Here is a 209,882-nt window from a genome sequence, read left to right on the forward strand (position 1 = left end):
CGTTTAAAAAAAAATCTAGAGACAGTTCTGTTGCCTAAGGCATTTAAAATATTTTATGAGGCACATTATTCCCTTTGTGAAGACTTCAGGTAAAAGAAGTGCATTTCGTCTCTGTGTGTGTGTGTGTGTGTGTGTGTGTGTGTGTGTGTTTCCTGACACTGTAGTGGGAAGAGCCTTTGAAAGTGGCTGGGAGTGTATCAGCTTTTGCATTTGCTTGGTTTCAAATGCCTTCCCAGCTTTGTAGCCCTGAGGCAGAACCCTCTCTAAGCTGTTACTGCCAAGTATCCCCTCTAACACCAACAGGGTGTGCCCTGGAGGCAGCTGGGGGACAGTGCTGGGGTTCTGGGCCTGCCCAGGTCAGGTGCTAACTGGACTCACCAAGCCAGCCCAGGCTCTACTCCGTGTGACTAAGGGGACAGGCCTCGCCTGGGAGCCCAGTGGGCTGGTTTAGTGCCCACCAGAGCTATACAGCGCTTCCATCATTTCCCTTCGGCAGGGCTGCCTCATATTTTCCTTTACAGCAGGAGAAAGGAGTGGGGAGCTCCTCAGGAAAACCAAATAGGGTATTAAAATACACTGGGGAGGAATACTGCGTGAGAAGGAAACAGTAAAGAAGGGAAGATAAAAATAACTGTCCTAGGAAGACGATAAGAGAGCACCTCTTCTAACAGGCCCAACCCTCTAAGCTACAGTAACCTATTTTTGTATTTATGTGCTGCATGGAAGATTTCTTATTTTATTTAAATTAAAAGTATGTTTTTTTATTACTTTCTGAGATTGTTTTAGGAGAATTTTGTCATGGCTCTGAAGATGATTGGAAGTGCCCAGAAGTGACCAGGGACTTGAAGTTAGTCATTGTCAGAAGGTCTTGAAAGATGGAGAGACTCTGCTTTCTAAGAAACTAGCCAGGTTTCCATACGTGTGAGTGGGAGGTGAGTGCTGTGTGACATTTGCTCTGATCTGGTGCTTTTTCAACTCTTCTCCAATGGCTTAAGAGGAGGAGGAGGAGGAGATGGGACTCACGTTTTTTTCCTTAAACCTCAGATAACAAGACAGGCAATTGGGAAGGAGGAGATGATTTCTCAAAACTGCAATATTTTGTTAAGGAGAGGGATGAACACCTGTCCGTGGTCTTGGTTTATTTTTTGCTACAAACTCACTCCAAGAACTAGGTAGCTGCCCAGCTCTGCTGTGGTCTTGCCACGTGCCATGTTCCCCATGGCATGAGATGACCGTGCTGAGAAGCCCAGCGGTGAGCCCAGCAGATGGTCTGCCGTCTAGAGGTACAAAGAGTCCTGTTCCCATCTTGTGATGTCACCCCAGTGACTACTTTCACAGGGCTCCCGGCCGTGCTGCCCCGGGAAGAGGGCTGGGAGCCTCAGCTTCCAGGGTGCCCTTCCCTCCAACCATTATCCTAATCGAAGACGATTCCTTCATGGACAATTGGAAGCTGGATTTTTGGAAATCTAGCATTTACTTGAAAGAGAATCGTTCTTATTTATTGCCACCAGTTAAATATTATGGAAACATGTCTGCTAACAATTTGCTTTGTGTAATTTGTTCTAATGCTAATAAGCAACAGCTGGGACACTTCCTGTGGTAAATTCCTCTGTGGTTACAGTGGTATCATCACACATGGACTTCACCAAATCACTGTACTTGAGAAGAACGCTCACTCTGGCTCTCCTAGGCTGCAGGAAATTCCCCTAACTTAGAAGCAGTTCTGGGCAAAAGCGTATTTTTAGAGGAGGATTTGCTTTTCTTTGCTCCCTACTTTTCTAAACAGGGCCCCAGACCTGTGCTCTTAAAATCCTACATAGAGAGCCTGGGGTTCTCCTCACGCTCAGCATTGAGCTTGATTTCCTCCAGAGGAAAAACAGCAAGCAGAGCTAAAGAATGACCCTTTCCTCCAGGTCAACGTGCTGTACGCATAGTTGATATGGGGCACAAGAAGGGTGGAGACGAGTCCGAGGGCCAAGAGCTGCTCAGCAGTTGGTTAAGTAATGATAGCTGACAGTGTGGGCATCTTTCCGTCCAAAGGGTCTAAATATACCATTCGGACTTGCTCTGGGCTGCCAGCCCACCATTCTCTGCTCTGTAGCTCGACCACATGACCTGAGCCTTCGAGTTGGTTCCCTCTATTAGATGCTTGTTGTAAGGGCCAACACAAACGTTTTCTATTGATTGGATCCTACTTGGAACACAACCAAAGCCTTGCTTCTCCAAAAAGCTCACTATGAAACAGCAGACCCACACTGGGTGTCATTTTACAGTAAGCATATGCGACCGAAGGCTACCTCCATCATAAATGTAGCATCTTCCAACCTTAGGCAGCCTCCACCTTCCCATCCAGTGCTGGGACGCCTTCCCCACAGCCTGACCGCTTCTCATTAGGGGGAGTTGACTCCCATAGGAAGTGGCTTATTTCTCTGTTGGACAGCTCTGGTTGTGAAAACGTTATTTCTCAGGGAGACACAGATGTCTGTGAATCAGACACAGACGTTTGAGATGAAGCCAACGTTGCAATCTTTCTCTTTTTTAACAGAGCTTGTCCATGCAGTAACCACACCTATAATACAAATTGACATTGGCGAAGAGATCCCGGCTCCACTACATTAGCGTAGAGGAGCAGACACTGAATATCAATGTGGGACTCAGATAGGTCATAGCCATCAGATTCATCAGCCCTGTCATGAAAAACTATCGAAATTCCTGTGGTCTCACACACACACAAAAAGAGTGTCCTGGGAGAATCTTTAGTGTAGTTGTAAATCTGGCTGTGGTCACATAAGCATGTGAGTTACAAAAGTTTGCATGAATGAATCTATAAGTCCATGCACCTCATTAACTGGAAAAGACACTACGAGACGTGGAAGCCCTATCTCTTAATTGTACTCACTGGTGATATAATAAACTAAGGAAGCTGAAGCTTTTAGTTTAGACAAAAACAAGTTATAATTGATGACAGAAAAGTAAACATGGTCGGTTGTGAATTTATGCAAGAGGTATGCAGTTTATGACACCAAGCCCATGTGGATTTCATGCTTGTGTGTGCACGCCCCCGTGAGTATGTATTTGTGAGTTAGTGCAATAAGAGGTGGGAACTGGGGAAGGTTAGAGAAGGGATTGCAAAGGGAGCTTTTGCTTTCTAGAGCACTCTTATTCAGAAGAGCTATCTAGCAATGATTTAGAAATCAGATCCCAAAGTACACATAACATGTAGTTTACATAGTTTGCTTAGATAAAATTCTGGATTATGGAGCAGATTCTCGATGAAAATAAGTGGCTAAAATTATATCTAGCACCTTGCACAGCGGCACCTGCCATATATTGTAAAAGGCACCTCATGAATATTAATTCACTGAATGAACAAATGCTTGACTAGTTTCGTATTTTATTAAAAAAGCCACTAGTTTCTTTTTGAACCCCATATCTTTACTGAAAGGAGAAGTGCCGAAGGGACAGGCCAAAAGAAGAGATAAGGCGTTTCGTTTCCTCTGATTCCCCAAACGCTCAAGGAGGTCAACCCCGTAGTCACTGACTTGCATTTCACTCCTCTTTTTGTCTTAGCCTCTCGTGTTCTGCAAGCATCAGAGAATAACAATAGATTCCTTACAGCTTTACTTCTAAGATATCTTTTCCTTTTCCTACTCAATGCTAGGTGCCTCTCAGCATGAGTAGGGGGGTCTCGGTGGGCTGGGTGCCTCTCAGCATGAGTAGGGGGGTCTCGGTGGGCTGGGTGCCTCTCAGCATGAGTAGGGTCTCGGTGGGCTGGTTAACTGCTCAAGGACAGCAAGCACCTCCAGGAGGAAGAGAGCACCTTCCCTGAGCCCTGCACTCGCAGTACCTTGCTCACCTTGGAGAGGGCAGGCCAGTGGAGCTGGGTCTTCCCCGCAAGCCACTCTGTCGTCATGGTAGCCCGCCTGGGAGTAGACGTGGGTAGAAGAAAAGCTTCCCCTGTCCTTTTCACTCTTTACCCATCTCCACCCTTGAGAGCAGATTTGGAGAGATCAGGGGCTTCTCTTTTTTCCACAGAAGGTTACATAGGAGCATTGAGAATAGAATATTGTGACTGATTTTTTTTTTCACAACCACACCAAAACTTAGAGTGTTTCACCTTCAAAGAAATCACCTCAAAAGTCTGAGCACATGTTCCAAAGATGTTGTCATTGCTCAGAATATTTCCACTGCATCTCTTTTGGGGTCATTGTTAGATGCTAGAACCCATTCTTTTCAAAGTGGAAAACCCATCGTCGTCACTCGAGGGTGGATTTTTTTTTCTTTTTGGAGTCAAAGGCACTGGGGTCACGTCTGGTGAGCAGCACAGGTAATCCACTTGAGATGTAAAGCAGTGTCTCTCCATACTCATTAGTTTGTCTTTTCCTTGTGTGTTTCCTTACTGGGTACAGATGGTTTGAGCAGTAACAACCACAGCTCATTTGTTAACTTGACTGTATTAGGCAGGTGTCAGTATAAGGAGCTGCAATGCAGAGACTGATTTGAAGGGCAGCGTCACTTGGATGAACATTCAACGTGTTCATTTTAAAGCTCACTTACAGTTCGTTGCTGTATCTTTAGGCATTGTAAGCTGAGGATATTGTGAGTGTACCTAGAACTCTAGAATAGCAGAGGAATTGGGAGGAAGAAGCCTTAGGGGACACCTGGACAGCTCACCTCCAGGGTAAAGTCTTCTCCACACCGTCCCCCACTGGTTGCACACTACTGGGGCAGCAGATTGTGGTGCAATACAAAGAAACAAGCTCTCCGAGTTACTGCCTCCCCCGCACCCCCATCTCCTCATCTGGAAAAGGAGAGGCACCCAGATGACCTTCAGAGGCATGTACAGCTCAGTTACTTTCAGCAAAGGCCGGTGGGACTGTTGGCTCCTCGGCCTTCTGTTTTATCATTTCCAGCTTCTGCCTCTCCTCCTGTCTGGCCTCGTCTAGATGTTTTCTCATCCTCTTCTCTCATTGGCCCATAGCTCCTCCTCAAAGCCACAGAAGCATCACTTTGCTATCCTTTCTCATTATTTTTTACTTTCCATTTAATTCTTTCTTCCTGTCTCCATGTTTCTTTTGTCTCCTCTTTTCTGTTTTTCTCCATTCCACTACCTCCAATGCCTTGTGGGAAGGAGAGGAGGTGGAGAGATAAATAAAGAATTAACAAGTAGCCTCTTCCCTCCCTGGCCGGGCTGTCCCGACCCTTGCCTGCTCCCACTGTCCCATCATCAACCGCCTACAGCATTCCTCAGCTCTGTTGTGCTTCCGGCCCGAACTCCACTTGTTCATTCCATTCCTCCAGGTCCTGCCCTCTCAGCCTGTCCTTGATTTCAGGAACAAGAGTCCTGTCCCTTTTGATTGCTTCATTCTGCGACTCGCCCTGATGTCTCACTCATAGGCCTCATCAGCCTTCCTCAAGCATAGGCCCCAATGCCCATCCCACCAGGTGTCCCTCCTCATTCGGCCCTGAAGGTCAAGGGCCCAGTGACCTGGAGCTGATGTGACATACCTCTTCAGAAGCATGAGTTGTTTCTGCCAGCCATGCTGGCTCTTGCAATCTGCATGGAGTCACTCTGCCCTCCAGTAGCAATTCTGATCATTGCACAGTTGTTGTTTTTTTTCTTTGTAAAGTGATTTTATTAATTTAAATTCTTTTTTAAATTGGTGTATAGTTGATTTACAATGTTGTGTTAGTTTCAGGTGTACAGCAAAGTGAGTCAGTTATACATATACACATATCCACTGTTTTTTAGGTTCTTTTCCCATATAGGTCATTACAAAGTGTTGAGTAGAGTTCCCTGTGCTATACAGTTGGTTCTTATTAGGTATCTATTTCATATGTAATAGTGTATCCATAGTTCTTTATAGAACATGTAGCTTTGTCCAGACCCGCTGAGCACTGACTGTGCCTCTCAGTGACCAAAGCCAGACCAGTGTCTCAGTTTAAATGAGGAGGGCCAGCTGGGATCAAAGATGAGACACAATGACCTACATGAGAAGCACTTCTGGGGTAAGGGTTTGTTTCTAGACATTTATAAGTCTGCTGAGATGTGTGCAATGCTAAGTGGCTTGTGTCTGGGTAGGGGAAGATGATGACATATTTCCCAAACAAAAATGTGATTTGGAGGAGGGAGAAAGGCAGCAAAATTCTGGAACGGGAATGCTCTGTTCCTGGCCTTTGTCCAGCACCATCACATCCTCTCGAGGTCTTTCTAGAAGTCAAACTTGTTTCCTCCACAGGAACTGAAAGTGTTTCTGCCCAAGTGTGAGAGAGTTTGGAGAACTTTGATTTCTTTCATTCTCCACTGTGTTCTAAGCCACAATACTTAATTTGCTGTCATCTTCCAGCTATATCCTTGATCACATCAGGATTAAAAGAACGAGCTTGGGCTTCCCCGGTGGCGCAGTAGTTGAGAGTCTGCCTGCCGATGCAGAGGACACGGGTTCATGCCCCGGTCCAGGAAGATCCCACATGCCGCGGAGCGGCTGGGCCCGTGAGCCATGGCCGCTGAGCCTGCGCGTCCGGAGCCTGTGCTCCGCAATGGGAGAGGCCATAACAGTGAGAGACCTGCATACCACAAAAAAAAAAAAAAAAAAAGAACGAGGTTGTCTCATCTCATCCCCCAGAAATTTTGAAATAGCAGTTGTTTTATATAGCATATATTTTCATTTATAGTTATTGATTAATTAGACTGTTTCTCTCCTGTAGATAAGTAGAAGTAATTTTATTAATATAAAGATTTTATACTATAAGTACATTTGTAGGTGAATTTACTTTTTATTCTATATACACACGAAAACTAAATAGATGAAATAAAATCATTTCATCATAATTGTATTCTGTTGAGATTTTTTTCTTCACATTAACAGTGAAAACTTTTTGCTAAGTGCCACTGTAACATCATGAAGTGTCATGAGGCCAAAAGGTTTGTGTTTTACTAGCGATGCTAGGCTGTGATTATGACAAAACTCTCGCTAAATAATGAGGAATTCTGAGTAAGTGGAAATCCATGTGTGCTAAGCTCTCGAGGTTGAATGATGATGATTGAAATGTTGTGCCTTTTGTTTTATAAGTTGAGGGGTTTATTTTCAGATTCTTTCTTTCAACTCAGCCTTAGTTAATCTCATGTTTCCACCTCTTTATTCTACATCTTGCTCCCAGTATGCCCACGCGGGAGACTCTGCTGTCTTTCCACCTGGGAGACGAGCAGCTGCATGCTTTCCCTGGTTAAGTTCTGTCTTTAAAGAAGGTACAAATACGTCATCCCCTCATCTCGGTAAGACAGAAATAGGGTTGACTACGTCCCTTTTCTCTACCTAGATGGTCTCCCCTCCCTTCTAATTAAAGACTGTAAAAGGGTGCATGTGCACACATATTCATTCGTGTGCTTATGATTAGATTGGGGATTTGAAACAAGGGTCATCCAGTGAAAGTTTTTGCATCATTTGCTTGTGCCGAGGCATGTGTGCAAGAAGGGCCTGGTGTGTGTGCTGCAGATACGGTAATTACTTGAAAATCCATTGTGCTTTCACTCTTTATGGACAGAAGGTAATTCTGGAACATTACTTCAACTCCCTGCTTTATTTAGAAGTGCTCAAGGAATGTGGAGCTTCGATTAGGAAATGTGTAGTTTTGGGGTCTGACTTTTTTATTTTTTAAATACTAATGGATCTAATCTTGCAGACCAGAAATCAATGAATAGAACTCATTGTATGGGGAACAGCATTTACACTGGAGAGAAAGAGCAGTAAATTCTGTCACCTGGGGAAAGAGGCCGCTCCTTAATTTTTGCTCTTTGCCGGCATGATGCAATCAGTGTTTCCCGATGTTAGGAGAATCCTCTCACCTCAAAATGTTCCTATGTAATTGTGTCACATAATGGGAAATTGTAACAGGCAATTTGGTTCTGTAATTCAGTTTGCAAAGCATGCAAACATAAGATAACTAGGTTAAATGCAAATAGGCATTACACTAAGGTACAAAAACAGGTGGGGAGAAAAGATGCTGTGTCCATAACTTAGAAACGACATGAATTTCATTCCTCATGTGCCTCAAAGTGTAGCACTTATTAAAGTTATTTATCCTCTACTTTAATTTCATCACATACCATTCATACAGATGCATTATCTGTATGTTTTTTTACTGCACATATTTATAATTTGTCTCTTATTTGTAACAAACAGGCTCCAGCGAAGCACGTTCAGGAGTGAGGTGATATGCTCGTTTTTTACAATGTACAGTGCAAACAGACTATTAACAAACAGACCATTATATATGACACCATATCAAAGTGTGCTTTAAATTTTTCAAAGCCTTTTGGTTATTGTCTGTAACTTTTTCCTTGGTGCCAATTCTTTCATTATTTAGAGGTCTGGGTTTTTTTTTTTTCAGTATGCGGGCCTCTCACTGTTGTGGCCTCTCCCGTTGCGGAGCACAGGCTCTGGACGCACAGGCTCAGCGGCCATGGCTCATGGGTCCAGCCTCTCCACGGCATGTGGGATCTTCCCGGACCGGGGCATGAACCCGTGTCCCCTGCATCGGCAGGCGGACACTCAACCACTGCGCCACCAGGGGAGCCCCTAGAGGTCTGTTTTTAATGTATTCCCTTAAACAGTGACTGTTTAGTCAGACATATTACGTATCTGTTACATAGTCAGATATGTACAGTTTCATTAAATAAACACTACTGGCCTTAATGATTTTAATATTTTCAGGTGCTTTTTTCCATCTTTGATGCAGTTTTCTTTTTTTTTTTTTTCTAGTACAGTGTATCGTGGACCTGGGACTGATTCAATAAAATTTCTCAATCCTAAGATTCCAAGACAATGCAGTGTTTTCTGTTCAGGCTGTAAAAAGCATTTCTGTATTTTTGTTAAAGAATGGAACTTACGAGCCTCTGTATACTTTGTCTGATCAACGTTTTAATGTTCATTATTATTTCATTAGGACTAATTCCTATAAGAAGATAACAAGGAAAAGTCTTTCAGATGAAGTCTTTTGACAGCCAAGACCCCAAAGGCCTGATTCACAGCTGCCTGGGAGGCCCCTCCCACTGGCTGCCTGCAGTCCAGCCCCTGCGGTGGTCAGCCCAGCCCCACAATGTCTCAGGAGGGACTTGTTACAGGAGCCCAGAGGTCTCTACTGACTACACTTCGTGTCTCCTTGACCTTTCTATTCCATCCCATGACTACAGAGGGGCAGCCCCGGGGCAGGGAAGGAGCACCTGATTCGATCAGAGCCCCCAGGTAAGGGTCCACCCAGGCTTATCTTGGACTGGGACCTCCTTCCAGGTCAGTGATCAGGGACACGAGGGCTGCCTTCTGTGACAGAAGGATTAACATAAATTGCAGTGCTTGGAAATCTCCTCAAACAGTGGCCTTTGAATCTGGAATCCTTGTTCCAGGCTGTTTACTCCCATCACTTGGTTGTAACTCTAGCTGTTTGGGGGTCATGACTGCTCCTGAGTTTTGTTTGTTTGTCAGTTTTAAATAGATCTTTATTAGAGTATAATCGCTTCACAGTACTGTGTTAGTTTCTGTTGCACAACAAAGCGAATCAGCCATATGCATACACATGTCCCCTTATCCCCTCCCTCTTGAGCCTCCCTCCCACCCTCTCTATCCCACCCCTCTAGGTGGTCACAAAGCACCGAGCTGATCTCCTTGTGCTATGCAGCTGCTTCCCACTAGCTATCTATTTAACATTCGGTAGTGTATATATGTCCATGCTACTCTCACTTTGCCCCAAATTCGCCCTCCCACCCCATGTCATCAAGTCCATTTTCTATGTCTACCTCTTTATTCCTGCCCTGCAACTAGGTTCATCAGTACCTTTTTTTTTTTTAAGATTCCATATATATGCGTTAGTGTACGGTATTTGTTTTTCTCTTTCTGACTTACTTCACTCTGTATGACAGACTCTAGGTCTATCCACCTCACTACAAATAACTCAATTTCGTTTCTTTTTATGGCTGAGTAATATTCTATTGTATATATGCACCACATCTTCTTCATCCATTCATCTGTCGATGGGCACTTAGGTTGCTTCCATGTCCTGGCTATTGTAAATAGTGCTGCAGTGAACATTGTGGTACATGACCCTTTTTGAATTATGGTTGTCTCAGGGTATATGCCCAGTAGTGGGATTGCTGTGTCATATGGTAGTTCTATTTTTAGTTTCTTAAGGAACCTCCATACTGATTTCCATAGTGGTTGTATCAATTTACATTCCCACCAACAGTGCAGGAGTGTTCCCTTTTCACCACACCCTTTCCAGCATTTACCATTTCTAGATTTTTTGATAATGGTCATTCTGACCTGCGTGAGGTGATACCTCATTGTAGTTTTGATTTGCATTTCTCTAATAATTAGTGACGTTGAGCGTCTTTTCATGTGCCTCTTGGCCATCTGTATGTCTTCCTTGGTGAAATGTCTATTTCGGTCTTCTGCCCATTTTTTAACTGGATTGTTTGGGTTTTTTTGATATTGAGCTCCATGAGCTGTTTGTATATTTTGGAGATTAATCCTTTGTCTGTTGTTTCATTTGCAAATATTTTCTCCCATTCTGAGGGTTGTGTTTTTGTCTTGTTTATGGTTTCCTTTGCTGTGCAAAAGCTTTTAATTAAGTCCCATTTGTTTATATTTCTGTTACTTTAGAAGGTGGATCAAAAAATACCTTGCTGTGGTTTATTGCAAAGAGTGTTTTTCCTATGTTTTCCTCTAAGAGGTTTTTATAATGTCTGGTCTTTAAGTCTTTAAGCCATTTGGAGTTTATTTTTGTGTATGGTGTTAGGTAGTGCTCTAATTTCATTCTTTTACATGTAGCTGTCCAGTTTTCCCAGCACCACTTATTGAAGAGACTGTCTTTTCTCCATTGTATGTTCTTGCCTCCTTTGTTGTAAATTAGGTGCCCATATGTGTGTGGGTTTATCTCTGGGCATTCTATACTGTACCATTGATCTATATTTCTGTTTTTGTGCCAGTACCATACTGTCTTGATTACTATAGCTTTGTGGTATTGTTTGAAGTCAGGAAGCCTATTCCTCCAACTCCATTTTTCTTTCTCAAGATTGCTTTGGCTATTCGGGGTCTTTTGTGTTTTCATACAAGTTGTAAAATTTTTTGTTCTAATTCTGTGAAGAATGCCATTGGTAGTTTGATAGGGATTGCATCAAATCTGTAGATTGCTTTGGGTAGTGTAGTCATTTTCACAATATTGATTCTTCCAAACCAAGAACATGGTATATTTCTCCATCTGTTTATTTCATCTTTGATTTCTTTCATCAGTGTTTTATAGTTTTCTGAGTACAAGCCTTTCACCTCCTCAGGCAGGTTTATTCCTAGATATTTTGTTCTTTTTGTTGCGATGGTAAATGGGAGTAGTGAAAGAGATACTACTCCATTGTAGGAATGTAAAGCACCATCACACGCGTTGAGCACCGACACATCTTGCCTTCTGATCTCTAAGAACTTCCATTCATTTTAGTGCTCAGTGAACTTGCACATTTTCCCATTATCCCTTTCATAAAAAAATCATTTTTTAAGCAGAATTGCTTTTCTCCTTGAACTCTTCACCAAGGTTGATCCAATATCCATCTAGGAGTAGCTCCTAACTTATTGTTAACCTATTAGTGAAAGCAATAAAAAACTATTGAGAGGCAAGGGCTATTTAAATGAGAAATATTTCTGTAGAATCCCCCGGGATTGGGAGGTGAAGGAGCAGTGGATCTGACAGTAGCTCTGTTGCCGGTTTCAGACTAACAGGTTTGGCAATGATGTTTTGTTAGCAGCAGTTAATCAGCGAATCCCATTACTTAATAAGGTTATCATTCTTGGCAAAAGCTGCAAATTACAGTTTCTTTCTCTCCAGGCTGAAGATAACACCCTTAAAAATTTGCACCTACAAGTAGTATGTCGTTAGTGGAAACCCGGTGCACAGAAGCCCACTGAAAATGCCATTTGTGTGCAAATCAAGCTGATGTTTTATCCAAATATTTTACAGTCATGCTAGCCTTTCACTTCCCTTCTCCCCCACTGTTTGACGCTGGCGTGGACTGTAAATCAGGAAGAGGTAGGAAGCTGCTCCTTTGTTCATCACCAGCTGAAGGAACACACTCTCATGTCCACCGACAGTAAATTCACAGGCTTGTAAAAGCCTCGCTAAGTCAAAGCCAGTTCCAGGTCCGTCTGCTCATCAGCCTTGGAGGAGAATTTCCAGTGATTTAGTGATCCAGGAGATCCACTTTCCTTCAACAAAACCACCTCCATTAACATCCCTCAGCTCTCACTTCAAGTCTCTTGTCCAGGGCACTGAGAGTAGCTCTGAGCTCTGCCACCCTACCCTTGACTCTTGCCGGTGTTTAAATCCCATGGCCCCATCTGCCAAATTTCCTGTGCATGAGTTCATACATGCTCACCCATCCCTTTCCCCGTGGGGCCTGGGAACCTCAGAGAAGGACCACGTGGTGCTGAACATGTTGGCGTCTGCTTTGACCTCCTACCAAGACGGCGTCATGTCCCCTGTGGAAGGGGAGGTGGTGTAATGGTGAGTGTGTCATGCAGCTGGTGGGAGTGCTATGACAGCCCCTCAGAGATGGAGGCAAATGCAGCCATTCCCTCCATGCAAAATACAGGACTGGAGGTGCTGGGCCGAAGCCGTTGGGAGCCAGGAGAGTAGGCAGTGGAGACCTTCTTTCAGCATCACCTCCAGAGGGGCAGGGCTGTGTCTGAGCACCACGCCGACACTCCCAGGTGTAACCCAGCAGACCTGCCATTCCCTCTCCACACTGCTCCACTTTGCAGTTCAGCTGTTTTGTTTTGTTTGGTTGGTTTTTTCCTTTTGGCTCAAAAAGCTCCAGAGGGGACGAATTTGAGAATTTTTCTGGTGTGTGGTGTGTGGTATGTGGTACGTGGGGTGTGTGTGTGTGTGCGTGTGTGTGTGTGTGTGTGGTGTGTGTTTTGTGTACGCACGGAGTCTCTCTGCCTCGTTCCAGTAGTGGATGACATTTTCCCTCCCACCCTTTCTGCTCTCGCCCACCCCTTCCCACGCATCCTCTGGTCCCTAGCATTTCTTGGAGCTGCGTGAGATTTCCCCCGGGAAGGACTTTGTGTTTTCTGGCTGAATTATTCTTTATACGTCTCCAGTCCAACAGTTTCCCCTTTTGCTTGCACCTCTTCATCCTTCCTCCACTTGGCTCTTGAAGCCTTTTTTCTTGGCGTTTTATTTCCTCCTCAGCCTTCTCCACCCCGACCCCAGTGAGACCGTCTATGGGCTTGTCTCACAGCCTTACATTTTCCACCCGCAAACACTCTTCCAAGGGCCTCAGTGACTTGTGAACATTCCTTCCAAACTTGTCGCCTGGAAACAGGATGGCAGATGAAAGATTTCTTCATTAAAATTAGACACTTTAAAGAGGCATCCAGTAAAAGCTCTGGGAGTCCCAATGGGCCTCCAACTGCGCGGAGTTGGTGCGGAGGCCGGGAGGGGGCCTGGGCTTCAGGGAAGGCCAGGACCAAGCGCGCTGGGTCTACCCGCCCCCCCCCCCCCCCCCCCCCCCGCTTCTGACACAGACTCCCTCCCACTCCCCGGGCAGGGAGGTTTTGAGGTTTGGGGCTGTTGCCTCGCTTCCTACCCATTGCTCGTACTGTGACTGCTGCTGAAACAGCTCGTGTGTGAGATGCCTGGAGGTCCCGATGACCCGTGGTTCTCAGAGAACTGACTATGATTTATGACTTGAGAAGCTGGTCGAACCTCTGGATGTAATTCCACGCTGTGATTTCTCATTTGGGCTCCTAATGTTTGATTACGCAGCTGGGCGGCGGCCCCTCTAAGAGGCCAGTTCCCAGCCCAGCAGAGTGCGAGCCAGGCCTGCAGCAAACTCCCGGGCTGGGCCTTAGGAAACTCAGGGCCTGGGAGAGCGGCTGTGGAGCTCCGGCTGCAGCAGGCGAGGTGGCGGCACCAAGCCGGTTCCTGCTCCGCGCCAGGAGCCGGGCTCGGCCCTGGGTGCTTCACGCACGACAAACATCTCGCTCATTCCTCCACCACCCTTGCTCCGTCGGCACCTGAAGGGCAAGGTGAGCACATGGAGGACCCCTGTCCTCCGTGATGCCTTTGGTTCTCCGTGAGGACCGAGGCCGGGTCATCGAGTCTGGTGATCAGGGCCTCTGTCCCAGGCAAGGACCAGCTCTCAGGCCCAGGCCTCAGCCTAATTGGAACCTTTTCCTTCTTTCAGGGACTTTGTGAATAAGCCTCTCAAAAGTTACCTAGGGGCTTCCCTGGTGGCGCAGTGGTTGAGGGTCCACCTGCCGATGCAGGGGACGCGGGTTCGTGCCCCGGTCCGGGAAGATCCCACATGCCGCGGAGCGGCGGGGCCCGTGAGCCATGGCCGCTGAGCCTGCGCGTCCGGAGCCTGTGCTCCGCAACGGGAGAGGCCACAGCAGTGAGAGGCCCGCGTACCGCAAAAAAATATATATATATACAGTTACCGAGACACCAAGCACAAAAATAGATGGCGATTTTGGTTCTTGTCACCTGGCCCTCCGAAGGAAGCCAAGGATAAAGGCCCTTCTCAGTAGAAGCACACTCACACACTCGTATACACTCGCAACTCTCTTTCACACTTACACACTCACACACACAGCACTCGCAGCAGATGTGCCCCATGCTTTACTGTAGACCCTGGTTGTATGTAACTTCCAAGCAAACTCTCAGGATTGACATTCCAGCCAGTGCACCGAATCCCGCGGCACCAGTGAGCGAGCCACATCAGTCGAGTCCTTCTTGTCCGGCCTACAGTCCGCCCTCATCAGCCTCTGCAGAGTCACGGCCACGCGTGCACACATTGCTCCTGCCAGCAGACGTTCGCCGGGTCCCGGACGCCGTGGTGTGTGAGCACGGTCCTCCTGAAGCGGGGACTGTGTGTCCTCATTTAGCTCCGCTGAGACCTGCCCCTGGCAGTCAACCTGGAGGCAGCAAGGACTTGGGGTGCACGTCAGGGGGCAGATCTCGAAGAGTACGTGGACCAGCCTTCAAGGCCTCACACATCGTCTCCAGGCAAAGGGAAGCTGTTTTCCTCTGTCCAATGAGAGGGGCCTGCTTCTGCTGGCCTGGAGAGCTAAGGAGAACTGGGGGTGAGGATTCCCAGGCTCTTCCAATCAATCAATGTCCCTATCCCAAGTCTCGGGGTCCCACTCTGTCACTTTTAGGGCCATGAATTTGCCGCAGGAGACCTAAGGCTGCACCTTCAGTGTCTTGCACAGCTCTGCCTCTATTATTATCAGATGCCGGGGCTGATTTTCAGCAGGTTGTGCCGTGGATGCAGGAGATGAGCGTTAAGCGCTGTCACAGAGGCCCCCTGGCTTTCCCAGCATGCTCTAAGTGGGCAGTAAACTGTCCCAAACATTTTTTTTTAATCAAGTATTACAATGCCATCAAAAGCAGCCAGAACCTACCGCAATCCTTACCATTGTAATTACCCCATTTCACCAATCAAGAGCCACAGCCCATGCATATCCCAGCAGTTCCCAAACTTTGGTGCATATAAGAATCACCTGGTAAACTTTAAAAACTGCTGACACCTGGCTTCCACCTAGAGACAGTTTGATTTAATTGGTACGGGGTGGGGCCCAAGCCTGGGGTTATTTGAAAGATCCCCACATGATTTTAATGTGCAGCAGTTTGGAAACTACGGGCGTATCCCAGTCCTTTGACTTGCACCTCCACTGCAGCGCAGGTGAAAGCGTTAGTGCCACCACTGCACGGTGGGTTGTTCCCAGTCCACTCACTACCAGAACCAGGGTCTAGTGCCTTCAGACCAGTGGGCTATTCAACTCCCAAATCACATTCTGAGGATCTGATCTCTAGGACCTCACTTGGAACTGTCTCTGCCCAGAATCTCTAGAAAACAGAGGCTGAGCAAAAGGTTATATTTAAGACTTTATTGAGAAACAAGATTCTAGGGAAGCAGAACTGAAGATAAGAAAGAGTCAGGGGAAGAGAGAGTGCAAACCTCAGGAGGTGCGTTACCAAGCTGGTCATGGCTCCACGAGAAACCGATTGCTCCGTCCTGCAGAGAGACCACATGACACGGCCCATCCTCAGACAGTCCCTCCCAGGGGAAGAAGGGAGACGATTGCCCCTCCAGCTCCCATCTTCCGTTGGTCCTTGCGTGCCAGTTACCATTTCCAGATGTGTCTGTATGGGCACCAGTGGGTCTCATGGTATCCTGCATCTCAGAAGGTGAGAGTCAAGAGATATGCGGCATGGCGTGTGGGAGAGGCACTGTGACTATTGCTGTGAGACACACCACCCTAAAACTCAATGACTTAGAGCAACAATCATTTGCTCACAATACCATAGGTAAGCATCTTGGGCTGGGTACACTGGAGTGGTTCTTCCCTTGGTCTTGCCAGGGGTTACTCCATAACCACAGGCATCTGGTGGCTCGCCTGGGGCTCACCTAGGGCTGAATGGTCCTAGACGGCTACACTCACACGTCCAGCTGCTTGCCGATGGCAGGGCCTCTCTCTGTACATGGTCGTTCACCCTCAAGGGGGCCGGCCTGGGCTTCCCGACGTGGCAGGATTGTGTTCTAAGAAGGGGAGACAAGAGGCTGCAAGGTCTCTTGGGGCTGAGGCTCAGAAGTCACACAGGTCCTTCCTTCCTATTAGTCAAAGGAGCCGCGAGGGCAGCCCAGATTCAAGGAAGGGAAGATAGGCCTCTTGATGGGAAGGACAGGACAGGCACACAGCAATGGGCATGCGCACGGCAGTGGAAGGGATCATTGCAGCCCTCTTTACGAAGGGTGCACCGCGAGCATGGTGGCTTCAAGCCTGCCACCGGCCCTGGGCCCAGGGCAATGTGGAGGCACACTGACAGAGCAGCACAAGTTGTAGTTAAAGCCACTCCAGCTCCTGCCCAAATCCAAGGAGAAGGTGTGGATCTGGTTGGCTAGTGCCTGAATCTCTATCTTAGAGAGCACTGTGGCAATGTCTAATAAAGTTGAAGACTTGCCTACACTACAACATCAAAATTCCCTTTCTAGAAATTCTCACAGGTGTTCACAAGGAGGCCAAATATAATTACAGCAGCATTTGCTTGAAATAGCAAAATATTAGAACAACCTCAAAGCCTATCAACAAGGGAATGGATAAGTGAACTCTGATCTATTCATTCAGTGGGATACTATACAATAACTAAAACGATACAGGCGTGTCAACACAAATAAACGCCAGAAATACAATGGTGAATGCAAACCAAGTTGAAGGAGTATTTATATAGTTTGAGCAAATCTTTAAAAATACAAAAATGATACCTTATATTGTTCAAGTATGCAAATGTATATAGAAGAACACGTATGGGAGAGATACCCTCAACCTCAGGAAAGTGGTTGTCTGCAGGGCAGAGGAAAAGGATGCGGGGGTGGGGAGGATGTCAAAACACTGCCACGTTTTGTTTATTAAAACAAAAGGCATCTGAAGTAAACATACAAATGAGAACTTTTGTTATATGTGGGCCTTGGGCTCATGGATTTTTGTACAATTTTCGATACATATTGTGTATTTGAAATATATCACAATAAATAAAAGCAAATATTCTTAAAAGACAACAAGAGACCTCAATTCTGGCCTGGGTTCAAGTTCTAAACTTGCCCTTTGATAGAACTAAGTCTGGAGATACACACCAAAATGTAAATGGTGCTTTTCTCTGGGTGATGGGATTTTAGATTACTGTTATTTCCTTAATTTTCATTGCATTTTTTTAGTATTATTTATATTTTTTATTCTCAGAAACATGTAAGACATTAAAGGAAAAAAGAACTTGTTCTTTGGCCTTAGACAAATCACTAAACTTTAAAGCCACATTATGCCTCACAAGAAAAAAAAATGGAGGGACACACTACAAAACACCTAACCAGTACTCAACACTGTCAAGGTCATAAAAGCGAAAGAAAAGTGGGAAACTGTCATAGACCAGAGGAGACTAGGGAGACATAAGAACCAAACACAACATGATTTCCTGCCTCGGATTCTGGGACAGAAAAAGGACACTAGTTGAAGAACTCTTGCAATCTGAATAAAGTCTGGAATTTAGCTAACATCGATGTGCCAGTGTTGGTTTCTTAGTTTTGACATGGGTACCATGGTTATGTGAGGTGTTAACAGCGGGAGAAACTGGGTGAAGGCTATACGAGAACTTTGTGTACTATCTTTGCAACTTTCTTGTAAATCTAAATTTGTTCTGAAATAAAACATTTATGCAGAAAAACTATCTCCCTTCAGGTCAGGAAGAGTGGTAGGATGAGCTCAGAATGCTAATCAGCACTGGGAAAAAACAAAAAGAAATAAAACATATTAGGATCAAAAAGGAGAAACTAAAACTGGTATTATTTGATATGATTGTTTACACAAAAAATTCAAAAAAACAGGCAAACTATTAGAACTAATAAGGCTTCAGTCAGCTGTTATCAACACACACACAGATAATTAGAAAATGTAGATATTCTTAAAGATACCATTACAATAGCAATAAAAGCTATAATTTATCTCGGAATAAATCTAACATATAATGTGCAATATCTTTATAAAGAAACACAATTTTATATCGAAAGATATAAAGGAGAAATGGAATAAATGGAAGGTGCACCATGTTCATGGAAGAAAAAATGTGATATCATAAAGATGTCACTTCCTGACCAATTGATGTATAACTTGGTCAAATTATCATCAAAATCCCATCAGAGTTTTTCATGGGATATTTCCAGAGTAGTTCATTTCCACCAAGGGATGGGCCACAGGAAAAGCTTCACAGAGCAATGACCCGTGACGACAATCTAATCTCTTCTTTGCCACCATCCCAGGGTGATGGGGTCTGGGTCTCAGTCCCCGTTCACCCCAATAAGGTGAGAGCAGGGGAGTCTCGAGTCAAACCTATGACTGTGTATTTCAGCATCGGCCGAGTTCTGCGTTTTTGAAAGAGGAGCAATGGAGAAAATTGGTTCCTGCTATTTCTATTGCTCAGGAACCAAAGCCTCTTCAACCGTTGGATCTGGCCAGCTAGGACATAATAAATAACCCCACCCGTGGAAAAAATGCCTTCATGTCATTCCACGAGTTTATAAATCAGTATGTTATTCAGTTATCCCCTGACTTCATCTTTTTCTCCATCACTCCACCATTGGGGATAGTGTCCTTCAGGAAAAACTTACATTCTGCAATGTGCATTTCATCTTCTTCCAATATGGAAAAGCAGGCTCAGTGGAGGAAGAGGGAGCAGCCACTGCCAGCTTTCTGCTTGGAAACATGCCATGGAAAGGCATCCAGGAAGACTCTCGTTGGAAGACGATTCTATCAGGCCAGATCAGGAGTTTACGGCCTGCAGCTCATGCAGGAGACTCCAGTGACCCTCTAGGAGAGGAGCTGGCCCCTTCCCCTGCCAGTGTCTGTTCCTCCAGTCTGTGAAGCTCTGTGACACGGCTCAGGTCAAAAGATGAACCCCTACAACTGCACACCTGTGTACATGGGGACCTCATAGTTTGCAAACCATTTTGTCTCCTTTGATCCACACAACAACCCTGTGACTACTGCCGTTTGAGAAATGAGGAATGTGGCGTTTTACAGAAGGGGAAGCAAAGCCAGACTTCGACTTCACAGCTAGGACGCAAACAAGCCAGAACTCATGCCCAGATTAAAAATAAATTAAAAATTGTCCTTACTCCTCTGTCTCCACACCCTGAGCATCGGTGCTTTCTGGGCTTTCTCCCCACAGTCCCCACCTGCCTCAACCTCTTCAAGCTATGGTTTGGTCAAGACGCCCCACAGTGGCCGTTTTACTCATCTGAAGGCAGAGAGAGGCCTGTGGTTAGTCCACAGGCAAGACCGAGGGAGGGGCTTTGGTAACTTAATCACCGTGCCCCTACTAATAAGAATGGCAGTTTCTCCAAACAAGGAATTTTATTTTATTTTATTTTTATTGGAGTATATTTGCTTTACAATATTGTGTTAGTTTCTGCAGTACAGCAAAGTGAATCAGCTATACGTATACATATAATCCCCTCTTTTTTGGATTTCCTTCCCATTTAGGTCACCTCAGAGCCCTGAGTTCCCTGTGATATATAGCAGGTTCTCATTAGTTATCTGTTTTATACACAGTATCAATAGTGTACACATGTCAGTCCCAATCTCCCAATTCATCCCACCCCCCCTTCCCCCTTGGTATCCATACATGTGTTCTCTATGTCTGTATCTCTATTTCTGCATATTACTCAGCCATAAAAAGGAACAAAACTGGGTCATTTGTAGAGACATGGTTGGACCTAGAGACTGTCATACAGAGTGAAGTAAGTCAGAAAGAGAAAAACATCGTATATTAACGCATATATGTGGAATCTGAAAAATCTATATAGACGATCTTATTTACAAACAAGGAATTTTATTTTATTATTTTTTTAACATCTTTATTGGGTATAATTGCTTTACAATGGTGTGTTAGTTTCTGCTTTATAACAAAGTGAATCAGTTATACATATACATATGTTCCCATATCTCTTCCCTCTTGCATCTCCCTCCCTCCCACCCTCCCTATCCCACCCCTCTAGGTGGTCACAAAGCACCCAGCTGATCTCCCTGTGCTATGCGGCTGCTTCCCACTAGCTATTTTACGTTTGGTAGTGTATATATGTCCATGTCATTCTCTCACTTTGTCACAGCTTACCCTTCCCCCTCCCCATATCCTCAAGTCCATTCTCTAGTAGGTCTGTGTCTTTATTCCCGTCTTACCCCTAGGTTCTTCATGACCTTTTTTTTTTCTTTCTTAGATTCCATATATATGTGTTAGCACACGGATATACAGATTGCCAACAAACACATGAAAGAATGCTCAACATCATTAATCATTAGAGAAATGCAAATCAAAACTACAATGAGGACTTCCCTGGTGGCGCAGTGGTTGAGAGTCCGCCTGCCAATGCAGGGGACACGGGTTCGTGCCCCGGTCCGGGAAGATCCCACATGCCGCGGAGCGGCTGGGCCCGTGAGCTATGGCCGCTGGGCCTGCGCGTCCGGAGCCTGTGCTCCGCAATGGGAGAGGCCACAACAGAGAGAGGCCCGCGTACCGCAAAAAAAAAAAAACAAAAAAAACTAAAAATAGAACTACCATACGACCCAGCAATCCCACTCCTGGGCATATACCCTGAGAAAAACCATAATTCAAAAAGAGTCATGTACCACAATGTTCATTGAAGCTCTATTTACAATAGCCAGGACATGGAAGCAACCTAAGTGTCCATCATCGGGTGAATGGATAAAGAGGATGTGGCACATATATACAATGGAATATTACTCAGCCATAAAAAGAAACGAAATTGAGATATTTGTAGTGAGGTGGATAGACCTAGAGTCTGTCATACAGAGTGAAGTAAGTCAGAAAGAGACAAAAAAGGAATTTTAAAGGGCAGCCAGCCACACCTTCTCTGCGTGCTGGGCGGTCCTCCTAGAGCCGTGCGCAGAACCGGCACCTGGCCAGCCCACTGCTGCCACCTTGTGGCCGAGAAAAAGAGCGCCCGCCCATTTCCCCTCGGAATCACATCAAGGAAGGAAGCTGAAAGCTAGGACCAGCCCGACCTTCTTCTGTCCTTCTCCTGCTCCCCTGGCAATCCCCATCCTCTGAAGCCTTAGTGCCAGGGCTGCTTAGGAGCTGGTATAACCCTCGGTGGGTAGCTGCAGGGCTTCCTCGGGCCAGGGGCTGCCCAGCTCCTGCCAAACCACGGTGGTGGTCACAGGGCCCTCTAGGTGGCACCTGCTGCCCAAGGCAGTAACCAGCACGCGTGGCACTCGCCAAACAACTGACAGATGAAACAAGGATTTGCTCATAAAAATAGGCCTGAACCGGACACCTGAACACCGGGTCTGCTTGGGGCCCTGTGTCTGCTGCCGCAAACTGTGAACATCAGAAGGTGGGCAGAGGACACTCTGCTGGAAATAGAGCTTGTGGCGGACGGCTTCTGGTGATAGCTACTGAGGCAAGTTTAGAGGCAGAAATCATCGGGGCACTTGTTCCCATGTCAGCAAGAAAACACCTCGGATTCTCGGGAGACACTGATAAGCAATACGAAAGGGGTGCCCTTATGACACCTGTTTGCACACCCTTCTAGTGGCGGCATCTAAATCTGGGGAGTCTATTGCTGTTTTAAGATGTGGTTGCAGTGATTTCAGTTCAAGGGTTTCTTTCTTTGTTTGTTTGTTTAATATCCCTAACAGTCACCATCCGTGTGGCTGTGATTTGCTTACTAAGGATTTAAGGCAGTTCTATGTCAAAGCACCGTGACGCCCCATTACACTTTGGTAGCTGAGGGTCCTAAAGCAGATCATTTGATCTCTTGCCCTCTGTTTCCCCACCTATAAAATGAAAAGATTGAACAAATCTGTATTTCTCAAAACATGGTTTGTGAACATATGTGCCTGAGAATCACTTGGTTTTATTAAAGACCCAGTCACTACTCTGGGGTCTGGGGATCTGCATTTTAATCCATTCTTCAGTTAATTCTTATGCACGAGTGTTTGAGAATCACTAAACAAGGTGACGTGGGGTCTAAGATTTACTGAGACCTACATGCACCAGGTACTGGCAAGAGAAGTTCCTTTACCTCAAAGAGCCCACAGTCCTGTTGGGAACAGAGATGAGTGAAAAAAAGATACAGCAAATGACAACAGATGCCATGAGGAAAGAGGAGAGTGGGTGACTGCCTGGGTCATCATCACTGAGGGCTTCATGGGGGAGGTGACGCTGGAGTTGTCTGGAAAGATGGGGTCACCAGTGCAGAGAGGGTGCTGCTGACAGAGGTCAGGAGGGGTGCCTCAAACCTCGACAGCAGCATGGGACTTTCCACCCCGTCCTAGGACGGGAACTGTTAGAGATCCGACGCCCACTCCTAGGGTGAGGCCAGCATCTGTAAGAGGAGAGGAACACGCTAAGGATTAGCCTGATATTTTCCTTTGATCCAAAAATGGATCCAAAGCTCTGGTAATCTCATCCTCTCCTTCCAAAGCAGTAGGAGGTCAGGTCCTCACCGAGGGAATGCCCGTGTCCATCACGGCACACACGTGGGAGGCCCGTGGGACCGTCCACAAAAGCAGGCCTAGGGTTCTGTGTCAGCACATTACTGTCTTAATAAAGGATATTTTAAAAACAATAATCCTTTTCCTCCTTGTTTCTCTTTTTCCCGTGCCCCTTTTCCTGTCAATTTCCTTGACTATCTAATATTTAAAACTTTATTTTCTGTAGCTTTTGGAAGGATGTATAAAAAAATCAACCCCCACCTTTTTTTTTTTTTTTTTTTTTTTTCAGTACGCGGGGCTCTCACTGCTGTGGCCTCTCCCGTAGCAGAGCACAGGCTCCGGACGCGCAGGCTCAGCAGCCATGGCTCACGGGCCCAGCCGCTCCGCGGCATGTGGGATCCTCCCGGACTGGGGCACAAACCCATGTCCCCTGCTTCGGCAGGCGGACTCTCAACCACTGCGCCACCAGAGAAGCCCCAACCCCACCTTTATTCACCTGCTACATGGGATCCGATCCATGTTCTTAAATCTGCCCTCCGCACCTCAGCATGGGTTCTGTCCAGGCCCTTGCACCCAGGTGGCCAGCATCCTGGTCTCCTCAACCTGGTGGCCTTGGGCATACCCTGGGGAGGAGCGAAGCACCTTCCCATCCACGCTCTGCTGGTGCTGTGGTAGAGGCTGCCCCTATGGGCTCACGAGAGCCGATTCTCAATTTTCAGGAATTTTATGAGCCAGTTGTTAAATACAGACATTATTAAAAATTAAATTATACACATTACAATTAAGTAAGTTATGTTAAAAACGAGTAATTGATGCTCAAAACTTATCACTCCCCAATTATTTTACCACCTTATACTATTACCTGTGCTCTTGGGGTTATTTATACCTGTTGCATCTGAATAGTGGAAATACTGTAAAACGAGGAGCCACTGCACATGTCTTGCCAACTCTGAGTTCAATGACATCACTCTGTTAGCTTGAAACTGATCATGGTGAAAATATTTATGCCACGGACATCAGCATATGCTAGACACCAGGGCTTGATTTATGGTTTTGCTGATTGTCTAAACTTAAGAAGGTAATGGAAAATATTAATAGTGAGGACTAAACTCAAAAGCATGTCCTATATACGGCTGTCACATTGCAAATAGCACAAAAATTTGAGGGAATATTCTCTCCATATTTGAAGGCTACTATATGATTTAGGAAAAAAGTCATTGCTGTCACTGAGACACAAGCAAAGTTCCAACCTGTCTTTGTGGCTTTGGTTTTGTCTTATTTGTTAACACACAAGAAAATATCACTGAATGCTCCTTCAGCAACTGCAACCAGGTACAGGTACAAGAATTCAGCCAAAATCAACAAAAACGTCCTGTGAGGATCAACTGGCTGCAGGGAATTTATAACAGAGCATTGTATATTTTATTATTATGTGTAAACTGTGTGCTACACATCCTTTATGTTAGCAATATTTATAACACACTTGTGTACGTATGTATATGCACACGTTATGTTTTCCATAGAGTCCACGGTTGAACATTTACCAGGGCACCATTAATCTTCTCTGGGCGTCACATCTGTGGAATACAGCTCCTATGCATCAAGGCAACAAAAGCTTTGGTTGGTTTTAATCGCCGTGGTGGTCACCAGAAAGAGCACTCGAATGAGGTCCCTGAAGGCCCAGGTTCTCACCTTGACACTGCCCCTCACTAGCCACCTGCCGTTGGCCAAGTCACTCAGCCTACGTCCCCATCTCCGTTCCCTCAGGTGCAAAGATAGGTGCATCGAATGGTATGAACGGTGAAGTCCAGTCCCGCTCTCAACTGTTACGATTTATGACCGTGTGAGAAAGGGATGAGTCTGAAATTGCAGGGCTGCAACCCGGGAGATGTTGGTAGTATAGACCTAAGGATTCCCAGCTCTGCGCTCGAGTGTACAATGTCATCTGTGACGTTACAGGTGTGTTTAAAATGTCCTCGTGTTGTTTGGTTACTATACTTTCAATAGGAATGACATGAAATCCAGCCAAAGGGGAGGAGAGAAGCCTTACCCATAAAGAATGTCTTTCTACGCCTGTCACTTTGAGATGAAATAGCATAAATCTGCCTGAGGAGATGGGAGTGAGAAAAATGTATTAAATATGCTCTTCAGGCAAAGGCACTGCTGTCCTAATTGTCCCTCTCCCCCCAGAGCGCAGGTAGCTCAGGACCCAAAGGGTGATGGCCCCCAAAATATAATAATCAAACAGAGAGCACTTCAGAGCTCCTACTGTGCCTTTGTAGCCTTCAGGATGCTGGGCAGGAAATGGTTAAGCAGGGACCATCCTGAGCTGGGCAGCCACCAGCAGGGGAGGGCCACCGATTAATAACACTACACAGGAAGTCGGGCCTCCTTCTCTCTGCCCAATGGGGAAATCCATTTTCAATTCTGACCTCAATGAGGAAGTTACTCTTCCTGCCAAAAGGGGTGGAATACAACCTTCTGCATCCCTGTGGCACAGCAGAACCAGAAGACAGAGGGCAGGCGGAGACAAACAGCACTGAAGGCAGAGCAAACCCGGGAGAGACAGAGCACGGGGTCGATGGACACACACACCCCTTAGTAGTACAGGGATGAGATGACCCTTAACGCTCACTCACTGAAGCAGGAGACGAGGCTGGGAAATGAGCAAATGCTCCCAGGTGTGAAACAGGAATAGCAAGAGACTCAGGAGAAGGTCAGCGGAACATAGAAGAGTCTAGACACACCAGACCACACCGCCTGTAGGTTCCTGAGTAGAGAGTAAACGGAAGGCAGACCAGAAGTCCACTGGGTATTTTTATTATAGTGTATATATTTAAACTAATGTATGATTTAAAAAATATATAGGTCTTATCCAATTATTTTGTCTTTATAAAATCCCCAGTTGAAGAACCCCTCTGGAAATTGTTTCCGGTTGACAGTTGGCCCAGGAGGATCCTGACCTCATGGTTAAAGTCCAGGATCTGATGCTTAGGGTGAGAAGAACCAGGTCAGCCGCTCTCTCCCCTCGCACTTAGTGCAATGAGAGCTTCTGTTTCCATCTAGGTGTACAGCGCGTTTACATGTTCACATGCTCTGTTGCCTAAGGTCCAACCAGGAAAACAGAAAGCATCTCAGCACTTGCATTCACATGCAAGGGAATTCAACGAAGGGGACTGGCTGCACCGGTGATGGTGATGGTGAGCTGAGCAGCTGGGCAGGGGATGGCAGGGCCACCCTGAGGCTGAGGGACAAAGGGAGGAGGTCATTACGGGAACTGCAATACTAAGGACTTTCCAGAGGGGACTGGAGGCTTGACAGAGAGGAAGCTGCTGCCGGAGAAGCTGCCTGAGTCAGAGAGACGGGGAAGGGAATACCTTCCTCCATGTTCCCATTGGCTGAACTCAGCCAGGGTCCGGTCCCCTCCCATCCAAGGCAGAGCAGGGACAGTGAAGGAACAGGCCCAGAGCTGGCACACATAGGATCACTTCATCCTGGAAGTAACTCCACGAGTCGGTATTACAACCTCCATATCATGGATGGAGAAACCAAGCCTCAGAGACAATGAAAACCAACACAGCCAATAGCAGTGCAGATGGTGGAGCTGAGACAGAAGCTCAGACCTTCCATCTGTCCACCCACACTCTGTCCACTCTCCTTATTTGCTCCTGCACTGGTGTGGGGTTTAGGGCTGCCTATTGAGCCACACGGCATTTCCCAGCTACCCACGGTAGTGGTCCTTCACCTCCAGCTCTTTCCTGGGCCAGGATGCGCAGTCAGGGCACCACGTGGTGCCCTGGCATAAGGTGAGACCACTGTGTGCCAAGACCGCCATCCTGGGAGGGGGACTCATGGAGGGTCTTGCCCAACCTCCCTGAGCCCCCATGAAAGGACTCTGTGTGCTCTTCAGAAGGCAGAGCAATGGGCCAGCACATCCGCTGTGCCAGCTAGTTATCTAGCCCTCCTTCTGCTGCCTGGAAGCCCAGGCCCGGCTGGACGGGTGGGCGTTCTGTGTTTCTGATGTCAGATGGCCTGGTTCCATCTCTCACTGGGGCTGGTATTTGGTTGGTTCCTTTGGGCTCCCATTTGGATCATAAAACACAAACATCTGCTGGGGTTCTGGTTGGCCCGTGGCAGACTTCAGAGTGGAGAGGGACGGAGAAAAGGTGAGGAAGGGAGAAGGGACTCGGGGAGGGAGGATGAGAGCAGCCTTTCCAGAGGAGTTCATTAGCTACCGTGTGATGGAGAGAGGCTTTATCGAGCCAGGGCCCTGATCAGCCCCGGAGGTAGGGAAAGGCAAACGAGAAGATGAATTTTCATGGAGTTTCACTGGAAAGCCTGGGGTAGAGTCTGTGCCTGCTTTTCCTCCACTGCTTTGCTTCCTCCAACTGTTCCTTTTCTCACCAGTTGGCTATCATTTTCTAACGCATTTTGATAATTACTTTATCAATCAAGAAAGATAAACAAAAGCCTAAAAATGTATCCGAGGGAATGAGCTCCTAGAGCTAACCAATCTTCAGTACTATGTTCTTTATATCTTTTTTTTTTTTTTTTAACAGACGTTCTTGGGAAACAGTTTAAGGGCTGGGTGCCTCATTCATTGGTGGTTCCGTAGAAGATATCAGCCACCCTCTGCCCCCCGGCACTGATTCAGAGAAATTCAGTGAGTTAAGGAAATGCTACCCAAGCAAAATAAATACCCTGAAAAGACTCACCTACAGTCTCATCCTTATTAGAATGACTCTTTGCCTTTGACTGGGTTATTAAATCAACAGAATATTGGGTCAAGAGAGGGAGCCCGTCACGAGCCACTTCTAAAAGGTAAAATGCAGGGAGTTTGTATCATTGCAACTGTTTAGGAAGAAAAAGTGTCAGTTACTCAGTGAATAAAATTCATCTTGCAGAAGCCAAAATGCTGCCTAGATGTGCCCTGTGAGGGACTGGATATAAATCCAGTCCATCAGCCTCAAGCGTGCATCACGGAGGGGCCTAGCTGGGCCTGGCTTATTGAGAGCCCCGGGAGAAGCCCAGGAGCCCCGCACTGGGGCAGGGACGGGGACTCAACTTCCGCCTCCGTCCTAAATCCATGACTTTGGAATGAAAAGGTCACTGGGGGGCAAAGCACCCTTGTGACCACTTGGAAAGGCTTGTGCAGCCTTCCCCATCCCACCCCCCAACCCCTCCCGGGTGTCCTTAACTTTGTGCCCTGCCAGGAGGAGGCCTGAGTTTTCTCTCCTATCAAGAACAGCACAGGACTAACACCTTCAGTGATCATTCCCGACAATCCTTAGCAGGTACCATAGGGATATCAGACCTGAAGGAAACCGTTCAATTTATAGCTGCTCACGTAAAAGCCATCAGGAGAATCACAAAATGATTCTCCATATGGTGCCCTGAAGCTTCCAAAAACTTCCAAAACCTATACGAGAAAGGGGCTTGGAAGGAATTCTTCCCTTTTCGGAGACAAGAAGGGTGGAAGCCAAGCATCTGTGGAACCAGGGAAAGACACTCCTCCTTGACACTGAGCCCCACTGCGTCCCCAGGGGTGGCCTGGAAGATCGTCTGTGACTCGGCCCTGCACCCGGGGTCACCGACATGGGCTTGTTAGGCTTTTCCATTAACCAAGCTTATGTTTTCTAGTGTAAATGGACTCTACAGTTACATTGTGTGGAAGCTTCGGGACACGGTTTGCCAAATGGAAAAACATTTGGAGGTTGGGAAAATATCTTGCACATAAATTACTGACGGCACAGAGAATCTAAAAGAGGGATGCAATCAGAAGCCAAGGAAAAGCCGGGAAGGCGCCAAAGTAAAAAACGGAGAGACAGAGACAGGGAAAGCGATGTAATGATTTCTCTTAATGACCTGCCTTCAGACCGAAGAGGCGAGTTTCTAAGCCATGTTTGAGCCTCATAAAAGCCATGTGCCTGCGTGTTGGGAAATATCCTTTAAATGGCAAGATCGGGCCCCCACTTTACATCCTTTCTGAGTGGAGCTCTCCGTTGATTATGTTAAGTGCTGGCCACCGGTAAGAAACACAAAAAGGTCATTGTCCTGGACTGTGGCAAAGGCCAGTTACACACTTGTTAATTTCCTGATTTATGACACTGAGGAGATGGAACTGAGGGCAAGGCTTCCTCTGTCTCTCCCTCCCTCTGTCTCTGTCTCTCCCCATCTTTGTTTCTCTCTCTCTCCCTCTCTCTCTTGCTGTCTCTCTTTTGGTGGTGCTGGTGGAAACTATTAAAACAGAGGCAGATCAGGAAGTTTGTGATAAAGAGAAGCCAGGCTCTCGTCTGACATACAATCTCTCTTGGCTTCAGTAAACTTGCTCCTGCAAGGCCTGCCATCAACAGAGTCGGGCTCACGTTTCACCACTAAATCTGAGTCAACAATCTCTAATCTGGACACTGGGTTCGGAATCCAGGCTCAGGTTGCACTTGGAAGCTGACAGCAGGGACGAGAGCAGAGAAAAATACGGCCTTTGTTTCTGGTTTGCTCGTCCCCACTGAGCTGAGCTGAGGTCATGTGTCGTTTTCTGTCATCAACAAGATAAAAGTTTGCACCTCTCTGGCCCTGAAATGGCTCTCCTGCCATTTATATTAAGGCCAAGAAGCTCTCTGCCCCAGGATTGGAGGGCCAAGTTTGTGGAGAGCTGAGATTTGGAGTCCTTTTCATCTTTCTGACATGTGATACCGTGACATAGGCAGCTCTTGCTGGGTTGCTATGCAGATATACAATTTCTGAAAAGTTACACCCGGAAAATGAAAACCTCGGGCTGGATTAGCATTTCACAAAGAACAGGGATAAAATGTGTAGCAGTTAGGCTAAAAAGCTAAAAAAAAAAAAAAAAAAAAAAGTGAATTAAAGTTTCATGAAAACAAACTCTTTTTTAAAGGATCAATATGTATAAAAGTATCTTATTGCATTCCTGGCCTTTGGTCCCGAGCCCTAATCCAGCTACCGCATGTGAAGGGGATACCTGAGGCAAATGGACGAGACCGGAAGGCAGGTCTCGGTGAGGGCTGGGGGCTGGGTGCTGAGAGCACACAATCCAAAATGCCCCTCCTGGGTGCTGTTGTTTTATGAACCTCTTCTTTCTCTGTCTATAATTGTTTTCATTGTTTTTATGTTGTTATCTTTCCCTTTAGTTTAAGTAAACCTAGAAAGAAGGGGAAGAGAATACCGCATAGTCTAAAGCTTGTGGCTGAATATGCTTCTGCATTGACCTTCCCTTTCTTGATCAAGGTCAGAAGGCACGCCTTCCAGAGCTCACTCCCTCCACCACCAGCCTTTCCTAAACAATTTTTTTTTCAAATATTTCCAATACCAGGGCTTCCCCGGTGGCGCAGTGGTTGAGAGTCCGCCTGCCGATGCAGGGGACGCGGGTTCGTGCCCCGGTCCGGGAAGATCCCACATGCCGTGGAGCGGCTGGGCCCGTGAGCCATGGCTGCTGAGCCTGCGCGTCCGGAGCCTGTGCTCCGCAACGGGAGAGGCCACAACAGCGAGAGGCCCGCGTACCGCAAAAAAAAAAAAAAAATATATATATATATATATATGTGTGTGTGTATATATATATATATATATATATATTTCCAATACCAGAAATTATCTTAGATGGAGCATTTAAATGGAATGTGAGGTGTTTGCATGAGAAGCAGGAGAGGGGAAATGACGAGGGGTTTTCCTTATTCTCCCCGACCAGCTGAGGCTCCCCGAGCCGGCCTTATCCACACAGCTGGGCAGGTGGTGGCCCCTCACTGCTGCTCAGAGGCTCTGGAGGGGAACCCAGAGCAGGAAATGGGGAAGGGGGGTTCGAAGACACAGAGGGTGTGGAGCAGATTCGAGGGACTCAAGTGATCCTGCCTAGCAACTCAGTCCTTCGACACTGAGCGCACTGCCCGCCAGGTGCCCGAAGGGAATGCAAAGATGAATTAGCCCTGGTGCTTCCTCCCAGGCTGTTAGAGGAAGGCTCGGCAGTGGAAGTAAGCACCCTAAAGAGCTTTGGAGCGAATCCCCTGGAGCATTCTTCTTTGTTACATTATGAGGCCGGCAGTGTTTGCAAAGAAGAGTTCTCATTCAGGACAGGAATTGATGGGAGGTTAGGTGAGGAAGATAAGGGCAGCTGCCTTTTTCTATAACTCAGGAGATGGGAACCATTCCTGTGCTCATCCACACATCACTTCCAGGGCTCATGCTCCAGTCACGCTCGAAGATGAGGTGACACATGTGCAAGTGTCAGATCTGGCGTCCCTCGAGGTACTCGATTAAATGCTCTTCCATTCATGCGTGCAGGCATCCATGCACCCGCAAGAGGGAAGCGGAAACGTGAGCGTGCTGGTGAGGGAAGGGCTAGGTATCCGAATGCCCAGATGCGGGAGCACGCTCTGCCCTTACTTAGCCCCTGTGTGCTCGGCTTCCTCATCTATAAAATGGGAATAATCATAGTAATCACCCCACAGGGTTGTTGTGAGGCATAAATAAAATAATGCAACCAGAATGGCATTTAGTACGCATTGGATAAATGTCGTTAAGATTAGCATTCCCTCTTGGAGGGGTTCACGTCTGCTGGTTTGGCCCAGCCCTGCAGGTGAGGAATGGGTGAGGAAAGAGAACGTGATTTGTTCCCAGAGATCTGGAAGCAGGCTGGAATGACATCATCAGGCACGTGTCCCATTGGCTGATTCAAATTCATACTGAGCTGTGACCTGATTTGACACTGGTATTTCTGCTGCTGCGGTACCATCAAAGAGCATTGCATACGGGGACTGAGGGTCCAAACCTTGGCTGTCTGACTTATTAGCTGAGTGACCTGAGCAGATCGCTTAATCTTCCCGGACTGTACCTTCCTCATCCAGAAATGAGGATCGCACGGCCTGTATAGCATGTGGTTTAATAAGAATTGCCTGAGACTGTCTGTGTGACTGCCCGGTGTGGTGTCTGGCATGTGGGGACTTTCAACATTTCTGTCCATTCATTCGGTCAGCTAGTTGACCCTGGATCCAGTGGCCCAGCCCCAGAGTGACTGTGAGGCTTGGCTGTAGCCCCCTGCCCTCTGGGCAGAGGGACGGAGTCCTGTGTGGCCCTGGCAGCCCCCCTGCTGCTCTTCTTTGACACCCCTTCACCCATCCAAACAAGTGCCACAGGAGAAAGCCCAGCTTACAGCTCCCCAAATCAAAATAAGGGGAAATGGAAAACAGCCCCTGGGCCACATGCCCCCTTTCTTCCTGCCCCAGGAATCTAACACAGGACCAGCCTGCCTCTCTCTCCGCTCCTCTGAGCTGTTGACACAGGCTCCCTTCCCATCTCCCTCAAACTTTCCCTACGGAATCATTGACTGTTCCTTTTCCGGTGATGTGCAAAAACAGGCGTCAAGAGAAGTAGATTATTTTTTCCTCTCCAAACACAATATAAAGGTCAAAGGTGTCTCCAACTCATGGTTTAGGCACCAAGTAAATGACCCGAACTCTCCCTGAACCGCCAGGCGTCCTGGGCCCTGGTGAGGTCATGCTTAGCATGACCAACGGGGAGGGTGGCCACTGGAGCCCACTGCTGGGTTCTGATTCTATTTGTGGACAGAAGCCCCCTTCATCATCATGCCTCAGTTTTTTCTGACCGTGAAGTGGGGATGTGGTAATATCAGCACCTCCTTCACAGGGCTGCTGTGAGAATTAAGTAAGCAGATGTGTGTAAAGCTGGGGCCGTGCACAGAGGAAGCAGCTAATTCATTGTGAACCAGCTGAGGCCCCTCCTCTCATGAGAAGAGTTCCATACACTGGTGGCAACTGTTCGTTCCATCCACGGTTGAGAAGATAGAATAAGAGGTCCTTTCTGGGTGCTGAAGACTAACTTTCCATCTCTATGTGTGTCTGGGGGTCAAGGAACGATCTAATCTCCAAGGCTCCTCAGGGTAAAAGGTGTAACCCTCTGTGGCCTGGAGTCATCGCACAGCACAGAAGCCCCAGGGCAGTGCTGCGTCTTCTCCCCTTGTGTCACTCCTTGTTTTCAAAAGCAGTCTGAAGATGTGCTGAACCGGGGGCTGCTGCTGGTACCTCCTCCCTTGAGCACCAGAAACAAAATGAAACTCCGAACACAGCCTTCCTGTGTCTGCCACACGACAGCTCAGGCTTCTGGGGTTCCCTGTCCTCTGCTCCCATCAGGCTGGTAGGAGAAAAGTACCTCAACTCAGCCAGCATTTTCTGTTCCAAGAGTGGAGAACAGCTCTTCAAAGTTGCAAAATTAGGAAGACCACGGTGCCCGCCTTCGAGGGGCCCGGATGATGTGGGAAGGACCCTGTGAGAAGTGGTCTCGGTCCATTTAACCAAGAGCTGTGGGAGACAAGGAGGGGAGGGCGTAGGTGTGAGTCTCGAGTGCCTTCGCCCCCGGGCCCCAGCCCTGACATTTGGCTGTGCCTTGTGGGCAGAACCGGCCGGCACCTATAGGCCTGCTTGCAGCTTAAGTTGCCCTTCCAGTGTCAAGGGAACGCCTGCAAAAAGAGGGTGGCTTTGCAAAGCTGTGAATCCAGGCTCCACATGTGCATTCACATAAACTCTGGAAACCTACAGAGAGATCCTGCTGAGACCAAGAAGTGGTCCTTCTTTTCCACAGCCCCATCTTCCCGTTACATGTAAGCCACCGGGGCGGGGGCTGTGAGCTGTGTTCGTTTCTGGTCTCCCCTCAGCATCACACATGGGGCCTTGTGTTCAGTGGGGCTTTGATAACCAACAGGGAATTCATTGCCTAATTTCTCAGAAAGCAGAGTGGCCTCAGCACATCCACACACCCAGTAAGACGTGGAGGGCAGTAACCATGAACACTCAACTCTCTGGCTTAGTTTAAAATGAGGGCCACTTTAGAACAAAGCTGAATCACTGCCAGAAACTCACAGAACTGAATTACTGCCACAAAATGACAATTCATGAAAATGTCAACAGTTTTTCTGCAGATTGGACGTGCAGCCTGGGCTCTGGCACCAACCCCCCTGGGTTTGAATCCTATTCTGCAACTCACTGGCTGCGTGATCTCGGGCTATTACTAAACTCACTGGGCTTTCCGTTCTTCACATGTCATAAAGGGGAAATATCAGGACCTTCCGTGAGTAAGTGAGGCTACTGTACACGTACTCAGCAGGTGCTCGTAATTATTGACATTATTATTTCTATTTCTCTATATACAGTTTTGATAGCCCAAGAGGATTCTGTATTTCAGGGAACACTGAGATTAAGAGAAGGAAGAGAAAGAGGAAAAGGTGTGCTGTCTGATGAGATGCCACGGAATCTTTTCTTGTTGGAACAAAGGGACCTTTTGTTTCCTGAAGGGTCAACATGTTTGCTGGACAATCTTGGACTACAGACAAAAGCAAAATCAATACCCTGGGCGATTGCGTCTATGGCCAAGTCCAGCTGAATAACGCTATCAGAGACTTTGCACCAGACAACCCCAGCTGGGTGCCCGCCCCTGCGTGGCCTCGGCTGGGGCTGAGGAGTTCCCATGGAGTCATAACCATAACCCCACACCAGGAGCCTCCGAGATCACTCAGGCTCCACGAGAGAAAGAAACCGAGTCACCAGAATCCACTCCTAGAATGGTTATATAGAGAAGATTGCTGATGGTGTCTAAGTTTTTTTTGTATATATAAATATATTTATTTAGTTTTTTTCTGGCTGCGTTGGGTCTTCGTTGTGGTGCGCAGGCTTCTTGTTGCGGTGGCTTCTCTTGTTTCAGAGCACGGGCTCTAGGCACACGGGCTTCAGTAGTTGTGGCACGCGGGCTCAGTAGTTGTGGCACACGGGCTTAGTTGCTCTGCTGCATGTGGGATGGTCCCAGACCAGGGCTCGAACCTGTGTCCTCTAAACTGGCAGGCAGATTCTTAACCACTGTGCCACCAGGGAAGTCCCAGTGCCTAACATTTTAATGAACATTTGTTTTCTGACAAGCTAAACCAACTCAGTGTGGACTCTGGACAGGTCAATTCACCTTTCTAGGCTTCAGTTTTTTTCACATGTAGAACAAGAAGATTAGGCTAGATCTTCATTGATTAGAACTAGGTATCAATGTACTTTCCATCTTAGAAACTTTCTGATGTTAATTCAGGTACCAAAGCAAAACCAGATCGACCCCTCTCGTTCACAGGAGCACTCCCGACCTGCAGTGAAATGATGTACTAACGGGACCAGAGTCCACTGGGGAGGTTTGCTTCTGCTGCATGGTGCTTCCTGAGCCTTCGACCAGAACCCTTGGAGCTGAAAAACATCAGGACTTGGAGAGCACTTGGGAAGGGACACCCCAGTCTACAGGCCCAAAAGCCCACTCCACACGCACTGTGTGTTGTCAACAATGGACACGGTGGGGAAGCAGACCCTTGAACAGGCCAGGTGGGCTCTTGTTTGCAGAGATGCAGGTTGGGAAGGGCCAGCATCACCCTGATATTTCAACATCTTTTAAAACTTACTAGCTTTATTTAAAAAAAAATTTCTCTGGGGGAAAGAAATGAACACCTTCTGTAACAAGGAAAATAACAACAATAGCCATAATAATGAGAAAAGCAAAATAAGCACATGTAAGTGCATTTTTCTTTCTTAGAGATTTATTTTTGTTTGATGAATTGGACACTGGTCAGGGAGAGAGGAAAATGCTGGGGGCCCCGCAGGGAAAGGGGCACCCAGAGGTGGGGCTTCTGCATCCTGCGTGGACAAGTTTGGTGTTAGGGTCGGTTGGTTGGTTTAATCGGCTGCTGGAAGTTTTCCTTTTGTTCACTTTTATAAATCTCTCCCCAGACTTGCGAGCTTCCCCTCCCTCCCGCCCCCTTCCCTTGCTCCCCAATTTCATTTTTAAAAAGCGAGCTCGCTCGCCAGGTGTGTCCCCAAGCTCTCACAGCTCTAATAAATAAGGAGCACCTGTAAAACAGTAGCTTGACTTGTTAAGTGACTCTGTACAAAGGAGGATATAGAAATACAGTATGTACACCGCATCCACGGCCCCGTGGTGCTTCAAGGCCAGCGTGACTCTGTCTTGGCCTCGCCTGCCCACCACACCCCACCGCCCCGCTGCTGCTGGCTCAGCGGCCTGTGGGCGGGGGCACCTGGACCCCTCCAGAGGGAACAATTGCTTTATTGGAGTTAGTAAACAGATACACTGAATCACAAGGTGATTTGATTTTTTTTTTTTTTTTTTAGTTTTCTTCTTTTTTTTGTTTTTTTTTTTCTTCTTTTTTCTTTTTTTCTTTTTTTTTTTTTTCTGTACTCATCAGAATGGGATACTCCACGACTGTCTCACCAACTCAGTGCCAGTACACATGCTCTAGAGGACTTCTGGACTCGCAGCTACAACTGTACAAGTGCACACAAGAAAATCTACCCTGTTATCCTCCACCCACTGATTGAGGATCGAATTGCACATTTCTCTTAACCATGACAGGAGAAAGCAAACAGTGAAACAGAATCATGGGCGAGCGTTCTCACTTTCCCTCCTGTTTTCATTGGTTCGTCCATACCATTCTAATTATCATGAAAGGGCTCTGCGTATAGAGAGATTGCTTCACTGACTTCCTGGATCACCGAAAGCCATCAGGGTTGAAATTTCATCCAAGTCTTTCCTGACGCCCAGCAAATATTCCCCCTCGGATTATTTTACACCTTGAGGGCATTTTGGTCTTCAGTTCAACACTCTTGCTCTGTTCCCAAATGGGGCGCTATTTAAGGGAATTTAAGGAGAAAGCTGAGAAGAATAAACATTTACCGAGTTCTCTTGGCATTCAGTCTCTGAAAAACCACAGTATAAACTATTCATGCTGCTTCTTACATCTGTCAGATCGAAAATTAAAAGCCATAAAAGTGTAACACTGAAAATATGGCATTAAAAAGGATAAAGGTGGCCTTTGTAAAAATAACAAGAAAAGTATATTAGCCAATAAAATATTTTAACTCTTCATTTAAAAGTGCATCCTAGGCAGGACAGAGATGAATCTGAAGCATTGGGACTCCAGTATGATCCCTCTCCGCCATCAAAACGTGAACAGTATAGGTCCAAAACCGTACAATGCAAATCACAATTCTTCGTGTAGCAGCAAAACCACAGCAGTTTTTAAAAAGGTTAAAAAACGATTTTTGTTTTCAAATCTGTATCATCTTCCAGCCTCACCCTCTGAGCCTTGAAGATGAGGCAGGGAGAATACCTACATTGGTCCTTGTGGCTTGTTGGTGTTTTGTCGTTTTTTTTTGTTTTTGTTTTTTCTTTTAAACCAGGGGCAAAATCCCTAAGTTCCTCTGGGGAGAAGCAGAGATGGTGGCAGCAGGAAGGCTGGGCCCGCTTGGTGGGTCCAAGACGTGCTGGCTTCTCTGGGCTAGAGGCCACCGAGGGAGGGCTGCTTCCTCTGAGATGCTTAATGACAGGAAGCGGCTTTATTTGCTTGAGTTTTAGCCAGAGGGGGTGGTGAGCTGACCAGCTGGTGTCACTGGACGGCGAGACATGGTTTGCTCTGCGCCCTCTCTCCATGCAAGGTACCCTGTGAGTGAGCGTTCCTAGAAAAAGAGGAAAAGGGGTTTCTTAGAATCCACTAGGCCAAACTACCCCCCACCCCCCAGGCTGGGGAGAACCCGGGCATGAGTCAGAGCAGCACACTCTCCAGCTGTCAGGTCAGACTTACAACAAGGCCCCAGAACTGGGGCGGCGCAGCCTGATTTCCACACAACTTTCATTCACGGTTCTGCGCAGGATCAGCCCTGCCAGCTTTGTGTGAGGAAATGAAACTCGAGTCGCTTTTTGGAAGACCATAATGAGCATGGAGCACCACGCCCTCACCCAAAGACTGCAGCAGCATCCTTTGCAACCCAGCAACATTCACTCTCCACGTTACTGCACGCTTAACTGGCAGGAGGTCTTTGGAGTTGCCCAAGGGCATCCCAAAGCCAGGCAAGGTCATCGGGGGACCCTGGTGTTGCAGACCTCAAGCCTGTACCCCGTGGAACAGCCCTAGTGTCTGCTGCAAAGGAGGAAGGCCATGAGATGGACTTTTTAGCACGTGAAAAATTCCTGGGGCACAGAGACCACTCTTCAGAGGTTTCCTACAGGGGCGACTGAGCTGGAAGAAGAGCCCCTCTCTGTAGGTCTTGCCTGACAAAGGTGAGCTGCTCACATCGCTTCACATCCAGACCAAGCAGAGGACTGGGATCCCAGGGCAGAAGGTCTGAATAGGACTGTTGGGCTCTGCCTCTCTTATCCTTACTGGCTTATTTCATTTGCTACCAGTCCCTTGGCTTGAAACCTCCTAAGGACACTCCATCATCCCCAGGAAGCAGCCATTCAGAAGTCGTCCAACTAAACTGTGAAGTCCCTGAGGTCTGGGGCTGTGTCTGTTTTGCTCAAACCCCTACACCCGGGGACAAATGTATTCAGCTCAACACACATTTGTCAAATGAATGAGAATCAAACAGCTCTTGTCCCCCATGTCCCAAATCGGTACTTTTATTTTTCCTGCCAATAAATGGGGATGTCAGATATGTGAATGGGAAAATTTGGCTAACGTGAGGTGGTGGGAGAGGACTTGTAAACATCTTTACAACTGTTGAGATTATTCCTAGACCAGTGAACAAATAATTTCAGGTGATAGAATGCAGAACTTGAAGGGACCCCAGAGATAATATACACAGTCTCCCGCATTTTATAGACGAAGAAATGGAGGCCACAAAGAGCACTGGAGTGTTCAGAGTGTCTGTGGCGGGAATTTAGCACAAGCGCGAGGAGGTCAAAATGCCCATTGGGAGGACGAGGTCCAAGCTTGTGCTTTGAACCCTGCTATCCAAATACTGGTGTTAATGGCAACCATAATAATGATCAGCCAAAAACAAGGTTTGAAAATCTGAATGTGCATGACAGGAAATGCCTGAGTTCCCCAAATCACATTAAATCACCAGATCTGTGTGCATTTAATATGTATATTAAATAACCAAAGTGAAAATGCAAAACACCACAAATATGCAATGGGAGTGGAATTACAAGGTCATGGAAACCTTTTCATTTGGCATGGTCAGATTTGGAAATGTGGCTATTTCTCTCAGAATAAAGAGCTCACTTTAATTTCTTTCTTTTCTTCCTCTTCTTTCTTTCTCTCTTTCTCTCCTTCCTTCCTCTTTCTCTCTCTTTTCTCCTTCCTTCCTTCCTCCCTCCCTCCCTCCCTCTCTTCCTTTCTTTCCTTCTTTCTTTCTAAGACATAATGGTGAGAAGAGGTACAGAAACAAAAACACCAAGAGCCACCAACAAATGAGAAGTCACAAAGGATTGGGAAGAGGCCTTGGAAACGGACCCAAATGGATCCTAAGACATACTGTAGCTGCTTCTGGGCAGGATTTACTTTTGTTTAGGAAGCACAGCCTGGAACTTGCTTTGGAGGGAGAGAAACCATCCCTACCTCTGGGCTTGGGACTAAGAGTGACCAAATCTTGTAGTCAGAGAGGAGCTCTGAATCCTTCTTTAAAAAAGGAAAAGGAAAAGAAACGGTGTTTAATGGTTTCTTCCAGTGACTGAGAAACGCCACCATTTTGAATTACTCACTCAAGAACGCTGCGACTGCTTTTTCAAGGGTGTAAATTGTTTCTTTAATGTAATCATGAACCCCCCAAAGAGGACTATTTCTCAAATAAGTTTCCTTACATTGAAATCGCCTTTGGACAAAGGCCAAACGTGGACAGCATCAGCCTACTTAGAGAAAATCTCAAGGCTTTCATAAGGGACTAGGAGAACGGGATTATAATGAGAGCCATTCTGGAACCTTAACTACAGCGTTTGCCATCCCAAACACTCTAATAATCATTATTATTCTCTGGTATCTATTATTGTCTGGTAAATAATATGTGTTTTCCCCCAAAGTTCTACCGGGTGCAGCTGCACCGCACTCTATTGTTTGCAGCCCCACTCCTGCTGCCTGGAAAGCCTCCTCACGCCAAGCTTATTTCAAGAGAATGGCAAAGGGAGGATCTGGGCTGCTTCCTTCCCTCTCACCGCGCACTTGCCGTGTCTGGGACACCCACCCAGGCCAGATGGTGGCAGTGCAAGTCCCTCTCGGCGGGTAACGTTTGAGGAGGGGGTAAACTGAGGGCCCCCTCCTCTGTCCTCCTGACTCTGGCTGGTTCAGGGCAGCCCCCATGTTGGCGACACAGGAATCAATGAAAATGAAGAACCAAGCTTGGGCATCACTTTCCTGACAGTTATTTGTTTGCAAGGTGTGAAACTCGAAAGCGGGGAGGAAGTGACCTTGGAGTTTTAGAAAGTGATCATGGCAGGAAGTTCCAGAGCCCAAGTCCGTTCCGACTCAGCCCCTGCTAAGCAGAGGTGTCTTCTAGAACAGTCGGTCCTCTCTGTCTAGATTTCTTGGTCTGAGTAATGGGGAAATTTCTACAATATGTGAGACAGAGACGCAGGTTACAGCATGAACCCTATGTAGCCGTGAGACCTTGGACCTATTCCTTAACCTCCCCAAGCCTGGATTCTTCCTCTGTGAAATGAAGGCATGGGTGAGATTTTCTATTACATCTTCCATCTCTCATATTCTGGGATTATAGGATCTTTGGACCAAAGCCATCATCAGGTATGGTGGTACACAGTTATCCACGTATAAGAAAGACGATTCATTTCTCTATCCTGAAGTCCCAAGTTTCAGAAAGAGTCTCCTTCTTTCTATTAATCACATACACACACTCTCACCTCCAGCAGAGATTTCTGGAGTGTCCCTTAATGCAGGGGGTTCTGGGGAAGTGGTTCTACCTGTGCCTCACATTCGGGTTTTCCTCTGAATTGGGGTTTGTCTGAAGGCAGGACAACCCAGGGCCCTGCCATGCGGAACATCTCACACACACACACACACACACACACACACATCCCATCCCGTGGACCACGCTGCACCGTGTATGAAGACCAGCTCCACAGTGCGTGGTCTCCAGCAGGCATGTACGGTCAGCGTCTGCAGAACTCTAGGCCCAGCTGCCCCTTCTGGCCAGAAGAATAAAGTCTCTCCCTCATGGACTCAGCTGCACACCAAGTGCCCTGAACAAGCCTCTGACCACCGGCAATTTCCCTTTCCATCAGGAAAGCATTGCTAAGAATGTGACTGAGTTCCTTCTCCTTTATCACATAAGCGTTGTCAGAGTGTCATAGAGAACAAAAATAGGCCTGAGTACTAATAACTTCTTTCAGTGTTGATACTGTCAACATACCATCATCCTCACCTTTTCTTCTTTGACCTTTACAGCCTAAGATGTATGCAGGTTGCATTTAAAAGGAAATTTTATAATTTCCAGGCAACCACTCCCAAAAGTAAATGTGTATCCAAAGAAACTGTCTGTCTTATTCTACATCCCATCATAGTCCCTCCATGGCACAAGATTTCACCTCCACCAGGCAGCGTGCCTCCATTAATCTAATCTGTTTTCTGAACTTTTATTCTTCTTTGCTTCCTCAAATACCTCTGTCATTAGCATAATCAAAATCCAGTAGGTCTGTTCTGTCTTACCTGTCTAGAAGGCAAGCTCTCCAGGTCCATCATATTTATTCCCCAGAGTCCAAAATCCCGTGGCATCAACCCTATAATGTACAAGAGATGCCCGCTGCCAGGCCGGCTTGCCTTTGTCCAGTTACCCCAGCCCTGCCCGTGATGCCACTGGGGCACATCGGCCCATCACTTATCACGGTTAAATACAGCTATTACGTGCTGGCTTCGGCCACGCTGTTTATCTGGGACAATAATGAGTCCCTGAGGACTGGATTGCTCTCAGGTAGCCACAGCTATTCTGGGACGCTCACAAGGGTAGAACCCCGTGGTCAATGAACAGAGCCGCCTGCACCAGCTGATAAGGCTGGGTGTGATGCCAGACAGTGGTCTCTGCACCAAGCCCATCCCGGAAAGGGCTACGGCTTGCTGAGGTTTTGCCAAAAAATGGCTGCCTCTCTCCTCCATCGACCATCGCTTCACGAAGAGTTCTGAAATGGCTTTTACCAAGTTGGAAACCGTTTTCATTTACGAAGTGGATGGTATCTCTTTTCTTATAGCTTGCTAATTGATGAAAGTAATTTGAAAACATCGCTTCTCTAGCATGATTGCTATGGGAAATAACCCATGGTGAGGAGAGGGGAGTAGGGCCAAGGGTGAGCTCCAGCACCACTGAGCTGCCCACGGCCTGGCTCTGATAAGCTAAGGCTCAAATTATTTAAAAGAAAAAAATGAAACCAAACATGAGGCCTTGCTTTTCTTTTTTATAATTTTCCCCTTTAGCAATATCTCTTATCTTACTCTTTAATCAATAAAAATCCCAACCACACAAGACCCCCTACTGAGATAACTCCATCTTTAATTTTTTGTTTTACAAATTTAAATTTCGGTTTTCTTTGCTTAGCTGGTTCTAGGAGTTAAATGGGCAGAGAGACCTGTTTATTCATATGAGTGGCCAGGGCTATCTTGCTGACCTCTACAAGATCTTGGGGGGGACAAAGAACCCTGAGCCACAGAACCCCCTCTTGTGCACTTGCAAAAGCCTTTATCTTCACCCTGGACAACGGATCTCTTCAGCCACCTCAAATCTTTTTTTAAAACCTGGGAGTTTAAGCTAAACAAATTACCCTGTCTCTGGTCCTTTTCTAAAAGCAGGCAGGGATTCATGACTAACTGCACACATTTTTACAAATGCACTGGAGCAAGTGGCTGCATGCATTCGTGAAAGAGAAAAATAAAATGAAAAATTACATGATATAGCTAATGTTTTACAAGAAATTTTGAATAAGAGCCTCAAGCCCTGTGCCGCCTGGATTTCAAGACCAAGCACTTCCTATTATGGTTTGGGAAAGCTGCAGTGTTTTCAAAGAAAGTTACATTTACTGAGCACTTAATGTCAAATACTGCGCTAGGCACTTTTATATATTTATTTCACTTAAAAACAAATATATTTTATATACTTATTTCATTGACACAACAATGCTACGAAGTATTTATTACTGTCTCCATTTTACAGATGAGGAAACTTTCCCAAGAAGGTTAAGAAACTTACTTGCTCAAGGTCACCAGCTAGAAAGGGGCCAAGCTGGATTGAAGTCCAGCTCCTACAACCTCAAAGTCCATGCTCGCCTCAGAGTGCTATCCCCTAGCCCAGGTTTCACCTCTCCCCTTCCTCACCCTGACAAGCAGGGGTCACAATGTCAAAGTTGGCAGGGGCCGTAGAGACAAAACTCCGAGAAACTATTTGCTAAGAAATAATAATTGCATTTTCATTCAAGTCCTATCCAATACACAAACTAGCTGATGCTGGTTCTTGTGCCTTCCAAAAATTCTGCCTTGGACACAAAAGTAGATGTTTATTGTACTAAGATTGAGTCTGTTATTTATTTATATAATCTGAACACAAGCAGTCTAAGTTAAAAAAAAAAAAAAGGAAAGAAAGAAAAGAAAAGAAAAAAAAGAACCTAGAGAAAAGAGCAGCTTTACATGGCAAGTAGCTATTGTCTATGGATCAACAGACTTTAAGATTTTAGGCTAGGTCTGGAAAAGAGGTCTGACACTTTACAACCAGCCTTTTAGCAGAAAGAGAGAGGGAGAAAGAGAGAGAGAGAAGGGCTTCATTTCACGGAAACTTCGTGTAAAAAATAAGAGCAAGCATACTGAGTCCCTGCTACCCCCCTCTAACAGCCAAGGAGATGGAGCGTGTGCTTAATAATTGCTTTTCTGCAACCCTTCCACCCTTCCACCCCAGATGTTCAGGTACAACCTATTTCCTCTCTGAAATCAGCTGCCCGGTGTGAGGCAGTGATGCCGTGGGTAGCAAACGTATGACTCTGGTCCTTGGCACAGGGCGTGTAACTCAAGCAGCTCTGGTCGTATCCCGTGTCCCACTGAGGGGGAAGGCAGATGAGGACTCAGGTTCTAATCCTGGCTGCGCCACTCTGTGACCTTGAGCGTTTACTCTGTTTGTCCCAGTCCCTACTTATAAAACTGGAACCAGACATCTTAGGAGAATTTCTGGAATCATTTCCCTAACCTCCGAGGTTGACAGCATCGAAATGTTTCGTTACCTCCCATTACACGTTGAGGGAAGACGTTCTGGGCTGCAGGGGCTACCATTACAATTCTTATAATGAGCACCTAGTATATATATGCCAGGTGGGCATTTTCCTTCTGTTATTTACACTGGAGCCTGATAACGCTGTGAAGTATGGGTTATTATCTTCATTTTTTTTTTTTGTATATAAGACATGCTCGGTGGTTTTGCAGGAAGATTCTGGAGCCAGGCTGCCAGTCAGATCCCAGCACTACCATTTACTGGCCAGTGACTCTGGGTAGGATATTCAACCACTCTGTGCCTCAGTTTCTTCATCTATAAAATGGGTTTAATAATGGTAGCCCAGAGGGTTGTTGTGGGCATGTAACATCTGGAACACTGCTTACATATAGAGAGTGCTCAATAAACATTAGCCGTTACAATTATTAAATGAGAAAAGGTAGGCATAAAGAGGTTATAAAACTGGTCCAAACTCACAGCTGGTTTTCAGATCCAAGCAGACCTCAACTCCAGCCCTGGACTCCTCTCCCAGGCATTGTAGCCTAATAGGACAGTAACTCCATTTCCTGGGCACCTCTACCTATGTTTTCTCATCTGCTCCTCCCAGCAGTGTTATGACCTCGAGACTGAGGCTTGGGGAGGTAAAGTCGCTTCCTCCTTCGCTTACTAATTGGCTCTGCTGGGATTTGAACCCAGGCTGGCCCAACCCCAAAGCAGAAGTCTGTATCCACTAAACCACACCGCTGCCTTCCTTCACTACCAGGAGCCCACTGTCACCACATGTGGAAGCTTCAGAAGATGTACGACCTGGGAAGTTAAAAAAGATAAAAGGACATTTCCAAAAGTTGCCACACCCCTTTAAACGTGCCTGCCAGCCCTGGGAGGATCTGATTCAGCTTCTGTGAAGATCTCTGAAGGTGTCTGAGGTTGCGCAAAGCCACGCAAGCCTTGTGGCTGCTCTTCATTCCAGGGACCGAGCTTTGGGCATCACTAGGGCCACCGTCCAGGCTCCACGTCCATCCTCAGGGAAGTCCTCTGCTAGGAGAGCCGCTGCCTGCCTTGTGCACCCATTGGGCGACCGACGGCCTGCACCACGCCCTGCCCCACTGGCCTAAGGCTCAGAGCAGCTGGGCAGTCAGAAGGGTGGAGCCCCTATTTCCACGGCAACCTGGGGCCCGGCCAGCATCCCCCTTGACTGAACTTTGGAATGTTGTGAGGTTTCCTTCCACTGTGTGCTGTGAAACCTCTTAGGTCTGCTCTGGGCACAAAGAAAAGAGCTCATCCTCCCCTTGCATTGCCACAATGGCTTTACATGTGTAAAACATAGATGTGGCAGCTCTTGCGGCTCACACTGCAGCGATAACATCCCGCAGTGTTTAGAATCCACTGCTGGTAACAAGCCTGTCATCAGAATTCAGTGATCAGCTCAGTGATGCTAGTCTTTCTCTTGCTTCCTTTTCAGTGCACAAACAGCTGCTGAAGTAATTTTCCTCAAACACAGATTTCCTCCTGTCACTCCTCTGCTCGAGGTCGTGGTGACATTGCCTAACGTACAGAGTACAAGTGCTACAACCTCCCGCTCCACTGCCCACCTGCTCTCCTCCAGCCTCCACCCCCTCTCCGTCTGCAGCCAAGCCCTTCACTCCAGCCGAGCGAAGGGCAAGGTCACCCCTCACGCGACTTCCTCTTCTCCGCACCTGTGGCTCTTGCCATCCTACTGCCTCTTTTATTCCTCCACTCCCGACTGCAAGTTCAAGGCCCTCCCCAGTTTTAGAACCTAACTCCAAACTCACCTGCTGTATGGAACCCTAACCTGGTAACTCCATTAACTAGACCTCTCCTGACACTCTTCTCGTTCATTCACTCAATAAATACTCATGTGCCCATCCTGCCAGCCACAAGCTAGGTAATCAGTTACAACAATGTGTGAACTGCCCCCATTCACACCAAAGCCCTCACCAAAGCCCCCTGTCTACAGTGTCATATCTGTTTGCAGGTCCTGCATAATGCTTGTAATAGTGGCCTTGGTTAGTTCTTGCCTCACTCAGGTTATTAGCTCCTCAAAACAAGTCTAATAAGACTCCTGCCACTGCCTCTCCCACTTTTTTTTTCTTTTCCCTCCCTCCCTCCCTCCCTCCTTCCTTCCTTCCTTTCTTTCTTCCTTCCATCTCTTAATAACAGTGTCCCTGCATGGAGTCAGTATTCAATACAGTTAGTTGAAAATGGATGTGTTTTCCCCTCTAGGGAAATAAATGAAGACTATCTTTGAACCATAAATGAGTGAAAGGGGACTGCCTCTCTCTGTTCGGATATGATTAAGAGTTTATTAACTTTCATGGGTCGTAATATATTAATTAAGTATAAATTAACCATTCTAAATATAAGGTTTTTTTTAAAAGTTACTATCCCTGTGCATCTCACACACACACACACACACACACACACACACACACACACACACAGCTGAGACACAGAACAAGTTGATCGGAGGATCAGACAGTGGGAGGTGCTATCAAAATCAGAACCCTGAACGCGTGACCACTCAGCTTCATTTGCAAGGTCATAAGGTTTTTCCACAAAAAATTTTTCATAGTTTTTCAACTAGTATTTGGGATTCAAGTTGCTCAGACCTTGGTGGATATGAAAATAGACCTTCAGTCCCATGTTTACGATGTCACCGTATTAAATGAGAGGAATGGAGGGACCTGGATATATTTTTGGTTTGGCAAATTGTAAAACTATTTTTTTCAAACATTTGGGGTTTGGCTAAAACCAAAACTTATTTTGCCAAGCACTTTGGCCTTAATTTTTAAACCCATGTGTATTTTAAAAGAAATTCAATCTATATGTTTCTGACTCATTTACACTTAACTCATGAAAATGCTGTTTGGTAAGAGCTATTAGATGTCCAAGCAAGTTTATGAGCCCTTTTAAGCCTTCTTTTCCTCGTTCTTGCCAGAAAGTTGTATTCTGCCAGCCATAAAGAGTGTGAGTCCCAGAGGCCTGTGGTCAGTTTGAAATTTATAACCTCTGAAGCTTAAATGGATTCTGACTTGGAAAAAGGTTTTTTTCACTCTCCTCTTTCTCATATTAAGTGCTCAAACAGGCTACTTATGATAAAGATGGGATCCTCTGTCTCAGTTTCCAAGATGGCTGAGGGTGAATAGTGAAGAATTCAATCTAACCACCAATGAACTGCCTCTAAGACATTTTGGAGGAACAATACGACACTTTACGTTCCTCTGGACACAGATCCAACACTCTAGTGGAAAGTTTTACTAATTACTCTTAGGATAAGAAAAAGAGGTAGGAATCAACATGATTCAGGTTGAACATTTTACCTTTGGGGGACTTGGTAATTCTTTAAAAAATCACAGACAACCAATCCTGTTTATGACTTCTTATACATTTAAAAAATAAGCTGAATTTACTAAAAACGACATTTGAATTAAAACCAGAAAAGCAGGAAGAACGTGCATGCGTGCTGCAGTGACTTCACCCTGTATCTACTGGACGCTCAGATGATGTTCAGATACCACTCAATTATAGTATTCTAGTGGGAGAAAGCTTTTGGATAAAGTACTTAAAAATGGCTTATAAATATTTAAAGTATAAGCATCTAACAAATCACAATGACAAAGTTTTACATTTAACCACATGTGCTCCAAATATCTTGAAATTACTCTAAATATGGGTTTAAAATATCAAAAGGGCTTGTTGATGGGATGCAGAACTTTGCAGAGAAACTTAAACCTGATCATTCTTGCTCTCACAACACCCAATAGGCACAATTTTTAAAGTGTGCGTGTATAGATTTCCTTAGAAAAAGATCATGCTACGGTCTGAATTTCCAAAACAAGAGTTGAAGGATGAAATATAGGGTTTCCCCTTCTCTCACCAAATGCAACTTAGCCACTTTGCTTCTAGATAATTTGTTATTGTAGGTTGGCTCAAATTTAAGACAGTAACATCTTAGAAACAGTTGGAGAACGAAGCCAGCTGCAAGGAGGATATCATTACAAATTGAGACACATGTTATATGGGAATACCATTCATTTTCAATACCAAAAACATGTCTGGGGAAATAAGCCATGCAAATGAGGGAGAGATATGCTTTTTAATTGCATTTTTTGGACATTAGGTCAATGTTTCATATCCAACGGGTCCATAATGTATGTTTCTCCCTTCTGTTCTTCTGTCGCATTCTTACTTCCCTTTTTACCCAAAACAAAACACAGCTTGCTATCGAAGAAAGACAACAAAGCAGAGGTTCAAAGGGGGAACTGATGAGACAGCCAGCGTTGCAGCCAACTGTCTGGATGGAATGAGGCCGGGGAGTGCCGGACAGCTTTGATTGACCCAGTCCTGACCCCACGCCCACGTGGAAAGGCAGTTCTGCTCTCGTGTTCCCTTCTCTCTATTCAGACTTGTGTGTTTGGTAAAATTGCACAAGCATGTTGTTGCTTATGGCCACAGCTCAGTCCTAGGAGCTCAGAGTTAAGGGATATCAGGAGCTACTTGAATGGTGTCAATTTAAGAATGTTTAGTACACTCAGGAGCTTTTTTTTTTTTTTTTTTTTTTGCGGTACGCGGGCCTCTCACTGTTGTGGCCTCTCCCGTTGTGGAGCACAGGCTCCGGACGCGCAGGCTCAGTGGCCATAGCTCACAGGCCCAGCTGCTCCGCGGCATGTGGGATCCTCCCGGACCGGGGCACGAACCCGTGTCCCCTGCATCGGCAGGCGGACTCCCAACCACTGCGCCACCAGGGAAGCCCCACTCAGGAGCTTTCTAAAGCACAAAAGATGCTTTAAAAGTTTTGTTCTCATTGTCCTTTGCTTTTGCTCCGGTCATTTTCACTAGAATCTTTTAAATGACCCCCTTGAAATAATTTGTGTGTGTGCATTTCCCCTCCTTGCTGATGGCTGCACATTCTCGATCCTGACCCCACCCCACTTTTTTCTCAAGCAGAATGCTGTGGAAATCCGTAAATCTAGAGAAGAGCTCTCCGTGGTTAGTATTGCAAGCTGGCATCTGAGATGGCATTTACTCCTTTTCCTTGAGAATGGGACCCTGTTAGAAGATGCCAGTGCTAAATTGTTTATCTTTTAAACTAATTTATTTGTTTCTCTGAAATGAATTCCTTTTATGTTTTTGAGGCATTTGTAAAAAAAAAAAAGTTTACACATGCAGAATGCATTGCCTTAACATGCAGCCATGTATATTTAAACGAGCAACTGAAGGATACAAAATAATTCTGGGTGGGATAGGGTGAAGGAAAACAGAATGGCCACCCTCTGTCCCTTTGACACAATCTCTTCAACAAGAGAGTCTGGAAAAGGCAGAGTGTTGGTGGTGGATGGTGTTCTACTACATGAGGTAAGTGTTCCAGGCTGCAGTGGATTTTGGTCCTCAAACACCTCTGCCCCTCTGTGATGCTTGTCTGCATGAAGGTAGGTGTAAATGATTGAACCAGGATGCCCAGGAAGTCGCTCGAGCCAGCAAGGGAGTGATTCATTGGAAACCAGACAGGGAACTTATTTCTAGTGCCCTTCTGGGCAATGGCTTGTTAGTAGCTGGTTGAATGCTTTCACCTTTCCAAGCACACCCTCTCCAGGTGAGGAAGCATGCTAGGGAGCTAGGGGGCTTGGTAGTGCTCCAAGACACGGCCATGCCAATGCCCTGGTGTTTACTGATCTGTCCACTTCTCCGACTCAAGCCATTCTCCTCCCTTGGCCTCAACAGCAGGGTAGAAGGTTTTCCACTGAAGGACAGCATCTGCCTATACAGCACAAACTTTGAAAGTCCAAGTGCTGGCGAAGTGTCTAGCTTGTTTCTTTCCTTGCTTCCCCTTTCTTCTTTCCCACAGGCACTCACAAGTTATAGTAACTTGAAGAAAATTCTATCACCCTTTGCATTTTGTCACTAAGGCAATCTTATTGAGGCAAGGGTCCACAGCAAAAATTGTTAAAAATAAATTCCAAGTTTTAAGGGAAACTTACAATTAATTCAGCTTCCTCAGAGTAACAAGAAAAATTTCTGCTCAGGTATTGCTTGGTGATAATATAAAATAATCTTTCAGAGATGTAAGGCATACTTTTCCTGTAGCCAAAATCTATGGACTGCTCCTCCCAAGAAAACACCTCCGTGCACAAGCACATAAAGCTTTCCAAAAATTCCAGAGGGAATAGCTGAAGGCTATGCGTGGACAAGTCTATGGAGACCAGCTCCGGGGAGCTGACACACAGATCGGGAGGTCTGTAGATCAGGGCCAGGACTCGCGCTGCACTGCCTGACCCTGAGGATCGTCGCTAAAGCTCGCGCACTAAGCACTTCTCTTCCCTCACCCTAGCCCCAGCCCTGCTGAAGATGGAAGGCTATGGCTACATCTGAAAGAACTAAATACCCGGTCACATATGTCATTTCCTATCCCATCATAATCTGATTGAAATAATATCTAAAGCCAGGTGCCTACACATTAAAACCCTCCTTCAACCCCCTTCTCCTAAAGGTTAAAAGAGACCTGGCAACACTGAACGAGATGTGTCTAAGGCCAACCTTGACACTGTTCATCCAGAAAATTCTCCTCTATGAGTCTCAAATGATCACAGCAAGCACTCTCTCAGGTCCTCACCACTCACATGTGCGCATGACGCAGACCTGGCCGTTCCTCACTGCTGGCTCTCTGAATAACCTATACCTAGAGCTGGGCAGCCATCTGCATCCTGACAGACGGGCAGAACTTGAACATCAGGGATTACGTCACCAATGAACGTTTCCAATAACCAAGTATTAGAACATTAAAAATCTCAAGTCTGGCAGAGATCTGAGCACACCCTACTTGTACTGATTTCCTCCTCTCAGTCACCGTTTTTCCTCTTTTCCTTGCTTTCGTAGTCGGCACCCACAATCACATTTCAACTGCATGGACTTGACTTTGCAGGCAGCCAATCCTCTCAAACTTCTCAGCTGGAGAAACCAAACTGGCAAAAAGTTACCTGCCACCTCCACTCTTGCGGCTTTCCTGATGAGGCGAGTCCCCTGCCCCCTTCTTGAAATAGTCCTTTCTGGGATTGTGGTTCCGTGGCCAGACTAATAATTAAACTCTAAACTCCAAAAAGTCAAAACTACAGCCCCCCTTCTTCAGCTCTCCCAGAGAAAACAAAAAGTGGAAGGAACTCTTGCTGTTGAGGCTAGGGGAGAATCTCGGAATGGGGGCCGGGGACAAGACTGTTGAATTTTCTTTCTGGTTTTAAAAACACATAAGAAATTTGGGAGTCACAAAGGTGGGAAGTTCTTGGTCTTGCCGCTCCTCGGGAATGGAAAAAGTGAGGGTGAAAGGGTTACTCATGGTACACAGTTTTTCCATTGATTATTTTACTTAAAGAGAAGATGTCATTTCCCTGGAAAATCAAGGAGGGGGGGATATTTTCTTTTGAATATCTTCAAACATTTGCAAATGGTTACTCTGAACTCCCCAATGTACCATAAACAAGTGTAAACTGTAGAAATTCAGAAAATGTACAAATACAAACAGCTATCCCCCAAGCTCAAAGGCAAAGACAAAGAAAGGAGTATTCCATTTATAAATGGAATTCTTTGTGGAGAGAACAGTTTGGGAAATGTTTATACATTGTTTCCCTTATTATTTGGGGGGATTTTTTTTTTTCAGCTTACAGAAGCATCTTAAAAGTTGAAGATAAAAGGAAGTTTCCAACCTTTTAAAATCGTCGACTAAACTTAATTGGTTCTGCATCTAGGAAAATATCTGCTCATTTAAATCATTTGTAATCATATCAACAAACCAGAATGCATAAAGTCAGGTAACTGGGAACAGAATAACTTCAAAATGGAAAAAAGAAAACCCTGTGATTTGCCAAGAACTAGCAAAAATGATGACTTCTTTGAAGGTAACTGTAGCTGCCTGGATTACTGATTTCAAGACACAGTCTGCTTTGAATCTATTTTAAATGATTTTTAAAAATAGTAATACAGTATGAAGATGGTGGGCATAGTGAAAATGAAGAACCCAGACGAAAGTTACTGACAATGAGTCACCAACAAGCACAAGGAGAAAGCACTCACCTGCGCCTCACCCACCACAACTCAGCCCAGGTTTGGTTTTGTTTCTTTAGTGCTTTCCCCTTTGGCTTTAACTTGTCACCAAACAGTGTTCACTGTCAGGGCACAAAAGCCATGCAGTTCTTTACTTAACAGATGCATTTCCAGTTTCCGTAACCATATGCATAGGCTGGGTTTCTGAAGGCATAGAAGAAAAACAGCACCACGTGTGCACAGAAAATCAGGAAGGGTCAGAGAATGGGAGTGAATTACGGCAGGTTGAGACTGTGCTGTGAGCTGACACGGAACTACAGAGGGCAAGAGGCAATGCGATTTAGTGGAGCAGAGGCGTTCTTCCCCCACCTTAAATCACTCTCCTTGTCACCCCACTGGAGCTGGCAAAGCCTGAGAGTCTCTGGCTTTAGAGAAAAGCTGTAATTTCTTGCGGGACCCATCATAAAAAGAATTTTCCAATCTCAGGGGGATATGGGCAATTTCATCATTGCATCTTCTGAAAATGACTGAAGCCAGGTTAATATTTTTAGTAACGACTCTGGTCCACATACAAGACCCTAGCCTGACTCTTTATTCAGAGACATGTATCATCCAAATAGCCATCATATATTTAATGCTTTTATATTCTTTTGACCCTATGCTACTTATGGACTAGTGACACTCTTCCTGACCTGGTCACTTCTCCCTTTAGCAATGGTAGCAAAATCTTTCACCCTCTCGTTCTTCCTTTAATGTCATTTGAATGAGTGACACTAGAATGTGTTTAAAATTACAATTCCTGATGCTTTTCTGGCTTTCTAAAGGCCATCACTTTTTTTTGTCCCACATCTTCCCATTACTCACTGCTTTGTCAACCAGATTAAATTACTCTGGTAGAGAAATCAGGGGCATTTTCAACTGAGGTGACTATGAGAAGGCTGAGACTGTCTCTGGAGAGCAGAACTTGCAGATATAAAATCAAGGATTGGTGAACTGATTTTTAGTATTCTGCTCCTACTGGCAAAGCCATCAGTGGAAAAGGAAGCCTCAGACTATGGTGGCTGAGAAACCCTCTCACACCACCCAGTAAGGCCCCTTTGCTTGGTTCTGAGCTTCCCAAGCAAACTCCTGGCTATAAGCGAGGTAGGTGCCCATGTAAATAGGCTGACTTAGAGACAATGGTTTGGACACACCACATCAAGTGTGCTGGTCCACATCTATATTTCCTACCGTGGAGTAATGGGTTGGTATTCCAGGTTTTTCATTGTTGTCGCTGAAAAAAAAACTGAGCACGCTAAAAACAAACAAACACCATCTAAACACTTAGAGAAGTTGGTAGGTAGGCTTGGTTTTTGTCTAGGAACTTTCCCCCAAGACAACTGTGGTGGATAAAAGAATTTTATCAAGTAGGGTAATAAAGGGACCAATTAACATATTCTCCTACAGTGGTTCAAAGAAAATGTAGCCCTGGAGTCAGACAGCCTACATTTGAATCTCAATGCTGCTTATTAACTTGGTAATCTTGGGCAAGTTACTTAATTTCTACGTCTTAGTTTCCTCATCGGTAAAATGAAGACAATAACAATTGCCAAATGGATCCTGACCCAAATAAATACTGAAAACCACTTAGAGAAGGACCTGCACATACCAACGTAAGCAACTGTTCTTCCTAGAAGGTCCACTTCTCCTACCCAGGCCTCCTTCCTCCCCGGTGTACGTTTCCACCAGACTATAAGTGCCTTGAGGGCAGGCACTGCACCATATTCACCTTTGTAACCCCCAACTCCCGGAAAGAGCTGTGCATAAGTTATGTGCTCAGTAAATATTCATTTCCCTTCCTTTCCTCTCCATAAATAGTTGATAAACTTCAGCAGAACATTAGCCTGTTTGCTGTCCTTGTGGACAGAGGAGAGCGCTCAGGCTCTGGATCCAGCAGGCCTGAGTTGAATAGTGTTTCCCTCACTTACCAGCTCTGATTTGGGCAACATCTCCAAGCCTTATTTTCCTCCTTGGTAAGACGCAGACGATGCTTATTCCACCAGGATTGTTGGGAGGATCAAACAAATGAGGCCACATCTGGCTACAGTGGGCAGCCACGCAGGCTAGTTTCCCTCCCCCTTACTGAAATTCTGGACTCGTTATTTATGGTTCACTTGGTATTAAGCAGGATTCCAGACCCTCCCCTGGCAGAGGTCAGAGATGTGCGCTCTCACCCACTTTGGTGATGTTGCCCTTTTCCCTGTCAAAGCCTCCCACTGCCTGGAGAGGTGAGCACCTCACCCACTGAGCTGATGAGCCCCAAAAGGGGAGAAAGCTAAGCTGGTCAGTGATGCTTGAGGCCCACCCCGGGAAACGCTGGTTGGTGACAAATGAAGGAAGAGACCCCGTGAACATGAGCTGCTCCAACACCCTACCAGGCAAATGGGGCTTCGTGGCCTGGGTTCAGTTGGCATAGCATGTAAGAAGGTTAGATTTTATTCTCATCGTGCAAATGGAATCCCCTGGTTATTGAGAACATTTGGTGAATTAGGACATTCTGCCAGTGACTCTACCAGCTCCAAGAAGTGGCTCAGCTTGCCTTTTAGCACAGTCCTGTAACCTCATGACTGAACATTTACTGGTCCCAAGTAATCTCTCCTTCCTCCCCACATCCTCTTCTACTTACAGGGATGAACCTAATAATAGAAGTGTAATTAGTAGATAGTGTTTCAATGCAGGTTCAAGAATTGGCTTTATCCTTAAGTAAGTGACCCTGGGCATGGCACTTACATGCTGTGAGTCAGTTTCCTCATCTGTAAAATGGGAATGATGTTGGATCAAGATGATGATAGTGTGTAACCACACAAGGTGTACTGTAAAACACGTAAGGTAAAACCATGATTATCAATACAACTCTCGCGCGCGCCTCCGCCCTGTAAGAAGTAAGGAGGGGTGCGCTGACTCGTGTGGAGAAAAGCCCCAGTGTACATACAAACCTTTTACTTATTCTGATTTCTAATTCGGAGGCACCTCCTTTTGAGCGGAGGCTCCAGGTCCTCGGGCCCGGCGCTGAGCATGGGCGAGGAGATGATGCACGGCGCCATGGCAGTCTTCTCCGCGGGTTTTGGCACAGGCTGGATCACGCAGCCCGTCTTGGGCAGCATACGCAGAGCATACGCGTGGTCCTCGTCCGCGGGGTTATTAAGGTTCGGGTCTGACTTGTCGCCTCCCGCCAGGGCCTCCTCCCCCATCAGCTTTTTGGCCGCCTCCCCGTCCAGGTGGCAGTTGGAAGCACAGTTGTTCTCTTTGACGGACTCCAGCTCGCTCACCGCGGGCTCCTCCGGCGACAGCAGCTTCTTGGGGGGCGCGGGAGGCGGCGGCGGCTGGGGCTGCTCAGGCGGCGGCTCCGCGCCCTTGGCGCCCTCGGCGGCGCCGCCGCGCGTGCCGTTCACAATGACATTGCAGGCCGCGGCGGCCTCGGGGCCCGCGGGCGCGCCAGGGCCCGGGTCGCCGGCGGCGGGCGGGCTGCAGTGGCCATCCCTGCAGCCGCCGCAGGTCCTGCGCTCCGCGGCGCCCGGCTCGCGCTCCGCCTTGATGTGCGCGTGCAGCGCGCGGTGGATCACGTTGTGCAGCCGGGCCCGGTGGCCCACGGTCAGGTCGATGACGCCGTCCTGCGGGCCCTGCAGCACGCCGGGGAAGCCGAGCTGGCCGCCCGCGCCCGGGGGGCTGCCGGCGCGCCGCGTCAGGTCCACCACCTCGCTCCGGCCGTGCTCCGCGGGCGCCAAGCTCAGGGCCTGGCCGGAGCAGCCGGGCGGTGAGTCCGCGGACTTGGACGAGCCCTGCTTGGAGTCCCGGGGGGACAGGGAGTGTCCGCCAGGCTTGCCTCCTGCCGCCGAGGAGTCGCCGGGGGCGCTCGGAATGAAGTTCTCCCCGTTGCTGGAAAATCCGTTGGGGGGTTTGGAATCATTGATGTGAGGGATGGGAATAGGGATGGGGATGGGCACGGGCAGGGGCACGATCACGGGGTATGGCACGAGCAAGGTGGGGGGCGGCACCAGCGGGGCGAGCGACGGCAGCCCGAAATTCATCATCTGGGGCACGGGCATCGGGCCATTTGGCATCATGCTCACTGGCGGGAAGGGGAGACTCGGCAAGGGCGCGCCCGGAGGTGGCGGGGGTAGCAGACCCGGAGGGTTCCCGGGCATGGTCGGGGTGCTCGGGGGGTGGATATGGGGCGACAGCATGGGCCGGTGCATGGGACTGGAGGTGGGGCCCAGGTTCCTGGGGCCGCCGGGCGGGGGCCCGATGCCGGGGAGCATGGGGTTGGAGAGAGGGCTGTTAGGGTTGGAGGCGTGGTGCGGCGGTCCGCGAATGAAGGGCGGGCGGATCTGCTGCATGATCTGCTGTTCCATGAAGATGGGCAGCGGTACCGGGCCGCGGTTGGTCATCACCATGGGAGGGCTGCGAGGCGGGACGCCGAGGGGAGGCCCGATGCTAGCAGGTGGCTGGACGGAGACAGGAGGGATGTTTGGAGTCTCGCTAATGGGCATGGACTTGGGCACTGGCGTAGGGATTTTAGTAACAGAGCAGTTGGCAGTGTCAGATGGAGAGACGGTGGTGGACACCGATGGGCCAGGGCCCTGGCTTTGGCCAGCTGCAGCCGCCGGGGAGGGGGCCTTCCTGCGAGCATCTGTTAGAGGGATATTCCAAGAGTCTGGAGTGAGCAGCTGCACCCCAGTGCCTTCTGCTTTATTTTCCATGGGAGGGTGTAATGTGCTGCACAGCCCAGCTGGAAGATTGGCCTGTGTCTCTTTGTAGAAAATGTCCATTTTGTACTGATTGAGACATTTTGCACTGCAGAACTGAAGCCTTCTTTCCCCGTCCCCAAAATCCAGGTATTCTTTTGTGTGTCTTATGTGCTTACACCAGTCACATACCTACAACACAGTAATAAAGAAGAAAAAAGTAAGGTAAACGATTTCCTTTGGTAGCTAGCGTTTCATGTTTTACATGAAGGTTCTTTCAAACTTTATCATAATTTTTCAAACAGGCGGAAGTGTTTCCTTCTAAAAGGTACAATTCTTAAATGTTTGTAAAACAATTTCTCTTTGGAAGCCAGAATTGCTTTATAAATATGAACTCTTCAGAATAGCAATTACCACCATCTCCTATTTTTAAAAAAGAAAAAGAAACTGTGTTATCCCATTTAAGCATGACTTTAAGGTAGATCTAACAGAAAAAAGAGTACATATACCTGCCCACATAGTTTCACTGGTCAAAGAGGCTCATAGTACATGCAAATCTAAATAGTTTTGGTGAGAAGAATTCTCCAGAAAGTTCAGTGGACTTTGAAATATAGACCCTTAAAATTCTCCTCATGCAAAGTCACTTTACACTATTGACTGTTGGATAATGCAGTTGGAAGGGGTGTGCTGTGTTAACCAATAACACATAGCACTGAACATCATTATGTCTGGCTTCCAAGGGGAAACTTGGAATTAGTCATGAAGTCTGTGTGAGGTTTAGCTATTCCCAACCTGTGATGTTGCAGCAAGCTAGAATTATTTTTTGAGCTGTTTGCCCACTCTCTCTCAGTAGTCAGAATTTTTGGTGACATTTCTTGGCAGGCAGTCTTATTTAACAACTTTTCAAACACCAAGAGAACGTTTTCCAAAAGTTTTTATGGCTTTTCCCCCCTTCAAATCTACTCCTGGCAAAAGAGAGACATCACCAAATTTATTTTAAAGTTGGGCTGCAGAACTAATTAAAGGCTGAGAGCTTTTCCCAACTGGAAATCACTAGACATCAAAGTTCAAAAAATAGTCATTCTCGGCTTCAGAACCCATTACTTTGGAGAAATTATTGTGATTTCATTAACACATTAATTTTGTAACACCATCAGCTCTCACAGATGGTGAAGACATGATCTACAATTCAAATACGACTCTTGTTTGCACAAATGTCTTTCCTTCATATGGCATTTTAAACAAGAATTAATACGAGTAATCTTGCCATAGCTATAAACAGATAAACAGATGTCAAAATTTTCAATGGTTCTTTCAGTGCCTTACTTTTTTGACTGAACATTACATACACAATCTTTTTTTCTTTTTCTTTCTTTCTTTCTTTTTTTTTTTTTTTGGTCATTTCCTCAGCACTCAAGCCATACAGCAACAGAGGAAGAATTCTGAAACACAATGCGATGGTGAGTTCATTGAATTTGCTTCTCTCTTCAGTAAAGCCCTGGTTCCAATATTGCTCTAAATGGAACCTGTTTTTCTTGAGGAGAGAGTCTGTTGTTCTGTTGCTGGTGCATGTTGCTTTTTTAACTATGGTAAACTGATAGCATTAAAAGATGATAAATTTTAATAATGATTGGTCACATAAACAATGCAAAAACAACATATGCTGGGCATTTGCTTACTCATCTCATTGAACTCTCAGCTTTCCTAGACTGTAAACAGTGGTGGCATGCTACTCAGTGATTGTGAGTATACACACTTGTGGCAGATGTAAGTCTGTTTGTGTAAATCCACTCTTTTCCTTCGCACTTTTTTTCCCACTGATATCTGCAGGTGATATACTCGATGGTGTGAGATTGAATGACAAATACTTATTGGCACACATTAGCTTTTTGTTTAGTCTCATATGAAAATACCCTTTCAAAATGCTTGTTGCAAAAAAAATAAAATCAATGCTAAGATACTCCTGTGTTTCACTACAGTGTTTCAAGTTTCTCCAGAATTAAGAGGTTTGTTTTTTTTCCATAGTTGAGATGTCTAGTTTACAAATAAGCACAGAATTGCCTCTGAGGAGAAGAGACACACAGAATCTATCAGACTCTCAAAATTCTCATCTAGATAAAGGTTAAAGAAACTAGTAGTGAAAACTTGATGCATGTAAGTTATTATTTTTAAAACCTGATCGTTTTTAAAAAGTTCATGTATAATGACATGACATTTAAATTCCAATATGAAATAAAGCCACCTGATTCTGTTTCAATGTTAGGCATCGATAGCCTAAAATGTAAACTTTTAAGCTTGAAGTGAAGGATCAAATATAGCCTCTTTAATTATGAACTAAAAAAAATTATCGATGAATTAAGCTAATTTAAAAAAATACCAAATTTTCTGGCATATTTCTTTTGGATCGTATTTTTTAACCATAAGGGGAAAGAGTTTTCTGAAATCCTTAATTGGTCTTCAAATTGCCAGACTGAATTATTTGCCTCCAGAGGATCCCTCTGTTTCCTCAAGCTAAATAAATATTTTCAAGTAGAGTCACAAAAAGTAATCTAAATATAACTTAAATGTTCTCCCTTCACTTCCTTCACTTTCAGTAATTCATTGACGAATAAGGAATGCTCACAGATCTATCCCAATTATCCAATGAGAATTCTCCACCACATTTTATCTATTTCACATAAAAAGAATTACAGACATCAAAGTTCGAAGCAAATTCTATTTCATCAAATTTTCCAGTTAAAGCAAAAGCCTAATGGTTACCCTACTTGATTTTCTGCAGCATCCGACGGTGTTTAGGTAATAGTGTGACAGTTTCTGACAATCTCATTTTGGGTAAGGAGTGTGAATGTGCGTGTCTCCTTGTCTTGTTACATTTCAATTCCGAACACTAGTCTAAAAATACAATAAGGCAATCTTTCTGATGAAGCAAAAAATTATTTGGGGAAAAAACTGTCACTTAAGAAATAACGAATCATGTCTGTCTTACAGGACACATCGTCTGAGATTAGGTCAATGAATTTATGGCACAAATGGCTGTATCATGTGAAGCAATAAAATGCAGCACATCATTCATTCTACATCTAACTAATACACTTCTAGTAATTAAAGATTTCATCATAAGAGCCTGAGCTGATTACTTAAGATGTGGTAGTTAGGTGAAAATATATACTGTAGATCTTTCTCTTTAATAAAAGAACATTTGCATATCCATGAAATACACAGCATGTGTCTCATAAACTATGGTTTTTCTGAACTGTGGTGTTATGGGGTATTCTTCCCACCTTTTTTCCACAGACGGCTTCAATTTTTTTCAAACTTTTTGAGGCATTATTTTTTCCCTCATTATGCCAAGAAGTACCAAAATTCCTTCAGATATTTTAGAAGATAAAGACTAAGAAGTGCAGAGCTCAACTCACTGGGCTCTGGAATGATTTCCCCCTAATTCCACCCGGCTTTGTTTCTGTTGGAATCTGGCCTCTTTGGTTCCACTTCTCTCCCTAACAGGTCCCAGATTGGACGGAGCTGAGGCTGAAGCTGTTTAACGATGGCAATCTGGGGACCGAACAATCAGCTAATGCGAGGCTATTGAGCGAGACAGCTGAAATGCTTCGTATCACAAATACATAATGCATCACCGGGAAGACAAAAAGATCACAAAGGAGATAAACAAATGCGTATTCCATTCAGCCCTATAACAGCAGTCCTCAAAAAGATTAAGTTTACCTTCCTGGGATGTGTCCAATTCTAAACAACAGAATGAACATTTCCTTTAGTCCATTTAGAGTATTTATATTTTGGTGGCTGACTGCCAGGGTAGTACTTATAAGCTCAGTGGCCTGATGGATTCACTCCTTTCCTGTGAAATAAATGTGGCAACCTACACCGCTAAACTGCTCAAAAGACACTGCCTCAGCAGAAATATCACTTGCTCTTGATATAAGAAAACTGAAAGGCAGGACTTCTGGTTCCTATAACTCTTTCCATCTTGTATTTCCCCTGGAAAGAAAGAAAGCTATTCATGTTGGCAACTGAGCCTTTATATAAACGTCCAAAGTCAAAGCCAAAGTATGCCATGAGGTTACCCACATGGGCACGATATATACACTCTGCTGGGCTCAGAAGAAGATTCAGGTGATCAGGGAGGGAGACAGGGTTCCTAATTAACACACATTAATCAGCTGTCAGCTGTGGGAGTGAACTGCATCCTTCAATGGAACCCATCCACCGCTGCCTTCTGAGTGGTAACCTGGCATCAGGCGATATTTCATTAAGAAACTCTTTTGCTGAAATCTTTCTTATCTGGGCAAAGGCATTTGCAGCAATGGAACAGTAAAAAGATATTAGCAATCTCTTGAATGCCATCGACAATCTGAAAAACAAAATCTTCGCGTGCTCCTGACTTTTCACGAACACAGCACCCATGTAACAGCTCAGAAGTTGTAGCCCCTTAACCAAAATTGGAGCTTGCCATAAGAGGCTGGTTCTTTAGATCTTGGCCTGTTAAATATGGCATTGATCTTGCGGTCCAGGTCACCTCAAAAAATCATGAGCTCACCTAAGAGTGAAGCAAAGGAGGCTGGAGAGACATGGACAGGGGTGATCAGTGTTTTGAAGGGTTTGGGTCTGCCTCACCTATAGACGGTCACCTCATAGCATGAATTGAGGGCCTCAGACTGATCCCACCTGAATACTTGCTTCCAGCTCGACCCTGCAGTCCCATGGCCCCAGCATCAACTGTTCCTTTGGGTTTAGACTCTGCCTCCATCAGGGCCCTAATTCGGTGCACTTGGGCAGCAAAGGATGCTATAGAAATCACATCTGACTTGGAATCAGAAGATGTGGGTGTGAGTCAGGGCTCCATCATTCTCTCTTATGAAAATCTCAGCTTCAGTTTCTTCCTCTGTGAAAGGGAGCTAATATAGTAGTAGCAAGCAACACTGGTGTGCTGGGCCTAACAGTAACCTTGTTGCATAGAGAATTTTTTCAGTTCCTAGCCTGTCTCCCTCGTGGTTGCTGATTTCCCAGGAACATTCCATAGGCTTAAGTTCAGTTTAACTTAATAGGAGGATGTTTTTCTGGCAGTGTGAGGAGGAAAAGGGAGGTTTTCATCTAGGCTTTCCTAGGAGTCTGCGTGTCTTTGAGACATGGACAAACACATGCTGAACCTCACAGACTCCAGCCCCCATCCTGCATCCTGCCATCCCAGGGATGACAGAGGGACTGTCTGCAGTGACAAGGAGCCGGATGACAGGCCTATGGACATCCCAGCTGCCCACCATCCTGGGAAGGCTCTTTTCAGCTCCTGGGGAGCCCACTTTTTCCAAGGCCAGTCACTCTCTAATTCAGGTGAAAGCTTGATAAAGCAGCATGGCTGCTTGGAAATGAGTGTTAGAACCATTAAGATGAATAATTCCTCTTAGGCTCAACTGCTGTTTGAACAGTGGAAGCCATAAACTGTACTATTCATGTTTTATTAAAAAACAGAGCTGATGAACGATCTGCTTGACTCATTACATGGCAGAACTATCTTCCAAAGGAAGGGCCAGAAGCCACAGTATCACATGCCTTGAAGACAGGCTGACCCATGCCCGGCGTGGCAGAATGCGTGTGAGGGCGAGTCCCCACAGAGCGGTGCACCAAACTCTGATGGGGGGACCGAGTTCACCATTCCAAGTTTCCTTGCAAAGTTGGGTTACAGTGAAGGAAGGAAAAAGATGACCTAGCCTTAGACGTGCACAGCTACACAGAAATCAGGAGTGGGATTTAGAATGAGCAAGGGCTGTTTTTTTTTTTTTAGAGCCAATTCATGGAGAAGTTCATTTGCAAAATAAACTTTCTGCAGGTTTAGATTCCAATGTGATGATGTTTGCTACATGGTTCCTTTTGTTTAAGGGTCTTATTTGGTTTTTTGTTTTGTTTTGCAGTTTGGCTTTCTCTCTCTCTCTCTCTCTCTCTCCCCTCTCACATAGGATTTGGAACTCAAGGAGAGACTAACGAGCATCTTTGTTAGAATTGAACATCTCATTAGAAAGCTGCCCTGTAGGAACTTTATACCATGACTCAAGTACTACTTATAGGTTAAGCTGGATTTCAGAAACCGTGGGCCAGGTCACCAGGGTAGATCCTTCTCTTTCACATGTGCCATGAGCTCTGAAATGCAGAGCAGAGATGGGCTTGGTTTCCAGAATTTCAATGAGTGTTGACAAATGGCTCCTTACTGACCCAGGTCTCTGTTTCTACAGCCAAAGCAAGAGATGGAGTCCTGGACTGTATTCCATGACCGAGGCTCCATCCTCAGAGCCAAACACATGATTCAGAAGAAGGTGACGTTTCCCTTTGTTCTGACATATTCGGTCGCCTAAGTGTATTAGTATATCATCACAAAACTCTCCACTTCATTTAAACTGGATACACGCAGCTCACCTCTTCCTAACACAGGTCACCCAGACGGAAACTGAAAAATGCAAACATTGGAAAATCTGATCCACCTGAGGCCAAACGTTTGCCTCTCTGTTTTCCAGTTCTGTGGCCGTGAAAGGCCACAGAAGTAGCCCAGGAGATCTCAGAGCAATGAAAGTGAGCCCTGAAGGATACCTCAGAGATCATCTAGTCCACTCCTCCAGCCTCCAGCTCCTGGTGGGGCAGGGGCTTAACCACGCCGAGCCACAGGGGCTCAGCTGTAAACTGAGATCGTCCATAGTGACGCATTGCCCAGGAAACACATGAGGAAGAAAGAACCAGCAAGTGATTGCAGACGTGGAAAACGTGCCCCATAAAAGCAGAGAGCCATGGCTTACCCCATCCCCCATTGAAATGCTGCTGTCGGGCCCCGTGACTCGATTTTCTCTCCTTTTTATCAACTCTAGGTATTCTGTGACCTGCCTGAAAATTTTGCCATCACATAATCCAATGTATTCATTCATTGAGGGCCCACCTTGTGTCAGGCACTGAGCTAGGAACCAGGGGTAGGTGTTAAGTAAGATGCATCCCCTGGCCTCACACAGCTTAGCATCTACAGCAGGAAACAGGAGGCCTGCACGGTTTTGTTTTGTTTTTACTGAATCATCTTTGCTTCAAACTGAAGCTTGAGAAAAACTGAGCTTCTATTTGTAATGCTTTTATTTTTTTAAAAATAAGTACTGAGCTGTGCTCAAGAAGGCACTGAACTGTGAAACAATGGGAAAGATTCAGCACCTGCCCTCAAGAAACTCAAGATCTGTCTATTAACAGTCATGGGAGAATCTGCACGCACTTCCTCTCCCCAGATTTCTTCTAAATGCAACGAACAGTTTTTAACTAAAAAATAGTCTTAATATTTTACTCTCTCAATATCTAACTCCCCTTTGCTCTGCTAACCCTGTGACTCCTCTTTTTTCAAATGTATATCTGAATTTTTTTTCACATGTATATTTACGTTGGTTATTGTAACTCTCCCTGTTTTCAAAATAGATATCTGAATCTCTTTTCAAATGTGTCTTTGACCTCCTTTATCATTACTTGCTGTTTTCTAAATGCGTACTTGAATATTTGAAGTTTCATTATGTGTGACTATAAGAGCCCACTCTCTGTCTGAAAAAACTGTAGGGAGGGACCTTGGGTTGCACCTGTGTATAAAGGGAGCGCCACCAGTGATGTGTTAAAAAGTGAAGTGTACTAATTATCTGGCTTCTTTTTATCTGTGGTCACTCACCTCATTTCTTCCTTCACACAGGCTTTTTAGAAAATGGCAAAAATGATATTTCAAAACACATGGCTTTAATTCCACAACACAGCTAATCGTACATCAATAATAGGACTTTTTGGAAGGACTGCTATTATGATCTGTGATATTTGAAACAGTCTCTTTTTTTCTAGGGGTTTTATTTGAATCTGCCTCCCAGCCCCCTCATCCACCCAGGCTGTGTCTTGGCATCAGCGATGAGAAGCAGCACTGAAATGCCACAGGACCAAGGCTGTGTGTGTGCAGGTGGTCCAGGTCAAGGGCAATGCTAGGCGGAATTCACGGCTCCTCTGGCAGTTCTGCTCCTCAGCTGCCTCTCTGGCTGCTTCTCAAAGGCTCGCAGCTGCTCCTAGTGACTCTCATTTATTTACCAACTATATACTGATTGCTTGAAATCTGCCAGACACCTGGCAAAGGGCTTTACCTGCAATGCTTCATTCAACCCCCTTTTAGCAGTCTTGAACGTTTCTGTGCTCCTGGGTTCCAGACTGAACCAGATCCTACCTGTGGATGCCAGGATTGCCCCACTTCAGCCCCTGGTGTCCATTGCTGCCCAGTCCTCAAATCTCTCCAGGACACTCCATTGAAAATTATGGCTTTTATTACAGTGCCTACTGGAAGCCCCAATTTGATGTAATAATAATAGATTATACGAGTTAACAATAGCTTGCATTATTTAAGCACTAGTAACCATGCTAAGCATGTTACGTGGATTACCTCTTTTAATCTCCACAAGTACCTTACCACATAGATAACTGGGGTTTAAATAACTTGTCCAAGATTCCCTATGCAGATAAGAGATGGCAGATCCAGATTCTAACTTAGATGTGTGTGGCTTCAAAGCCCAGACTGCCCCACTATCTCAAGGACTTTGGCATTTTCCTTTAAAACTACAGAAGTTTTACTGATGACTGACTAATACAGGCACACCTCCCTTGTTTGCACTTCTCAGATACTGTGTTTTTTACAAGTTGAAGGTTGGTGGCAACCCTACATTGAACAAGTCTATCAGTGAGCAATGGTATTTGCTCACTTTGTGTCTCTGTGTCACATTGTGGTAATTCTCACAATATTTCTAACTTTTTCATCATTTTGTGTTTGTTATGGTGATCTGTCATCAGTGATTTTTGATGTTCCTCTTGCAAAAAGATTAAAGCTAGCATTTTTCAGCAATAAAGTATTTTTTAATTAAGGTATGTACATTACTTTAGACATAGTGCTACTGAACACTTAGACTACAGCATGGTTTAAACATAACTTTTACATGTAGTGGGAAACCAAAAAATTCATGCGACTCCCTTTACTAGGATATTTGCTTTTATTTCCAGTGGCTTGAAACCAAATCCGTAATATCTCCGAGGTACGTCTGTATTTGATAATAGCTTTGTTTTGAAATTTCAAAATTACAGACATTTAGATCTCTAAGGAACTTCATGGGGCAAGCCCAACCTATCTCCCCCAGCAAACGTGGGTTTGCCTCTACACAGATGGTCTTCTAGGTGCCCCTCATCTTCCTACGACAGGGAGACCATCCTGATCCATCCACACAGCCAAAGAGTGAATCCCACAAAGACGATCTCTCTAAAGAGGGTTGCAATATAGTGCAGAGTCCTGCGCAGCCTGCTTTGCTGTCGGACAGCTTTGAGTGTCAGAAAGTTTAACCATTCAATGTTCCCCGTCACTTCCACCCATTGACAGTAGTTCTGTTCCCCAGGGTCTCTCAGCACAGGTCAATTCCTCTTCCAAAGCTCAGCCTTTCAAATACTTAAAAAGAGCCATCATATTTTCCCCAGATTTTTATTTTTAAACCTCCCCAGTTCCTGCACCCATTCCTCAGGGACAAGTTCCCAGAGCCCTCCTATCCTGTCTGTCCTCCTGTGTCTTTTACCCAGGCATATACTTCACCTTGGTAATGTCCCTCTTAGAGGGTGGAGTCCAGAACAGAACACATCAGCCTGACCAGCATCGAGTCCAGAGAACTCTCCCCTCCCTCACATGGAACACAGTAGCTCCACTAATGCCACCCTAGAACACATGTGCTTTTTTAGCAGTCGTATCCCGCGGTTAGGTATTGCTTTTTCAAAACAAACATTTATTGAATGTCTGTTATGTACTAAGCCTGAAGCTTTCACTGATCTCCTTTAATTCTGACAACAAACTTGTAAAGGAGCTACTGTTTTTCCCATTTTGCTTGAAGATAAGAAAACAAATGTTCAAAGAAATGATGTGGTTCCCCTAAGGTCTCAGCCTACAAATAATGGAGCCAGGATCCAGATCAGAACTTCCGACCCATCATTTTTTCACTCTGACATGCTGCATGCTGCACTCTGAGTTTCTGGTCAACCAAAACCTTTTTCTCTAAAGTGCTTATCAACCACTTGTTTAATGATATATTCAAGGCCTTTTGAGGGTAAGCCATCAAGCCTACTGGTCTAGAGTTTCAGAAATCAGAAACCCTTTCCCAATTTTGAAATTTTAGTCCATTTCTGTCTTTTTGAAACCTCTTCCATTCATCATGATAGAATAAAGATTATCCCAAAGTAAATATGAAATTATCCTCAAATTCCCTCCAAGCGGCAGGGAGAGCTAAATGTGGTGAGTGTAGCAGGTGCTCTCTGCCTATCTCTTTGCCCCCAACGTGGGATTCATAGTTTTCTTTAGGGTTTCTGTTACCCTTTCCAGTATAAAGCGCATTCTCTTTATGGAGACAATGGGGAAAAAAAAACAAATAAAAGTTGCCCATCCTTGTCTTCTCACCCTCTTTTGTTAAACATTACACCATCTGCTCTCAACACTGAGCTCTCCAATTCTGCTTCTTGCTCCTCCCATGAGCATAGCCCTAATAGCTCCTTTTATTCCCTTGGGCAGTTCCCCCAAGGGTTTACCCCTTCATGCACCCTTGCCTTCCTGACACAATATTCATTTTCAGAATTTCCCACCCTCCATTTTGCCCTCCCCACCCCCACAAACTACACTGAGCCTCTGATTTGGGGAACAAATCAACCTTCCTTGGATTAAAAATGTCTGCTTATCCCAATTCTAGGGAACATGGTTGATCACATCCATGCACATTCCAAGATGGTTGGGTCAATTCTTTCCATCCACACACCAAGCTGCTCTCCCCTGTATTAATCAATATGGTGGTCAAAGTAGGATTCCTCTCACAGCTTCTCCACCTTCTCAGAACTATGCACAAGGCATGGGAAGGAGGATCAATCGCTCTGTTTCTAACAGAATGGTATCCTTAGCAGATGTCTAGGTAAATGGCCCCATACCTTGCTTAATTGCTAATTAATCTATTTTCAATATCTACTTCATATTTTGTACTCAATTACCGCCCCCCAAGTAATTCTTTTGATGTTTCCTTTTATTTTCTTAAAATTCCCACCTTGCATTTTCCCTCAGGTGCATGGATTGCCATACAAGGATATATTTTCCAGAATTTTACCCACCTACTAGGTATGTTGGTGGGATGTGGTGTTTTACATTTTAGTTCTATATGTCATCTCTCATCTAGGCATTAACCCCCCTCCAAGTCTCAGTGGTATCTCCAAGATCATTTTTATCTTTTTGGGCCCACAATCCAGGGTAACTTGGTCCTTCCCACTCTTTGCATTGGTAGAGAGATGTCAGAAGCCATTGTTTGTTCCTACTTGTGACTTTATTTACTCTTAAAAGGGACTGGCCCCCCTTTTTCATTATCCCATCTCCTCCTGTGTCATATCTGCTGCCTTCACTGGGTCCAGTTTTACAGGTTTAAAACAGAGCCAACTGGTTTACCTAAACTCTTATTTACTCATTCTTTTATTAAATCTCAGTTATTAAAAACAAAGAGGAAATTCACTACTATGAAATTTCCTATGATGCGTACTTCAAAGTCAAAAGCACACCACAAAAATAAAACCAGAAACCCAAATCAGCAAAACACTTGACCCCCATATTCTCTCCACTGTGTTTCCAAGGGCTTGTAGAGTGTTTGACAGTAACATAATTGCAATAATGAGGAGACTTGCCAGCCAGGTTGTGGTCTGAAGCTCACGGATGTTTTAGCCCTAGGCTCAGCTTCAGGCCAGCACCAGTCGCCCGGGCCAGAGTCACCAATGGAATCCCTTATGCTCAGTTACACACAAATGTGACATTTATGGCATCTGGTGCACAATGCTACCAATTCAAAAGGCCCAGAGTTCTGGGCTCACGAACTTGGGGAAAAGAAATAATTTAGGCTATCTGCTGTCTTTTTAGTTAATTAAAACCAGTGTGAGAGCACCTACTTAGTGTCAGTTTCTTAGGTATCTGTGAGGGATATGCTGGACTGCTTCCAACTTCAGATCCCCATGTTGGTTCCTTTGTCTCTGAAAAACTTCCTGGATGTTTGTGGACCCTAGGTTCGCCTAGTTCTCTTCCATCTTTGTTCCATGAATGCAGCCACCCTGCTGAGCTAACTACTTAACTGAAAGCCAACACTCCACAAATGCTAGATTCTCCACTGAGCATCCCTCTCACGATTCCATCCTCATAAGCAAATCCTGGGTTAGCTCAAGCCAATCTCCCCATCCAGGCTGAATGTCTGAAGTGCTAAGTGGTATGAAGCAAGATGATTTGCGACAAAGATATGTTAATTCATATATGTTTATAAACACATCTGTTATTTCTACAACTCCTTTCTTCCAGTAAATTCAAGTGGTGCAAAAGACACTATCACAATACCACTCACCAGAAGTCTGTGAAGAGATCAGCAGGCAGGTAACAGACCTTATTTTAGAGATAAGGAAATTAAGACTAGCAACAATTATATATCCGTTATCAGTATTTGGGTAAAAGCCCCCATCTCAGAACCCGTATATGACTGACTACATCATTCTTTGGTCTCCTCTGAAGAAAGGAAATGAAATGGAAAAGGATCCTACCATTTGACCCACTGTGCAACTGGACTGTTGGCTCCTAGGTGAAAAGAGAAATGAGTATGATGAACTGCCTAATCCAAATAGCCTGTACAATGGACCTCAGATCTGGTACGATACAGAAGAAGGGTATATGAGGGGATAATCAAAATATGTGAGGCTGAGCCTCTCTTCTAGTGCTTAGTATCTAAGAGTGAAAGAACAGGCGTCGCTGGATATATTGTGTTATATCAAGGCATGCCTTTGGTATGGACTGGCACGTACAGAAGTGGGGAGGAACAGGAAAGGGGAGAATGAGGAGAAGAAAAACAAAACTGTGTAGGAGCTACCTGCGTATCAGAACAGAAGCCATTAGGCACTGAGTGCCTGCTATGGCCACTGTCCGCTGCTGTCCTGCCCTTAGCAGACCGGACTCGAGGGTACCTCAAGACCTGGGGCGGGGACTCTGCCTAACAGGGACAGAGCAATTCAGCAAGCCAATCAGGTGTTCTTCTCTGGTGAGCTGGGAATCAAGATGACCTCAAGAGACTAAGTAGTGGTGGGAAGAGTGGCCGTGGGCAGAAAGCCAGAGGACCACAGAGGACAGGCAGTAAGCAGAAGCGCGGGGGCAGCACAGGTGGTGAGGCCGAGTGGAGAGGAGAGGGCTGGAAGTGGCAGGACTGGAAGTCACGCGGCAGGAGTTGCAAGTCCTCCGAGGCCGCGTGCTAGAGCAGGAAGCAATGGTGCCTATTCCTCGGGGGCAAAAAGACTGTCCCATCGCCCAGTTCTTGGCACTGGGGGGCCACGTTTGCTGCCAGAACAATTGCCCAGGCTCCAGGAAGATGGGCAGCAATGGCTAGTCCTGCCTTGCTTGTTTCCTCGAGCTTCTATATAGCGAGCCTCCAACTTCAGGGAGACCAAGAATCTACCCCAGCTCTACAAACTTTCTCCGATTTAATCCTGACCGTGGCCCTTTCCGGTACTACTCTATATTAAAAGATGAGGACAATCTGGGAAGGGTCAGGGACTTCAAAGTCCTTTCTGATCCCACACTACTTCCTCCTGTGGTTAAGGAGCTCCTTGTGGCATCATCCTGCCATGTACCCTGCTATAGGTGTGGGGTGCCCAGGGCAGCCTCGGCCCAGGAAAGCAGGAAGGTGACATCAGGATATGCCTCTTACACAGACCTCTTTACACCGGCACTATTTCTGAGGGTCACCACAGAAAGGAAATGTGACTGCCACATCAAGTCCTTGCCTGTTCCTAATTCCACTGCAAACCCCGCCCCCCTTCTCACTGACTACTCCTATCCCAACTCTATTGCCTACAGGGTATCCTGAGAAACACCAGTCCCATCAATGTTCTGCCCCTAAAAAAGGATTCCATGGTCAAATGAGTTTGGGAAAAGTTGCACACCCTATGCTCCTCTGGAAGATTCTCATTGCACATTGCCATATTTAAGCCACTGAGAAGTTCTGCAGAAAAGAAACATTTAACTTCAGTAATCCAGAGTTTCCTCAACTTTCCAAAAATAGAAATCTTCTTTTTTTTTCCTAGTAGGATCCTGTAGAAAATCACTTTGGAAAATGATGCCTGTCAGACAGAGCCAGGAAACCTAGGCCTTAACATTTTTCGTTTGCTTAAAGCTTTCCTCTGTGGTGTCGAGCCTGGGCCTTTACACCCCAGAGCACTGTCTTGCACATGGTAAGGCTTCCCACGTGCAACTGTTGGTTGTTTTCTGAATTGTAAGAGAAGGCGAAGGTGATTCCCATGCCTTTGCCCTTCCACATGTTCACAGCCTCTGCCCTGCTGGGAATCAAGGTTACTCGTCCCCTTGCAGCCCTTTTCTCAGCCCTACAGCTCCCTCCTCCCCTCTCATCAGCTTCCTGTGTTCATCGAGGCCTGGACCCTATTACATTTCACCCTGTGGTTTCAGCTTCTGCAGTCACTACAAACTCAATTTCTGTCCTCTCAGTTCTAGTTACCCGACACAGCCCGCCAGCCCACAGGATGTCATGAATACTGTTACCTCTTGTGTGACCTTCCAAACCCTGAAGCTCCACCCAAGAGCATTTTAGGTCACACCACTGCATTTTCTGCATTATAGATGAATGCATGAGCATCTCATGGGAACCGAGGCTCCACATCAAGGGGGCAAACTCTTAGAGCACAGCAACAAGAAAAGCAAATGGCTTATCAGTATTTTCATATTCATATACAAAGGAACATCCTTATCTGTCCCGCTAAATAAAAATATAAAATCAGGGCTTCCCTGGTGGCGCAGTGGCTGGGAGTCCGCCTGCCGATGCAGGGGGCGCGGGTTCATGCCCCGGTCCGGGAAGATCCCACATGCCGCGGAGCGGCTGGGCCCGTGAGCCATGGCTGCTGAGCCTGCGCGTCCGGAGCCTGTGCTCCGCAACAGGAGAGGCCACAGCGTACCGCCAAAAAAAAAAAAAAAAATATATATATATATATATATAAAATCAAGAATTACTGCCCCAATCAGCTTTGCTGGCCCACTGACTCTGAACTGGATTCGACTGGTCCATGAGGGTTTATTCCACGCCAAGCCACACTGGTCCTGTTATCTCTTCCTCTGGCTATTCTCCACCATAGGAGAAATTCACCCTCACAGGAGTGTGTCCTACATTGGGTTACACTGTGCAAAACTGATAGCAGGAACACCACTTAGCAGAATATTTCACCCCACTGTATTGAGGCATGCTGCCAACTAGGCACAGTGGATGAAGAAATTTAATTTTGTCCTTTGTGTAAATAATATGTAACCCAAGCATTTGGAAGAGTGTTTGGCACATAGTATTCAGTAAATATTTGTTGAATGAATAATAAAGTGAACTAACAAATGAAAAAGAAAAAAAGAGTGTGTCCTAAAGGGCCAGGAGAACTATGGTCTCAAAAGGAAAATGGGTGGTTAACTATCCCTGGGCTAAGTCCATTTTTCTAATCAGACACCTGCATCCTGTAACACACACTTCATAGCCTGATAAACCCAGCAGGAGCACGGAGGCCCTAATACTGTGATTTCTAACAGATCACCTACTCTCCCAAGTCCTATCAGTTGGAAGTAACTCAAATTCTTTCCTAAGTCCTGTTAACAACGTACAGTCATTTTATCCAACAATCTGACTGAAAAGGGTTGCGTCAATTGTCTAATGAGAAAGCCTAGTACTACCTAAGCTGCCCATACCTATGTTTCTAGACACTTTAAGAGAACACGGGCTTGGCCCTGGGAGAGTCAAAATGAGCCGTGGAGTGAGCAGACTCGCTGGCTAATTGAGTTTTTTGCTTAGCGCCAGTGAGACGTAAGACGTGAGCTCGGATTGGAATTCCATTATGGGTTTTTAATAATTAAACATTACATGTTCGGTACCTTACTCTTCTGTATTACTTTTTAAATATTAATCTATTTACATCAGCTGGACTTCCTGCAGCTTGACACGCAGTAAATGGGAGTCACACTGAGAGAGACAACTGTGTTCCTAGCTTAAGACATCTTTGATGTTCAGTAACAGTAAACACGACACTAACCCTCAGTTCAACCCAGTCCTGTAGCATGACTACCCCCCCCCTTTTAGAAGGTAGTTTCTTCCATTTTCCAACACACTCATTATTACACTGACTTTTTAAATTAGCAAGAATCCAAATTCGTCTTATTTGGAGAGTTTTATAATGCCCCTTGAGACCTCAGGGGCACGGGGGGCACCCTGCCCTCTTCAGAACCAGGGTTGGAAATGGACGTGGAAGGCACCTGAGGGTTTCCTTGGCTACTACCCCACACTGTGATGAGATGCCAGCAGGAAAATTCAAAACCCGGAGTGCACATAAAAACCTCATCAAGGGCTAACCCTGCTTTACCTAGTGCCCTCATGCCGAGAGGACGTCTCCTCGGGTGGGCAGCAGCCACGGCCCTCCTGGGGAACGCTGCTGCTTCCGCCGCGGCCTTTCCGCCTCCCATTTCATCCCTGTCAGCAGCTCCCCGGTGCCCTTCTCTCTGCTGCTGAGGGGTTTCTGACTCTGATTTTTGCTGCCTGTCCGTCCTCTCCCGGCTCCAACCCAGAACATCCTGGAGACAGAGAGAGGGCTTCCCGAACGAACGCCTGAATGCAACAGTGGACGGCCTGAGGCTCGTCATCAGTGGAATTCGGGATTCTAGGCCGGGCAGGATGATCAAAGGCCGTCTAAATCCAAGGACGGGGAGAACACACGCAGCGAGTGTCCAGAGATTATGGACCCCGCTGTCTCCGCAATTAAGGTAATCAGCAGACCCACGTCTCTGCACGCCCCTCGCAGAGCGCGCCATAGAACAGTCTCCGATTTGGTTTCAACTTAAGAATTTTATTCCCTTTTAAGACAAAGCTAGCCGTGCAGACCGGCGATGGTCTGTTTTAAAGAGTAAAACTCCATCTTATTTAATAAAAAAAGATGTAGGATTCAAACTGGAAAATTACATGGGAGCTGCCCCTGTTATAGGAAAATAGCCCCCCTACCCGGACTGCCCACCTCTGTGACCACAGAGGAAGCCGGGAGTACTGACACCCCCCCAAGAGGTTAAACATAAAAATCTCTACCAAATTCAGTATATCTTTCCATTGTTTTACCTGTCAGTACTATTTAATGGCTTATGCAAAATACCTCATTTCAAATGTCTCTAATTAGTCTCAGAAGGAAAGCCCAGTCCCACACCCTCCAGGCTATGCATGTGCCCACAATGGCTGGTCACATGGCCGCACGTGACCAGCTGGTCCCAGACCACACGGCTGGTCCGGGAAGGCCGCAAGTCCTAGACGGTGACTGGTGGCCCCCAGAATCTGGGCCCATCCTGGAAGAGTTGTCTGTACTAGACTTTGGGAGGAACAAGTAGATTCCTAGCATGTAGGGGAAATGGTCCAGAGAAGACAAGCTCCAGGTTTATGGAGGGTTATGCAGTGGCTGAGGTCGCCATCTTCCTCAACCAGTTGTTTTCAATTCTCCCTGCAGCAGGTGTCTCCTTTTGACCCAGAGTTTCAAGATCCTTTCCCACCAATCACAGAATGTTTGACGTTCGCCTCCTCTTCCTGCCCCTTAGAGGCACCACTAACAAGCAGGCAGAGAAGTCAGGTGCCTGCTCCAGCCCAGATTCTCTCCAGAATTCTCCTCTGATTCTCACATTTGGATTTGACCCTTGGGAACATAACAACCTTTCAAAAAGTCCTGGTTGTAAGAAAAGCAAGCACTTGCTATAGGCGGACAGAAGTCATTCAGTAGGAGATTGCCCACTGAGCTTTTCATGTTTATGAGACAGACTAGAAAGCAGAAAGCTAAGCACTCTCCATTTGCCTGATCTACAGAGACTGTGGTTTCCTCAAGATTATCTCGGCCTTTGTCCCTCTGATTTTCAAGTGACTTGGAAAACACAGGACAGCATTCCCTAGAAGATATCTAAAAGCGTCATCAATCTATTGCTTGGAAATAGCCCACTAATATTCAGTCTAAATCTTTCTTTGCTTAATTTCATTCCATCACTCTTACCCTAATTAGATATACCCCTTGTCTCGAGCTAAATAAATTTCTTCCTTCCTCAGTATTTACATCCTTCAGATGTCTGAAGACCATGATCATGCCAACCACCCAAATCCTCAGACCTCACTAATGTGAGCCGAATGCAGTAGGAAGAACGATAACACAGAAAGTCCCTGTTGTTTGCCTCAGACTCCAGCTGGGTCTTCCCTGCTTTGTTATCTCCCAAGATGCTTACCCACGGAGCAGCTCCATTTTGAGCTTTCCAATGATTAGCCTAAAAAGGGAAATGCCAATGGGTCACAGCGGTACACAGTGATCAGAGGGTATTCAAATTGATGCTCCCACTGAACTTATAAAAAGGAGACAAAATTCCCAAAGAATAATTACTCTAAATATTTCAGAAATGTCCATCAGGGATGCTGAGTGATTTTTTTTTAAAAGGAGAGACATAATTTAAACAGTGAAAATGATAGATCACTATCAAATTCCCTTTCAATACTGGTTTTGCATTCAGCATATAACAACTCAGCAGCTAAGTTCAAGGTCATAATGCCTTGGAGTCGAACAGGCACCAGGGAGTCATTTTTGTCTCACCTTCCATTCAGTGCAGGGAGCCCTGCCACAATCTGCTTGGCTGGTCATCAGACTCAACTGTGATGCTTCTGCCAACGGGGAACTCACTACTCCACAAGGGTGTCCATCCTACTCTTCTGAGCAAACTCTTTCTGATACTGAGAAGAAATCTGCCTTCCTGCAACCCCTACCCATAGGCCTGGCCCTCTCCCCCAGAGCCACTCAGCATGGCTGCGTCCTCTTCCGCAGAGCTGCCCTTAATCTACCTGGCAACAGGGTCATATGTGTTCCCCTGGCCTCATCTCAGTCACTTCCATTGTCCTTAGGGCATCATGACTTCCAGACTGTCACAGTTCTGGCTGCCTCCATCTCACCTTCATTTCATTCTCAACACGTGACACCCAGGGTAAAACACAACACTCTCCTGAGCCTGCCCTCCAGGGATCGCTAGCGCTTAGCTTGCAGGGTACTCCACAGTGTGGTTCCGCGGTGTTGGAAAGGTCTTCCTTTCCTCTTCTTCAGGTATGACATTCTACCTTTAAAGATTTATTTCTTTAGGTTAAAATAATACATATCCAGGAGTCCTCTGTTAAAAATCCAAATATCCCCAAAGGGGTAACATTTTAAACCACCCACAGCCAGTATAAATTGATTTATTCAGCAACTTTGGACTGAGAGCTGGATTCTAATTGCTGGCTTTGTCATTTTCTAGCCCTGCAACCACAAGCAAGTTATTTAACCTTTCTGAATAGGAAGAATAATTAGCTGAGAATAACATATTGGGGCCTATAAGTTAAGACAATAGTCCCTGAACATTACCCAAGTATCTGTGAACTTATAGCAAATACATTTTTCCTTTTCTCTTTCTTTTCTTCCCACGTACTACCTCTACAATTCTCAGGGGGGAAAAAAGGGCTGTTTTCTACAGACAGGAGTAGAGTGGGTCATTGTTATAGTTAATACCAAGGTCATCATGGGGTAACACAAAACATGTGAGTGAAATTCCAATCAACAACTGAATGGTTATGTATTTTTAATAAATGTTTTTCTGTCAGCCCTTTAAAATATTTTGAGGCATCACCCTTGAAATAAAGTCAAAGAGAATCCCTGATCTGAACAGGTATTTTTCTTCTGGGATTAGTCTTAGAAGGACCCTTGAGAAACTCTAAATATCGATCTCTGTAGCATAAATGAAATGTAAGCGGCCACAGCCTTGACCCCTGGCTAGGATGGATGAAGCTGCAGTAGGGCAGACTGCACTGAGTGTTCCAAGTTTCTATAGAAAGACAGCTCTGGGGCTCTGGGCCAGACCTTCTCCAACTTAATTAAGTACACATCAGAATCACCTGGTGGTCTTGTTAAACCACAGATTCCAGATATTTCCAGACCAATGTTCATTGAAGCATTATTCACAGTAGCCAAAGGATGGAGACAATCCAAGTGTTCATCAACAGTTGAATGGATAAACAAAACTTGGCACATGCATACAATGAAATATTATTCAACCATAAAGATGAACAAAGTGCTGATACATGCTACACCACCACGGATGAACCTTGAAAACATTATGCTAAGTGAAAGGAGCCAGACCCAAAAGGCCAGATATTGCATGATTCCACCTGCATGAAATATCTCTAGAATAGGCAACGCATAGGGACAGAAAGTAGATAAGAGGTTCTCAGTGGCTGGGGGAGTGAGGGGAGTTATTGCTTAACGATTATAGATTATAGATTTTCTGTTTGGGGTGATGAAAGTTCTGGAAATAGTGGTGATGGTTGTACAACATTGAGAATGCCACTGAATTCTATGCTTAATATGGTTAAAATTGCAAATGTTATGTTACATTATATTTTAGCACAGTATTAAAAAATGTTAACCCCACACATTCCAGGGCAACACCCCCAGAGTTTGTGATTCTGGTCTGGGATGGGGGTCTAAGAATCTGCATTTCTAACAAGTTCCTAGGTGAGGCCGACGCAGCTGGCCTGGGGACCACATTTTGAAACTACTGCCACAAGCCTACAACGAAGCTAAGCAAACCCTTCAACTTCTCCTGCTTTGCTTTGCTGATCACCTAGAAAAGCTCACACTTCTCTGCATGTATAGCAATGTCAACCCAAGCTGGGAATAATAAAAGCAGCTGCACCTAGGTCGACTTGAGGCTCTCAGTGCTTCCCTGTTCTTTTCTCCCTCTTTTTCTACTCAGTTTTGAGCCACCGTTGACCGGCAGGAATGCCAATAACTAACACCAACTTCAGCAGGGTAGGGACAGGTACAAGTCAGAATGTGCACTGGGGGCCTGGAGAAGTCATCTTCAGGGTCTCATCCTCGGAGAACTGTCCCCCTCCCCAATCCAAACTCACCACATGAACAGTGGATTATTTTCTAATAGGGCTTAGAAAAGCGCTTGCTGCCTAAAGTTTCAAAAGAACTTGTGTGCCAGGCTCCCTGATATTGATCTGGGCAAGATATTCGTATGGGGCATACAGGACGTAATGCATATGTCTCATTCGGGGTCTGGTAAAAGGCCGAAAGGCTCACATTTCTGAGATTCTCTTTTTTGACATTTTTGGGTTCACCTCAAGTTCACTGGTTTTCCCGACGGTATTACTTAACTTCTTCAAATTTAATATATTTTTATTCCTGCTCATTTGAGTGTTGTATTTCCACACATGCATGCTTAATTGAGCAAAGTGCACTGGACGTTTTTCCCTACAGAGGTAACACGGCACGGCTTTCTCACCCGGAAGGAACGGCATCCTTGTCACCACTGCTGAGTAGCCTGCCGTCAATGGCTGACACATGAATATCCATGGCAACACAGGTGAACCCAATGCCTGGCCCGATGCCAATAGATGGAGCGGGTCCTCCCACCGGGCTGAGGGAAGACGATAGCTTTTACTCAGCAAGCAGATAAAGTGTTGGTTCTTTTCCATTTGCAGGGCTGTCGTGTTTAAATATGAAAATGTTGCTTATAGACAAATGTTAGTGACAGCGGCCTGTGGAGACTATCACAGTTTGCACTCTCACTCCTGCTAAAAATAGGCTTCTTTTCCCTGGATTCCTTCAAATTCCACATCTGCAGGAAGTTTTTGTTGCCGTGGTTGTGGCCCTTTTCTTTCTTTTCCGAAGATTACTGTTCTTTGGCTCCGCCAGGGCCCCCTCCCCTTCCCCCTCCCCAGGAGAAGCCATTCAGAAGGAGGATAAACACCTCAGGCTCAGAGAGTCCCACAAAGGCCTCACGTGGGTTCTTATCACGAGCCCTGCCTCTGAAGTCTTTAGGGAAGGGGGAACAGGGGCAGCGACCAGGGGAGAATCATTTGACCTTCAGCAGTAAAAGATGGGGCCTGATGGGACTGACGTGGCAGGTTGGGAAGCAAAACCAGAGGGTGAGACTCCTGTGTTTGGGACCCACTTGGCACTACTTGGCAGCCACACCTGCAATGGCCAAGCAGACGGCCTGCTGTCTCTCACATGCTGGAATACTTTTGTTTTCCAGGTATTATATTCACACCCAGCAAATGGTAACTATGGTAATGATGCATTTTGAGCAAATGTTCGATTCTTCTCAAGGCAAGTGTTCAATAGCCTTTATTATTCTCTCTCCTTCTTTCCTGCCCAAGGGGTGTGTGTGTGTGTGTGTGTGTGTGTGTGTGAGAGAGAGAGAGAGAGAGAGAGAGAGAGAGAGAGAGAGAGAGAAAGGAAGGAAAGGGGGAGGGAAGGAAGGAAGGAAGGAGGGAGGGAGGGAGGGAGGGAAGGAGGAAGGTAGGTAAGCGTTGCCGTGGGTATTTTCAGAACCAGCCAGAAGGTATTGCATGGCACAGGACCTAAGCGCCCGTAGATTCTCCAAGTGCTTCACAACACGTTAGAATCACTGCAAAAGATTTTCTCGGCCCCCATTCTCAAGGGTTCTGACTCAGCTGGTCTGCAGCAGGTGGGGTCCCCTCAGGGCTTGCGTGGTAGCCACGTGGCACCTGCCCCGGCCTCCTGAGCAAAGGCCATAGGTCGGCTCTTGGATCTTTTGGCTGCTGAGACCTGCCATGTCTTCTTCCCAGACCATCCTTCCTCACTCCCTGCCGCCTCTGCGGGCCACTCACCTCGGATATGCCCTCCTCTTCAGGAAGTGGCAAGGATCCTGGCTGTGAAACGTTTCACAGGAGACAGCCCAGAAAGCTGTTATGGCTCCTCCTCCCCCAGAAAGGAAGACGGGCTAGCTTTGCAGTCCTGGCCCAGCTGCCTTGTTCTGGGGGACCCTAGGCAGCTCTGGACCCAATGAGCACCAGGGGAAGGGAAGAATCCGTCTCATTCCCCTTCTGCTCCCAGCTTTTCCCAAGTACCTGACCCTCGGTAGGTGCCTGACAGAGGTTTGCTAAAGTGTTAGGTGTTTTCTCAGTTTTCCACAGAGCACACAACCTATGAAACGGGGCAGGGGGCCTCCAACTGGGAGAGGAGATGTGACTAAGAAGAAGGCTCTTCAAATGAATTCCTATGAATTGATCCCTCTGTGGGCCCTGCCTTGGCTTATGGAAACTGGAGATGTGTGTTTATGGTGGGGGGGATCCTCCTAGAACTGGATCCCTAGGTCAGGAATGGGTCAAAAAGCACCAGAGGATGGAGCCCTGGGACGGCTTGGGCAGCATCTTAAGATTATGACCCCATTGCCCAGCTCCAATTTACTGTCTCCCTCCCAGTTTAGTCCTCCCCAGGGATAGGGTGCAGGGCTTCCCAGGTAGACCTTCCAGAATCTCTGTCCACTTTTATCTGGGATTCCTAATGCCCTAATGGAGCCAGTGGGTAAGATCAGCCCACGGAGCAGGGCTGCTAACACCACATACCATCCCAGCCTGAAAGCTCCTCGGGATCCGGCAGAGAGGTCCTGGGGAAGGCATCAACTACCTATGTGTTAAATACAAATTCTGCACTACAAGCTGAATCACGACCAAGAATCTCAGCATCGTGCCCCACAGTTGTTCTGTAATTTCTCTCTACCATCCACAGACATCAATGTATTCCTGAGATTTGCCGAGGAATAGGATGTGTAGCCTAATGGTATACATCCTGAGGCTTTTCTTGTCTAGGGAAGCTATTCCTACAAAACCCAGTCTCCTTCAGCAGCCTATGTGCCCCTCTCTAGAGTGTTGATCTCTGAGGTGGGGCAGGGCACCTCAGAGGGTACAAAGACAATCCACTGAAGTGGTGGAAGAAAATATTAGGGTGTCTAATTTTTTGTTTTTCTCCTGGTGGGGCATGTAATCAAAACCCCACTGAGATCACAGGTCTAAGGGACAGTCTGGCCTCACTTTTTATGAAACACTCAAAGTGGCAGATTAGGGTGTGAATAGCTGGGGGGCAAGGATGACGCTCCCTAGGTTTTTCTTTGGGGAGGGCGATAATGAGCAGGTCAGAAGTGACGGATGCCCCTTGTTTCTGTGTCAGCCGAAGGAGCTTTCTGACACCAAATCTAACAGACTCACCTGATTCCCTCCCGTGGATCGGATGTGATTCGTCCCTCCTTGGGACCCTTCTTTGGCACTTTTCCCCTTGCTCAAAGCTCAGGTCACTGTAATTTCTGATGTTACTTGAGTTTTTATCATGTCTGTCCTAGACTCTTAGCTTCTCGAGGGCAGTGTCTGTTTCTTAACTCATCTCCTGAAGGCTTTGCATACAGTGTCTGATGGAGAACCCTTGCAAACATAAAGCTTTCATTTTAAAAGAGATGACCATGTCATAGTGAGATCCCTGAGCACTAAGTATTCCCTGACTTTGGGTTCCATACTCAGTGGAAACTCAAAAACAGCTTTTAAGTTTGCCTATGTAAGTCCCTTGATTCATGTTTGCCTAAGACTTTTTAAAAACCACTATTTATTATCACTGCAATCTCAATTTTAAAAAAAGAAAAGAAAAAATACATTTCAATGCCACACAACCAAAAGACATAATCTCAGAAAGAAAAGATCAGCCTTCCCCCAAAAGACTGGGACCTTACACCTCCATATAAAGTATTTAAACAGCATCCTCATTTTTCCCATTCATAATGCCCCAGTCCAGGGATCACCATTTAGAAACAACTGAGGCGGAGGGAAGCAACAGCACAATTGCCAACCAAGTCACTGACAGCACTTTGTTCCCTTGGGCAGTGAGGAAGAGACAAGCCCGGTTCTGAACAGAACTAGTGATGTGTGAGATGTAAGATGTTTATCCCACTTTCTCCTTCATAGGTCTGTCTCTCTCTTGGTTATCTATCCTTCTTTCAGGACCTTGATCCCAGATAGATAAAACCCAAGGCTTTCACCTTAGATAGCATCAAAACCCAAAGCAAATAGCCTCTGATGGTAGAATTTCAGGTGAGTGGGTGGCCATCCCTCCCCCTTGAGTAGCCCTTCAAATCAGAGCATCTTCATGGTTACAAGCCAATCCACCTCTCTCCAGCTGGCCCTCTAAAAAGGTCCAAAGCTCCAGCAGCCGTTAGGACCCTGACTGACACAGTCTCTCACATCTGGTCAGAGGACAGCATAAAATGCTGATAGAGTTAATTCTATCATTTGAACTGAAAACAATGTTATACCCAGAAAAGGTGATTATACTGACTGTACTGCATGTACATCGTCAAGAAGACCCAACCTTAAGCCACATACTGCCCACACGCACACAAAAGGCTGCTGAACTGCACGTGAGCAGCTCTTCCTGAGTCCTTCAGTACTAAGGCTTTTCTATTGCTTCTTCAGTTTGTCAAGTGCTAGCATATGCTTGCTATAATAGGTACCAGGTACCAAATGCTTAAGAAAAATTAGAAGAAAAACTCTTAAATGGAAAAAATTATATTCATTTAAAAAAATGTTTTGGTTGCACCATGAGGGACGTGGGATCTTAGTTCCCCGATCAGGGATCGAACCCACGCCCACCACAGTGGAAGATCGGAGTCCTAACCACTGGACCACCAGAGAAGTCCCTATATTCATTAACTTAATTTTTTCTGCAACAATGCCCGTATTTGACACCAGCAGCAGAACATGAAGGCCCAGCTGGAGGTGCACCAGTGTTCCTGGGGAGTTTAATGATAACAGGCCAGAATATTTTACATCAGGCCTGTCCCAGAAATTCCGGGTGGCCATAGACATGATCCTTTAAGTTAACTGTCCACTTCCTGTTGTGCAATAAATTGTCACCAATTGCCTGAAAAAAAACATCAGGACACATGATCTGACCTATATTTGTTCTGCCACGGTGTGTAAGGCAGACTGGGATGTATAGCTGAAGCCCCAAGTCATCTTGCTGATTTATAGTGACAACAGGCAGAACATTTGAAACCAGGTGCCCTGGAAAAGGTACAGTAGCCATATTAATAACATCACCCAGAGCACATCCCCAGGACTGGACTTAAGGTCAAATGCTCACTGGCCCTAATCCCTTGTCACACACACCTTCTTCCCAGTTCCCTTTCTTGGTGTGGACAACAGACTCTGTACCCAGACTATGAGAAACCCAAGGCCTCCCAGTCTGTCATGTGCTAAGCTCCCTCACCTGTTCAATGCACAGGGTGGGGAGGGAAGGGAGGAATGGGGGCAGTGCTAAGCCCCAAGTTGGGCACCACTGTGGACAGCTACTTAGAAGTCACATGGCAGGGACCGGGATTGCCCAGACTACCCTTCCCACAGCACATGTTCACCTGCCTGAGCAGAGGGAAGCCAGCCAAGTCCAGCCCCTCCTGGTCCTCCAGGCAGAAAACAAGGGGATGAATCCTGGTTCAGACCTTGCCCCTCTATCCTCCACCCTGCCCAGCCTGTGGACCCCACCTCCCATCCCACCAGGCTGAGCCACCTCTCCTAGGGTGAGATGCCACACGGGAACCCTGTCTTTTCCCTTTGGGGATTAAACAATGAAGCCCAAATGCCAGGCACCAGAAGCTGTTTGGAATTCAGTTTCCCATCAACGGCCTCACCTTTTCTTCCCAAACTGGAGCCCTAAAACTCCGGCTGCAAATATGCAGAGGCGCTAAAGCAGTGGCTGAACTTCCTTCCCATGGAGCTGCGGTCTCTCGAGGCTGTGTCCCGCATCCCATCTACCTTTACCAGCCCCCAACCTGCTCCTTCTAGAGACTCCCAGCAAGATACTCTCTCAGCTGAGGGTACGAATTCTATCTGTTGAACGGGATAAGATTTTCAGTGGCTGTGAAAGAGACTCCAGCAGGGGAAGGAGTACGGGGTATGAATTTTTTTTGTTTGTTTTTGTTTTTGTTTTTGTTTTTGTTTTTGTTTTTGTTTTTTGCGGTACGCGGGCCTCTCACTGCTGTGGCCTCTCCCGTTGTGGAGCACAGGCTCCGGACGCGCAGGCTCAGCGGCCATGGCTCACGGGCCCAGCCGCTCCGCGGCACATGGGATCCTCCCGGATCGGGGCACGAACCCGCGTCCCCTGCATCGGCAGGCGGACTCCCAACCACTGCGCCACCAGGGAAGCCCGGGGTATGAATTTTTTAATGCGTTGTGGGCAGGTGTCCTATGATGATAAGGAGCCCGCTGAAGCCGACTCAAATTTACAGGATAAAAATACCCTAGCCCAGAGCTTCTCAAACTTTAGGGTACACGTGACTCCCCCAGGATCTTGTTAAAATGCAGGTTCTGATTCAGGACGGCTGGGTAGGGCCTGAGAGTCTGCAATCCTGCCAGGGGCCCAGGTGGAGTCCAGGCTGCCCGTGGGTGGACCACATTTTGATAGTGAGGGGCTACAGACAACCTGGGGTGGGAGGGTCAGCCCACAGTCAACGGAACCATATCTTCTGAACCCCAAGACAGGGCCTATGGTCTAAGGGAAGATTGGGGTTTGCTTTCGGGAGCCAGAGGCAGTGTGGAAGCCACACCAGCATGCTGAAGCTTCTCACTCCCTGGGACATTCTCAGAGACTCTGGGGGTGGTGGTTCTGAAACTCAGCGCCCAAGGACACACTGTTTGCCTCTAAGCTGGACCAGCTGGAGCTGCTACTTCAATCAAATCACTTTGTCTCCTCCCAGACCACTGAGGAGAAATGTTAATGCACTGATTTTGCACATTTATGTTTTTCTCCTATATATTTTCCTCAGCTTTAACTAGAAAGCTTCAAGATTTAGCTATGGCAGGAGAACCTCTAGTAGGAGAAGGGCAGCTCACTGAGCAAGAGGCAGAGATCCCTGAGCTTCACCACCTCTGGGGCTGCCCCACATCAGCCCTGCCGGCCCCCCAGCCGGCCCCCCCGCCCCCCCGCCATGGGTCTGTAAACGGCAGCTGTCTGGTCTTTAAAGCGTACACACAAGCATCAGCCCTACTTTGACTTGCTTTATTCCCTGCGGGACTTCAAAAAAGATACTATAGTATACAATATGTGAGAACAAAAGGGAAATACACTCAGAGAGTACAGGAAGCACAAAGGCTGCCGGGCAGTGCCTGGTCTGTTCAACATAAAAAGTTGAGGGAAATGTGAGCACGGGGTATGAACAGACGGAAAAGTGAGGCGAGGAAATGGGAGGAGGGGAAGATGTCTCTGAGCAGACTGACAGGTGACCGTAACCTGTGGGGAAATGCAGCCAGGAAGAAGTTCCTGGGGGCTGAAAAGTTTTTATGAACTGGAATGTCATATTTGAGCTTCTCATGGTCCTGTGATAATAAAAGCCCTCAGTAAAAATTTGCTGCATGCACATGCACGCCCACAGGGACACACACACACACACACACCACAGTCTGGCACAGAGAATCTAATATATCAAACTCACAGGTCCCAAAGTGCTGGCACAATTATGCAGGCCTGGGTCGAGACACAGGATCCAACTTCAGGGCCAACTTGGAGGGCGTTATTATACCACAAATCACTAGGGGGCGCCCTCACCGACATCCACACTGTAGTGAGGGCCAAGAAAGCCTGCCTATCCCCTGCCCTCACCCTTCTTAGTTTCCGAAGGGAAGAAGGTGGGAAGGGGAAATAGATGGCAACTGGGGTCGGGGTAGAGATGCGGGATTGAGTTTAGAAATATGAGACGCCACTCCCTTCAGTCTCTTCATAAACGGAGTGGTCAGGTCTCCAGAACAGGCTGAGCAGGGAAATAAACTCCTATCACAAGGCAGTAACCACAGCATGCATAAACAGGAACTACCCAGATTCAGCAGCAAAGGACTATCTCACAGACGGAGGCTGCAGTATCTGCTAGCAAGGCATTCAAAGATGACGGAACCAATGGGCAAGCAGCAAAGGAAGATGAATGGGAAACAAGAAACGGTCACTCCTGTTTAGTTAGCTTGATAATATATTTACTGAACTGGTGATGACTTTGTATCTCATATGTGTATTACAGATGGCAAAAATTCCTCCTAGTTCATGCAGTGGGGATTAAATAGGTCAATAATTCATAGTGTTCCCAAGAGTGACACTACTTCCAGATGCTGGGCACCTGAACTCATCTGAGGACCACTGGTTTGTGAAAACAGACGATAATCGTGAAACTGGGAAGGCTGTGCAAATCCCGGGATGTGCAGTCATCACCCCGATAGCCAAGGTGCCTGTGTCTGCCTGTGGGTATGATGCCCTCAACAAAGGACATCCCCCAACACAGCCCTGAAATCCCAGCCCAGCAAACAAGGAAACTTTCCCAAGAGCAATCCAATTTGTTCAATCTGAACTTATCTCCTCACCCTCCACTTTTTAAGGAATTATTACAGGGGTTGGGGGTTGGGGGTACTCCAGGCCCCCAAAGCATGAGAGCCACAGGTACCCTCCACCTTCTGGCCCTGCCTTCCCTCATGGGACCTCCCATCTCCGGGGGGAAGGGGACTGGTGTGGAAACACCAGCTTGGTGCGGACACACCAGCTTGGTGCACCTCCCTGGGCATAGAGGTTTCCTTCATGCTCCTACGGCACTTTTTTGAGACTCCTATTACATGGTACTTAAACTGCTTTTGAGACAGTTTTCCACTGTGTTTTCAAAGCCAGCCCTGGCATGTCTGTAAACATCAGTTCATATTCCTGGAATAAATCTTTTTTGTGTTCCATCCTACTACCCACAGGGGTACAGATGGCATGTTTTATGTGGTGGCCACTATTTACAATCCAACCCCATGGAGGCCCATGAGATGCCACAAATGGAGCCCACACAGGAAGACAGCCCCTTCGGTAGAGACATTTGTCCCGACGGGCCAGGAGTGCCAGGAAAGGACACACCCTGAAAGTACATGGGGTGCCTCTGTGCCGCTGACACACATCCTCTGTTCTGGGCCAGTGGGGTCTTGGGCATCCCCAGGAGGCACACGGAGAGGCAGGCTTTGCCCAAGTGACAGTGGGGTATGTGCGGCCAGTGGCTGTAAGCAGGCAAAACAGCACACAAAATGCCCAAAATTGGTTGCAGAGTTAAAAACATCAACAAAGCAAATCCTTCCTACCAAGGAGGCTCACCACATTCATTTGCATGTTCATGAGCATCTGCTAGCTGAGTACCAACGTATCCTTCTTTCTATCCTGATGGACAGCCATTCATCACAATAGACTTGACCGTGTCAGTACCTCAATGAGGGGATAATAGAAGCAGGGTTTTTTTGTTGGGGAGGAGGGAGGGAAGGAGAGAAGAATCGCTTCACTCTGAAAAATACTCTGAAGAAGCCACGGCTGCCTCTGTCTCAGACGAAGATAGCATTTGCCGAAAATGTCAACAGATTGCTTCTTGAGTTGGAGTAGTGCAGACATCAAAAGCTTATTTTAACAGGGCATTTGCTTAAAATCACTTGGTTGGTTTAGGCATTTAGAATGTCTCTGACTATATAATTTGGATTAAGAGGTTCTTGTTGGGTTTTACTGATTTAGCATAAATCAGAAGGACATACTGGAATAGACCCCTTCACATAACCAGAGCCTTTAGGCCATGAACGTAGTAAAATTTGCTCTTTGTTTGTGCTGCATTTTTAGTGGGTTCTTTTTTCTTTCTTTCTTTGTTATTATTATTTTTTTTTTAACGCGGCTTAGTTGCTATGCGGAGGCTTAGCGCTCCTGCTCGGGGATCAGTTCCAGACTTCGGTTTGATTTGAAACAAGCCAAGCAAATTTGCCTGAATGTGATTTCAAAAGGTTTTCCTATTTCTCTCATCAGGAGATTGAAGGAAGCTGGGAAGCAAGACACTATTTGAGTTCAAATAATGCTGGCCTGATTTTCTCAAGAATTCGGTACGATTCAGTAGACACAGTTCTGATGGACGACCACCAACCACAGCTGCAATGGCTCTCAGGACCAGGTCTCAGGAAGCTTAATTTCAAAAGGCAGATTACTCATACTTGGAGATAAAGTCTTTTTCCTCCATTTTTACTTTTCTTTCAGTCTTTTTCACTTTCTCTCTCCATATCACATTGACTAGATGTGACTCAAAAAGTTAATGGTAATTGCTCTCATCTTAATTTAGCAAAGAGAGAGGAAGAGAGGGAGAGAAATGAGTGTAAGTTGTAGATCTAAGCACAGGTCATTACAGGTGTGTTATATTAGTGTATTCATGAGCCCCCCAGGGACAGACATGCTGCGATATCCAATAACTTTCTTAATGTGTAATTACACACCATTGGACTATAATTGATTAATTGAAAAGAGAACGTAGGCAGATGTGAGGGCAAGACTTCTGCTGCTCATTAAATGAATATGTCCTTGCTTGTCTTCAATAAGTTAAGTGGAACTACTCAAAAGCAATTAAGTCAGTAGTGAAATTCATTAAATTTTAAGTAATTATTGGTATTAAATTCTGTCATAGAATACAAGACTTTGCATAGTTCTATTTCAAAAAGAAGTATGATCATTCTATGGGGCCAATTCAACAGAATGAGGACTCTGAGAAAACTACATCTTGGAGCCACTGACATTTCGTATGAAAATCACCTGAGAGAGAGAAGGAGCTGGAAGAGGGCTAGGGGGATTTCCGGAAGCTTTGCTTGCCATCCTAGACCAGATAGACCTGAGTGTCTCACTTAAACCTAGGAATGTAGTTGTGTTTCCAAAGCAATTCTTTCATTTAAAATCTTAATCTAAATAGTTCGAAAAGAATGAAAAATACATATTTTTAAACCTAATGCCTTGAATACTACATCTGATACCTCCTCTAGTAGCTAAATTCAAACACAAACATGGATATGCGGCATTGAATGCAATTTGGAGAAAATTCTTTCCAGGCTCCACTCTCATGTGGGAAATGAACCTGGGTGACTGGGGTGGCGGGGAGACTATGAGGTATGCCACAGTTCAGAGAGGGAACCCCAGATAGTTCTCAGAGCCCAGAAGTGGCTCCTACACCTTCTGCCACTATTCATTCTGCCCAAGAAACCAGACAACTCAGAAATCTATCAGAGAGGAACTCCATTCAGCCAGCGCTGCCGCATTCCAGACATTCCTGACAACTCCCTAGACGCAGGAGAGACCTTGGAGTCTGAGCTGGCTGTGGAAAAGTGCCAACAGGGAGCCACACCAGTACGGTTTGTTCATTCATTCATGCAGTAGGTATTTCTTGAGCGCTTATTCAAAGCCTTTAGTAAAATGAGTTTACTCATTTTATGTATGTCTTATGTATGTAATGTCTTATGTAATACTTATGTATGTCTATATCTATCTATCTATCATCGATCATCTAACTATAACATAAAGTAAATGTACAAAGAACTTATAGAAACCAGGGGGCAATTCTGTGAAGATGGAGTCCATTTCGTACCCATCCAAGATGATCTTGCGCCCTGCACATCGTAAGCCCTCAGTAAAAGCTCGCTGACTGAATGATGGAAGAAATTGATGACGTGGGCTTTGAGGAGAGCATGATTGTGTGTGGCACCCGCATAAAGTTCTCTAATTTATGGAAACAGTTAAGAGATGTTAATGGCATGGCCAGGATAAGCCAAAGAGATGGTGATGATGGCAGCTGAGAGTGAAGGAGAACTGATTGCAGAACCTTTGTCTATCTATTCCCAGGTTTCTTGCTCTAACCATCAGCATCTTTAACAGTCCTGTCATCTCTTTCTTGGGATAGAAAACTTAAAATGTAAACCATGTATTGTGGTCATTTTAAAAAAAACAACAACAGTGGCTTCAACTACATTTTTTAAGTCATATTTTCAAATCTACAAATAACTCTGTATGGTTAGTTTCACAATCTAAAAAGACATTATTGTACTTTCATTGTTTGCTGGGGCTAACACTTCGATGACATGAGAGCCAGTCTAGATGCAAGGCTATGGGGCTGCTGGTTCTGGAGAGGCACTGTTCCCACCCTGGGCCCCGTGAGAGGCGTCCCCACAGCAGGCTGACCAGACACAGAGACAGGAGGGAGATATGCGATTCTTACCATTCCCCAAAGGAGGAGAGAAAAGCATATTACGTACACTCTAATTGCTGTTGGAAGAAAAAAAATTCCAGTCCTCGCACACATTGTAATTTTAGAAACCATAACTAAAGCTAAAACTAAATTAGACTAAATAGGTGTATTAGGCTCAGAAAGAAAAAAAAATCAGGGCATGTGGAAAGACATTAGGTCTCATTTTCTGTTTGCATGTTTTTCTGCTATAAAGGGCAATTTATTGTCCCACAGCTCATTTTAATCTTCAACATGACCTTGATAATCTGTGTAGGATAGAGGCAGCCCAACAATTTCAAAGAGGAGTTCTAACCAAGAGAGATGCTTTCCAGCTTTATCATGTTCACTTAATGACATTCTGCTCACATTATTTCGGATTTTTGCTTCTTTTCTTTCTTTTTTTTTCATTTTTATGACTGTCACAAGTTCCACATGCATTTTAGCGAAATCAGGCCAAAAGAAAACTGATTTATCAAATCAGTAATTAAGTGCCTAACTGATACATCCTGAAACTTACCAGCATATGAACAAAGAAGATGGCCAAAGAAGTAGGTGATGGTGTTTACTTCCAAAAGAAAAGTAAAATTTTAAATAGTCAGGTAATTAGGAAAATCAGGGAACGTGGGATTATAAGAAATTTGCTTTGGAGGTTTAACAAGCAAACCCTTTTTGTGTAAGACTTTTTTCCCCCAAAACCATTTTATATTAGTCTAATACTCTATCTTAGTAAAGACAGTAAATTCAATAAGATGTTTTTTCTTTGATGAAGATCTTGAAAATCTTTAGGGTCATTACTGGATAAATACCAGTTCTCCTTCTAGAGTCCTGTACACGTGCAAGGTGTAAAGAGTAAGCTAAATCCACACAATCAAAAGCTATGTGTTATAAGATTTTTGTCTTCATTTTTAAAAAACAAGGAATCTAATTATTCATGTGAGTTTTATTTACTGGCATTTCTTTCTTTCTCTTAAAAGTTGAATACAAAAAAAGGGGGTTTATTCCCCTTATTAGTTACTTTTATTGAGTGCTTATTATACACCAAGCACTTTATATGTATTATCTCATTTAGCTTTTGTGGCAACTCTAAATGGTGTATACAGCTATCGTTCCTGTTTTACACATGCAGAAACCGACCTTCCCAAGGCCACAAAGCTAGTCACCACACAGCCAGGTTAGTGTGACTCCAGGGCACATACGCTGCACTGCCTCTGTGCTGTTCTCTGGGCAAAGGGGTTATTGCATTCTCGTTAAGGGAGATTCTATCCCTCTTTAATCCAAATTTAAGATCCTTTTCCCCCTAGTTTGTGTGTAAATCACAATGATCCCTGAGTCATTCTGGATCACAGTTCAGTTTCTTGCTTCTACTTTGATCTCAGTTTTTCCCACTGTTCACAACTACCTACTTACTCGATTACGACTCTTATCCAAAGTCTAAATTTATAAGAAAATTGGCTTGAGATGAAATCTTTGCCAGTTACTTATATTAACATGGTCATAAGAACTTGATGGCCAATATTTTTGGACAGTCATTTGCAGTCTCTTTTTTGCCTTTCCAGCTGTGAGAAGCATTTGTCCTCATCACAGTGTGCCTGGACTGTTCTAACCACCTTCTAGAAGTCTCGCTGCTTGTGTCCTGCAAGGCGTGAAAGCACTGCTTTCGTAATGGCACGTCCTGGCGCAGTTTCCTAATACAGATCCCATAGCCTAAAACACCAAATGTAAAATTAGCTGTCTGTCTTTCACTGTTTTTATTACTTGACCACAACGTACCGAGGTAACTCTATTCTCACTACTCACAAAATGATGCCAGGCAGTGTCTCGATGACCCCCACGTGCTCCCTGCTCACCTCCCTCCCATCATTCCACCAATAGTCTTCTCTTTCTCTGAGACATACTTCTATTCCCCTTCCTCCAAGGACCAGCCCAGGCCCCACCTCCTCTGAGGATCTATTCCTGATGACTCCAGCCCACCATCTCTTCCCCATTAAATGACCCTTTACTTCCTTTCTGTACACATAATACTTCAGTACATATTTCTATTCTCTAATCAGCATACCACCACATCTGGCACTTTAATATACACTGGAAGTTCACTGTTCATATCAGCACAGTTTGCATGTAAGCTCCTTATGAGAAGGATCCACATTTTATGCTGTGTTTGCACTGCAACACACGTCTTTTAAGCACAGCACTGGGGAGATGGTAGGTACTCAATAAATGCACCTCGACTGAAAGACAAATATCTTCAAAATCTGGGTCACATACATACCCCATCACCACCTACTCTCATATTAATTCCACCTTCTGAGTTGTCTCCATGACACTAAACACTCAGGTTTTTAGAAAAGGTTTTACATCTTTACAGATATTGCATTGAATTATAGATATCGTCTTCATGCAAGGTACACAGAAGAATAAATTAGAGATGTAAGAAACTATCCAGACCAAACACACCAGAGAATATATCCTTTGAGAAAAGGTCTTTTGGGTTTGAATTATCAAGACCGGCTGTCTCTACTGATGCAATTCTCAACTTGGCTGATTTGATGACAGTCATAACATTGTTTAAAAATAAAAGTGCTAAGGAAAAATGAAAATGAAAATTTCACTACAACTTTATTTTTCCATGTTATTTATTTTTATGTGTTCATATATAAACATCAAATTATGTTTTTGATGTTTATATCAAATACTGCATAAATGATTGAGATGTGTTAAATGCCATAGGCTCATAAGCACTTCTGTAATGCTCTAGTTTATTTTCATTTTCCTTTATGTATGTATCCACATTTCTGCATGGGATATATAATTTGCCTTCATACACTGTATTTTATATACACAATGATGTCACAAATTGTCAAAATTCAAGCTCTCTGGCAAATATATAGATATTTCGCTAAGCCAAAACTAGTGTTTACACCATTTTTGTCCTAACACATTTATCAGACAATTTAGAAGTTAAAAACACCACTGCTTGAAATGGCTATATAATGGAGACCCCAAAGTATTTCACGTATCTTAATAATCAGGATACTTTTCATTTGAAGGCCTTATTCTAGCATATGCTCAATATTAAATATCGCCTCCCTTCCCATCTCAGGCTTTGACATTTAAAAATGTTTATGTGGTTTTCCCCTTCTGTGTTCACACAAAGAAGAGTATAACAGATCCTGCTGCAATATCAGAATCAGATTCAAATTTTCCATTCAAAGGAAACCAAACTATATTGAGATCTGAACACTATAAAACAGCAGAGTATTTCACAAAGTTAAATATAGGGTGTAACTTAGCTGATATCCTGAAGGTGGATTATCAAATTTGAAGTGTAGGAAATGTACTTATCTATGTGTACTTGTCTCTTCTGTAGATTGGGAACCTCTCTAAGAGATGATGGCGTTGGTGATGATGATGGGTAAAAAGATCCTGATTTATTTTAAAAACCCATACTTTATCCTGATTTATTTTAAAAACCCATACTTTATCCTAATGGAATCTACAGCTCATTCTATTGAGAAAGAGAGAGAGAGAGAGAGAAACCATTGCTTCTCCACCAATGTATCTTCATGGATTTTCAAGAGAAATATTGATGGATATGCAATCCAAAGTAGAACATTAAGCACTTTTCTGGATAATTAAGGCAAAAGTACTGCTTATTATTTTAAACCTGGCTTATCGGGAGTATGTCTTAACTGGTTCAACATTTCCCTTGAAATTATGAACAAAGCCATCTATCAGCTCCACTGAAGGGAAAGGATACAGCAGTAAAATTCTCAGCCAAGACAACCACAGACCAACCCTCCACTCCACCTTGTCCGTGGCCAACGCACAACCCAGACCCAACCTTAAGCATTTCGTTTTTATGTGAACTAGAACCAGGGGGATATGTTATTGCATGTGTTAAACCAACAATAATTTTTGAGCACCTACGTCCACAGATCATTGAATCTATATCACCACTGATCGTTAAGATGCTATTATTTTATACCATTAGGAAAAAACATGGCCAATGAAAACAATGACAAGTCATCAACTGTAACGTGCAATCCCCCTTCTTTTTTTGGCCTTTCTGCACAGCACACGGGATCTTAGTTCCCCGACAAGGGATTGAACCTGGGCCCTTGGCAGTGAGAGCTTGGAGTCATAAAATATGGGGTGGGCAAGCATGGTTCTCAGGGGTACCAAGGTCTTGCCTCACAGAGCTCTCAGCTAGGGGAGCCTCATCTGGACTTAAAAGAGGGTTATCTCAACTTCTGGTTGTATGTGGCCAAGGAGGAGAAGTTGGGAAAACAGCCCTCATGGAGAGTCCGATGCCTCAAACCGGAAGAGTAGGAAGTGTACAAAAAACATTATTACAGAAGACGCTTAAGCCAAATTCAATGAGAAAACACATTAAAGACCGTATTTGCCTGAACCTGCTTATTTGCCATTGAATCATGGCCGTCTATCTTTCTTCTTCTCTTGAAATTTCCTCTCACCGGTCCCCCATCACCCCCACGTCCCCATCTCCGATTTCTTGCCTCTTTTATTACTCATATATGTCATTCTTCTCAAGTCCAAATACTTTTTATTCCCTTTCCCTTTTTCTCCCAAGAGACTTTCATTAGCTTGTTCTTCTAGCCATAAACCAAGCACATGACTAAATATGATTAATCCTAGTTCTGGCTGGTTTCTTAGGCACTTTTATATTGATAATTGATATCCTATCTGGTTTTCTGGCTTTGCTTGATATATGATGTAGAGTTTCTATCAAGCCATCAAAGGTGAATTCTCTTTGGTACTTTGGGTAATTGTTCAGTTCTAGCAATTAAAACAATGAGGGAAAAATGTCACTGACCCCTAACTCCAGTATGCTACCTGATGGCCAGAAGTCTTGAAGGCAATAGATCAGTTCACCCCGAGGAATACAACCCCATCAAATCAAAAGAGGCCAAGCCTTTTTTGAAACGGCCTTACTGATTGTAAAAAGAATCAAAATCTTCAAAAGAAGATTTAACATTTATCATATATCGTCTATTGCTGTCAGATTTTTAAAAACCCACTCAAACGCTTATAACACATTGAAAATTATATTTTCTATAGAGTACCAAATTTAAAAATATATATACTTTGGTTCCTTTCCCTATAATTTAGTATTCATTGGAAATTCTCAAACACTGACATGCCTTTCTGAATAAACTCCCCTTCCTAACATTCCCACAGATGTTCTTTCTGGCTTCCGAATTCTACCAAAGAATTGTTACCATAAAGAAGCTACAAAGAGCGATTCTGGATTAATTGCTTAATTCCTTCATGTCACAAACACAGATTGAACCCCTTCTCTCGCCCTGGGATGGAAGAATGTATCAGACCTGGTCCCTACCTTGAGAAGGTGGCAGTGTGTCTTGGCCTGAGCACAGGTCAGAGAGATGTGGGTCAAATCTAGGCTCTGCGCCTGCTCACTAGATCCCCTCCTCTCTCCCAGGGCAAGGAACGTAACATCCCCGAATTTTAATTTCCCCATCTGTAAAACAATAATAACAATATCTACTAGCAAAGGTATAGAGCGTACAGGGTCTAAAAAAGGGTCTGTAAAGACCAAGCACAACGGCACGTTGGAGGTGCCCCACAAAGGATGGTTTCTTGTCTCCTTCCCTTAACAGGCTTATCAGAGGCACATCCATTTGCTACTGCAGACATTTACATGTGTAAATTATATTTTCCCTTTGCTTTGCATTTATTTTCTTAGTTGTATATTTCTAAGATTAACAATTTCAGTATTAAAGGGGAGAGCAAGATGAAGGGGTCTTGGATCACGTAGAATCTTCCTGGACAGTTATATATATTTTTAAAAAGCTTAGCTATAAGAATTGTCTGCATAATGCACCTTTGTCCCTCTCATTGTTCACAAGGAATTATTGTGGCTTTTGCATGCAAATATAAATACGACTTTCAGATAATCTGTTGCTAGAAAATTTGGTCAATGGTATTCTAGGATGTGCTAGTAAGTATGCAACCTTGAAAGAAATAACCATAATCATAATTACAACAACCTCAATTGAATGCCATCCATTTGCTGAATACCGTTCTAAGCGTCACAGGGGTATTCATTCGTTCAGACCTCACACCAACCCTACAGGATACATAGGATTGTTGTCCTTATTTTACAGACAAGGACATGGACACAGAGATATTCAGTGACTTGCCCAAGGTCACACAGCCAGTGGGTGGAGTGGTGGAGCCTCCTGAATCTGAACCAAATAGTCTGGTTCAAGAGCTCAAGCTCTTTACCCCAACATCGTACTATTTTCCGGAAGTTTTAAATTCTTCTTTGAAAAAGTACTCCAACATTTTAGCACCTCACAAATCAGCAACATTTGCTACGCAGCCAACAGGCATCTCTAGTGCCCTCGGCATAAATAGGCAAGTGAGTGGATGTTCAAGGGTTTCTCTGAAGTTTTGTCCTAAATTAAAATATTACCTGTGGGCTTCTATCCGACCCCACTGGAAAGAGACTCTCGTTAGAGAATAAAGGCAGGTACTTCCAGCATTTGCCTGAAGATTTTGTTTAAACTGATGCCACCTCCTAGATCCATTTTATTAGTAATAAGACTCCTGCTTATTGAACTTTTTCCTAGTCTGTGTCAGGCGCACTAAGCGCTTCATATACATGATCTCATTTACTCCTGGAAACAACCCTACGAGGCAGCTACTATATTTATCTTCACTGTATTGATAAAGGCACTGAGGCTCAGGGCAGGTAAGAAAGTTGCCCAGCTTGCACAGCTGGCGTGTCTGCAGAGCTGGGACTGGGACACCCACTCTTACCCACCATACCACAGTGCCTCCCCTGGAGAACACATGGTCCTCGATCCCTCTCTCTGGCTCCAAGAACCACTGTGATGTACTGTGTGATGGACTGCTCATGTAAGCTAGCATGAACACCAAACCATACGCCTCTGACCTTTTTGCACAATGGCCCTGGAATGGGAAAGGCGAAGATCTCCATGCCTTAGAAAAGGGAGCATGCAGGGGACCAAGGGTCTCCAATCAAATCTAATCCCAAGCAGAGTACCTACCCCAGAGCAGAAGCAGGGGAACTCCAGCCCTCCTGCAGACAGCTTCTCCCCCAAAGAAAGAAACTAAAAAGGGACAGTTAAAACAGGGTTTCAGTGGGTGGTAGGTGAGGGGAGATGGTCTTTGTGGGAGAGGGTCTTTGTACAGGAGAAGAAAAAGGCTCTAAATCACAAGACCATGGCAGCAATGGGAGCCAAGGGGCTAAAAAGAGAAAGAGAGAAGCAGCAGAGCCAGCTGGAGAGCCAGGGGAAACAACAGCACAGATGGAAACAGAGGAATGTGCAGGTGAAATAGGACAACTCAGGTGGAATCCACTCCTCTGCCTGTGTTAAGGTCCAGATGGTCTAGATGGAGAGCATAATGGTGCCACCTCTATTGGAACTGACCCTTGTTCAGTCTAAGATTGGTCCTCTTCTTTCTAAAACGGTCAATTTTTCTTTAAAAAAATCGTTCAGAGAACTGTGGGAACACAGGAGTAGCTCCAGAGTAAAGGGATCTGGAGGGTGGGTAGAAAAAAATGGTCGGATAGGCCAACTCTCTCTAGACAGCAACAAATCCCTGGGGATTTCTGGGTCATTTTACACCTTTGGGGCTTTTACAATTACTATTTCAGGAAACCGGCACACAGCACACTACATACACATACATCATACTATATTTTATTTGATGTGATGGGAGTCCAAGTGTGTCACCATGAATTTTAATTCTCAGTGCCTGGGCTGCTCAGTTGTAACAGCAAAGAAACAGTGTGTCAATTCAAGTTGAGCTGGGTCATGTATCTGGCTTTCCGCAAGACTGGCAGTGTTAAGGGAGGTCTTTGGTCAATTATACCTATTTTGAAAAGCCTATCGAGTTTCAAGTGAAATGTGGCTGTTTTTATCACCTTTTGGGCGTTCTCATTAAGATTCCATGATCTAGCCAGAAAGGCCTAGCAGTAGCTAATATCTGACAGCAATCCAGAATTCCCCCTCACTGCCGTGATGAGGCCAACATGTACTGGTGAGAGGGGCTGGGTTGCAAAGAGATCTGATCTTACTTTTAAATAAACACATTTAAAACTAGGGGCCTATGCAAACTATTCTACGTAGGATGCATAAACAGCAAGGTCCTACTGTATAGCACAGGGAACTATGTTCAGTCTCCTGTGATAAACCATAATGGAAAAGAATGTTTTTAAAATGTACACATATGTATAACTGAATCACTTTGCTGTACAGCAGAAACTAACAGAACATTGTAAATCAACTGTACATCAATAAAAAAAGAAAGAAAAATTAAAATATAGAAGAACAAAGAAGACTCAAGTCATCGCTAGCATTATGGCAAGTCTTTCACCTTAAGGGTTTTTAAAACTCCATCTGAGGGCTTCCCTGGTGGCGCAGTGGTTGAGAGTCCGCCTGCCGATGCAGGGGACACGGGTTCGTGCCCCAGTCCGGGAGGATCCCACATGCCGCGGAGTGGCTGGGCCCGTGAGCCATGGCCGCTGAGCCTGCGCGCCCGGAGCCTGTGCTCCGCAACGGGAGAGGCCACAGCGGTGAGAGGCCCGCGTACAGCAAAAAAAAAAAAAAAAAAAAAAAAAAAACCTCCATCTGATCGTCCAAGCCTTACAAGGCTGTGCTGAGCAGGGAGGGAAAAGCATATTGCATAACCAAGATTCATTGGTTTTATGTATACATAGTCACAAAGCTCTAATTCCCAGTTTACTCAGTCTTAATGGATTCTTCATAGCCAGAGAAGTGGTGTGCTAGTCTTTACAAAAAAACAAAACAAAACCAACCAAACAAAAAAGCATATAGGCTTCACAATACTTCAGCAGAATAAAAGGGTGGGATGGGTAAAGGAGTGGGTGAAGCAAGATTAACAGTTGATAACTGTTAGTACATGGAGGTTCATTATATGACTCTCTACTTTTGTACGTGTTAGGAGTTTTCCATAATAATTTTTTTTTAATCCACAGAAGTACTAGGAATTTCCATGAAGCAGAACTACTGAAGCCTAGACTTGAAAGGATGGTGTCAGTTATTTAGACCTCTGCAAATGGGCCGGCCTGCCAGCTCACCCTGTATCCTTCAGTACCCTATACTCCAGCCAACTTAGTTGTCAAATGAGGTGTGAGTCACCTGGGCTGTACTTTCCCACCTCCTTGCCTTTGCCCATGCTATTTTCCTCTGCTTGGAATGACCCCTTCCCTTATACCCCAGCTCCGACTATAGAAAATCCAACCCACGTAAGGCCTAGATCAAAGGTATCCTCCTTTGTTAAGTCTCTAATTATGGCATGTGGAAATAATCTCTTCCTCCTTTGTACTCCAGAACTTTGTGGGTGCTCTCTAGGGCCACAGCTCACTGTGTAATGATAATAATCATGAAAAAAAGAAGCATGCTGATGATAGCAGTGAATATATACTGAATGTTATATGTACCAGGCACTTTCGATATGTCATCACTTTCGATCCTTACAATATCCTTTGAGGCTATTACCCTTTTATTATCACATTTTACAGATGAAGATCTGAAATGCAAAGAGGTCCAAAAGGCAAAACAGGGGTCCAATGTGATATGATGCCAGATGTATCACCATAAATAGTAAGCCTTTGCGCCTATGATCCTTAGCTACCACACCAGAGTGATATGGTATAAAGTCTAGTTGAGACAAAATTCTAACTTGCAGGAAGACAGGAGGGCCCACATTCCTGACGGTTAACAATACTGCATATGCCTATTCTTCCTACTGAACTGTAAGCTCCTTCAGGGAAGGGGCTGTGTCTTTTTCTATTTGTGAACCCCCAAAGCACTGTCTAGCAAAATGCCTTGTACATAGAAGATGATCAGTAATATCTTGTTAATTGAACACTGCATTAATACAGAGCAGTTCTCCCTAAGGGCGATATACAACTCTTATAATCCACCTTGCTGCCTCCACAAGGAAATGAGATGGACACATCAGCCCACAGAACTGCCTAGGCCACTCTCCTCTCCACCAGCTCTATTCACAAGGCCACAAAACTGAAACAGTTTTCATCTCCTCCCTACATTGGCATTGTAAAGAATGAATTCTTCTTTCAGAAAGAAGAAAGAATTATTCCCCGATGCTATTTTTATTTAGCTTCCCAACTAAGGGCCCCCTCCCCTTTCCTCTGCAAAACTCCCACCCTCAACAGAGTAGGGAAAAGCCAAAAGGAGTCAAACTTTGTCTAGGTGATGACCCGGGAATCTGGAACTAAGGAAGACAGGCTGTTCTCCTCTTGAGTTTCCTTTCTCTTATTTCCCCTTTCAGACTTCCTAAACCCGGGTTCTTTCCAACCAAATTATACCACACTGATTGCTGCTAATCTCTGACCATATGTTAACCTTCTTCCTGAATACAGTGATGCTCTCTGTCCCCTAAGAGCACTTGGGGCTCAAGTGTCTTCAATTCCTTCCCCAAACTCTTTCAACGTTCCTTTTTTTCTAGCTAGAAGTCTTCTCCCTCCAAGGACTCAGCTTATGCTATACTTCTGCTAGGTGTTACCCCAGGTGGCTTTCAAGAACTGAGCAAGTACTAGCTTAAGAGAGGTATGATTTAGGTCCTCCTTCCACTCTGGCTCTTAATGCAATTCCCACCATCAATATGAGCATTTTAATAGGGGAAATGAGAAGGCCTTCTAGTCCCAAAAGAATGAGGCAATAATGGTAAAGGGACTGGCAACAGAGTTGGGATTTGGGACAAGGGCTGGTCATTGAGGCTGGCTCTAAGTGTTCCCTCTTCTGGGCTCTCATAAGCCACGATGCTGTGTTGTTAAAGTGATGTGAATTTCCCACATTTTCTTTTACTGAAAGCTATTTGCTTTGGTCATAAACTTAAGCCAGCAAAAGACCCTGAGGAGTGTGTGTGTGTGTGTGTGTGTGTGTGTGTGTGTGTGTGTGTGTACATACATCTACCTATGAAGAGGTAGATGGGGCCACAGTGAATTGTGATATATCAAATAATACTCAAGTTTTATCTAATGCCACTCATCTTGACAGCCTTGCATTTTCAAAATTAATAAAAAGCATAAGGAAACTGCTACACAGTCACCAACCAAAGAATCTTGGCCACCAAGCTAAATATCTAGTCATCTGTGTTGTACATTAAGTGTGAAGGCACATATCACAGTTTGAGATTTAAATGGGCAAAGCAATACCTACAGGAAATCGACAGTCACATAGCAGGTTTTTCTATCAGCCAATGCTTTCTTTGTCAGTGCCTTCTGATTACACACACTTGTGTATTCTAGGCATCGGTTCTACTTTGCTTTTGTTTAGTTTACTTAATATTCCTCCTCTTCCAAGAAGCAGAGACAATCAATAGTCAGTTATAAAGTCAGAGGCCATGTCCCATCTACCTGGCCAGGGCACTTTCTGTCAGCACCTGTGGCCCAGAGGGTTAGCCTTCCAGCCATGTGTTCCTGATCACCTGGGAGCCTGGAAGTAACCTGTGCCCTCAAGGCTTTCTCCCAAGAGCCATCACCATCTTCCAAAGAGCTCCCCCACTTTCTAAAGCCACCCTTGTTCTAGCGAACCATGCAAGATGGCAGACCCACCCTTAAGGTAAGAAAAGCCCTTTGGAGTGGGGCTTGCAATCTTCTCTCACCAAGTCTTTTTAAAATTTGCCCTAAGCTGCACTAAGAAAACTCCAAGGACTTCCTATTTCTCTCTTATGAATGAACAAATCATTTTCATATAGAAGCATAACTTCTCAGGGCTTCATAACCAGCCAAACACCATCCTTTCTCTTGCAACTGAAAAAAATTACAATTCTCCTTGGAGAAATAAGCTTACTTGTTTTTTCTCTCTATTTCTTTTATTTTCTTTTATCACAAGAAAGTGTACTGACCAAAATAAAGCATTTCTAACAGCGACTAAAAGGACAAAGATTGTACCAATCTCTCAAAATTACTGCCAACACAATATCGTGTTTAAGCACAGCAATGACTAAACATATATTTTCTCTAAAGATAGCTGGAAAAGATGTTCACGTATATGTTTTACTTTCTCCAGTATAAACTGACCACAACCAGAACTCAAGCACATTCATTTTTCCAATAAATAGGAAAAAAAAAATCAAATATGGCATATTAGTTTTAACAATATCTCTAAAAAGAAATAAGCTACTCTCAAAAGCATTTTGATACCAAAACATAGTATAAATGGCCCCTATAGTCTTCTGCTAGAAAATCAGAGTTACGGAGTAAAACATTACAACGAAAATGAAAGAAAAGTGTTCCCCCCAAACAGGTAACGCTAGCAAGCCTGGAGGTTTAAGAACCCTAAGATAAGACATAAGGTGAGTTAAAATTTCAGGGAAAAAAAACTGCACTTATAAGCAACAAATTTGCCTGTGGATTAGTCGGTCAAGGGACGACACACAGAATAAGTGATGCTATTGTAAACCACGCAAACTGTGGAGTGGGAAGGAGTTTCTTACTGTCAACATCCAGCTACTGTGGCTAGAATGAGAAAGAACTGTATTTTTCTCTCTTCTCCTGCTCTTTGGACACTTTGTTTTTAATGAACAGTTGGTATCAGAGCTAAGTCCAAAGACTGTTACATGTGGGATTTCCTAAGGCAGAGACCTGGCAGGGCTGTGCTGTTAGGCCAAAAAACTAAACAGAAAAAGAGACTACCTCAAAATGTAACAAGTGAGCATCCTCATTCTCTTTCAGTGTTTTCATTTAGTTGGAGCAAATGTTTTGCTTTAATGCAATTGAAAAGAAAAGAACATTTAGGGACAACATAGCTAGATCCCTCATAAAGCTTCATTTTCAAAAGCAGTGTTTGAATCTCTAAATAAATGACAATTCATTCTCTGTTTACTTTAGGTAAACAGAAAATGCATTGCAGAGCACTCGTTTTCAAAAGCTAATCAAGAACATTAGGTCCCAACAGATTCATTTAATAGAAATATAATAGGCATTCCTGCTTGCTTTTCATCTTGTCTCGCTATAAATGCTAAAATGAACAGCAAATTAACCCTGCATTGGAACAGAGTCCCTGTCACAGCTGAGATCCTCTCTCTCACGACTTGGAAACATCCCCGCATCCTGTCGCTGCTTTGACTTCTACATAGGAGAGAGAAAGCGCCTGATTGAGTTTGGCAAGAGAGTGTAGGAATACTTGAATTCTAAAGGGAGTACTGCGTGTCAACTCTGCTATCTTTCCTAGCAGAACAAAATATTACCATGTTGTCTCCTAAAATAGTGTACAATTAGGAAGTAGGAGGAGGGATGGGGATGGGATTTTTTTTTTTTTTCTTTCCAAGCTACATACATCAACTGTCTTTTTCTATATTTTTAACTTTACTAGCCATTCTCCAAATGGCTGCTTATCAACTACTATACAGAACAAGCTAATAAAGACAGGGCCATCCAAGCTCTATAATCAGATACAAAAGATTTGCAAACAATTTGAGATCTTATAATTAATATTCAGTGATATCAGAATTAGCATTTAGAACTCTATACAGAAAAACTATAATACTTCAAAACTTATGTAATAATGAACAAACCCTTTCAAAAACTGTTTTCACTGTGCTAAAGTAACATTCTAGACTTGTTGTAAGTATGTTATTCTTACAAGTAGTTCGCAGTTATTCTTGAAGGCAAGCCTTGGAGTTTCCTTAGCATAGTGCTGCTGGGGAAAATTTTCAGCATGTCCATCTTCATCTCTAGCCTGAAGGGAAATATAATGGCCTATTTAGGGACTTACAAATAATGGAAGAAAAAAGCTAAAAGCATAACAGCTCAGATCATTAAACAAACGGGAATCCAGAAATCACAACATTAATAAGAAATTTGTTTAAATACGCAGTATGCCTTTTAGGTATCAAAATTTGGGATTTATTTTTCTTTACATAGTTCAGTTTGAACATGCAAATTCATTGTGGTGTAATATTTAAAACGATACGAAACAAACCAAAAGCAAATAATTTTGTTGAAAATTACCACCACTTCAGACTTCCAGTGACTTTTGTTGCACATTTAGGATTATATGACATACATACGTGTTTAAACTTTTTGGCATGCTTAAGCAATCTCTAGATAATGCACTTTTAAAAAATTCTAATAGCAAGGCCATAAGAAAAGCAATTTGCATAGTTATATTTTGCATTGTAATATTATTAGAGATAAACTGATTCCCCTCAATTTTTAAATAAAGATCTAAAAGGAGTAATGATCTAGTAAGAACAATGATTCTTCAATCAAATGCAGTAAAAAAAAAAAAAAGATTTAATTAAGAAGCTGCATTAAAAGTTACTGGTTATTTTCATCTACACTGTTAATTAAGAAAGCTGAAGTTTAAATGGAGACATTAACAGAACCCATTAGCAATACCCCTTGCATACAGTCTTCCCTTTCTAATCTCCATTGGTTTCTGGTTTGGAGTTGGAGAGAAGAAAGAGGTAGGTGAAAGGAGGCGTGTCTGCAGCACACTCATTAAACCATTCATTTGGGTGACACTTGCACTCTGCTCTGCACTCCTCTTATCTCAGCCCTAACTGCTCTCTCTTTCCTGGCCTCCTGAAATTCACAGCTGAGCTGTCTCCCTCACATATGGCTTGCATATAATTATGCATATTCCATTTTGCACTGCATTAAAATGATGAGCTCCTGGCTCCCTGCCAGCTGATTTTAAAAAGCCCAAGTGAAGTAGGAGAAGGGAGAGAAACACAGGGAGAGCCGCACAGGAAGCAGCAGGTAGTTCTATCTGCTGTCTCTTTAGATAAAATGTATGTCTGGCACCAGGGGAACAGCTGAGAACTACCTGTTGTGATGTATGGACTGAGGGGGAGAAAACAATGAGCATACATCTGTGCATAGCGATGGCAGCGCTGATGTATTGTTTCTCTTTTAATGGCGTGAAATCTGCCCCTGACAAGTATCCCTCAGAGCTCTCAGCTAGACTAGGGACTGTCGTTTTAGAAAGGGATCACTACTCTGTACATTTTAGAATGTACAGCTTGCCTTTCATAAAGGCTTCTGCCACTTATTGCAGGGAGGGAACTGATGGAATTTGGAAGTGGACTGTCATGGTAGTAATACTGGGGTTACAAAAAGTATTTTTGAGATTTACAAACATCTCTGGGATTTGGTGCCTTTTAATTTTACCTTTTATTCCCCCCTCTACCAAATCAGAGTAAAATAAAAATGCAGGATTGGACGATGTGTGACAGAAAAAATGTGTAAGCATGCTCATGTCCAATCAAGGCACTGAAACCACTGATGTTTCTTCTCACAGCATCAGGTCTACTAGGCAGCTACATCAGTGTTTAAGCCAATAGAGCCTTAAATGGGGCCCATTTTAAAGCAGAGTGTATACATAAAAGGCAGCTGTATAAAAAGCGATAAGATGCCAATGGGTAGCAAACATGTCAGATTCTTAAGTGAATTTTAAGGCACTCTGTGAGGTGCAGGTCTCTTGAAGGCAGGGACCACATCTATTTCATCTTTCTTACTCTACTATGCCCAGAGCCTTACTTTTAGTTGGTGCTTAACAAACATTTCAGTGATGAAAAGAAACCCATACCTGGTTAGTAACTAGACCCTACCACAACTCTGTAGAAGACACCACCTCAAAATATGCTAAACTTGGTGGTAGGTTTATTATATTCCTGATGCACTATGATGCATATGCTTGGAAACATACTTGGCATATAGTTTACAAGGGCTACTATTTACATATGTATGTCTATATTCAATATATATGTATCTTGTGTATAAATATTCATAAGGTGGAAGATGTTTATTATGCATGTACTATGTATACACATTCATACACACCAGATGCCTGGGGATATTTTCAACATTAGTGGCAAAAATATATTCATTCCACTTACATGTAAGGTGCTCACAATGCTTTTTATGTTTTTAAAGGACAAAAAAACCCATTAAGGTTTGCCTGTGCTTCCTCAAAGGGGCTCCAGGATCTTATATAAAGTCTCATAATTTATGAGAGTAAATAAAACAGCAGTGGAAGAGAAAGGAGAGGAGGGTTGGAGTGATTAGAAGTGGAGAGAGACAGGCAGAAATTTGCTTCTTTATTAAACCGTGTATTTGCCTCTGCATCACACTCCATGGAGCTTGGAACAGTCTGCCTCTGATCATCAACCTGATTCTTGAGTCCAAGAAATTCCATCCTCCAGCCATTCGCTGTGTTTCCACCACATGCCACAGAGACGGAAAGCATATGACATGCAAGAAGACCAAGCACCATCACCCTCACGTGTGTGTGCACACACAAGCACTCACACACCTCTCACTGACGTAATTCCCTTTTGCATTCTCAAGTTTTTTTTTTTTCTCAAGTTTTTTAATGTAAAATTTTAAATTATTATTACTGGACTAAGTGAAATTAAGTGCATTCATCTAAGGCAGTAGTTCTTTGCTCTAGTTGCATATGAGAATCATCTGGGGTGTTTTTTTTTTTTTAACATATTGATGCCTGAACTCCCCCTCCCCACTATGTTTCCAAGATTCTGATTTAACTGGTCCAGGGTGGGGCCTCGACATGGATTTTTTTTTTTTTTTTTAAAGCTCTCAGGTGGTAGTAATGCACAGGCAGCCCGAGAACCACTGATGTCAGGAGTGTGCCTGGAGGAGGGGTATTGAGAGGGGGCCCTGAGCGGACTTGTCAGCATGGCCTCCAGCCAGGCCCCAGGCCCACTGGAGTGAACAGCTATGCAACACTAGGAGGATACAGGATGTGTCTCCAGCAGTGGGGTTTACTCCAAAGATTTAGAGATTTCATGACTAGCTGCTTAAAGCAAAATATTCTCTTTATTTATTTTTAGTTTCTGGTGTGACAAATAATCTTGGAAGAACTACTATACCTTTTCTTCAAAAAGGCCTTCCCGAACCTCACTGACCAAGTCAAATACCTCCACTCTGCCCTCTCTTAGGCCTGACACAGGTGCACCCTTACACTGGCTGCTGTAATTTTTGTCTTCCCCACCAGACTGCAAGCTTTCTAAGGGCAGGATGGTGTCTGGCTTCTCGCCATTGGATCGTCGGCCCCAGCCACTGACTGGAGCATAGTAAGCGCTCTGTAGGAACGAGTTTAATTATCATTCCACAGCAACTTGTGGCAACCTTAGACAAAATCCATTAGAACTTCTTTACCCTACACGCGCAGATTCATTTCAGCACTTCAGATTCATTTGTATATTGAAGCCATTGCCTTTTTCTGCATCTGCCCCATTATGGGTGGCAGACAATGGCGTACCATGCAGGTAGACAGAGGGAGTCCACGACCCCTGCAGGGAGGGTATGTAAACACTGAAGCTGCTCGGAATCACTGCTCACAGTAATAACACAAAGCAGACCAACTTTCGGCTGGTTTCATTATTGTTCTGGAATTCTCTAAGGACTGTGCCTCCTCTAATGGCCTGTGTCGAGGCAGACCACCCCACCACCAGTTCGTGGTATCCACCGGGGCCAGGAGACCGGTGTTGATGTCTGACTTTGTTCTAAAGTGACCAGTTCTTGGGCGTCCCTGGTGGCACAGTGGTTAAGAACCTGCCTGCCAATGCCAGGGACATGGGTTTGAGCCCTGGTCCGGGAAGATCTCACATGCCGCAGACCAACTGGGCCTGTGCACCACAACTACCGAGCCTGCGCTCTAGAGCCTGCGAGGCACAACTACTGAGCCCACGTGCCACAACTACTGAGGCTGCACGCCTAGAGCCCGTGCTCCACAACAAGAGAAGCCACCACAATAAGCCCACGCGCCGCAACGAAGAGTAGCCCCCGCTTGCTTCAACTAGAGGAAATCCGCACGCAGCAACAAAGACCCAACGCAGCCAAAAATAAAAACAAACAAATAAATAAATTTATTTAAATAAATAAATAAAGTGACCAGTTCTGACAGAAGGAATGTCAAAACACGTCATGATGAACTAACTCTCTCCATGGGTCTTATTCTCAACAGCTTTATTCTGACTAATATGCTAGAGATTTATGCCAACTATGGGGAAAAGCAAATGGGAAACTTTTTCACATTTTACTACAAATGTGATTGTCAAACCAAAGGTGCATTTTTGATCTATTATTGTAAGAAGGCTTCACTTCTTGCCATGGAATAGAAATAAAACTGAAAGTCCTTCAGTTAAACTGCAAGGGGATTTCCCCATCTCGCTTCCAGTCATGCATCTATTTTCATGCCATGCCTAGCATTTGAATAAATAATAGATAATGTGAAAAACTAAGACTGATTTTCCCTCTACCTCAAACACCTCTGGCTTAAACAAACTTTATTTTCACCTCTCTTTCCCTGTGAATCATCACTAATTTACTTTTTAAATTTTGATTCTTACATTCAGCAAACTTTATTTCTTCTTTCAAAGAATCCACTTATTCCTTTGGGCTAAAGCCTTGGTACCATGTGCATATCCAAGCAAGATCAGCATCTTTTCTCCTCTGGAGGATTCCTTTAGAAAATGTGGAACATTCTAAAAAGAGCTCTACTGGCCCATCCCAGAAAAGTGCAATGTTTCTGACTCAATGAAAAGGTTAACACTGTTGCCATTTAAGTGGAAAGATAACTAGGCTTGGGAGTTAATACCTCCCTGTGAGGAATGGGACTTTACACCTCCCTGTCATTGTGATTTCAGAACTTCTTTGGAAAACAAGAAAAGGTTCTGCCTGGAATCAGAGCTCGGGGGAGCACTGCAGAGCTTCCAGACTTTGCTTTCCAACCCTTTAGCAGATGTAGCACGTGTCAGCTCACACATGTGCTGCGGTGACTAGACTTGGGAACATCAAAAATAGTGCATCTCAAAGTTGCAGGCGTACGCTTAGAGATACAGAGCTCTAGAGCAAAAATTTTAGATTTTATAACTAATTTTTGGAATCAGAAGCAATAGAATTTCTTTTCAAAATTCAAGATAAATTGAATTTATCACAGGGAGACCACTTCTGAAAACCCCTGGAATTTCATTTTCTGGTGTACCATTTCTGGTCTGAACTTCCTTTGTTGAATGTCTATACACACTGTCTTGAGGAAGCAAAGAGAGGAATAAGGGGCAGCTGCCACACGTGGCCTTTCAGCACGTCACGAACATCTCTGTGGACTTGACGTAAACAACAGCCCAGTTTCTTTGCCGCTCAGTGAAGTTCAGCCAGTGCTGGCCCTGGGCTGGACAAGCACAGAGAGGCCTCCGGAGTAGCTCCTACTTCCACTTGAGGTACCGTCAAGTTACTCTCATCTCAGTGGCCCAATTCCTCATGACTGAAAGCCCTGTTCCCTTCAACTGGATTCCTGTCCCTTACCTCATTTCCTCAGGGTAAAACCAGTTTCCATCTCTCCTCCCCTACCCTTCTCCTGGAAAATTCTTAGGCATCTTTTAAGCCTTCATTCAGACTGCAGCTCCTTTAGGAACCCACTTGAGACCTCTTCCTCCTGGTCTAACCTGGGCTTTGTACCCCTCTGTCTCTCTATATCCACTCCCTCCATTGCACTGTACTATGACCATCTATGTGTTTGCCTTCCCCACTAATCTGTGTGGTCCTTGAGTGCAGAAACTGTGGTCAATTCAGCTGCAAATCGCTAGGGCCTCATCTAGTGCCTGGCATATAATAAAGGCTCCATAAATGGTAAGTGAGTGAGAGAATGAATGAATGAATGAGTCCCTATCCTTTAGCCCTAGCAACTGGACATTCTGCCTTGCACCCCAGTCCCCAGAGGTGAATGTTCTGCCCCTGAACCGAGGAGAACTCTCCATACTGAGTCTCAGCAGGGCTCTGCTGGCGCTTTCTGACGTCATCTGCCTCACACCTGGACCATCACCGACTATTCCATGAACTTCTGCCCAACTTGATTAGTGTCCCTCCCACTTGGTTAGACACTAGGGTCTTAGCCTGAAGATCCCGTACTCAAGTTGGACTTTAGCCAATAATCCTTTTGTCCCATATGTTTCTCTCCTCCACCTCCCACCTGGACTGACTTTTGCCTAACAAAGATCAGTCTAACCTCTGGTCTTTGCCTACGAAACTCTCATCCCCCAAATTCCGTTCCTAGATCAACCAACCTGGTGCCTCGCTCCCTGTTTCTTTATCTCACCTAGTCATAGTGCCCCAAGTCCATCTGGGACTCCTTGGTGTAACTCACCCCAGTTAGGACTCCTCTCTCACCTTCCCTACCAGAATGGAAACGCCTGAGGGCAGAGACGGTGCATTATGTATGAAGCCCCCATGCTCAGCGAGTACCTTGTATAACAATCCTATAAATATACGTTGAATGGATTCATTAATCCTTTGGCCTTCCTTAAGGTAAGACCTAGAAATGCCCTTTTTTCTCTACTCTGAGCTGCCTATCTCTACAGATGGGTTGTTTCTATGTAGGTACATATTCAAGTCACTGAACATCAGAAGGCAGATGGGTCATGACAGGATTGTGTGTGCATGCAGCTTGGGCAGAGAGTTTTCTTTCTAGACGGAGGACTCCCACCTGGCATCAGGCTCCCTGCTCTGGAGATACTCCAGGCACCCAGAAACTTCAATGTGCGGAGCCAGGCATCTGCTCAATTCATGTTGCTACCAATCTTTGCATCCCGATCCTTTGCCCTCCCTTTCATTAGCTTGTCACTGAAGACTGACTATGGGATTCTGCAGCAGTGCTGCTTTACTTTGCTCTTTTAACAAAATGTATTTAAATTCCCACTTAGCATGTGGGCCAAGGGAGAAGCTGTTTCCCCCAGCGAAGTTCCTCCTAATTATCCATCCTCCTCAACTGGCAAGCAGAGGGGCTCTCTCCATACCTCTTCAGGCCCCTCTGACAGCTCACACATCTCTGATGGATGAGATGGACCTATTTGCTGCTGCCCTTTTTTCACTCCATACAAACCTTTATATGTATCATAAATTTTTAATAGCCAATTTCGAGTCTTCAAAGAATAACGGTAACAAACATGCAACATGAAGATAATGGGAATCCAATCATGTTTATGGCCTCCATGAGCATCTCCTTAAACGACGTCAGGTCAGAGCTGCTCAGACCTGCGAGTGTATGAGGCTACAGGGCTGATCTCGCGCCTGATTAATGGCTGCCCTCACTCAGGGCCCTAATGGATTGCATGACAGTTACGGCAACAGATTCCACATCAGCCTGAAATACAGCTACCACACGGACTAAAATATATCATCCTCAATCCAGCACGTTACAGCTGTGTCTGGAATAATCAGAGCAGTTGCTAAGTGGTTCTGAAATCCCTGTTTTTGCTTTTCCTTTTTAAAATCTACTTTCTCTTTAGAGAACAGGTGACCCTTCTGGATTCATCTGGCACTGCTATTTGTCAGGTCACCTGAGTGTCTTTGTTTGGTAAGAACTGTTTTTTCAAAGTGGCCACATGTAAGACCCGGCAACTGGGGCATGTGGCCCCTTCTTTTCAATTCTCAGCTAAAGCGACATCACCATCACATTCCAGTCAGCTTCTGATCATCCCAGGACCCTTGATCCACAGTGGATTATCCAGACTCCTGACTGCTCCCCTTCCCCCCCTCCCACCTCTGCCCATAGCCCGCCATTTGGTTTTTCGCTATTCATTTGCATCTATTACCCTGGGACCCTAGAGGGGAAACAGAAGGCAGGGAATCCCAGATGACTTTCTTTTCTTTGACCAGAAACCACAGAAATGCCATAATCAAGGTCCAGATACAACAGGGTTGCCTCCATCTTCTCTGGACAGTTCATATGCTAAGCCGCAGACAACCCCGTCCCCTGGGTGCCCACTAACCTGCAGACGGGACTGTAGAGACCCAGAGGCTGATCTCAGCAATCAGCCTGCACTCTTGTCACTGGTTCCCTACCAGCTCTGACTTTGAGTCCACTTCCATACCACTCCCAGCTCTCCACTCTCACCCTTGACTCTGGCCCTGCCTTGGGCCCTTTCATCTGTGCACTTGGCCTGCCTGGAGCCTGCAGTCCCTCGTGGACTTAGCTTTGGACCGTCCACTCTGGTCCTCCACTCTGGACAGCCACAGGAGGGTTACTCTGGTCACTGCTTTGGCCTGGGACAGTTTTACGGTCAGCATCCAATAACAGTGCCCCAAGTACGATTTGTCTTAAAGATTTCTTTAGCAAGAAACAGAACTGTGAATTATGCAATGTGTGTAACGATCTAAAATTGGCCTGAACATGAAGAAGAAAGACCAGGACTAGGTGTAAAACCCTGACTGTCACTGTGCACTGTCCACACAGATGTTCCGACTGACTTGGAGCGGTGCTGTGATTTATGTGGAGGGGGCAAGCAAAGAAGAAGGACAGGGGGACCGATCCATGGGCTCTGCCTCCGGGTCTTTTAGATCGTGAAGTCAGAATGCGATTCTGAACAGGATGGTCCTCCTGACAGCTCCAATTATGATCCACGTGAACCTTGACCTGTTAACAGAGGCACCATCAGGCTTAGAGGAACAAAGTGTAAATTACCTGGCTTCCAACCCCAGGACCAATCGGCAAAGATGGCAGCACAGAGGCTTCATGAATAACAACCTCTGCTCAAACAACACTCTCTGGAGTCTTAGTTTTTAAAGCCCAGTCATTCTGCAGATGATGAATGGAGGTAATAAAAGGTGGGATTGTGGCATGTTTAAATAGGAGATAATCATTTGCGCAGAATTTGGGGTTGACAGAAAGGCCTGTTGAGGCCTTTCTGCCGAGTATCAGGTTAAAGTCCATTTTTGGATGACAATTTCAGTTAACACTTGTTCCTCTGTTGTGATTACTATTATCATTATTATTATTTATTATTATTATACTTCCAGGAAGTATATTCTGGAATCAAAGCCCAGGTGACAAAAGACAAAAAATGACCTGGGTCTCCACGTCCTCTCCCTTTTTAGAATAACTGAGAACAGGGGATGCGTAGGCTCCCTGTACAGTGAGCGGCCCTCCCCCTTCCCCCCCATTTGCTTTAATCCCTCCCTCACCCAACCATTCTGGTACCAAAATTCCCAAACTATTCCACTTCCTCTGCACCCTGGTATCTCAGTTGCCCAGTGTGATTCTAGATATGAGATAACTGGTAGCCCCACTGGAAGGAGGTTTCCAGACCACAGACTGGACCGCATTGGAGAGAACGTTATCACTTCCAGAACTTCCAACTCAATGACCGCTTCACAGGGCTCTTACCACAAAGGAAGAAAACTCAATATAGAAGTCACTTTGACAGTAACACAAGACTCAAGTCTGTTCTGTGCAAGACACCATGCTAAGAATTTTGCAGACTTCAGCTCATTAAAGCTCCCCAAACCCTTATGAGGTCTGTATTACCATTACCACCTCCATTTTGCCAGCAAGGAATCTGAAGTGTAGCCAAGTTAAGTACCTTGTCCAAAGCTAAAGAGCTGATAAAGACAAAGCTTGGCAGGTGTCTCGACAGCAGGCACCGGCTCCTGTCCCCACACCGCAGGGGCTCTTCCACAGCGGCACAGCCAGCAGAGGAAGCCTGGCTGACAAGGAGCAAGAGAAACGGCAGACATTTTCGGAAGGCAGAGAAATGATGGCTCAAACGTCCCTGTGGGTCCTGGTGGGAAAGAGGGACATCTTGCCCTGTGGTCTCCCCTCTTCATGGTGAAGCACTGATGCCCAACGCAGCTCAAATGGAGGTGGTCACGGAAGCTGGCACCCCACAAGGGCCTGAGGGGCGGTCTACTAGACCACAGCCAACACAAGCAACAAGAAGACACCAAAGCCTGAGCAGACCGAAATCCTGAGCCCACCAAGGTGGAGGGCAATGGCCTCTCCAAGTATTCTGCCCTTGAGGTATGGGGCAGAGACGGGGAAGGATGGGAGGGGAGAAAGGGTGAGGAGTGGACATCGAAATGGGAGTGTGCCAAGGAGTCTTGCACAGCAGTAGGAGGAACTCTGCATGGAGATGGGGAAGGACACATCCTTGAACTTGACGGACTTCTCATTAGGGGGCCTGTTTGTTTTCAAATCTCTCTTATATTTTGGTTTCATCCTACAAATTTAAGATTATGGGATCCTAAGGTGAGAGTGGGAGCCCAAATCTTTTCTTGGATATCAAGATAGATTGAGACGGGCTTCCCTGGTTGTGCAGTGGTTGAGAGTCCGCCTGCCGATGCAGGGGACACGGGTTCGTGCCCCGGTCCAGGAAGATCCCACATGCCATGGAGCGGCTGGGCCCGTGAGCCATGGCTGCTGAGCCTGCGTGTCCGGAGCCTGTGCTCCGCAACGGGAGAGGCCACAACAGTGAGAGGCCTGCGTACCGCAAAAAAAAAAAAAAAAAAAAAAAAAAAAAAAAAAAAGATAGATTGAGACATGTTTTCAAGGACAAAGGATTCTAAATTCATAAAACTCTTCTTGTGGCTCTTGCCTAAGCATAGAGCATAAAACTGTTATGGTTTGATGTGGAAAATAGTAAAAGGGGAATAAGAATGATCAGTTGATATAACTATTACTAGTATTAGCTTTCCTTTATTAATAATAACAAGTAGAATGCAATCAAGTATCCTAGTGTGATAAAGAAACTTCATTCATTTCTTTGCCTTAAGGGATGACAGACCTTTCCCTTTGGATTATATTAAAATGTTTTGCCCAAATTCATAAACTGTAGGTTGCACTACTCCAAATTTACACCAAACCACTTTGTGTGGCACTGTGACTTCACAGAAAACAGACCACAATGACAAGAGCACTTACATAATTTTTTCCTGAGGTCTCATTCATTCATTCATCACTCATTGAGCATCTACAACTAAGTATTCAAAATGAATGGCATCCAGCCCACATGCTCAACACATTTTAATTTCTGAAGTTCAATGATAACAATAGAACGAACGATCCCTAGCCAAGGTCTAACCATACACCTTCTGGAGTGTCGAATATCATACGTTTATATCCTATTTAAAATTTAGATTTTTAAATAATTATAAATTTGAAAGGTAAATAAAAGTAAACCACAAAAAGTAAGGAGTAGAAAATATTCTCCTAAACACACAAGAATTATGAGGAAGTAAAAACCAAGAAAAAGCAAGAGAAAATTCTGAAAGGTTGAGCAGCCCTGTGCCATTTGGTTGAAGAAGTTAGTACAGAAAGGGGTGAAGAGAGCCATTTGGTGCCAATAACGAGCTGAGTGTGATTTCCGGTGCTACTGATAAAAACGGGGGACGTAACATCCAGCTTAGAAATTCGTTGCAAGGATTGAATGAGAAAATCCATCACATGTCCCACACAATGCCTGGCACAGAGTAAGAACTCCATAGATGACAGTTATTTAAATTTCACAAGTCCACTTCTTTTCTGGAGAGAAAAACTCAGCTGGCAGGAAGGCCATAGTGACTCAGTATCTTTTCTTATCATTAAAGTCTTGATTCAAATCAAGGTGCAGGCAGCTATAGGCCATGGTCAGCAGCGAGAGGCAAAGGCGAAGACACTGGCGAAGGTTTGAGGGCTTTTAGAAATGCATAAACACACCCTCTAATCAGGATTCTAACCCCCTACACAGCATCGGTACTTAATGACGGCTTCTATCTCTCTTCTGCCAGCTGACTACCCATTGTGCCCTCTGCAAATAAGGCATCGTTTTGTTTTCTAACCTCTTTATCTCCTCTTATGTTTCATGAGTAACATCTCCATCGAGAAACTTTCCACCCTCACTGGGCAGCTCCCACCCACATAAGCAGCCTGGGATTCCTGGAGACTGCTACATGTTGAATTCCACCACCTTCACCACACTTGTGCCAAATTAACAACCAAGGTTTTATTGCTGGTACCCTTCTTTACCATTCACATCATCCCCCTTTATTCCCTATTTTCCAGCTACTAACTTCATCCTGTATGAACTTTGTTTCTAACTCAGTGATAGACGACACCTGTATCATTTGCTGATTTCAATGCTCAGCAGAGGTTGGACATGTATACATGGTGACCACACACTCTTTCCAAACTGAATGGCCTCACCAAAGATGGATAGGAGCAGACAAATAGAGGCGAGGAAGAATTTCCAAACAATCTAATATTTGGTTCACCATTTTCAGAAAATGTGCAAATGAGTGAATATTATTTTCTTATTCAAAAGGCTAGGGCTTTTTTAAACTAAATGTTGCAACTCTTATTAGGTTCTTATTTGTTTTAAAATTCAGTTCAATATTGTTGCCTTTGAGGTTTTTTTGTGTTTGTTTCTTATTGTGTTTATCCTCATCTTTCGGACACATCATCCCTCCTTCCCAACCCTTAGACAGGACTCTGAATCACCTGGCAATCCCCTCACCATAAGTGAGAATCCCCTCCTCCACTTAGTCACCTGTACAATCAGAAACAGCTTTCTTTTATTTTACTGATCTATTTCATCTTAAAGTAAAATGCCCTCCTTGTACAAAACATTTTCATTTCTTTCCACCCCTTGCCCTGTCGCAGGAAGCTGCTGTACGGGTACCATATAATGTTTATGCTCATTTGTTTCGTTATATTACATCCTGCCCTCCTGCTCTAGGATCTGATGTCTACAAAGATATAATCAGAATTGGTTTAGATTAGTGTCTGTGGCAGCAATTCCTATAAATGATACAGACAAGGCAGTAGCTATAATGTCTGTCTTGTTTCAAGGTAAAAATGAAAAATGACATCTTTGATGGAGAAGACTCCACGGAGACCCGGGTGGAAATGCAGCCGGTTCTCCTGCTCACAGACATCTCTCTTTCCTGTCATATGGCTGACAGGTGTGTAATCATGTTCCTTAGTCACAGTTTGTGTTAAAATAACCAATTACCAAATGAATAAGAGTCGAGTCCCAGTGTGACTGTTGCCACCATTGCAAAGTGATGATGTGCTTCTAAAACACAGGGCTTGGACTTCCCTGGTGGCGCAGTGGTTAAGAATCGCCTGCCAGGCTTCCCTGGTGGCACAGTCGTTGAGAGTCCGCCTGCCGATGCAGGGGACATGGGTTTGTGCCCCAGTCCAGGAAGATCCCACATGCCGCGGAGCGGCTGGGCCCGTGAGCCATGGCCGCTGAGCCTGCGCGTCCGGAGCCTGTGCTCCACAACGGGAGAGACCACAACAGTGAGAGGCCCGCGTACCGCAAAAAAAAAAAAAAAAGAATCTGCCTGTCAATGCAGGGGACATGGGTTCGAGCCCTGGTCCGGGAAGATCCCACATGCTGCGGAGCAACTAAGCCTGTGCGCCACAACTATTGAGCCCACGCTCTAGAACCGGTGAGCCACAGCTACTGAGCCCGCGTGCCACAACTACTGAGCCCGAGCGCCACAACTACTGAAGCCCACGCGCCTAGAGCCCATGCTCCGCAACAAGAGAAGCCACCGCAGTGAGAAGCCCGCGCACCGCAACAAAGAGTAGCCCCTGCTCACCACAGCTAGAGAAAAGCCCACGCGCAGCAACGAAGACCCAAAACACCCAAAAATAAATAAATAAATTTAAAATAAATAAATAAAACACGGCTTGAAGGGGAGGCTCTGATGCGCTCCTCCCCAGCCAAGGATGCTCCCCGAGGCTAAGAAGCCTTTTCTACTCCACAATAAATTTGCTAAAATGCAGGACATTTCTCCCCTGGTCCCTGCCCTTAGGAATGAAGTTTCCGACAGGGCCACCACGGATGGTCTGTGGGACCTCCCAGGCAACTCAGTATCCGTACCATTTCCTGTCCTTGATCTTTCCAGAACACATCACCCTCGCCTCTCATTGAGTACCCAGAGGTGCTCACCCACCTGACCGCCTGCCCACCTAGATTTCCACATGAACAGGGCAGTATCTACCATCAGCCTATTCTTCCCCCCATGGTGTACATCACCTTCCCTGAGACCCCACAGTGACAAGAGACAATGCGAAAACCCAAGAGCCCTGCCATTCCAAGCCTATCCTCCCAGGCAAGGAATTCCCCAGACCTACGGCTCGGGAAAGGTGGGGTGGCACACAGGTAGCCTATACGGAGACACGTGTCGTTCTATGTTGTGGTACAGTCAACAGTCGCAAATCCATCAGCACTCACAAACAATGTAAGCACAAAAATCACACTTTTGATTGGCCCAAAGGTTATTTGTTAACATGCTGGGGAAGAAAGTCTACAAATAAATCACATGAAATCAATGTAGCAAGTTGAGATAATGACTTAGTAACAACAGATCAATTATAATAGCACTGTTATTATGCTTCATCAAATATAATAACCCAACCCCTCCTGTTGCAGGGCCTGTGGGTAGAGGAGCCCTACCTCCCAGACTGGCGGCTAAAGAAGTTGAAGGACAGGTAAAAGGCAGTTACTGCCCTGTGGCTTGGTTTCCCATCTGTGAAGCAGGGCTAGTACTCGTTACCCACACTCGGTTTAGTGATAGAGTGGCTATAACCTCCATGTTACACTGACACATATAGATCACGAAGAGAGTTTGAGTTTGAGTTGAGCGGACATTTTTTGATCAGAAATACTGTATGCTTTCAAACAAACAAGTTTCCAGTAAAGCCAAAGGTAGTGACGATTCAAATTTTCAGCAGCAAATATGAAAGTAAAATACAATTAACCAAAAAACTCTCTGAATTGGTTTACTTCAGGTAAAGTATACAAGGAGTGAAAAGTACAATTATCTTATATCTCTCATCTTTTTTTTTTCCTTATCATAGAAGAAGTTCCACCAGAAGATTTACCTATAAAGACCAGACCAATGTTACTTTCCTGTAAAAAGGCTTGGTAAGCTATGCTTTGCATGAGATGAAGGACAAGAAACATTTACGGGGAAGAAAAAATAAATCAGCTGGTTTTCCTCTCATGTCATTCCTCTGTAACTGATGAGTTTTTAACCACAGTCTTGTTATCCTCATTAGCATAATTGCTAATTACACCTCTCCTCTCCTACCAGAAGGGCAACCGGAACTCCACACCGGCCTCAACCACGCCTGGCACCCCGGACCAAGGCTGAGGGGGCAGGATGAGGTTAGGGGCACTGTGTAAGGTGAGTGGAAAAGAGTGGGACAGATGAGCTAACAAAGGGGGGGTAAAAAATGCAGGTGGGTGTTGAAAGCCAGGGTCTCTTTCCAAGGAGGTGGCGAGGCCTGGTGCCGCATTGCGTTCGGGGTGTCTCTCCTCCACTTACTCAGGCACTCCTGGCAGTTTTGGCAGTGGCACCTCGGGGGAAAAGCACACTACTCTGCACATATGGTGGAAAGAGTCTTGTGCATCAGTTGAATGCATGCTGTACTACATACACATTCTGTTTTATCTCCGGGCCCAGCCGTGCTGCAAACGCTTGCAAATTGGGAAACCTTCTGTGCAGTAAAAACACGGACAGGAGAAGCTAGACTGTGACTTATAAGATGTGACACCAGCCAAAAAAGCCAAAGTAACAAAAAGTTAAGGCGGGTGCTTCACACTCATCGCAACAAAGGCAGCTCTGCAAGGCAGGGAGGGACTCACAGCCAGCATTTATCTCATTCCCCTTCATCCTGTGGTTTCAGGCCCAACGGATGGGCTTCCCTTCCACACACACGATGCCCCTGGGGAACCTCTGCCTGTATCCATTGCCGATTTCGTTTTTGGAATGCTTGAAATTTATATGGACAAAATAGCAGTGAAATTTCTCAGATGTGCCTTGGAAGAGGCTAGCGATGAAATGGCTATTTCTGGGCTCTGTCTCATCCCGAGGCCTCTAGCGGACCACACTGCAATGGGATGCCACTGCCCCTGGTGAGTCAATGGCAAACTTTTCACTCCATAAGTGTTTCTAAAAGCACAATCTGATACTGCTGAGGATTCAGAACTCCCTGTATATGGGGGATGCAAAAGGGGCAAAGTGCTGGATTGTTCTGACCCTGCTTCTCACTCTTCCTTTACCTGACCCCCCCCCCCAATAAAGTATGATTTCTTGAAGTAACTTTTAAAATAAATGGTTCCTAATTAAGGAGATTGATATAAAAACCCATTCTCCCTTTAAATCAGAGCTCTTCCTTTCTTTTCTGTTCGCCTCGTACGTGCGTAGGGAAAAGGTGTGAGAGTGTAAAGATTTCTTTAATAAATGAAGACTATTTTTACACGGGTCAACGCATTAAGGTTTCCATTGCTCTTTTTCAGCCTGCGGAGAGTGGTAATGTCTCCCTGTTTCACAAATGAAGATACTGAGATGTAACCAGGTGATCCAACTGAAGGCACAAAAGAATTATAATACGGGGTTCATGGCAACATACTGACTGGTTAAGGGATAAAAGGAAAAGAGCAGAGGGTAGCCAGGGTAATACCCAATATAGTCCCCACTATCTGCTGGTACCTTTCTTATTCAAGGACATATCTCTCCCCCCCTAAACCTTTCGTCTGTGCGACATCAGGGGTGGTAAAGGAGCAACAGGCTTAATAATGCTAAGTGTGTGTTGCTCCTTCCCTCACTTAATCTGTGTGTAGAATTCGTGATTTCGATTCCATGTTATTCAGAATCATCCTCTCACACGTTAGGAGTGACGGAAGTTATTAACCCCAAACTGGTGGGAAGCTCGGAGTTGCCTGAGGCATGCTTTGCCTTATTTCAGTCAGTTGTTCATTTTCAATATGTTTTTAGTTTGTCGAGTTGCTAGAAACAATAAAATACATATTTAAAAGATTGTGTTTTATAAGGACTCCACAGGCAACTTCACTCTGCACTTTCCACTGTCCTGTCTTATTTTTCTTTGTTCTTGTGGCTGCCTTTTTTTTTTTTTTAATTTGTTGAAATATACAGAAAAAAGTCAGTCATTGGAAGTGACTCTTGCCATTTAACTCTACCTATTGACAACAGCGTGTGATTGTTACTGATATATTTGAAATTCTTAATGGAGATTTCTGAGAAGGATATGCATACCGAAGGGAAAGTAATATATTACATACTTGGATAAAGCCCCAGGTCCTTAAAATGGACAAGGTCATAAGAGAACCAGCCAGTTGCGTTTAAATACTTCCCCTCCTCCTACACGCCCACACTAGAGCCAGAAAAGGTGGAGCCAGGGGAGAGCCTCTGGGCTACTTTCAGAGTCTCTTTACTAGTTTTCCCTTTCAAACCTCCCTTCCATGCCAGGGCTGCCAGGGCAAAGACACACCTTCAGCATCACAGCTCACCCCTGGATGAGCAACCACTGTCTACGCCACAACATCCTTCCTCAACCACGAGATTACCCCCTCAAAGCCTATATTATTGGGCATTTCAAGTACGGCTATTTTGTTTTGTATCATCAAAATACCTGTGTATTTTACTAACCAAATTCTGAGATTGGATTGCATTTTCACACACAGTATATATTCAATCCTTAACCAAGGCTCCTCTTAGATGAACTTCTTCCAGCATTCTGAATTCATTTTCCTTATCTCATCAACTATAGGAATTATGGGAATTATGTAAGATCTGGCCCCTTCTCTCAAGGAGTTTTCTGCTTGGTTAAGAAGATTAGACATACACACATTAAAGAGAGGTAAAAACTGGCAGATTCTTGTTTAAATATGTACCCTGCTTTCCAAGGCCATGGGAGAGAGGTATCCTTTTGGGCTGAAGGTGGTCAGGAGGAGATGCAATTTAGCTGAGCCCTGGAGGGAGGCTTTCAATAGGGTTTTTTGGGTCATTTTTAAGGTCCTGTCCATCTTTCAATTTCACACTCAAGGAGCAAGACTAAAGAGGAAGAAAATGTGCTTTTGGATCAGAACCACAAGTCTGGTTCTAGATGATTGAACCCTATACTTCTACCATCTTCCCCATGTGCTTCCTGACATTTCTTATCCACTTCTAGATGTAGTCATTTTTTTTCTTTCCTCCTTACTACATAAATAGGAAATGAATGAAAAGCCTTTGATGACCCTTGACACCTAGCAAGGTGCTTGACACAAGTCAACATTCAATAAATGTTGGGCAGTAAACTTGAGATATCAGTCAAGGTGTCTACCTATCACATCCCTTTCCAAGGGACTGTGTACCCTGTTTTGTACCATGTGACCCAGCCTTGGCTGACTGGAGCAAGGATATGCACATGACCGACCCAAGGGCGGCCATTAGATAAGCTGTCCAGCAACCCACGATGTGCCCTGTTGCAAAAAGACAGACCGATTGCATCAGATTTCCTCTCTCAGGAACGAGAACTAGAACACAGCAAGAGACTACAACAGGTAAGGATGGGACCTGAACTGAAAGATCACAACATCAAGGGGAGCTGGAGAGGCCGTGATGGAGTTGTGCGCGCTGAAGTGATGAGGACCACGAACTGTGGGGAAGCAATGAAGTCTGGTTGATAGAGAGAAAAACATGGAGCAGAGAGCCAGAGAAACTCAGAGATACCAAGAGAGAGGAGGTGGAGAGAAGCCAAGCCCTAAAGCTGCCTCAGTTCTCACTGCTTTCTGGTTCCAATTCCAGCTCCCCTTCCCTAAAGAGCCTGGCTAAAATAGACAGGAAGTTCTTCTCTCTTCAGTTTAACTCCACTCTCTTCCCTTTCAAAAGTCTCAATGCTTGTATTCTTTCTCTCCCACGGTGGAGAGGGAAAGTGGCTACTGCAGATGGAAGGGGCCTCAAAGGGTGAACAAACAACGAGGATTTTGCAACCATCACGTATCTCATCACAAACCTCCATTACCTGCTGGGTCCGATACACAGGGCACTGCATTAAATCTTAGGAAAGGGAGTGAGAACGGTTTGGGTTTTGTTTTGCAGGAGAAGACAGCAGTGTTAACAAGCACAACCAGGTTGCCTGTTTTCCTTCGTTACCTGAAACCACCACTAAATGCATGGATTAGACAATGCTGTCTGTTTGGTGAAGAGTGGAGTCTGAGTAGATTCTATTTTTTACAGAAAATTAGCCACAGCCTTTCACCCTTCGGGGCATCTGTCATTTCTAATTTCTGAGAGTGGCAGATGTCAGCTCCCTTAGCAAGGGACAATTTTTAAAATCTGTTTGTACACATAAGCTGACACAACCTGAGCTGAAGCCCACTGGGGAGACTACAAGATTACGCTCGAAGCAGCTGGAGAACACGGCTCCCAGTGCCTTCTCTGCCCAGGAGGGGCGGGATGACCCAGGGCGCCTTCCCTCCCCAATTCCCTTTATTTCCATTTAACATATTCCAGCTTACAGTTTTGGAAGGTGCAGAGACTGGTCAATTAATACGAGTACTCGGATTAGGTGCACTTTGACTTTTCAGTCTCTGGCTCTGCACTAATGCCTAGAAATTAGGCGTATATCCTGCCATTGAATAGAACCTCATTTTTGTTTTCTGGGTTTTTTTTAAAGTTAATATTATGTACTCATTCCACTTATCTCCAGATACCTCCAGTTATAGCCAAAGTCCAAGAAAGTACTAAGGAGTGAAGAGTTACTCCCTGAACTCTGCCTCCTCTCCTTGGGCTCCACACACCCCCCACCCCGCCCCCATCCATCCCATACCTACCTGGTCCCACTCTTAGCCCAGGAGCCCTGGGAACCTAGAGTAGGCTCAGGTCACCTCCTACCCAGGTGACCATATGGAAACTGAGTCAGATTTAGCGCTTTCTCTCTCTCTCTCTCTCTCTCTCTCTCTCTCTCTCTCATACACATGCACACACAAACACACCCCTTCTAGTACTCACCCAACCTGAATCAGACCCTTTGCACCTGCCTCATACTGGATTTGGAGAACCCAGTATGAGAAGGTGAGGAGTGGGGAGGTAGAACTCTCTACCACGGTGGAGACTCTGAAACGACCTGGCCTCAGTCACACGGAACCTGCCAGGACAGCTTTGTGCAGACAGTCTACCACAGATCAGACAGAGGCAAGCTCAGTGGGACCTAACAGAGACTCTAGAACACATGGACAGCTAGGTCCTATTTCTGATTGTCTATATCACCTCCTTTGCGTCGTTAAATATCACTGAGTCCTGAAGAAAAGACTTCTTGAGGTCTCTCAACCCTTCAAATGACAAGGGGACTCCACTCCTTTATTATAACAAGATTTGAAATACCACAAGTTGATCTAGTCACATAATCCAAACCAAAGAGAAAACATTGGACAATCTCAAACTTTGTGTTGCTGCCATCCAAACTTCAGCTTTCAATAGGCATCTCTTCTTTCTCTCTTGCCCTCTTCATTTTGATTTGCTGCCCTTTCAGGCAGTGCTGCTGTTTTCTTTAGCAGACCAAAAGCAGTTTGTTTCTGAGTTAAATGTCACTTCAATATTTCCCCAAGTGAGATGTTTGAACTAGTTGATGAGTTTCCTAAGCAACAGAGAAATGCTGGAGAAATATTTGGTATCTCAGGTCTGAAAGTTGCCTTAAACTTTGGCTCCCTGAGGCAAATGAAACAGATAGATTGAATACTCCAGTCTCACTAAAGTTTCAAGTTGAAAAAATAAAGTATTGGCCTGAAAGCACAGAAGCTCTAAAAGCCAGCCTCCTAAAGCCATGCCACTCGGGTTGGTGCCCCCAAACAATTTCAACACTGAAATATTCTAGTGACAGTAAGAAACAATCGCGGCACAAATCCAGAATCACGGAGCCATAGTCAACAACTAATGTGTGAGGAGGGAAGTAAGCTTCCCTAGCCAAACACAGAATTCTGCAGGAAAATTCCTGTGGGAACCCAGATTATGCCTTGAAGGCTGAGATTTGATTAACCTTCTTGTAGCATGTGTAACGACAAATGTTATCGGTCATAAAATTATCCAGCCCTTATTAAAACACAGCTGCAGCTCTGGGCTCAGTGACCTCCTAGGGGAGAGATTTCCATAAGATAGCAATAGACTTTATGGAAGGAGAGCGCCTTCCTAGCGTCAAAACTACGGGAGAGTGTTTTATACTTTAATGAGGAGTTCTTGAGAGAGGCCAGGCTCCTTGGCATTAAAAGCTTTAAGGAATAGAAGGACCAGATTACATCCAGTCTGCTACTAGGTGGGCAGCCAGCCTACAGCTCACAATATGGATACATCCTCCCTTTACAGGGAACGTGCCGAGTCACATTCTCAGGCGTACCTATCTTGCATCCAACTGTTACCGCTGAGGATGTTTTCATTTCTCTTTGTCTTATATAATCATAAAAATCTCAGTCTCTGAAGGAAACTTAGAAACTCTCTGGTCCAACTACCCATCCAATTCCATCACTAAGTAGAACTCCTGAAAATGGGAGCCTGGAAGTGTTCCAGAGAGGCTATGAAACCCTATGGGATGTTATCAAGGGGTAGCACAGCCAAAGGAACAGATTTCTCCTGAGAGCTGAAGCTAGTTGGCTCTCCATCTCAAGCTGTAGGGGGCTTCCCTGAACCTCCACATTCATGGAGAGTGTTGCTGTAAGACTCCACCCCCTATAAGCCAAATACCATTGTAAGAAGGGGACCCTCTGCTTTTCTGGGCGCATACAGGTGAATCCGTGAGCATACGGGTGAATCCCTTTTTGTCTATTACAAGTTTTGTAAATAGCTAGGGATAAAATAAAATCAATGCAAGTGCTTATTCTTTTCTGTAGTTTGTTCCTATGATTTATATCCAATTTCTTTTCTTCCACATGAGCCACTAACTCATTTTTACTGATGGTGCTTCCTTTGTGAAATTCAAATCTGTTCCTAGAAATACTTCCCTCAAATACAGAGTATTTCCCTAGTTTAATTTCTCCTAAATCGATAATTTATCTGCTGAAAAACTCAGAACCTGAAGGATTGCAGAGTTTTGTCTCATTAATTTTTTCTCAGTGACGTAAATTTCCCAACGATATTGTTTATTTGTTTTTGGTGGGTTTTTTTGGCCGTGCCACATGGCATGCGGGATCTTAGTTCCCCATCCGGGGATTGAACCTGTACCCCCTGCAGTGGAAGCATGGAGTCTTAACCACTGAACCACCAGGGAAGCTCCACCAATGATAAAATTTTTTTTCAAATGATGTAAAGCTTTTCTTGTGAAATTATGTTGGACCACCAAATTGCTACAATTCATGATTCTTATTTTTCTATCTTGTACATATCATGCTCCTATTAATATTTTATCACTTAAAAAATTATTAAGAATTTTTTAAATAGCCACAAAAATAAAGATAATAGAATAGTGAATCTCCAAATTCCCATCACTCAGCTTCAACAACTATCAAATTTTTACCCCACTCACTTCATCCATCCCTTCTTTTCATTTTCTCCTTGCAGAATTATTTAGAGTAATTCTGAGTCATTTCATCCTTATACACAGCAGTGTACATTTCATTCTATCAATTTTTGCTTAAGTTTGATACTATTTTATTTTCCTTTTTTTGAGATTTTTCAGGTTTGGCCTTCAGGTAAACCATCTCAGAATGTTTCAGAGGATCTCATCATCTCAATATATCACATTCACTGTCTCTACTTTGGAGAGAAGGTGAGAGGGGTAGGGGCAAGCTTTGCCTCACCAGTAAGAACACCCTATCATGAAATGTGAGATGCTGGCCATATATTCAAATTGTCTGCAAAACTGGTATATACAATTACTTGGGGAAGACAAGTTAATGTGCATAACTATACCACTCAGTAACCATAAGAAAATATGCTGCTGCCCATATTCTCATCAAGACAACACAGCACCGTGTACTGAGTGACCTGCCAGTGTCTAAAGAAAATCTTTCTTTAAAATTTCTTTTATTAACCTCCAAAAGGTTTCCTTTTAATCTACCACCATTAAGTGAAATACAGTATTTAAGAACCAGGGAGCCATTAAGAAGCAAGCGTGTGATGATTTAATAATATTCTAGTTCAAAGAATACATGATTTCATGATTTTAATGATCTCTTTTGAACACCATAGAATCCCAGACCCTGGAAAGAAATAGAAACGTATGACACACCATTCAAGGGATCTATTTCTCTCTGTTGTTCTTACTTCCTTTTTTTTTTTTTTTTTTTGCGGTATGCGGGACTCTCACTGTTGTGGCCTCTCCCGTTGTGGAGTACAGGCTCTGGACGTGCAGGCTCAGCGGCCGTGGCTCACGGGCCCAGCCACTCCGCAGCATGTGGGATCTTCCCAGACTGGGGCATGAACCCGCGTCCCCTGCATCGGCAGGTGAACTCTCAACCACTGCGCCACCAGGGAAGCCCCGTTCTTACTTCTTTTTAAACTATCAAGCTGTAATAATTATTCAGTCTAAGCAGCCCCCAGTAAATGAAACAGCCTTTAGACAGCTGTCAAGGCTCAGTCTTCCGGAAGCTTTGATTTTAATGAAACTCATTAAGGAAAGAACTTAACAGAAAATATCATAATTTGTCTTGGTTCAGAAAACTAAACAGAAACAAAGGGCTTCTTAACCTGACAAGGAGTCTGACCAGCCAAGCTCCTTCCTGCTATTCAGAGCTCCTCACCAGGCAGCTCTGCACATGCATAGGATTAGGTTAGAAAAAGTGCCTCGTCCTAGAGGGATGGCCCAGCCCAGCCCAGCCCAGTGACTTGTCTCAGCTTCATGGAGAAGGCCTCCGCAGCCAAAGCGGAGGTTTTTTGGAGCCACGCAGCGCAAGCACAGAATATTCAAGGAAATGAAAGGCTATGGAAAACATAATTCCCATTAAAGGGCTACAGTTGGAGGAATCGTCCACACATCTGGCTGAAAACACTAAGTGCAACTTCTCTCCAACAATGATGAAATTTTAGCTTGGGTTTCTTTCTTTTTAAAAAAAAAATTTTTTTTTTTTTAAATATAAAGCATATATATGGAGGGACTTCCCTGGCTGTCCAGTGGTTAAGACTTCGCCTTCCAATGCAGGGGGTGTGGGTTTGATCCCTGGTCGGGGAGCTAAGACCCCACATGCCTCGAGGCCAAAAAAAACCAAAACATAAAACAGAAGCAATACTGTAACAAATTCAATAAAGACTTTTAAAATGGTCCACATTAAAAAAAAAATCTTAAAAAAAAATAAAGCATATATGAAGTATATAGTTTCCTTGCTTTCCTTTTCCTAATATCTTTCAGGTCAAATTAACCTGGAATGTTTCAAAGACTGGACGAAGCATTCACCTAAACTTCTATCTACTAGCTAGGACGCTCCCAAGGAGGGTGCTGACGACCCCACAGTCTTTAGGCTCGGCACAGCCCCGATTTGAAAATGTTTAGATTACAGGTAGATTTAATTGGCATCTTGCCCTAACAGGTCAGGTCACCCCAGAGACAACTTTACAGAGAGAGGGCATCAGAAGTGTTTATGAAACTGAAAGCAAGTATAACACTGACAGTGGTCTCCCTGCAAGCACACATTTCTGAGTCTCTCAGAAAAAAAAGCCTGAAAAGGTGGTTGGGCTTTTCTAGGGATTTCGGTTGTGTTAGCAGCAGACAAGGAACAGAACAGAGCAGGGACTGTGTGCATGGCACTGCTGCACCCACCTTCAGCCTGGTATAGGGATAGTCAAAAGTACAGTCTGGTGGGAAAAGAGACCCAGGCCCATTCCCAGCCTGGTCACTTATGGGCTGCCTGACTGACCTGAGGAAGCTATTTAACTTCTCTGAGTTTCAGGTGCCTCCCATATAAGATGAGGACAAAATACCCTATTCATCAGGTTGTTGTGAGGATTAAACAACACAAAGTGCTTGGCTCATTGTCTCATGTAGTAAAAACTTTAAAAACGGGAGGAACTATAGGCATCCACAGCTGTATAGAGAGGGTGCTAACACAATAACCCTTGGGGGTCAGGAAGGCTCTTGGGGCCAGGATTTGGGGAAAGGATCCTAGAAGGAGAGGAACAAGAGACGAAGGAACCCCTCGTGTGGTGGGTGGAGGTGACACCTGGAGGTTCCTTCACTTGGCTGACCTCTCATCCTGGTGTTGCACTGTCCCCTAAACAGGTCCCCAGGAGCTGAGCTGGGGACAAATCCTTCCTGAGCTAGTCTTCTCAAATCGTTCCTGAGCTAGTCCTATCCTTACCATGAGAATATACACAGGAGACCCAAGAGAGAGCTGCATAAAGCTTATCTGAACATCACTTGGGATGGGGAAGGTTAGGTAAGCCTCCTGAAATCCTCTTTTTTACAAGCCTGATGGGTAAGATGAAGGCAGGAAGCTGCTAAGAAAATAGAAATCACCAGACAGACAAGAGGGAAAAAAAAAGAGAGGTTCTTCTATGGCACACAGTACTGTTTCAACTGTCTAAAAGGTCATTTTGAATTAGTTATTTTCTACCTTTTGCTGGGCTCCATTTGCTATACACTGGGGCATCAGATTCCTCCCTGCTCATTGCTGCCCTCTTTCCTCACAGGGTTATAAGTCAGTTCTATGCAATGCATTGAACACTGTGCCTTTTCAAAGGAGAAAGAAATTGACATGTACATTGCAAACCAGTGAGTGATTGATGACTGAGATTTCTACTTCAGATTACAAGAGTCTGTGTTTGCTGCAAGGTACAAACTACATGTGGACGGTATTAAGAGAAAATAATCTATTTGTCACCCAAACTTCAGAGAAATCCATATTCTTTCACACAATACAAAATAGGTTTTGTATGGTGATACCACTGAATAGCTGAGAATAAGATAATTATTCCTACTACTACAAACCCAGGAAGACAGATTAGTTAATCTGCAGAGGTTTTATACAACCCAATAATTCAGGAACAAAGCTATGTGGGATAAGTGATCAGGAGATGAAGGACCCCCGACTCTGGATCCATCTACCCCAGACAGGATTATGCATACATTGTAGTTCTCAGTCATTTTCCAATATCTCCCCTTTTTCTTAATTTTATGCCTGTTTCTATTGTTTTCTTGGCTAAAATAAATTTCATCTGAATTTTTTCATCTTCAATCCACTTAGATTCTTTGTGCCAAAGTATTTGCATATTGAAAGAAGAAAAAACTACGACAATCAACTAGTTTACCATCTATTCTTGCAGCCTTCGCATCCTCTGTAAAGATTCCCAGGTTCAAAAAATGTGATACTTCAAAAAAAATTTTTTTAATTAAAAAAAATAAAAAAATGCAACACGATGATAAAAATGAGGTTATCTATTAGTCTACAAACTAGCTCTTTTTAACATTTAATTAATCTAATTTGATAAACAAATTAACAGTCCTTTCAATGATCCCTATTTCAAAAAGTCTGGTCTAGTTTATTGAGTTCATCATTTAGCTCAGACCTAGTCCATTCATTCATTCATTCATTCAGTGAATATTTATCAAGAATCTTTTATTTATTTATTTATTTATTTATTTTTGCGGTACGCGGGCCTCTCACTGTTGTGGCCTCTCCCGTTGCGGAGCACAGGCTCCGGACGCGCAGGCTCAGCGGCCATGGCTCACGGGCCCAGCCACTCCGCGGCACGTGGGATCTTCCCGGACCGGGGCATGAACCCGTGTCCCCTGTATCGGCAGGCGGACTCTCAACCACTGCGCCACCAGGGAAGCCCTATCAAGAATCTTTTATATGGCTGACACTGCTTCAAACACTGGAGATATGCCAGTAAACAAGACAGACAAATCGCTGTCTTCATAGGGTTTTGTTATGATGGGAAGTACGGACAATAGGCAAATATCTATAAAAAATATACCATATCCAGTAGTATTATATGTTATGAAAAGAAAAGCAGTTGTACGAAGTTAAAGAGTGATGGGGACTGCTGATCTAAATAGGTATTTGTTGAATAAAATAACAAGTGCTCAATTTTTAATATCACTAGGGAGAGTTTAAAATTTTTCTTATCTTCCATAGTATGCTATGAATTAGCACATTGGAACAAACATGTAGCTCTGATATTATGCAGTTTTACTTGTTAATTCAATTTTGTTTCTTAATTTATTCATATGCTGTCTCATTCCTGAAAAGATTCATGGTAGAGCTACTGTGCAGTTCCACAAATTGCCCTGTCCTTTTACTATTAAAGAACTAGATCTTTATGAAAACAGAAGAGACACAAACTCATTTCCAAAATATTTCATTTTCTCTCATCTCAAGTTAATTTCCTTGACAATTTAAGTATGTCAGTAAGTACTCGGAACCAAGATTTTCCAGGAAGATCAAATGAAAGGGCTAAAAATCAATACAGTCAGCAACCACTTCTTATAATCCCAATTTTTGTAGACATTTAACTTTGTGACTTTTTTTTCACAATGCGTCAGTCTCAGAAGCATATCAGGATTGATCCGGTAGTCAGCATCCTAAGTCTAAAATGTTGAAATTTCATATTCTGGTAGATATACAATGAACGTTAGCATGACATGGGAGAGTGGAGGCAGAATGAAGGGAGAAATTATTCATAAATTGTGAGGAGTCATCTTTTGCTGATGCTCCTTGGTAGGATGGGAGAAGTCTGAATCACACAGGACAAAGGATAATCTAAAACTTGCAATGGAACATGCACAACTAAAATCCCCCTCCATAACCAACCTTGGCCCCTCAAAGCTCCTCTTGACAGCCAGAATTTAGGATGAGGATGATGACAGGCAACCCAGTGCATTGCTGTGAAAACTCAATTCATGGATAATCAAGTGTAGTCCGCAGAAAATGTTAGCAGATAAAGTGAAATCTCTGTTTGAAATCTACTACTTGGCACTCGGTGTCTATCTGTTCAAACATTTTAGAATAAATTTCTGAAAGTTTGACTTATTTTGACCACACCTGATATGCAACTATAGGACTTGAGATACACTTTGATTTGTGGTTCATTTTTGCCATTCTCAAAAGAGTAGCCATTAACAGTTTTCAAATAGCTATATCTTCCATAATTTTTTTTTTGTCTGCGCTGGGTCTTAGTTGCGGCACACAGACTCTTAGTTATGGCATGCATGCGGGATCTAGTTCCCCGCCCAGGGATTGAAACCGGGCCCCCTGCATTGGGAGCATGGAGTCTTACCCACTGGGCCACCAGGGAAGTCCCATATGTCTTCCATAATTTTTAATAGCTGAGAAAATTTTTATATGGAAATAGCAGAAATAGATTTTTGCTGGTAAAAGTAAGCCTATGGGTCACAGAGGCATTAGTATTTAATAAATATTTGTTAATATTTTATTTAATAATAAAATAGTTTAAAATATATTTTTTACTTTTCAAACCACCTCTACTGGAGGTATTAATTACTTATGCAAAGAAAGTTTTGTATGTTTTCATTTTTCTGTTTATTTCAAAGGAAAAAACCCTCTAAAATGTGAAATATATTTTCTATCCCTTAGTTTTAGCTCTGCTTTGCCTTCATACTACGTTTGTCTTATCTACAAAGTAATCCTTGCACCAATAACAAAGCGAATGTACCAAGTGCACACAAAATATATGTAATAAAATAACACAATTGGTAAAGATCAGAGAGGAAAGATTAAGAGGTATGTGAATGCTTTGTAAATTACAAAATGTGATACAAATGTTTACTCTTATTGTTGCTACTGGTGACATCCTATCAGTTAATTTCCTTTAAGTCTCCTTACATAACAGGTTAGGCCACAGCTTTTTGAATTACCATGTGGCTCTCTTTTATCAGTCACTTGATTTTCAGAGTTGCCAGATGGACACATCTGTTCTGAGGTCTGACTAGACTCTGATTCACCCAGGAAGAAGTAAGTTCAAACAAGCCCAATGCCTACAGCTGCTGAAAGATCTGTCCCAGATGATTATTTACATGCTAACTCCTGTTCATGTATAATACCCATGATTCTCCTGCTCAGACTCAAGGTTTGTAGACGAGATTGTGCCACTTGCTTTGTTAGGCACAAATTAATGCCTAATTTGGACTATATAATTAATCCATGCCATTCTGTCAAGCCAATTCACGAAGAAAGAGCATTGGGAAATCACACCATTACCCCTGTTTGATATCTCCAAATTGAGTTCAATCATTCGCTCTCAGGTGCGATGGATCAGAAGGGCCTCCAGAAAAGTGTCTGAGGTGATGGAAATCACGCTGCTGTGAGCACTGTGAGATCTCAGGTAAGCTGATTTGTGTGTGCATGTGTAGAAGTATGGCACTGGTATAATAGAAAACCTCTGACTACATGGAGATTTTGGAGAGGCCGTTATTAGGCCATTCAGCATATCAAGGACAAAGCACTGATTTACTGTGTTAGCTTGAGTGTGCATTTCTGTCTTTTACAAATGACAAGCCACTGAGTGGGATCACTGCATACCACCCTTGACCTAGGACCTTCTTAGAACACAGGCCACCTGTGCACCGTTATAACACCTCTATTATTTTAACAAGCAGAGCCGTGGTCTGGTTTCCCTGACTTGCCACAGAATTCTCAGGTCAAGTGTAACTGCATATTACAGAGCATCCTCTGGGATGTATTGTTAAAGCCCTCATTAAAAAACCTCCAAAAGTCTTCAACTGTGCAATTGGAAATGTTTCCAAATCCTCTTATCCCCAACATAGCAAATCCCATTGTTTATTAAATCTGATGTTTTGTAAATCTGATACTGCCTGGCTTATAGGGAAGGAATATCTTCCAAAGCAACCTAAGAGAGTTCTTAGGGAAAGAAAAGCAAATCAGGAGAACCCCCTTCCATGGTAAGAAGACAATTCTAGGATTTGGAGACACAACAGTATTGCTAACCAATTACAGTTCTGTTTGGGTCATGCCGCTATCTATAGCAGAAAGAGGCAAGATGGCAGATGCCCTGGGTTATTTTAATTAATTTAATCATGTGACTAATTGGTCTCTGCTGGGTTTCTGTGGTAACTGCTTCCTAAGTGCTGATGGGCAATTGTGTTCAATGTAGCTTGGAATCCGCATGTAGGGCCCAGTGCCTCGGAGAGCTTGCAAGGAGAGCTGTCTGTGCAGCTGCGCTCGGAAGGTGCCCCGCTGGGCCTCTGATTGTCTGGCTGCGGAGAGCGTACAGCTGCAGCGTCCTCTGGAACCAGGCGCTGCCTCCCTTTTCTAAAAGAGCATTGCTTACCTACCTACGTGGCGAGAACTCACTGTGGACATAGGAAAATGACCTGTGATCAAACAATGCTCAGGTTCGGCAAGGATTTGGAAATGAGATGGAGAAAGGTATCTGTTAATAAAGGGACACTGGAACGGGAAAGAGGAGAGAAGGAAAATTAAGGCTACTCTTCCGGGCATGATATGCAGCCCCAGGAGCGATCATGTGTTATTCATAGCTGCCCTAATCAGCCATCCTTTTAAATGCCTTTCGGGATTTATCTCTTCTTTTTTTTCCTGCTCTTACAATGCCATCTCCTTGTCACCGAGAAGGTGCGTGGGAGAATGGGTGGGTGCGTGGCCAGTTTTAGAGCACAGTCTACTTTAGACAGATGGAAGGAAAATGACTTCCAAATTCTCTCATGAAGTGGGATATGTTTGTATTTGGGCAATGCATTCTAGCACCTGTGCAGAGAAAAAAAATGTCATCACAGATTTCCCTCAGAAGGGGGTTAAAAAAAAAAGGTGAAACGACTAACTGCAGCACAAAGCTGCTGGACTTGACCAAGCCCTTCCATCTACAGTCCCAGGCAGGCTCTCAGAACTACAGTTACTCCCACCCCACCCCCCACCCCTGAAGAGAGAATGGTCAGTGCTTGCTTCCTGAGATCATTCCCGTGTCTGTACGAACGCGCCATGAATGATACTCTTTTCCAGGGAGGGAGTGGGAGGCAGCAGCAGGATGGCATTGCTTTTCCCTAACAAATGCCACAGTGACCCACAGAAGCCATTCTGTGTCATGTGTGCTCCAGACTTCTGCAAAGGGGCGGCTCCAATGGACTCCAGCCCTGCTTTTCCTCCCCCAAACATGAAGGGATGTCTTGGTAAATTAAGCTAAACTGGCTTCATCTAAAAGTTTCACATTAGGGACGGACAGTAAATGGGCTGACAGTTAAATTCCTTTAAAAAGTGACAAGGAGTTCTGTTAAGTATTATAATGCAACTGACAGGACATCTAGGCAGCAAGCGTTATTTAATCCAACATCTTGCTAAGACTGGGCGCTTCCCCACATCTGTTATGTCTCTGCAATACAAATGGAAGAATCCGTCCGTAACATCACCAGTTTTTGTGACTTTAATGACATCCATTTTGAGAAGTATCTGTCTGCTCTAAGTATCAGACAAATTGGTGAAAATTTGTGTCATTTGATTCTCAAGGCCCACGGAAGGAGCATCATCTCTGGCACTAAGGCAGAAGTTGTTATTTATTATTGGACGCTTATTCTAAAGATCTGCCTGGAGACATCAAGCAGTGCCAGTCAACCCGAGTCTGCTTGTACTGTCCCTAATGCTATATGGCTCACCTCCACCCATTCCAAACCTCCGTTCCAGGCTGCATAGGTCAGAAAACCTTTTGTCTTCTATCTCTGGTTTAAGGGAAGAACTCTAGTTTTTAGAAGAGCAGATGCGGAGCCAACTTCCCCCACCTCCAATAACCCTTAGTCAGGACTCTAAACCTGGATTCAAGAGGTCCACAGATGAATGTCAGAAAGTCCACGAACCTACGAAATTATCTGTAAAATTCTGTGTGCATGTTTATTTCTTAGAGAAAAGGTCCCCTTTGATGTTTTCTTGAATTATCCAAGAAGGCCATGATTCGAACAAGAGGTTAAGGACCCCTGCCCCAGACAGTTTTCTATACAGGTTTGTGCCCCACTCCGCCCTCACCCTGCCTCTGATCTGGCTGTGGGTATCAAATTATTTAAACGGGGAAGTCTTAGCTGTCATTTCTTTATCAGCCTACTATAAAATAGATTCAACCACTCTCTTTCCTTGGCAGCCAAGCTGCCCTCCCAAACAATTCCCCGGACGTTGCCAGACCTTGTAAAGGATGAGCCTCACACCGCGATGCGCAGCGCAGCTCTGTGGAACAGGCCTGGCCACTGTCTCGTTGATTGTGATGAGAAGACCGGGCCAAACATGGCAACAATCTGTCCCCCCATTTAAGTCCTCATCACCTTTGGCCCAAGGCTCAGAACTACAGTGGAAGCTGCTTGGGAGGCTGTTCCTCCTTCACGTCCCTTCTCTGGCCCCTCCTCCCTGTCTGGTTTTCGTCCACCCCAAAGTCACCTCTGCCTTCTTTTACTTCATTTTCTCCTGATACAGGAGCTTGACATAGCACTTTTTTTTTTTTTTTTTTTTTTTTTTTGGCGGTACGCGGGCCTCTCACTGCTGTGGCTTCTCCTGTTGCGGAGCACAGGCTCCGGACGCACAGGCTCAGCGGCCATGGGTCACGGGCCCAGCCGCTCCGCGGCATGCGGGATCTTCCCGTTCCGGGGCACGAACCCACGTCCCCTGCATCGGCAGGCGGACCCTCAACCACTGCGCCACCAGGGAAGCCCAACATAGCACATTTTAAATGTGAGCATTCCCTTTTACTGTCTGATCAGTATACCCATCACCCGCAGTTCTCCATCAGGACAAATGCACACTTAAAAACAAATTATAAATGGGGCAGCCGTGGGCCATTTTAAGGGATAAACAGGACTCCGTTAAGAGAGTCCACAAGGAAAGCTTAGAATAGCTGACAGAAATACCTCAATTTAACCTGGTAAAATTGTAGAGTTAAGGTCAAGGAGAATCCAATGGTGAGACCTTGAAGGGTCCCCTCCCTACCCTGCCATAATAATTACATTCAATACAAATCTATCTATTCATCTATTTTCAAGCCGGGTTCTCAGTCCATTCATGAATCCCAACCAGCAACTTTTTAATGAGACAGAATAGAACAAAACAGAAAATATCAGAGTATATCACGTAGAAAAGTAAGTATTGTTTCATGAAACTTTTGTTTCAGTTTTAAATAGGTATGCCCTGTTTTGTGTATTCTAAAGCTTGAACCTTTTTTCACATTTTAGTACTTCTGAAATTGTGCTGCATCTTAACGATTGTTGTCAGCCAGGTTGCCGTTGTGACATAATTGTGGGAAAACCTCCTGATGACACTTTCTGGTAAAATCAAGAAAACGCCAGCATCAAAGTGACTTAGATACTATGAATACGGTATGAGTTTGTGTGTGTGTGTGTTGGGGGGTGGTCTACTAAATTACAAAGCGAAATTTACTTCTTACCACAGGTTCATGGTAAATAAAAGTTTGAAAAATAGCATACTAAGCCCTTTCATAAAGTTCATATGTGCACTTACTCATATTGATATTCTAATCAGAAAGAAGAGCAGTTTCCATTGCTCTTCAGACAACTGCCAATGCAACTCTCCTCTTGTGGCTGCCATCCGAGACCTCATCCTAGTTGCAGAATCTGGCGTATCTGCCCTTCACTAACTCAGGGCCACAGTTTTCTCCTCTGTACAAGGAGGATGTTGAAGAAGCCTTCTAATAGCACTTTCATTTTGAACAGTCCAGGAAGTATGCAGATAAGCATGCAACTCTTCACATGTCTGTCATGAGCCCTGTCTGTCTATTGTCTCCTTTGCTGCTTCCTTTATCTCCTGCAGAAGAATCTTCATAATACAACCCAAGGACCAAATGATGTCTAGTATTCCTATAAAGTCTGTAATATTTTAAAGTATTAAAACATAATGTGGGAATTACAGTAAGGGTTATACAGTTGTTTTTTAATGTGCGGCATGTGGAACACTCATTCCTGACTCAGATCCTTCTTTCCTGCCTCACCATCCTTAGCTTTGTTCCTAGCCATACCATTTCCTGAATTTACATTTTGGTCTCCATCCTCACGTGTGCTCACTTGTGCCCACAGCCTGGCCCCTGGGCTGGAGAAGTCACCGTCTGGTCCCCAGTTCTTCTTACCCACATCTGTTCCAGCCCACCTCACACCATATCATCTGTTTACTTCTCAGTCTCACCTACTCAACTATGAGAGTCTTAGAGGCAGAGACCTCTCCTTATTTGTCTTTGTCTCCCCAGCCACGAAGCAATGCCCAGCCTGCTGTGGACACCGCAGAAACGGGTAAGGGAATAAACGTGCGGCATGAAGTCAATTTCCACGCAAGCACAGGAAAACGCACACACTCAGGCAGACATTCTTCTGAGCAGAAACCACGTCTCAGATTTCTGTGTTCCATGGCACCCAGCCCTGAGACAGGTCCAGCCTCGGAGAAGCTAACTGAGCTGCTAGTTCATTCACTGGCTGCACAGACACGATCTGTACCCAAATCCCTGAGCTTCTTTCCGGCCTTTTACTTCCGCAACCTAGGCCGGTATTGTGGCCCAAGCCAAGAGTGCTGGGCCCCACTGTTCCTGGTCTTGCTGGCAGCAGCCCCTGGGAAGGGGCTGAGTGACAGAGGGAGTTATTTCAGGACCCACGACCAAGATGGAAGCAACCAACTTTCTTCCTGTCCCCACTAGGAGGAAGCTGGGCCTTCCAGGTGTGGAGAGGAGGAGCCCCATGGGTGCGGGGCTAACCAGGAGTGAGTGAGGCTCATCTCCCCACTTCTCATGCCCTGCACAGCTGGTGTAGAGCAACACGATGGTGGCTACCAGGCCCCGGATATGCCTGGAGAGTACACACGACGGAGGAAAACTGTAATAATCACTTTGATATAGGTTTTATTTAATACATCTTCCTATCTCCCTACATACATAGGGAGAAAGAAATTGAGGTCCACATCACCATTATCAGCCCCTGACCAAGTATTCAGGTCCTGGGGTGTCAAACATCTCCTTATCCAGAGTTGAATTTCATAGTTATAAAGAATTAAATTTCACTGATATTTGCTAAGTGACAAATGGCTGCATTCAAAATGTAAAGGAAGTGAGCAAAAGGGCTTGAACGAGGAGGGGACTTCTGCTTGTGGGGAATGGAAATGTTAATCTCACCTCTGTTTACTTTGGTGCACTTTAATTTTCTTCTCTCATCACATTTAATACAAAACAATGCCCTAAATGAAACACGATAAGGCATCTAAACTTTTCATCCAACTCTTCCCAAATTTCTATTTAATTCTGGCTGTCTTGACTTAAGCTTCAATAAATACAAATAATTTCTATGAGCTCCGCCCCTGGCCTTGGGAGTATGCCTCTTCATAATTAATTCTCTGGAGTTTATCTGTTTTTAATTTACTCTTTACGTCAACTTTAATGCTCTGGAATTTGGGAAGCCAATATTCTTTTTTTACTTATTAAACAATTCAGGATACAGGAAAGTGAAAATTGTATCTTTGGTACAGGGTTCTCTCTGGTGCTAACAGGCTATAAGACTGGGGATTCTTTTTTTTTTAAATCCGTGTTGACTCGCTAATCAGGTTCAAAGCTTCACTAGATTTACAGCAGTGATGTCCACTGCCCTCACATTTGATTCACACATTCCTTATACTCTATGTACTCTCAGTGGTACCACTTTAACCAGAAGTAAGAAGTCAAACTAAATCATGGACCTGGGATGTGAGTCTACCTTCTCTTCTTTCCATTCACCTGACATAGTCTAAATCACCCCTTCCCCGGAGCATGCCTCATCAGCTGTGCAGTGCAATACAACGGGGGAGATGTTTTCCCACCCTAGAAACTCATCAACTTGAACCCTGAAGCATGACATCTGAATACCTTACTGCAAGAGCAGAGGCAGCTCACAACTGCTATACACGATCATTAACAACCTGCTTGCATTTCCAGGGCTGCCTCGGTGGATTAATATATGCACCATGTATTAAACCATCTGCCACGAAGTTTGACCCAGTCTCTCTCCATGGTGGCCAACTGCAAAGGTTACCTCTGAGTGTTAAGAGGCAGGGTACACTTTCATCACATTTATCGGTACTAATTCTTAGTTTTATTATTGGTTCTTTTGTCCTCAACAGAATACCTTTTCAGGCTCTTGTGTCTCATATTTGTATAGCCTGGAGTCTAATGAAAATATATTTAATCCTCTATGTCAACTTTTTTAAAGTTCAGCATTAACCTTTCATAAAAATCAGGTTAAAGAAGAATGAACTTCACATTTCCTGGGAAGATGGGACAAAGTTTGATTATCAGCATATAGCCCGATGTACTTTTGTCCACTTTAAAAAGTTGTCTTTAATGCAGTCAAACATTTCAACGTTTTTTGTTTTTTGTTTTGGTTTTGTTTTTTTAAGTCTAGGTAAGGAACAAAATTGAGCCCCCTTCACACAGGACCAAGTTCCCCTCTCCGGAGATGCTGAGAGACAGCCCATATCAGGGAGTATGGAGATTGAAACTTTTTGCTTCCTTATGCTAGCTGGCAGCTCAGTGAATGGAAATGCATCTGATGTCAGGTTACCTCATTATATTTATATATTTGCAGAGCAGGGGGTTTTGGGGGTAGTGGGGGCAGGGGGAGAGGGGAGATATTCCTCTGTGGTTTTTCAAATGAAAGCAACTTAGAGAAAATAACAAAATTCTCCTCCTTCCTGACATCTACTTCCAAATAAGCAATCAGTATATTAAGTGACACTACTCTTAATAATAACCCCCTGGGATGGTACGCTATTAATTTAACTGTACTCCGAGGAATAGCATCCATTCCTTACCTAGGTTCTTAATCCAAGGCAAGGCTTTATTCCTTGCCTTCAGTTATTTATTTTCCTCCAGGGTCCCTTCACAGGGAGTCAGCCAAACTCTAAGTGAATTACTTGGATTTTTGAAACTCCAAATCTACCTTACTTTTTGCAAGGCCGTATTTGGCCATTTTTAGTTAGGTTTATATTGAACGTTAGCTCAAGACACAAGTACTATCTTTTGCCTCGGAGGAGGCTTCTCAAATGGTGACCCTACAAACTCTGTATTGTTTTGTGATTCTTCAGAGTCTGACTTCTCTCAAAATTATGATAACAGAAGCTCACCCATCTAAAATCCAGGAATTTTCTGTGTATGTATACGTGTATGCCCCTGCACTGCAGGCGCAGAGCAATACACTTGGAGGATTGCATCCTTAAGCATCATGGGTACCCTCAAAAAAGGCTGAAGTCCCTCCCAGCCAGTGATTTCCCAGTTCTCAGGTATGCTTACAATTTTTAATAACAGTAACATCGTAATTTATTTCCTTCATGTGCTTTGGACCTTCTGATTCACGGCACTTAAGCTTCTCAAATTTGCTTCAGCTGATTTTTCTTGGAGATTCTTGGAGATTCAAATCACCATTTCAGTTGCAGCGAATCCCTATGAAAACTGTTTTGCATCAAAAATATAGGACAGGGAAGCCCAACTCTCCACATACTATGTCTTTCTCTCTCACTGCTTTCTGATCTCCTTAGAGCACAGTTTCTGACACCCAAGGTACATAAACACACTGTGTGTTTTCACCATCTCTGGTTGCTTTTTGAAATGTCATCTTTTTGCCCTCTCCATTCCCCACTGGTCTTTAACATGTCTTCTGAGTTTCTGGAGACAGATTTTTCACTTTTCTAAAGGATGCCTTTTTAGTACTAATAAAACTTTCATACTTGTCTGCTTAATCACGCCAGCTTTACTGTCCCTTTTTTTACTTTTTTGTTTTTGGCTCAGAGGTATATGAACCATCTGTGCCTCGAAAACAGTTTGCTTAAATAGCCTCCAGGCAGATTTTATGGTTTTTAAGTTTTTTACTTTAACCTTCAGCCTGCTGTTAGCCATTTTCATCACAGTTTTAAAATCAGCCTCTTTTGGAAATGACTGTCACTATACGTAGTTTTCAGAAGTTACTGGAACTGGAAAGGGGAGCACTGACTCCAGCTGAACTGTACTGTGGTTTCCATTCACAGTCATCTGAGGCAGGTGCAGGTATGGTTAAGCTTGATAAGGGTCATCTCCTCCATCTGGCATCCTGAAGAGTGATGGAGACCCCTTTCATTTAGAATAGCCATGTCCATATCACCCAGTTAAAACCCAGGAATATTCAATCTGATTTACTTACCTGCCTTTCTATTTATCACCACATGCCTATGACTTTGTCATTCTGATCCTAGGCACTCAATGAAATACCAGGCTGAAACAAAGAATCCAAAGAAAGGGCAGAGATTCCTCCCTTCCCGCCACACCAGTGTGCCGTGAGAAGCGCCCTCTGTTCGCATGCCAGAAGACGTGCTGCTCTGTTTCCATTTTATCACAGTTGTCTGGTCTGGGGACCAGAGTGTCAATAAGCATTCCTCTTTGGTGGAGTATATCATCACCCAAACTTCCTGTCTGCCCTCACATTAATATTAACATAGCTCTATAGTTTCTTTCTATAACAAAACCACATCTCTGTCCACACTCAGCATCGTGGGGGCTTGGGGGGAAAACTTTCCATCTTAAAGTAGTTTACCCCATTTATTTTCAACCATCTAACAACATCTGTCAGACGATAATGACACTATTTCTCTCTCTCAAATCAGGGCATTTTTACCCAATCTTTTCTCTGTGGTCACTGTTGCTTTTCTGATACATTTGATAACTAAAAACACTTGGGTTCTTACTGTTATCATTATTTTTATTATTATTATTTGTTTACAAAATGCTTTTACCTCCAGGAGTTACAAGCTGTCAGTTTACTCCCTGAAATGAATTAGTACTAACGTGCTAACTCTGTAATTATGAAGCTGAGTGAAGAGTCAAGGAAGGCAGAGGCTAGCAGGCAAGCAACGAATCTCCAAAGGTCGGTAGAATGAATGAAAGAACGAATGAATGACTAAATGGACACACAAGCAATTGGATAAGTGAGATTACGGTTCTAGGGAATGTTCATTTGTTCCATTCTTTTCTTGTTTGCAGGTAAAATTCCATCCCTTCCCAAAGAACTTGAAATGAGCAAAGAAGGAGCAAATCAGGGCCAGGATTGGAAATCACGTTGCTGTGTTCTCAGCCCAACGAGCTCTTCCTTCCCCTCTTCCCCTACTTAGCACACCTTCATCTCTCAGATTTCAGTTCAAGCACGACTTCTTCAGGGAAACTTTCAGATCTCCTGATTAGTCAAATCTCCCTATAAGAGGCCCTCACGGCACTGTGCCCACACCATCACAGCAATTGCCACAGTGGCAATTTCACATCTGTGTTATTATTTAAATAAATAGCTGTCCCCCACTGGAGTGTAAGCTTCGTGAGGGCAGGAACCAGGAGTTTTGTTGTTGTTTTTTGCCACTGTAGTTCCAATGACTAGCGCAGTGTCTGGCACATAGTAGCTGCTTGACAAATATTTGTTGAATTAATTAATTAATTACTGTGAAAGCTGCAGCCTCCAAGGTCTCTGCTCTTTTGGCCACCTGAACTTGATGTATTCAGCCTCAGACTAAACCACAATTTGTTTGAACACTCTCCTTTCCCTTCTGTTTAGCAGACACAGTTTTCAGCCACACAGAAAGTGCCTTAAATGTCGGCGAGCAGGCTAACTCTTGATGGGGAACAGTAGCCTCATCCCATCACCCATCTAGTCCCAGGCATCTGCCTCCCCACATCCAATATGGTCCTTGGCCAACATCTCCCAAGCCACTTACACTGATGAAACTACATGCTGGGTTATCTGCTGTTCTAACTGCACCCTTGTTCCTCTTCCTAAATGAGTATATCTAACAGCTAACTACAATCCCTTTGTCTTAGCTCTGTGCAATCTCATGTTCTATAGACTCCAAAAAGAATAGAAAGAGTCAGCACTTTGGTCCTGGCACTAAAACCAACATTCTAATTATCGGGTTTGTCAAAGCAGCTGGTCCTGGGTAGAAGAGGTAGTTCATCTAAGGGCCCTATGATGAATGTTAACCACGTTTTTATCTTTCAATCCACACATGGGTTTCAAAGTCCTTCCACATGACAAAAGTCGATGGGCATGACACATTCACTGTGTAAAGAATTCAACCTCATGAGATCACCTCTCCTCTCTAGTGGGCATTTGCTGGTACCTACCGTCAGCCATCACTCTGACCTCTTCCTTGTTTAAACACTTTCCAGATTTTCATTCTGGTAGCTTCTCTTCCCCCATGCAGCTTCCCATGGGCTTTAGAGGAAAATGAGCCCAACTCCAATGTCAGAAGGAAGCCCTGATTGGTTCAGGCTAATTCAAACATCCATTGCCCTGGTCATATGCCAAATTCAGGCATGAGCATGTGATCTAAGCACAGACAATGAGTGTGAATTTCAAGACTCCTGCTCGGAATGCTAGGGCACAGGCACTCTGTCTTCTATTGGATGTGAACAAGGAGGCATATGGCCCTGATTGCTGCTAGCAGCCATCCCATGGCCTCTGGGGAGCTTGCATTATAACATGGCCAACACTCTATACAGAAGAATACAGAGATGGGAAGAAATAAGACCATGATAAGATCACTGCACTGCAGGACCAACCTACCCTGAAGCATACTGTAGCTTAGGACTCTACAGTTTCATCAGATAAAAGATGCATACTGAAGCATACTGTAGCTTAGGACTCTACAGTTTCATCAGATAAAAGATGCGTTTCATTGATTAAATCAGTTTGAGTTGGATCTTCTGTTATTTGCGTTAAAAATCCTGATACACCCTAAAAGTACATAATCACCAAATTAGGTCTACTCTTAGAATAAAATAAACTTTAGAGTGATTTAATCCAAAGATGGCCCCTTCAAAGTTACCATCTCCTTTGACTCATGCTACTTTGAGGGGTAGAGCTTGAGAAGACCAGCATATGCTATAGGTCTCCCAGAGCAAGAGCTGGGTTCTGTGCGGAGCTTGAGCTTGCCTCCTGAGGCCTCAACCTCCCCACTAGGTTGGAAGCAAGCCCTGTCAACCCTACAGAAAGAAAATTGCTGTGTCAGAACGTTTAACCAGCAACGTCCATCCTCCGTTCATTTCTTCCCACAGTTTGCCAAAAGAAAGAAAGAAAGAAAGAAAAAGAAACCTAAATTGGTTCAACATACTTTTGCTACTGGGAAATGTTTCATAACTACCAATGAATAATTCAGTGAATATGATATTTTTAGTTTTCTATTGCCAGACACACCCAACTTTGATGGGAATGCTGTTGCCTTTCTTACTCTCCAAATCCCCTTTCCATCCGGGATCTTAAACGTATTATGACAGAGATCCAATCAACAACAAAAATCAGGTCATGTCACGTACCCTACTCAACACCTCCGAATAGCTGCCGTCACACTTAGAATGAAATCCGAACTATTACCTCTCCAGCCTGCATGATGTGGCCCCTAACCACCTTGGTCATCCAACTCCAGACACTCTGACCTTCTTGCTGTTGCTCAAAAATGCCCAGCCTGTTCCTGCCTGAGGACCTCTGCCTTTCACTTGCTCCCCCTCCTCTCTGGAACCCTCTGCTACAAGCTCTTCCCTTGACTAGCTCCCTCACTTCATTCTGTCCCTACCCACACATCACCTCCTCAAAGATAACTTCTGTGACCATCAGATACAAAACAGCACCTCGTCACTAGCCATCCCCTCACCCTGCTTTTTCTTCATAGCATTTATCACTACCTGAAATTGTGTTAGATGTCTACATATTTTTAACCTGTATATTATCCATCTTCCTTAGAGAATGGAATGCAAGTCCCTTTAAGGCAGGGATTTTTCTCTTGTTCAAGGATGTGTCCACCAAACCTAAAACAGTACCTAGCACATTATAAGAGCTTAATATATCTTTTCACTTTATTTTCTAAGAATGAATGGATGAATAAGTAACAAGGTTTTTTTTTTTTCTCTCTCTCTTAAAAACAAACAAAAGAGCAGCACAGAGGCACTCATCTCTGGTTGGACAAATCCCCCTTGTCTTTAGCTACTTGCCCAGCTTTCTCTCGCCTACTCCTGGGTCTCTGTATCTCTAAATCCTTTAAAACCAACAACTTAAATTGCTCCAACTTATGACACACACAGTCCTACAAATGACCACAGAAAGGGTCAGGGCCTTCAAAGGTTCTTCTTATAAAGGGTTGGATGTGCAGTCACAGAACTGCTCGCCATATTTTAAGTAATATGAAGTCATTCTATCAGAACGGAATACAAGATAACACATCATTTGTTGGATCCATATAGAAATCGCCACTTTATCATGGAATGTTTGGCAGAGGCCTGTGAAGCAGACTAGCAGTCATCATACCTCAAAACTCCTATTACACACTGAACCCCCAAAATATACTTATTGGGGTAGAAGCCTGCTCTCTTGATACTAATGAGCTAGTTAAGAAAGTGAAACACTCAGTTTAAGTTTGTGTGACAAAAATTGGATGCAAAGTCTTTCATTTATGTCATAAATTCTACTATCTCTGTGGAAAAAAATAATAATTTCAAAGTCAAGGCAGTTGTTTTTCCACAGTCAAAAGTGGTTAAATACTTTTAAATACATTTCAACATATTTATGAAGGAATTTTTCTACATGCTTCCAAAGCTCTCTCATAAATCAGTGTAATGCTTCCAAGGCACATTTGGAAGTAAAAAATATATATCTACTAACTGTATTTTCTTCTATTAGAAGATGAGTTAAGCAGAAAATATATTAATATCTGAATTTATAATAGGAGAGGTTAACCCTTAACCACAGCAAACTAATGAGGAATATTTTACCACAGAAGGATTAATCAGGGCTCTTTTAACACTATGCAATTTGACATTTTAAGGACTTAATCAAGAAAGAATTTTATTCACCTATTTACTTTTCATCATCAGGATGCCTTACAAAGACAACACATGTCAAGCTCACCATTCTTAAGCTTAATCTCACTGCCTTAAGAAAATGTTAATTTAATTAATATTCCACAGCTTTTACAAATAGTTCTCACAGAAGTAACGCTACTACACTTATGTCATCTCCGGGCCAAATTCAGCTCAAATATTCAGAAAATATCAATACAGATGTGGTGCGCTCCAAAGGCTGGACCTGACTAACCCTCTGTTAGCAATGAGACAACAACACAAATTCTGGGAGGTTGTGATTACTGGACACAGGCTTCTATCTCCAGCCGTTGATTATCTCTATCTTTGTTAAAGAGTACAGGAGTTTCATTTAACTAGAGTGCTCAGTAAATTGCACAGAGTTCAAGCATCTTTTATGGATTCATTAAACCATTGATCTGCCTTCTACAGCTTGTAGTAGTGCCCCGCTCTGGCCCACAGCCTGTGTTTACAGAGAATGCAACAGACTGGCTTTGTAACCTCCAAAGGCAGTCTGTCAGGAGACATTAGAGTCCGCTGTGTGCATGGCCACCCTATGAGTGGATTGTAACTTAGGGAATTTCCCATTCTCAGTCTGAGCGGCTGGGGCAGAAATTAAGTGGCCTTCTGTAGCAAGATTTTCTTTATTCCTTCCTACTCTGTGATAATAAGAACAAAGAGCAAAGAGCCCAAGGAACAAAGAATTGCACTTGGCTTGCCCAGTTCACACTTTTGCTTATGTGTACAAAAGCTGTCCAGAGGTACTAAGATGGGGGAGAAATAAAAATAAACACGAGCGTGCCTATAGTTTGCATCTCCTGCATATGGCCCTCTTGGGTGTACTAGGTTTTATGACCAGACATTGAAAAAGTATATGAGAGAAATTCTGGACTCAAACTACTATCTTAAAATATCTCATAGCAAGCCACCTGGTCTGTCTTATGCATGCACTTTTTTAGACAGTTAACATTTTTAACAAAGCATTTGAATTAACAGAGCATAACTACAATCCCACGAAAATGCACAATCATCTCTCTTGGTTTATCTAGACAGTGCACTAAGCACTCTTAGAAACTCCTCTCCCCTCTAGTCATTACTAGTAAGGTCTCATGACACCTTCCTTTTAAAATCCGGCACAAAGAGACTCTGTGCTGCACGTAGCTTATGACTGGAGAAGCACATGAAAATGACCCGTTAGATAATTCTTTAAAAGCTCATTCTTCAGATAAACCTGAACACTGTTAGCAGCAAGGTGAGAAAGTCGGCAAGACAACGACTGGATCAATAAGGAGAATGCAGGTCCCAGATAACTAGATCCCTTCCTGATCACCTGTTTCCCTGAACTGCCCACTACCCAAACAGACACCAGACTATGAACTGGAAGCAAGCACATTCATCACTCTGCAGCCCAGTCACCAGAGCACAATGCGGCTGATGCAATCTGACACTGTGCTTAATGTTAAAAGGGAGCGTGCCTTTGAGATGGATTGGATAATTACCGGCAGTTCAGATGAGAAAAACTTGCTTTACGTGTATAGCAGGAGCTATCACCGGGATGGCCAGAGACTGACCGAAATTAACATTCAAGCATCTATGTCAATAGCCCTGTGTATTGCTCTCCAGGTGACCAGATTCAGATCTATGAAAAGTACTCCCTCTTCCTTCTGCTCATTGGAAAGAAATAGTATTGGGGCTTGAAGCTATTTGGAGTTTTAATCATCTCTTCACATTTAATCTAAAATATCTAGTGTTACTCAGAAGTTGACATCTATTCTGGGTAACAGATTAAACTTATTTCTCTGTTTCCCCCACAACCTCCCCAAATGTAGCCCATTCAAAACTAGACGTGGCTGCTATTCCTTTCTTTCAGTACAAACTCGCTTGCCCCATTCTGTTTGTGTTCTGGGAATTCCTTAGACCAGTGTTTCCCAAGTGGTGGTCAAGTGTTCTGGTAAACACAAGATCACATGCCTCTCCCCCAGGCTTCTGATCGATGGCTTCCTAGGGCATTGTGTCCCACCTGGCCTGCAGAAGCTCTGTCCTGGGACACTTTCTGCCTTTCTTCAAGAGCCCAGGCATCACTTTAACCTGACCTGCATCTTATTTCTCTGGCCAGAATTCTCCTGTTCTACCCCCCACCCTGAATTTGTTTCAAAGGACTAACACCGTCCCTCCCCTCTGCTGGTGCTTTTTTCATAGGTTCTCATTTGCAGCAGCTCATCAACATTCCATCCCATATTTCAAAATATGAGAGAACAAGAAAACAGGTGGGTTTGTTGTTCTTTCCCCAAAGCTTCCAGAGGACACCCCTGTTTGCTGCAACCAAAAGGGAACTAACTCAGCCACTGGCCTGCAGATTAAAGGCAGAGGCCATGCTATGTGCAGGCAGTGGGCAGGCTTGCAGCACAGACACTGCAGAAGCAAAGCAATCATCCCCCAGGGCAGGGTGAAGGTAGACAGACCCAACAGGCTCACTGGCACCCCATAAAATCACGGTGAATCCACAGGAAGAAATCCAGTGCTCCCTAAGCATTCCTGTCAATCAAGAATATTTGCAAACAACTGGCAAAAGCAAGTCTGTGGCTTGAGCTTCAGGCAGTCAGGGGACATTAATTACAAGTAATTTAATGTCCTTCCCTAAACCTTCATGAATGATAGCCATTTTGCAAATTAAATCTTGCAGGTGTTTAAAGGAAAAAAAGTAGACAGGTTAATCACAAGATTAACAAGGCAATTGCTACACATTTCTTTTGCACTAGTAGGTTCTGTAATGAAGTTTGAAACTGAGAATCTTCCCCAGGATATATTCAAGTTTAATAAAAAGACCAATAGTCTAAATAAAATGTAACTCCAAATAATATGATGATACATGCTGTGTATCCAGGGATATAGTTTGAAAGTAAAGGAAATGCTTATTAGACAATATTCCCCTCGTTGAACATTTGTTATTATTATCATGATTGTTAGATCTTAATGATATCATCTGTAAATGCTGTTTCTATCTATATAACCTTTTTATTTTTAATTCATCCTTATCTATTATCTACATAGGTTTCTTTCCCCTATAGTCTGTGGAGGAACAGCAACACTGTGATATTGAAGAAGTATTTCCATCTATTCTTGTCTCAAGTTATGGAAAAACTAGAACGAGGAAGCAAACTTTGGTACTGTTAGGAATTTGTGTCTATTATTAAAGTATCAATGCCACTAATCCACAAAGAACACTATAAATTTGGTATCTGAACAAGGAAAGAAAACAATCATTCTTTACATTGCCTGTGTTGGACACCTGTCTTGAATTTTGATTTCTTGCTTGATTTGTGGTCATCAGTTTAGACAACAGGATATTTCCTGTGCAGAAGGAAAAAGATCAAACACAGGATATTTGGAAATGACTACTGTTTGTGACCTTGTTTGTTACTCTTGTTTTAAGTGGGATAATGGTTACAAGGCATCACTCCCTTAGGAAAAAATATTTTTGTGTCTGTTATTGTGCAGAGTAAAACCGGTATTAGTTGGACTAAACACTTCAGCATCTCTTGCAAAACCACTAAGGAGTCCACAACTTTCCAACTCCTAGGCAAATCACTAGGTTAGAAATGTTCTCAAGTTCTTCTCTACTTGTGGCCTCAAGAAGGGGCTGGGAAGAGAATGAGCTATTAGGTCCCTGAAAAGTCTCCAGTGCATTAAGTAATGAGACTGACATCCCATTGTTTGGCTGATGCCATAGACTACAAAAGTATTTTTCTTACCCGTTGTTTCAAACACTTTTGAGTCAGCAATTGGACCTGATGGGGATAAGGATTCTACGAAATATGATTATGAATTAATACTGTACACTTCTTAGAGCCAACATCCTGAATTGTGTACGCTAGTAGTTAGGTTCCTTAAATGAATACAGCTGTGACTCACAGTTCTAGCAGAAGTATTCTGAAGAAAGCGTACACACTTACAGTAATCCAAACTACTCTTCGAATTAAATTTTAAATTGGTTTAAAGATATAACCTATATGGCATAAAGGGTTAACTTGGCTTCAGTCCATCCCACCTTACTTCACAGCACCAGGGTTTAGGAGAGAGGGATGTGACATTCTTAACCTACTCCATCAAACAAACACAGAGACCTCTGGAAAAAGGTTTGAGAAGCAAATGAAATTTAAAGAGCCAGTTTTCAGTGGGCCTTCATTTTGAGAGCTGGGCTATTTTTGTCCTTGTTTTTAGCAGAAAAGCAGTTCCTGCCTCTATCCCCGAGCATTTGTGACGAGGATAGCAGGGGAAGCACAGGCACAGCTGTCCAAATTACATTCACAAATGCAGGTGTTGCTCAGACACAAAACAGAGGTCAGCTGAATACTGCTCCTAATTAGCTACCTTTTCTACTAGGATTTTTCTTTGTAAAGTTATGCATGCGATTTGGGTTCAACTTAGAGACCATTTTTAGATCCCAGCATGCTATCCACCAAGAAGCGGGCTGTCATTATAAAGCATAATTTACAGCATAGTTAATTTTACATATTTTTTTAGATTCCACATTATACCTAAGGCAAAATTCTGTTCTGCATACACATTATTCACTGTTTTCCATCCAGTTCTCATTATTTAAAATTGTAGAATTTAGCCAGAAAATCTTTTAGGTAGGGATGGGAAGAATTTTGCCCTCTTTCTAAGATTAAGAAAGTCCACAGTTTTAATAATGAGGACTAAAGACTTTGTCAAATGATACAAGAACAGAAGTAGCTATTTGCTATTGTCTTCAGTGGGGAACACCCTGGGGCTTATTACAGCAGTTCTTAGAAATGGCAGGATGGAGACTGGTATCTAATACAATCCATTAGGAAACCCAAGCCCTAAATGAAATGACCACAAAATCCTATCAGTTAACAGAAATGCAGCAGCTGTACATGTTTATTGTAATACAATAGGATATTGTTGCAGAGATAACACTCTTAAAATTAAAAAAAAAAAAAGAATCCAGCAAGCGATGTGACCAGTTTATTTCTCTATCTGAAAACCGAGAATGTCTAGTGTGGCAGAGCTTTGGAATACATAAATAAGCATGAAGATTGCAGAGAAGACAGGTATTGTATGTACACTAATGGGCTGCTGGGATCAGCTCTCAAAGTCACTGGCTAAACTTCAAGCCACTGCGACTCCCAGGTTTTGCAGGATGTTCAAAGAACTACCCCAATAACTCCTTGCAGGAAGTGAAAAGTAATGGTCTTTCTCCCCTTGCTGACTTTACCTACTATAAGTATTCCAAATACTAATTCCTATCTTGGCTCCCAGTTATCTATTTTGCAAAACTGTATGCTGTGGAAGTTTAAACTCAGTTTGACCTTAAACTTTATAATCACAAATATGTACACATTGTATATATGATATATATTATACATATATATTATTATGAACTGCTTTTTCAAATTGAATCAGGTGCCTTTCATCAAAGGCTTAAAAAGTTGGATCACTATGCAAAGTGTAACATGTATCACAGGGATTGTGACAAATTCATCTTGCTTGATTTTATTCACTACAGGCAGTCCATCAAGATTCAGACACATAACCCTTCAGAATCATAAAGAAACAAAAACCCCTGTTCTATAGCCATCTTCTGGGATGGAATGCAAAGTATTTTGTTGTGGTAAGTAAGGCTTTGAAGATGAAAGCACTGGGTCCACTCTTGTGATTGTTACCCCAGTGCTCAGCATTAAAAACGGGAGCCCCAGGGTCTCAGAGATCATTTTAATCCCCCTATATTAAAACAAAACGTGTCTCCCATGCGTTGCTCTAACTACCCTCCTCTGAAGCTTCACCGGCCCCTCCCAAGGGTAAGTGAACTGTTGACTGTCCCAAAAGAATTCCAGACAATTTCCTTACTTGCCTCCCTGTTCCAGTGAAGATTATGAGCCTAATTCTTAGAGACTGCTCCTAAAATTCCACCCCGCTGAATTCTGCAGCCTAATTCTTTCGGCATTATGTTTTTTGGCACAATAATGTGACCCAAATTTGCAGTAGATAATTTGCTGCAACAGTGCTTCTTGCAATGCAGTGAGCACAAAATTAGCATTTCAGGATTACAAATAAGACTTTAAAAAAGTAGCAACTGTTTGCTTCAAAGAAGGACAGATTTTGATCTTATATTATGGAAATGGAAATGCTTAGCAAAATGTGGATGATTTTATGAATTAAGGAAAATTTACAGATCAATGGAAAATAATCAAGAACTAGCAATTTATTTCAGTAATTGGTGGCAAAATGCAATAGCGGTTCTTAAAAGATTAGGAAATTAGCTGTGTGTGTATGTGTGTGTTGATTGTAAAGACATCATGCATTCCATTTCCCATCAATGGTGGCTAATGCTATTCTAAAAGGACATTTTTATATCTGAGATGTCTTAAAACAAATAAAACAAAACAAAGAAACCATAACTATGGCTGTTCCTGTGTTCATCCACCATGATTCTCACAAACGCTTGGCTGTGTGAGCAAGGTTGGTTCATGTATTCAATATTTCATCTTTTCTCAATATCAATCAACTTTAATGTAAGGTGTCAAGAAAGACTTGACATTTTTCTTGATTAGAATTTGTGGATCAGATTTTGGAAAGAGCTAGAGCAATATTCGCAATGGGAACAAGTATAAAACTGAGTGGACTAAAGCTTTCTGGCCATGCTTCTGTGGCTAGTTTCTCAGCCTTGATAAGAAATCTCTACCACTTATCTTTCATGGACCCTAGTCTAGTACTCTACTGCTGGAGAGACACTGTAACTTAGGATACCAGCTGCGACCACCATGTCCTCATCAGATTCATTCACCCTCTCAGAATTCAAACACCAAGACAAGAGAAACTGAAGGGCAGGTTACACATTAGAAGAGGGTTCCTTATTGCAGAAGGGTAAGCATGACAGAGAAAGAGAACAGACAAAACAGAAAGGATAAAAGTACGGGGTGCGCAGTGATTTCGGCTAGAAGCTAAGAGGCGCATGCGCACAGGGTGGTGAGGCCTGAGTGGACCGCCTCTCTCTACGGTGCTCTTACCTTATTTCTCTTGAAGTAGGCTCGTCGGCAGGCCGCAAAGCACTTCTCGCTGCAGAAGCTTTTCACCTCACTTCCCATACTCAGGGAATAGCGCTTGATTCCCACTTTCTGGCACCAGGCACACATTATTTGTACATTTGACACATCATCTTCTATAATAAAAGTATAAGAAAAATGTTCATATCAGAAGCAAACATCCCTTCAAACTTAGACACACCCTGAACCTCACAGAGCTACTTGAGGTCTGTTCTTAATTTCAGTATCTCACCACTTTCTGACCTAGTAGATAGCCAGCTCTTGGTGGGAAGACTCAGTGCTTTTTTCTTTTTCTTTTCTTTCTTTTTTTTTTTTTTTGGTTGTCTCCTAAGTTTCCAAAAGACATCATTTATTTAAAAACCAGAGCATGACTGCAGAGCCATGAGGATTCCTTGCACTTGGTATCCTGGTACAAATGCTTATTCTGCCTGGTTAAACCAGGCTCAGTACTAATGAAGCTTGTAAAGAGACCCATTTCTTCAAAGGTACTGCTGACAGCCTACAAGATTCACACTGGGTGGGTTGCCCAGTGCTAACCTACAAATGTGATGCCCTCATGTGAACTTGGACAGTCAGGAGCCAGGCTCAATCTTGACCTGTTCCCTATTACTGTTACATGAAAGGGGGTGTTGTTTACTCCTGCAATATAATGGTTCCCGAGTGATACTGTTACTCAAAGAAAGGAAAGATGTGAGTGGCCATCTTCTCACGATGAAAAGGCACCATCCTGGCTCACACAACAGTCTGCTGTGATACAGCCTTCCCACACTGCTGTCCTCGGGGAGGCGCAGGCCTGATTTAAATTCCCCTCCATGTGATATGGTTCGTGGTCCCTGGATGGAGGAATGGTAATGGGGGTGTCAGCCATGAGGCCTGAGGTCACACATCTGCCCAGATCATTCTCAGCCAGACTGGTGGTCCTTGTAGCTCCTGTAGCACCTGCCACCCATGTCATGGGAATGCTCAGAATAATGTTAGGTGGTATGCAGATATTTTCAATATTTAAACTACTGTATTTCCTTTCCTTTGTAAGAGAAGAAAACAAATTTTACTAGCACAACAAGCCCAGGATATCACAAATACTACTGCTTAAAACAAAGAAAGCCTTTTAAAGTGAGTCAGTTAATAAAATATATTGAGGAAATCATAGTGCAGGTGGTAAGACGCTGTAACAAAAATGTGATGGTGATATTCAAATGACTGAAGTCTGGGAAACAGTGGTCTCTTTACAGGGAGTGACTGTAGGAGAGACTACAAGTAGAAGTCTAAGAAATATTTTCTTGCTGCCTCCTAGGGGCTTTCACTATATCTTACGTTTTCTCAGTCTTCCCCATTGACTCTGTGTGTGTGTGTGTGTGTGTGTGTGTATGTGTGTATGACTGATTGCCACTATTAGGTGCATCTCTTCCTCCTTTATCAATTTTTTTTGTACTAACCCAGACTCATGCTCCAGACATGACTGGTAATCATAAAATCCCCAATAAGCTCTGGTATACTGTTGTCTGATTTCTGAATAAAATCCCCCAAAGACTAATTGCTAAGCAAGGCCTGGTCCGTGAGTTGTTGACATATTCATGGTTCATAGAGTCTGTCATGCAATCATTCCATTTCCAGGGAAAAGATTTGGTTTGAGGCAGTGCGGTCATCAGCCTGCAAAATTAGAAGCAAACTAATTTGTAGTGCAGTGATAACGGCATTTTTTCCCCCTGAGTGTCATCACTCAGAACTATGTAAAGCATTTTATTTACCTTAATGGAATAAGTGTTGTCATTTTAATGATCATTTTTATTTCACAAATTACATGTTGTAATTTATTGTTAATTATCAAATGAGACAGTGTAAAAGGCAACCTTTGATGTTAATCAAACATTTTTGATAAAATAACTTTCTTTAAATGGAGTCATAACATGAATTCAAATGTCATACAATGACTGTGTTTAATAATTTATTCTATTCAAAAAAAAGATTTATTTATATTTTGTATGATTTCTAATATGGCATCTGTCTACATACAGACATTTTACATGGTATGAAAAATTAACAAGACTCTATAATTTACCTTAGAGTATGGAGGAGTTTTAAAAATTAAATTAGAAAGACTACATTTAGAAAATAATCATCTATCATTACTAAACTAACTAGCACTAATAGTTTCTATTTTCCCAATCCATTAGCTGCTTTAAAATCTTAAATTCCTGAAAAAGAATATGATACAGCAGAACTCTCACAAATGATCCATTGGCAATAAGCTTGATTCTGGTGAAATCTGTAAGGAAAAAAAGATTTTATGGGGAAAATTATTTGGCCACAGAATTCAACGAGGAGACCCCACTTCCCAAGGATCCACTTTAGAACATGCATTAGGTTTCCCCCTTTCAGTTTCTTCCTTTCAATAGTCTGCTTTGGGGGAAAAAAATGTTAAGTGTTTTAATCCTAGATCTTTAACTATCATAGACTAAAACTGAGATGACAGAGGGTGGAGAGCAAAGCTATAAGAAGACTGGGCAGCGGGCCTGAGCTCTGGCCTGGCCTGAAGGAATGATGCCTGGGGCAAAAGGCCACTCACGGGTCTTTCTCCCGCTTTACTCCATCATCACCACACAGACCTACTTGTCTTTTTTTTAGGGGAGGCAAGGATAGTTTCTTACAACAGAGATAACAAATAAACAAAAAGTAGAATTTTAAAGCAGGTTATTTTTATAAATCATTTGTACTACAAAGTAACAAAACGGGAAGATGAGACAAAAGAAATTGCGTACTTTTGTATCTGGCGGTTGGAAAACTCTTAGGATGGTGGTTAGGATCTGCCTTGTTAAATAATTCAGTATCCCCATCCTTTTTTCATAAAATTCTGTTTCATAAAGGCAAACCCTTTAGAAAACTTCCATCAGATACCTCCTTTTCTGTCACCAAACTGCTATCAATAGCTAATGCTCCAAAGAAGCGTCTGATAAAGGGATTGTTCCAAAAGTTCAAGAAAACATTTTCAGATATCTCAGATATTCTAGTCTTATAAAAGTCATTTTTATTAATATATTTAAGAAATTAAGAAAGAACTGTGATTATTAAAGTTAATTTTGTCAGCTAAAACTTAGCTCAAAATTCTGCCACCAGACATGAGATGGTGCCCCATCACCCCTAGAAAAGTGAGCTCTTCTTAAGTGCTTAAAGCCAAGGGGATAGGTTCATTTCAACAACCGCATCTTTTTTTTTTTTAATCTGAAACCCAGGAATCGTGTGCATGCTTTATATTAGCAAAATAAAGGGCCCAGCCCTTTAGCTTTCTGAACCTTATCTGCTTTCAAAACTTTTTTATTTAAAAAATATTTCTTCAAACTAGGGAAAAACCTGATTTCTTATATTTAGGCAAAAGGTCCCGGCCATTAGAGATGAGATTGCCTCAAAGAAAATTCACGTAACAGATCTTTCCTTACAGCCATTATTAGCCTGTGTATTTTTCATAATGAACAATGCAGCAACAAATGCAAAATGCTTACAGCATTATATCACATTCCCAAAGTGAACAGTTTATATAACATAATAAATTCTTCATATGATAATATCATATAAATATGCATCAGTCAAAATATGCATGTTTCAGTTAATCATGAAAAGTTTGTACCACCTCTTTTGGATTTAATTAAGCAAAATATTTAGGGCATTATCTTTCCAATCTAATGTTCAAAGAGCTATAGAACATTATTCTACTTTACACCCCAGAAGGAGAGATTTAGATTAATTACTCTGAGATAAAATCAAAATTGTATTTATTTATCATAGTGCAGAGAAGTATGAAGTCAAGCATTTGTGGAATGCCTTGCTGAAGCTGTTTGAGAGACTGCTTTATCTGGTGACTTAAAAATAAGGATGGCCATTCTAGGGGCATTTTAATTGGCTATGAACATGCATACTAGCTTACCTGACCAGAGCCCAAATAAAATCAGGTGGGCCTTAACGAACCCCAAGTGATTAAACTGTAGATTTACCACCCCTCTGTAACTTTCATGGGAATCCAAGACTGAGGAAAAAAGTCTGAAAGTATCTGCTGGTGATATTTCTCTCTTCCAGCAGTTCCTAGAATGCACATGTCCAGATAATCATTTCAAGACTTGAATTATATGAGACAAGCTGCAAGACAATCTGAAGTGATTCCTGTGTGTTCTCCACGCCATGAGATGAAAGCACAGGTAACACTCTATCAATCTATTTGTTGAAGAAGGTATATTTAAGAACAGAATAAAGACATGGCCTGAAAGGCAGGCAAAAAACTAGGATTAAAGTTTGCTTTCTTTGCAGCCCTTCTTGTAATAATTGAATTCCAAAAACTTTAAGGCAGTCTGATTTAAAAGTCTCTATAGAGACTCTAATTTAAGAGTCCTATAGAAGCTTTTGTACAATTCCCTGTGTTCCAGAAATAAACATAAGGGAGACCCAGAGAAAATCTGGACCACTGAGTCAAAAGGAAAATAATGATAGTTAGCCATTATTTACTATTTAATAGGTGCCAGGCACAGTGCTAAATTCTTTAAATCCATCACTTAGTCTTAATCACAGCCACTACCCCGCAGGCAGGCACTAACATTATCCCCATTGTGCAGATGGGGAAAGTGAGGTTTAGAGATTAAGTGATTTGCTCCAAATCACACAGCCAGTACAAACCAAAGCCAAGATGAAGCCCAGGGCATCTGGCTCTAGAGCCCAAGCTCTTGACCACTACACCTTAGAGACCACAGCCTTTCTAAATGGGTGAGATTATACACCATCCACACAGACGTCCCTCCACAAAAAGGACTAAAACGTGTCACAGACTCCGCTACTTACACAGCACACTGCTCCATGACACACTAATAGACAAAGAAAATGGAATCCAAATGGTCAAAAAGTCTTTGAGGAGACACCTGAAGTGTTAATCGATATTTGTTGACTGATTTTTTAAAAAACAAGTTAAAGGCCCACAGTGCAAGCCTTTACTTCTTTATGACTATGAGACTTGGATTTGCTGCAAACATTCTGTCTGAACTTTCACCAGCAAGTGCCACTTGAACATTAAATGCTGAGACAGAACCAATATACCTGGATCTCAGGAAGCAGTCATTCTACTCACAGGCAAGCAATACTCTTCCCAGCTTTTTCTTTTGTAAGGGAGGGCAGTCACAGCAGGACATGAATAAGACTGACTTTCCATGTGGGTGAAGTGGGGAACCACTTACATGTGTAACTTCAAAGATGCCAATAAGAATATCCTAGCTTCAAAAAGTATCCTCAACTGCTCACAAAAATTTAATTCTACCATTAGAGAGTAATTTCCTGGGCTAAATATTTCTTATATCCTATTAAAACACAAATTCCCTGAAAGCAAGAAGGCTCGATATGTATTTGTCTATAGTGATTTATGCTTTAAAATGAGTGATTCTTTCTGAAGAACAAGTTTTCACAGAGAGTGATGAGAAGGGCTAAGGACAGGGCTCCAATGAGAAAGAGGAGGGCAGAGATGGGAGAGGCTAGGACAAAAGAAGCCTCTGGTCACTAATTTGCTAATGTCTAGCCCTGGGCATATAGGTAGAGCAAGCTGAGGGCTGCCAAGTAAAGGCAGAGTGGACAGAAAAACTACTGCCTGATCATACTGTAGCACAATGTCAGATATTTCCAGAATGACTTTTAGATGTGAATTTAAAGCACCGTGGAAGTTGAAGGAGGTGGGAGGAATGGCATATCGCTAGGGATCTCTAGAAAAGAAAAGCAACAGGCAGATCCACTTATTACAGCTCAAGGGGGTGACTTTTTGTTAAGCAAATGAGGTAACAAATATATACTCCTTTGTGAACCTAAGTCACTATTATTTGAAAGACATTGTGATGGAGTATGGAGAGATGGAGACAGAGGAAACGGGTGAAAGTATTAATACTGCCCCTTCTAGTTGTGTGATGTGGGTAAGTCACTTAAGGGATAGTAATGCCCACCGTAACTCTAGCTGTGGTGAGGATCAATCCAGAGAAAGTAGACACATTCTTCATGTAAATGAGCCTTCCTTAGATTACTGGCAATTAGAGCCATAAGAAAAGGGTAGGTGTCACAGCAAAGGAAAACATAAACAAGACGAAAAGACAACCCTCAGAATGGGAGAAAATATTTGCAAATGAAGCAACTGACAAAAGATTAATCTCCAAAATTTACAAGCAGCTCATGCAGCTCAATATCAAAAAAACAAACAACCCAATCCAAAAATGGGCAGAAGACCTAAATAGACATTTCTCCAAAGAAGATATACAGATTGCCAATAAATACATGAAAGGATGCTCAACATCACTAATCATTAGAGAAATGCAAATCAAAACTACCATGAGGTATCACCTCACACCAGTCAGAATGGCCATCATCAAAAAATCTACAAACAATAAATGCTGGAGAGGGTGTGGAGAAAAGGGAATCCTCTTGTACTGTTGGTGGGAATGTAAATTGATACAGCCACTGTGGAGAACAGTATGGAGGTTCCTTAAAAAACTACAAATAGGGCTTCCCTGGTGGCACAGTGGTTGAGAGTCCGCCTGCCGATGCAGGGGACGCGGGTTCGTGCCCCGGTCCGGGAAGATCCCACATGCCGCGGAGCGGCTGGGCCCGTGAGCCATAGCCGCTGAGCCTGTGCGTCCGAAGCCCGTGCTCCGCAACGGGAGAGGCCACAACAGTGAGAGGCCCGCGTACCACAAAAAAAAAAAAAAAAAAAACTACAAATAGAACTACCATACAACCCAGCAATCCCACTACTGGGCATATACCCTGAGAAAACCATAATTCAAATAGAGTCCTGTACCACAATGTTCATTGCAGCTCTATTTACAATAGCCAGGACATGGAACCAACCTAAGTGTCCATCTACAGATGAATGGATAAAGAAGATGTGGCACATATATACAATGGAATATTACTCAGCCATAAAAAGAAACAAAATTGAGTTATTTGTAGTGAGATGGATGGACCTAGAGTCTGTCATACAGAGTGAAGTAAGTGAGGAAGAGAAAAACAAATACCGTATGCTAACACATATATATGGAGTCTAAAAAAAAAAAAGTGGTTCTGAAGAACCTAGGGGCAGGACAGGAATAAAGACGCAGATGTAGAGAATGGACTTGAGGAAACAGGGAGGGGGAAGGGTAAGCTGAGATAAAGTGAGAGAGTGGCATGGACATATATACACTACCAAATGTAAAATAGATAGCTAGTGGGAAGCAGTCGCATGGCACAGGGAGATCAGCTCCGTGCTTTGTGACCACCTAGCTGAGTGGGATAGGGAGGGTGGGACGGAGATGCAAGAGGGAGGAGATATGGCGATATATGTATATGTATAGCTGATTCACTTTGTTACACAGCAGAAACTAACACACCATGGTAGAGCAATCATACTCCAATAAAGATGTTAAAAAAAAGGGTAGGTGTCAGCTGTGTGCAATCTGGAGCGGCCCAATGAGCAGGCGCCAGTCTCTTCAATCACATCCCCCACCAATGGATGACATCTGTAGACTCACTAACTCTGAATACAAAGAAAAACCCAGTAATTGGTTAAATTTATTTAAGAATAAAGCCATTAGATTTAATAAAAGCTTCACTTACATTTATTCTTTTTTAAAATTACTTAATTTGAATTAATAGTTGACAGGGTGTTGCCAAATATATCACTGTACTGCCAGATATTCTGTAATTAATAGACGGGAATTCTTTGTAATTATCACATCAACTATCCACACATGGGTGGATCTTTCTACACACCTGAGAAGTTTGCTCTTTTAAGAAATATCATAGTAACAACTGAAAATGTCTGCCACCTTGGTAACTGAACTATCAAAAATTGCCAAAGAATAGAGTCTGAATTAATACAGTTTTATTGCACTTGTTTCTCGTTAAAAGGAGAGATGCAGTTAAATGATAGCAGTTCCATACAATTATGATTCTTTACAGTACCTAAAATTATCCCTATTTTTCTTTTGGAAATAGAATTATTTGAAGTGATTTCAAGATTTTAAATAGTCAACACCCCTCTAAATAGGGTAGTACTTAACCCCAAAATAAAATCTAAATTGTTACATATAAACTAAAATTTGGTTCCAGTATGTAAAAGGAATGAGCACATATTACACAAAATGACAGGAAAATGATGGAATTTAAAATTCATTTTCAATTTTCTAATGGAAGTTTTCTAGCTGATTTTAAATTATTTATGTATATGATACATATATATGGGGTGTATATATGTGTGTGTGTGTGTGTATATACATACATACATACATACATACATATATATATATATATATATATATATATATATATATATATACAGGTCACATACACACACATATTTGTAAAAGATGTGACTTCAAAATGAATTAAACATTTACATCCAGGTGCAGGTCCCTGTGTTATGTCACTGGTCAAGAACGATGAGTTGACTAGGACATGGCCCTGCTCCCAAGAGAACAGGCAGAAAAGTGTGTGACCCATCATTTGACAGGGAGAATGTGATAAGAGAGAAGTTCAGAAGCCTCTTCGAGCCTAGAGAGCACAGCTTCTGAGTTGGGTCTTGAAGGATTTGGAGCGGGAGAAAGTTCAAGAGAAGGAGGGAAAGGACAGAGGACCAGCAGGAGCCAGGAAGTGGCAGACACACTCAAGGATGGGGAGGAGCCCTGCAGCAGCTCAGCCACTACAACTGCATGAAGAGAAAAGTAGGAATTAGACTGGGGCTGTGGGGCCTGCATGAGGAGTCCCTTGAATATCATCTTGCTCTGGGGTGGGAGGGGTTCCTCTTCATTCCACAGGTAATGAGGAGCTCCCAAACATTTCTCACAGGACATGACAGGAGCAGAGATGGGCTGAGAAATGTTACCCCAGCAGGGTGGATCGGAATTCAGAAGACCGGGGGCTTCCCTGGTGGGGCAGTGGTTGAGAGTCCGCCTGCCAATGCAGGGGACGCGGGTTCGTGCCCCGGTCCGGGAAGATCCCACATGCCGCGGAGTGGCCGGGCCCGTGAGCCATGGCCGCTGAGCCTGCGCGTCTGGAGCCTGTGCTCCGCAACGGGAGAGGCCACAGCAGTGAGAGGCCCACGTACCGCAAAAGAAAAAAAGAAGACTGGACTCTTGTTCCACATCTTAGAAAAAAGCAACATGAGAGCAGCCTCAATGACTCATTCACTTTTGTGTGTTCAGTGACTAGTACATAGCAATGCTTAAGCTATGCTGGATGGATGGATGGATGGATGGATGGATGGATGCAGAGGAAAGGAGATGAAGTTCTGAACCCGTAGAATAACATTTCTAACAGTAGAAATGAAAAGGAAAGGACAGATTTAAAAGTGAGACCTAAACAATCACCAAAATATAAGAATGTAACTCACCCAAATTCAGAGAATTCTTCTACCTGTGTCTCTAGTCAAAGCATACCAGGGAAAAGTCCAAAGAGTTCTTTGTGAAAATTGACTCTGTAGTCAAATTCAAAGTGAATTTGCTTTACTTCCAGTGTCCCTTCCTCACTTATTTTTTCAACATTCAAACAAAGAAGGTAATAAAAGGAGAGATCCCATAATGTCACAAAATAGTAATTCTCTCTTGAATACCATACTAAACTTGGATTCTTTAACAGACACTACTAAGCACATGTGTCTGCAGCTCCTTGACATTAACTTAAATACTTTCACTGATTAGCCAGAGTAGGGACTTCTGATAAGTCTCCTTGACAATCTCACCTCCACGTCTCAGTACTCATTATAGAGAGTTTGTCTTCCCTATGTACCCACCCTAAGAAGCTGGAATAAGAAAGGAAGAGGATAGAACTTAAGAGTAAGGAAAACCCAGAATCCTCTATGCAACATTTCCCAAAATACACCCCCCACAGAACACTAATACTATGGGATACTTAAAGGGGTGTTATTTTTTTAAAGACTCCCATGGTCAAATATGCATGGAAAACACTGGGCTGAACAACAAGTTCTTTACTGTAAGACTTTTGGGCTCCACCAATGTGTAATTAGAAATCTTCAAGAGGGAGATAAGAACGGCTGTATTTCACAAATTTGACCAGGGACAGGTATTTTCACAGAGAATCCACAAGACTGGATTTCTAAGGATATCTCCCTGGGATGTTCTGCTCTACTACCCTACATTAGTGCTGAAGCATGAGCACTTCCATGTGGGCCATTAATTATGAGGAAGGTTTCTCCTCTGTTGCCCAGAATTGGATCCTCCATTGCCAGGAGTTTTGTCCGCACTGGGCAGAAAGACAAGTCCAGCAGCCGTGTGGCCAGTGCTGGGTTTGCTGACCAACACCCACCAGCCCTCAATAAACACCACCAGACTGAACAAAGACACCCATGGTCCACTAAGTTCTGTGGTGTCTGCTATAGTCATCATATACAGAGAAGGCAACCCTTTACCTGTAAAGTCCTACAGAGAAAATGGCAGAAATCAATAATAAGGCAATGGGAGAGTAACACTGCTCTTAATAGACTGGATAATTCATGTTCACTGGCTGGTTGCAATGGAAAAGAAGCTTGAGTAAACTCTTGTCCCCCATTCCTGAGTCCTGGATTTGACCCTCTGTCCAATCTCAGGTGCCCTGGGACAATGATGGGTTTGCTCTCCACCCGACCTTTCTCTCCTACATGGCTAAAGTCCACACACTGAGTCCCAGCATCTAGCCAACAAATGCACATGATTAGGGACAAGGGAGCAAGGTCAAAAAGTGTGCACGAGCACATGCATCACTGCTGGAAAAGCAATTCCGAGCCACTGCCCTGCATAGAGGGGCATCATCTCCAAAGAAACGCAAATAGCAGCATATTAGGACTAAAGGGTCAAGCTGCTTTATATAGGACTTGAGCGCAGGAAAAGTATACCCGTTACCCACTATTTATCTGAAGGGCTCATTTCCCCTTCTGAAATCTGGCTGTCCCATTAATTACACTTAATGGGCCCCGCAGTGGTTGACAAATCCCCCCAGAGGGGGAACCTTAATTGTAGACAAAGGATTCATTTATTTACTCTACTTTGTCTCAGGCACTATACTAGGGACTGCAAATACACTGGCAAAGAAGACAGACACGATCCCAATCCTCAAGGAGGTTTCCATGGCTGCCCCTAGCATAAAATGCCAACATGCAGTAGAAAAGGACCGTGGGAAAACCAGGCCTGCTCCCGGGGCTCTGTCACCACTGGGGGTGTCACAGGAGCCAGATGTGCTTGGTGACCACAAAGCAGGTATAAGCAGCCCCACTGTGACTGACCAGCACACCAAGTCCCACCTCTCAGCATTCCAGGCAGTTCTACTAAGCAGCATACCTGCTGGGGCTACCATCCTAGGGGAGGGGAACTGACAGGCTAGAGACCAGGGGGTCAAAGGGACACGTGGGGAGGGTAAAGCCTTCGCATCAAGCACCACTGTCTCCTCCTCAGCCCCTCCTCTTCAGTCTCCTTCAACAGACTGAAGACTGGGAAGAACTTCACTCAACTAAATTTGTTAAAAGAACCAAGATGAACCTGCTGGAACACTGTCAAAAAGATAATTTACTCCCCTCTTCACCTTCCCATCTTAAAATATTCATTTAGATTTCTTGAATGAGAATGATGAATGATGAAGGGGCTCTCTGAAGGGGCCCCATGCCAATCCCTACTTGGGAATGTGATGGGACATCACGTGCCAGAACAGCGCCACTATGGGAAAGGGGGAGGGTCACACCCACTGAAACCTTTCAGAGTCCTCTCTTCTCTCTGCATAGTCCCCTTGGGCCATAGTATTTATGCACTCCTGTGACTCCAGCTACCATCCATATGATGAAGATTTCCAAATCAACACAGTTACTTCTCAGTTTATTTCCAACTGCCTCCCAGCATCTTAACCTGTCATGTCCAAAGCTACATACACACCTTTCCCCTAACCTGTCCCTTCACTGTGTTTCCCATCTCAGTTCCTGGCCCACGCATCCATGCAGTTACCTGCTGGCAGAAATCTGGTCTCTTTCCTGCCCCTTTCACCTCCCACATTCTGATTAATCACCAGGTCCTCCTAAATATTTTTATAATATTGCATTCATTCATTCAATTACTATTTACCCAGTCTAATTGCATACCAGGTGTTACTCTAGGCTATACGAGACCCGTCCTCATGGAGTTTACTGCTGTCGGTTCCAGTGAAGCCACCAACACCTCTCACCCGTACTACAGGTGGCCTCCCATCTCACTCCCATCTAGCTCATTCCCTCCACTCTGGAGGTGAGGAATTCTTGTGAAACACAAGTCTGATCACTGCTCTCACCTGCCCAAAACCCTCCAGTGGCATCCACTGCCCTCCAGAAGTCGGAACTCCTCAGCATGGCCTCTCCATGGCTCCCAGGACGAGGCCAGTCTCACAGCTTGTCTACTCTCGGGCCCGTGGCTTCTTTTGCTTTCCTTGAGGCTCTCTCCTCTGAGTCTTTCCATGTGCTGCTTCCTCCCTCGACCACAACCTCAAAATCCTTGACCAATTCAGTCCTATTGCTCCTCCATATCCTAAACCTCCTCCTATGGGAGCCTTTCCTGACCCTGAACCTGGTCAGATCCCAAAGCACCCTGGACTTGATCATCAACACACTTGACTGAGATTTCTTTTTAATGTCTGTCTCCTCCACCAGACTGTGAGCTAGTTAAGACAGGGACCATATCTGTCTTATTCACTAGAATGAAATGTCTGACTTTGGGCCTCAGCATAAGGAGAAGAAAAAGCAGAATCCTTACTAGATGTACCTTGGGTGGTTGGATGTCCAGGGCGGGGGCAGGGGGTGGGGGAGGAAGCCACGGGTACCATCTTTGCTAACCACTCAGAACAAAGTTGCCTTAGAGGGAAACACCAGTGAAAAGCCCCAGAACAGAATGCAATCGTTATTTCCACTCTCCTTGGCCAAGTCCATGAACTAAGTCTTCTCAATTTAACAAGAACTTTGAGAAGTCAGCATTGGGAATGTCCCTAGAATAACACGAGTTACCAATTTCACCATCACTCCTCTCTCTTAACCAAACCTTATTTATACCTTCAAATAATTAATTGCAAACCGTTCCGTCAAGTCTAAGTTAATTCCAGAAACACATCCACCCTCTACAAGCAAAGGGAAGTACAGCTGACGTTTCCTCTTATTTCCTATTAGCATCTTAGCTCTTTGGTGATCTGGGGCAGGGTGTTCTAAAATCCTAGCTAGGTCATACCCCCAAAAAGAGTTTACAGAATGCCAAGAAAAGTTCTAGGCTGCCTCATGGATCACAGAGGTGTGTGATTTATAATCCATGTTTAGATGGTGTCCCTACTTCTGCCATGAAAGCAACTCAGTGACCTTGAGAAGGTCATTTACTCTCTCCAGCCTCATCTTCCTCATCTGTAAAAGAGGAGATTTAGCTAGATGATCTCCTAGGTCCCTTCTAACTAAACATCTAGGACTCTAAATCTCTCAAAATAACAAGATCCATTTAAAGGAGGGCAGCCAAGGGGTAATCTTTTTCCTTTCTTTTTTTTCTTGAACCCCTCACTTAATTTCCTTCCTTTTTTCTCCTTCTGTATGGCCACCACTATTGTCCCTTGCCCTTACCACAAGAGGCTTAGAAAATTCTTTGGCTGATGGGACAATTTTAGAAGTGGACCTCTCTAAGCTCTCCAATATTTGCACCACCACAAATCTGGTACCCTCTTTTTAATCCTTTATTATATATTTATGCTTCACTTTAAAGGGACAAACATGAATGTTTATAAAATTCTAACTTTTTATATTATTTTCCATTAATTTCTGATCTTTCAGTGTGGACCTCCACACACATGGTATTTTATGCTGAGTTTCCCAGAAAACAGAATCTGAGACAAAGATTTGCATGCAGCCGGTTTACTGGGCGTGTGATTCCAGGAAGTAGGGGGTGGGGGACAAGGGGAATGAACCTGGGGAGGATGAAGAGCCAATGTAATGATGTGATACTAAGTTGGCCACTATTAAGGAAGACTGGTATTCAATCATAAAGAACAATCTTTGGAGTATGTGACATACATTTCATAACTCTTTACCCAGGGGACAAAAAGGAGAAAGAATTTATTCATCACATCTATGCACCATTGACCTAGTGTGTTAATTCCCCTATATTTCTGGTTTGCATTTGTGGGCACGCAGCCAAAAAGATTTACACAAAACTCATGCTGCCGTATCAGGGAAGTCCCAGAGCAAGAAGCTAGGGACATATGCCACAAGCATGAGGCAAGATCCTTTCAGAATGCACATGCCTAAGCTGTCAAAGTACTATAGCAGTCACTATGGGGCCAAGAGGATCTGGGGTGGCACATAAGAGGCGTCCATACTCAGAGTTGTCATCACTATAGAGCCTGGTTTCTCAACCATGGCACTATGGACATTTTCAGCCAGATAATTCCTTGTGTGGGACTGTCTTGTGCATTGTAGGAGGGTTAGCAGCATCCCTGGCCTCTACTCACTACACACCAGTACCACCCCCTCTCCCAGCTGTGACAACCAAAAATATCTCCAGATATTGTCCAATGTCCCCGGGGGGGGGGGGTGTGCAAATTTACCCCCTGATAAGAACCACTGGTGTAGAGTAATGTATATCCTACTTTAGTCACTCACCCAGTGCCCCTTCATTTCTCTCCACTTTACACGGTATCAAAAACAGCTCTCAAGTAGACCACTGTGAGAGATATTTATGCCTCATGCCTATAACTTAATTTTTAGGCTTCACCATGATATAATTCACGTAAATAGGTGATAATTCCTTAATAATAAGGAATGATGAGATTTTAAATACTCCATGTGAGAAAGCTATGAACAGACTAGACATAGGACAAAAATGTTAAAATTACATTCTAGGGTTTAGTTGCTGAAATCAAGACAAGAAGGAATTAAATTTTTAAAAAAATTTTGAAACCTAGGTCTTTAAGTCAAGGACTCAATATATTTTGAGACAAGGATTTTTTTCTCTGAATTATGCATATGTAATATACACACAATTTCACATTCAACTTCAAGGCCCACACTCACCCACCTAAGGCTATCCAAGGAACCCCTTGGAGACAATGTTAACTACAGTTGACGAGAATTTAAACTGTTTCCAGTTTTTAACTATTATAAATAAATGCTCCTATAAAGGTTCTTCCAAATGTTTTTGGCATATATATATATATATATATATATATATATATATATATATATACACATATATATACATACACACACACAGAGACAAACAGACATTTATGTTGAGTATATACCTAGGATGGAATTATTGGATAATAGGATATGTTTAGTTCAGCATTAATAGATATTCGCAATCAGCTTTCAAGAGTGGTTATACTGATTTACACACTCAGCAGCAATGCATGAGAGTTCCAATTGGTCTGTGTCCTTCTCAATGTTGGGTACTGTCAGTCTTTTTCATTTTAGCCATTCTAATGTTTGTGCACTGGTATCTCACTGTGTTTTTTTTCTTTATTATATCTGTATTCAAATCACAACATATACATGTAAATACTGAAGTGGAGCAGAATACAAAGATTGGAGGGCTCTTCTAGAGGATCTTTGTGTTTCTTTTTTTTTTAACATCTTTATTGGAGTGTAATTATTTTACAATGGTGTGTTAGTTTCTGCTTTATAACAAAGTGAATCAGCTGTACATACACATATATCCCCATATCTCCTGCCTCTTGCATCTCCCTCCCACACTCCCTATCCCTCTCCTCTAGGTGGTCACAAACCACCAAGCTGATCTCCCTGTGCTATGTCTCACTGTGATTTTATTTTCCTAATGACTAATGAGGTTGAACAACTTTTAATATGTTTATGGGCCACTTGGATATTTTCTTTAGTGAAGTGCCTGTTTATATTTTTTGCTCATTTTGCCATTGGGATGTTTTCTTTTTTATTTCTAGGGGTTCTTTATATATTGTGAATGTGAGTCTTTTGTGGAACGTGTTTTATAAACATATCTCCTACTCAGTGATTTGCCATTTAATTTTTTTGAAAGATGTCTTCTAATCAACAGAAATTCTTAACTTTAATAGAGTCTATTTAATCAACCTTTTTCTTTATGGTTAGTGCTTGTAGTATATAATTTAAGCAGTACTGGCCTGCTCAAGATCATAAATATATTCTCTGAGGCTTTCTTCTACAAGCTCTATTGTTCTAACTCTCACTTTTAGATCAACAATCCATCTAGAACTGATTTTTGTGAATGGTGTAAAGATCAACATACATTTTTTATCATAAGAACGTTTATTGAGAAGACTATTCTTTCCTTACTGCTCTATACTGTCACCTTTGTTCTTATGGACTGAATGTATGTGTCCCTCCAAAATGCAAGTTGAAGCTCTAACTCCCAATGTGATACTATTTGGAGATGGGGTATTTGAGAGTTAATTAGGGTTAGATGAGGTTGTGAGAGTAGAACCCTGGTCTAATGGGATTAGTGCCCTTATAAGAGGAGACACAAGAGAGCTTGCTATCTCTTTCTGCCATGTAAGAACACAGGGAAAAGGCAACCACCTGCAACTCACAGAGAGAGTTCTTACCAGATACCAACCCTGATGACTTTGATCTTGGACTTCCATTCTTCAGAATTGTGAGAAAATAAATTTTGGTTATTTAAGCAACCCAGGCTATGGTATTTCATTATGGAAATGCAAGCTGACTAATACATTTGTCATAAATTATCAATTTAGACTAATACATTTGTCATAAATTATCAATTTAGATTTGTTTCTGGATTCTATTGAAATGGTTTATATGTATATCTTTATGTCATTATCTCATTGTCTTTTTTTTAATTCAACAGAAATCATTTATTACTGCTCATGGTTTCTGTGGATCAGATATTTGAGAGTGGTTTGGAGCAATTCTGGCTCAGGACTGCTCATGAGGTTACAATCAAAGGTCTCTGGGGGCTACAGTAATCTGAAGGCTTGACTTCAGGCTGGGGGATCCACTTCTAAGGTGGTTCAGCCATAGGGCTGGCAAGTCAGTGCTGGCTACTGGTAGGAGGACTCAGTTCCTGTCTACATGGTCCTCTTCACAGGACTGCTTAAGTTTCCTCATGCTTCCCACAGAGTGAATAATGTGAGAGAATTAAGCAGAAACTGCAATAAGCTTTTACAACAGCCTTAGAAGTTGGTCACACAGACCATCCCTGATTCAATGTATGAAGACACCACCAGGAAGCCAGGATAATTGGGAGCCATCCCAGAAGCTGGCTACCATAATTTCATTATCTAAAGTCCAAAACTAGGTAAAAATAAACTATTTTAGGGAGGCATACTGAGGTGTTTAAACTATAGAAGAAAGAAAGGTAATGATTACCATAAAAGTGGTTACCTCTTGGAGGAAAGAAGGTGTGAGTAGACAAGGATCACTATTTGTAAAAGGATAAATTTATGTTTTATGCACTTTTCCAAAATGTATATATTTCATAATTGCAAGAAAAGGTTCTTTACAAAAATTAAACCAAAAGAGAACTGACATGAAACAGAAAGTGTTCTTTCCTCTTTTATGTCTCAAATATAGATCAATAGATTCCTAAAGGATAATTTTAAATATGGTCAAAAGAAGAACAACAGCAACAACTAACACTAATAATATTCATTAATAATTATTCTAGTCTTATAATAAATGTTGAGATCTCTTAGTATAAGTCTTCGAATTTTGCTTTTTTTCCTCAAGATAATCTTGGCTACTCTTACCCCTGTGCATCTCCATGTATACTTTACAAGCAGCTTTTTTTTTTTTTTTTTTTGCGGTATGCGGGCCTCTCACTGTTGTGGCCTCTCCCGTTGCGGAGCACAGGCTCCAGACACGCAGGCTCAGCGGCCATGGCTCACGGGCCCAGCCACTCCGCGGCATGTGGGATCTTCCCAGACTGGGGCACAAACCCATGTCCCCTGCATCAGCAGGCGGACTCTCAACCACTGCGCCACCAGGGAAGCCCCTAGAAGCAGCTTTTTAATTTCCACAACACTTTATGATGAAATTTTATCAGAATTGAATTAAATATATAGATCAATTTAGGAAGAATCTGCCTTTTTAGAATATCTAGTCTCCAATCCATAAACATGGTGTGTCCCTTCACTGATTTAGGTTTTCTTTCATTTCTTTCAACAATGTTTATACTTCTCTGTGTAACAATCCTGCACACATTTTGTTAGATTTTCTCCTCTGGGTATTTGATGGTTTGATGCTATTTTAAATGGTATTTTTAAGGTTTCGTGTGTGTGTGTGGCTGGTATATAGAGAAATAATGGATTTGGCGGTACTGACTTAGGGGTTTAGACCCTGATAAATGCACTCATTAATTATAATAGTTTATTTGTTCATTGGTAGGGGAGAGAGGTTCTAAACAAAATAGCATTTCTACCTTTCAAATCTTTTTTTTTGTTTCTTTTTCTTACCTTATTACATTGTCTATGAGTTCTAGTACAAAATTAAATAGAAGTAGTGATAGTGGTTATCTTTATCTTATTCTTGATCTCAAAAGGAAAGTTTTAAATATTTCACCATTAAGTATGGTGTTTGCTGTAGGTTTTATGTGGGTATTTTTTGTCACATTATGGAAGTTTCATTCTATTCCTATTTTTCCAAGAGTTTTTATTATTAATTGTGTTAAATTTTTATAAAATTGTGTTTCTGAATCATTTGAGAATATTGTATGAGCTTTATTTTGTTCTGTTAATGTGCTTAATTATATTGACTAATTTTCAAAATTTAAATCAACCTTGCATTCCTAGAAAAAAAATCCAAGTTAGATATGATGCATTATCCTACTGCTTATATCACTGACTTTGGTTTGCTATGATTTTGTTCAGGATTTTTGCATCACTGTTCATGTTAAACAGAAGTTTTCCATTTTAATGTAATCTAATTACATTAAATTATCATTTTTACTTCTAATGCTTTTGTCATGTGATGAGATCAAGGTCATGCTGGGATCATAAAATGATTTCTATTCTCTAGGAGAGTTTCTCTAAGTTTGTTTTTATTTTTTCCTTAGATGATAGAATTTAACACTGAAGTTATCTGGATCTAGAATGTTCTTTGTAAAATGATTTAATTATTTAATTTCCTTACTACTCAGGAAATGTAGGACTACTCAGGTTTTCTTATTCTTGTGCCTGTTTTGGTAAATTAAATTCGACATAATGTGACTTCTCTTTTGCAGAAATTCTGGGAATTACTTCCAGTGATCACAACTTATGTATAACATCAAAATGATTAGGTTTAATACCATATGGGTGATACAGTCTTTTTATATACTCATATTTCACCTTTCTAGCACTTTCTCTAAATTTTATTTTTTTAATTAATTTTAATTGGAGTATAGTTGATTTACAATGTGTGTTAGTTTCTGCTGTACAGCAAGGTGAATCAGTTATGCATATACATATATCCACCCTTTTTTAGATTATTTTCCCATATAGGTCATTACAGAGTTTTGAGTAGAGTTCCCTCTACTATACAGTAGGTTCTTACTAGTTACATATATTTTATATGTAGTAGTATGTATATGTCAATCCTAGTCTCCCAACTTATCCCTCCCTTCTCTTTCCCCCTTGGTAACCATAAGTTTGTTTTCTACATCTGTGACTCTTTCAGAGTAAAAATTAACAATCATTGAAAGTTGTCCTAAGTAGCACAAATCTTCCATCAGAATTTCAGCTGCTGTAACTACACACATAGGTAATTGGCTTTAAATATATTCAATCAGTTAACAAATACATATTATAACATATTAAAATAGACCCTTTCAAATATTAAATCATCTAGGCATTTCACTATACAAGTCACAAAACCAAGATTTTATAAATGTAGGGAAATTACAGATTACCTTAGTTAACTACATCATTTTTCAGACAAGGAAACTGAGGCTCAGAAAGGCTACGTGGCTTATCCAAGATTAGACAGCCAATAAATGGCTGAGCTGGCATTAACAATCCAGGTCTCCTGGTTCTTACTCTGGTGGTCTTTCCACCACGTCATGCTACCATTCAAACTACACATTCCATTTGGCATTAAGAATGACTGAACAGGGGCTTCCCTGGTGGCGCAGTGGTTGAGAGTCCGCCTGCCGATGCAGGGGACACGGGTTCGTGCCCCGGTCGGGGAAGATCCCACATGCCATGGAGCGGCTGGGCCCGTGAGCCATGGCCGCTGAGCCTGTGCGTCCGGAGCCTGTGCTCCACAACGGGAGAGGCCACAACAGTGAGAGGCCCACGTACCGCAAAAAAAAAAAAAAGAATGACTGAACATACTGAAATTTGACTTACATCTTTTCAAGACCCCTTGATTGTATAAAGAAAGATAAAACAGGACCCATGTCATAGTAGCTAACATTTTAAGGCTTCATTTTGTGTCTTTTTTATCACTTTGAATTTCAAATGACTATCTCTAGCTTACATTATGTTTCAGATGCCATTTCTCCCCAACTGTACAAACATAACAGTTCCTGAGTATCTGCGTATAGACTTTCTGCTACTCCAGTTTAACTGCCCTTCTACTCCCACCATGCACCTTCCAAATGCTGTTAAATTATTTCATACTTTCCAAAGTCAAAATAGAATGTTTTGATCATATATCAAGTACACTGTAAGTTCTTGGTGATCAGGGACGATATATATATTTGTATCATATACATATATATAATTTGTATTTATATTGTATATATTTGTATTATCTCATATAATGTAAAGAACATTCAGTAAATACCTTCTTGACTAAAAGACTGACACAGTGTTTTGAATAATCAAGTGGTATGAATATGGGTTAAGGAGACATTGCACCTAAGTTCAGCTACTAGCTTGACCACTTATTACCTGTGTGACCTCAGGCAAGTTGCTTAACTTTTCTGGGTCTCAGTTTCCTCAATTGTAAAACAAGGTTAATAATAGCATCCACACAGAGTCTTTCTGAAAATTAGATGAGATAATCTATTACACAATGCCTGGCCCATAATAAGTGCTCAAAAAATATTAGCTTGATGAGATTATATCAATACTGTTATTAACTACTCCTCTTCCTGTCATTCACCATAATTCCTCCTGTCCTCATCCTAAGCGGTTTGGAAAGATCTCCAAATCTGAGGGTTCAGTGAACCTCTTCTTTTTATTGAGAAATGTATCTACTACATAAATAGTAAGTCATCCAAATCCCATTAACTCTAGGTAATTTTATTTAATAATCATATTTTAAAAGTTGGACAAATAAATAAATGGCAAAGCAATTTTTATTAAATCCTGTTTTCTCAATGGCTATTTGGAATACAGCATTCATATGCAAGCCCCAAGAATATTGAATAACAGATAAAATAAATAATGATCATAATGCAAACCACATTCTGATTCCCACTTCCCTGCAAGTACAACTCCATGTAAGAATTACAAGAGCCAAAAAGTAACATGCTTATTAACTGTGGGCTACTCAGCTATACACATAGAGCTTAGCAGATCACGTGAATGTTTCCATATTCTCAATTAAGCTAATGGTTCCTTAGAGCCCAGTTCTTATAACCCCTTAAGAATTTCAAGATTTGCCTGAAAAAATATATCACATTTCCATGACTATGACTGAACACAAATTTGGAAAGCTCACTGAAAGCAAACCATCCTGGAAGACAGGAAATGGTCATTGTTTTCCAAGAAAGGCAAGACGCTCCTGCACAAAGGAAATCAAGCTGGTCTTAGAAGCTTAATCTCATGTCCCTCCACATAAACCTGTGTGTGCTGTGTGGATGGACCCTGCCTTTCACTTCACACACGGGAACATACTGGGGAATAAGAATAAGGTCACTTACCATTTGAGGTAAGAGACATTTTATTCAAAATTGCCATGTAAATGCATCCAGAAAAATATATTCCCTCCTTTTTTCACATTTCATTTTATTTTAAAGTATTCAGAGATTTAAAGGGGTTCTGGACTTATAATAGGCAAGTTATAAGCCTCTGGAAAAACCTGACAAAAGACTCAGATCTAAAATATTGTTTCCTAGATACACAGTGTTTTCTGCAACTGGGCTCAGTGAAACTTTCACTAGCAAAGTCTTTGCATTTCATCTTTACCTTATGAACAAAAAAAAACTGCACTAATTGTTTTACTGATTTTTTAAAGTCTTGGGAGCAAAATGTTGTTCATGGAGCAAGTCTAAGAGCAGGAGATAAAAAATCCTGGTTCAAGTCCCAGCTGGTTACTTTAACCAGAAGTAGGCAACCCAAGCTTGCCCAACCACTGCAGAGGGTTGATGTCTGCTCAGTGGAACTGGGTGCTGCTACACTTGTAAAGCAATAAAGACCAATATAAGGTCTTTGTAAAAAAAAAAAAATGTATTTAAAATTCATTTTGAATGGCTTTGCTTCAATAGTCAAACTTGCGTGGGAGCAGAGCAGGCATAAGTGTTCTGATGGAGATTCACTGTTGTACAGCTCTTCCAATCCATGCTGGAAGTCCTTTACTGGTACAACCCTCTCTGAATGAAGTCCCAAAGGATTGAACCCATATTAAAATCTCTAATATGAGAAGAATTACAGCAAGGTTACAATGTAATTAACCTGAGTTATCTTTCAAAACTCTTGCTGATATATATTCTGCCACTTCAGACTATGCTCACGCTGTGGTTTTTTAAATTAGCAAAGAAGGAGGTTTTCATATTCATTCTAACTGAAAGGATAAAGGAATGTTTGTGTAAAAAGAGAATTGGTTGATACTTTCTATTATTTTCTAATATTATTCTTACCATTATATTCTTATCGTTTTTTAAAAATGATGACTCTATATGGCAAAACCTTACTCTGTCCACTGCAGAAAAGTCCGTGATTCTTATTTAAAGATCATGGTGATTCCCTTCATTTGCTTGGAGGGAAAAGAAAAAAAGTAAAATCAGGGCTATTATTCTGTGTTTATAACAAGTCTATTACCATAGTAACGACTGTGATGTCACAAACCCTACACCAAGGGCCAGATTCTGTCTTTGAGCGGGGAAGAGCAGCTTAGCCTTGGAAATCGGATGAAATTGGATGCAAACATGTGCAGCAGAAGCAGGGTCAATGCTTGTGGTAATCACCATGGTGCAAGAAGTTCCCCTTCTCGGAAGAAAAAGGGTGCAGGAACAGAAAAGCAATCCTCCAGGCCCAGAAATAAGCTACCCCCACAGTTCTGTCTGCAGCTGTGCAAAACGAGAGTGGAAATCCAAGCGAGTGTGGTATCACCGTGTTCCCGATCACGAGTATTCCACTGGGCCCACTGGCTGCCAAATGTGGATGGGATCCAGTGGTGAGCCTGCCTGAGCACAGGGAACACTCTCTGGAACTAGTGCCTGACCAGATGGAGCCTTCCGGTACCTCGAAGCAGGAGCAACTCGCTTCATGATGGCAAGACTTTAAAACCAAGCTGAGGGGTTACCACTCCTAGGTTATCCTGGTTCACAGAACCACAGATGCTTAAGAGTTAGAGTACTCATCAAGTCTCCCCAAAGACGTGGACTTGAAAAAAATAACCTTTTGCAGGAACAAGCTGTATCCCCTGTCACTAAGGAATCTGAAGTAGCAGATTAATAAATACTCTTATTCTGATACAGTCTAGGGAAGTTTCGTATATATACGCTGACAAGGCAACTTTATATTAAAAAGAATATTGGATTAGGAGTCAGAAGACCTTAGTACTAGTCTTGACTCAAGTACTTAGAAGCCACCTGACCTTGAGAAAGCCATTTAACCTATTTGAGCTTCAGTTCTTTATTTAATGATATCTCAAATGCTATTTCCCAGGGTTATTGTAAAGATCAAATTAAATAAAATAATAAAATCTGAATGAGTTTCATAACTGTAAAGGGTTTAATACAAACATAAGGTATTATTAGCATTTTCACATAGCCGGCTTACAGTATAACAGGAATAATTTGAACGCTAATCGTTCTTTTCTTTCCAGGAATCCAGAGCATACAATCCTCTTCTTCCCTATCCCGAGAAGTAGACACTTGCATGATACAGTCAACTCTGAATTATTCAGGGGTTGATTACTAAGGGGCCTTTTGTTCCTAGCCATCGTATGATTTATTAGTTTCCCTCAGAAATGCCCCATTAACCTATATACAGCTAGACCATTGACAGAGGGTCCCTCAACTGGATTACCTTGAATAACAACTCTGGTCAAAGTTTTAGCAAAAGGAAAAATTGAAATGATTAACTAGATGGGAGTTTTTGGATAATTTGTGGACTTTACACTTATCTATGGATAAGTACTCACATCACTGTCACAGAGGCTATGGTCATGGTCAGACAGACTGAGACTAATCCAAACAAGATCCTAGCACTTTCCCAGTGAACAACAAAGTAGCCTGTACTATCTTCTGCATGTGCAATAGGAATTTGAATATCAGTCATTCATTCATTTATTCAACAAACACTGGTGGAGTACCTATTATGTGCCAGAGCTCACCACATACCCTGAAAACCCCACTATTTTCCTGCCCTGTCACTGTCCCTTCCTCACGATACTACACAGAGCACCTTGACAAATCTCATAGCCTGACTCTTAGAAACTCTATCCACCTTCCTGGTATCATGAGACTTTTGCCAATCTTACCCTAGTGCTAGGGTCAGCAAGCTATTGTCCCTAAGCCAAACCCTGCCTGCTGCCTTCTTTGTAAATAAAGATTTATTAGAACACAGCCATGCCCATTTGTTTATGTATTATCTATGGCTGCTTTTCTTCTACCACCGCAGAGTTCAGTAGTTGTGACAGAGACGGTAGAGCCCCAAAGCCTAAAATACTATCCAACACTTTACAGAAAAAGTTTACTGACCCCTGCACTAGATAACATAACTAAATCAAAATTCATCTCTCCTGTAAGTTTCTGCTTAGAGAATAATAGAGTAAGCTCCTTGAAAGCAAAGAACCTTTGTGTATCTTTTTCTTGTCATATAGAACCCTGGAGTAGGATCGAGTCAAGGTTTAGAGAAGATACAGAAAATTAAACATGTCCTTCCCTACATTCTGTTTTCAACAGATGAGTGCCTTGGAGTTCCATGGAAGACAGCATAAAACCACTGGTGTTCAGTTACTCTGGCTTCTAAATCCTCAGAGTTCCTACATCTAAGACTTCCAAGGCTCAATTTTTGGCCTCTATCCTTTGCATATTTATTTCTTGATCTGATGTGGAATTAGAGTTAAATAGGAGCTGTGTGCTTGAATTCCACGTGGCTGGCTCAGCAGGAAACTCCAGGGCAGGTTTTTTGGCATGCCAAACTCATGTTAGCCTCAGCTATGCTAATTTCTAGAACTGTTTGCTTTGCTCAAATAAATCTTAGAGGGGAATTTGCATTTGGATACACACTTTTTTTTTGCACAAATTATGTGCATGATAACTCTGGGGCAGAATAAGGACTGAAAAAAAAAAAGAACAAGAGGCATGGTGTTTACTGAATGGTTTTCATGTGGCAAGCACTATGCTGGTGCTTTACCTACATTTTCTCATCTCATGGCCACAACTATCCCATAAGGTGAAACTGTGATCCCTATTTTACAGATGTGGAAATCATATAACTTGTCTACACTCACAGAGCTGGTAAATGACAAAGCCTGGATTTGAACACAATCTGTCTGAATGTGAAGCCTGTGTTCTTTTCACTTAGTCACACTGTTTTATTGATACCCTCATCATCATCACCACTCACCTAAGCCCCTGGACATACTTTCAAACAATGGACCCCACATTTAACAAAATTAGTCACCCTTCTCTCCAGTTGTCCTATGCAAAATATGTGTTTGACCTTTAGGAGATAAATTTGGGTCCCTCTGCACCATAAAACAATCAACCAAAGGAGAACAGTGGCATTAGAAAGACAAACTTTATATGTAACACAAATTATGTTAGTATTTAGTAGACAAACACGATTACAAGTGATTTTGATAGGTAAATGGATTTTAATGACATATCTGAGGACCTCAGTATGAAAGGACACTTTTGCTGCTAAAATGTCATAGGCTAAGCAAAAGAATGTGCCCGTACCATGAAAAAAATGTTAGTAACACTTAGAAGATGGTACCAATATATCTATAATATAAGCCAAGGAATTTATATCTACAAATATCTTCACTATTTATGGAAACATAACCAAACACCTATCTTCCTTAAAAAAAAATACAAGCATTAACTTTAGTGAGTTATGATAAGTACTGCTATCAAAACTCAGTATTTATCATTGTTCAATTCAACATACAGAAAAATAACCAGCGTAGCAATTAAGCGTTCTAGCATAATTCTGACAATTTACAGCAAGCCAGATACAATATTACTGAACTTCTTTCTCTGTGTGGAGCATAACTGTAACCTAGCTTGCAATAAGATTTTAAGACTGGCTTAATAAAACAACATCATGTTCAGCCCATTGCCGTCTAGCTTAATACACCGCCATCTAATTTTCTGGAAATATAAAAGAACTGATTACATTTTCATGCAAATGAAATTCAGATCTCCATTTTTTTTAAGCTCTCAAAGAGCTTTGCACAAATTAAAAGGAACTCTGTATGAGATGGGTAACCTAGGTTGTTTCTTAAGTGGATTTATAAGAAGGCACGCTGGGGAACAAGCCTGCCACACACACTTTACAGATTGCCCCTTCCTTCGCAAAACCCACAGAGGAGACATGGTCCTCACTGCACCACCACCCAGCTCAACCATGGTTCCTTTTTTCTTGCTAACCAGGCAGTATATATCTTATTTTTTTAATTAGTTCATGCTTTTTTTATTTTAAACAGATGATTTTAGAGAAGGAAAATAACTTCTTTTATAGCCAGGGGTAGGAAAAATTTATTGTCAGTTGAAAGTTGACAGCCTAACTAGTAGTAGATTGGCCTAATAAAACAATACTACCTTAAATAATACATGCACTAACATTTCTTAGCTGCAAAGTCCCTAAAACAGTCTTTTCCAAAATTAACTTAAGCATTTAATAATTACCATAGGACGGTTAAAACAATTTTCTATCAATCATTATCACTGGAAACCCCAGTATTGACTTACCTGCCGGTGGCTTTATGAAAGGTGGAGGAATTAAAGGTACAATAATGGGCACATTGCCATGATCCTTTGACCCTGCAGGTGAGTCACTGAGTCCATTTCCTGTGGCAAGCCCTGAATAGCCTGTGTTTATATTGTATGGTGAAATAACACTGTCCTCAGGTAATTTTGGTTTTGGCAAAGAATTTTCTGTAAAAGAAGAAAATCACATTCAATATGACAAAAGGGCTTACAACCACATTTTCTCAAGTAAAATGGCTATGGAATAAAAATTTTATTTTGCAAATCTTTAAACACTTTACCAGAACTCCACAGACCATCCTGGACCTTTTCAGTCGTGTTACCATAAATTTCCAAAGGGCTCCTTTATAATTTGCTCCACTATGATAGCTAACATCTCAACTGTACTGTGGTGATGAATTTTAGCACTGTAAAAGCCCATAGAAAATTGAGAGGCAATTAACCCTTTCCATGTACAAAGTGATATACAGCAGACATCGCTCTCTGTCTACCAGGGGAGAAGCTTAAAAAGTGCCCCTGTAGCACTGTAACCAGGTCCCACTGTATTGTAAACTTGAGTGATAATATAATCAAAAGAACCAATGAAGGGAAGAGATATGGGAACATATGTATATGTATAACTGATTCACTTTGTTATAAAGCAGAAACTAACACACCATTGTAAAGCAATTATACGCCAATAAAGATGTAAAAAAAAAAAAAGAAAAGAAAAAAAAAGAACCAATGAGAAAGAAGCTGATGATTAGGAAAAAACTGTTGTTTCACAGGGTAGACCCATTAACCCATTAATACCCATTAAAAATTAACAAAAATGATCATAAAGAAAACTTATAATGATATGAACCTTGTGAATTTTATCCTTGCATGTGAATCATTAAAAACAACAACAGTGGCTTCCCTGGTGGTGCAGTGGTTGGGAGTCTGCCTGCCGATGCGGGTGACGCGGGTTCATGCCCGGGTCCGGGAGGATCCCACATACCGCGGAGCAGCTGGGCCCGTGGGCCATGGCCTCTGGGCCTGCGCATCCGGAGCCTGTGCTCCGTGATGGGAGAGGCCACAGCAATGAGAGGCCCGCGTCCCGCAAAAAAAAAAAAAAAGAAAGAAAAGAAAAAAAAACAACAACAACAACACTCAACCATAGAAAACAACTTGTTCCCTCCAATAGCATATCCTGGCACTCTCTCCATGTTCCCCAGAGGCAAAGATTATTACCTAGACCAAGTGTTAAACGAGCTATTAGTTTACAGAATATAAACTCGACTTGCATTTTTCGTTTACAGTGAAATTGATGATACTATCTCAGTAACATGATGTGTACAATTTCATACCAAGCTTAACATAAAATTTGTCACATACGTTCAATTCCACATGCCTGCAGGACAGCTCATTTACATTTCATTGCTTGGCATATAAGAAGGAAAAGCACTATCTTAGAGACTGGAAATAAAATGCATGAACAGGTAGTTTATGCCAATAGATATTGAATGTAATGAAAATACTGATCAAATTGTCAATTATATCACACAATTAGTTTTAGTCACACTTTATTAAAGTTCCCCAAATGGATTGCTTCTTCACATAATCCTTTTCTTTGACAAACAAACACTCAGTCCAAATTTAGGTTCATAAATTCAGTGTGCAGATCAACACCCACCAATGATTCTAGGCTTCATGAAATATCAGGCACTGCTACCCACCGGCAGATTCAGTGTTATTTCAGCTCCACTAACCTTCTAATTTCTACTCTTTGGCTGGGCTTTGATGATCATTCTTATGGAATTATATAGGACCCAACCTTCTACTACTCTCTTACTCTTCTTCTTAACCTATCCAAGGCTGTGTGGATGAGGCAAGGGTGAAAACTTCAAACAGAAAACAGAAATAGGGCCTTCCTTTAGAATTCCCACCCAAAACGGGGGGAGGAGAAATTATCAAACTAACCATGATTGTCTCTTACCGTCTGAAAATCTAAACCTAACATTTCACTTAACAGAAAGCACCAGTCCTTAACAATTGATATATCGAAGGGTTCAGGAAACTAGAAATTAGCAAACACTGTCCCTTTCTATCAATTTGTGGGCAGGACCACAGCGCTTAGCTAGCCCTTGTCTAGCTAACTCTCCCATTGCCGGATGGAGATTAAGCTGTGTCTATTTTTGTTTTATGTTGTGCTCTTACATTCTGCAGAATTCTGCTTACGGGGATGTCCATTTAAATCAACCATTGGCATCATGAACAAAACGAGTCCCAGAGCAACTCAATTCCGGCAGGTTGAGATAGCCAATCCTTGTTTGCATGAAGGAAAGGACATTGAATATCATTACCTTTGAGAACAGAAATGTGCTGCCGGCTCTCTCCATCTGTAGGATAGTTTCTGAATTCAATATCTTCACCATCTTTCAATTCAACCTTATCATAGCCATACCAGCCAAGAAGTTCATTCATGGTGTTTTCTGCAAAGTTCTGAAAGAGAAGCATAGGCTACTTATGTATATAATCAATAACTATTTGAAAAGAACACATAAATCGAATTCTGTTTCCACTACCCATTTTCTGCCAGCCCCGCCCTACCTCCCTAAGAGTCACGTTTATTTTTCAAATCACGTTCAAAAACTGTCATGCGTTTAAATCTCAGGATGACGCATCCAATTATGACAGGCCTTCAGACATTTGCAATTTAAAGATAACAAGAGAAAAGGTATTTGTCAGTTTTGCTTAAGAATAGGAAGTCATATTTTGGCATATCCTTCTGCAAAGTCTGTATCTTTCACTAATACAAAAATATTGAAAGGTAAAAGCACAAAAACAGCTAAGAAGAAATTTTGAAACTGAAAACAATCGACCATTTTGTGGCTCAGATTAATTTAAACTAGAATTGCTTTCTAATTTAGGTGTTGTTTCTTAACATGACTCTTATCTCAGATAAAGCAAAATCTCAGCAAAGAAATAATTTCTCAACTGTCAACCACTACCATCCAGAAAGCTGAATAGTCTGCAAGGGTTTCCCTTTTGTAACAGTATTCTTTAAACATTGAAGCATAATTTCCTTTACGAATTCCACTAGTGACAGGTTCTTTCCCCATGAAATCAAAGGTCACTGTGATTGTCTTCTGACAAGTAACATAAAAGTACCAAATAACTTTAAGGTTACTAGCCAGCTCAGATTTTGGCTAATGTATGAAAACACTTTATGAACTATAAATCAATATACAATCAGCCCTCCATATCTGCAGACTCTGCATCTGCAGATTCAAGCAACCGCAGTTGGAAAATATTTGGAAAAAAATTCCAGAAAGCTCGAAAAAGCAAAACTTGACTTTGTCATGCAGGCAACTATTTACACAGCACTTGTATTGTATTTACAACTATTTACCTGGCATTTACCTTATATTAAGCATTGTAAGTAATCTAGAGATGATTTAAAGTATACGGTAGGATGTGTGTAGGTTATATGAAAATACTACACCATTTTATATAAGGGACTTAAGCACTGCGGATTTAGGGATTGTGGTGTGGGTGTGGGGTGTCCTGGAACCAATCCCTTGTGGATTTGGAGGGACAACTCTATAAAATATAAGGCATTATTATTGTTGTTATTATAGATATCAAGCTGTGGAAATAATGGGTAAATAATAGTTGGACAAATTTAAAGCTTATACTACCAGGTGACTATTTTTAATGAACTTAACAGCTGCTATATCTTAATGCTTGTGTGTGCCTTAAAGCATCTCTATCTGAGAAAGAGAGAGTAGAGAAGTGGTTACCCAGGGCTGGGGGCAGCGGAAACGAGGAGATTGGTCAAAGGGTACAGTATAGCATGCTGTACAGTATGGTGATTATAGCTAATAACACTATCATGTACTTGAATGTTGCTGAGATAGTTGATCCTACATCTTTTCACTGCAAAAAAGAAATGGTAACTATATGACAGGATAGAGGTGGTAGCTGATGCTACGGGTAGTAGTCATTTTACAATATATAAATGTATCAAATCAATACATTGTACACCTTAAACTTGCAGTGTTTTGTGTCAATTATATCTCTTCTCAATAAAGCTGGAAAATTTTTAATAAAAAGAAGGATCCTATACTACAGAGTAAGATAATAAATGTTTGTTGAATTAATTTTTTTAAGGCATCTTTATCAGGCAAGGCAGGCTGAGCCTCCTAGACTGAGCTAGAAAAACTATACATTCTAACCTTCTCTGTGGCTCAAAGAACCTTTTCTCATTCTCCCTAGAAGTTGTCATTTCTGAATTACACTGGGATGTATAATTTATACCTGAAACAAGCACCCAGGCTAAACCAGCATGTGCACAGCCTCAACGTGTAAGTTCCATGTTCTCTTGAACTTCACTTTAGATTTCAGCAGGGGTTACATAACCCCTGGTGGTCCAGTGGGTAAGACTCTGCGCTCCCAATGCAGGGGGCCCGGGTTCGATCCCTGGCCAGGGAACTAGATCCTGCCTGCGTACTGCAACTAAAAGTCCACATGCCGCAACTAAAAGATCCCACATGCCGCAAGGAAGATCCCGCATGCCGCAACTAAGACTCGGTACAGCCAAAATAAATAAATAATAAATAAGTAAAAAGAAATATTTTTAAAAAAAGGAAGGATATTACACTACATAAAAACAAACCTGGCATTTCAAACCACCCACAGGATGCTAGATTTTTTTTTTTTTTTTTTTGCTTTAGTACCCACTTGAGCTCAGAGTTCCAAATGGGTCAATCTGTGATAGTATAATGCACAAGCAAGTTTTAAAAATCTAGCCAGATTGATTCAGTGTTACCATCCACAAGGCCAACAGCCAGCCATATCAAGCTTTACTGAGGCATTTATTCTATCTGATGGCTGGTCATGTCCACATTAAATAGACATTCTTTTCATGAATGCACGAAGATGATATGATCGATATGTATAATAAGCTCAGCAGCTTCTGGAATACCACCGAGGAGGATTCTGCTAAATGCTGCACTACTCAATCAAAAGAGATTGCTTTAATGAGGTGTCAGTCTCCCTCCCCTAACACCCAATTTCTTTCACTGAGCTGAGTGCCTGGACTGGAGAATGACAGTCCCTAAGCACACAAACCAAGGTCCTCCATCAGGGGTCTGGCAGCAGAAATCTCTGAGGATAAGGATTACATCTTGCATCAAAAAAAACAATTCCCAACAGTGCTAAAAGCCAAGTTCAAGCCATCCTACTGGTTGATATGCTGTTTGCCTCAATCTCTAAGAGAAATGTGCCCAAAAACCAGAAAATCTCTTGCATAGTAACTCCTGGCCACCGTATCTAATTTTCTAGACCATTTGTATCTTGGGCACCTCTTTCTCTGGTCCTGTCTAACCTCTGAAGCGACACAAAAGCTACAGATGCATAATTCACGGAGCAACCTCCCAGCCAAGGATATAGATTTGTTTGTTTTAGTCCAGCTGCAAATCCGTTCAGCCTTTCAGAACCAATCCCAGGGATGGGATCCAGAAGTTTCAGACATTCGCGTAAATACTGAAACCTCAACTGGATTATTAACACAAAATTCATATCGTTTGGGCATCTTAAGTGCATCACTTAGTTTACGGTTTGTCCTGAAAACTCAGAGGCTTCATGGAACAATCAATATGATCAATATGGAACTGATCTATTCCATTTTCGAGTTACTATAAATGTCAGTGAAAATAAACTCTAAAACATTCCCTTTCTTATCACTGAAAGTAAAAAGAAACATATTAATGTTTTGATATATGACTGGAAAAGCAGAAAACAAAAGCTTTATAGAGCCTTGAGCCATAACTCTCAAACTTTTCATAAAAAGTCGAACAAGATCAAAGAAAAAGAAACACCAAACTACAAGAATAGGTATCACCTCTGTCTTATATACTATTGCATTAAGAAATCAAAGAACCCCAAGGAATAAATAATTTTTAATTTCTAGTTAGAACTTGATGCTAGACATCATATGGGCTCGCTATGGTGCTAAACCAAAGGAAATGAAATGGATTTTTGCAGTTACCATCCAAGAAACGTAATATATTCTAGGAGGAGTGAATTTAATGTTTATGGTCCATAAGGGTTTTCAAGTTTTTCTACCAGAAAATTAAGGTGATAAGAGTTAAAGTGCAGAGAGACCTTTGAGGTAAGGCTGTTTGATAATAGGACAAACCACTGTACTAAGAGAAGCTGTAAAATTTGCTTCCCCCAAAATCTTCACCCAGAATTTCTCCTGGAGACTTAGAGCAGGAAACTCAAGTAGAATCTCTTAAAGGCCCTTCTAGCTCTAAGGTCCTGTGAAATCAAAGAATTTCTACTTATACAAGAAATAAATTGCCTTTTGCTAAGAAGTATCATAATTACAGTGATCACACAGCATAAATTTTACTGAACAGCCACTATCTCAAATATTTTATCATTGTTCCCATAAACCATCAAAATGTGCCAGAATTTCAATATTCTGGCATCCAAAACACATTTTGCAGACTGCCTCTCACCCTTGGAAGTGGCACAAAAATCCTCCTTCATACCATGTGGTCCAATTTGGGTTTGGAAAATAGGTCACTATAATTACAATGATATGTCTAACACTCTTATAGCACTTTACAGTGTTTCCACATCCTTTAACTCTCTTATTCCTTTCAATTACCCTGTGAGTTAGATATTTGATTTCCACAGTAAACTTTTGGTGAACCTCTGTGACATCCTCATTTTACGACAGAAAATTGGAGCATACAGAAGGTAAATGACAGGCATGAGAGATCACCTAGTAAAGTCAGAACAAAAATACAGATCTTCGGATCCTTATACCAGGACTCTTTCTATTATAAATTCCGTACAGGCCAATGTGTCAGCAACTCCAAAGGAGCTACCTCCTTGGACCAACAACAGTATTGCAAAGAAATCTTATCACCGATGTCAATGTCACATACAAAGAGCTTTTCAACTAGGACATATCTACCTATGCTAAAACTTTGCTTGTTTTGAGACTTGATCATTGACCTCTACTCTCCTTAATTGTCTTTATTGTTGGGATAGCGGGGTCTTAAAATTCATAATCAAAATTTAATCTTCTCATTTGACAATTTTTTGACATCACATCTGACTCTAATGGCTTTGCACTTTTAATACTATACCTCCATACCCCTTCCTCTCCCTTTCCAATTCCCCTCTCTCACCTCCAGGGTTCCTAAAGAAAGAAGAAAAGCCTAACCTTTAATCTGAAAGCATGATCTTTTCCTAGAATTTTTTAAAAAAAAGGTCACAGAAAGATAGTGGAAAGACAGGAAACTTAACTATTTCTCCACTCCTCTGAGTTCTTGGCAAAGTTTATTTTTATTGGAATTTAATTCCCAGGACATTCATTAGACACTCTCCTTATTCAACTAGAAATACTGTATGCATGTCAAAGTTCACACTAAATGGTTTTTAATTGAACATTTTACCAGGTAAATAATAATGACTTGACTTCAAGTCATTTTGAAAATCACAGTAATTATAAAGCCTCAAAATACTCTGAAATGCAAGTACTTCAAGGTCTTCAAAAAGAACAAATGATTTTATTCTGAAAACACCAAAGTTTAAAATATAGGGTAGGTGCCACCGATTTCTCTTATCTCAGGCCTTGCATAACTGAACGTCAGATGTGTTTTCAACTTGGTATCCTACCCAACAAAGTAGAAAGTTTTCAGAGAGCTCCCAATCATTCTTTCAGATGAGGGGAAAGCCACGTCCTCCCTCTTCCCACAAACATAATTCCCATTTCCACTCCAAGTCCTACATCCCTCCACAGTGCTAGTAAAATATGTCATCTACCCCAACGAAACACACTATAAGTTACTTGAGGGCAGAAACCCTTTATTTCATTTTATGTCCCATCTAGCACAATGCCTAGCACTTAGAATCTAATCAATAAATGTGCTAACACATTTGGATACATCCATAAATATTTTTTAAATATGTAAATACAGAAAAATTATCAAACAAAATTCAGGACAGATGATTCTAAAAATAAATATGTGAAAGCTTAAAAAATTATAATATCCAGAGCTTCCCTGGTGGCGCAGTGGTTGAGAGTCCGCCTGCCGATGCAGGGGACACGGTTCGTGCCCCGGTCCAGGAAGATCCCACATGACGCGGAGCGGCTGGGCCTGTGAGCCATGGCCGCTGAGCCTGCGCGTCCGGAGCCTGTGCTCCGCAACCAGAGAGGACACAACAGTGAGAGGCCCGTGTACCACAAAAATAAATAAATAAATAAAATTATAATATCCAATGTTAATGAGCACTCTCAGACTTTTTTTTTTTTTTGATGTGGACCATTCTTAAAGTCTCTATTGAAATTGTTACAATATTGCTTCCGTTTTATGTTTTGGTTTTTTGGCTTCGAGGCATATGGGATCCTAGCTCCCTGACCAGGGATCGGACCCGCATCCCTTGCATTGGAAGGCAAAATCTTAACCACTGGACCTCCAGAGAAGTCCCACCCCCAGACTATTGGGAATTCAAGTTAATTCAACTTTTAGAAAAGGTAACTTGACTCTCTGCAATAAAAGCTTAAAATTTTACATACCCTTTGATTCAGCAATTTTATTTCTAGGTATAGTAGGGACTATTCTAAGGAAATAGGTGCAAAAATATGAATGTTCAGGAATGTTTATCTCAGTGTTGCTTTCTTATAAACAAACTATATGTCAAACAATCGGAATTCAGTTAAATAAATTATAGACTAGTCATGAAATTACTGAAGTGGAATACTATTTTGCCACTAAATATATGCTGTGGATAAATTTTTACTGCCATGAAACGTTATTAACAATATGTTAAGTTTTAAATGGAAGGTTAGTAGTTTTTTGGTTTTGTTTTCTTAAAAAACATTCATCATACATAGAAAAGGACATGAAAAGACATACATCAAAATGTTGATGGTAATGGTGTCTCGGTGGGAAAATTACAGGCTTTGTTTTTCTTTTTGCTTATTTATATTGCTTATTCTACTATTTATATCATGTCCATGTATTATTTTTATAAAAATCAAAAAATAGTTTTAATTAACACAGTCTTCTCACAGACAACCATGTCAGTCATATTCACAGTCCTAATAACAGTAAAAAGGATCTGCCAGTTACATTACTTAACTTCAAAACATTCTTACACACATTATCCAAGAAAGTGGAGCATATGAGAAATACTTTCAAAGGAAAAGGAAACCCCCAATCCTGAACAATTTACAAGGTGGGGAAAAAAAATGCTGGTATCTCTGCCAGTTAAGGTTATGAATAATAGAATGATGGTTATTTTTGGAAAATATTTTATCTCCCTTTTCACCTCCATGGGTTCTGACTGACTTCTGAGGTAGATTTCTATTAAGCATCACTGGGTTCACTAATTAAGATTTTTAAAGGGCTGAGGGGATGAAGCTGTAGAAGAAAAGCAGTTCCTTTTGTAGGAAGTAGGAATTAAACTTGATTAGAAATCAATTTCTAGCTCTACCTATCCCCAGGTCTGAAAGTTAAAAGAATTATAATATCCAGTGTTAATGAGCACTCTCAGACTACTGGGAATTCAAGTTGATTTGACTTGAAGTCATCTCTCTTAACACAGACCTAATGGATCGGTTTTATTTTAAGGTTCTACCAAGAAGCAGGCAGCATTTAAACAGCGAAAAAGAACTGTGGGAAGAGCCCTTTACAGACTACAAAGTACTTCCATGCTCATGATCCTACTGGGTCTGATGGTATCCTAAGGATAAGCCACTCCCACAGACATCCCATGTGAGGGTCATCCACATGCATGTTATGTTAAGAGCAGCCAGATTCATACTCTTGGTGCAGACTTTACCCATTGAGCCTTGCTGTTTGTATCTGAACTGCATACAGATTTTTGGTCTGAAATCCTTTTAAGAAGGTCACTGAGCTCCATCTGGGTCATTTTGCAGCATTGTTCTCAGCCACAACACAATGATTAGCACACAGTTCTAAGGGCAGAGGACACATCAAAACACTAAAATCCAGCTCCGACCTGGAGCCGGCCTGAGGAGAAAGTCTTGTTCTCTTATTGACACAGTCTGAATTAGATGGGTGTATTATTGTCACATGAAACCAAGATTGTGTGTTTCCACATAGAAAAATCTACGTTGCTTTATTGTCTTGTTGTGACACAGAACAGACAATTATGTCCCCATGTTTTAATCTGTGGCCAGGACATCAAATGTCCTAAAAAGGTCAAAGAAATGTGTGAAATTGTGGAGCCCAGCCCTGGGGCCAACACTGTAGCAGGCATGGCAGGTGTGCAGCTGTGTGCAGCTGTGTCCTATCACAGCTGCAGCACTGGCCTTAAAATCACCAAGTCTTGTTACATTGTTTTCCTGCCCATGCCAAAAGCCACTGGCCTTAAAGCAGGACAGAGTTCCACAACCCTTTAGTTATATAAGAGATATTAACACCCATCAGTCTACAGATTCTAAAATATACATTCAGCAAATGTCACCCAGCACAGGCTTTCATGTCTGTTTACATGTTTCAGTTGGCACCATCAAAAACAAAGTTGTTTTTTTTTTTCATTCTACCCTGGAATATCCCTTCTCTTTTAGGAAAATATTCAATAATCTTATTAGCTTGAGTACAAGTATGGCTGACTTCCCATTCCGCAAGAGGAAGTTTTAGACTTCAGAGATTTTTAAATGATCCACCTTCTACTACTTCTAATAATTTTTTCAAAAAAATAAAAAGTATAAAGACTCGATAAAAAGAACACTTCCTTAGAAGATGCAAGAAGTCTGGTCACCCTTGCAAGACACCTCTATTTCCCTGGAACTCTCCTTTTTCAGACAGTCACTTGTATTCAGTGATATTTGCCTTTTTTGAGGCCCTGTTTTTGACTTTCATTTAAAAACTCTGTTACCTCTTGGTTTCTATGAGTCTGTCTTTCACACAAGGAGAGTAGGGCTTGGCTTCTCAGAGCAGTGCTTGGCAAGCACAGAGGCAGGAAACGCAGAAGGGAATGAGTCTGTCAGACTCATTTTCTTCTAGTTCAAATGTTTATTTCAGATTCGGGAGGAAGTGGAGTGGTTCCTTTCCATTTCCTCCTCTCTGGAACCTGTGAATTGTGTAAGGCTTAGAGAGTCTCACTCTACCACACACTATCCTCACCAGTTCACAGATGGAGAAAGAGACTCTTTTCAGAAAACTCCTGGTTTGAACAGAGCAGAATTCATAGCTCTCTGTGCCCTCCCAGGACCTTCTCTTATGGTTTGAGACTAGAGCCTTGAGCAGGACAACCAAGAGCAACACAGAGGACAGGGCTGGTGGGCTCGGGAATATCCTACACCAGCTCCCAAGGGGCAAGCACCATGCTCCGACTGACAAGAGTTTCCAGCCCTGCCACGTGGCACACCTTAGACCACTGCTCAGCCAGGGAGGTCTGACATAATTTGTGAATGCCACAGTGAGATCTGGTCCCAAGCCCACTTTCTAGGTTCCTGAGACTCACTGTTTCTGACATCAGGATGGAGTTTCAGGAGCAAAACTTAAAATATACCTGTTTTAGTAATGAGCTGATTTCAACCTTAAACATGCTGACTTTTCCAATCCACACTCTGATATCTCTATTTTATTTTATTTTATGGTAAGCTATTTAAATCACTGCACTCACCAGCTCAGCTCTGCAACTTGCTTTATTGTCTATGCAATTGACACAGGTCATTTTTAATGCCAAATGAAGACCATCAGAAACTAAACTAGAAAATCTTATGGTGAGTTTACTACTAAACTCTAACAGATGTGCCTGCCTCTAACTGTAGGCATTAGGACTGAAGCATAATTTTAGGTACAAATTACTTGCTAAGAATATTTATAGACAGAGAAATTCAGCAAAGACCCTAAGACATTTAACACAGATTATCCTGTAGTTGAGCAATTGATAAGGAAGGCAAACATTGTAAATGCATTAATTATGGTTTGTTTAGGAAAGTTTCCAGGGCAGAGTGCTTGATCTAATCACAATGGTTTTGTCAAAGAGTTTTAAAAGATGAAAATCTGACTCATTATCTCTACTCATAGTCTACTTTTTTTTGAATTGTATTACTGTTTGGTAGTCACTAACCATGTTCACCAAGATCTATGCACATAAAATACACACCCTTAAGTGCAACTATATTTACACTTACTCATATATTTACATTTGCACATCCAATATTACATCTAGCTTTTATGTTATGTTCTGGATGAACACCTGAAACGAATTAACACTTCCATATACCAGAATTCCCTCCTAAGAGCCATTTGTTATGATACATGTGAGCTAACAATATATTGAAGGCATATTACAGTAGATACAATCACAATATTCGCTTTAGAAACCGAAAGTAGTCAAAATATAAATTGAATTGCCATCTGATTTTTTAAAATCCTCTCTACTGGTCACTAACTAAATAGGGCAGATTGATTGTAAGTACAGTAAAGCAATAAGTCTTTTTAATTAAGAAAAACCAGGATGAAGTGGGGGGGGAAGGAAAGATAGAGAAACATTGTAAAGGTCATAATGAGACAAACATTTCTACTTGAAGATATTTTCACTAAAGGACATTAAAGGCAAGCTATGCCAAGTCATGTACTTTTCACACACAAAACTATATTGTATCAAATTTAAATTTGTTACAACTGCTTTGTACATTAAACCAGTGATAACGAAAATGTAACTCAATATCTGATCTAGTGAAACAGCAACCAACATTAGCTCCCAGCCACATGAAGACAATCTCCAATGCCATTACTGGTGTCAGCTAAACCTCTGCCAGTGTGTCTTCTCTGTCCATTTTTAAATAAATTTGTGACTATCTCAATTAGGAAATCTTGAAGGAAGTCTCTATGATGAGGCAATTTTGTTGCTCATTCTCAGCTCCCTGCATTTGCTGTACTTAAAATAGATGCTTATACCAATGTCCTTTCTATTACCCGAAGGGGAAAAAAAATCACATACACACCAGTCCTTTTTCTTTCAGCTCGCAGAGAAGCAACTTGATCCAACCAGTGTTGAAACCTGAGTAGGTCACTGTACACCACGATAAAATTCCCTAATCCCTGAGCCAACTCTCCCTAAGGGGGGGCCTCCTCCGGATCCTCCACTTCCCAGGCTGACTTTTACATTCGCTCTCTCCTCTTTCCCCCTTTCATTTCCCCTACCTTCAAGCCTTGATATGTGATCCACGGTGGGGCTCAGGTTTCCGTTTTTACAGCTTAGGCCGTGCTAGCTGTATACATTCCTTTCTTTCTGCCGGGCTGTGATTACTTACCAGGGCTTAGTTTACACTGGTCCAGATGAAAGCCGTTCAGATGAAGGCAAACACAGCCAGGCAGCTCCAACGGCACCGATATGAAGCTGCACAAGGCCACATTGTGTTCTCGGTGACATTTTGTTGCACATATTTTTATGCAGGGCAACCAACTTGTTAGGTTACTCTACACTCTAGGTTTGGGGAGATGGAGGGGTAATAATACCATGAGGTTCAGGGAGGGGTTTTATTGATGTGGTTATTAACATTAAAAGCAGAAAAATCTTGATGAGTTCAAAATAACCCTTCCAGCTTTTGACTTTGAGAAATCACTTTTAAAATGAGGACTTTTGGTTCTATTATATTAGAAGAATGCATACCGAACAATTCCACTAGCAATGGGATTTCATGACTCACTGGCATGATATGCATTGACACGACTGAAGATTCTGACCCAGTGTCTCTTACACATTGTTCCAAACTAGGGAGAAAATACTGATCCTTCAGGCAATTGAATTATTTGCTGTGTAGAACTTCTTACTTAATGCTACTCTGTATTGAAATGATAAGGATTAAAACTTCAAATAGTAGGTGGTGACTTGGAAGAAAAATAACATTTTAAAAAGAGGAAATTCTGTGCACGAACGTTAATTCCATACTTAGTCCTGCAGCATTGGCTAAAAATTGTGTAATTTTTCCCCTTCACACAATGTTGTTTTTGTTTCTTCCTCACCAGTTCAGACAAACATCTGTTATACTGTAGAAGGACAACTATCTCCCAAACCACGGAGTGCTCCCACAGCCAAAGTCAACAACGTGAGACCCAAGCATCGAGCACAGTCAGCCTTTATATCCAGCCGGGATAACATTTCACATGTTTTGATTAAAATTAGCTAATTTGTAATTCTAGAACCTATGAAACTTAAAAGCTGCCATCCATATAGATCGCATTAGACAGTGTTTTAAAGGGCCAGTGCACACTGTGACTTCTTAGTGGCTTTACCTCTCTCCTCTTCCTCCACTCCCAATTTAAAATGAAATGGAAAAGTAATCTGGAAATGCAGGACAGGAGGGAAAGGCGAGTGAGGAAGGATGGTTAGTGTAAACTGTTTGAATTCCATCCCCATGGGAAGACAACTCCTGCTGGTCTCTTTTTTAAAAAACTGTCTATCAATGGAATCAATGGAGGTTTCCATCACAAGGAATGGCACTGATTTCCAAGGCAAATCTTAACTCCCCTTGGACTGATGCTGCACCTCATGCTTCCAGGCACTAAATTCGTCACCCAGAAATAAAAACCCTTATTCCAAAATGCAGATTGCTACAGACATTTTCTGGAAGAAAGGAACGCTAAGCATAGGCACCTAGGTACAGATATAGGATGTATTATCCGTGTGCCCCTTTCTAAACATGGGCTTCATTCAAGGCACTCTCTAGAATATGCTTGTTCTAATCAAGACAACGTCAAACCGCAATAAATTTTACTTAGTTGCTTGCCATCTTCATCGTTTGTCTTTTAAATAGCAACTTAACCAACCTGACCAAGTCAGTGGGCAGTGTTAAGGATTCTATGCAGAAGATGGGGAACACCAAGACGGCTGCAGAATGAAAACTAAAGTCCCCCCCTGAAATCTGCTACTTGTTTGTAACTCACAGAAAGACAAAAAAATACAAATAAAACAATTTTTTAAAAAATCAAGAGAGACTCGTGAAATCAACACAAAACAAAACCCTCACCCGGCAAAAGCTGCAACTTCATGGAAAATAAGTGGGGGGGGGGGGACGAGGGGGGTCCGGAGCCGAGCGGTGCTCTTGTGCAATCACTCCAACGCGAACAGCTGGAGCGCCAGGCTGCTGCGCTCGCCACCTCTGGAGCACCGCTGGCCTGGCGGGGAGCCCGGCCTCGCCGACAGGACTCCGGGCTGGCCTTTCCGAACAATGGGCAGGCGCTCTGCGAAGGCCGCCCCTCAGACAGCTATCTTGCACCGGGGTTTGCCCGGGTCTGCTTAACTGGGAAGTGGAGCATGCAAAGACGAGCGGGAGGCGGAGGCAGACGAGTGAGAGGAGCGAGCAGCTGCGTGCGAAGCGAGCCGGCCGTCAAAACGGTACCCAGACCCGCGCCGCTCGGGCCACAACTCGCCCCGGCACTGACAGCCCCTTTTACACCGTCGCCGCTGGCTTCTAGTCGGGAAGCGGGATCGAGGAACGGGGAGATGAACTGGGGAGAGGGGTGGAATCCAGCGCTCCCCGGCTGCTCCGGCCCGACGGCTCTTAACTTTGGAGGGATCCCGGGGATGGCTCCCGAGGAAGAGGAAAAAACTACCCCACCGACTAGGAAAGCCTCTTCACCATACCCACCCGCCACTTGGGCTCCCGGTCCCCTCCCTCTGAAACGCGCCTGTTACCAACCTGGGGTTTATAAGGTTAAATAGTATGTGGTTTCCCGGCCGCCCCTCCACCCCCATCAAATCTGAGGAAGGCAAATCTCGGGGATGCAGCCCGAGAGTTGGCCTCGGTTTGCACCTGGAGGAGGAGCTGAGGCGTTCTGGGCATCCTACAGAAACTGACAAGCGCTCCCCTGTACCCTCCGAATCTATACAACGGCCCAAAGGGAGCAGGCGGAAGAAAGAGCTCAGGCTCTCTGGCCCCGAAGTCCAAAAATACCTTCATTTCCTCATTGATCTCCCTTTTCACTGGGTGAGCCGGTTTCCTGCTTCTTTTATTTTCCGGAGGTCTCCCTTCTTTCTCCATTTCTGCCATGTTTTTGTGTCTGGTTTCTGTGGAGATGAAATGGCTGCTGCCGCCGCCGGCGGTGGTGGCGGCGGCGGCGGCGGTGGTGGAGGTGGTGCTGATGGTGGCAAGGCTGGCGGAGGTAGCGGTGCTGGCGGGGCTGGGGCTGGGGCTAGGCGGGGGGGAGGGAAGGCGGGCACCGGAGAAGCGGGGTCTCTTCTAGCGGCGGAGAACGTCAGTGGCTGTCAGAAGGAAAGGTAGCTCGAGGAGTCTCGGGGATGCCGCCGCCGCCGCCGCTCCTGCTCCCGCTGCCGCCGCCGCCGCCGCCGCCAACGCCGCCAACGCCGCCGCTGCCCCTGCCGCCGCCGCTGCTTCTGCCGCTCCCGCCGCCGCCGCCGCCGCCGCCAGGCTGCATCCTCGGTGCCCCGTGGAGTCGTCAGCCATCTTCCGTCGCTCTGTCCGTCTGCATGGGCGAGGGGAACGTGGGCCGGGCGCGGAGAGAGCGGCTCTGGGCGTGCGTGCGTGGATGTGTGTGTGTGAGTGTGTGTGCGCCCAGGAGAGCGCGCCAGCCCAGGCGCCCAGCGCCTCCCGCTAGCCGAGCCGGGGGCGGGCCGGGGGCCGGCGCCGGGAGGAGGGGGCGGGCGGGGGAAGGGTGGGGGGGCTAGGACAGCCCCCAGCTCCCGAGCGGGCGTGGCTTCCACCGTCACTGTAGACGCCGATGCTGCGCGGCTCCGGGGGTGCTCGCGGCCGCTGGCTCATCCGCGGCGGGCACCCGCGGGACGCGGAGCCCCTCACGGCCGCTACCTCGGTACGACGCCTCCCCGGGCCCTCTCCGACTCCGGCCGTCCCCCTTAGCTCCGTGATGAAGGCCCGGGTGGGCTCGGAGTTGGGTTTTGAGCTCGAACTAGAAGCTGCTGAGGAAAAATGAATGTGGTTGAGGGGAGGAGGTTGGGCGGTGGGAGGGCGCGGGGACCCGAGGTCGCGTTGCTAGAGGTCCGCTTTCCTCCCCCCTGAAGAAGGCAGACTGAGCTCGCCACCTCCGGATGGCAGCGCCGGGGTCTCGGAAGAAGGAAACCACAGTCCCGACCTCCCCACAGCTGCCAGGACAGTGTCCCCTTCTGGGGGCCACCTCCGGGCTCGTGAGGCTGGAGGCCCCTTGGAGAGACCCCCGCGCCCTGCTCGGCTGGTCCCCAATGCGGCGCGGGCTACGTACGACTGCGCTCGCTAGAAGGCTTTTGCCTCTCAATGAACCACTTAGAAGTAGGACATCTCGGCCTTCAGCTCCCTGCTCTTTTTTCTTTCTTTTCCTTCCAGTTCTTTCTCAATCTCTCTCTCTCTCTCTCTCTCTCTCTCTCTCACACACACACACACACACACACAACGTCTCACTACAAAGTAACAGCCTTACCCTGTGACCCCGCGCGCACTCTTGTCCCGGCGCCCTGAGTTTAACCCCCCAAAGATTGGGTGCTGCTGGGAGCGCAGGGTCCCGCGTGGGTTCCATTCTCCAGGGAACGGGACTCCCTAGCCACCCCGGGCGGGACCCTCCCTACCCGCTGGGTGCACTCGTTCCCCTAGACTTCCCTGCGTGCGTCTGCTCTCCCCGAGACGTGCTCGCTCCCCCTGTGCTCGCTCGCCTACTCTTTGGGCCTCTCTGTCCACGCCCGGGGCCAAGCTCGGATGGCGTTTCTCCCTCTCTGGGTTGAGGCATTGGCCTGAACGTTTTGATGAGTTTTCGGTGAGACACGCAGCCCTAAACCGCTCGTACACGCGGCGGGGGACACACTGACGTTCCGGGCTTCGCTTTCTGGCGCCGCGACACTTCGTAATTACCTGACACAATGCGATATGGGGGTGTCCATTGTTCCACTGAGTGTTATAGTGGAGTGTGCATTCTGACAGTCAATGGAATTTTAAGTCAGTGGAACTTAAAATTACACATTTTTTTTTAAGTACTAAAAGACAGCATGAATTCGGTGTGCGGATATGAGTAACCTTTCCATTAAAATCTCAGTTTGGCCTGTCAAACGAGGCTCGTCCTGGGTATTACACTGCCTAATTTGCATTTTGGCATTGTTTTGTTTCTTAAACGTCAAATTAGAGCTCTTTGGGAGCGTACTCAGGAGGGCTGAGTACCTCCATGTTGGCTATTTTGCCTTTTAGTATCATTTTGTTTCGTAAAGGTCAAATTACAGATGCTTGGGAGGGTACCCAGGAGACCTGAGCACCTCCTCTCGCCTCTTCTCTTCCCTGTCTGGAGAGGAGGCTGCACCCGGCTCCGCGTGGCTAGTGGATCCCAGGCGAGCCAAGAGGCCAGAGGGAGCGGGGCCGAAGCAGGCTCCGCAGCGCCTGCAAAGGGTCCGCGCGAAACGCCCCAAGGAAAGTTAAAAATCCTGGGGCGGTTATCCCGGACGCGAAAAAGTCAAGAGGTGAGGGTCGATGAGGTTTTAGGGAGTGCTCTGCCGTACAGGGGTCCCCTATTCGAGATATTACCGGTAGCTTCTGGGAGTGTACCCAGGTATACACAGGTTGTGAGCCCAAGTGCTCTGGCCAGGTCACGCAGCCCGCAGTAGCCCACAGCTGATCTAAGACGACCCAGGCAGCAAGGATGCGGGGAGGAGCCCAAACCTGTTTGCACTAACCGCCCCCCTCCCCCTTCCTGGAACGTTAACACATTTCCGAGTGTGTGAGAGTGGGTGTATTTCACAGTGAGGAATAAGCATCCTAATGCCGTTGCTGGAAGGGAGAGAAGAAGAGGGAATATTTTTGATTTTTCAATCTGGATTTCATCCAAAATATCTGATAAATGGTATGTGGGTTGGAGTTAGTCTTCTCTGTTTTGTCCTCTCAGTCTTTAATGAAAAATAGTGAGAAAACTTTTTTTGGACTTTCGAATATTCTAAAAGTGTGGAAACATATGTTATAAAGTGTACACAAAGAGAAGCTTTTTGTCTTCTGGAAACATATTTAAGTCCCCTCTGTTTCCTTTGGTGCCAGAACCATTACAATTGATTCACTGTGTTTCAGCTGATATCAAATACCAAGTTATATACCCCAAGTCCTAAGATACAGTTTCACAAGTTAAGAATAAACAGAAAAGGTGAACTGTAGCCCAGAGTTATATTTAAGGCAGCTATACTTCCTTTAAAGAAAATTACTTGCTCTGCCATTGTTCAGGCATTTAATAAAAATAGTCATATTAATCAGCCACCTGTTCCTTCTAAGGCATATGTCCTCCAGAAAACCGAGGTGAGAATGTTGAATTACAGCCCACAATGCACATCTTCAGTGACAGAATGAAAGCTCATAAAGTATGTGTGAGGAGACTTTTAGTCTAGAATAAACTTCAGAGCTGATGATTGTTGCACGTTGGCAATGACAAGGTGTGGGTTTCTTCAAATGTGCTACAGATGAGGACAATTATAACAAGCTGCTGCTTTATGAATACCATGAGTCCAGTAATATTCCCTGGATAACTTCATACAGCCTGTAAGAGTATAACCTTATGTGGACAGGAACAATCAATCTCATACTTATCTCAGAAGAGCCACTCTTTTGCTTCTTTGACTTAGCCTTATGCTCTCCAATCATCAGCTTGTTCTCTCTCTCTCACACACATACACACATACACAAACGCACCAAAGACAGACCCTGGACATAGAAAAAGTCTTCAATTTTCCCTTTGGTGACTAGTTCTGCCAGTCACCAAAATAAGCACGGGACTGACCTTTCATGCATTCATTTCTCAGTTATATTTTTGTGACTTCTTTTACTCTTCAAGGTTGCTCTTGATGTTTGTTCTAGCCTGATTCCTCCAGAAAATACATTGGAGAGTGGATAGGAAGACCCCAGGGTGATCTGCCTTCAGCCCTCAACCCCTAGATCTGCTTCTTTGTTATCTCCAAGAACACCTAACTGGAAGCCCAGTCTTCATGCCTGGTAAGGAATTAATAGATATTTGCTGATTGAGCAGTATGACATAATGACAAACTTACTTTTGTATATTGTTTGAAATTAATGCTCCTTTTGAACAAGCTCTGTGATCTAACCAAATGTGGTGACTAAAATATGTGGGAAAATTACTATGCTGGAGACATTATTAGAACTGTCTCATCTAACATCCACAAAACCCTATGAGGCAGCATCTACTGTGATCCCCATTTCACAGATGAAGAAACTAAGGCTTACACAGCTAAGTTATTAAGTCACAAGCTAGTAAGTGTTGGGATTTGAATCCATAACTTTCTGTTCACCTCTAGATTTCGAGTTCTTGACACTATACTAATCTTCTTTGACAAATTCCTTTTAACAATCTGTATTTTATATAATCTAAGACCCACATTTTTCTAATTTTAACATCTCTGAAATTGTGATATATCTTACAAGACTTCTTTCGATTATAAGTGACAGCTTTTTTTTCCCTCCTTGGTATATGAAATAATAGCGTATTTTCCAATCAGTGGCATATTTGGTTATGGTAGTTTATGCTGCAATATCAAATCATTAGAAAATCTAAGAGACTTAAAACAAAAGAGGGGGCTTCCCTGGTGGCGCAGTGGTTGAGAGTCTGCCTGACGATGCGGGGGACGCGGGTTCGTGCCCCAGTCCGGGAGGGTCCCGCATGCCATGGAGCGGCTGGGCCCATGGGCCATGGCCACTGGGCCTGTGCATCTGGAGCCTGTGCTCCACACGGGAGAGGCCACAGTGGTGAGAGGCCCGCATACTGCAAAAAGGAAAAAAAAAAAAAGAGGTTTATACTCCTTGCTCACACAAAGTCTGCTGAAGATCTGTGTCACTCTCCAGAGCAACTGTCTTCCATGTGGCAGCTTGGCATTGCACCTCTGTACCAGCATGTACTTCCATAGCCACTAAGTAGGAGAAGATGGAGCCCTGGAGGATCTCACACAGCAATTAAATGCTCCAGCCTGGCAGTGACATAGGTCACTTCTGCCTCCAATCCATTGGGTAGAATTAGTCATATGGCTCTGCCCAACTGCTAGGGAAGCTGGGAATTGAATCCACCATGTTCCCCAAAGGACAGAACTGGATATGGATGACCATTTAACATTTGTACCACAATGTTTTCTTCATTCACTGAAATATGGTCATTAGGATCAGGTAATGTAAATATCATAGATCTATTTTATTCAAATCCAGTGAGCAGCAATTGGCCTGTGATTTGTTATAGTCCAGCTTAAGCATACATTCAAAATTCGTGCTCATGTTTAACTTCAAAGAACAAAATTCAGAATTAATTTCAAAAAGAACCTTATGAAACAGCATAACTATAATGCAGGGGCTTTAATCAGGAGCCTACAGGTGAGCTTCCAGGGCTTTTGAACCTCCTGAAATGCTATACAAAATATTCAGTGCATTTTTTTCTGAGGAATGGGTACATATCTGTCATTCTCAATTGGGATTCATGATTTATTCATTCCCTTATTCAACAAATATGTATTGAGAGCCCACTATATTCCAGGAATTGTGTTCTGAGTGCTTTGGGTCCAGTGCAAAGATGACAGACAAGTTCCCAAAATCTCACTAAGCTTATAGTGTACAAAAGGGACAATGAGTAAGCAAACAAATAATCAAAGAAGGGCTTCCCTGGTGGCACAGTGGTTAAGAATCCACCTGCCAATGCAGGGGACACGGGTTCAAGCCCTGGTCCAGGAAGATCCCACAGGCCACGGAGCAACTAAGCCTGTGCACCATAACTACTGAGCCCATGTGCTACAGCTACTGAAGCCCACGCACCTAGAGCCCATGCTCCGAGAGCCTGTGCTCCGCAATAACAGAGAAGCCACTGCAGTGAGAAGCCTGTGCACCGCAATAAAGAGTAGCCCCTGCTCGCCGCAACTAGAGAAAGCCTGTGTCCAACGCAGCCAAAAATATAAATAAATAAAATTTAAAATAATAACAATAAAAGAAGGCAATTTTCGATCCAGATAGGTGACATAAAAGGACAATGTGATGATAGAGAGGAACTGGAGTAGGGTGGTTATAGAGGTTGGGGTCTGCTTTAGCTAAAATAGTCAAGATAGACCTTTAGGAGGAGAAATTTGACCTGAAATAGGAAATATGAGAAGGACTGCCTATGCAGAGGTCTTGTAATCCTGGAGAAAAGTGTTCTGGTCAGAATTCTATAGGAGCTGAAGAATGTACTCAGCACGTTGGAGAAACTGAAAGTATCTAGAGCGTGAAGAGTGGTAGGAAAAGTAGTGAAAGAGGAATGCAGAGGCCAGATTATATGGAGCCTGCACATAAGGGATGGATAAGAGATCAGAATTTTATTTTAAGATCAAGGTAGACAAATGCACAGTGTAAAGAAACCCCCTTTGCATGGGAAGGCCTAAATTTCTTTCTGGTTCCATTATTTGTCTGTGTGGATCATCAGGCCATGATTAGCTCTGCCATTAATCAGCAGGTTAACTCAGCTGGGCACCTCCCTGAATGGGGATCCCCTTCCCTCCTTGCTGTTCCAAGAACATCCTCACCCCCTTTGCCATGGTGTCATGGTGAAGACCATGACCTTCTCAAAAAAATGGAGGCTTTCTGTCAGATATAGAGCTATAAGAAGCTCCCCAGCTGGTAGCTTCAAACAGACTCAACATTCTTTGCAGGAGAATAAGGGGCTTCATACTTTAGTGAGGCCTTGAGCAAGTCATTTTACATTAACATTCATTTCTTCATTTGTGAAGTGAGACTAGTGAGTCGTATTTTGGAGTGTTGTTATGTCCATATAATGTCCATTAAAGTGAACTAAAAATAAACCTGCACAAATTTCTGTATGCAAATGTGTATCATCTGCTCTTCTGAGGATCATTATTATTTTACAATAGCCTTAGGTTTATATGTACAGACTAATACAGATGTGTGCCAATTTAAGGAAACCTGACACATAAGGAATAATCGTCTAGATAATAAAAATGTTCTTCATTTTCAAACTAATGTACACCAGGGTCCTTTTTAATAGTAATTTGCTAAAATGTAATAATTTTAATGTATAAAAATGAGATTTTCATATACATTTTCAAGAATATTTCTACCGTATCCATTGAGGCAAGCATAGCATTACCTCTAAATTCAAGGAAATGGTCAATTCGAGTTATAATTCTTATTTATTTATTTTTTGCTGGGTTGGGTCTTCGTTGCTGCGCTCAGGCTTTCTCTAGTTGCAGAGAGTGGGGGTACTCTTCGTTGCAGTGCGCAGGCTTCTCATTGCGGTGGCTTCTCTTGTTGCAGAGCATGGGCTCTAGGCACGTGGGCTTCAGTAGTTGTGGCGCACGGACTTAGTTGCTCTGTGGCATATGGGATCATCCCAGACCAGGGCTCGAACCCGTGCCCCCTGCATTGACAGGCGGATTCTTAACCACTGCGCCACCAGGGAAGCCCCCGAGTTATAATTCTTAATTTTATCCATTGAAGCAGAGATCAAAGCCTAGTGCTTATTTACCCCAAGCATCTCTATGCTCAAAAAAAAAAAAATGTTAAGCTCAACTACCAATGTGTATGTCTGAATATAACAGCATTATGTGTAGTAAACCTGTGGAAATAAATGAAGACCATCCAAATGAGAACAAGCAAGGTCTGTTTATTTAGAGCAAGGAAGTCAGCCACCATCACTTGCATTTAGCAGAGACTCAAAGGCAGGCATAGGAGTAGAAAAACTTTATAGGGAGGAAAAAAAAAGGCTTCAGGTGTGCTCTGATTGGAGGTTGCTGACTTGGAGAAGCTGGAGAGGGCTAACTAGACGCAGGGCATCCTACTTTGGGGGAAAATCAGTTTGGGGAGCATATTGGCTTTCTCTAGTTCGTCCTGAGTTGAAAGCGGGTGGTGGTAAGGAATTGGGAAGCTGGCATTCTTTTACCAAGTTCCAGTCATTCTGGGCTGATTGTGGAGAAATTGGTTTGGCTTCTCTGACTTGTTGCTTCGGAGATTATGGGTCAGTGTTTTTGTTTATTTTTTGGCTTTTCTTTTTTTAAATTTTTTTAAATTGAAGTTTAGTTGATTTAAAATGTTATGTTAATTTCTGCTGGACAGCAAAGTGGCTCAGTTATATATACACAAACTATTACATATAGAATGGATAAACAACAAGGTCCTTCTGTATAGCACAGGGAACTATATTCAATATCCTGGGATAAACCATAATGGAAAAGAATATAAAAAAGAATGGGTCAGAGTCCTATTGTCATACATGGTTTGGCCATTGTCCAACTGTATAGTCAATCTCTCAAGCCATTAACTAGAAAATAATATAGGCCAGGCAATGAAGAATAAACTAAATCCAGGTATAGGGCAACTTCCATTTGTGGTGAGACAATATTTTGATGTATTAAGAAGTGTTGTTTTGTTTGTACCTGTTAATTCCTTTCTACCCCATGCACTCATTCATTTAAACTAGACTTTAGCATCCATTGCTTCAGGGTAAGGCTGTTATAAAAGAAATTCACAAAACTATGAGTTGTCTGTGACTTTTGAGATTTAAAATGGGCTTGTGAAATTCACGGCAGAAAAAAAAAGTTTGAGAGGAAACTTTCTTCTTTGAATTTCAAAAGTCTAGATTTTGAGTATCAAGACCCAATGACCTGAAGGATTTAGATTATAAAATTACACCTTGGGAGTTCCCTGGTGGTCCAGTGGTTAGGACTCTGTGCTTTCACTGCAGAAGGCGAGGGTTCCATCCCTGGTAGGGGAACTAAGATCCTGCAAGCTGTGCGGCACGGCCTAAATAAATAAATAAAGTCTATGCCTTAAAAAATAGATTCCAAAAAAGAAATGATAAGCCAAAGGAAGATTTCCCAGTCCAGAAATGGATTACGATTCTGTGTGGTTGCGGGGAAGAGGGAGCAAAGGAGTTTATACAAGGGATGGAGGCTCACTGAAGCTTCCCACCCGGGTCCCAGTTCCCTGGGGTGTCAGAGGAGCAACTGGCACACTTGCTAGGTTTGAGGGAATCTGAAGGCAGAGGGCAGAGAGTCGAGGCGAATAGTGCCTCCTTTCTGAGATGCAGCCTGGAAGAGTGCCAGCCCAGCATGGTGCAGCCAGGCACAGTGTGGGTAGGCACAGCGGTGTGCGAGGGCTTGGACAGAAGGTCCTGGGGTTGCCGTAAATACTCTCCACTCACCATAGTGTGTGTTTCATGTGTGGCTGAGAGTGGAGCAGGTGTGGCTCTGAGAGACCGCAGAATTTTTTAAAATTTATACTTAATTTTTAATTGATGTATAGTTGATTTACAATGTTGTGCTACTTTCTAGTGTACAGCAAAGTGATTCAGTTATACATATATATGTATTCTTTTTCATATTCTTTTCCACTATGGTTTATTAAAGGATATTGAATATAGTTCCCTGTGCTATACAGTAGGACCCGTTGTTTATCTATTTTATATACAGTAGCTTGTATCTGCTAATCCCAAACTCCTAATTTAGCCCTCTCCCCTTTTCCCCTTTGGTAACCATAAGTTTGTTTTCTGTGTCTGTAAGTCTGTGTTTTGTAAATAAGTTCATTTGTATCATATTTTAGATTCCACGTATAAGTGATATCATATGGTATTTTTCTTTCTCTTTCTGACTTACTTCACTTAGTATGATAATCTCTAGGTCCATCCATGTTGCTGCAAATGGCATTATTTCATTCTTTTTTATGGCTGAGTAATATTCCAGTGTGTGTGTGTGTGTGTGTGTGTGTGTGTGTGTGTGTGTGTGTGTGTGTGTGTGTACACCACAACTTCTTTATATTGTATATTCATCTGTTGGTGGGCGTTTATGTTGCTTCCATGAGACTATAAAATTGAAGTAGGCCTGCCCCCAAAATGTTTGATCAGAGATTCCATGAGGACTTCCACATCAGAGGATGCCAGCTGGAGAGGTGACAGTGGCTGAGGAGTAAATGCCACCCACCCACCCACCTGTCATGTAGATGCCAGCCCAGTGAGAAAAGTGCAGGGGATGGACACGAGAGAAGACTAAATCAACTGAGATTATCTGAAGGTTTCATTTCTACCTTCTAGCATAGTAGTCTTGTGAAACAGAGATTGGGTTCAGTTATAACGAAAGAAAAAGTTTACATGTAGCAAATACCTAGAGTTTTTACATTGATACTTATAGCTCACACATAATATTTACCCTATAACTCAAATTTGCTTTTAAACGATTTTTTAAAATGGAGTTTTCTGGCTCCTGAAGTAAATTTTGGGCATTATCTGCCTAATTATTTACTATCTAAATAGTATCACCCAAACAAGAAGAGTTTCCTTGAGGTTATGGCCTTAATATCATAATAAGACCAATTTAAACACAGAACATTTTTAATAATTAGGCCAAATTCTAGTAAATATAAATTTCAACTTAGTATCTGAGTTATCATGAATTGTCATTGCCTTCCTCGATGACATCCATTGATGAAATCAGAACCCTTCTCTGTATTAGATTTATATAGATACTAATGTAGACTTACAATAATATCACATTTCCTTTAGATAATCAAATGCCATTAAAACAATTAGCCCTCTGACAATCCTATGTTGGGTTATATCGTCAACTATTGTGTCTTGAGTTCCTGCTACAGCCAAGTATTTTGTGCAAATTATGTCATTTATTTCTCACAACCATGCTTGAGAGTATACTTGTTCCCATTTCACACCTTAGGAGAGTGAAGCTGAGCACAGGGTCACACTAGGAAGTGGCCGATCCCTGATAAAAGTCCCCAGTCAGCCGACTCCCAGACAGGTGAGATATGCTTTGACCTACACCACGTTCTGCTCTTCTCTGCTCAGCCCTTCTATCACCTTTTTTTTGGAAAAGAGAGCATGCAAATACTGTAAATAATTCTAATTTCTACATGGATGTTATAGAAATTAAAACATCCATAACAAAATACTCAACCTTTCAAAAATAACATACTACATTTTAATATTCTCAAACCAAATATGGTATTCAGTAAATGGTTACAGAGGATTGATATCTATGTTTTGACCCACCTCCTTTGAGAAACATTACATGTTGTAAAAAACATTTTTCTTTCACAGAAAATTTGTCTCCAACGTGCTGTTCGGCCCTGAGTTGTCTCTTTATTACATCCCAGAGGGAGGACATTGAGTGGAAAAGTTTCCACAGTTTCACTATGAGAAGACATTATACATTTCAGTGGAAGAAAGAAACTGTCATCAAAAGCTAAGTAGATAAGTTAAGGATGCTATAATAAGTCTTGGGATATAGGCTGTGCATTTGTTTTGTTTTTTAATTCCATTAAAGTCAGTAAATCTGTGTACCAGATGCTGAAGTAGGACTCTTGCTTCAAGCCAGTTTTGCCCTTCCCATCTGAAGTCAGCCAGTCTTTAGTGCAGCTGATCTCCTTTTGAGTCTGGAGGTGAGGGAGAGCTGGCAGGGACAGATGGAAGAGAAGAGAGAAGATCCGGGGACAGTGACTAGAAGCTGTGCTCCTTGAGGAAGTCTCAGGATGTACAGTATGGGAAGGTGCCGAAGCCCTAAACTGGGAAACAAAACAAAACACCAGCATGGGGGAAAAAAAAAGGAAGTTCAACATCGAACACAGAGTATGCACAGAGGCATCTTTTTATGTGGTGAGCAGTAGAGTTTTGTCACTGAACACATGGACAATTATATAGAATTTAGTAATACAAAAGCTACTATTTCTTGAATGCTTTTTATGCACCAGGGACCATGCTTAATATTTTACAGAGATTATTTTATTCAATCTTCACACAGTTGACACAATTACAGATTGTGTTCCATTTTGCAGATGAGGAAGTGGAGAGTTAAGACATTCAGCATTTGCCTAGTAAGTGGGCCAGCAGTCTGAGTAGAGTCTAGAATTCTCCCTGCCACCTTGTATTACCAATGGTTTTGGTGAGGAGTCTTGCTTACAAGTAACAAAACGAGCTCTAACTGTCTAAAGAAAAAAAAATGTTGGAGGAAAGGGGGTTCACAGAATCCAAGAGGCTGGGAGAACAGGCTTGGGAAACAGGCAAGAACCCAGGGCCTCAGGAGGCCAGGCCACAGGAAAACCCTATCCAAGATGCCACCATCTCTGCTTCTGCTATACCGCACCTTCTAGAAATGACAACTGGACATCATGCTGACCCCATGAGCTGCCCCAGATGCTTCTCCTTCATCTTCACCTCGGGGTGCACAGGCCTGGATGGGAAGGTCCACGGCCAGGTGTTGGAGCCCCTGTTCCATATTCCAGGGGGTGGTGAGAGTGAGATTCAAACTGTTTGGCATCCACAGTGGAAAGTGAGGTCTTATATCCCAAGATCACACGCGATGAAGAATTCCCTTAAATGCAAGGACAGATGGATTTTGACAGCCAAAGGAATGTTATAATGTCCTTCCAGACTACCAGCTGTAGCCACTTTGTAGCAAATCATTCCATTAGGAAAGTAAATGTAGGGCTGTTAAAATAATTTTGAAAGGTCAGGCAAAGGTGGAATTGTGCAAACATTAAATATTGCAAATCAAAACCTGACTGACCTAGAATTTCATCCTAATAGATTTATTTTCAATCTCTAAACGCAGACTTCAAAAAGGCAAATTTGGTAACCCATATGCTAAACAGCAATTAATTGGAATGTTTAGGGAATGGAATGTTCTTGTTAACTTAAATTTCTAACTAAATGTGATTAAGCCTTTAAAAAGACCCACAAGCCTTTATATTTCAGATCTTGTCACTGGAATTCTTAATAAAATATTTGGATTGTGAGGATTTTGCAATTCCTCAGAATTACTGATGCCACCATATGTGGTTGTAAAGTGCAGTCGGTGTAGACTGTGCTGAATGTGTTCAGATCTCAGGGTATATGTTCCATGTACATTTCATTAGCCAAATTTCTTTTTTCATTTTAGGCTGATCCTTTTGCAAATTTTTATTAAAATTCTTATTTTTTAAAAAAGATTTATCACCTCTTAACATAAAGGGGAAATGGCTATATATTCAATTACAAATGCAGAAACATATAATACGATTTGATCTTGAAAATGTAACAGCCATGAAGGCATCCAATATTCCTTCATTAGCCAAACTTCTGATATGAGTTTGCCTTTTGTTTTCTCCATTGCATAAAAATTAGATAAAGAGGAGGAAATAAATTCTGTCCACGTAAACTTTTTTTTTTTGGAGCCTACTAAGGGCAAGCATACTACTAGGCACTGTGAACATAAACATAAATAATAAAGGTGTTTTTAAAATGAGATGGGAATTCAGAAAATGGGCTGACTAATTCTGAGTGAAGGATAGAGATGGCAACCATCTGAGCTGGGCCTTGAGGAATGAGAAGTAGGATATTGCCAGATGAGGGAGGGAGAAGGAGGACATCCTAGGCAGGAAGAACAGTGTGAAGAAAAGTGTCAAGACGTGAAAGTGCAAATGGAGGAAAGGGAAGGGGGAATAATTCAGTGGGCCTAGGATGAGTATGTTAAAGGGGGCTATGAGATCACCCCAAATGTAGGATAGGACCAGACTGTCAATGGCTGCAAATACCATCCTAAAGGACAGTGGACTTCTTTCT

General features: G+C 43.4%; 1 protein-coding gene across 1 annotated transcript; it reads right to left on the bottom strand.

Annotated features, from left to right (window-relative positions):
- Positions 1 to 55,113: 55,113 nt before the first annotated feature.
- SOBP (sine oculis binding protein homolog) lies at positions 55,114 to 196,397 on the bottom strand (the record flags this gene model as incomplete). Its single annotated transcript, XM_082856013.1, has 6 exons — positions 196,289 to 196,397; positions 182,691 to 182,829; positions 180,349 to 180,534; positions 153,263 to 153,414; positions 103,525 to 103,620; positions 55,114 to 57,051 (listed from the first exon to the last, which is right to left on the bottom strand). Exons 1-6 carry the CDS (start codon positions 196,382 to 196,384, stop codon positions 55,114 to 55,116), a joined length of 2,607 nt encoding a protein of 868 aa, XP_082712139.1. The 5' UTR covers positions 196,385 to 196,397.
- Positions 196,398 to 209,882: the final 13,485 nt, after the last annotated feature.

This window comes from Leucopleurus acutus (genome assembly GCF_964270905.1).
Source record: "Leucopleurus acutus genome assembly, chromosome: 15".
Taxonomy (NCBI): Eukaryota; Metazoa; Chordata; class Mammalia; order Artiodactyla; family Delphinidae; genus Leucopleurus; species Leucopleurus acutus.